Below are 288,358 nucleotides of genomic sequence, written 5' to 3'. Positions count from 1 at the left end.
AAACAAACATTTTGCTTACGACGCATCTGAAGTTCTACTTTCTCGCCACTTGGAACGCTAGTGTCACTCCAGCTGCCAAAAGGTAATAACTTTTACAGCAGTGAGTGTCACGACTGTCACGTCAGACTTTGACAAATACAGAGAGGTTAGTCGAGGCACATTGCAGTTTTGCAGCTACCGCAAATTGATATTTGCGTGGAACGTATTTTGCAAACAAATCACTAACAGTCTTTCGTAACTCACAGGCCAACCACTATTAACGTGCTCTGGTGCCTGTGCAGCGGCGAATTCTATTTTACATTACGTCTTAAAGTAAGTGTACTACTTTCAGTCTCTGGTGCAGACTTTGACCACTCGGTCCCAGAAAGCCCGGTATGCAATTATTTTATTCACTTTTTGATGATCTCCCTATGTTCTGAAGGAATCTCCCTGTGGTGCTTAGAACTCTTCGTGCTGCTTTGAAACAGTAGCCAATGTATGCAGTGATCATTTGTGTTGTGCTACAGTATCGGTTACGCCATGTATGTTTTATTGTTGTTATTATCGCTTTGTTGAGCGCTAAGTTGAATTTCTAATATTTCTAGATGGCTGAGGAACGATTCCCTGGCACATTATCTATTACTTTTTCAATGCCTCAAGGGCACGTAACAGGATTGTGAAAGTTTAATAAGTGCTGCATTTCGTATTTAAGTCTTCTGTTACTCATGAGGAATCTGTATCACAATTGGGTTACTTTAATGGCATATTCTGTGGTAGAAAAATGTACCACATACGAGTATCAATGATTATGCAAAGAAAGTGCTTCCACGAAATATCATTTTTATTCGTTGAGTCTCCATCACAACAGTCGTGCGGAACCCAGGAAAATGGTGTACATGTTTTGCTTGCACTGAATAAGATAGCGCAAATTGGACCTATGTATTTCAGTCCTTCCACCGCACTGTTGTTCATCCGCCTTCTACACCTGCCCCACCCCCCACCGTATCACTTTTAACCACCTCAGTTCGTGGATCCACATATGTGGACTTCAAGGTTTGATTTCATAAAGCTTATGAACAGTTTCTATCGACTAAAGACCTCTAGTACACGTTTGTGGAAGTTTTGTAGTTTCAGTCCATGCCACTAAATGGAACCATAGTCTGCTTACAGTGCCCAGTGTGATGTTATGAAGATACGGTCAGCGAAATGACTACACACAGTGCACGCTCTGGATGTAATTGAATATAATACCTTATTCTATATGCTAAATTTACTTTCTTTTTTGTTTTAGAAAAATAGTCACAAATGTGACTGATATATGTTTTTTTCCAGAATTATCTCTTATTGTGAATACAGTGGACATCGAGAGTCGAAGTACACGTACATTATGTGATCAAAAGTATCCAGACACCACCGAAAACATACGTTTTTCATATTAGGTGCATTGTGCTGCCACCTACTGCCAAGTACTCCATATCAGAGACCTCAGTAATCATTAGACATCGTGAGAGAGCTGAATGGGGCGCTCTGCAGAACTCATGGTCTTCGAACTTGACCATGTGATTGGGTGTCACTTGTGTCATACCTCTGTACGCGATATTTCCACACTCCTAAACATCTCTAGATCTACTGTTTCCGATGTGATAGTGAAGCGGAAACGTGAAGGGACACATACAGTTGTCTGTTGACTGACCGAGACCACCGACACTTGAAGAGGGTAGTAATGTGTAATATGCAGACATCTGTCCAGACCATCATACAGGAATTCCAAACTGCATCAGGACCCACTAAAACTACTATGACAGTTAGGTGGGAGGTGAGAAAACTTGGATTTCATGGTCGAGCGGCTCCTCATAAGCCACACATCACGCCTGTAAATGCCAAACAACACCTCGCTTGGTGTAAGGAGAGTAAACATTGGATAACTGAATAGTGGGAAAACGTTGTGTAGAGTGACGAATCATAGCATTTAATGTGGCGATCCAAAGGCAGGGTGTGGGTATGGCGAATGCCTGGTGAACATTATCTGCCAACGTGTGTAGTGCCAACAGTATAATTTGGAGCCGGTGATGTTATGGTGTGGTCGTGTTTTTCATGGAGGGGCCTTGCACCTCTTGTTGTTTTGCATGGCGCTGTCACAGTACAAGCCTACATTGATGTTTTAAGGACCTTCTTGCTTCCCACTGTTGAAGAGCAATTCGGGGATGGCGATTGCATCTTCCAACACAATCGAGCACCTGTTCATAAGGCATGGCCTGTGGCGGAGTGGTTACACAGCAATAACATCCCTGTAATGGACTGGGCTGCACAGAGTCCTGACCTGTATCCTATAGAACACCTTTCGGATGTTTTGGAACGCCGACTTTGTGCCAGGCCTCACCGACCAACATCGGTACCTCTCCTCAGTGCAGCATTCTGTGAAGAACGGGCTGCCATTCCCCAGCACATGACTGTACGTATGCCTGCAGTAGTGGAACCTGTCATCAAGGCTAAGGGTGGTCCAACACCATACTGAATTCCAGCATTACCAAAGGAGGGTGCCACGAACTTGTAAGTCATTTTCAGCCAGGTGTCCAGAAACTTTTGATCACATAGTGTATGTGTACTTCAGGTCTCAACCTCAAGGTTTTTCTGTTTACCTTATTCATTATGAAGTTTTAGTTGAATGCAATTATGTGTGGAAATCCTCATAATTATCATATTGTTGTGGCAAAATGATATATAAATTTTAGGATCTTCATTGTTTAAACATCAACAATTAATTTATGGCGTTATTTTCAGTAACCAACGATGAAGAGTTACTTTGGGTGCTCGAGGAGAGTGACTTCAGTTCACTTTCAGACGATGAGAGTCAACAACTTTCCGATGAGGAGGCTGTCCCTGAATATGCTGTCACTACTGAACATGCAGGAGTCGAAATAGAAGGCCCTACCCCTGATAGGTCGCAGGACTGTGGACATAAGCGTAAGTTATAATGGACTTGATCAAAAATGGAAAACAAGGAACCTGGTGAAGATAATTTCGCAGATCTGGCGGATGGTGTGTTAAGGGATCCTGCTGGATACTTTTTTTGAATATTATGATAAGAATTTTCGAAATGTTGTTGCAGAGCAAACAAATATATGCCATGTGCAAAGTAATAGTAAGAATTTAAACACAAATATGATGAAATTCTTTCCTTTGTTGGAATTGAGATTCTAATGGGTACCACAAGCCAAGATGTACTGGAGTAGGCTACTTGATCTGCCTCTCATCAGTGATATTATAACTCAGAACAGGTATTGCAAGTCACGAAATAATTTACAGTTCGTAAATAATTTACACGAGCCTGATAGGAGTGACAAACTTTGGAAAGTGAGGCCTGTGAGTAATTCTTTTTCAGGAAAAAGTGTCTCAATTTGCCACGATCTAAACATCTCACAGTTGATGAGCAGATGATTCCCTTCTCTGGCAGATGAGCGATGAGAACTTGAGTGGCATCTAAACCTAATCCTCTTGGGTTGAAGAACTTTATTTTGGCATCTTCAGATGGCTTAGTTCTTGACTTCATAGTATATACTGGCAAAGGAACAATTCCTGACACCGAATTAAAAGAAACAGGTTTAGGTGCAAGTGTAATTAAGCTTTTGACAGTGATAGTTCCAAAAAATAGACAGCATGTAATATATACTGTCAGATCTTTACAGGCTTTAAGTCCATTGAGCTTCTCTTAGGCCACAATATATATCAAAGAGGAACTGCAATGAAAAACAGAATTTCTGTCATGGCTTCAAAATTAAAAACTGTTTGTGATCTAAGCAGAGGTGAATGGGCTGAATATGTGAGAGATCTTGCACATAAATGGAAAGATAACAAGTCTATTATTTTGGTATCATCTTGTGTTGGGAGTGAGCCACAAGTTACTTGTAAGCGATGCTCTAAGGCTCAGAAGAAAGTATTGATGTACCACAACCAGCAACCAGCTGTTGTGAAGAGTTACAATTGTAACATCGGTGGTATTGACCTATGTGACAGATTCATGGCCTACTAAAGGTCAAATACCAGAACAAGAAAATGGAGAATCAGACTATTTAACCATTTTATTGACTTAGCTATTATTGATTGCTGGATTATGTACAAAAGAACCTGTGCAAAAGAAGAAGAACCAAAGTGTAACAGACTGACCTTAATAAACTTCAGATTGAATTTGGCTAATGTACTGATAAAGTGTTCTCATGTCAGAAGTTCCTCACAACTCTCCAAAGAAATAACCTTGGAGGAACAGGAGATCACAGACAGTTCTGAATAAGACGATTACAATACACCAAAAAGAAGAAAAGTTGTTTCCATGCCAAGGTATACAACTTGATGTGACCAGACTGATCATCTTCCCCAATATGTAGAGGCAAAAAATGCTTCTAAATGTCGCTTTGAAGGTTGCAAATCCCGCACAATAACTTGTGCAAGAAGTGTAATGTTTAATTTATGTGTGACTAAAAACAACTGTTTCGCAAAGCTTCATCATCAAAAACTTTTTTTTTTCAATGTATTATTTATTTACCGGTTAACACCTGAAGTTCACATATGTGTACCTCAAATATGTTAGGCTGTACAAAAAATAAAAATACAAATAATGTAATCCTGAATGTATTTATGTGTAATACTAATAAAAAATCACTAAAACATTTTCCTTACTTATTTCATTTTCGGGACTCAAGAGGTTAAGACCGAACAACCTATAAAATATGGTTTGCTTGATGTTGCACATCATCAAGGAGGCCCATGAAACAATTGGGTTTGCTGAGCCTGGTTTAAAGATTAATTTAAAAAAAATTAAAGATTTTAATGAACATTTTAAACCCACAATTTTGAATAATTTTGAAAAATTCTCAATATTAATTTTACTTCATTTTGTTTTTAGATTCATCTGGAACACATTGTCTGTCAAAGGTTCGAGAAATAGAAGACACCCATACTGAAGAATTTATAAGTCTAAGAAATTTTATAATGTATCTTCGTCAGGTAGAGGAAATTTTGGCGACTGATTTACTGAATGAGAACCAAAAATAATTTTTAAATTGTGCCCATTTAAAACACAAGGACAATTTCCAAAGGATCCAGAAACAAGGCGATCTTTTTAGCCTATCATAGCCCCTTATTTCAGTAAGACTGGCATAAAAATTTCAAGGCCATGGCTATGTTATTCTAATGTTTTAAACAAAGCATATTGTCACTTCTGTTAGTTGTTTGCAGATGGTCAAAGCAAATCATACTCCTCCACATGGGTTAACGGTGTTTCAGTTAGAAGCAATTTTACACAATGTGTATCTGACCATGAAAACTTGCAACAGCATATTAACGTGGCTCTATCGGTTATAAGGGAATACCATCGATACTTTCCTGCAAAGTGAAACCAATTATAAAATTACTTTCTGGCGAGATGTATTGTATTGTGGTATTAATGTCATAATTACTTTAACTTCATGCAATTTACCTGTAAGAGGCCATAATTCTGACTCTGGAAATTTCATGTCAATTTTATGTTTACTGTCGAATTATGGTCCCATTTTAAAAGAACTTTTAAAGTCAAAAAGTGAAATAAATTACGGAAGCCCCACGATTCAAAATGAGATTGTTAATTTACTTGCTGCACAGTTAGAGAAAATATTGCTTTATAAATTAAAAAGGCTCGACTTCGGGCAATTATTTCGGATACATGTCAAGACCTGTCAAAAGCTGACCAATTTCGTGTAGTCTTTCGATACATCTCAATTACAGAAAACGATGATCGTGTGCCTAAAGAAATAAACATCTAAGAGTGCTTTTGGGGATTTATATCAGTAGCTGTTTGTAACGCAGAAGGGCTTAAAACTGAAATGTTTAATACTATAAAAGAATATGGAATTGATCCGTCCAAATGAAGAGGGCGGGGTTACGATGGAGAAAATGTAATGTCTGGTGTGTCTGGAGAATTACAAGCCCTTATAAAAGAACATGCGCCAAATGTCCATTATATTCATTGTGCGGCACATGCATTAAATTTAATTTTAAATGATGCTGCGAAAAGTGTTCCTTGAAGTGTCAGTTTTTTCGATAATTTGGAAAAAGTATACACCTTTTTTGGCGATAATATAAAACGCTGAGTAAAATATTTAAATATAACACTACTCTTAAGAAGGTATGTTCTACTAGATGGTCTTGAAGATGTGACGCTTTATCGGTTACAAAGAAAAACTGTTTATTAATAATGAAAAAAATTGTATCAGAAAAATTTAATTTTCTCTAATAAAGACGACCATGAAGAATGGAAAAGTATAATTAATAATTTTGAGAACTACAATTTTATAGTGTTTGTCGCCTTTTTAATTCATTATTTGAAATTATTAATCCAGTTTCTAAGAATCTACAGCATAAAAACAATGATTTACAGAAATCTAGTATTTTAGTAAGTAATGTTTTGAATAAACTGAGCTAAATAAGAAAGTCATTCTATGGTTTGCTAAACGAGTCCAAAGAGCTAGCAAAAGAGTGGGGGTAACAACTGTTTTCAAAAATAAAAGACCGGAAATGACGAAGCGATATTTTGATGAATTATCAGCAAATGAGAGAATTTCAGACCCGGAATCGTACCTCAGAGTCAATATGTACTATTTCTGTTTGGATATATTAATTTCTCAAACTAAACAAATATTTCAAAGCCCCTGACATTAGTAATCCATTGATATGACTGGAGAAACTATTTATCATTTTCAAATGAAATAATAAAAAAGGAAGTGGGAAAACTGAGTGCTAAATGCAGTAAAGGCATGTCATCTGTCTGTATGAACAATTAATGTCTTTGAAAACGTGCTTAAAAACTGAAATTCATAAAATCTATTCAATTAAGGAACTCACTAAATTATTACTGACTACATTCAACAGCCTTGCATCCAGTTTTCCAGAGGTAATAACAACATGTTTCCTATCTTTTACCCACCCTGTAAAAACTACAACAGCTAAAAGAAGCTTTTAGAAATTAAAACTGATCAAAAACTGTCTTAGGATTTCTACGAGCCAAGAATAGCTTTCAGACTTGTCAGTGCTGTCTGTAGAGTCAGAACATATCGAAAAACTAAAATCGTCTTGAGCTATGCAAACTAACTTTGCCGAAAAATGGCGAGAAAAGTATATATTTGAATTGTTTGGCTAACTTGGGTCCTAGGAGCATTAATTGTAAATAATTACTTACCTGAGTAACCCATACTTAATCAATAAATATTTATTTTATTCAAAATGAGAGTTTTTGTTTCTTTGTGAAAAGTCTTTCCCCTCCATTTGAGCTTCGCCACAGTCGAGTAAAAGGGCCCCATGAAAAATTTTGATGCAAGGTCCATCTATGGCAAGAAACGTCACTGATGAAGTTCCATATTTTAGCAACATTGCTACTTAGTTAAGTGTTTCCTATGAAACCAGAGCGAAAATCAATAATTTTGCTATTAGGAAATAAGCGTGTTGTGTATGTAACATCAAAAATGTGTACATAAACATCGAGATCAGCTCATTCGTTACAGAACTCTCATGTTTTTTGTTCTTTTAGTGTTGAGAAAAGAATGTAAAATTAATGATTTTCCAACACTCACTTGGCCATATTGTAGTGATGAGATACGAAAAATGTGTGTCTTTCATTAACATAAATCAATATTTAGGCTGTAGTAGTGTAATCTTTCAACCAACGCTGTATTACAAATCTGTGAGCGTACTTGTAAAAATACAGGATGCCTATAAAAGAATACCCCAGTTATAAATTTTAATAGTACCACCTGTAAGCGTTGCAGAACATTGAGTCAAGATTACAAAGGATAACTCAGTTTTATGTAAGTGCATGCGCGATCACTACTTTGTTGTTTTCCCACTTGCAGCGCCACACACGCAAAATAACTACTCCGGAGCATAAAGCGTTCTTTGTTGAGCAGTTTGCTAAGAGTGAATGCGTAATTTCAGTTGAGCGTGTGTTTCGTTTAAACTTGAATTGTGATTCCGCTTGTGGCAGAACATTCCGTCAATTCTAAACGACCAAAAGTGTCTAAAGAGGATGTTGACCATGTCAGAGCATCTTACCCTCGTAGTCCTAAGAAGTCTGTTTGGCAACCAAGTCTGGATGTTCAGTTGCCAAAGCGACAGTGTCGGACGTTTGATGAAAACGTTCACACATGCGTTCATACTGATTACAGTAGTCGCGCGGTCTAGGGCGCCTTGTCACGGTCCATGCGGCTCCCCCCGTCGGAGGTTCGAGTTCTCCCTCGGGCATGGGTGTGTGTGTTGTCAAAAATGGTTCAAATGGCTCTGAGCACTATGGGACTCAACTGCTGAGGTCATTAGTCCCCTAGAACTTAGAACTAGTTAAACCTAACTAACCTAAGGACATCACAAACATCCATGCCCGAGGCAGGACTCGAACCTGCGACCGTAGCGGTCTGGCGGCTCCAGACTGCAGCGCCTTTAACCGCACGGCCACTTCGGCCGGCTGTGTGTGTTGTCCTTAGCGTAAGTTAGTTTAGGTTAGATTGAGTAGTGTGTAAGCTTAGGGACGATAATCACAGCAGTTTGGTCCCATAAGACCTTACCACAAACTTTTTTTTACTACAGTTTGTGCATGCTTTAAAACCAGGTGATTATGATGAACATACGTTATAACTTTGCAAGTGAAGTGTTCGAGCGGGAAGATGACTTTCTTGGACGTGTGGTGCTCGGTGATGAGACTGGTTTTCATCTAAGTGGGAAGGTAAATACCCATAATGTTTGTGTCTGGGGATCAGAACATCATCATGAATTTGTACACTTTCATGGAGATTCCTCCCCCCCCCCCCCCCCCTCCCCTCCCAAAAAAGAAGGTTTCTACATTTTGTCTCGACTTCAACTGTACAGACCAGTTTTCCCCACAGAAACTACCATAACACGGATGGTTTATCTGGGTAGGCTGAAAGAATGGCTTCTTCCCCAATCAGAAGGTGAATCTGGAAACTTCACTTGGCAGTGAATGGAACCCCTTCCCATTGGCATCTCCTTGTACAAGAGTGGTTGGAACTTGAAGACCTTGGCCGATGGATTGGTCGCAATGATCAATTAGGCAGTGCTCTTTTCCGCTGGTCTCCGTATTCACCTGACCTCACGCCAAGTGATTTTTGTCTATGGGGCAATGATCTGCCAGGGCTGTGACACAGAAATGGAGAGGCTATCAATTCCGTTACTCTGTACTTGGTAACTGAAGCGTTGGAATAATTGGATTTTAAGTTGGATGTGTGCTGCATAACTAAAGATGAACATTTGTAAGAAAAATTAGGTTAGGTTACCTTCAATTTGATGCTGATTTATTATAAATAGTCTAAATTAAGTTTTTATAATATATAAATGAAACTGATACGTTCTTGTATACCCAACCTGTACACTAAACTATGTGAATGAGATGAAAGCGGAAAGATAATACACTGAAGGACCAAAGAAACTGGTACACCTGCCTAACATCGTGTAGAGCCCATGTGAGCAGGCAGAAATGCCGCAACACGACGTGGCATGGACTCTACTAATGTCTGAAGTAGTGCTGGAGGGAACTGACGCCATTAATCTTGCAGGGCTGTCCATAAATCCGTAAGAATACGAGAGGGTGGAGATCTCTTCTGAACGGCACGTCGGAAGCCATCCCATATAAGCTCAATAATTTTCATGTCCAGGGATTTTGGTGGCCAGCGAAAAGTGTTGAAACTCAAGAATGTGTCCTGGACCCACTCTGTAGCAATTCTGGACGTGTGCAGTGTCGCGTTGCCCTGCTGGAATTGTCCAAGTCCGTCGGAATACACAATGGACATTAATGGATGCAGATGATCAGACAGGATGCTTACATACGTCTGTCAGAGTCGTATCTAGGCGTATCAGGGGTCCCATATCACTCCAACTGCACACGCCCCACACCGTTACAGAGCCTCCACCATCTTGAACAGTCCCCTGCTGACATACAGGGTCCATGGATTCATGAGGCTGTCTCCATACTCGCATACGCCCATCCTCTCGACACAATTTGAAACGAGACTCGTCCGACCAGGAAACATGTTTCCAGTCATCAACAGTCCAATGTCGGTGTTGATGGGCTCAGGCGAGGCGTAAATCTTTGTGTCATGCAATCATCTAGGGTACACAAGTGGGCCTTCGGTTCCGGAAGCCCATATCGATGATGTTTCGTTGAATGGTTCGCACACTGACACTTGTTCATGGCCCAGCATTGAAATCTGCAGCAATTTGTGGAAGGGTTGCACTTCTCTCACGTTGAACGATTCTCTTTAGTCGTCGTTAGCCCCGTTCTTACAGGATCTTTTTCTGGTTGCACCAATGTCCGAGATTTGATGTTTTACCGGATTCCAGAAATTCAGGGTATACTCTTTAAATGGTCGTACGGGAGAATCCCCACTTCATCGCTACCGCTACCACGGAGCTGCTGTGTCCCATCGCTCGTGCGCCGACTATAACACCACGTTCACACTGACTTAAATCTTAATAACCTGCGATTGTAGCAGCAGTAGCCAATCTAACAACTGAGCCAGACACTTGTCTTATGTAGGCGTTGCCGACCGCAGCGTCGTATTCAGCCTTTTTACATATTTCTGTATTTGAATACGCATTGGTATACCAATTTCTTTGGTTCTTCAGTGTAGTATCAATGGACATACCAGTATTCATGGTATCCCTATGATAGTGAACATTTCAATGCAGGATGTCGCAGAAAAGAAAACAACACTTTTAACGATACCCTATATGTCAAGAAGTCAGTCCAACGTGGAAACAGTAGGACTGATCGTTTCCATGCGCCACGCAGAAGCATCGTGAGACCCGATAAGTTACGGCCAAATGTATTCAACAGAACTCACGTATCTGCAAGTTAACAAACGACAGTATTATACAAGCAGATACTCTGAACGAAATTTCCCGACAACGAGCGGAAGACAAAACTTTTCGAGTTTTGCTATAATTGTTCATCTTAACGACAGTTCGAAGGATATGAAAGAACAGTTAAATAATTTGAGTGTGGCATTCAGTGCATAGTTTCCTCCGGAGACTCAAAAAATTAGGCCTAACGTGTGAGGCCAGAAAGCGGAAAGCAACGTCACTGCTAACAGCTCAGATAAATGTGATACATTGCGTATCCCAGGAAAAGTGAATGACGCACAAACACGAATCTAATGAGCAGGGAACGATGCTAAGAAATTCTGTGTCTAAGGCAGCTGTGACAGAAACTAAAGTTCTTATGTTAAAAAACGTGAAACAGAAGCTTGTCATATGAAAAGCTCTCTTCTGACGTTCATTGTTAAAGTTTAACAAACTTACCAGAGATTTTCATATTCAAATCAAACGCCTGGGGAAAGAGTATTCACCAACAATTGCAAATACAAATGGCAGTAGCAATACGGAAAAGATTAATATTTTCTGAAATGCTGTAAATGAGAGATTAGGAACTCAGTACACGATATGCAGTAGTTATTTGACGTAAAGAATATTTAAATAACTTTAAGATTAATCCCAAAACGTAAACATTTGTGTCTTCCCTCCAACATGAAAACAAGTCGTATGAATGAAGGTAACATGATAAGTAGAAATACACTACTGGTCATTAAAACTGCTACACCACGAAGATTATGTCCTACAGACGCGAAATTTAACCGACAGGAAGAAGATGCTGTGATATGCAAATGATTAGCTTTTCAGAGCATTCACACAAGGTTCGCGCCGGTGGCGACACCTACAACGTGCTGACACGAGGAAAGTTTCCAACCGATTTCTCATACACAAACAGCAGTAGACCGGCGTTGCCTGGTGAAACGTTGTTGTGATGCCTCGTGTAAGGAGTAGAAATGCGTACCATCACGTTTCCGACTTTGATAAAGGTCGGATTGTAGCCTATCGCGATTGCGGTTTATCGTATCGCGATTTTGCTGCTCGCGTTGGTCGAGGTAAAAAAAAAAAAATGGTTCAAATGGCCCTGAGCACTATGGGACTTAACATCTGTGGTCATCAGTCCTCTAGAACTTAGAACTACTTAAACCTAAATAACCTAAGGACATCACACACATCCATGCCCGAGGCAGGATTCGAACCTGCGACCGTAGCGCGGTCGAGATCCAATGACTGTTAGCAGAATATGGGATCGGTGGGTTCGGGAGGGTAATACGGAACACCGTGCTGGATCCCAACGGCCTCGTATCACTAGCAGTCGAGATGACAGGCTTCTTATCCGCATGGCTGTAACGGATCGTGCAGCCACGTCTCGATCCCTGAATCAACAGATGGGGACGTTTGCAAGACAACAACCAACTGCACGAACGGTTCGACGACGTTTGCAGCCGTATGGACTATCAGCTCGGAGACCATGGTTGTGGTTACCCTTGACGCTGCATCACAGACAGGAGCGCCTGCGATGGTGTGCTCAACGACGAACCTGGGTGCACGAATGGCAAAACGTCATTTTTTTCGGATGAATCCAGGTTCTGTTTACAGCGTCATGATGGTCGCTTCCGTGTTTGGCGACATCGCGGTGAACGCACATTGGAAGCGTGTATTTATCACCATACTGTCGTATCACCCGGCGTGATGGTATGGGGTGCCATTGGTTACACGTCTCGGTCACCTCTTGTTCGCATTGACGGCACTTTGAACAATGGACGTTACATTTCAGATGTGTTACGACCCGTGGATCTACCCTTCATTCGATCCCTGCGAAACCCTACATTTCAGCAGGATAATGCACGACCGCATGTTGCAGGTCCTGTACAGGCCTTTCTGGATACAGAAAATGTTCGACTGCTGCCCTAGCCAGCACATTCTCCAGTTCTGTCACCAACTGAAAACGTGTGGTCAATGGTGGCCGAGCAACTGGCTCGTCACAATACGCCACTCACTGTGGTATCGTGTTGAAGCTGCATGGGCAGCTGTACCTGTACACACCATCCAAGCTCTGTATGACTCAATGCCCAGGCGTATCAAGGCCGTTATTACGGCCAGAGGTGGTTGTTCTGGGTACTGATTTCTCATGATCTGTACACCCAAATTGCGTGAAAATTTAATCACATGTCAGTTCTAGTATAATATATTTGTCCAATGAATACCCATTTGTCATCTGCATTTCTTCTTGGTGTAGCAATTTTAATGGCCAGTAGTGTATAGAGGTAAATGTATACAAAATTACTATGGCATTTCCCAATTTTTTGTTTTAAATTATAATATGTAGACTGAATAATTTAAGAGTTAAGATTAACCCTTAAGCACTTTTGACCATGTCTCAGAGTGCTACGATCTTTTGTCTCATGATACACACCTCTGCAAAGCAAAATAGACTTTTCAGTGTTCCTTTCTATTGTATGCATCCACTTGCCAGAACGTATCCATTGTTGTGGCGCTTTGTTTTATATTTCTGGGTCTTCAGAGGTCTCACAGACATATTGTGGCGTAATGGGATGCCACAAAAGAAGAGTTTGCGACGGTTGGTACCAGAAGTACCTCGGACCTCCGCTCGTTGCAGGAACGTCGCTCCACGCAGAGCAGTCACGCTGCCCCTGAGAATCATGCGCCTTCGAGCGGCAGCGCCACCAGGACGAGAGGCGCGCGTAAGTAACCACGCACGAACAGAAGTTGTCAATTGCAAGTCCGAGTCTTGCTAAGGAGTTCCTCAGAACGTTCGTCGTGTCTTTAAGTCTTCGAGTGAGATAGAACAGTGGCCAATAGGCAGATTGCAGCTAGGCTTCTGTAGAAACAGAACAGTGAATATACGAGGGCCATTCAGAAATAACCTCCGGTTGATTTAAAAAAATACACCAAGTTAAATAAAAATATTTTAATATATACATCTTACAACTACATCTTTGCACTATTTTTCTACATAGTCTCCATAGCGATTGAGGCACTTATCGTATCTCTTCACAAGCTTTGAAATTCCTTCTGCATAAAAATCACCCGCTTGTGCCTGGAGCCAGCCTGTGACCGCATCTTTGAGCTCTTCGTCGTCATCAAACCGCTGTGACCCGAGCCATTTCTTCAAATGCATGAAGAGGTGATAATCACTTGGCGCCAAGTCTGGGCTGTAAGGTGGATGGTTGATAACGTCCCACTTGAAGGACTCGAGAAGGGCCGTTGTTCTGCGAGCAGAGTGAGGACGGGCGTTATCGTGCAAAAAAACGATACCGGAAGTCAGCATACCACGGCGTTTGTTCTGTGTAGCCCGTCGTAACTTTTTTTTTGTTTCACAGTACACGTCTTGATTAATGGTCGTACCACGTTCCATGAATTCAACCAACAACACCCCTTTGGCATCCCAAAACACCGTTGCCATCAGTTTTCTGGCAGAAAAATCTTGCGAGGCTTTTCTTGGTTTGGTAGGCGAATTTGAATGTGCCCACATCTTTGATTGTTCTTTTGTCTCAGGGTTCACGTACTTAATCCAGGTTTCGTCGCCGGTCACGATTCTGTTTAACAATGGTTCTCCTTCGTCCTCATAACGTGACAGAAAGTCTAATGCAGAGGCCATTCTTTGAGTTTTGTGGTGGTCGGTAAGAATTTTGGGCACCCATCGTGCACAGAACTTACGGTAACCCAATCTTGCTGTCACTATCTCGTACAAGAGAGTCTTAGAAATCTGTGGAAAACCAGTAGACAACTCCGACATTGAGAAACGTCGATTTTCACGAACTTTTGCATCAACTGTCTGAACGAGTTCGTCAGTCACCAATGATGGTCTACCACTCCTCTCTTCATCATGAACGTTTTCTCGTCCACTTTTAAATAGATGTACCCATTCACGGACAACTCCTTCAGTCATAACTCTTGGTCCGTACACGGCACAAAGCTCACGATGAATAGCTGCTGCAGGATATCCTTTGGCTGTAAAAAACCTTATGACAGCCCGCACTTCACATTTGGCGGGGTTTTCTATTGCAGCACACATTTCAAACTGCCACAAAAACTAAACTAGCGCAGGTACGACGTTCACTCGACCACGGCTTGATGCCGACTGACCTCTTGAGTGCGTGAACGCACAGATGGCGTCGCTACTCCCCCCACAACCCGCACTGTGACCAATCGGAGGTTACTTTCTGAACCGCCCTCGGTATGGACGGAGACCACCTGCGTAGAGATTTAACTGATTGCTGTTAGTTTGGAAATGTTCTTCGAATAGTACATCAAGACCGAAGATTAGTTTTCTACCAAATTTAGTTTGTGTTCATGGAATTGTAATCAACACAGGAAAGATAAGCTAAACTAAACCTGTAGTCAGCAATTGCTGTAATCAGCGTTACCAAAGTTGAGTAATATATTTTACTGTTCACAATTCTGCGACACCTTCACTGTGCTGTGTGCTGCCCTAGAACCCCTGCATCGCTCCAACCAGGTCACCTGCATTGGTCTTTTTCAGCGACAGCGAGGTTTTCATCAAGGTGGAGACCTTAAGTTTACAACATATGCCACAGCGTTTGCGTGCGATTTTCTGTTGAACATTATCGTTTCTTGATGGAGGGGAAAGCAGGATTTTCTATGCAACGTGTGTCACGTGAGACAGATATGGAACGACTCAATGAATTCTCTGGTCAAGTCTGACAACGGCGATAATGACCCGATTTCGAGGTATTTAGTGATCATGACGATAATTCGGAGAATGAAACTGAAAGTGATGAAAATACGGCAGCTGATGACGATGGAAAACCTTACTTCCTCCGCAATAAGAGTTTTTTCCATGGAGAAAACGACAGCTGCCAGCTATCGTTAAGAACAAGACAATGCGATATCGTCTTTGCAGTTGGCTGGACTGCAGGTGATGCAGAAGAGTCTCGGAGAAACCGCTGCTGTTTTGGAGGTACAAGCCTAAAACACACAAAGAATTGTTTGAAAAACGAAAAAACATGTGCCTTTTGTCCTCTTTGTTTGAAAAGGAAAACGAGATATCATTGTCAACAGTATCGCGTTCCAGTTTTTTTTTTTTTTTTTTTTTTTTTTATTGTTCAAGAAAAGTCTGCAGAAAATCCATGTAGAGTGAAAGAGATTACAATATGATTCAGTGGCTCATAAGAATTCATAATTACCTTCTACTACACCATTTAAATCGGAAATGTAGCAAATTTCCTATTTCCATAGAATTATGCAGTGTGATTGTCACTCTGTGTTGAAACATTGAGTAGTAAACTTGAACTTTATTTCACATATAGTACAATCTCTCATACTGAAATGTGTTTTTCCATATAAAATGTTTAATGAGTGACTTGATACAGGTGTCAGGATTTGGAAGAATTGCATGTTTGCCATCAGCTGTACAAATTTAGTAGCATTTATTTTCTAACGTTTACGGTTATAGTGACCATTTTCATAGGAAGTAAAAATCAGTACATTGGATGGATATGTAATCCAACTTTCTACTGGATAAAATGAAAACCTTGAGAATCATACAATGTTTACAGACCACATATAACAGTCTTCATTGCGATAACAGCACAAAACTGACTTCATTATAATTAAACAGAACGATAATTAAGTGAAGTGTAGCGCTACAGTGTATAGGCACTGATGACGATGAATAATCACACAACACAGATACAATATAGCACAATTTTACTGATAAAAAGAGCACTCACTTCAGAATCATCCTGACTCGACAAAGTCATAAGGCAGACTAAATGGACATGTCTTCCAGGCGTGTTGTCATCTGCAGCAGAGTAGTCATCGGGTGTTGATGTATGCTAGATAGTGTACAAGTGATAATCATGAAGGTGGGCCGGCACATGAGGGGGCGGCCATAGTGTGAATGTGTGGAGGCATGTGAGATTGCAGGAGTGGTGGTGTGTCGCCAGTGCCAGATAGTGCCAGTGACGGTGTGAGTACAGTGGTAAGGATCAGACAAAACTAGTAATGACTCAAGAACCAATCAAGGCTGGCCAGCTGGCTGTGACTGTTGACTGCAAGCCGCCAGAAAGTAACTGGTGGACAACATGAAAGAAAGACAGGCAATGAAGATGGCACAACAGAATAATAAGTCCAGAGATCAATTTAACATCAAAAACTAAGATGTAGCATATTTAGAACCAAGACAACCATGTGTAGTGCCAGCTTTAAAGGGACGTTGTAGGTGCCAATAGGCTGGCATGGTGGGTGTGTCTTGTGGTGGCATTCAAGGCAGTATTGGCAGCGCTGCCTAGTGCCCGTCATCGATTTCCATACCGTTGGCGGACCTTCAAACTCGTCGGGCTGGGATAACGGATCCTTGCCCCCTGAAATGAGCATGTAGGGCTGGGAGCGCACTGGACAGTGCTGGGGAAGGAGAACAGGTGGCATGGGTCGAGACCCAGCATAGAAACCTGTAAGCAGAGAGGAAAAAATTGGAGAACTGGGCTACCTACTGTGGTGTTTTTTTTTTTTTGTTTTTGTTTTTTTTTGTTTTAGGGCGCACAACTACAGTGGTCATTAGCGCCCAGACTAAATTATGAATGCACTGCGAGGCACAATGTTACAATAGCAACTAAAAAGGACAACACTATAAAAGGCACATTAACAGGCAAGGGATTAAAAGAAAACAGCATAATCAAATGTCCTTAGACAGGTTTGTCAAGTGGATAAAACGAAGAACGCGAGAGCTGCTCCTGGGTCATCCGCTAAAATTTCATCGAGAGTACATGGCAGGCCAAGATCAATGCACAGTATATTAAAATTCAGACAGGACGTTAAAATGTGGCGTACCGTCAGCACTTGCCCACATGGGCTGAAAGGCGCCGGCGCAGCCGTCAGCAGATGGCGGAGGCTGAACCGGCAGTGTGCAACCCATAACCGGGCCAAAACGACCTCCTCCCGCCGAGAAGGGCGTGAAGAGGTCGTCCAAGCCGTGGGGAGAGGTTTCAAGGCCTGAAGCTTGTTCTCAGTAAGTGTAGACCAATCGGCATGCCACAGCGATAAAATGAGCTGACAAATGATCCTGCTAAAATCAGATGAAGGCACACAACAAGAAGCTGTCAGAGGCTGGAGGACCGTAGCCTTGGCCACGGCATCTGCAGCTTCATTCCCAGGGATACCGACATGGCCAGGAATCCACATAAAGGTAACCGGAGAACTGTCGTCTGCAAGCTGCTGAAGAGAGCGTTGGATCCGAAAGGGTGAACCAGATACGGATCACTGAGACTCTGGATGGCGCTCACGGAATCAGAGCAGATGACATAAGCAGAACGTCGGTGGCGGCGGATGTAAAGAACAGCCTGATAGAGGGCAAATAGCTCAGCTGTGAAGACCGAACAATGGCCATGGAGCCCGTATTTGAAACTGTGTGCCCTGACAATAAAAGAACACCCGACACCGTCATTGGTCTTAGAGCCGTCTGTATAAATGAAGATCGTATTAATGAACGTACAACGAAGTTCGACAAACCGCGAGCGGTGTGAGAGTCTTCAAAAAAGGAACGATAAGACGGGTGGTTGGGCCGCTTTGGCAGTGAAAGCATGTGTGATGACAGCTGAGAGAGCAGAGGCTACCTTCAGATCTCCACTTCATGCCTGCAGTCTCAGGAACAAGAGCAGTGAGAGTGGCGTCAGCGATGGTGGACGCCATGCAGACCACATTTGTCTAGTTAGGAGGAGTATTCATGACTGTGTCGCGTAGATCCCAGGAAGGGCTACCAAATTCAAGATGAGTGCAGTCCCAGGAGTGACAGGGGTGTCCAGGGGGCGAAAGACTGAGGTAGAGCAGCCCGGTGCCAGACACAAACAGAAGAGCTGCCGACCGTGGCTTCCACATTCTCGTTCAGTCCTGGCCAGTAGGCATATCGCCTTGCAGGAACGTTTATCGACGGCAGCTGGTTGAAACCTAAAACTGATATCCGGGAGATTTCTGCGGAAAATGTAATTGTATATCGAAAGGATAGGCAAATGGGAAATGGAGGTGATGTATTTGTCGCAGTAGACAACAAGCTCAAATCCATCGAGATAGAAATTGAAAGTGCATGTGAAATTATTTGGGCAATACTTAGTATCAGTGCTGGGTACAAAATGATAACTGGATCCTTCTCTCACCCAACAGACTCATCTACATATGTAACTGAAAACTTTAGAGAAAAACTGTTCGCTTGTACGTAAGTTCCCCAATCATATTGTAATCATCAGTGAGATTTTAATCATCCAAGAATTAATTAGGAAAATTACTTTTTTGTTATTGGTGGGTATGATAAGACGTCCTTTGCTAAATCCCTCTCTGATAACTAGAACAGATAGTGAGGAACCTAACTCATGATGGAAATATAGTGAATGTAATGGCAACAAATAGACCTGACCTGTTTGATGATGTACACATCGAAACTGGTATCAGTGACTATGAAGTTGTGGCAACAATGGTTACCAAAGTACAAAGGACAACTAAAACAAGCAGAAAGATATGTGTGTCCGTAAACTAGATAAAAAAATCAGCAGTGTCATATCTCAATGAGGAACTTGAAACGTTCAGCATGCAGAGGAACTCTGGCTCGAGTTTAAAAGAATAGTTGATCATGCACTGGATAGATATGTACCTAGTAGACCAATTCATAATGAGAGAGAACCTCCATAGTGTACAGTCACTTTAAAGAAACTTCTAAAGAAACGGGGATTACTGCATAATAGGTATGAATCGAAGTGTTGAGCTATAGATAAGGAGACGCCAAAGAAACGTGTTTGGCTGTCAAGAGAGCAATGCATGATGCCTTCAATGACAACCATAGCAAAATTTTGTCAAGTGATCTTTCACAGAACCCAAGGAAATTCTGGTCATATGTAAAGGCTGTTAGTAGCACCAAAGTTAGTGTCCAGTCCCTAGCAAATGATACAGGAACAGATATTAAGGGCAGAAAAGCAAAAGCTTAAATGTTTAACTCCATTTTCAAATGTTCCTTTACAAAGGACAACTCAGGAGAATTGCCTCAATTTAATCCTCGTACCTCTCGAAAGATGAATGAAGTAATTATTAGTGTCAGTGGTGTTGAGAAACAACTGAGATCGTTATATAGCTCCAGGGCGAGATGAACTCCCTGTCAGATTCCATACTGAATTTTCGGCTGAGTTAGCCCCCTCTTCTAACTATAATCTACCGTAGGTTCCTCGAACCAAAAGCATATCCATTTCTTACGAAAAGGTACAGGTAACACCCATCTACAAGAAGGGTAGTAGAAGTGACCCGCAAAACTACCGTCCAGTATCTTTGATATCGATTTGCTGTTGAATTTTAGAACATATACTGAGCTCAAACATAATGAGGTATCTTGAACAGAATGACCTCCTCTGTGCCAACCAACATGGATTTCGAAAACATAGATCATATGAAAGCCAACTCGCACTTTTCTCGCATGACATACTGAAAGCTTGGATTAAGGCAACCAGGTAGATGCACTATTTCCTGATTTCCGAAAAGCATTTGATTCAGTACCACATGTACGCTTATTGTCAAAAGTACGATCATATGGTGTATCAAGTGAAATTTGTGACTCGATTGAGGACTTTCTGGTAGGGAGGTCACAGCATGTTATCTTGGATGGAGATTCATCATCAGATGTAGAAGTAACTTTGGGTGTGCCCCAGGAAGTGTACTGGGACCCTTGCTGTTCACATTGTATATAAATGACCCTGCAGGCAGCATTAATAGTAAAATCAAGCTTTTTGCAGATGATGCAGTTATCTATAAAGAAGTAATATCTGAAAGAAGCTGCATAAATATTCAAAAGAAAACAACCAGTTTTTGAAAATATAATGTAATTGGATGGATAAAAAGTCTACTCACCAAGTGGCGTCAGAACACACATATAAAAGAAAGTTATAATTAGGCAAGCTTTTGAAGTGAGTGGCTCCGTTTTCAGGCAGTAGGGTTGAAGGGCAAGGAAGAAGGGTGAAGGAAAAGAACTGGAGAGGTTTGGGAAAAGGTGTAGATTCTGGGAAGGTCACCCAGAACTGCGACTCAGGGGAGACTTACTGGAAGGGATGACAAGGAAAGACATTGTTGGGGACTGCACCGGACGAGATTTGTAAACCTGAGAGCTTAATGGTAAAAGAAAGGGTAAAATGCAAGACAGAGATTAATGCTAAAAACATCATGTTTGAGTAAATAAGAGTGAAAAGCTAAGTGCATTGCACATAACAGAGGTGGGAGGGGGACGGAAAAAAATAGACATGTAAGAAAATGAAAGATGTAGAAAACTAAAATGGAGTGGTGAAAGGAGTAGTTCCTATGAAGAAATGCTGAGACGAAATTAACGTAAATTAAGGCCAGGTGCGTGGCGAGAACTGACATGTTGTAGTGCTAGTTCCCACCAGCAGAGTTCTGAGAACTGATGTCTGGGAAGGAATCCAGATGGCGCACATGGTGAAACAGGCACCAAGGTACCAATTGTCATGTTGTAGAGCACGCTCTGCAACAGGATATTGTGTGTAACGCCAGTATACATCCTCTGCCTATGCCCATTCATCCTAACTGATAATCTGGTGTTAGTCATGCCAATGTAAAAGGCCGAATAGTGTTTATATTGTAGCAGGTACACGACGTGTGTTGTTTCACAGGTAGCTCTCCCTTTGATAGTATGTGTTTTACCAGTTACGGGGCTGGTATAGGTGGTAGCACAAGAATGCATAGGGCAAGTATGACAGCAGGGATGGTCACAGGTGCAGCAGCTATAGGGTAGGAAGATTTGTGCAGAAGGAGCATAGGGTCTGACAAGAATATTGCAGAGATTGGGAGGGCAGTGGAAAGCTATCCTACGTGTGATGGGCAAAATCTCAGACACAATGGATCTCATTTCAGGGCATGATTTTAGGAAGTCATGGCCTTGTCGAAGTAGCTGATTAATACCTACCAGACCAGGATAATACTGAGTGACCAATTGTATGCTCCGAAATTGTCTTTTGGAGGGACCGGCAGTACCAGGGTTGGACGTGATGGCCTGAAAAACGTGCTTTTGAATCAGGCTGATGGGGTAATTATGTCCAGTGAATCCTGAGGTGAGAATGGTGGTGTATTGCTGTCAATAGTCTGCATCCAAACAAATACATTTGTCTTTAATGCCAAGGCTGTATCAGCCTCACCATGAGTCCATAGGGTAAAGATGTCATCAATGTATCTAAACCAAAGCAGGGGCTGAAGACTTATGGATCCCAGGAAAGCCCCCTCCAAGCGACCCATGAGACGGTTGGCAAAGGAAGGGACAATCCTGGTTCCCATGGCCATACCCCTGATCTGTTTCTATGTCTGCCCTTCGAAGGTGAAGTAGTTGTTGGTATGTATGAAGTTGATTAAGGTAAGTAGGAAGGATATCATAGGTCTGGAATCAGATGGGCGCTGCCTGAGGAAATGTTCACCACCAGAAAGACCATGTACATGGGGGATGTTGGCATAGAGGGATGTGGAATCAATGATAACAAGAAAGGTGTGTGGTGGGAGTGGGATGGGCACAGATTTCAGACGATCTAGGAAGTGGTTGGTTCAAAATGGTTCAAATCAAATGGCTCTGGGCACTAGGAGACTTAACTTCTGGTCATCAGTCCCCTAGAACTTAGAACTACTTAAATCTATCTAACCTAAGGACATCACACACATCCATGCCCAAGGCAGGATTCGACCTGCAACCGTAGTGGTCGCGTGGTTCCAAACTGTAGCGCCTCGAACTGCTCGGCCACCACGGTTGGCCTACGAAGTGGCTGGTATCTTTGATATAGGAGGGAAGTCTTTGTACTGTGGGCTGCAGGTGCTGGTCAACTATGGCACATAAACATTCAGTGGGTGCTTTGAAGCCAGTAACTATGGGACAGCCAGGATGACTGCGTTTGTGAATCTTAGGAAGAAGGTAAAAGGTAGGGTGCATGGATTAGGTAGGGTGAGACGTTCTATGGATTGCGACGTTGGTTCTTGTGAAGGGCCTGAGGTTTTAAGGAGAGAATGCAGGTCAGTTTGAATCATAGGGATGGGATCTTGATGGCAGATGCTGTATGTAGAGGTATCAAATAGCTGTACAGACCTTCACTAACAAACTCCGTTTGATCAAGTACCACAGTGGTAGATCCTTTGTCTGCTGGGAGGAAAATGATGGAGTGATTAGCTTTTAGGGAATGTACAGCCTGGAGTTTTGCAGAGAACGGGTTAGAGTCATATTGTAGGGACCTGAGGACGGGTTTTGAAGGAATGTTGGATGTCAGGAATTCTTGGAAGGCTTGGAAGGGATGATTTTGATATAGTGGTGGTGGATCAAGTTGGGACTGAGGTCGGAACTGTTCAGGGCAGGGTTCAATGTCAGGTTTGCTGTTGGAAAGGTTTTGGGATTGGGGTGCAAAGTGATATTTCCAGTTGACATTATGTGTGAATGAAAGCAGGTCAATCACTAAAGCAGCATGATTCAGTGCAGGTTTAGGGCTGAAAGTGAGACCCTTGGATAATACAGATACTTCAGGAGGACAGAGTGGTTTAGACGAGAGGTTGAGGACGCTGTATTGTTGAGAAGCAGTAGTGAAGGCTGTGGGATGTTAAGCAGGTTGGCCAAGCTCGGTTTGTAGGAGAGGAGTGGAGGTTGATGGTGTGGCTGTTTAGGGAACTGCAGAGGAACATGAAGGTAGTTTATGAGAAGGTGGGATAGCTTTTTGAGGTGAAGTCTGGCATGTTATTGCGGTCTTAAGTTGGCTTGGCGGATGATACCATCCAAGGAAACATGAGGGGCAGATAACTGCAGGATTTTGTAGAAGGAGAGAAGTCTAGCGGAGTGGAAATTGGCTGATGAGGCATATGGCCACAGATTAGGCAGGTAAGGGCAAGAGATTACTGTATTTGAAACTGTAAAAGAGGCTGGTGTAGAGGGAGATTACATTCACAAACAGGGTCTTTCAATGTTATGCTTTCTGGAGCAGCTCCAAGGACAAGCAGGTTTCAAGAAACAAATGTTTCCCTTAGTTTTTATAATGCAAAAGCATGTTTTCGAAAAGAACGGATGTAGTATGTGATGGGATTCATCATGGCAAGAGAGGATGGTTTGGTGTGTTTAAAATCGTAGTAGTGGCAAAAAAGATAAGCAGAGGGTGGATAAAAGACAGAAAAACGGAAGAACATCAAGGGAAAATTAGGATAAAACCAGAAAAATTCGTAGGAATATCGTGAGAACAGACAACGGTTAACAAAAGGTAATGAGTGGGCGAGAATTTTGCGCCAAAAAGTGGTCTATATGATACGAAAAAATGACTGGAAAATAAAATAAATCGATAGCAGAAGTCGTGAAAAGAGACAAAATTTAAAAAAACTGGGTAAACAGGAAGAGGAAGTCATCCGAGAAAATGTAATCCACTTAGCTTTGCAATTAAAGTAGTGGTAATACAGATAAATAAACGAAACTACTAGCGCAGAAGGTAGAAAACACGACAGTTTGAACAAGACAAACGACAACAAGGATTGACAAGAGGGTTACGGCACATAAGAAGGAATGATGGCCACATAGGCTAATATAACAACGAAAACAGTCAATTTTTGACAATATACTGTAACTGGATAGATAAAAAAAATCTACTCACCAAGCTGCAACAGAACACGCACATAAAAGAGGGTTATAACTGGGCAAGCTTTCAGAGCCAAAGGCTCCTTCTTCAGGAAGAATAACTGAAGGCGAAGGAAGAGGTGTGAAGAAAAAGGACTGGAGGGGCCTAGGAAAAGGGGTAGATTTTGGAAAAGTCACCCAGAACCGCAGGTGAGGGGAGAAACACCGGACAGGATGAGAAGGAAAGACTGATTGTTGGCGACTGCGCCAGATGAGTTTTGAAAACCTGAGAGCTTCAGGGTAGAAGACAGGGTAATATTGTCACGTAGAATAAGGTGTAATTACATGAATGACGAACACTAACTTCACCGAGTGAGGTGGCGCAGTGGTTAGACACTGGACTCGCATTCGGGAGGACGACGGTTCAATCCCGCGTCCGGCCATCCTGATTTAGATTTTCCGTGATTTCCCTAAATCGCTCCAGGCAAATGCCGAGAGGGTTCCTTTCAAAGGGCACGGCCGACTTCCTTCCCCGTCGTTCCCTAATCCGATGAGACCGATGACCTCGCTGTCTGGTCTCCTTCCCCAAAACCAACCAACCAACACTAACTTCACTTGAGGTAGGTTTATTCAGCACTTGCACATACAAGAGCGCAGAGCGAACTGCCTCCGGCCAGAACACATACGGTATATACACAGTTACAGAACATTCCAGTACAATGATTCTTGACATTTGTGGATACTTCTAGAATGTATTCGAACCAAATACAGAAATTAAAATTTTAGAGTTCAGGTGATTTTTAAACTGACAACCCTCCATGCAACATTCTAGTATCATAACCACTACACCACGGCGACTGTGCTACGCAGCTTCTACAGCGACATTGCTCCCTTCTTAAGAGAACAGCGTCTCGGTGTTATGTCCTCTAGTCCGGGAACGAGTCATCGGCCCTGCATATTCCGACTACCGATGTCTGATGTCCGCCCTGGCGGTGATCTTCTCAGAACTTCCTTTGCCGCTACGCTCTTCGTCAACTTTCCGCTTGTTGCCTATCGCTGGAGCTTCGAATTTACCCTGGGTTGGAGGATCCTTATAGGGCTTCATTCGAAGGACGCGGACCGTATCTCTGATCTTTCGTCGTCTTGTGTCGGGGTCGAAATCTTCAACTTCATAAGTAACATCAGACAACTGTTTTACAACCTTATAAGGTCCAAAGTAGCGCCTGAGGAGCTGATCAGAGAGATCAACCTTCCGAACAGGAGTGAAGATCCAGATGAGGTCACCAGGCTGGTAGACAACAGGGCGGTGGCTCGCGTCATTCCTTCGGCGATCGTTTTCTTGAGCCTGCAGCGTGCGGAGTCGAGCTAACTGCAGAGCTTCCTCAGCTCTGGTTGACACCTGGCCGTTGTAGTCGTCGTCCACGTCATCAGGATGTAACGGAAACACAGTGCCCATCGTCGTAGTCGCCTCACGCCCACGCAGCAGGAAAAATGGCGTAAATCCTGTGGTGTCTTGTTTGGCGGTGCTGTAGGCAAACGTCACGAAATGTAGCACCTCATCCCAGTTGCTCTGCTCAACACTGACGAACATTGATAGCATGTCGGCCAAGGTCTTATTAAGGCGTTCAGTAAGTCCATTAGTTTGCAGATGGTAGGCAGTCGTCATGTGATGAGTAATGTTGCATCGATGGTTTATCTCTGTCACAAGATTCGATTGAAGAAATTTCCCTCGATCCGTAATTACCGACTTTTGGGCACCGTGTTTTAATACAATGTCTTCCACGATGAATGTGGCTACCTCGAATGCTTCGGCTGTTTTCACGGCTTCTGTAATGGTATAGCGTGTCAGATAATCAGTGCAAACAATAATCCATCTATTACCACTAGCAGACGTTGGAAATCGTCCGAGGAGGTCAATCCCACACGCTGGAAAGGCGTTTCGGCTGGTAGAATTGGTATGAGTCGGCCAGGTGGTTCCTGAGGAACTGCCTTTCTCCTCTGTCACTCTCGACAGTGCGTTACGTAGTGACCGACACTCCTAAATAAACCTGGCCAGAAAAATCTCTTGCAGATCCTATCGTATGTTTTAATAAATCCTAAATGTCCGGTCTCAAGTGTGTCATGAAATTTCTGTAGAACATCTAAGCGCATGTGTTTAGGAATCGCTGGTAGCCACCTCTTTCCAAACGGATCAAAGTTTTTCCTGCAAAGTAATCCATTAACTATCTTAAATTGTTCTTTCACATCCTCTCATCGATTTAAGGCAAGCATTATCTGAGATATCTTGGCGTCCTTCTTCTGATCGGCACAGAGATCCTGGAGTGCAGCGAGTCAGTCACTATCTTCATCAAAGTCTTGATGGTCTTGCTCAGGGTTTCTTGAGAGACAGTCGGCATCTTGGTGCTTTCTTCCACTTTTGTACACTATGATAATGTCATACTCTTGAAGATGAAGTGTCCACATCCTTAAGACCTGTCAACCATCAAAGTGAATGATGGTCTGTAACAACCGTGAATGGCATTCCATAGAGATACTGTCGAAATTTGCACATGACCCAGATCGCAGCAAGACATTCTCTTTCTGTAGTTGAGTAGTTTCTCTCGGCTTTTGTAAGTGGCCTAGAAGCATAGGCTATAACCTTCTCTTTTCCATCCGAAATTTGCACAAGAACAGCACCGATCCCATACCCATTGGCATCTGTATGTAGTTCTGTAGGTGCTCTCTCATCATACAGACCAAGTACAGAGTCAGTTGTCAGTGCTTTTCGCAGCACATCGAAAGAATCTTGTTGAGCACCACCCCAGATAAATTTAGCATCGGCTTTTAACAACTCTTGGAGTGGCATGGCTTTGATACAAAAGTCTTTGATAAAACGGTGGTAATAAGAACATAATCCGAGGAAGCTTCTCACATCTCTAATAGTTTTAGGAACGGGAAATTCCGTTATAGATCTCACCTTTTCTGGGTCTGGCAGCACACCTTTGTTTGACACAAGGTGCCCAAGTATTTTGATTTCTTTTGCTCCAAAAAGACACTTTCTTGGATTAAGTTTCAGTCCGCCTTGTTTGAGACACTTAGGAACGCCCCTCAGTCTTTTTACGTGTTCACCAAATGTCTCTGAGAACACTATAATGTCATCTAAAACACAAAGACATATGATTTAGAAGATTATCCATCATCCGTTCAAAAGTTGCTGGTGCATTACACAAACCAAACGGCATTGCCTTCAACTCATACAGGCCTTCAGTGGTGATGAATGCAGTTTTCTCACGATCAGCCTCATCTACTTCGATTTGCCTGTATCCCGAGTACATGCCAATGGTTGAGAAAAACTTAGTCCCCTTCAGACAATCTAGTGTATCGTCAGTTCGTGGAAGGGGGTAAACGTCCTTTTTAGTTATCTTATTAAGCCCCCTGCAATCAACACAAAATCGCCAATTGTCATCCTTCTTCCTGACAAGAACCAGTGGTGCGACTATGGGCTCTGTGAAGGCTGAATGATGTCATTCCTCATCATTTTCTCTCCTCGTCGCGAATTATTCGACGTTGCTGACGCACCATATGCTCTCTGGCTTATTGGCTGATGGTTTCCTGTGCTAATCCGGTGCTTCACCGTCGACTTGTCTAATTTGTTCTTCACCTGTGGATTGAAGCATTCAGAGAACTCTTGAAGAATGGCAAGTAGCTTCTTCTGCTGTTCCTTAGTGATATCTGGTGATAGTTGAGCTAGAAGATCTTGTCTAATAGTGGTAGCGCCAATTTCGCCCACAGACTCGGCATGGGAGGTTTCTATGACGTTCAGATGTTTGGCAATTAACGGCTCAGCATTTGCTACGCACATGCGTCTTGGAATGATCTGTGTTTCTCAGCGACAATTAACTATCCACAATTCACCGAATCCGTTCTTAAACGAAACGACAGAGGCTGGGATGACCAAGTTATTCTTCAGTGGTATGCTTCTCTTACATTCCACTACAAAATCCATGGGTTGACGCATGGCATGACACATGACAGTTACTTTTCTAGTGCTGACTGCAGGAATGATCACTTCATCCAGCAAACTTAGTCTCCACACACTCGGATGCGCATCTTCCTGTCCACAGTATCTCATCTCATCTAGCATAATCTTTGAGCGACCGCAATCTGTAATTGCCTGAGAAGCTTTCAAAAAGTCCCTTCAGAGAATGACGTCATGACTACACTCTTGTTAGACGATGAATTCTAAGGGCTGTGTACGGCTACTTATACCCACGCGAATGACACATCTTCCTGTAGGTTTTACGTATTTCCCATTAGCCACCTTCAGTTGAGATGTTTTGTTGTTGACGAATACGGTTTTCTGCAACTAGCGACGGTACTTCTCTGAAATGACTGAATATGATGTTTCAGAGTCCACAAGAGCTTGGGCTGGTCGGCCATCCATGACGATATCGACGTAGTTTCCTATCGTTTTTGTAGTGATCGACGGCGGAGGATTTTTCTCTTCGGCGGTCTCACCTCCAAGGAAGGTCGCACCCTTTAGTTTTCCAGGTTGCGGCGGCTAGGTGATCGGCTGGCGATGGAGACCTTGATCGGCATGTTGGGGAGCGTCCTCTCCAGCGGTTAGCTTGCAGCAATGGTGACCTACGTCATCCTACACCCACATCTTCTTGTTCATCTTGGACGCCGCGGAGTTGGCGTCGGCTAAGATCGGTCAGCTGTCTTCTGGCGCGGGCGTCATCAAATATCCGCCGCCCTTCTCGACAATAGCGCACCACATGTCCCGGTCGTCCGCAGTGGAAACGTACTGTTTGGTTATCCTGGGTTCTCCACACGTCAGTCTTCCTTGGTGCCCAAACAGGTTCCCCATGCGGCATTGTAGGAACACAACTTCGCCTAGGTCTCGACTTTTTCACCGTTTTAAAGGGAAATGACGGACGAGAGATTGGGTTCAATGTCTGTTCTACTTCCTCCCTCATGACCTCTTGAAGTGTCTCGGTTTTTTGCTGGCCGTGCAATCCAAGTGCCTCACTATCTGACGAAGAACACTTGTGAAGTCAGTTCCTTCCTCCATCACAGACATCGATACGACGTTTGGAAGCCGTTCAAACTTCTAGCGTGTAATTCTTTTTTGATGCATTGTCTCGATATACTGGCACCATTTTATTAAGTCGTCTGCTGTCGAAACCCCCTTCACGAGTAGGGCGTGATACATGTCCTCAGCAACACCGTTCATGAGATGTGCAACCTTATCCTCCACCTTCATTCTAGGATCTACTATTTTACACAGCTCCAAGACGTCTTGAATGTAAGACACTGTAGTTTCTCCTGAACGCTGTGCCCTGTACTTCAATTTATCTTCAGCCTTGCACTTCTGTCGTTGTGTGTCGCGAAATACTTGCGCAGTTCCGCCTGGAATACTTCCCAGTTTGTGAACTTCTCCTCATTGTTCTCATACCATTGCTTGGCAGTGCCCTCCAAGCCGAAAAAATACGTTAGCCAAACAAACGGTGTCATCCCATTTGTTAAATTTGGCTATACACTCATACACCTTCAGCCACTTGTTTGGATCTTGGCCATCGTCACCAGAGAACCCGGAAGGATGTCTCACGTGGTGGCACACAGTTGCTGTCATCGTAACGTCCTCTTCTTCTTCTGTCTCCGGTAGATTGCAATCTGTTGAATATGGCTGGAACTCGGGTTTCTCGCCACGTAAACGGCGGCTCTGTCGTGGCCTGATGGGAGCCACTGTGTCGTCGATATGTGCGCTATCACAAGTCCCAATACCCAGAAGCTCCACCAGAATAATGTCACGTAGAAGAAGGTGTAATTAGATGATGACGAACACTAACTTCACTTAACGAAGGTTTATTCAGCACTTGCACATACAAGAGCACGGAATGAACTGCCTCCAGCCAGAACACATACGGTATATGTACAGTTACAGAACATTCCAGTACAATGATTCTTGACATTTGTGGATATTTCTAGAATGTACTCGAATAGAATATAGAAATCAAAATTTTACAGTTCAGGTGAGCTTTGAACTCACGACCCTTTGTGCAACAGTTTAGTATAATAACCACTACACCACAGTGACTGTGCTACTCAGCTTCTTCTGCGACAATATGCAAGACAGAATTACTGCTAAAACATCGTGTACGAGTTAATAAGAGTGAAAAGCTAAGTGCATTGTACAGAACAGAGGTGGGAGGGGGACGACAGAAATTAGACAGGTGAGAAAATGAAAGATGTAGAAAACTGAAAAGGAGTGAAGTAAGGATTATTTACTGCGAAGAAATGCTGATATGGTAGATATTAACGTAAATTAAGGCCAGGTACTGTTGAACCCTTCAAAACACAACTTAGGAGCACACCACTGGTCACTCAGTATTATCCTGGTAGGAATGCATTAATCAGTTACTTCAACAAGGCCATGACTTCCTAAAATCATGCCCTGAAATATACATTAACATCTTGATAATATTTCAGTGTGGTACAGAGATTGGCAATTTGCTCTAAATGTTCATAAATGTAAAACTTTGCATTTCACAAAACAGAGAAACGTAGTATCCTACGACTATAATATCAATGAGACACTGTTGGAATCTGCCAACTCATACAAATACTTGGGTGTAACACTTTGTAGGCATATGAAATGGAATGATCTCATACGTTCATCCATGAGTAAAGCAGGCGTTAGACTTTAGTTTATTGGTAGAATATTGGGGAAGTGCAGTCAGTCTACAAAGGAGGTTGCTTACAAATCACTCATGCAACCAGTTCTAGAATATTGCTGAAGTGTGTGGGACACGTGCCAGATAGGACTAACAGGGGATAGTGAACTATACAGAGAAGAGCAGCTTGAATGGTCATAGGTTTGCTTGATCCATGGGAGAGTGTCACAGAGATACTGAAGGACCTGAAGTGGCAGACTCTTGAAGATATTCATAAACTATCTGGAGAAAGTCTATTACCAAAATTTCAACAACCATTTTTAAATGATGACTCTAGGAACATACTAAAACCTACGTATTGCTCATACAGGCATCGTGAGGATAAGATTAGAATAATTACTGCATGCACTAAGGCATTCAAACAATCGTTCTTCCTATGCACCACATGTGAATGGAACAGGAAGAAACCCTAATAACTGGTACAATGCAATGTACCCTCTGTCATGCACTTCAAGGTGTTTTGCAGAGTATAGATGTAGATGTAGAGTAGGTGCAGATGTAGTCACACCCCAAGGCCCACAGTGGAGTACTTGCTTAACCTGGGGCACTGGGTAGGTGGGATGATGACAAGCTGAGTATGCGTCTCCAGGTCAAGCAGGAGATCGTTGGAGACAATTGACAAATGGTGGGAGAGATGAGCTGAAGCCTGGAGCGCTAGGCGGATATCGGAAAAAGAGTAGGCACGTAGTGCTGCGTCGGCCATGAAGCACACAGTACATGATACACCACAAGATAGGGGCGCTGCGTAAGTCTGTAGCTGTCTGAGTAGCTGCAATGGAAAACTCATCTAAGTTGTGCCATGATTCCTCAGTGATGTGGAAACAGAAGATTTCCTGTTGGTCAAATGTTGGGTTGAGCCTGTGGGCAGACGAGAAAGGGCATTTGCATTTGCGTGTTGTGCTGTGGGCTTGTATTTAATGTCATAAATGTAGGGGCCGAGGAAGAGCACTCAACACCAGAGTCACTCTGCAGTCCACTTTGGAAGTTGAGAGCAGGACACAAAGAGATCCACTAGTGGCTTGTGATCCATAATGTGGATCAACTTGGTCCCAAATAAGTAGCCATGGAATTTCTTAATGGCAAAGATAATCACCATAGCTTTCTTTTCAACCTGTGATTAGTTTTTTGAGTGGATGATAGCATCTTTGATGTATAGGCAGTCAGTTGCTCAGTACTGTCTTCATTCCTATGTGCAAATACTGCACCAGTGCAATAGTGAGAAGCATCAGTGCCCAAAATCAGTGCACACAACGATGTAACGCGCATAAGACAGGATGCCGAGCACAACAGACACTTCAACTAAGTGAAAGCTTGCTCACAGGAAACGTCAACCTGTAACTATGGGCAGAGGTCATTGTTGGCAACCGGAATAAAATAATAATTGGATCCTTTTACCGACCTCCCAATTCAGATGATACAGTTGCTAAAAGGTTCAAAGAAAACTTGAGTTTGATTTCAAACACGTACGCGACTCATATGATAATAGTTGGTGGTGACTTTAATTTACCCTCGATATGTTGGCGAAAATACATGTTTAATTCCGGAGGTACGCATAAAATAACATCCGAAATTGTGCTAAACGCATTCTCTGAAAATTATTTCGAGCAGTTAGTTCATGAGCCCACGCGAATAGCAAACGGTTGTGAAAACACACTTGACCTCTTAGCAACAGATAATCAAAACCGATTGAGGGCTTAGTGAACACAGAGTTGTCGTAGCGAGATTGAATATTGTAATCCCCGAATCCTCGAAAAATAAGCGAAAAATATACCTATTCAAAAAAATCAGATAAAAATTCACTTGGCGCCTTCCTGAGAGACAATCTCCACTCAGTTCAAATTAATAATATAAGTGTAGACCAGATGTGGCTTAAATTCAAAGAAATAGTATTAGCAGCAGTTGAGAGATTTATACCAAATAAATTAACAAACGACGGAGCTGATCCTCCTTGGTACACAAAGCGGGTTAGAACCATGGAGGTAAAAATAAGAGGAGTTGTCATGACGTCACAAACTTGAAGCCGACCCAAGAGAAGGTCCGCCATGTTAGCTACCCCAAAACATTCGCTTCTGGTGGTTTGATTCCGTGTAGTCGTGAAGTGTTTTGATAAAAAATGCCGGGCTTGCGTCGCTCACGGGTGTACTAATCGTTCTGATTGTAGTCTAAAGTTTAAACAAATCACATTTCATTCGTAAGTGGACTTATTTAAGCGCTATTTTCTTATATACACTTGAAATTCTGATGCACTGTAAAGTTTTACAGTATGGTTTTATTTCTGTGATTTAACTTTAGATTTCTATCAATCCAAGGCGAAGAGCTGTCTGGAAGTGAGCATTACACTTGGTTTTCACTGTGTGGTTATTCTGAAGTAACTGAAAAGTCCTGGCAAGAAATATCCTGGAAATGGGGACTAATGTTTTAAAATGCAATAATTTAATATAAAACTAATGTAACTACATGTAGTTAATTAAATCTTCAGTAAAATGTGTGGAACACCTGTTACAGTGGTTAAATTATAAGTACTTAAATGGTTACATATTTGTTAAAGCAAAGTTCCCTATCGAAGTCCAGGCTTAGATCATTACATTAATCACTGTGTTGTCGTATTACCCTGTAAATTTCTGTTCTTTGCCACGCTGAATGTCATTTGGTAGGTACAATTTAAAAAGAAAGCAGATGTGGAAATTGCAATGGGCCTGACAATCTTAAATTCAGTTCTGTTCCTTCGTAATTTAACGTATTTTTCACTTTGTTGACATGACAGCTGGCTTGTTTATATCATCCCTGCATACATCTATGGGACACCAAAGGAAATAAGGTAAGTTTCTTGCAAACGTGAACATTTAAAATTTGCATTTGACTTGAAAATGCAACGAATACAAATCGGTGCCTCTAAACTATCAATCATTGTTTTTGGAGTTCTGGCTTTATCAATTATCGACACAAACACAATGAAAGTGAATAGAAATGGATTACAAAAGCACGCTTTTCATAGCACATACGTCTCTTCTCGGTTATTCTAAGTGCATAAACAAAAAGGAATTACAGTACTGAGGCAAGAAGCGTAATATTTTTACGTATTACTGTATCGAATACGCATTTAAGACCAGAAAAACGTTTGAAGTTGCGTTCCTTATGCTGTGTTGTTCACTAAAACCGAGTAACATTTACTATATAAAACAAATATCACGTGCACACGACATAAATAACGAACAAGAAGCAATTGTAAACACTCGTCTGCTAATGTTTTGGGGGATCCAAGATGGCGGCAGGCCCTGCCCACTGCCTTCAAAACAACGTACAGCGCAAGTCTGTAGCGCCATCTCCCCTTATTCTACCTCCATGGTTAGAACACTATTGCAGAAACAACGAAACAAACATGCCAAATTTAAACAGACGCAAAATCCCCAAGATTGGCGATCTTTTACAGAAGCTCGAAATTTAGCGCGGATTTCAATTGGATATGCTTATAACAGTTCCCACAACGAAACGTCTCGAAACCTGACAGAAAATCCAGAGATTCTGGTCATATGTGAAGTATGTTAGCGGCAAGGAACAATCAATGCCTTCTCTAAGCGATAGAGGTGGGCCAAACGGTTATTCTGGAGTAACCGTTATCACAGTTCCAGTTATTCTTTGATAACCGTTATCGTTAACGGTTATTAATAACTGCCAAGTTATTTTTCGCTAGCGAATACCGATAGCTCCGACAGTTAAATAACGACATAGTTGGAATCCATCAGTTTAGTTATCAGTAGTGATGGGCTAAACTGCGATTTTCCGATATCAGTGATTTCTGTGAATGCTACTTTTCAGTATCTGTTATTCTTAACTGTGATTTGTCGCAGTTAAGAGTCGCAGTTAAGGAACCTAAGTCGCGTATCCCTCCGCCACTGCTATTTCTGCTACTTCCGCGATTTCTGCGACTTCTGCTACTTCTGCGACTTCTGCGATTTCTGCTACTTCTGCGATTTCTGTGACTTCTGCTACTTCTGCGATTTCTGTGACTCCTGTGATTTATGCGACGTACCACCGTATGAAAAAGTTACATCTGTCCACACAGAAAATTGCATCTCAACAAACCTGTCGTTGGTAAGTATGTTTTACGTTTATTCTTCCGTTGGCTTTAATTTCGTATTAAAGAAACAACTGTGAAAATATTAATAGTGTAATTAATATGTAAGTAGCCGCACAGTACCGTAATAGTTCGTGTTTAGAAAATGAATTCTAACATATTGTTATGTTCATAGGTACCTGAACTACATTTCAGTCACTCAGTAAAGAGATAATTCAAAATATCATTGTCAACAGATCTGAAGAAATTGCCAGTCTTTAGACCGTTTTCGTCAGACGAGAGGTTAGTTTCTAAGCGTTTTGATGGACTTAATTGCTTCAGTGAGATAGTTCTTGCGAATGTGATATAGCAAATATTAGCAAATGTGATATAGCAAATATTAGCAATCTACTGTGTCAATTATATTGCTAGTAATCAGTGACAGCAAAAATTGTTTAATAGTCCTTTTTTTTTTGCAGACGCAGTTCTGACTGATTACTGGTTGCTGTACATATCTATCCACATCACGGCTGTTGAGAGAGACTCGTGAAGATTCAAGACAGCTCTTAGAGGATTTGCAGTTTAAAAGTGAAATAACTATGAAATAAGTGTGCGACTGATTAAAGTGTTTTATTGAAGTTGTTGTGCGATTTTAAAGGAATAATAAATGTTAAATACATTGAGTGAATAATAAAAATCTCATTTACCACATGTTAAGCCGTCCTATACCCGTAATTTTCCGCCACTTATTTATTGGTAAACGCTTGTTGGATACAGAAGTGCCGCCCCCCCCCCCCCCCCCCCCCGCCCCCTTTCTCCACAATCTTGGTGTGACACTGACCTGTAACATATCCCGAAGTCTACAATATGCATTTTGAGGCTGTTGTTATGAAAGTGGGGACGTACAGATCTTCCAGTTAAATCAGGAATAGCTTAAGTGCATTACTTGAAAGTGACACAGGAAAAGCTTGCTTATGAAGGTGGTAGTAGTGTCGGCAAGAAGTTCTTGTGTGTGAAGTTGCCATGTAGAACACCAGGTGTAAAACTTTTCTCCCGAGTCTTGAACTGTGTCGGAACAAAAGTGAGGCATTCATATGACTGTTTTCATTTCTCTACACTTATACAGATGTCTGAGTTCTGCTGTGTTAAGTCCTGTAGGGATGTGGAGTATTAACCAAAACTGTCATATTGGAAGCAGAATCAAACACATTTGTTACGTTACTTGATGTTTTCAGGAGAAAAAGGCAATGTTGCTTCTTATTAATATAATACATTCAGAGTCACAGCAGTATTTGACCAACCATAACTGATGCTGAATGTGCATGTCGTCATATAATATGAAGGGCTTATTTCAATAGTGGTACAAGTCTGTCTATAATGCTTCTGAAATTAGTGATCCAAACAAACATAAATAAAGGTTCATCTCTAGCAAGAAGCCATATGCTTGAATATTTCTGGTATCTCAACTGTAGATTTTTCAGCGCTCATTTAACTTTACGACTCTATATCTCAAAATTAACAAAAATGGACTTGTACCACTACTGAAATAAGCCCTTCATATGCACACACAGCACATCGATCTCGTGAGGCACAAGGTTCTCATAACGAAGTACGTACGTCGGTCAACAGATGACACTAGGAAAAGTATGTTAACTGCGCTTTTTAGTTGCTACTTGCGACTCTTAGTTGCGATTTGTCACAGAAATCGCAGTTTGACTCGGTAGCGAATAGCGTAGTATGAACTTTGCTCAACAGATGGCAGTGCTAACTGCGCTTTTTAGCTGCTACTTGCGACTCTTAGTTGGGACTTGTCACGGAAATCGCAGTTAGACTCCATAGCGTACCGCAGAGATGGGCGTAGTACGAACTTTGATCCACAGATGGCACTGTTAACCGCGCTTTCTAGTTGCTACTTGCGACTCTTAGTTGCGACTTGTCACGGAAATCGCAGTTAGACTCCATAGCGTACCGCAGAGATAGACGTAGTACGAACTTTGGCCAACAGATGCCACTGTTAACCGCGCTTTTTAGTTGCTACTTGCGACTCTTAGTTGCGACTTGTCACGGAAATCGCAGTTAGACTCCATAGCGTACCGCAGAGATGGACGGAGTACGAACTTCGGCCAACAGATGCCACTGTTAACCGCGCTTTTTAGTTGCTACTTGCGACTCTTAGTTGCGACTTGTCACTGAAATCGCAGAAAGCAGTGCTAAATTCGACCAATAGATGGCTCACGTCTTTGAACGTGAAATACTATTTGCGACTGCTAACTGTGACTGAAATCGCAGTTAGATTCTGTAAAGTTGCTACTGTGATATCTGTGACTTCTCAGTCACTGTGATTTCTAACAGATACGCGATTTCCTGCCCACCACTAGTTATCAGTATAACTGCGAGTAGTGTGAAATAGCAGGAATGTCGTATGAATCGTGTCATAACCTCAGCTTATTAACTCCGGGTACATTTTAGTTGATGTTAGAACGATTATTAGTGTTTCAGATTATATGTTTGTAGGTTATCGGTCGCTATTAGAAATATTATCTTCGCAGCTGCGACAGAAAGTAAGCGGAACTTCGCCAAAGCACTGTTTAAGTAAAATGTTAACAACGTGCGTTTTTAAGTATGAAGTAATATGTAAACTGAGTACTGTAGGTTAAATTCGAAGCTTAATTTCTTGTGCTGCTCACATAATAGAATAAAGTATACAGCCTTGTAATACAACAAAAAATATACGTAATGTGACAGATTCGTTTACTGCTGTGCTGTAAAAGCTAGTCCTATTGGGGAAAGTGTGAGTACGCTAATCCAAGTTTTATGTCAGATTTGCAAACTGCTCGATTTCTCCAGCGACAGCATGTTTATAACATATGAAGACATGCAGATCGAAAAGGTTGACAGTGTTACATTTCTGGGACTACAACTCGATAATAAATTCAGTTGGGAAGGGCATACCACATTTTTTCATTCTATTATTTCATAAGGGAAAATATTCTGTGGTAACTCATCAAACGTAGCAAAAGTTTTTCGCATGTAAAAGCGTGTAATAAAAATCGTTTGTGGTATCAATTCAAGAACATCATGTAGGAACCTGTTCAAGGAACTTTGTATTCTAACCACTGCTTCCTAGTATATTTATTCCTTTATGAAATTTGTTTCAAGTATTTCCAACCAATAGCTTAATACATAATATCAGTACTAGAAATGGGAACAGCAATCTACATAAAGACCTAAAATTAGTTACCTTGGTCCAAAAGGGGTCCAATATTCAGGAACATGCATTTTCAATAAGCTGCCAGCAAGTCAGCAATCATTAAAAACTTGGTTTCAGATAAGGCACGGTTTACAGTGTGTTTGAATGACTATTTGATAATTAAGTGTCTGATTCCACCCATCATCAATATGCCGGAAATGTCTATTTTAAGTGTGTCTATGACGTCACTACATACACATGGCAACAAACACGAAGATACATATAAATAATACAATAACATTTCCCACCAGAAATACAATCAAACCAATGGGACAACTGCAGGAAGTTGGGGGTTTTAGGGTGAGGACAAGCTAGTAAAAAAAACACACCATGATCCCAAAACACAAAATGAAGAACAAAAAGAAAAAAAATACAGCATTCTGCTACACCAACAAAAATCTGCAGGAATCGGACACTTCACTTGAACAATATAGGTCAACTATAGGTGACCATACCAAAACACCAATACCCACAACTAAAAGTACGAAAATTGGAATCAGACATTTCCCTTGACCTACATGGGTCAACCTCAGATGACGATACTAAAACATCAACACACACAATTATGAAAATCGGAATCGGTCATTATCCGGTGACCTATATAGGTCCACCACAGCTACTGATGCCAAAAAACCAACACCTACAACTGCGAAAAATAAAACCACAATCCCAAAAGTCCACAAATCAATCATCCCTACATAAATTAAATCACATTCAATACTTCATAAATACACAAAACATCACAGCTAGAAAAAAAAAAAAAAAAAAAATTACCACCAGCAAATTCCGGCACTGCAACCTAGATCGACAGCCCCCCCCTCCCCCCCCCCCCACACACACACAAAAACCAACTCATAAACACTGTGCCGTAATGACATTCACACACCACAACACCTTTACGTCGAAGCAGACGGGTGGAATCAGACGCTTCCAGTGACCCCTCCTTCTACTCTGTAGATGAATATCGTAACAGAGACTGATAGACCAGCTTAGGTAAAAATTCTGCTATATTTCAGTTTTGACAGCACTTGGTTGCAACAGTCAAGATCGGGTATTCTGTGTACGATAAATTTATTAAAAGTACGTAACTGTGTTTTATTCTGTCAGTGTACCAATTCTGTAAATATTAGCAGTTACTGTGATATATTCACGTATTTTGACAATCTCCTGACAAATGATGAGGATAATAATTATTATATTCCACTGTATTATGTTATACTTTCTGACATGTTATTTGTCATTCGTGATGGCCAGCGTCTATTTCCGTAGCAGTACGAAAATATTTGTTCGCTCCAGTTACTATCCTCTCTGGAAATATCACCTGGAACTACGACCTTTAACTGGAGTCACCGAGTCAGGAACGTCTAGACACACAGTTATTCCGTTACCAGCTTCCAGGTTATCTGTGGTGGTAGCCCGATAACTACCAGAGAACTAGAACTACCAACCAATAACGATAACTGCCAGAGGAGAATACCGGCTCTGACAGTTATTTCCATAGTCGCTCGAATTCCTTAGTAACTTTCCTTGTACTACCCGTCCAAGCTAAATTAACCCGTAAGGCGGTGGCTTAAGGGAACGACCGTACTTGTTAATGCCTGTACTGCATCTCCTATCAGCCACGGCTCGGACATTAACTTTATTTAATTGTTTATGCTAAAAGTAACGAAGGCCCACGAAATAGTACACAGTTCTTATCAACACATGGCGCGCAGTCTCACAGTTATTCCCATGGTCTATAGAACGCCTCCAAATGCGCAGTACGATCTTCGGTCAACAGATGGCGCGAGGCACTGTTGACACTAAACAGTTATTGAAATAACTGCCAGAATCAGAGGAACGGTTATCGCAGTAACCGTTACTTCTCAGTAACCGGTTATTTCTATCAGTTACGTTATTTTTTGCCACCTCTACTAAGCGATAGCAATGGAGATACTATCGAAGACAGCGCTGCCAAAGTAGAGTTACTGAACACAGTCTTCCGAAATGCCTTCTCAAAAGAAAACGAAGTAAATACTCCAGAATTCGAACCAAGAACAGCTGCCAGCATGAGTAACGTAGAAGTAAATATCTTCGTAGTAGTGAAGCAACTTAAATCACTTAATAAAAGCAAGTCTTCTGGTCCAGACTGTATACCAATTAGGTTCCTTTCGGTGTATGCTGATGCATTAGCTCCATACTTTACAATCATATACAACCGTTCGCTCGGCGAAAGATCAATACCAAAAGACTGGTAAGTTGCACAGGTCACACCAATATTCAAGAAAGGTAGTAGGAGTAATCCACTAAATTACAGGCCCATATCGTTAACGTCGATATGCAGCAGGATTTTGGAACATATATTGTGTTCGAACATTATGAATTACCTCGAAGGAAACGGTCTATTGACACACAGTCAACATGAGTTTAGAAAACATCATTCCTGTGAAACACAACGAGCTCTTTATTCACGTGAAGTGTTGAGTGCTATTGACAAGGGATTTCAGATCGATTTCATATTTCTGGATATCCAGAATTGACACTGTATCACACAAGCGGCTCGTAGTGAAATATCGTGTTTATGGAATATCGTCGCAGTTATGTGACTCGATTTGTGATTTCCTGTCAGAGAGGCCACAGTTCGTAGTAATTGACGGAAAGTCATCGAGTAAAACAGAAGTGATTTCTATCGTTCCCCAATGTAGTGTTATAGGCCCTTTGCTGTTCCTTATCTATATAAACGATTTGGGAGACAATCTGAGCAGCCGTCTTCGGTTGTTTGCAGATGACGCTGTCGTTTATCTACTAATGAAGTCATCAGAAGATCAAAATGAACTGCAAAACGATTTAGAAAAGGTATCTGAATCGTGCGAAAAGTGGCAGTTGACCCCAAATAACGAAAAGTGTGAGGTCATCCGCATGAGTGCTAAAAGGAACTCGTTAAACTTCGGTTACACGATAAATCAGTTTAATCTAAAAGCCGTAAATTCAACTACATACCTAGATATTACAATTACGAACAACTTAAATGGGAAGGAACACACAGAAAATGTTGTGGGGAAGGCTAACCAAAGACTGCGTTTTATTGGCAGGACACTTAGAAAACGTTAACAGACCTACTAAGGAGACTGACTACACTACGCTTGTCCGTCCTCTTTTAGAATACTGCACCACAGTGTGGGATCCTTAACAGATAGGACTGACGGAGTACATCGAAAAAGCTCAAAGAAAGGCAGCACGTTTTGTATTATCGCAAAATATGGGAGAGAGTGTCACAGAAATTATATAGGATTTGGGCTGGACATCATTAAAAGAAAGGCGTTTTTCGTTGCGACGAAATCTTCTCACGAAGTTCCAATCACCAACTTTCTCCTCCGAATGCGAAAATATTTTGTTGACACCGACCTACATAGGGAGGAACGATCACCACGATAAAATGAGGGAAATCAGAGCTCGTACGGAAAGATATAGGCGTTCATTCTTTCCGCGCGTATACGAGATTGGAATAATAGAGAATTGTGAAGGTGGTTCGATGAACCATCTGCCAGGCACTTAAATGTGGTTTGCAGAGTATCGATGTAGATGTACGGAATGTTCTTCTTTTGTAAATGGTTGAGTTCATGCATAATGTGGGCCACTTGTGGAAGGAACTTTTAGAATAATAATTCACCTTTCCCAAGAAGTCTGCAGCTCCTGTAAGTTTTGGCGCGGGATAGAGAGTCAATAGTAGAAATGTTACAGTCAGCGGGTTGGATCCCGTCGTTGTTGAGCTAGCGGCCAAGGTATTCCACCTATTCCTTTAAAAAAAACTGGCATTTCTGTTAACAGCACTTGCGCCGTGCATCACGTAACATAGTCAACAGGGTCTGAAGGTTGTGCAGTTGATCCCGATGCATAGTGCCCAAAACAATTAAGTCATCAAGATAGTTAGTACATGACTACCCTCCCAGTTACCTCTCGAAAACTGCCAGAGTGGAAGAGATCCCAAATGCCTATGCCTGTAACTACATTAGCCAATGACGTGTCAATAATCATAATGCATTGCGATTCCTCATCTGGGGAGATCTGTGTCAACAAGGTCTTAGAAAAATGTTCACCTCCAACAAGTTTCAAGAGGAGGTACTCTGGACCTGGCTTGAGGTAGGTTTCCACTTGTGCCTGGGCATTTATTGTCGATTTAAAATCATCACATAGCCAGAGAGATCTATTTGGTTTCTTGACCACTACCAGGGCTGGGCCCAAGTGGTAGTTTTGCCTCAGATTTGTGGAAAAGACCAAGTTCTTGCTTAATGGCTGCCTGTAAAGAGACAGGTAGACGCTGCACTCGGCAGTAACAGGGATGTAAGGAGATGTGGATGTGGAAACCCATGGCGCGCCCTAAGTCAGATTAACGTAGAGGCACAAAGGTGGTACAGAGATGGTCGAGCTACTGGAAGGTGACCATGTCAGAAATGAACTGAACCTCATTAGTCACAGAGAATCCACATCATGAGCAAATATATTGTCCACTGATTGATGATTGACAACAACAAAGTTACTAGCCATATGATCTGTTTCTATGTATTGTTGACCAAGAACTGATCCCAGAGAGGAATTGTATTTTCATCAGAGGTGACCAACATATGGGAGCATGGGGTCAAGTCAATGGAACCAAGAAGAACACACGTTTGGAAGTTAATCAAAGAAATGGTAGCTCCAGTGTCCACCTCTAGGCACACGGCATGGTTTGAAATTGTAAGATTGATAAGTAGCTTAGTGATGGAAGGATCACAAGTCCCTGAAGTTCAATCTCTATCCTGTGAAGCATGCAGGAGATGGGATCTGACTGTACCGGCAACTGATGACAGAGTGGAGATACCCATTTTTTCCACAGCGGATACAGTATGCACAGTGATCTGCACAATCTGCATGCGGGTGTGCTGTGAAGGAGTCAGGACATGATGGCAACAACACTGCTTATATCGATGAGACATGACAGGTTGTGCAGAGACAATGAGATGTCCGAAACTGATGAATTGTGACACCATCACTGGCAGAAAGACTTACAAGAATCCTGTCCCCAAGGTGGTGGCAGGACTACTTCTACCTGGGGTCAAGGCGTGAGGTATTCATTTGCAACTTGTGTGATCTCAATTTTCAAAATATTGTCCAAGGAAGGGGTGTCCAGTTTGAGGGCTGCCGTTCAACCTTCCAGATCAGGAACCAGTTGGATAACATCATCTCAAATCAGAAAATCTGCATGTGAAGTTTTGCAATCCGGGTTTGTACAAGTGAAATCACATCAACAACTCAACCCTAGCAATGCCATCTCCCACAAGTGGTACGACTGACCAGGTTGCTTATTGTACTGATGGAAATCGAGGCACATTGCAGCCACATGGAACCTTAATCGTGCTGCGAGGTCGATAGCTCACACCCAGCGAGTTGAGCACCTTCTTTGCTCAACTCCTCCCTGTATGGAAAATGGCTTATCTGTTTAGAGGATGTTTTTCAAAGATTTTGGGTGCTTGATTTTAAGTAAAAGTTCAAACTGTTGTTTTCTTGTGATTTTCAATGTAAGGCCTTGCGGGTTATGCTGAACTTTAAACTTATGGAAGGGAACCAACTTTTGTCAGTGGCAGTGACTCAGCCGTTGCAGCCAGTAGTATCTCTCTCCTTAGATAGCACAACTGATTTTTAGCAGAATTAGTAGTATGTTTTATATGATACTCAAACAGTGCTTATATGTGTTAAATTATACATGGAACTGTACAAGGAAGAAGCACTTAAAAATGCTAGCAGAATCAAGGAACCTTTTGAGTTGCGTATACTACTTTGAAAGCAGCTTTTGCATTTATCAAGATTGTGAAGACATTTAAAGAATAATTAATCTTAGGATGTTGGTTACTCCCAATGTTCTTTCTCACGCCAAGTGTGGTATCCACTAGCCAAGCATATTGGGAAGACTGTATGAGGGCTCACACAGTGCTACAAGTGGTTTAAATATTTTCAGCAGAACTTTGGTCTGTGACAATTCCAAGCCTGGATGTCATTCCACATCAACAGATGATGGCTACGTGGATTGTGTTTGTGCTGTTATTCGCAGAAATTGTTGTTTAACTGTTCGGGAAGTTGCTGAGGAGGTGGGCATTAGCATAGGATCATTCCATTAAATTTTGAGTGAAAAACTTGAGGTGCTTCGAGTCAGTGCAAAATTCCTACCGCATTTGTTGACTGAAGATCAGAAACAGACCCATGTTGAAATGTGTGAGGAACTGCTTTCTACTGTTAATGACAATGAAATTTTTTTTAAAAACATCGGAAAAGGTGATGAGACATGGGTGTATGGCTGTGATGCTGAAATGAAGATGCAGTCGTCTCGGTTGGTGGCCAAAGGGTCACCTCATCCAAAAATAGCACTCATGAGTCAGTCAAAGATCAAGATGATGTTGGTTGTGTTTTTTGACTGCAAAAGCATTATCCATCATGAATTTGTGCCACGTGGTCAGATAGTAAACAAGGAAGTCTACCAGAGAATCCTAGTCCACATGAGGGATGCTGTGCACAGGAATAGGCCTGAATTGTGGGAAAACCAGAGTTGGATGTTGCATCATGACAATGCACCAGCTCACGCATCACTCCTTGTCTGCAGCTTTCTAGCAAAACACCACATTCCTGTTATGCCCCATCCACCGTATTCTCCGGACCTAGCTCCAGCAGACTTTTTCCTTTTTTCTAAACTGAAAAACACATTGAAAGGTCATCATTTACAAACCATACATGAGACACAGGGCAATGTGACAAGAAAATTGCGTGCCATCCCACAAAATGTGATCCAGGAGACATTTCAAAACTGGAAGAAATGACGAGAACTGTGTATTGCCAGTAGAGGAGACTATTTTGAAGGGGATAGTGCTTAAACCATCGTGCAATAAGCAATAAAGCTGATACAGCAAAAGTGCAATTTATTTTTGAATGCACCTTGTGCACTAGAATGTGAACACAGTAACACAGGTTATAAACTTGTCTTCTCCTTTAGTGCACAGAGAGCTACATTTTTTTGGCCATGGCTGAGGGGTGTGTGGTTGCCTAGGGTGCAGCAATTGGAGGAAACATGAAAGCCAAACAGCCTTACAGACCCATATTTCAATGAGAGAAGCATCCATCATCCAGGTCAGAAGAGAGCTATGCTGAACACCCTGTTTCACAGAGCCAGGACTATTCAGACAATTATCATTTTAATTTCAAAATTAATCATCTGATGATGGTATTCAGAGGGGGTGGGTAGTCAGTCCATGACATCAGGTCAGGTGTGTCAAGGAAACCAAGATGCAATGACATTCCACCACTCCAGAAGGCCCAACCAATAATGTGGCTTCCATTCTGCAGTGCTACAACAAGGAAGATAGTTAAGAGTCATAAACAGGCAAGGAATCAGACTGATCTTTCAGCCACACAGAAAACTTAAAGGAATGTTGTGACCTGTTAAAGATAATCTCAGCCTTAGAATATAAAAAAAATTATAGTATTCCTTGCAAGAGTTGCACCAGTTACATGGGACAGTCTATAAACTACTGCCAATTGCTGTGTTGAACATCAGCATCACCTTAAACAGGGAATCTGAAAAATCAGCAGTGATCAAGCACATTCAAATAAATAAACACAAGATTATATTTGAACATACAAGAATTCTGGTTTACACTCCAAACTAATGAGGCACTGTGAGTAGTGTAAATTAGACTATATGATAATGACTTCAATAGATGCACTTTCTACACCTTTAAAAATACATGGAAGCATGCACCTGATAATGAAAGATCACTGAGAATGACTTCACGTAATTTACTACCTATTACAAGTGGTCATACTGCATTCAATGCTGCACAGTGAGCACAAATGGAATCTGTGGATGCAGAGGGTGCCATCCCAGCATACACCATCTCTATTATGTAATCTATTCAGTTAAATGATGTCCTCTGTGCATAAAAGTAGGGGGTCTCGGCAACTTCACAACAGTCAGACTTAGCCCCTGCATTCATTCAAAGTTTGAGATTTTATCCAGATTCAACATAGCAAGTTAACCAAGAACTTTTTATCCAGGGACTCCATAACGAAGCCATGAAAGTGGCTAGGGGTGGGAGCAGCATGAAAAGAAGACTTGTTTTGTTGTTGCATGCAGTATGAATGTAGGATTTTGCGAGCCTATCATAGAGATGGAACTCCAGGAAGAGAACAAAAAGGACCAGATGCAATGGGTGGCACATGTTGTGGGAAGGTGTGAGACAAAGAATCTTGCTCATAAACAGATATGTATAAGAAGGTGTGATGAAAGTTCCCATGGCTGGCCACATATTTGTTAGTATATCTTATCCTCAGACAACCAGTAGCTTGTGATTATGAAATATGTTAGTAGGTTTGTAATGGTAGGGAATTGGGACATATATGGTTCAATGACAAGGTCATAGATGCGGGGAATGTTGGAGTATAACAAAGTGGCATCAAAAGTGAGCAATAGAGACTCTGATTGTAATGTGTTAATATCTGTGAAGAGGAAATGGCTCACATTTATGGGCATAAACCGCAGGTAAAGGGTTGAGTAGGCATTTGGACTCATGCTGGACTTCTGGGATGGGTTTCCTGCAGCAGATCACTTATGTGGAAACATCAGACAGTTGTTAGACACTTTATACCAGGTAATCACAGCATTTCATCAAGTTGATATGACTGCAGGGAGGATTGTCACATTAAGATCCTCTTAGAGACTGTGGGGCAGCTGTTCTTTCATCCACAGGAGGCTGGTGTCATCATAGAGGGATCTAGAAAAGATGGTGAGACAGTGTTGAGACTGAGGAAACATTAGGAGGTTACCATGTAGAAGCTGTGTCAGTGTGCAGGGTGATCATGGTTGGGCAGTGGCATGAGCCCTGAAAGGCAAATTTCAAAGTGGGCTTTGGTCAATAGGCGAAATGGTAGAGATAGAAACTGTATGCAGGAATATCAGTATTATACATGCTTAAAAACTTTTACTGCCTTTAACAATAAATTAAAATTTTCTACATCGTTAAGCCCATCATTTTCCCTTTCTACTTCTCTTTGAATCCAAGTTTTGGTCTCATTGCTAATGACTTTTTAAGGAGTTCTTTGGAAGGCTAAATACTGTTGAAAGATATTGTCACTTCCTATACAAGAGGTGATTCCATCCTGCTAAAAAGGACAATATTGTGGGGTCATGTTTATCAGGCTGCCATTATTTAAGTTGTGGCAACTGAGACTGGAATTATTTAAGTTGTGGCAACTGACAGGGTGGGAAGAGGAATATGGTAAAAGAAGTTAGAAGCTAAATAATAATGTTTACTGTGCTGCTGTGGTGGGTCCTTGGTAGCAGACGATATTTCTCCTAAAGTATAGCATATAGTTACGATATAGCTCCCTGCTGAGATTAAATTTTATTTTAGGGGTTCCAAAGGCTTCCTGCGCTTGCCCTGTCTAAACGTTACATCCTTTAGCTAAAGTCCGCATCACATTGGAAAGTGGCCCAGTTTTCAGTCATTCTGCACATCCCCCTCCACTAGCCAATGACAGCCAACAATATTCATTCTCTTTCCGAGTGGCTAGCAGGGAGTTACAGCTAGACAGCAAGAATCTCGCTCCTACATGCTGCACTGTTGCCGTACTTCACAATAACTGAATTATTCATTCAACTGTCAGTTTTTATGTATTTTTTTTCTTTTAGCAGTGTAGGTATGAATGTGTATCTGTAAATGTTTAAGAGCGATTAAAAAAAAGAAGAAAAGAAAAAAAGAAAGAAAGAAAAAAAGCCAGTTGGCGGAAATAATTGTGAAGTGCTTCGCATGCAGGCGAGGGGGATTATTTACTGCATCTATAACTTTTTCAAATGTGAATTTGAAAGCAGGTCTCTTGCTGTTGACATTTGAAGACACAAGAACGGACTCCAGAACATGTGGTGTCGGCAAAAGAACTGTAAAGAGAATTGAAAATGAAAGTGTCAGAGCTATAGGAACAGTAGAAAAAGTTGGTTTCATGTTTCCTGGAAAGCATCGAAATTGCAAGGAACCTGTAATGCAAATGGATGGTTTTAACAATGATGTTTTAAAGTGCTCCATGTGAATGATGAATGTCCAACATCACAGAAATGTGTTACAGTTATGCAGGAGAAAATTAGCTTCAATGTAAGCGCTTCATCAATGTAAAGAATTTTAAAAGATGTTGGTTCCTGATGTGTTAAGAAGAGAGTTTTTAGTTCAAAGAAGTGACAGGTGCAGCACAAACTATATCTCATATAAAGATTCACAATACAAGAGAAGGAGGTAGTTCAACAATGTATTACCTTCATGAAACACGAGTCAATTACAATCATTCCAAGAAGATCTGCTGGGAAATGAGTGATGGTATTGGCGGTTTTAAAGTTTTCATAGGAATAGGTTTTCGGATAATTATTCTGCATGCTGACTCTTCTTCTGGTTTTGTTTCTGAGAGTAAACTTGTATTTATGTGTAAGAAACACAGCAGTGACTACCATTCGGAAATGAACGCTTTCAGTTTCGTGATGTGATTCACAATTCTTGTCATAACTTGCTTTGAAGTCAGTCATTGCCAGTTATAATTCAACTGTTACAGAGCAAACACCAAGTATAAACACCAGAAAAGTGGATGTTTTTTCCTGGCTTAAAAATAAAAATATTATGCTTAGTATAAATCTGACTTGTGCCGATCTCCTGCAATTTGTTAATTAAGTCACGTGACAGAACGTACAAACTTGACTTCCTTGCACATGAATGGGATCACACAGTTTTGTGTTTACCAACATGTCATTGTCAGTTTAGCCCTATTGAATTAATTTCGGCAAAGGATAAGGCTATGTGGGAGGAAAAAAAAAAGTTCAACATAACATTCACTGAATTGCTTGTGCATGAGGCAATAGGCGACATCCCACCTGTAGCATGAGCACAGTCTGTGCAGCATGCTGAAAAGTTTCAGCAAGAATAATTTTACAAGAAAGTGATGATGGATATAAGCCTTGAACCTATCATTGTAAATTTACAATCAGATTGTTCAGAAACATATTCAAATAGAAGTGATGGTGGTATTGTGATGTAGACTTTGGAACAAATAATAATATTTCTTAGTTTTAAAGACTTGTGGTTTAAAAAATGTGTTTGTCAACATAACAGTTGGGTACATATTAATGAGAATTTCCTATCCTTTTTGATTACAACTTTTATCCTTTGAATTATGCAGACTATAATGTTCAACATATTGCCCAAGGAGAACTTAAGCTTCTCCCACCATGTTGTAAGCTCTAATAACATGCACGAATGCAGCTGGATAAATTCATCAAAATTCCAATAGTTCCACATGTAAACCCCAGTCATTTCAAGGCACGAACTGGATAAGGCCCTAAAATGACAGATGTCGGTGGTTTTGATGTTATCAGTCATCGTTCCCTGGATTTAGTCACAGATGATAGTCAATTGTTTGCTTCTTCAATAGATTATAAATGAAATCCCTGACTGTAATGTCGAATGAGTTAGTTTACACTCATAATGCCCTTTAACAGCAAAAAATATGACAACTTATTGAAGATTTTTATGATAGTCTTCTCATTAGTCTTTTCTACCACTAATTCTTTTTTATGAACAGTGATTACACTTAACTACAGTCAGACACATCAACCACACACCTTAAACAAATTTTTGAAAATCCTATTGAGTAGAAGCAGTTGCCAAGCAAATATAGTGATTTTGATTTGTGCTTGAAGTTAATTTTGTTGTGTATTAAATCTTTATTTATAATGCAGTTCAAATCACAATAAATCGTAATTATTGCAAGCAGTTTCAATGAACTTGTCATTAGACAATCATTATTTTGAAAAAATTGTACTTCACACTTTCACAAAGCTGTGTGAAACCGATATGGAAGAAAGTGCCCTTGCTTCAAAGGCCTCTTGGATAGGGGAGAACCCATTGGTATGCCGACAGTCTGTTTATAGTACTTTCCTTATCATTCAAAGTATGCTGATAACAAACATAGCTGAACAAGCTCGCATACATCTGCCAAGTCATGCCCCTGTAGTTTGTGAACAGTTTCACCTACTGGCATGTTTCTAAATAGTGACTTTACACAAAGGTGACTATGGGTAAATTTGATTCTCTCTCTATGCATCCTACAAAGTGTGTCGAGTCCTCCACATAAAAGTCTGATTTGCCACTAGCATTAATTTGCAGGCTAGATACTTTACCAAATTTACTTAGGTAGATTGATCCTATTTGTGCCAGCCTTAAAGAATGGTGTTCTTTGTCTATTTTTAGCACTCCATAAATTCCAGGTGATACTGGGGTTCTAGGGATGAGTCCTTTGGCTGTCAGATTTAATTCTTGAGTCCTTGATTAAGGTCTGTGCCTTTCAAACTATGTTGTCTGGGGGGGGGGGGGGGGGTTGCTCTTAGTTAATGGTAGATGGGATCATCCAACACTTCTTTCGTCTTGTCCTCATACTGGATGGTGTCCAAGATGACAGTAGCACTGCATATTTATGCCTGTAATATCACAAAATCATTGTTCTTGGTGATACCTGCACTTTCCTCAAGACGGAGATGGTGCTTCAGTGGCTTGGCACATAGTAAAATTCTGACACACATTCACGACAAAAGAAGATGAGAAAATTAGGTAGGAAACTTTTTGAATTTACTATGTGCCAAGCCACTGAAGCACAATCATAGCCATAAGGAAAGGGTAACTATCACAGAACTAAAGAAGAACACTGATATTATGATATTACAAGCAGCAAAAAGCAATACTAGAGTCATCTTGGACACCATACAGTAAGAGATCAAGATGAAAGAGTTATTAGACGATTCCATCTACAATGAACTGAGGGGGGACCCCACAGTCAACACAGTTTGAAAGATGCAGACCTTGATCAAGGAATAAAGAATTGATGCTTGCAGCTAAGGGAGACCCAGTTTCACCTATAATTTATGGAGTGCTAAAAATACACAAAGATGACTATCCTTTAAGGCCAATCATGAATGGGATCATCTTGCATTCTTAAATCTCACAGAGCATCTAGCCTGAAAATTAAGACCTCTAATGGCAAAAGGGACTCTAATGTGAAGAGCTTGACACACTTTATAGAACACACAAAGAGATGAACAATTTAACCCCAAGTACACCAGGTTCAGATTCAACATTAAGTTATTATTTACAAACACACTAGTAGACAAAACTGTTTGCATGCTACAAGAGCACCTCGTGCCAGACATGTCTGACCTGGTTCACTTATATTTGTTATCAATGCACTTCAGATGGGAAGGAGAATACAAAGGAAGTTCAGAAAGTAACCTCCATTTGGCTGAAAATAAGAAACTTGCATAGATTTTTTTAAATACATTTTGAAACTAGAGCTTTTTGCTATTTTTCAACATAGTCACTACGGTATTTAAATTTAAGCATCCGTCATAGCATTTCGCTAATTTACACATTCCTTCTTCATAAAATTGTGCATCCTGGGCATGTAGCCATTTTTCACGGCATTTTGAAGTTCACCATCACCGTCATCATCATCGTCGAAGTGCTGTGACGCAAGCCACTTCTTCATGCGAGCAAAGGGATGAAAACCACGTGGCACCAAGTCTGCACTGTATGGGGGATGATCAAAAACACCGCAATTTAAATTCTTCAAAGTCAGAAGGCTTACCACTCCTCTCTTTCTCATGAATGTTTGTTCTACAACTTTTAAAAAATCGGACCCATTGCCACACATCATCTTCACTCATAACATTGGATCATATTAACTACACAATTGACAATGAATGTCAACTGACAATGAATTTTGTACCAAAAGGAATCTTATTACTGTTTGCGCTTCACAGTTCATGGGATTTTTTATTGCAGTGCTAATGTTTTGAGGTTATTTCAAGCAATATGTGAAAGAGTGAGGTTGATAATATCACAGTTGGATGCTTACTGAATCAGAGATATGACAATAGAGGATCTCTGTACACAGATACTAGTGCCACGCTACAATGGTGGTTATTTTTGAAACCACCCTCGTACTATGATGAGCAGACTGGTGGCATAACAATGCAATCTCCCCTATCCCTATCAGCAGCCAATATGTTGATGGCAGGCTTTCAAACAACAGCACTTGTTCCATTTCTTTATGTCCACCTTACTAGTTCAGATACATGGATGAAACATTCACTATATGGCTCCAAGGTGAGATGGAACTATACAAGTTTCGAGATATCAGAACAAAGTGCAGGGAATGATCCAGTTCATGCTCAACGTAGTGTAGAATGGCACTATTTTATTCCTAGATGTGGCAGCATTTAGAACAATGGGTGGCACACTAGGCACAGAATATACCAGAAGCTACACACATGGATAGGTACTTACACACACAATCCAACCACCACCCAGAGCAGAAGAACTCATTCATCCATTCTATGACAATCCATATGCAGTACCTAAGTGATGCTGACAGAATAACTCCTTAGCTCATAAAGCAGTAAACAACATGTGTGGTGAATGCCAGCAGGGTTGGTATCCAACTTGTCTTCTACAGCAGCTGCAAGATCCAGGACTTGTTAGGCTCTACCAAGTACAAGGTAAATGCTCTACACATTGCAGGTGTGTACGATGTGGAATGGGAGTCTGGAGATGTATACATTGGCAAAACAGGTGGGCCAATAGCAACGTACAAACAGGATACGAGGGCTACATTCAACATGGGCAGCACAACAAATCTGCAGAGGGCAAATGCCAGAACGATTGCAACAAGGAAATAAAATTTAAAGAAACCTGTGTAATTTCTAAGCAGCCAGGGTTGTCGAAATGCAAGATCAGAGAGCCTATTGAAACATTAAAACACCCTAACAAAATGAATAGACAGGATGGAATCAAGCTTGCCCCACCCAGAGTGCCAGTCAATGATGCCTAACAGGCCACACAAAGCACGTGATATGCAAATATTACCAGCAAGTTACTGCCACCCCATTGCCTACATCCAGCAGCAGGAACCAAGGAGTCCACACTGCGTTCACCGATGACTACGTCATAGCACACACTGCAAGAAGCAATAGACAACACCACATCCCCAAGATCCCCAATCCCTCCACGATAATAATCTATCACAGTAAAGTGACCCACACCTTTACCTCAAGTGACCATTTTATCCGTTTTTTTAACGACGTAATGTCATGCTCAGAGAGCAGGCAGGATGAACTGTAAGTGCCTCTGGACAGCAAAAATACTCCAGTAGACCCAGAAGGAGACCACTGTAAAAGTGGCTGAAACTTGGTTTTCACCATTAATAGTTTTTTATAATATGACGTGGCACCATACCCTAAAAACTTGTGTGTCAGCTGAATTTGTTGAAGTTAGAATAGATTGCAGTGAAAAATAGGAGCTGCTAAGAGTTTATGAGTCTGATGCTACAAGATGCAAAAAAGAAATTATTTTGTCAAACCATTCCTTTAAGACTGTATGACAAAGATTACAGAGCTGCAGAAGATCATGTGACATTCTACTCAAACTGGCACTGCTGTTTGTGCTTCCAACCACACATAACTGTGTATGACTGCAATGGGAGTCAGCATGCAGACTACCAGGTTTCTTAAAGATGGTTGTCTCAGGCATTTATGTACTGATTTTGTTATTCCGTACTCTGATCAGAGACTTCTGACTTGTCAAGTTATTGATTGTTCTGACATAATATTTAATGCAGACTTGCTAACTGGTCTCACAGATTAACAGAAGATTATGTTTCTGGAAAATCAGAGTTATAATGAAAGTTAGTAAGCTGGATGGATATTTTAGCAAAGTGCAAATAGTTAAGATCACAGACAAAGCCAGATACCTTACAGTGGAAATGGAAATAGCACTGCAATGAGTGAAGTTTAAATTTCATCACATGCAATAGCTTAAGAAGCAAAGTAGGAATACTGTAAGTCAGTGATAACACATGGTACATAGTCAGCACAGCAACATGTTCAACATACTCTAGAGTTCCATAGAAAGTTATGTCTCAAGTGATGTGCAGATAATAAAGGAAAACCAGTTACAGGAATAGAAAGCAACAGTGAGACAAAAAAAAAGGAATTAACAGATTATTTGGAATGAATTGTTAAAGCAAACCAAAATACATTGTATGAATGGAAAGAGATGTGAAAACGTCTGCAAACAGGGTAAGAAAGATAATTGCTTCAAAACTGTAGAATAGAAAAAAAATGTTAGTAAAGATAAAAATTTTGCAACTGCCAGTCTATTACAGACATATTAGTTGTGGTTTCCATTGTAGGAATTGGTAGAACTGAATACACAAATGAAGAAGTAGAAGTAAGTGCAACTTATTATGCATCCACGAAATTTAAGTTGACCTTTATCAACCTCATTGTACTTGGATGCAAAGTACGTGAATGAGAATTTTTCAAGTACTGCAGGGAAATTACAACAAAAATTTCTAAAAAGAAACATAACATCTGCAGTAATTATCCACTAAATAAAATTGTGTTATTACCAACCACAGTGTGTGAAGTAAGTAAAACTGCACAAAATCTAAAAATTAAAAATTCAGTAGGCATGGATGAAATGTCAATATATTTCTGAAACCATGCCTTCAGAATGTACAAACTCCCTTAACAAGCATGATAAAAGAGTCATCTGCACCAGAGAAATTTCCAAAGTATTTAAAATGGCAAGAGACAAGCCTCTGATAAAGCAAGGTACTGAAGAAGACATAAAAAACTGCTCTCCCATTTCCTTGCTGTTGTTATTCTCAGAAAAACAGAATCAGTTATGAAAGACAGCTTGGTGACATCACTAATTCACTTCACCACAATGAGTGAGAAAACGCATCACTGACTATATAAAAGTATCTTTGCCGCAGTCAGCACGGTCACAGTTTTACTCTTGTTTCAGGTTTGTCTTATGTGATTACAATTAAACGTTATTTGACAAGTAACTGAGTAGTTATTTTATGTTGATAATATATCATATACAATGTCCCATAGTGGTGACCTCAAAAATGAAAAACAAAGAGTAACTTTGTGAATGTATCATCATGAATAATGGATTCATCAACACAACACCTGAAACTGCAATCGAGCTGGATCAATAGTTACCGCTCATCACAGGATCACGATCCACAACTGTCTACCAACTATTCCTGTGCATTCGAAAACGCCTAGCGCTTGGCCATGTAAACCCCAGTCAGGGCACAGTACATTACATAATGGAACACGGGCCATATTTGTACACATCTAACAACCACTAAGTGAACTCATAAGACACAATGAATGGTGGACTGTGATAGACAATGTTGCCAACACTATTTCCTGGCCCGAAAAAAAACAAAAAAAAAAAAAAAACAAAAAACAAAAAACAAACAAACAAAAAGAAAAAACAAAAAACAAACAAAAAAAGGAAAAACCAAAAAACAAACAAAAAAAACCACGGATTTTCCAGTCAGAACTGCAGGGTACAGCAATCACAGAACCTGTCCCGTTCTCACAACATCAACTTAAGAGAGTCAATGTGAACAACAAAGTGCTAATGAGTGCATCTAGTGTTGTGAAAGGTGTGAATGCGAGTGCCGCATCACAAAATGTCTGTGTTCAACCAAGATTACAGCAACACACAAAGCAGGACACACAATGCCACATCAGCCCCATGTCGGCGCCACTTCTAGATCCACCTTGGCAACAGAGCAACAGAGATGAGATACACATAACGTGTAACAATCCTGATGTTTTCAAAAACACACTCAAATAATAATAATTATCATTATTATTGTTACTATAAAAACTAAAAGGAAATGGAATGGTAATGTGCTCTGATGCCATTCTGGAGCATATTTACATTTATATAATAAATGCGCCAATATATCAATACATAGTACGTTCAAGTATATATAAATACGTATTTTCTTTTTCTTTCTCCTCAACTATTACTTCATGTTTACTATTATCAATATTATCATTATTTATATTATACTATTATTATTAATATTACCATTCTTGCTCTTATACTCAGACATAACTTTATAATCAACAACTTCAAAAAACTGTTGAAACACAACCTATTGTATAGAGAGAAAGAATAGGTCTGAAAGAAGCAGTAAATAAATAAGATTAGCAAGCGTGTCTTCCCACCTACTTCTCACTTGCTGATACTGTTAACAGGTTTTGACACATACATGTGGACACTATAGGGCTGCTACCATACTCTTTGGGCCAACATTATTTGCTCACAATCATTGATCATTTTACCAAGTGACAAGAAGTCATCATAATACAAGACATACCTGCTGCATTGGTCGTGAGGGCACTAGTGCCCTCATGGTTCCCCAGGTTTGGTATCCCACAACTCATAATTACAGATTGTAGGAGGCAATTTGAAAACCAACTTTTCAATGAAAATATTACAGCTGCGCGGCTGCAACCTTCGCCACACTATAAGCCACCATCTTGCCAGCAATGGAATGGTAATCATTTTGCTGCACACTTTACTACCCTAATGTGTAGCTCATCATTGTGATCCATAGCATTGGCCCTATTCTTGCTCAGATCAATAAATCCATGAAGGAGGACATATAGTACTCTCCAACTTAATTGGTCTATGGCAAGCAGCTGTGGGTTCCAGGGGATTTAATCATGCCAGCATTTGCACAGCTGGCTGTGCTTGAGCTATGTATGCAGTTCACACAACTCAGCATCAGAATGAGGAACACAAAGCCTATCAACCCTGTCAACCATTGGAGACTGGAGGGTGTTCATGCACAAAGATCAGGAAAAAATGCTCCATGTGTGGGTCACGGATGATGCAGTGAACCCACTACTCATTTTGCAGTACTCTGGACACTACAAGGTAATTGCAAGAGGAAGTCATAATTTCAAAATTGAAAAAGACAACAAACAAAAGACACTCTCAATAGAGTGGCTAAAAAACCCATGTATACCAATGAGGGTGCATTCCTTACTCAGCCCACAACATGGAGGCCGACATTTCTGCAGCCAGTTTCACTGAACCCTTGGCACCAGAAGCGGATGCCAAAGAGACAATAGCAGAATAGGAGAAACCCTTGTTAGCATCAGTTGTTTCATGAGAACAGCCAGTCAAATCAAATACAAGTTCTCCTGTATGCTGGGGACACTCAATTAAATAAATAAAAATAGAGACAAAAATGGGGGTGGGAGCTGATGTGGAGAGATCATTAATCCATTTTTCCACAGTGAGTGAGCTAACTCACTGCTGACTATATAAAAATATCTTTAGGAACTTGCAGCATGCTGCAGGTTCTCTAATGTCCATCCTATGTGGTGTATTTTGTTGTTGTTAAGTAAGCCATATACTGATTTGACTACTGCAGGAGCAGATTCTGTGCATGGGTTATCGCCTATATTTGTCATACTTAAAACTAGTCACCATCAAGAAATTGAAAAATATACTTCTCAATGCAATTTATGACAAAGCTACAACCATTTATTTCAAAAGTATCTTTGCCACAGTTGTCGTGGCAACACTTGTTGAGTCTCATTTCTGGTTTGTCTTACATGAATAAACATAAATGTTACCTGTTAAATAACTGAGCAGTTATTTTGTGTGGGTAATTTAGAATATACTAATACTATCTCTCCTAAAAGATGAATAAATTACCTGAATAAGTACAACCCTCTAAGTCAACCACATTTTGGGTTCCAAAAGGGTAACAAGCAGGAGTGTGTCATAAGCATATTCTGAGATCTTTTCTAAGGCTTTTGATATTCTACTAATTGAGCTAGACTCATTAGGAATAAGAGGCATAACTAAAGCTATGGTATTATATTAGGACCAGTACTGCTCTAGGTAAACATCAATGACTTTCTCAGTAGTATCAGCCATGCAGAAAAAATTCTCTTTGCTGATGACAGAAACATTTTAGTCACTGAGGAAATAAGAAAACTCCTTGCAGAGAAAGCAAATGGGACCATCAAGGACGTTTACAATTGATAAGTATGCAATAAAGTTACATTGAACATCAAAAAACTAAAAAATAAAAAAATGAAATTAATTTCAGTTTGAAAAGGGAAAATGACAATGTTTGTTATGCAATCTATATTAGTTACTTTCATTGTGAGCTTTGATTTTTTGTCGAGTCATGAGCACGACATGGGGCTCAAATGTGCAAAGAAGCTTATCCATTCCTTCTCATTAAAGTAGGCTACTGGGGCAAGTTAAAATTCAACGTAACAAAATGGTAGACCTGCAGTTGAACAGGCTTGCAAGACTCTCATTGTGATGGAAAGTGCTACTCTATCACTTATGTAGTATTATTGTTGAAAAGTACATTAACAGAGAGGATGGAGAGTGGCTTTGCTTAGTCAAACCAACCATTCAATTTCGGCACATCTCCGTCCAGTCACTCAGATGAAATGTAATTTTATGTTGCCTTTCTGTAGAGCCTCGCTGTTTAACTCATGGTCTCCTCTTTTATCAAGAAGATTCACTACTATAGGGCAAGTGAGGTGAGAGAATGGTTAGCATATAACTCACTTTGGGTACTAGAGGAGTTCTAACCTCTGTCCAACTTTCCCAATCCTTCTCTGTTCAGACACTGTGCTTTCTCTCTAATGACATTAAAATCCAATCTTTCTTCAATGTGCGGCCCCCATAGCACCAACATAAAAAATGCACCACATTTTGACAGAGACTTGTTAGTTACATGGTTGGAGAGTATTTTAAATGGTTTAACTGACAATGTCTCGAATTTAATATGACATGGTAAGAATCAAAAAATTCTTTGAGGGAAGAAATGTTATTCTTAGTCTTTTAAAGGCTAATATAACATCCTTCTAAGCACATCATAATTCTTCAGTTGGTAGTTTTAGACATCGATATTCTTTTTAACATTATGATTTAATGTACCTTTGTATTTCTGTGTTTAAACATATTTCCTTTAATTTTATTGTGATGAGTTGGTTATTTTCTGTTGATTAACTGAGTATTGTTCGCAAATTTTGAATGGTGATGAGAAATGTATTGATGAATACTCTAGGACAAAAACGTCCCCTCCAAGCCACTCTTACAGCCACCACAACCAAAATGTGAACTGATACTGTGTCTTGGTGGTTGAGTACAGAAATTTTAATAGTGTGTTGACAACAAATATTAAGAGAGAATAAATGTACTGTGAAACTGTGGTTTATATTGCCATGTGTTTAAACAGGTGCCTGCAAATGTACATCCGAACTCCAAATGTAAATCTAATTGCTTTCTTTTGTGCAAAGACTACTTTTAAGATATTGAGGATGTACTTCACAATATTATCCCGTATACAATCAGCAAAATAAAACGTTATCTTACTGATTCCCATGTCTCCAAAAACAGCAGTTATTCTTACAGAAAAAATAGCCGAGTCTAAATGTTTCAGCAGGTCTGCTACAGGGGTATTCAGAACTACATGCAGAGTTCCTGACGACAACTGTACAAGCACAAGACATACAGAAAAATGACAGATATCAGTGGATAGGGTATCTTGTTTAAGTTTGATTCATAATATGCGCCATGGAATAATTGCAGAGCGCACCACTAAGGCGCAGGTGCTGCAGAGCACAGTGGATAATGGAGTCGTATGTCTCCTTTATTCGCTAAACTTGAATCTGTTGTGATGGTTCAGTGACAATTTGATACCATATGTCACATAAAAACTCCAACAGATGAAGCAATCCATGGGTGGTACAACACATTCCATGAGACTGGCTGCTTACGTAGTGAGAAGAAAACAGACCAGCCAAGACCATCAGCAGAGAAGATGGAGCATGTCTGGGACTCTTTCATCAGGAGTAATACGACAGTGCAGCACTACACTTTCTTTCAGATGTTTGTGATTACCTGAATGCCAAACTGCCTCAGCATCGGACTGGATTTATTTCCCATCACGTGTCTTCATTTCAGTGGCTCTTGCGGTTACCTGACTTAACTCCACGTGATGTCAAAGATTGTGTATTCCTGCCTCCACCTGCCACCTAATTTGGACGAGTAGCAAGGAATGATAATCCCCCTGTGGTTCTGATATCAGCCACAATATGTTTGGATGTGTATGGCAAGAGTTTTACTATTTTATTGACATTTGCCACATGACAAACAGTGTCTGTATTCAGCATCAGCAATGCGAGTTAAAAATTTGGAGAGCTCCTCTACCCATTATCATGTGCACATTATCTGTTTGTTTTATAGTTTTCACACACTCATCATCTGAAACCGTGGAGGGTTCTATGGCTAACCCTGTATATGGTTATTATAATTTAGGTTTTCATCGATATGCACGGCCAAGAATTGGAACTCTATAGACCGTTTATCATTTTTTGTTGTCAAACTACATTAATAGTAGGTGGGATTTTTTAATTATGCAAAACTGGACAAGTTGTGAGACTTAAGTTTCCCTAGGCATTTACACTGCTCAAATAACTTATGAGAATACAGCCGTGCAACATCTTGACACCCACTGAGGTTTTGATAGGCGACCACCCTGTCATTTTGAAGGCTAAACCATAGCAAGTAAGCACTTTGCAAGTTAATTTAAAACCTAAGTTTGCAGAGGAATTGTTTCGAGTTCATTTAATCACTGCTTCAAGAATTTCAGCTTTTTTTTGGAATTGGCTGGACAATGCTGCATGGCAACAGTCTGATTGGAAATTTTATTCAGTAACTGCCAGGCCTTTGGCGAAGTTTGAATGTTTCTGCAGCTCAGAGTCTTATTCTGTATCCCAACATTCTGTGATAAATCTTATGGAGGAAGTTTTTGATGACTGCTTTATCTGTGTTAGGGAAAGATTTAATTTTGCACTGATGCCCCAAGTGTTTGCCAGTGGTTGAAATATTAATTCTGTTGAACAGGCTCTTTTTAAACTATCTCCTGAGGTTGCAGAGGAGACTAGCAGTGTGGCATGTCATGTGTTGACTGGTTCACATCCACCAAAGAGTAAGATAACAGCAGCAGAGAGAGCTGCTTTATGTTCACTTAGAATCGATCCAGATATTGTTATTTTACCCACGGACAGGACCAATGCTAAAATTGTTTTGGACAAGCATAATTATATTCAAGAGATAGCAGTGTTTATTATCTGATTCAATGTATTGCAGGATCAATGCTGACTCACAAGAAGTGTTGAGAGAAAGACTAACATATTCTGCAGAAAAGTTCTTTGTCACAGGAGACTATCGAGAGTCTTAATACTTATTGTGCTGGTCCCCCTCGGTTATATGGCCTTCCAAAGATACACAACGATGGGGTTCCTCTTTGTCTGATTGTAATGTTGGTGCTCTGGCATATTGCGTAACAAAACACCTTACTACTCTGTTGAGTCCACCAGTTGGTAGGTGTGAGCCTCACATAAACAACTCGGTGGATTTCTTAAGTCAATTAGACTGAATGCATTTGAATGACTGATATTCTAGTTAATTTTGATATGGCCTCTCTCTTCATTTTTGTTTCTCCATCTCACTTGTTACGGTTAAGTGAGGCTAGATTTAGTGCCGAGTTAACAAACCCATTTCAAGATGTGTTGACTTCTACTTACTTTTTATTCAATGTCTAGTGCTATGAGCAGACAGATGGAGTTGCGACTGGAGCTTGTTGTCACCTATTGTTGCAAATTTATGGAAGACTTCGAGGAATGTGCCTTGGAGTCGGCAGGTGACAATTTAAACGACTTTTCGGAACACCTGAATTAAATCCATCCGTATATTTGCTTCACCATGGAGGTGGAAAAGAATGGCTCCCTTCCCTTCCTTGATGTGTTGGTCAGGAGGAAGGTTGATGGTATATTGGGACGTGCTGTTTATAGAAAGTCTAAACACATTGACTTGTTTGTAAAGGCTGATAGTTGTCACTATCTAGCTCAGTGCGAAAGGAAACTTCATACCTTGGGCACAGAGTCCAAGTCATTTCAAGTTTGCCAACTGAGTTAACCCATCTTGAGATCACCTTTTGTCAGTATGGATATAGTGAAAGCCACATCAGACATGTGTTGCACTATCAACCAACCTTTGCACTGGATGAGTGATGATAATACCAAGTTGGTACCTAGGTCTACGGCCTTTTTGCCTTATGCGGGGAGCAGTTCAATAAGTCTGGTCATATCTTGCAGAAATATTACGTGAAATGTGTTTTCTGAGCTCCATTTCAGATTAGATTACATTAAGGATGATCCTGTTTTGTGTATGCAGGTTTTCTATTGAATTCCTTGCAGTTGTGGCATGTCATATACTGATCAGACTACCAGGATATGGAGGATTGGTGTTCTAAGCATAAGTGTCACAGATGCTTAAGCAGCCAAGCAAATTGGCTATTGCAGAACATGGTCCTGGTACCAGTCATCCCATACTGAGATTCTGGCAAGCAGTTATGGGTGTTGGGATAGTATCATTAAGGAAGCAGTTGAAATTATATTAACAAGTAATCTTGTAAAGAGAAACCAAGGTTTTTGCTTAAATTCTGTTTGGAATCTTGCTCTCCCCCTTCTCAAAAAAACAGAGGAACGAAGTTAATCCTAACTCACCCATTGTTTAGTAATTTTCACTATCGATAACTGGTGTCTTTGGTTGTGTGGTGGCATTAGTGTTTACAGAGTACCTCTCTCTCTCTCTCTCTCTCTCTCTCTCTCTCTCTCTCTCTCTCTCTCTCCCTCTCTCTCTCGAAATACTGGCAGTTGTCATCACCCAGCTGCATTCTCGCAAGTTATCTGAACTGGATGAACTGTGTTTTTCAAACTATAAAACTAGTCTGTGCAAAACCAGCCAATAAATGTAACAAAAAAATCATTTGCTATTGTTCCCCTGGATGCATATCATGGATCCCATACAAACTTAATTTCTATAACAGAATGTTATGATTGACACAGTCAAAAGCCTAAAAGAAAAATGCATCCGAGAAAACTTATAATTTATGAGACAACTGCTGACCAGTCCAACCCCCACCCCATACTTTCTGCTACTAGATTCGTTAAGAGTCAGTCAGTGTCTTACTCCCTTCAACTTAGTCAGCTGGTAATAGTTTTTATCATTTTAGTAGCCGACAAAATTATAAGCAGTTACTTTATTTGTATGATTTCACCTTTATGAGCACATTGTTTCGACTGCAGTTTTTGATGATGTTTGGTTTGTGGGGCACTCAACTGTGTGGTTATCAGTGCCCATACAAATTTCCAACCTGTGCCCAGTCCAATCTAGCCACTTTCATGAATGATGATGAAATTATGAGGACAACACAAACACCCAGTCATCTTCAGGTAGGTGAAAATCCCTGATCCCACCGGGAATCGAACCCGGGACCCCGTGCTCGGGAAATGAGAATGCAACCGTGAGACCACGGGCTGCAGACTCGACTGCAGTTTTTGTTTGCAGTCTTATGACAATCCTGATAGTCTGGACTATACTTCAGTTTTTTAACAGACAAAACGTCTCTGGAATCAACACATGTGGTGCAAGTGAAATACTGAGATCCTTCATATACAAAACTTTATTCTTGATATTATGTATCTGTTTGTATAAGACAAAATATCTATCACACTGACATCCTCTATAATCTTACTGAAATTGTTAGTTTGGATGATACCATTTCTTCAGGAAAAAAACTCAATTGGTTGTCTGGAATGGGATGAATTTACACTGGTTTTAAAAATTAATTTGGCCAGTAACTTACAATCTTGAGCATTTCCTTGTATAAAAATGCCCTTAGCATCTATAATTGCAAAGAGCAGTACTTAACATGACACAAAATTTGAAGTACTGTTTACAGACATAATTTCACTCAATTCATTACACACACATAAGCGCTGTTAAATGCATGCAATTGCATTGTGCTTATAAATGTCTAGTACTAAAGTACTTTCAACTTTATACATCTTACCCTGTTGAATACCATCTGTAACAGAGATCTTCAGTAAAATATAAAATGATCACTACTTCACAGTTATCAATAACACATAATAAAGACTGAAATGATAAAAAATAAAAAACAAAAAAAAAAAAAAAACAAAAAAAAACAAAAAAAAAAAAAAAAAAAAAAAAAAAAAAAACAGGTGCGGCTCATATTTAAAGGCTCTGAAGAGGAGCAGCCCAAAGTATACATTACAATATATTGCGACAAAATTATGAAAAGGATAGATTGCTATTAACCATATGAACAACAGAAAGCCTTTCAAACAAGTAGACTTTTGGCAAAAAAGCACTTCTTCAGAATTAGACATACTGTTTTGGCACAGAGTAATACACGTTCCAAGTTACAAAACTTTCAACAGAGTTCAACCATCTTGACATAAGATAGGCTGGTTATGCCACAATTAGCGGCGCACCAGGAAGCATGCTGATGCAAGACAGAGGGGCAGCGCACTACTCTGTAACTCTACAGTAGCTGAGAGAGAGATAGAGAGCACACACAGCAGGAAAACAGGAGACAGCGACTAAGCAAAATAACATGCATGTTCGTTTCTGCGGCGGGATGCAGCAAGAAGCAATAGACACGGCTAGGGAAAACATTCACATCCCAATTTAACTAGCTGCTAAGAGAGAATTAAAGCAAGGGTAGCAAAATAACGAGGCCACATGCAGTTGTTGCTAGTAAACTGCACATCACAGAACTGTGGAGAGCTCTTTAAATACTGGAACTCCAGCTCCAAGTAGGGGAGAACGGTTCAGGTCAATGGGAATGATGGAGTCCGTGTCAATGATATTTCCTTCCATGACCATGAGATCAACCAGCACAGTACCAGCTAGTCATGGAGTGCCACAGAGCTGAACTCCATTGACGAACTTCATGCTGTGTCACACCAACCACTACAGATGAGAGAGCTGAAGAACTACCAGCAGCAGTGCAGTACCAGTGCTGTATTCTCCGGTGTGGGATGGAAGATAACGACCAGGGTTCCTGGCGGGCCACCGTCCAGTACACCTAAGTGTCTCCAGGTGCGGGGCCTACCAGGCCAGCAGTACTGGGTACAACGCCTGCCACCTACACTGCACCGCGGATGGTGTGGTCCCGGGAAGAAGAGGCATGGAGTGGGATCGAGTACATTCCCTCAGCTGGTAGCAGCCACCATTCTGTACCAGGCTGGGCTAAGCATCCATATCAATGCAAGAGGAACGTTTCGCTAGGATGCAGTTGCAAGGACTGGCGTAGCGTCCGACACAGAGAATCTGTTCGTGACCAGGGCAGAAGCCAACTACGGTCGACAGTGCACCACCCTTTGTAAAAGCTGTCAAAATGAATGATTCACTGATTAACCACGTTTTCTTATTGCCACGAGTGCTTTCAGGCAATTCCTGACATCATGCAGAGGCGTCATCCGCTCAGCCCCTCTGTAAATTGCCCTCAAAAGTCTCGACTCCGCTATTTTCATCTGGAGGTTGGGTATCGGAGGTCCTCCGCCTCAACACTTGGAGTAGGTCACTGTGGCGAGAAACCAGACTTCGCAACAGCAACTGTAATGTGGTGAGCATCATGAAAACATTTTTCCTGTTCTGGTAGCTATGTCACGGGTTTGTGTTTGTAGAAGGTATATGTTGTCATCATTATTTTAGTAATATGTGGGTATGGGATGGAGGAAATAATAATTCTATGTAATAGTGTTAGTAAGTTGTGTTCATTAGCATGTGTCAAGCTGGTTTAACCCATATGAGTTGTTGTGTCAGTGAATGGGTCATGTGACATGTTAGCATTAAGGTGTGCAAGGGGTTTGATCTAGGTTGGTTAAAGGGTCGGTTGGACTGTTATTCACATAATATAATATTAAGTTTTGTTGTCTGTTCTGGTTTAGTGTCACACATATCTGTTATGTATTGAGGTTTGGAAGATAGTAGTAAATTGCACAAGAATGCCAGACACAAGGTCTGTTTCTATCAGTGAGGCAATAACCGAATTAACAGATCAAGTATCACATTTGCTAGAAGAGAATGCACAGCAGAGAGTGCAGTATAAGTAATTAATGGCACAATTAGAGGCTTTGCGAGCTGCACAAAATTCACAGCCATGTTCGGGTGAAACAAAATATTCAATAGGGCAGTGTCACTTTGCAATAGATTCTTCTGTAGCTCACTTGATTACACTTTTCTTTGGGAAGACAACTGAGGATGTCATGGTATTTATTAGTGATGTCTCGCCTACAGCCAGAATGGTCGGATGAGGTTATGATATGGATGGCTAATTTACACCTTGTGGGTGAAGCAAAGACGTACGTCGTGTATTATGCAACACTTCGTAAAGCAACCTCATTTAAGCAATTAGCTGAGGGTTTGCGGCAGAGGTACCATAAACACAATAGTGCAAGGTTTTTTAGAGAACAATTGAATGGCTTAACTCAGAAAGCAAATGAAACAGTAGAAAATTTTTTGGACCAAATATTTAAGGTTTACACTTAGACACATGAATTAACAGGAAATCCAGACGTTGATCGTGTTATCCTGCGGGAATCTGAGAACAGGGCTTTAGATGTGTTTTTGAGGGGTATTCTTGTGGAATTTTCATGATGAGTTAGAATGGGAGATCTGGATGATTTAGCTGCAGCATTGCATATTGCCATGTTTGCAGGAAGTAGATAGTGCGATGTGAGGATGCACAGAGAAACGATCGTTTGTTACAGAGAAAACTTGCTATCGTTGTGGGAACAAGGGACATGTCAGAGCACAATGCAACCAGTTACAATGCTACAGGTGTGGGCATTTTGGCCATAAAGCGAAGGAATGTAGGACTAGAAAGCAGAATGGCGGAAACAAATGACAGGACGCGTTAAACCGCACCAGGAATGTTTCGTCCATAGGAAAGCATTCCCAGTAAATCAAAATACTGCAGAATTTAAGGCAGAGACAGATTGTGATTTGATGGGCATTATAAATAGTAAGAAGTATAAGTTTTTGATCAATACAGGTGCAAACATTTCTGTGGTTAATCTAGACCTTGCACGTAGGAGAAGATTGGCGACTCCAAGGTATAATTCACATGGAGTAAGTGACAATGTGGTGTCATTAAGGACAACATGACTCTTCTTCATATTGGAAATACGGAACTCTGTGAGCAAATGGAAGTATTGCCGTCTGTGGTACAAGGTTACTCTGTGATTCTTGGACTTGACTTCCTGAACAGTCATCATGCTAAAATTAATCTTTCGTAGTGCACAGTTGAACTTGGCAGAAACTTGTTTCCAATGAGTACGACAACTGTAAATATTAGAATGTCGCAAGGTGGATCGATAGCTAAAGTGTTAACAAATGAGCTGCGTGCAAATGCATTAAGGACAGTTACGCATGACAAAGTACCTGCTGGTAAAGAGAAGTTAGTTTCCACGGGAAAGATTGTGTGTGGTTGAGCCACTGCAGAACAACAAGAATTTGGATGAAATGCATTGCTATATAGGGAATCGTCTTGCGCACATGTAAGATGTTTATGGGGAACTGATGGTTCCAGTAAGCATGGATAATTTCGGGGCAGATGATGTGGATCTCCTGAAAGGTTTACTTGTTATGAGCTTAGAGGTGCTCGACGAAGAGGATATCAACGGATCACATGGTGATCATGGCGTCCATCAATCCGATAATGCAGATGTACTATGGAACAAGGTTACTCACTTGAGGGGTGGAGAATGGGAAGGCATGGTAGCTTTACTGATGTAGCATATAAATTTATTTGGTTCGAATGGTCCACTACCAGCAACACTGATCACACAACATTGTATATGAACAGGGAATAATTTGCCTGTGTATAAGAAGCCATATAGGATTGCAAAGCATCTACAACCATGAGTAGCCTGCGTGGAGGTATCACATAACAGTGATAGTGCTTGGTCCAAAAAATCAGTTTGTAAATGCATGAACTACAACGGATGCATATCCAATTCCTAACATTTCGGATACATTAGACAACCTAGGAAATTGTAGGTATTTTTCAATGATAAACTTTCGAAGTAGTTACCACCAAGAAGAACCCAAAATTTGTTTGGTCTATCTGGATGATGTAATAGTAGATTAAAAAACAATGGAAGAACACATTAAAAGTTTAAATGAAGTGTTTAGTAGGTTACAAGCAGCACGTCTTAATTTAAGTGTACAGAAATGTCGTTTCGTGCAAGCACAAGTAACGTACCCAAGTCATATTACTACAAGAGATGAAGTCAAAACAGATCCTAGACTTACATCAGCCATAAGCAATTTTCCAGTGCCAAAGACTACTAAGCAATTGCAATCTTATCTTGGTTTATGTAATTATTACTGTAGATTTGTAAAGGGTTTTGCTGAAGTCACACGACCATTAACCAGGTTTCTTAAGAAAGGAGTTGGGTTCCGTCACCAAAATGTCAAGAGGTTTTCGAGGAACATAAGAAAATTCTAGTGTCAGATCCTGTGTTAAAGTTTCCTGATTTTGAAACTGAATTCAATTTCGCATGTCAGACATCTAATATCGTGTTGGGTTGTGTATTACATCAAAATATAGATGGAAATGAACATTCAGCAGTGTATGCCTCCAGGCAGTTAAATAAAGCAGAAACAAATTATTCCAAAACAGAGAAGGAGATGCTAGCTGTCATACGAGAGCTGGAACTTAAATAGTGGCAACTATTTATTCACAACCAATACAAAAGTGTTACATGTTTGTACCTGTTAATGTCCTTCAAAGTAGTCACCAGCGTTGTGTAGAACCTGTTGCCCACGATGTGGAAGGCGTAGTATACCGTTAGCAGAGCCCGTTCTGTTGATGGTGCGAATGGAGCGGTCTACTGCCTGTTGAATCTCTGGAACAGTTCTGAAGCGAATGCCACGAAGTTGTTCCTTCATACTCGGAATCAAATCAAAGTCACAAGGTTGTTGGTTGTTTTTCGGGGAAGGAGACCAGACAGCGAGGTCATCGGTCTCATCGGATTAGGGAAGGACGGGGAAGGAAGTCGGCCGTGCCCTTTGAAAGGAACCATCCCGGCATTTGCCTGGAGCGATTTTGAGGGAAATCACGGAAAACCTAAATCAGGATGGCCAGACGCGGGATTGAACCGTCGTCCTCCCGAATGCGAGTCCAGTGTCTAACCACTGCGCCACCTCGCTCGGTAAAGTCACAAGGACTTACGTCCGCGGAGTATGGTGGATGGTATAGTACTTCCCAGTCCCATTGACCGAGCAGAGCAGCCACAGCTTGTGCTGTATGCGCCCACGCATTGTTGTGCAAAATGATGGGTGGATTGCGCAGAAAGTGTTTCCGCTTCTTTGGCAAAGCTGGTCGCAGGTGATGCTCCAAAAACAAACAGTAGTACTGTGCATTGACGGTCTGCCGTGGAGGAACGTAATGTATTAGGATAACACCATCACAGTTGTACACGAAAATCACCATAACTTTAGACTGCTCTATTTGCACCATCAACAGAACAGGCTCTGCTAACAGTATACTATGCCTTCCACATCACTGGTAACGAGTTCTACACAATGCTGGTGACTACTTTGAAGGACAGTAACACGCGCAAACATGTAACTCTTTTGTATCGGTTGTGAATAAATAGTTGCCACTGTTTAAGTTCCAACCCTCGTATATGGAATTTCATACTTTCATTGTTATTTGTATGGCTGGAAATTCAAAGTCGTTACGGACCATGCTTCTCTCAGATGGTTATTACGGTTAAAGGATCCATCACTGAAATTAAATGAATTCGATTATGAAGTGATTCATAAATCAGGAGCTTCAAAAAAAAAAAAAGCTGACGCTTTAAACACAAAGGTTGCAGCTTTAAAAGTAATGGGTTTTTGGGTTTTGATTGGGCAGACTGGATAAATGCACAACTAGCTTACAGAGAGTGCACATTGTTTCACACACAGCTATAGTTTGAAATACAAGAAGGCTTGCTATGCAGAACTACAAAGTGCAGACCATGTGTTGTCGTTCCTGCAGTGCTGAGACAGGAAGTGTTACGTCAGGCTCATGAGCATGTTTTATCAGGTCACGGAGGTAAACATACAACAGATAGATGATGTAGCACAATAAGTAAAAAAAATGTGTTCCATTGTGCAACGATCTGATTTAAGCCATCAAAAGATTGAGTTACGATGACTACCTGAAGCAGATAGACCATTTTCTTTTTTTAGGATTAGACATTCTGGGACTTTTTAACAAAACATCTGCTAGGAACAATTTTTTTAACAATTTTGGACCATTTTTCACGTTATTTCTTTATGGTGGCTATTCCTGATCAGAAGACTGGTGCAGTAGCACAAGCAATGGTGAACAATTGGCTACTGAAGTACGGTATACCTGAAATTATTGTTACAGACTAGGGAAAAAATTTTGTATATGAACTACTGAAACAACTATGTCGGTTATTACAAATTAAGAAGATATGTATCGCTCCATTTCATCCTCAAGCAAACAGGTGAAGTGAACAAGTTCACCGTACGTTATCTAAGATGTTGGGCGACTACATTGACTCAGCATTTAATTTAGATGTCCGTCTGAACCTAGTCATCTGTGCCTACAACGCAAAAGTTCATACTGGAATGTGTCTCTCGCCATCCGAAGTTGTATATGGTAGGAAAATGCTATCACCTGCTCCAACATAAGCCAGGTCCACAAGGTGAACCAATGGAAGAATTTGCAAAAAAGTTAAGAGAAATTTGGAAAATGGTGAAAGGCACCAATACAAAAGTGTAAGAAAAACAACAGCGTATTGGGAAAAGAGCAAGTAAACTACCACAGTACAGAATAGGACAATGAGTGCTGTTAACTAATCCTTATATTCCGACAGGCAAAACTAAGAAATTTTTGACCAATATCAAAGACTGTACCAAGCTGTTGAAATGACTTCACCAATCAACATAAAATTGCAATTACAAACAAGGACTCTGATAGACCCTGTCAGTCAAATCAAACCATTTGAGGGCGTAGTTGATGCATTTCCACAAACCTCTTCAACCAATCCCAAAAGATCAGGACAAAAGAAGCAAAGATCTAGGAGTAAGTAAAGTAGGATTCTCCAGTGCAATCCATGTATCATGATTGTTGTTATTACGTTAGTATCATTTTTTCTTCTATTATACTGTTTTGTCTTTAGTTAGTTCTTTGAAGGAGAGAGGGGAGTGATGATGTTTACTGTACTGTCTGCCATCGGGTTCCCCTAAATGGCAGGCAGCACCAAATAACAGCCACGCTATGACAGAAACAAACCAACAGCCAAACAGGCGAAGACATCAGGTAAACACGCCAAAGATTCCAGTCGATTAATAGGAACCTTTCCTTGCAGAGGTTGCCGCGACATATCCGACCACGGATTCGTACGCCAGGTTTCTATTGGCTCCAGCTCACTATATAGGCCCGGCTGATTGAAGGCAGACCAGTCTTCGTCCGCTGCTAATGGAACCGCTCTAGCAGAGTCTCCGAGAAGATATCACCGAAGCCGCTGTAGCACCGCCGATCGAAGTACCAGCCGACCGAGAGGAACCACATCTCCGGCTAGATCGATGGACGTCTACATCTATTGTACAGCCAGCTATTGTATTGTAGAAGAAGTTACTTTCAATAAACTGATGGAGAATACAAGAGTGGCGACGAATAAGGATTTGACAACCCAAAGAAGATGGAACCACAACAACAACAAGCACAACTACAACAGCAGAATCTATCAGTGCAGCAGCAACTGATTGCCGAAATTCAAAGTCTTCACCGTCCATCGACACCGCCAGCAGTCGATGAAGACGCTGAAGATTGGGAAACATACGAAAGGAGGATTCGTCAACATTTCCGGATTCATCAGGTATCCCAGGAAAATGATCAGAGAGCCTATTTTCTTTCTTGGAATGTCTCCCGTATGTACGTGCTCCTGACAAAACTCCAGCCACGTGATCCTGACAGTCTTACCTTCACCGCCATGTGTAAGTGTCTCACCTCCTACTATAGCTGCAGATATCACGTCATGGCAGCAAGAGTGGAATTTCACCAGAGTCAAAAGAAACCCAATCAGATGTACCGACAATGGGCTGCTGAACTCCAAGGTCTCGCTCGGAAGTGCAACTTTGTCACCCGCATGTCCCGGGAATCTTACGCAGATGACATGGTCCGGGATAACCTGAACCAAGCAGTCCCAGACGCGGCTTTCCGCCACAACGTCTTAAAGTTGGACGACCCGTCGCTAGATCAAATCATAGACCTTGCATTCAAGTTTGAAGTTTCCACTGCAGCTGACCACAGATTGGAAACGTGGGCCGACGTCGCAGCCATCCGAGAAGAGACCTTCACGCCGCACTCCCCAACGCGACACCTCGGCATCATCTTGGCGTACGGAAAAGAAAAAAAGACGGTCATTCCAGAAAGACAACCAGCAGCCGCCGCTGGGCCAGCAACGCCGCCACAGGGAACCCCTGCACCTTCCATCTTGTCCGGGATGCTACTCCCAGCATGAACGTGAGGATTGTCCTGACCACTGGGCGACGTGTCGCCGTTGCGGTCGACACGGGCACCTTGCATCAGTCTGTCGCTCTACCACGGCGCCGATCTCCAGACGCTCCGACACCGAGGAGTCCATAGACATCAACCAAGTTGTGTCTTCGGCGTCCCCCAAACTGTATATTGATGTCACCATATTGGGTAAGCCAGTTCGAATGCAGGTTGATACAGGGGATGCAATATCCCTGCTCAATTATACTACCTACATCGTTTTAGGAGCACCAAGCCTTCAACCGGCTCCTCAACGCCTCCTTACGTACAACAGACAGGAAATCGCTTTGTTGGGGCAGTTCACGACGGTGGTTTCTTACAAATCTGTCAGTCGTACGATTTCTTTTCTGGTAGTCAACAGTTCCGATGGTACCAATTTGTTTGGGTTGATGCTTTCCAAATGTTCGGGTTCACAATCGACGATCATGTACATCTGGTTTCTCCACAGGTGCTGTTTCCCGAAGTTGACTCTCTCTGCATCGAATTCCAGGATCTCTTCTCCCCCGGCATCGGATCCACCAAGGGGTTTGCAGCAACACTCCACCTCCGGCCGTCAGCCCGCCCTCGATACTTCTGGGCGAGGCAGGTCCCCGGCGCTCTCCAGCAGCCACTGCGCAGCGAATTGGACCGTCTGCAACAAGAAGGGGTGCTACGGCCTGTTCAGTTCAGCCCCTGGGCCTCGCCTCTCGTCATCGTCCAGAAGCTAGGTGGGCGTCTCCGTCTCTGTGGGGGCTTTACGGCGACCCTCAACCCCCAGCTCCAGGTGGACGACTTTCCGCTTCCTCGGCCTGATGATCTCTTCCGTAAATTGGCTGGTGGTCATTACTTTACCAAAATTGATCTCACTGAGGCGTACCTCCACGTTCCTTTGGATGAAGCTTCTCAAGCCCTCACCGTTCTGAATACGCCTGCCGGCCTGTTGCAAGTCACACGCCTCATGTTTGGCCTGGCTAGCGCCCCGGCCATTTTCCAACACTTCTTGGAACGACTTCTGCAGGACATTCCCAGTTGCATTTATTACCTTGACGACATTGTCATTACGGGCCCTACTGCTGCAGCCCATCTTACCAACTTGCGTCAGCTGTTTCTTCGCCTCCGCCAGGCTGGGCTAAAATGCAATAAGGAGAAGTGTTCCTTCTGTCAACCTTCCATCTCCTATTTAGGACATATTATTTCACATAAAGGCATCTCTCCATCATTTTCCTATGTGGACGCCATACACCGCCTGCCTCCCCCACAGGACATCCATCAGCTGAAATCTTTCCTTGGAAAAATATCGTATTACCGGAAGTTCCTTCCGTCAGCCACTCAGGTGGCGGCCCCCTTATATCACTTATGCCGCAAAAATGTCCCCTTCAGTTGGTGCCCAGCTTGTGAGATGGCCTTTTCCACCCTCAAACGCCAGTTACAATCGGCCTCCTGGATGATGCCGTATGATCCGTCTCTGCCATTGCTCCTGGCCACGGACACCTCTGATTACGGGGTCGGGGCTGTCCTCTACCACAAGCTTCCAGATGGGACAGGACGTCCGGTGGCTTTTCTATCCAAGGCCCTAAATGCCACCCAGCTGAAGTACTCTCAGATCGAAAAGGAGGCATTGGCTATCGTATTCACCTGTTCCAAACTCATGCCTTTTTTATATGGACGGGCCTTTCATATCGTCACTGACCACAAGCCCCTCCTCTCCCTGTTTTCCCCGCGAGGCCCGGTTTCCTCCGAAAACGTCTGAGAGGCTTCAACGATGGGCCCTGTTCCTCTCGCAATTCCGTTACACCTTGCATTTTAAGTCCACCTCTCAGCACGACAACGCAGATGCTCTTTCCCGCCTTCCTCTTGGTTCTGACCCTGTGTTTGACTCTTCGGACATCCTCGTGTTCCAAGTTGATGAGGCGATCCACGACACCCTGTGCAGGTTTCCCATCACGGCCTCCACGGTGGCAATTGCGACTACGCGTGACCCATTGTTGCACGGTGTCCGCTCCTATGTTCAGCGTGGGTGGCTCAGCTGTGGCCCCACCCGCGACCAGCAGCACCTTCGGTTCTTTTTTTCTATGCGCCATCAGCTGTTGGCGGTGGATGGTGTCCTATTGTGGGTAGACCCTACGTCCACTCCGCGTGTGGTCGTTCCCCATCATCTACGGACCGAAGTCTTGCGTCTCTTAAATCGAGGCCATTGGGGAATCGCTCGCACCAAGGTGTTGGCCCGGCATCACGTCTTTTGGTTCGGGCTTACCAGAGACATCACTCACATGGTTCAGAATTGCTCCACGTGCACCCAACAGCTGTCCCGGCACCCTCAAACCTTCCTCTCTTGGCCTAAGCCAGAGGGTCCCTGGGATTGCATTCATTTGGACTTCGCCGGCCCCTCCCTCGGCTACCAATGGCTTCTCGTCACCGATGCCTTTTCGCGTTTTCCGTTCGTTATCCGTTGTACCAGCACCACTTCGGAAACGGCCCTCACTGCTCTCCAGAAAGTTTTTTCCTTGGAAGGGTTGCCGCTAACAATTGTTACCGATAACGGCCCTCATTTCCGGAGCCAGGAATTCGCGACGTTTTGTTCTGCCAACAGCATCCAACATGTCTTCACTCCGCCCATTCACCCACAATCGGACGGCGCGGCCGAATGCCTCGTCTGGACATTTAAGGCCCAAATGACAAAATATGCCTCCACCCACACTTTGGACGAGTTGCTGACATTGTTCCTCAGTTCCTATTGGTCAACGTCCATCGGCTCCCATAGTCCGGCGGAACTTTTGCATGGCCGGCAACCTCGTACCCTTTTGCACCTCCTCCGGCCCGGACCCAAACAACGGGTTCCGACTGCACAGGCTCCCTTTGTTTCGGGGTCCCTTATCTGGGTGCAAGGTTTTGGCCCGAGAGCCAGATGGATTCAGGGGGTGATCGTCTGACCATGAGGCTGTCAGCTCTTTGACGTCCGCATCGCCGACAAAGTGGTCCGCCGGCACCGCAACCAACTCCGGCACCAGTATCAGGTTTTTTCGACCGCCTCTCCTTTCCGGCAAGCCGCTCCGCCGCCTTCTTCCGGCCACCCAGATGTGCTCCCTTCCACTCATGGTCGGCGTGCAGCGGCGCCAGACTCCATCCAGCTGCAACAACCGTCGTCTCCACAGCGGCTGCAGGCTCCACCGGCTCCTCCGCTGACCCGACCGGCTGCGCCATCCGCCATCGTTGACTATGCCCCCATGCCCTTGGCACCGCTGCCGCCAAAGTCACAGCCTAGCCAGCGACACCCGCATTGTCCACCTTCTGGGCAGCATCCCGCGGACATCGATGAACCTATGCCCCTGGCGCCATCGCGGCCGGCTTCCCCGCCTCTTCCGCGATGCAGCACCGCCCGTCTGGCCCGCCACGCCACGCCCTACTCTGCGGGGGCAAGTTTTCACCGCCTCATCCACGAGGCCGCCAAGGCCGAGCAGGACGATGTCGCCCTCCTCTCCCCCCTGGGAAGGGAGGTGTGTACTGTCTGCCATTGGGTTCCCCTAAATGGCAGGCAGCACCACATAACAGCCACGCTATGAGGGAAACAAACCAACAGCCAAATAGGCGAAGACATCAGGTAAACACGCCGAAGATTCCAGTCGATTAATAGGAACCTTTCCTTGCAGAGGTCGCTGTGACATATCCAGCCATGGATTCGTACGCTGGGTTTCTATTGGCTACAGCTCACTATATAGGCCCGGCCGGTTGAAGGCAGACCAGTCTGTCTGCTGCTAATGGCAACCGCTATAGGAGAGTCTCCAAGAAGATATTACCGAAGCCGCTGTACTGCACCGCCGATCGAAGTAGCAGCCAACCGAGAGGAACCACAACTCCGGCTAGAGCGACGGACGTTTACATCTATTGTACAGCCAGCTATTGTATTGTAGAAGAAGTTACGTTCAATAAACTGTTGGAGAATACAACATTTACCTTTATCCCAGGTTATGTGCCGAGATGCCGGCCAGAAAAATTCCTCTGTGCGTAGCTCTGCTATACTGCTGCAAAGCAGATATAATGCAGAATTAACCACTGCACAATGCTACCCTGTTTGTTAGAAAAGCAGATGTCCTACTAACAAGTCACAATTGGATAACTGAATTTGCATTTAATGTTTGGGAAGTGAGAAATGAAGTAAGAAGACTACAAGACAGGTTTGTAGCATTACAGAAAGAGGTGGATAGAGGACTCAGTTGCGACAGGTAACCAAAATTGTACTGCGAGCATCAATACGAAGGAAGTGAGGTTGGTTAGATGCGGAAGGAAAGGTACTAAAAACTGTATTTGGGACAGCAGATAATGAGGATATTGAGAACATCCACAGTAAGATTAAGAGTGTACAGGAATTACAGGATATGAGAACAAAAGTGGAATGGCACACAACACAAATAGGGAATATGGAGCAAGGAGTACTCAATGCGACTAGAACAGTAATAAACTTAAGAGCTGAATTAGAGCAGTATGCATGTGGAACCAGAAGTGTTTTGAATAGTGATTCAGAGAAGATTCAAACTCAATTGAGTAGTTTAGATGATAAAATGCTAGTAGCCATATCACTACACACTCCAGTGAACACATTAGATGACGCACAAGTAGAGGCAGAGACATTATCTGAGGCAATACACCATGCTACTCGTGGGCAATTGAGTTCAGCATTAGTAAGTCCACAGCAAATTCTCGTAGTGTTAAATAAGCACAAAGAGACTTCCCTGAGGGGTTGCAGCATATCGTACCAATGACAAATAGGAATATAGCTTTAATTTATCGTATATCTGCCATAGGAGTAACCACTGATCATGCTAAGATACATGTTAGAATTAAATTCGAGGTAGTAGGAATGAATACACAATACCAATGTTACGTGCTACATCTATATCCAATAAACTGGAGTACAATTCAGAAATGGGTGCAGTTACAAACATGAGAAATATTATTAGTTTCTAAGAAAAGAGATGCTCATGTTTTCATGCCCATAACGAATTTCAACGATTGCGTTCAGGAAAGAATTATTATTTGTCCAGCAAGAACGATACAAACCAACTAAAAGTCAAGTGAAATACAATTGTTTTTAGGGAAACTAGAAGCGGCAGAGTGTGAGAAACAAGTTTTGGTGCCGCAAATGGAATTCCCAAGAATCTGAGACCACTGGCTTTATTCTATGTGTACGTCAGTAACAGTAAACATTACTTGTTATGAAAATGGAAAACCTACAGAAATTATGCAATTAGATTTACAAGGTAACGGATAGCTAATAAATGAAACTAGTTGCAAGATAGCAGGAAGACAGTTTCATCTCCCAGCTACCATTAGTGGTACAACACTAATTAACGTGTCCAGACCAATGTTGTATTGGCCAGAGAAACCCCCACACATTGTATCTCGCCAAAACTTAACTTTTATCAACAACTTGTTGGATTCAACTTTATTACAGTCGGCAGACAACTTGATAAATTTCAAAAACCAACAAATCTCAGTACACCAAATATTGCAGCATGTGAAACAGCACCTTGAAAAGCATAGGAGGAAGACAATTATTACAGTTTGCCAACCATGAGTGTAATCTGGGTTCCAATATTTATTTGTCGAATCTACTTCTGTCCGAGACATAAGATGGTACACTCAAGTGAAATAGCAAACTACCAAATGCCAGAAAAATGGATACAACCGAGACATAAGACAGAAGCAGAAAACACAACCCTTTAATTAGATAAGCATAACGGAATGAACTAGGATTCAGTATTCCAATGTAACTTAGCACAGGGAGAAATGTAAATTAATGTTTAAGAATATAACTAAGAACAGGTGAAGCTGAAAATTTGGGATGAATTTTAACTAAGGGGAGGGATGTGTTACAGCACAGAGTAATATGGGTTCTGCTATAAAATTTTTAATGGAGTTCAACCACCCTGATGTATGATAGGCTGGTTAAGCCATGATTAGCGGTGGACCAGGAAGCACGGTGATACAAGACAGATGGGTAGCACAATCTGCAACTCTGCAGTAACTGAGTGAGAGAGAGCACACACAGCAGGAGAACAGGAAAGGACATCGACTAAGCAAAATAACAAACAAGCTCGTTTGTGCTGCAGGTTGCTGGAAGAATCAATAGACATGACTAGGGAAAACACTCCTAGACCAGTTTAACTAGCTGCTAAGAGAGAATTAAAGCAATGGTAGCAGAATAACGAGGCCACATGCAGTCATCGTTAGTAAACTGCACGTTGCAGAACTATAGAGAGCTCTTTAAATACTGAAGCCATAGCTCCAAGTAAGGGAGAATGGTTCAGGGCAATGGGAACGATGGAGTCTGTGTCGATGGTATTCCATTCCATGACCATGTTGTTTTACTAAGTCTTGTCTCAGATCAACCAGCACAGTACCAGCCAGCCATGGAGTGCCGCAGAGCTGAACTCCACAGACAAACTTCATGCCGTGTCACACCAACCACTACTGATGGGAGAGCTGATGAACTACCAGCAGCAGTGCAGTACCATATGCTGTCTCTGAGAGTTAATTCCGATGAAGATCTCTTTGGCCAAAAGCTTTGTTGTGCCTATCTGCATCTCAGCATGTCCATTATTATATAGCGAGTAGCAATCCAGCCTTTTCACAATACTATCATTATTCCATCCTGGATTTCCCATTGTTTGATTTCACAATATATTTCTCAATAGTGAGAGTGGTTTGAGAAATTCTCACAATCACCACGAGAGGTCAGCACTAGCGCAACAAGTTGTTCACGTGATATTCATTGGACTGTTACCTATAAACACGTTCCACGTCTGTGCTCTTGAAAGAGCTGTCAAGGTGACGTGGCTCTGTTGTTGTTCCTGCACAGCGATTTGCAAAGATGGGGGAAAAATAAATAAGAGAGATCTGAGCAGTAATTAAGTACTTCGTAAAGAAAGGTATGAAAGCAAAGGATATTCATGCTGATTTCCAGAATTCACTGGGGGACTCTGCTCCTTCATATTCAACTGTTGCCAAGTGGACAAATGAATTTAAAATGGGTCGGGAGAGCTTAGATGATGATTCTGGCAGTGGTTGGCCAAGATGTATCACTACCTCAGAAATCATTGCAAAAGTGCACAAAATTTTCAGAGAGGATCGCTGATTGAAAGTGCTCACGCTTGCTAGATGTCGTGAAAAGGTGTATCACATTTTAAACTGAAGAATTAGAAATGAAAAAATTATCTGCTGGATCAAAAACACTTGAGAACGGACATACCAGAACAATGTTTGGCCTGTTTTAGGAGAAATGAACAAGATTTTTTGTGCTAGTTTGTGACCACAGATGAAACTTGGGTGCACTACTATACCCCAGAGACAAAACAACAGTCAGAGCAGTGGAAACGTGCCGATTCTCCGCCACCAAAGAAAGCAAAGAAAATTCCCTTGGCAGGCAAAGTCATGGCGTCAGTATTCTGGGATGCAAAGGGGATTCTGTTTGTAGATTATCTCCCCACTGGGCAAACAATTACTAGAGAATACTATGATAGCCTCCTGGACAAATTGCAACAAAAGATGTGGCAACGCAATGGCAAAATTACACGAACTAAGGTATTAATTGTTGCCACACCCACCTTATTCACCTGATATGGCTCCATCAGATTTCCATCTCTTACCAAAACTGAAAATTTTTATTGGTGGACAAAGATTCACTACAAACGAAGAACTGATAGCTGGAGTTGACAACTATTTTGCAAGCCTAGAGGAAACTCACTTTCAATATGGCATCAAGGCATAAGAACATCGTTGGACCACATGCATTAATCTACAACGAGACTACATTGAAAAATAAAAACGTTTCAGAGATGCAAGTACTTTTTTTCTATTCCATTCTGAGAACTTTTCAAACCACTCTCGAAGATCACAAAGTTTATCAGGATGCATTTCAAAATTTCTTACATGTATGTACGCAACGACAGTTAAAATTTCTGAGACTCTTGATATATCAAGTGATATTTTTCAAACAGGTAGTAGTTACTTTCAGGATGTGCTTTGAAATGCTGGTTTGCTCCAAATAGCAGAGATCTGCGGGTGTAAGTTCTACAACGTACTGCTCTTGCGGGGCTTTCAAAGGCTCTGTTCGTTCAGCTTATGGTTGCCCTACCAACCACCATGATTTTCACATTTCACTGCTTGCAATGAAAAGGAATTAACAGCTATAAAATTCCTGTCTCTTTATATCTCTATATCCTTTGATCCATTACTAATCGACTTCTACTATTAATGTTTTGACAGTGTTGAAGATAGTTTTTTTTGCTTCTGGCATTGGCAATTCTATCTGCTGTAGGAAAGACATGCTAAGTTTGTGAATGTTTTGCCAGAAAGTACTAAATTACAGTAATATAAATGGCACCATCTATGAAAGTTTGATGAATGATTAGAGGAAATAATCACTCAAAACATGTTCCATTGCCTTTATTTGCTAAGAATTTCCTTGCTTGCTGAAAGCGTACACAAGGTAAGGTGAGTTACTAGTAAGTTCCTTTTCGTGAGTATTGTAATTGGATTCGTGTTAATTTTACTTTTTTGTGAATAACTATAGCATACTGAGAAACTGAAAACAGCACAATACGAACTCCATTTGCAATTTATTAGGAAAAATGTGGAACATAAGCTTAGGATGAAAGTGAAGGAACTTGGAGCCCAATTCCAGTCTTAAAATCAACCGAGAACAAAAACATCCACAACAAGGCAAGAGTATGTATGCAATTTTAAAGAAATTATATACTTGTAATGTAACAAATGCAGCCATTGACGTCAAATTTCCTGACACTTCACCACAACAAATTGTATTAAAAATAACACGTATTGGAGACATGTTTTCTTTGGTGCATCACTTAAAATTGCATATTTTCATAATAAACAGGTATAAATACGAAAACCGACAAATAAAGCAAGTTAGTTTTGCAAACACTTAAATCAACATGGGGGTTGTTCGATTTGCTTCTGTCAACCAATCACAGCAAAGGCCATGTGACGAGATGAAACAACACCGTTGCATCATGCGAACTCCTAACTACCACTAATTGAAAATACATAAAAAACATTTATGATTCCAGGTTAAAATTGAAATCAGAGAAAACATTAAGCATATAACACCACGTTCAAACTCACTGCCTTTGTAGTAGCAGTAATCAATTTAACAACTGCGCCAGACACTTGTCGTCTTATGTAGGTGTTGCTGACCACAGTGCCGTATTTTGCCCGTTTACGTGTATCTGTATTTGAATATGCATGCCTATACCAGTTTCTTCGGCGCTTCAGTGTTTTATCATCTGTGAAATTTCCTCTTAAATCAAACAAAAAATATTGTGTAACACTGTTTATTTCTAAGTACTTCACTTGTTCTTAAGTGAGAACATACAATAAAACAGATTATATTTCAATTTATTGTGAAAATGCATAAATATTTCTAACAAGCTCACGTCCAATTATTCGTTATCTCCTTACAAAATGATCATTCTATATTAGAACCTCAAATTTCTACAATAAATACTTTTGAAATAATATACATGGAACATGGATAAAAGTATAACATATTGGAAGAATGAGGTTACTAAATGACAATTTAATACTCTTCAGCATCTTCCAAACTAAAATATCTAACAGCTTTAAATTTCTTTACATATCATTATGTAGAAATAAATGGCATGGAATGAAATGAATGTTTATCCTGGCAATGATTTCCAGCATTATAAGGCATTGATAGCAAGATTATGCAAACACTACAAAAACTTTGGTACACACTTGTTACTTCAACCATATTCTCTGCGACACATCCATACTAAACTTTAAGAAAACAATAATAATTATATATAAATAAAAAACATAAATGAAACAGTTAAAATGACCAGAACTGAAGCAGTGTAACGAAAATATTTCAACTGCATTTTTTTTAAAAAATAACTGAGTTTGTTACCCATATTTGATTCACACTGACAGTCATGAACACATACAGTAATACATAAAACTATAAACATCTGCACAATATTTTCAACAATGTAAAACAAACACAATCAAAATTAGCACTCTATGTTCAGAGTTTCTCTTTCAGTCACAAAGCACAGTAAACTGAAGCTGCACTTTGAGGTAATGCAAAGATCAGCTGCATTGCTTTAGGACAATTTATTCCTTCCGGGGGCGTCTTTTCTTTGGAGACCGAGGTGCATCTCCTGCAGCTGTTTCCCCATCAGCACCTTTATTTTCTTCTTCCTCTTCTTCAATTATTTCCTGATTGGGAAAGAATATTGTCAGTGTAACAATCAGCAACTTTATATTCAGTTTCACTGAAGTTTAATACATTAGGCTATGAATGATTTTAAAAGCTGTTATGTTTTTGTTTAGCCTTACTGAGGTTGGAGAATAATATGGAAACCTCATGAGAAATGCATGCTTGAACATAAATGCAGATGGCCGCCGAGCCTGCCGATTAGGCTGTTGTACTTGACAAAGAATGGCACCTGTGCAATGCCATAACTCTGTTGCAAGTGTCAATCATGGTCAGAATAGTGCTCTGTGTAGCTGCAAGTACATTATGCCAGTTAATTTAATTTGAATGTAGGCAAACTGTGGTGCTTATGTTGTGGGTGCTTCCATAAACAAGATAGCCAAAGTGATGGGTGTTCCAATCTAATATTTATGCCGCATACAGGAAAAGCTGAAAAACATCATCCGCTAAGTCACAACACGGACGAAAAGTATGTGTTGAGTGGCCATAGCAGATGGCCACTGAAGATGATTGCGACAAAAAGTAAGATGAAGACAGGTGCAAAAGTCACTGTAGAACTGAATGTCACAGTCTCAAACTTTGTCTGCTCACAAACAATGCAGAAGAAGCTGCATAAGTAGAAACTGCAGGGCAAGCTAAAATTCCAAAATTACTCAGCAGTGATGTAATTTCCCACAACAGGAAAACGTGGTGCCAAAGCCATAAAACAGGGACTACTGAGCAATGGAAGAAAGTCATTTGGTTGGATGAGTCTTGTACTACACGGTTTATAATTTCTGGGTAAATTTTATGTCCAAAGAGTGAAACACAGTGCAAGTTCAGTGATGACTTGGGCAGCCATATCATGGTATTCCAAGGGCCCCATGGTTACTCTGCAAGGTCTCACTACTGCCAAGCACTGAGAGACCATTTTAGCCAACCAGGCCAATTCACTGGTACAGTGTTTGTTCCCAGTGGTGATGCTGTGTTCTAACACAACAGAGCCCCTGTTCATATGGTTACCTTTGTCCAGAACTGGTTTTGAGAGCCCTGCCCTGACCATCACCAGATCTCAATATTAACGGGCGTGTGTGGTCTCCTTTGGAGAGAAGGATGCGCGATCGCTATTCACCTCTACATTCTACATACATACTCAGCAAGCCACTGTACAGTGCATGACAGAGGTACCCTGTACCACAACTAGTCCTTTCTTTTCCCATTCCACTCGCAGGTAGAGCAAGAGAAGAAAGACTGTCTATATGCCTCTGTACCAGCCCTAACTTCTCCTATCTTATCTTTGTGGTCTATACACGAAATGTATGTTGGCAGCAGTAAGATCATTCTGCAGTCAGCTTCAAATGTCAGTTCTCTAAACTTTCTCAGTAATGACCTTTGAAATGTGTCTCTTCTTCCCTCCAGGGATTCCCAATTGAGCTCTCGAAGCATAGCAGTAACACTTGCATGCTGATCAAACCTACCGGTAACAAATATAGTGGCTTGTCTCTGAATTGCTTTGATGTCTTCTTTCAATCCAACCAGGTGCGGATCCCGAACACAGCAGTACTTAAGAATAGGTCACATTAGCTTCCTATATGTGGTCTCCTCTACAGGTGAGCCACAATTTCCTAAAATTCTCCCATTAAACCAAAGTCAACCGTTCACCATCCCTGTCACAATCCTAACACGCTCATTACATTTCATATTGCTTCGCAACATTACACTCAGATATTTAATGACATGACTGGGTCAAGCAGGACACTACTAATGCTGTACCCAAACATTACAGGTTTGTTTTTCCCACTCATCTGTATTAACTTGCATTTTTTTTCTGGCTGCCATTCATCACTGAACTAGAAATTTTGTCTAGGTCATCTTATATCAACTTAAGAGCCATTTATCTGTGACACCTTCCTGTACACCACAGCATCGTCAGTGAAAAACTGCAGACTGCTGCCCACCCTGCCTGCCAGATCATTTATGTATACAGATAATAGCAACGCTCTTATCACACTTCCCTGGAGGACTCCTGATGTTACCCGATGAACACTTGCCATCGAGGACAACATACTGGGTTCTATTACTTAAGAAGTCTTCAAGGCAGTCACATATCTGGGAGCCTATTCCATATGCACATACCTTTATTAACAGTCTGCAGTGGAGTACCATGTCTAATACTTTTCAGAAATCTAGAAATATGGGATCAGCCGTAGTGACTCGAGAATTTTGGTGTAAATTCTAGAGACACTCAGCCTTCCATCGTCTCGAACACCCGATATTTTAAAAGTAAGAGAGAGGAAATGTATCTACTGCAAAGCCGGTTTCTGTGCGCAGGTTGGAATTTTCTAATGAGAAGACAATAAGCGGGGCCGCCAAGTGTTTACTGCAAGAGCAAATGCTATGTGAGAGGACACAGGGTAATTAAATGCTATTCTTTGCTGTGTTAAGAAAAATACACCTGAGCTGAAATGAAAGTATGAGAGCACAGAGTTATTTCAAGTGATAGAGAGAGTAATTTTTTGGTTCCTAGAGGAAAACTCTCTCTCACTTGAAATAACTCTGTACTCTCATACTTTCAGTTCAGCTCAGGTGTATTTTTCTTTCCACAAATTTCATATAAGCATACAAACTCTGGCAAGTCAATTAGACCAATACCCATTAGATACAGTTAAATATAATCACAATTGCCTGGTTGTAACAACCAAGTAATTTATAGACATCCCATGTGTCTTGCTTTGTTCAGAGCTAAGACATGAAGTAAGTTAAAAGTTAAACGTCTATAGTCAAAAGTTTGTTTCTTTTTTTTTCTTTTTTTTCCCTCCTCCAACAATCACATTTACTAACACCACAAAGAAATTTAATTACTCCGTGTCCTCTCACATAGTGTTTGCTCTTGCAGTAAACACTTGGCGGCATCATTCAACTGCCCCGCTTATCGTCTTCTCATTATTTCTTATTATTATAGGGAGATTGACGCAGACGCATATCCAGAAGAGGATCGGCCAAACGTTTCAAGTAAGTCAACTACAGTGAGAGAAGTGTGAAGTTCGCAATCCAGATTTTCATCACTTCTCTTGTTGCCGAAACTGTTAGACAGCCTGTTGCTCTTCATCCAAAGCTTGCACCATATCATGTGAGAAAAGAGCACGCTAGGTTTCGCACGAGTGATGCTTTTTAAAGCCATGCTAATTTGTGTACATAAACTTTTCGGTCTCTAGGAAATTTATTATATTCAAACTCAGAATAAGCTCTAGAATTCTACACCAAACCAATGTTAAGGATATTGATCTGTAATTATGTGGGTGCATTCTTTTACCCCTCTTATATACAGGAGTCACCTCCCCTTTTTTCCAGTCACTTGGCATTTTGTGTCGGCTGAGAGATTTGTGATAAATGCAAGCTAAGTAAGGGGCCTATGATGTAGAGTACTCTCTGTAACTGAACAGTGATTCCATCCGGACCTGGTGACTTATTTGCTTTCAAGTCCTTCAGTTATTTCTCTGAGCCAGGGATGCTTATTATTGTGTGATAGCAACGCTCCTGCGTGAACGATTTCTTAAACCTGGAATTTAAAACTTCGGCCTTCCTTTTGCTATCTTTTAGTGCCGAACCAGACTGGTCAACAAGTGACTGAATTGGAGCCTTAAACCTGCTTAGTGATTTTACATAGGACCAGATTGTTTTCAGGTTCTCCGCCAGATCTTTAGCTAAGGTATGACGGTGATAGTTGTTGAACCCTTCACGCACAAATTTTTTCACAGATGTACAAATCTCCACTAATCTTTGCCTGTCGTAATTTTTGCATCCTCTTTTGAACTGAGAGTCCAACAGCCTCTGCTTCCTCAGCATTTTTACTAAACCGTGGTGGGTCTTTTCTGTCCTTAATCCACTTACAAGGCACATTGTTTTCCACAGCATGATTTACAATCTGTTTAAATTTTGCCCACAAGCCCTCTATGGCCATCATTTGGAAACTAAATGATTGCAGTTCATTGTCAATGTGAGATGCTACCAACTGTTTATCTGCTCTTTCTAGGGGTTTATTTATTAATTCATTTCAGACCAATATTAGAGACTTATAACTGTGGTTGGTGTTTACTTATAATTGGTAACTCTCCTTGACCTCTTGACTGATTTATTAAATTTCATAATTATGGTCCTATGACCTAGAGTAGCATGGAGAGCTGCATCAAATCAGTCTCAGGAGTGAAGACCACAACAACAACAACAACAACAACAACAACAACAAGTCGATGACATCATGATCACTTATCCCTGTCTCTACACTGATACCATTGATAAGGTCCGGCCTGCTTGTAACTACAATGTCCAAGATACTTGCATTGCATGTTAGCTGCCAAACTAGCTGCTACAGACAGTTCTCAGAAAATGTGATCAAAAGTACTTCACAAGACCGTCTGTCTGTACCCCCCTGCAATGAATCCACACACATCCAGTCTATATATCTCAATCATCATTATCTGAACTTGCTACTATTATGCAGAAAGAATGGTGTACGATTCCCTCGAAAACCATGCAAAACCTGTATTTATCCATTCCATTCCAAGAAGACTGGAAGTTGTTTTGAAAGCCCACAGTTTGCCTAAACACAACAGACATGGTAACGTGTTGTTTTAGGGGTTTCCACATTTTTCACCCCCCCCCCCTCCCCTGCTCCCCCATATGTGTTGGTGAGATAACAGTTAAAAACACTGCACCTAAGTTTCTAAACTTAATTTTATTTGGCTGGTGGCTAAGATTTCAATTTTCTGCAGTATGAAGCGTAGAATATAATAAAAGTAAAAGATCTTACCAGTTTTAGTGTTCAACATCGTAAATAAAAACAGGCACATCAAGGTTAAAAGTCTTAGTAATGGTGGCATGATGCATGAACATCTGGAATAGTTATAAGGAGCAACTATTAACACTTACCACTTCAGGTTCCGAAACTGATGTATGCTCAGGTTTAGAGTCTTCGGATCCTTTAGTTTTCTCCCCTTCATCCTGAACTCCAGAAGTTGCCACTTCTGATTCTGCTGCAGCATCTGCTGCTGCTGCTGTTTTTTCTTCTTCTTCTTCTTCCTCTTCCTCTTCTGGAACCTCCAGATCACTCTTCGAAGTTGGAACATTGTTTCTTGGTTTCAGTTCCTGTATTTCTTCTATGTTATCATCAGGAGATATAGCATCTGTCTTCTTTGCTTCAGCAGTACGCCTATGTTCATCACGTTCCTGGAAGTTACCATGGTAAGGCACAATTAAATAGCAAACAAGTGTTGCCAATATGCACACTGTAACAACTGGAAATGAACCTTTCACAATGAAATCTGTAATGTAACTATAAATTTACTGGTCAGCCCAGAAGAGCATACATTAGTAGGGTGATTTAATGCACACATTTTATTGCTGAGCAAGAGCAGCACAGTAACAGTAAAACAAAATGGCAAATGACACTGTCTCAAAAATTAGAACTGGAATGCAGAAATAAATTGGAGGCTGGAACTAATACCTCCTCCAGAGAGCTAAAAAGAGGAAGAAGAAAAATTAGGAAACATGGAAACCATTTGTGAGTCAGCTAATTCATAAGTTCATTTTATACATGGGCACATGCCAATAACTTATAACATACAGCCCATATATGCATTTAATGCAGCAAATATAGTTTTTAAAAGAATAAAGATTACCTTCACCCCTACATGCCTACGTTGTTTGTGGGAACTGCACCAACACAAATGCAGAACAAAAATTATCAAAAACTTACGGGGCACACTAAGCATGACATAACAAACAATTACAATCATAAACTTATATCAGTTTTTTGCTTCAGGAGCACCTGGTCTCCTGTTAGCTCTATAACTTCTATAACTGCTGAGAGGAGCTTTGAATTTTATATATAATTCAAAGTGAGTAGACCAATTACAAATAGCTGCAAGTATTTAATGTAAAGCAGTACATCAATAAGAATTACAGAGAATTTGTAAAAGGGTGTGTTTACAACTATCTATATGCCTCCTCCTGTTCACTTGGACAACATAAGCAAAAATCCATTTTATGTCATACATTATCAAGTATATGCGGTGTCACTGACACGAGCTCATTAAAAATGTGCCTTTTTTTAGGTCTGGAATTATTTTTCAGAAAAGAGGCACATGCATAATGTCTTTCACTTAATCTGACAAAAAAGAAATCAATAGTTGCAGGTACGGAGATCTAGATAGCCAAGAGCAGAACACAGCATTGTCTTGTCGAGAAAGAATGATCTGTTCACCTCCTGTAAAATTTATATTATGTAATAAGCCCATGCCTACTACAGTAGTACAAGTTTATATGCCAACTAGCTCTGCAGATGATGAAGAAATTGATGAAATGTATGATAAGATAAAAGAAATTATTCAGGTAGTGAAGGGAGACAAAATTTAATAGTCATGGGTGACTGGAATTCGAGAGTAGGAAAAGGGAGAGAAGGAAAAATAGTAGGTGAATATGGATTGGGGGTAAGAAATGAAACAGGAATCCATCTGGTAGAATTTTGTACAGAGCATATCTTAATCATAGCTAACACTTGGTTTAAGAATCATAAAAGAAGGTTGTATACATGGAAGAACCCTGGAGATACTAGAAGATATCAGATAGATTATATAATGGTAAGGCAGAGATTTAGGAACCAGGTTTTAAATTGTAAGACATTTCCAGGGGCAGCTGTGGACTGTGACCACAATCTGTAAATGAAAACTGAAGAAACTGCAAAAAGGTGGGAATTTAAGGAGATGGGACCTGGATAAGCTGACTAAACCAGAGGTTGTAGAGTTTCAGGGAGAGCATAAGGGATCAATTGACAGGAATGGGGAAAGAAATACAGTAGAAGAAGAATGGGTAGCTCTGAGGGATGAAGTAGTGAAGGCAGCAGAGGATCAAGTAGGTAAAAAGATGAGGCCTAGTAGAAATCCTTGGGTAACAGAAGAAATATTGAATTTCACTGATGAAAGGAGAAAATATAAAAATGCAGTAAATGAAGCAGGCAAAAAGGAATACAAACGTCTCAAAAATGAGATCGACAGGAAGTGCAAAATGGCTAAGCAGGGATGGCTAGAGGACAAATGTAAGGATGTAGAGGCTTATCTCGCTAGGGGTAAGACCCTACAGGAACATTAAAGAGACCTTTGGAGAAAGGAGAGCCACTTGTATGAATATCAAGAGCTCAGATGGAAACCCCGTTCTAAGCAAAGAAGGGAAAGCAGAAAGGTGGAACGAGTATATAGAGGGTCTATATAAGGGCGATGTACTTGAGGACAGTATTATGGAAATGGAAGAGGATGTAGATGAAATGGGAGATATGATACTGCGTGAAGAGTTTGACAGAGCACTGAAAGACCTGAGTCGAAACAAGGCCCCGGGAGTAGACAACATTCCATTAGAACTACTGATAGCCTTGGGAGAGCCAGTCCAGACAAAACTCTACCATCTGATGAGCAAGATGTATGAGACAGGTGAAATACCCTCAGACTTCAAGAAGAATATAATAATTCCAATCCCAAAGAAAGCATGTGTTGACAGATGTGAAAATTACAGAACTATCAGTTTAATAAGTCACAGCTGCAAAATACGAATGCGAATTCATTACAGACGAATGGAAAATCTGGCAAAAGCCGACCTAGGGGAAGATCAGTTTGGATTCCGTAGAAATATTGGAAAACCTGAGGCAATACTGACCTTACGACTTATCTTAGAAGAAAGATTAAGGAAAGGCAAACCTATGTTTCTAGCATTTGTAGACTTAGAGAAAGCTTTTGACAATGTTGACTGGAATACTCTCTTTCAAATTCTAAAGGTGGCAGGGGTAAAATACATGAAGCGAAAGGCTATTTACAATTTGTACAGAAACCAGATGGCAGTTACAAGAGTCAAGCGGCATGAAAGGGAAGCAGTGGTTGGGAAGGGAGTGAGACAGGGTTGTAGCCTATCCCCAGTGTTATTCAATCTGTATATTGAGCAAGCAGTAAAGGAAACAAAAGAAAAATTCGGAGTAGGTATTAAAATCCATGGAGAAGAAATAAAAACTTTGAGGTTCGCCAATGACATTGTAATTCTGTCAGAGGCAGCAAAGGACCTGGAAGAGCAGTTGAACAGGATGGACAGTGTCTTGAAAGGAGGATATTAGATGAACGTCAACAAAAGCAAAATGAGGATAATGGAATGTAGTTTAATTATGTCGGGTGATGCTGAGGGAATTAGATTAGTAAATGAGACACTTAAAGTAGTAAAGGAGTTTTGCTATTTGGGGAGCAAAGTAACTGATGATGGTCGAAGTAGAGAGGATATAAAATGAAGACTGGCAATGGCAAGGAAAGCATTTCTGAAGAAGAGAAATTTGTTAACATCAAGTATAGATTTAAGTGTCAGGAAGTCGTTTCTGAAAGTATTTGTATGGAGTGTAGCCATGTATGGAAGTGAAACATGGACGATAAATAGTTTGGACAAGAAGAGAATAGGAGCTTTTGAAATGTGGTGCTACAGAATAATACTGAAGATTAGATGAGTAGATCACATAAGTAAAGAGGAGGTATTGAATAGAACTGGGGAGGAGTTTGTGGCACAACTTGACAAGAAGAAGGGACCAATTGGTAGGACATGTTCTGAGGCATCAAGGGATCACAAATTTAGCTTCGGAGGGCAGCGTGGAGGGTAAAAATCGTAGAGGAAGACCAAGTGTAACACCCACAACGCCTCTCAGCGTTAATAAACCAAAATAGCTCCCATGCCCTCAAAATATAAATTCAGAAAATGTCCCAAGCGCCTCCACAAGTAGTAATTTACGAAATAGAAATAAGAAACAAATAGAGGGAAATCTATAGTAGAAAAATAATAGAAAAAGAAAAGAATTTTAATCATAAATTTTGGATGCATGGAGGGGGAAAAAACGATAGAAATGGTTAAATTATTAGTTATTCTTATATATATGAGAAAATCAATATTATAGTCACAGAACGTAGGTCTTGAACACCAAAGATAGCGTTTACTAAAGTATAAATAGACCTACAATGCAATTATGATACTCCAGCCTCTAGTCTTTCGAAGTCAATTAGGACGTACAGCTTTAGGAAGCAACAATAGGAGCTTTATTCAACAAGTTAGGGAGAGTAAATCGCGACGAGATTGTTTTTTGGGAAACATTAATTTCAGATCAGAATTAGAACTTTTGTCGTATTAGAGGAACGGGGAGGTGATCAATAATCTCTCTGACTTTAACGTCACTTCGTGTGAAGATTTAAATATTTTACGGAATTAAAGATTTTTGGACAGAGTCGGACTTTGTATTGTGATAGTGGAAAAGCTTTACTTCACACAACTAGTAATCATAGTTCATGACAGTTTATGGATGTTAAACGGAACCAAGCTTTTTATCGAAAGTGACAGAACATTGCTTAGTATCTCTGATATTGACAGGATTCCAGATTAGATACTTATTCAAATAACCCCTTTGAATGAGATTGTGTGAATGAATTTATTTATTAGTAACTATTGTTAAATAAAATAACTTGTTAATTTGAACTTTACTTTGATTTAGGTTCATAAATAATTAGGTTACGTGATTTTCACCAAGAATAAACTGCAGACTAGTAACTGAAACAAGTGAACGAGAATCTATTGAAAACACTAGTATTAAGTTACTTATGGTTTTTTCCTTCAGAACTGGGAAGAAAATACGTGTAGTGACTCACTGGGGTTAATTTAAGAACTAGCTGGGATAAAACAAAACCCCTCAATACCAGTCAATGTATAGATAAATTAACATTCCTACTTTCATGCAAGATACGATACCTGGGATAGAAAAAAAGGGTCGCTACACAAGAGATGAATACACTAAGCAGATTCAGAAGGATGTAGGTTGCAATAAGTACTGGGAGATGAAGAAGCTTGCACAGGGTAGAGTAGCATGGAGAGCTGCATCAAACCAGTCTCAGGACTGAAGACCACAACAACAACAACAACACAATTTTATTTTCAGCTTTCTTTTGAGAACACACAAAACTTATTTGTCGCTTTTGTCTATCCCTATTGGCTTTGTGTGTTTGCTTCTAAAGATTATGTTATCTATAGACTATGTTTTTTGTGCTGATACACATGTCCGCCTGGCACCTTCTGCAAACTTTGTTGGCATCTGGAGGTGCTTGATGGTATCATTGACGAACCCTTTACGGAATGCCTTCTGCAAGGGATCCTACACTTTCACTTATAGCATAGAATGTTGCACGTACGTATCAGCGCCTAACTAATGGCCTCTAATTCAATAAACTTGTATAATGATCAAAATTTTTAAATTTCTTTTACATTCTCTGACGTACTTATCAATATGTTGCTATGCATTAAATAGTTGTAACCACTTTTAATTGCTATATTCATTTTCTATGGCATTGTATACTTTTGTCCTTACTACTGAACTAGGGACTAAAGATCAGAAACGAATCAATTCCGAGTCTAACGTTCCGCCTGCACACTTCCCAAATCAAGGCGCCATTGCTACATTACCACTAACTATAGATTAGCATTATCTATCTTCCTTCCTCCCTTCCCCCTGTAGTTCTGCGAATTTATGAGCCTGAGAACTGTGGCACTGCAGTCACTTCATGATCATCGACTCATTCTCTCTCAGTGAAGCACGCAGGGCTGTAAGGCTAGTCATGACTTACTGTTAGTAGGGAAGATGATTATGACATTGCTGCTATAAAGCAGCAGTGACAAGCTGAAAGACTGATTGTCAAGATCTTATGGCCTTTAATGAAGGTGTGTTTTGCAAGACTGTGACGGGCATAAGACGAAAATTAATCGATACAAAATACATAACAGCAAATGTTTTCCATTTAAGGAGGAGTGAAATCTGGAATAATTTTCACACTATAGTCCATACTTCAGACAGAAAACATACAAATTTCAGCCAATTAAAACAAAATCATTGTATTCTTGTTTATTCCACCTCTACCACAAGGAAACGTGTGTGCAGTTTTCACTGTGCAGAGAGTAACATCACTGTTATACCCCTGCAACAAAAAAACCACACTATTTCTGTATTTGGTCATGGCAACTTGCATTTATGAGCTAACAGTTAGTTGTGTATCTTATCATTCATTTCTGTAATTTATTTTAATAATTAACAACCATTTAGAGGTTGCACTTCTTCCCCATACCAGGTTTTCTGGTATTTTCATTACAGAAAATGTGTAAACATCAAAGTAAGCCTTAAAAGATTTTCTCTGAATAGATATTTGATGTTAAAATAAATTTACAGCAGTTTTCTAAAATGTTTTATCTAGATAAATGGATGTATAAACAGAACAATATTCACCCCTAACTGATCAGTTCTATTGGTATATAACTTGCATCTGTCATTTATCGTATTTACTTGAATCTAAGCTGCAATCGAATCTAAGCCACACCTGAAAAATTAGACTCGAAATCAGGGGGGAAAACATTCCTGAATCTAAGCCGCACCTGAAATTTTAGCCTCGAAATTCAAGGGGCTAGAAAAGTTTTAGACCACACTTCCAAATCGAAACAAAGTTGGTCCATTGTAACATGGGACACAATTTAGGTCAAATGGAGGAAGATACAGCTAAAGTAGTTTGGTTCGAGTCGTAAGCTTAACAGTTAAGCTTTTCCAAGTAGCCATTGCTGTGTGTCAGGTGCTCCATCCGTATTTATACGAGTACCCTTCCTTTTTTAAGGCCTTCGTCTGGTTTGAATCGATTGCTTATTTTGCTTTGATCTGATTAGTGCTGCTCTCTTTGTTATAGGTGTTTACGTCACTCTAAGCTGCACATGCATTATTGTTATGTGTCATGCATTGTTTGTCGCATTCTGATAATGAGTGTTTACAACATGTTGCTGCTCGTGGCATGGCTTGCTTTTGTGCATGCTACCGCAGCTTTTTTTTTTTTTTTTTTTTTAAAAAAAAAAAGAGAAACAATGGCAAGAGACTGCTATTTGTTGTTACTTACACTGTTGCTTTCTTTGGTAATGATCAACAAGAACCAAATAATAGACTGTGTATGATAGAAGATGTTCTGAAGGAGGGATTAGTGAAAATTTTTCTCTGTTTGAAAATTTTTGCAGACGTCTCTTTAGTACATTACATTCTGCACAGAGATTAGAGTCATCTTAGATTTAAAAATCTAGTCCGTTGCTGTGCTTTATTTCTGACTATATCACTAATCAGCATAAGAATAATACAAATATAAACATGTTATGTATATTCTTCCGTGTTTACTGTTGTCACACTCTACTTTCGTAGTTTATTGGGCAGACAGGATTTAAATAAGATAGCAGCAAATACGAAAGAATACACGGCATGTTTACATTCTTCTACCTTTTCTTTTAATTTATTTACTGACGCAGAGGTTTGGCGTCAGTATTTATCTTTGTGCCTGCAAAGCATGCCTGTGTAGCGCTACATGTATTCGATGGCAGTTTTTAGAACTTCTGCTTACTTTGCACTCAATTCTAAGCCGCAGGCAGTTTTTTGGATTACAAAAACCGGAAAAAAGTGTGGCTTGGATTCGAGTAAATACGGTAGGTACATCAGACATTTTGTGATACTTCAACTTCCACTTGAGAATAGTTATAACGCCAAAATCATTACTGTATGAAATAAATTACTAGTAATTTAGAGTTAAATGGTGGAAATTTCTTTCAAAACAGTTACGTATGTAGTACAAATGCCACGAATCTGATGTTATACTTGTGAACTTTTGTACTTGCTCTCCTTTCTGAGTGAATCAAATCCAATTGTACCTGACAACAGACTCACGTGACAAGTGGGCTGCGGCAGGGACAGACAAGTTGAGTCTACGGGCACATGGAGACAGTGTATATGGAGATGACCTCAGAGGAATTGCTAATGAGTTTAAAGCAAGTAAGTACATGGAGCTCATTTCTGATCTCTAATAGGGATCTGAAAATTTAGCATCAATTTTTGGCAAAATTGGTATCTATTTTGGATGAAATTAACATTTTTTAAAAACTTATTAGACTTACAAATTTAAAAAACTGTCATACTAATGCACCTGAAGCCAAAAATGGCTGCAAAAATAGTGACCAGAGATTAAGTAATAAAAAAGAATGTATGATTTCTATGGAATATTAGCTTTTACAAAAACTTTAAATAGCTTTTTTAAAAACCGTTTTTTTCTTCTTCTTTTGAGTATATACAACGTTTGAACAATTAAATGTTTCTGTTGAGTAGCTGCATTTTTCCTTGGCCTCACACTCACTGGTTTTGTTTCCTGAGAGTGTGGACAATATAACGTGGCACTCAGCCGCGTGAATACACAATCGAGAACTTTGACCGTCTGAGGGGAGAGAAGCGGTGTGGGAGAACAAACCTCACACCTCTCTCGCTGGTCTACAACCATGTTCTATGTTTCTGACAGCAGAACAGACTCTCGGTCTTAGGGATCGCAGAAGCTATGCACAACTCAAGGCAAAATGTAGTTGGTAACAGCTACCGTCAATTTATTGCCACGGTTTGCACATCATCAATGAAGTACTTCAGGCCCAATGTCGATCAGTACCTTTTGCAACCACTGTTCAAAACATTCTAGTCCCAATCTAAAAACTGCTATGTTTTTACTCATACTAGCATATAAAAATATGCATTACTTTGCTATAAAATGCTATATCCAGATCAGAATAATAAAGTGACAGGCAGCTAGTTGTTTACATGATTGCTACCTTAGCAACATCAGGGTGTATATGTGGACGAGGAAAAAAAAAAAAAATTCCCGGATTTTTCCCAGTTAAAAGTACATTTCCTCCTGGGTGAAAAAAAAAAAAATTCCGTGTTAAGTGAGAGTATACTTTTCCTTGGAACTGTAAAACTTATCGGTCTTTTGAATGGTTATGGTTTTATACACGGGCGTAGAATTTCCCAGCACTTTAGAAAACGAAACTCAGGGAACAAAACACGTTTTGGGAAGATATCTGACGTGCAGCAACATGTACACTGCATATTTTCATATTACGAAAGTATAAATTCGAATTCCACCAAACACCGCATGTTACTTTCCAAAGCACTGAAATCGTGATTGCGATGCGCTTTTGTAAGCCAGTCATAGCTCACATCACGTGATCTCGCCAGCTGATGACAGTAGATATTCAGAACATAGAACACGTGATGTAGTCGGCCAAATGCAACATCACTTTTAGGTAACACGAACACACAAATAGGGAAAGTTAATGGTTTAAATTAATATACGTAGTGCTGCTACAAGAAAAGAAAAGTTTTCACATATAATGTTGCCCCTTTTTACGCGTGTTACACTTTAAGATACACAACACAAATGTGCCAGTAAAATGTTTAAGAACTACATAATTGCTAGATCTTCTGGGCTCGAAATTATTCTAAATCATCGTACTCAAAGAGTTGATTTTTAAATTAAGAGTCAAAAGCTCTGGTATTAATGAAATTCATCTTACATTCTGACACACGGTTCATCTTGCGTAAAAGGAAATTTACTTTGAAAGTAACGCTTTCCAAACCACCATTCGCAATATTCTCCAGCGACCTGTTAGAAATAGGTTCGTTTCAGCAATTGCGAGAAAGCGCCTGATAACAAGCATCTTACATAATGTCATAAAAGAAACAAGAGATTAGAGGATACTCTAAGAGCACGGGTATTTCGTGAACCAAACTGAAATGGATAATTCGCCTTAAAGTGCACATTCGTATGTCCAGATTCTTGGAGTACCAGTACTGCATTATCTCATGTTTGGTTCTATTACGGCATAATGCCATGCATTCTAGAAGATGAAAAAATGCACCTGAAATGCAGCGAACAGTTGAAACTAGCCAATAGTATGGAATTAAACACTCGATTTCAAATAAATTGGCTGGTTCAGCGGAAAAGATTAATAAAAACCAAATTTCTTTAGTAAATCGACAGAAATAACTTCATTGTTCTGCAATGTGATTAATGCTTGACTGTCAGAAAGGGGAAATAAAATAAAATCTGAAACTAATAACATATTTTAGCCTTCCGTAATTATGTAATTCACTTGATGGCTCCCTGTCACAAAAATCAGTTTTGTTTTCATTTGACTTAAGAGCAATAAACGAAAAGGAAACAGCAAAATCACCAAACGTAAACACGGGTCACGTGAGACTAACCGCTTCCCCATTACAACTTAAGACTGCTCTGCAGATTTGCACCGGATCTACGATATTTCCGATCCGGGGCAATACTAGATAAAGCCGCCCCCCCCCCCCCCCCCTCCCCCATCGAGCATTTTAGAGGTAGGACACCAAAAATTTTAAAAATTGACTTTTCAAAAAATGTCCATTTTGTAGCACACATGTTTCTGAAGAGTCTGATACATAAAATATGTGTATTTGAGGAAATGTAAGACATATTGTTTGGTCTTAAATGTGCCAAAGTGCAGTCCCATGCCTCTTCACACAGCATTCTATCATACGTCAATGTATTTCGTTCTGTGGAACTCAAACATGTAACATTTTGTAATGGGTGGCATCGAACTATATTCAGACAGTGGAAATTAAAATTTCCTGTGGTGCCTCTCCTGCTCCTAATCGGCCGGTTTGAAAACCTGCCCCTGTTTTTAAAAAAATTCACAATAAATACTGGATGGGATTATTTGTAACTGGGAGAACAGTAACTCTTCAGAAAATTTGCACTCTTTATTGCCTGTTAGCTAATAACTTTATGTTTTGTGTGACATAAAATTAAATAAAATACATAAAACCAGTAAAGACAATAGACAAACAAGACGGTACACGTTTCTTCAATTCTTAAGTCCTTGCATTGTTTTTCTCACTAACCTTAGTACAGCTTTACATGGCGTGCTTTCCTTTTGGGTAAGAATCTATTAACTCATCAAAGTTCGTCAAACATTTTGCTACACGAAAAAACCAAATGTTGTCTAATACTGAAAATGATACTAATATGAATAGAACCCAAGACTGGTGTGGTTTCTTGATCTGATTATGTGTATTTTGTCACGAAATAGGTCTGCCTAATATTGCAGCAATTGTAACACACACCGAATAAACGACACTGTTTTGGCACAAAGGGTCATTTTTTACAACACGACAGAATATAATCACGAAGTACCAATATCAAATGCCTATTAGGCCTACTACAAGCAAAAAGTTTCATTCATACGCTCTAGCTTCTGAAGCAGTCGTACGAAATTTTTATATAAATTTGGAGTCGTCATATTCTTCCGTAATTTGTGTGATGTCCCCGTTTCTTCTCCTTCCTCATTCTAACAATCTTGTCATCACTAATTCTGTGACTATTCCTGCCAGGGTTACAACTTATTAACTAGACTAAACCTGCCACACTTACCATTTTAGTTATCCCGTGTTTTTTCTCCGGTTAGGCGTTATTATGTGTTCGTACAACGCGTTTTCCGCACTGCTCCCACAATAGAAATCTAGCGGCTGCTAGCTGGGGACTGTACAACTGGCCCTTACCAGTGTAGCATTCTGGCAAAAAAGAGGGAGAAGGTACTACTCATACGCGACTCAACTGCGAATGTGCGTGAGCTCGCTCGCAACTGCTCAAATGAATCTACTCTAAGCACTTGTGCCGTCACGCTCATCGGAGGCAATTTGCTGTTATGAAGCATTGCATAGTCTTCCTAAAGCCATTGACAAATTTTGCTGTTGGCAGACGCTTGTGTGAGCACTGTGTTTTGTTGCTGTATATGGCGCATATCCTTGGCAACTTTGTTTTATTTTTGTTTTTTCCTCTCTTTCAAGTTTTATTGCTGCAGTATTATTCTGCAGTAGTGAAATACAGTAATATCCTTTGTTAAGAGTATTGGTTCTTACCAGTCAATGTTACAAAAATTTAACTGAAAACTAAAACAATGGAAAATTCCCAGAATTCTAAAAAAATCCCGAGTTTTTCCAGGTTTTGTCACAGATGAAAAAATTCTTGGATCTCCCGGTTGTCCCGGGTCGTATACACCCTGAACATCCAACTAGAGAACAAGCTTGATCACATTGCCTGCTTGTTCACCATTGTCTTGTCACTGTATGGACGACAATTACGGACACTTATATAATTGTAGTTATTAGTTTTCATCACCAGCTTTGTTTCTTTTTGCTAATTCTGTTTACAATACACAAAAGAATTTATGCAGCTATGTTGAAACTGAGCAGCAAAGTGATAAGAGTATTAAGAACCTGCCAGGCAATCTCATTACTGCAAATCAACAGGAAACGATGGATGGACTACAGAACTGAAATGCACAGCTGCTGCTGTTGCGGCTATTTTAGCGAATGGGTAACGGCGAACCGTGAAGATTGCCCTTTTCCATGTCTAGTGGTCAGTCACTTTATTGTCATGATCAAGGTATAGGTCCCACAGCTGAGTCCTACGTAGTTATACGTAGCATGTATCTTAATATAGGCCATTCAATGGATGCAGCTACCATGGCACCAGAGCACAAATTATGACCACACTGATATGTCTGCATTCATGCATTGGTGCACTCTTTATTTTGCAATTATTTTTGATGCAACAGTTCGTTTGGAAACACACTGCTATGAAGCACCAGGTATTAGGTAAATTCTCATTTTCGCATTTTGAGATATCATTCGCATCTATCGCAAATGTGAATTTTTTAGTTCCCTGTCAACCAGTCATAAACACTGTGAGACAACGCTGTGCTTCACAGTGTAAAAGGGTATCATTTTAGCAAAGTAAAGCTGTTATCAATCAGAAGATCGGTTTCAACACCACAGTGCTTTACTAGGCATAGTCCTTGTTATGGTTTGCTGTTGCCTTCCAGCGACCTTCAAACTCACTAGTCCACTCTTATCAAGGGACATACAGTTTTATGTGGACCTGAACCACAGTACAACTTCGGATTTTGCACATTAATAAACACTGCCTGATGTGAACGAAGTGATAAATGACAGATTAAAATCCTACAACTGACCAGGGATCTAACACTAAAGCCTAGTTTACATAACGACACCAGATTGCAGGCAACTGCGCTACCAGCCACTGTGCATGCACACTGCATGTCTGTGCAACTCACTGGTGAAACTGAACAGTTTCGGTGTGTTCCAACATTGGCAACACTAGTTGCAAGAGTTTTGATGTTATGTGTGTTTGTACAGCGTAGACAAACTGAAATATGAAGTGGGGAATGGAGAATAATGTTTGCTTTTTGGATATCTATGCTTTGCATAGGTGTGTGTGGGATTTCAGTGATGCTGATTACAAAAATAACAAACATATTGCTGCTCCAGAGACCTTCACGTGCGATCAGAACATAGATAGTTTGACAATATCTGAGCTGCAGGGCAAAATTTATTGAATTAGAAGCACATATACAAGAATATTGTTGACAGGAAGGAAGGCTACTCAAATCAAGAAGCTACATTCTTTATTCAATATTCATCTATTTAAAATGTCACACAGTGCACCCCATTCACATATGTTTGAATTTTGAAATATTGCCTCTGTACAGATCTGTCAAGAGAGTAGTTTGCAAACCATTCTCTTCTTAATGCGGCCTGCTGCAAATAATTACTGCTGTTAATAATTATTATTGTTAATAATTATTGGTGTTAATGAAAAAGCGTCATCACCAACTAAAACCGCATCTTTTAGTATGCCAAGTGTTCTCAATTGTAATAAATGCAATGTGATACGTAATTTCAGTTCTGGCGACAGTGCTTCATGCATTACAATATCTTTATTCCTTATCGCATAAGTAACTATTTAGAGGAAATGCAGTTCTGGTGACATTCAAAGATAATTAAAGGAGCTTCTTGGGTCTTCCATTACAAATTATTTCAGCAAGGATGCTGAGCAACCGAGCTGGCATCTTTCCTTCATCCAGTCACGAATCTAAACATGTTTCTTATTTTTTTCTTATGTAGCGATTCCACGCAACAAGTTTTAACTCCATCACAACTTGTGCGACATTCAGCTGCCAAAACTTTCATTTCAGACACGACTCAGGAACCCACAAAACAACGAAACTGAAGTATATACTGGTTTCGCCGTGTCTACAGTCAAATATGAAACCATTTGCGTGCTACTCATTCCACGCAACGAGTGGCGCAACCCAATGTCGGCGTGTAAACTAGGGTAGCGCACTTTTCCTTCACCTGGATCTCCTGGATGGCCCGCTCATCAAGATACATGGGTCACTCACAGGATGAGGTTGCATGATCACCATTACAATTTATACAAGTGGGGAGGAGGAGGCGGGCAATCACCCCTCATGAACATCTCTACCACATGTACCACATTTGGCTTTGTTCTGACAGGACACGTGAGTGTGATTATAACATCGACACTGGTAGTAATGCATACAGTTTGGAACGTGCAGTTTAACCATGATGACTTCATAGCCTGCCTTAGTCTTCAATGAAGGCACTACTCAATCAAATGTGATAAAAAGAGTGTGTGTAGGTACTAAGCTTGCAATAACCTTTTTCATTACCCAACAGACCACAGTGACACCATGATCATATCACATAATTTTGGATTGCTCCCTCAGTCAGACTATCAAGGAGCCAAGTATAAATAACACCACACACAGAGTTCAGCATACGATGGGCTTTGAAATGAACAGGACAGCCATAGAGGAGCGAAGCTGTAAGTAGTTGTTGGGCTTGAAAAATCGCAATTAGTCTCCAGAAGCGAAGTCCCATCACGTAAGCGAGGGCAGGATTTCACAGGACTGCAATCACATTGACATCTTTCTGAACAATAAACGGATTAAGTGTAGCAAAGGACTGACTCCTTCAGTATGTCTTTCGTTTCTTTATGTACAGAAGAACAGTTGCTGCTCTCCAGCAACTCTACTTCATACAGAAGTACCAGCAACTCTACTTCATACAGAAGTACCACAGGTCGTACAAATACTTGACTGGGGCTGCAGTTTGATGACCACTGGATTAGATTATCTGTTTCGAAGCAGTGACATTTTCATAACAAGTATTACTACGATATCTGGACAAATATAGTTTTGGCAGCACTTTCACTTTCTACCATGTAATAAAAATAGAAGGGAATACTTATGTAAAAATTGCATGTTAACTGTCCTATGGAACTTTACACTGAGGTAACTGTACAAATTATGTAAAAATTATTCTATCAATATCTCATTGTTTTTCAGAAAATATCAGATTAAGTGACTCATCATGCATGAATGACAGGAAAATTTGGTTAAGTGTATTAGAACACAAGATTTTATCTTATAAAGAAATAAAAATTTGAAGCACTTGTGTTCCAAACACTCAATAGTTTACTCCCAAATGCTGCTGCTGCTGCTGTTGTCATCTGAAGATCAGTTAGGTGTGCAGTTCCAGGCAGCCTATCCTGTCTCTACAACTACTGCAACCTACATCTACCTGTATAGTGATACATCCTGTTCCTTGAATGAGAGGTATCACTTCCTTAAAAGCATATGTCAGAGGAAAGATGTTCACGACAATAGTTGATAAGTGGTAAGCACCCCATAGCTGGGAGGTGTTTTAAATCATATGTGCTGATACCAGAGCTAACAACCCTGTGTCTGTAAGTGGATAGCAGTCAGATGACCCTACCTGCTGCGGTGGAGATGGGAGTTCCATGGAGCAGGTGGTACAGATGAAAGAGCTCCATGAAATCAAAGAATGTTAAATGTCAAAGATAATAAATGTATTGTAATTGTTAAGTATCATGTTGACTATGATATATTATGTATGTAGTACAGAGGCAGTATATGATTTGGTAGCTGCCCTCGTTTATCACGCTTTGAGTTGTGACTTTTGTGGTAACAGAAGACAAAGAATTGAATCTCACTTCTTATTTACATGGTGGAGTGAATGAGAACGAGAAGTTAATTTTTGGCAGCTTTGTCCACAGCCTGTAAGGGGGCAAAATCTGCGCCAAGTTGGAGGAAGAAGGCAAACAGATTCAAAACACAGAGTATCTGGAATCCAAATACTTGACAGTGACCGAATATTCAGTAAGCAACATTCATTTATATAAAAGGAGTGTTCAGGTGGCAACTTATTTAAGTGTATGGTGCATGAGGTGAAGTATAACAAACCACCACGCAGCCCAAGCCAAACTGAAACACTTCACCTGAAAGTGTTGACTGTAGTCTAGCCCAAATCTTTCTCTACAATTTTTACTCCAATACTTTCCTCCATTGATAAATTCACTATTCTCTGATGCCTCAGTGTGAATCGTTTCAACTGATCCCTTATTTCAGTCAAGCTGTACCACATTCTCCCCCCCCCCCCCCCCCCCAGTTTGATTCAGTACTACTTCATTATTTATCTGAACTTCTGTTCTCTTCTCGTCTGTACTATTCACTGTTATGCTTTCATGACATGTTACAAGGTAGGCACATCACAGTTTGAGCTTGGGCTGCAATAGGGAACAAAATTATTTTATATCAATTTTCTTATGTGGACAGTCGGCTTTTGCAAATTCGAACCTACACAAATTCAACCAGTTGTCGAGTCAACAAATCTACAAAATTGTGTGTTCAGGTAAATTCCATAAATTGAAGTGGTTATCATGATGGACAGAAGTCAGTGGTTATCTAACAATCAGTCACTAGAACTATTTCCTCAGTCAACTGTTCGTGACACTCCTTTGTTAACTCACCAATACATAATATGGAGTATAAACACTTTTTACGACTTCAAAGACGTACACTTGTTTCTCTCTCACTGAAGAAAAGAAGGGTGCAATAAATAAATAAATAAATAAATATCGACCGGAAAACTCTCTTCAAAATTCTAGCAGAATACAAAGTAGACAACAGAACATGGGCTATCATAGAGCAAACTTTAACCGACACGACCTCCAAAGTAAAGTTCTGTGGGGAACTATTAGAGCCCTTTGAAATTCGCACAGGTGTCCGACAAGGCGATGGCCTCTCACCTCTCCTTTTCAATCTGGTGTTAGATAAGGTCATAAAAGAATGGGAAACATCACAACAGGGGATAACCTTAGGAAACCTACAGATTAAATGCCTGGCTTTTGCAGACGATTTGGCGATTGTCACGGAAGGTATAAAGGAAACAAAAGACACTATTGAAAAACTGCACAAAATCGCTTCCAAAACTGGATTACAGATCTCTTACGAAAAGACACAGTTTATGAGCACAAAGAAACTCTCATCTCTGAACACAAAGTATGGCACGATTTACAAAATGGCAAACTTCAAATACCTCGGTGAAACACTACAAATGAGTGGACATAACAGAGACTCAAACGAAGAAAGGAAGACTAAACTGGACAAGGCATACAAAGTAGTGTGGAATCATTACAACAAGAAGTCTATCTTACAAAAAGCCAAATTACACCATTACGACACGGTGGTGCTCCCCGAGGCACTATATGCAGCAGAGACCACACTAATCCTAGGGCATACACGTATCAGACAATTAGAAAAAGTAGAGCGGAAAATACTTAGGAAAATATTTGGCGCAACTAACAACAATGGAATATGGATCAACAAACCTACAGAAGAACTGTACAAACATACGGAGACAATCACAGAAAAGATTAGAAAACGCAGACTACAATTCTATGGACACCTATGCAGAATGCCATCACACAGGCTGACCAAACAGATCTTTGACTGGGTAACCACTAGAAACAACAAATGGGTGGCAGAGGTAGAAAACGACCTGAACCAACTCAACATAACAGCAGACACAATAAACGACAGAATAAAATTCAGAAACATCATTAAGAAAAGTAAACTACATGAGATACAATGTGACAAGGCATAAAATGGACCGAAGAACGCAAGCAAGATCACAGCCAGAAGATGGAGGAAATATGGGCAACCAAAAAGGCAATCAAGATGAAGCCGAAGACACAAAGCCGACAAGAAGCATGGACAGAGGATCGGAAACAGAAACACAGCGAGCGAATGAAGAAAGTTTGGGCAGCAAGGAAAGCAGCAAAAGGAACTGGCCATGTAGTTTAGTCCAAATGCGCTCTTTTAGGGCAAAACACCAATAATAATAATAATAATAATAATAATAAATAAATAAAAAATAAATAAATAATTGAAATCCAAAAATGTACCATATGGTAGATGAAGATGACCAAATGTGGCTGTGTTTCAGAAACTAATATCTCTTTTGATAGTGAAAGATGCTAACCCCCGATATTTCAAAAGAATCAGTTCTTTGTGTATATTTTATTACTCCAAGAAAAGGGGTGGATGTCAACAGAGTTGTTCAATGGGGTGACTACTGATCTTAAAGAGAGACACATGAAAATATAGACGGAAGAATTCTGTTGCCACTTGGCAATTTCACAGATAATTTATGTGAAACTTCATTTTTTCTTTTACACACCATTTTGAACTGGTTGACCAGAATTTTAAAACTTTGTACTGGAAAAAAGTTGTGATAATAGTGTTGGATAAAATTAAAGGTGGTCACAGAGGTTCACCATAACAATTTTTGCAGTGATGACCATCAGCTGATAAAGCATGGAATAATGTTACTCCGACTAACTATTTTCAAAACGTGGATTCAAGGAGCCACAGAATTAACAACAGGAGAGCAGAGATATCAAAATGAATTTCCACACTACCTGGCATCTCATTTTGACAATCTTGATGAAGTATGAGGAGCACTGATTGATTTTGAAATTTTGCAGTTTGATGGTTCAAGAACATTTGCACACTCATTCATACATTCATACATATATACACACACACACACCCATGAGTGTTGCCTGTGCTCATCTTTGTGGAAAATACTTGTTACCATTGCACAGACTGACGCGTACATTGTTATAATGTACAGTATGCCTGTCAGCTTCTCCTTTTTACTCTTTATTTATAAACATACAAAGAGCTATCAAAATTTTAAGTTTAAAGAAACATATGAAAATTTAAATGCAGGATGCAGAAACAATATTTGATGTACAAAGTCCTTTTATACCGTATTTACTCGAATCTAAGCCGCACTTTTTTTCCGGTTTTTGTAATCCAAAAAACCACCTGCGTCTTAGAATCGAGTGCAAAGTAAGCAGAAGTTCTGAAAAATGTTGGTAGGTGCCGCCACAACTAACTTCTGCTGTCGAATATATGTAGCGCTACGCAGGCATGCTTTGCAGGCACAAAGATAAATACTGGCGCCAAAACCTCTGCGTCAGTAAATAAAAAAAAAAGTTGGAAGACGACCTTTTTTTCTCCGCCACGAGTTTCGACCACTGCATTTTCATACATTATCCAACGAAGTAAATACAAATTCCGTTTTGTTCATCTTCGAATGCAGCAGCATTTCAATGTACTACGAAAATCTGACTGGCAAGACTATTTGGGATGTTTGCCAATATGGCCAACTCTACATTCTGATTTCTGAATTTTTTTCCTTCCTGTGAGAAGAGATGGTTGCTAATAGGAACTATTATGAATTGTGAATCACATGCAGTATTCTCTTTACCATAAGAATAATACGAATATAAACATTTTGGCATGTATTCTTTCGTATTTGCTACTATCTCATTTAAATCCTGTCTGCCTAATAAACTACGAAACTAGAGTGAGACAACAGCAAAGGCGGAAGAATGTATATCATGTCATGTTTATATTCGTATTATTCTTATGCCTAATAGTGATACAGTCAGAAATGAAGCACGACAATTGACTAGATTTTTAGATCTAAGATGACTCTTAAGTTCTGTGCAGAATTTAATGTACTAAAGAGGCGTCTGCAAAGATTTTCAAATGGAGAAAAATTTCCGCTAAACTCTCGTTCAGAACATCATCTATCATATGCAGTCTATTATTTGGTTCTTGTTGACCATTATCAAAGAAAGCAGTATTGTAAGTAACAGCAAATAGCAGTCTCTTGGCATTGTTTCGCCAATAAGATGATTCCTTAAAAAAAAAAAAAGCGGCAGTAGCGTGTACAAGAGCAAGCCATGCCGCGAGCGGCGACAGGTCGTAAACACTCATTATCAGAATGCGACAAACAATGCATGACACAGTACAGTAATGCATTTTCAGCTTAGAGTGACGTAAACACCTATAACAAAGAGAACATCACTTATCAGATGAAAGAAAAATAAGCAATCAATTCAAACCAGACGAAGCACGCGAAAAAGGAAGGGTACCCGTATAAATACAGACGGTGCGCCTGACGCATAGCAATGGCTACCTGGTAAAGCTAACTGCTAAGCTTACGACTCGAACCAAACAACTGTAGCTGTATCGTCATTCATTCTACCTAAATTGTGTTTCATATTACAATGGACCAACTTTGTTTCGATTTGGAGGTGCGGCCTAAGACTTTTCTCTCCCCTTGAATTTCAAGTCTCAAATTTCAGGTGCGGCTTAGATCCGGGAAAATTTTTTTCCTTGATATCGAGTTTCATTTCTTAGGTGCGACTTAGATTCGAGTGCGGCTTAGATTCGAGTAAATACGGTAATTGAAAACAGAAATAGGCCTATATAAATTTCAATTATGATAGATGAAATATGAGAAATACATTCATTCTACTACACCAATATTATTATGATTGCTTGAATACTACAAATTCTGGAAATACAAAATACATATGATTTCCTTACATCATAATCAGAATTAGTAAGAACTAAATGATAATTATACTTGCCATTTATAGCTCATTACATATGCAGATAAGATGCTAGTAATCACTTCAATAAAAACTAAGACACACAGTTATTAGTTATCTGCTGCAAAATCTACAAACCTACGACTCAGCAAGAAAATATGATACCAACCTTGCTTGAGGAGCCGCAACAAAACACAATCACCAGAACTATGGGAAGTCCAATCACTACTACATACACAGCCCATAGCCATGGCTGTTCATTGGTGTATTTCACTAGCCGCATGAAGAGTGATTCCTGTGGGCAAATCAGGAGTAACTACAGGATGTCTAGCACTACAAAGCACGCCGCATAATCACAACAGCAGCAGCTTTACAATTAAAGACCAATGCCGGAGGTTATCCAAGTGTAACAACTTTACAAAAATGCCACAGATGCATATTTACTACATGTTAATGCTACTGCACTTTGCATTTATAAAATTAAGTCATAAGGCCAATAAAAATTCAACAGTCTCCTATTCTAGCACAATGCATACACTAATAATTACATGTAGTACAGTATGTGCGTGCCTATAAAGGATTTTACTTCTTTAGTAATAGAAATTAAGAGTGGTTACTCCTTGTGTTTTTAAGTGATACTGCTTCAACTGTTTCACACTCGTCTACAAAGAAGTAGCCCTACACTATGCTGTATCTGTTTCTACAATACAGTATGGAAGAGACCTGTTCCAAACCCAGTTATCTTGTATTACCTCTGAAACACGTCTGCAGAGGTACCACACATATATTGCAATAGGTACAATGCAATAAAGAAAGTAGAGTGCCCACCAACCAGGCTTGTAGTTCATTGCACGCATTGCAGATTCCCACAAAGTTTCCTGTTCAATACAAAGAGAGGGCAGAGATGTCTTTATTTATTCAGTGAGCACATTAGTCACTGCAAATTTCAACAGCTAAAAGTAATACCTAAAATGTCACCATAAGATGCACAATCCATATTCTGTAAAAATTGCAAATGATTACTACATGTAATATGTGAAATTTCAAATTTGGACTGACATCTTGTCAACTGAAAATTTCTCAATAATTTCATAGAACTACTTTTCAACCAATATGAATTATGATTGTATTATCATATCACTATAACGGCATTTGATTGTATATGTAATCTTACAAGAAACACTGTATGCTGTTTTTATGGCATCTTATGGATTCCTAGCAGAGTTGACAGTTCCATTTTACACACAGTACTTCAACAACTGATCAATCTGTCTTCTTTGAGTGCCTCCGGGCTGTGGTCTCACGTGTATTCGCTACTTGGAGTAGAGCCAGACTGAATTACTGTTGGTATCATGCCTCTGTTTAAAGCATTTTTACCCTACCATCCCACTATGCCCTTTGTCACTCATTTGTTTCGCAATGTTGGATGAAATATGTATCTCCTGTGTTCTTCAGCTTTGACAGATAAGATGCCAAATGAGGGTTTAATAAACTGAATGCCTGACCCTACACATTGCTGAAACTGAAACCTCTACTGCTCTTTATAACATTATTTCAGCTGATTTTGTTTTTCAGAAACTGTGTGCCTACACCATGAGACTGGTCTTTTATGTCTTTTGTGATGTTACTCCGAGAAGAAGGGATTTGCTTGTCTGTTTGAGACTTGTGTATAACTAATCTTCCTTGCACCTCTCCTGCACTGTTCTGTCTGAAATTTCTTGCATCTTCCTTCAACTTTTCTGTTCTGACTCACAAATGACATGACATGATATGATTGGCATAAAATGATGCATATACCATGTTTTCAGCAGCTATCTTAGCCTTTATGATTACTTCTTGGTGGGAGTGAAATACAGGGTGTCTAGCCAAGGAGTGTCTGATTTCAAAATTAAATATCTCAAAAACTAAGATTGATACACGAGTGCAACAAACAGTATGTTTATTGTGAAAGCTGTAAGAATTTTATACAGTAATTACACAGTAATTTTGAAATAGTTCAAGAAGCTGCAAACAGATGATGGTATAATCACAATATGTAATGCTTATACATAGTGTACCTCAGAGCAATCAGTTCCACTGCTGAAACGTGAAAGAAGGTTAGGGCACTGAAGGAAGAGGTTGAAATAATGTATTCCACCGAACAATGTGTTTTTCTGGTACTGGCACACCACAGGTGATAGAATGGACCTACCGTAACAAGGCACACTTTTTAAACACCGTATAATGTTTCTTAAGGACCCGATGTCAAAACTATTTGCAAGCTCTTCACCAAATTCCAAGAAACAGGCAGCCTGGCTATGATCTAGTGGGGAACGTTAGCCCAGCCAAACCGCAGTTACTCATGAAAATATTGCCACTGTTTCTGAAATTATTCAACAAAATCTAAGAAAATCTGTATGAAGAATTCCAGTAGAGACTGGTTTGAAGCATTCTGGCATGTAGAAAATATTGAGAAAGAGCCTACACAGTTTCCATTCAAAAGCCTGTATATAAGATGTACCACAGAGAGCAGACTTTAAGCACACTTCCATCTGAGTGGAGCCTTGAGTAAACAAAATTGGTGTGGTGATTTTGGGGTTTCTAAAATCACCATTTGTGTGACACAAAACCACTATATTCTCCCAAAGTTACTGGTTGGGCTACAGTATGCAACAGAGGCATTATTGGCCCTTTTTCCATGCCAGAAATAATCACAATCACCAGTGTATATTATATTGCAATTTTGGAACAATTTGCTGCCCTGCATCATCCAAGCACCTAGCGGTTCATTCATGCATGTGCCAAAACACATCGCACTGAACAAGTGTTTTGCTTTCTTGATGAACACTTCGGGAATAGAGTTTCTGCATTGGATTATGTCAAATTTGCTGGCACAAGAATGGATTGGCCAGCATATTCATCTGATCTGATGCCTTGTGCTACTTTTTGTGAAGAACACTGAAAAACAACGTCTACCAGAACCATTCCAGCACAGTGGATGAGCTTGAATCGGTAACCTGTGTGGCTTCTGAATCCATTTCCATTGACACACTACAGGAAATGATGACAAATTTCATTGTTCCTTTGCCTCACCCCCAACTGCAAGTGGTGAACATTTAGAAACACTGCTTGCAGAGGACGATTTTAACTATGCATGCTGATATTTTCCGAGCTACATAGCTTGCAACAGTGTCCGTTAGGAGATTTTGAACTATTCTGAAAGCAAATTTTTAGTTTTCCGAATAAACATACCTTCTTTTATACTCTACTATCGATCTTAGTTTTCAATATATTTAAGTTTGAAATCAGAGACTTACTTCATTGGACACCATGTCCACGGAATGCTGCTTTTCTGTAGAATTTACCATTTTTCCCCAGATGTGGCATGCAGTAGGCTGATGGGTTATCCTCAGTTTTTTTTCAGTCTTTTTTTTCCAATCCCTTCTGCAAGGAATTTATGATTTTGTACTTCAATTAAGATAACTCTGTGACTGAAGTTTTAGAGAGTCCAGTCACAGGGGCCAGCTGCCAGCCAATCACAGTTCTTTCACGATAGCTATATTCTCTCAATATGTTGCCTGTTTTGTAGGCACCTACAGACTGCTGTGAAGTGTGGTTGGCTCCACTCCAACAACACTATCCAATGTCACTGTAGTCTGTCAATCACTATGTTATGTTATTCAAGTTACAGCCACAATGCTTGCTCAATTTGTTGATATGGGTACACTTTCCGAGAAATTTCGTCATTCTTAGATGAGACACACTTTGCCTACCTGACTGTTAAGTTCTAGGAATTATACAATTTCTTTGTAACAGATGATGATGCCTTGAGGCATAGACATACAGACTTGTGTGTGTAGTTTTTCTACAGATGTTGTAGCCAACACATCAGTCGGCTTTTACCTCAACTAAACCCGAGGGAAGGTAGTTGGGCCTCCGTTTTATAGTCCATCATAAATTTTACATCGGGATGGATAGAGTTAAGTTGTTTAAAGAAACTGGTGTGTTTTAGCTGTGCAGGGTCATTTATATTTTATCATTACTGCTCACTGAATATGAAATTGCACCACAATTTAAAAGATTGTTATAATTGGTCTTTTAATGTGGAAGGAGTGGGAACTTTATTGTAATAGGTTACCATAGTGGAGGGAGTGGGGATCTGCTGTTAACTACTGGTTCTTGCATTGTGTGTCATAATTGGTGGTCATTGGCAAATGAGGTGTGTGCTTATGTTTTCTTCCTGCTGGACACAGGCCATGCAGCAAGTTACTCAACGAGAGCAATCGGGTCTCGTGTTATTGATACAGCCTATAAACTCTGAGGGCTGGCAGCCAGGGTGGGGCCAGCCCGAGCCCATCCCCTCTTTTTGTGATGTTGGTTGCTTTAGAATTTTAGTGGCTTCTCTGATCTTGTGTTTTAGCAAATCTGGCTCCTTGGCAAGTACACAGGTAATTTTTTCCCCTTGTTACAGGCTTGCTGGTGTTTGGCCACTCCAAATTTGCTGTGTTGCCCTAGAGAAATGTAGTGTGAATACATTTTATAACAAAAATTTCTGATGACCTGAAGATGGCAGCACAGTCTGCTGAACATGAATGGTTGTAAATAAGGAAATATTTATGTGATTACGGCTTTAGAAAGTTTTTACCAAGTAAAACAGATTGCTCCAACTTATTTAGCAGCATGAGAAAATTCAATCAATATTCAACAACAGGTCGCAAAACTGCCCTATAGGCAGTCTCCTTTACAGATGATCAACACTTTCCTAAAATTCTCCCAATAAACCGAAGTCTACCACTAACCTTCCCTACTACAACCCTCACATGTTCTTTCATGCTCATTCCATCTCATTTTACTTTGCAGCGTTATGCCCAGATATTTAGTTAATGTGGCTGTGAGAAGCCAACCACTACTACTTCTGTATTTGAATATCATAGGTTTGTTTTCCCTACTCGTCTAGATTAACTTACATTTAGAGCTAGAAATTTTTTCTAAGTCACATTGTGTGCCTCTACAGTCACTCAATGATGACACCTCCTCATACACCACAACATCATCATCATCAGACAGACACATACTGCTGCTTACCTTGTCCGCCAGTTCATTTATGTATTTAGAAAATACCAGCGGTCCTATCACATTGCCCTGGGGCACTCCCGATGGTACCCTCGTCTCTGACGAACACATGCTGTCGAGGACATGTTGGGTTCTGTTGCATAGTACTTCATTGCTGGAATTTCAGAGCGAAGTGTCCTTCATGACTTTAATAGTGGACACATCTAATTCATTTCACTGATGAATTGCAACAGTGGCAATATCAGTTCTTTTATCTTCCTTGGTTTGAAACTATTCAGTGGCTGTTGGTACTGTCCAAAGCATCAATATGTGATTATCAACAATGTAAGAAGAGAGATTGCTACTTACCTTAAGGAAGACAAGTCAAGTTGCAGACAGGCACGATTAAGCGACACCTAAATATAGCTTTTAGCTACAGACCTCACCAGTAAATTGGTGATTGTTAATACACTGTTGACGCCACCTCCCTATACACCATCCCTGATGCCCATGGTCTAACCACTATTGAACAACGTCTTTCCCAATGTCCTTCAGACTCCAAACCCACCATGTGATTACTCTTACATATTACTAATTTTATCCTAACCCACAACTACTTCTCATGTGAAGGGAAGGTATATAAACAAATCTGCAGCACAGCCATGGGCACCCGCATGGCATCCTCCTATGTCAACCTTTTTATGGGCCATATAGAAGAGACCTTCCTAGCCTCCCAAAGCATCAAACCCCTCGTCTACTTCAGTTTCATTTATGATATCTTAATGATCTGGACCCAGGGCCAAGACACCCTATCTCCACTCCTCAACATCTTCACACCTTCTCTCCCATCTGCTTCACATTGTCCTCAACCCAGCATGCCATCTTTGTAGATGTTGACCTCCTCTTCTCTGATGGTTCCACCCACACCTCTGACCACATTAAACCCACTACCCACCAACAATACCTGCACTTTGACAGATTCATCCCTTTCACACCAAAAAATTCTTCTCACATAGTGTAACAGGGACAGTGTACCTGCAGTGACAGAAACTCCCTTGCCCACTATGCTGAGGGTCTCACCAAGGCCTTCACAGACAGGCACTATCCCTTGGACCTAGTCCCCAAACAGATCTCCCGTACCATTTCCCTCCCACCATCCCCAGAAATCAGACACAAAGAGGAGTGTCCCCTTGGTCACCTAGTGCCACCCCTGGACTGGAACAACTGAACCGCATCCTTTGCCAGAACTTTGTTTATCTATAATCATGCCCTTTGCCAGGTCTTTGATTACCTATAATCTTGACCTTTGCCAGGGCTTTGATTACCTATAATCATGTCCTGGAATGAGGGACATCCTACCTGAGATACGACCCACGCCTCCTAAAGTGGTATTCTGTCGCCCATCCAACCTCGGCAACATCCTAGTCCATTCCTATGCCACTCCCAATCCCAACCCCTTGCCACTAGGATTGTACCCTTGTGGAAGACCCAGGTGCAAAACCTGCCCAATTCACCAACCCTGCACTTCGTGCTCCAGTTCTGTCACAGGTTTATCCTACTCCATCAGGATCCAAGCCACCTTTGAAAGCAGCCATGTCATTTACCAGCTCTGCTGCAATCATTGCACAGGTTTTTATATTGGTATGACTACCAACCAGCTGTCCACCTTTGGCCAAAAGAAAAGTAAACCACACTGTGGCACAACATGCAGCTGAACACAACACACTTGATTTCAATTGCTGCTTTACTACCCGAGCAATCTAGATCTTTCCGTCCACCACCAGCTTTTCTGAACTGCACTGATGGGAGTTATCCTTACAACAAATTCTCCACTCCCATAAATATCCCGGCCTCAAACTGCGGAAACATACTGTCCCCACACAATGCACCCAACAGTTTCCATCCCCTCTGTTCTATCATCTCCTCCCCATTCTCGTTTCCCACCCTCTGTTTATTTGCAGTCCTCTGCCAACGCATTCCCCCCATCTTTCCCCACTTCTCTCTGTTTTTGTTCCTTCTTTCCCCACCTCCCTGCCCCAAAACCTCCATATAGTGAGCCTGTTGCCGGTCTAGTCCCTGCACACTCCACCAGACAGCATTTGTCTCTCTCCCCATCTGTACACTATCCCTTTCCCTTCCTCTTCCCCAGCCCCATTGCTGCTTGCATCGCATGTGATGCATTTCGGCCCAAGATGCTGGAGTTGGCGGTCGTGTGTGTGTGTGTGTGTGTGTGTGTGTGTGTGTGTGTGTGTGTGTGTGTGTGGTTTTACTGACAAAGGCTGAAAGCCATGTGTGTCTTAATTGTGCCTGTCTGCAACTTGACATGTCTTCTTTACAGTAAGTAGCAATCTATCTTTTCTTACATTGTTGACATCCCTACCTGGATTTTCCATTGTCGGAATATGTGATTATTGTCAGACCTCAGAAAGCCAACTTCTACACACACTTCAGAACAGTACTCAGTTATCATGCAGCACCTAGGTTAACTTAGGAGCTTAACTACAGGAATGTATGTGAGGAGAAAAGAAGAAAGAAGTCTGAGACACACACAAGTTTTGCCAACTGAAACACTGTTATCTGTCACTGTTCATTCATTCCAAAGTGTTACTTCCTTTGCCATCCCTAACCACAAGGGGTGCACAATTTGTGGGTCACGAGAACTTAATTAGTTGTATGGACTGGTGGTGATAAACGCTAAAACCCCATTTTTACGTTCTTGCATTTTTGCTGCTTTTTTACATTCATTTTCGTAAATCCCAACATGAGTTCTGTTCTCTCAATACAATGCTTTCCTGTCCATAATGATTTCAAATTACAACATTTTCCGCACTTTGAATTTTCTTTGATGTTATCACAACCTGTAAAATTGATTTTTAAACATAGATCATATTTCTGCTCAAATTCAGCTTTGGAACGAGGCACAAAAAGCAGACTACATACAAAGTTATTGGTTAGGCAACATAAGGATAGTGCGGTAAGCAAAATTTTCATTGTCGGAATGTTGAGTCATGGCCGCCTGTATAATAGGTTCCCAGTGTTTGGATGGTTGCTTGGTTGGTTCGGGGCAGCGGACAACCAGTGAGGTCATCGGTCACTTTGGATTAGGGAAGGATGGGGAAGGAATTTGACAATGCGCTTTCAAAGGAAACAAGCTGGCATTTGCCTGAAACGTTTTAGGGAAATCACAGAAACCCTAAATCAGGATGGCCAATGCAGGTTTAACCACCATCATCTTGAATGCAAGTCCAGTGTGCTAACCAAGTGCTCGGTCAGAGCGTTTGGAAGGGTGGGAGTATGTGCTGAATCACTGTCTTCATGATAATCACAATGTGTTGACAGTGACTCTAGTAGCAACTTCCCTTCTACTCATTGTGTTGTATTACAACAGCTTTAATTTAATTTCACAGTCATCTATACAAATAAACACCTCCTTTAAATACAGCTGTGCCTGTAATGGGCTTCCACAAATCATTGTCACCTCTAAATGAAACACATTAATTAGTACTAGGTGAGCGGTCTTCAGTTTATATGACCTGACGAAAACATTCATCCTAAATATGCTCTGTAACATGATAATTTCTGTCCTCTTTCAATCCAGGACGTCCCTAAACCAAGTTACCTGCTTGTCGGCAACAAGCTGTAGACTTCTTCCCTATTGTTTTCTGTTTACAAAGACTGCCAATTTTAGTGGTTTAACCAGCATTGTGTTAGAAGTTTTAGTTACCGTAGTTTTATAATGATTATCGATTATAAGTCTCACATTAGAACATGAATAACACACTAATGTGGTTTCATAATAGACTTTTATTTCCATGCTTTATTTACACTTCTGGGAATAATCAGAACGAAGAGGGAAACCCAGCAGTCTGCCACTGCCTTTGTGATTATCACGAAGACAAGAACTGAGTGCTAACACAAATAAACATGCATTTTCTTCTTCATTCCGACCATAATTAAAACATGGAAGCAAAAGTCTTTAGCAAAACCACATTAAAACGATATTCGTGTTCTAAATGCGAAACTCATTATTGATAATCATTATTAAATCACGGTAAATAAAATTTAACACAATATTGGTTAAAGGACCAAAGTTGGCACTCTTCGTAACCAGAGAACAATAAGCACGAAATCTAGAGCTTGTTGGGTTTCCTATACTTTCCCGTATTTTAAACTTTTTTGGGTCAGTCCACTGGAAAGTGTAAAAAGGGAGTTTTATTGTACATATAAATAAATATATAGAACATGAATGGATGTGGAGAATGTCGTGCTTGCAAAAACAGAGAAACCTAAAATAATACCATTCTCTATGACACTGCAAATGTGTTATCAATTAACTGACATTAATGCAAGATTACAATCCGTTGGCAATTCAAGAGCTCCCAAGTACTGACATGGTGTGGGAGCTTGGTAACCATAGGGCACACCATCTAGATCATGAAAAAATGTAAATGAATATGCTGGGCTGTTAACAATGTCCATCGATTGACTGCTTTCTTAGTCTTAAAGCCTCCAGTTTTCCAGGGTACAAAGTTCACTATTGTAATACAGTTTTGCAAAATATTATATGAATAAAACAAACTAAAAATTGCCATAAGAAAAAACTTTTTAGTATCGCTCTGTTGAAAAAATGATTCCATTCTGTTAAACTAAGAGAGAGAGAGAGAGAGAGAGAGAGAATAACAACTTCATACAGACTCATCATAAACTTACAGAATCCTTATCAATTTTTCTGCGTTTCAGTATAAAGGTTTCAGCTGCCCACCTCTCAGCAACAGCAGGATCATCAGTTACAATGATATTATCAAACAAAATCATGTTTGACATTGACCAAAGTTCAAACCCCACAGCTGACTGTAAAAAAGGATATGTGAAAGCATTTATATTCAATAACATGAAATATTATCCAACAATATAAAACAAGTGTTAGCTACTTCATAACTAAACCAACTTCATGCTGTAATAAGGAAGAAGCAAAATCTTACGACTGTTGTCATTTTGAAAGGTGACTTGTCCTCAAAGAAGTCAGGATTTGGAATGCGGCGAGGTTTCCATTTGCCCTTATAATTTGGATTATCAATAAGAGGTGCTCTCCATTTCCCTTTGTATGCAGGATTAGCTACCATAGGTGGTTTCCATGGCCCACAACCTGGAGCTTTCTCACATACAGGATTAGGAATTAATGGAGCCTCCCAATCTCCATCCATGTCTGTGTCCCTAGGAAAAAGGAGGTATGGTAAATACAACTCCACAATTCAAGGATTTAACTCCATAATCCAATAATATAATTTGATCTCTTTACCGCAGTAGTATAATGGATTGCTTTACATATTCTATAATTCACATTTAACAGAATTAAATTGGAAACACATTATAAAAAGTTATAGTAGACATAGCTCACACACATCAAGATCAATTACCCTCATTTTGAATGACAAGGAATTAAATACGTCAGGCAATGTCAAAAAAGTTATTTTGTTTATGGGAAAGAAGATACAATTATACTCTCAGTTTAAGATTAAAATCATTCAACTTGTAAGCATTATTAACGTTTCCTATCCATCTGGCCTACAAATGCAGTGACATTTACTGTCCCATATTGCCACCTCATTTGATTATGGGTGAATTTTTTTCACTGGTGATTATTAAGATCATGTACTTCACCACAGGACTGTTTAACAATTAAGAATGCAATACCATAAGAATTCACTGCTATTTTGGGATCTCTGTCAACACACCGACCTGTCTTCCCCCTTTACTGCTCTTATCCGTTTCCACTCCCCCTACTTTCCCTCCCCCCACCCCTTCCTGCCCGCCTCTTGAAGCTGTGCCTAGCAAGCCTGTCATGCCTCCATGTAGTCCCTGCACTTTCTGCCAGACAGCACTCTTCTCTCCCCCCATCCGTATCCTCCTAACCCTCCCCCTTCCTCCACATTGTTACTTTCATTCAATGTGACAGCTGCAGTCTGGTCTTAGCTGCCAGAGATGGTGATCATGCAGGTGTGAAGAATGCTTGCTTGTATTAATGTGTGTGCATCTTTTATTTTCTGAAGAAGGCTTTGGTCAAAGCTACATGTGTAATAGTCTATTCATTGTGCTTGTCTGCAATTCAACGTGTCCATTTTACAGTGAAGAGCAATCTACAATTTTACTAATGTTGTTGATATTCAAACCTGGAGTTTCCATAGTTAGTATTTTTTAAAATATATGAACAACTGTCGTAATTGATAATCATTAGAAAATCAAGATACAGAAGTTGCCACAAGATGTTTACTGGGAAGAGACCAACTAGTGGTCCTACATGGTACAAGTGCAACTGTCTTATACTGGATATGATTACCAAAAGCCTAGCCCTTTTGTCCTACACTGTCAACTAACTATATGATAGAAGTGCATATAATGGCAGTTGTGGCTTTTTTTATTCCAGTACTATGCTGTATACAATAATAATGATAAGACAAAAAAGAAACCATATTTGTGTGATGGAGAAATTATTAATTTGTGCTGGAGATCAAGCTGTGAAAAGTAAAAATTTCACTAATGTATTAAAGTTAAATTTCCTCAAAGGAACATCTAGAGTGCAAAGCAAATAATCACTGGCAATTAGTAAAGTGGAAGGTACCAAAAGCTAAAAGCTGAATTAAGCATGAAAATAGAAGGAAAGGGATCAGAGTAGAGACTGCTTTAATTTTACAAAACTTATAACATTAATACACAAAAATTAAGTCCAGTAACCTTCAAATCAAATGCTAGTTTCAACATCACACTGATTTAATAGGCATAATACTACTAGAGGTGGTATGGCTCTGCCTTTCTCTGAACTGACTTGTCTACCACGTGGGAAATCTACTGTTTAACACAGAATCAAAACCAAAGTGAAGGTTGGCATTGCAAAGCACTGTTAGAGGTAAAAGCAGAGTTACTGATTGCAAAGAAATTATTTTACCACTAGCATTAAAGGGAACACAACAACAAGTGCACTAAATTATTTACCAATCATCAGGTTTCTCAGCATTTGGGTCAGGTATCATCTCTGGTTCATCTTCTAGCCACCCTTCTGGTTTTGTTGCACTGCTATCAACAATCATAGCAGGTGCATTCTCATCCCAGTCATCAGGTTTTCGAGCATCTGGGTCTGGTATCTTCTCTTTCTCATCCCAGTCGTCAGGTTTTTTATCATTTGGATCATCAATCTCATTTGGGGGATTAACAGGAGGAGTGAAGTCCTCTAATAAACTTCCTTCATTAATCACCTGTTGAAAAGCAAGAACAAATTCATGACATGAACATTTGGTGAGTATTCACATCGAACCATACTACGAGTAAATTGTACATTAGTGCTTGACAACCGTTTAAGAAAAAATCACTTTGAAGTCTGCGAGGCTCGAGGTGATGCTAATTCAGTTCAAGGAAGGCTAATTAATGAAAGAATTTCCAAGTGATGAAACAAATCAAACAATGGAAAATCCAGGATGAAACTTAACAATATTATAAGAAGGAAAGTTGCCACTCACCATATAGCGAAGACACTGAGTTGCAGATAGGTACAACAAAAAGACTTTCACAGTTACAGCTTTCAGCCATTGGTCTTCACCACCACCAACAACACACACACACACACACACACACACACACACATAGCCTGAGTGAGTGTGAGTGTGAGTGCGTGTGTGTGTGTGTGTTTGTTTGTTTTCATTGATGAAGGCCAATGGCCTAAAGCTTTAACTGTGAAAGTCTCTTTGTTGTGGCTATCTGCAATTCAGCATTACCGCTATATGGCGAGAGACAATTTTCATTCCCAGTAAGATGGGACAAGGACAGGACAGAAAACCAGTCAACCACTGTGCCACCTTCAGGAATTAGTATGAAATTTTGAACATACACACTTTCAGTTATATGAAGAATTGCAGCTGTGTGATGGTGTCTGAGTGGAGGGAGGGAGGAGGTGTTGAGGTTGTGGGGAGGACACACACACACACACACACACACACACACACACACACACACACAGAGAGAGAGAGAGAGAGAGAGAGAGAGAGAGAGAGAGAGAGAGAGGAGGGGGGGGGGGGGAGGAGCAGGGAATGGGAGTATATTGCACTGTCACCAGTGTGCTCTGTCTCTGTCAAATAACACACTATACGATAGAGTACAAAAGCACCATTTGACCTACCAACTTCACTGGGACCACAATACCACCTTCTATGCCGGCATGACAAGTAACAAGTTGTCTGCTCACATGAATGACCATCATCAAACTGGGGCCAAGAGAGAGCTGAACCACCTAGTTGCTCAACACTCCATCCAACAGACTGTGTTTCACTTTGCTGACTGCTTCACAAAATGTTCTATCTGAATTTTTTCCATCAACACCAGTTTTCCTGAATTTCACAGATGGGAACTCTCCCTACAACACTCTTCAATCCTGTAGCTCCTGTGGCCTCGACCATAGCTATTTACTGCCCTCCATCTATGCTTATCTCTTTCCCTACTCCCACTACAACACTACAAACACACCTTCTCTCGTGCCTATGCACCTACATTCTACATAGTCCTATTGCCTTCTCTATTCTCACCCCTGTCCTCCCCCAGCACAGTCACCTGATGCTGCACCTAGCAGCCCTATCTGGCCCTGGCAGCACTACATTCTTTCCCCAACCCTACCCTGCTATTCCACCCCATCCCCACCCCTTACCCATAACAGCTAGCCCAGCTAAATTGCTGCTCATGTCAGATGCAGTTGTAGTCAATCCTTTGGATCTGGTGACATAAGTGGCCATGTGTGTGTGGTTCTCTACTGCAGAAGAAGGACTCTGTCCAAAACCTGAAATATTTTTAGCTTTCTAGCATTCCTCTTCATTCTGCCTGTCTGCCACTCAGTGTCTCCTCTAAGTGATGAGTAACAATCTATCCTTTCCACATTATTGGATTTCAACAACACACTCCAGCTGTACTTTCCACTGGTAACTGGAAGTGCTGGGGCTCTGCATGGAGACACTACTTCAGTTTCTGAAACTCACTAGAAAAATTTATATACTCAGAAAACTGTCAGTAACACTTCCTAATGTAATTCTTCCTGTGTTTATATTATGGCATCCATTATGAACACTACAATGGACAAATATCCACACCATACCTAAACTAACAAGAAAATCAACTAAACTGTCATATGCAACCAAAAGGGGTCGCTAGAGACAGGTGTTTCAATGATGCTATTGCCTTCTTATATGCTGATCACCCTAGCTGTGTGTCAGAGCACATTATATTTATGAAAAATTAATCATCAGCAGAGAAGACAACAATGATGTGCAGATTAACGTGATTTCCAAGAATGGATTCCTAAGTAAGTGTCTTACGCGTAACTCAATAACCCAAGCGAGTGCTATGAAAATATTCTCCGAATATTTCACTGCAGTTTTCATTCTCTGAAGAAAGGAAGGCAGGAAGGAAGACAGATGATGGTTAGTTTTACGGTTTAATGTACTATCAAGTTAGATCAGAAACTTTCCAGAGCTTACTTAATGTAACATAGGGCAACTACACAAAACTTAAGGTGAATAGATTGGGGAAAGCGATAGAACTTTTCCAAAATGTGGGTCCAGGATCTCAACCACTGCGCCACAGTGATATGTTTTGTTCTTGAACAGGCACAACCCATTTGTAAGTCTTATGAGGCAAAACAGTATGACTCCTGCAGAAGTCTTTCTAATATAAGTCACCAACAGTTCTTCCTCAGTAACGTTCAGTAAATTTGAGTCTTTTCTACGGATGTAACATTCTTATTGCCGTTACAGACACCTTCCATTATGGATGAGCCTGGAGGGTACCTGGTTCATATGGATGCTGAGTTATTCCACAGGTGCATGCCAGTTGGTCTTCATGCACCATGGCACTCTGAAACTTCATAGTTTCTAAAACTGTTATTTACCACAGTACTATGACATAAAGGCAACTGACAAACTTCTGTATTTTGTAAATATTGCCTCTATTGGCTTATCTACAAAACTAAACAGCTTATTCAGTTATCATGCATTTGTTGAATAGCTTGCTTTAGTTTTCAATACCAATTTTAAGTCCTACTTCAAATCATATTTGACAAGTGATTCATTTCCCAGATGCTCGGTAATATACTGTCGATGAAAAATTTCTTTACAGCTAATTTTAAATTTATGAATACTTCCTATAATACCCCACAAGACATACTAACAGAGCAAAATATAGTTACAAGATTTTAACAAAATATTCACTAATTCGAACAACATAAGCTACTCACGACAGTTGTAAGTGAAATTTGTAGGCCTATGAACAGCAGTCAGTCTTCTTATAAGCTTAACACAGCCAAAGCACATACAGGACATACAAGAACAACAAAGTTTCATGTAAACGCCAACACGAAATCAGCAGTTTTTAACGACATCATGCAAACTGGTGTATATAATCAAATTTCAAGGAAGTTGACATTTTCCTTGCTCCTGTGAAAAATGTAAATCGGATGCTACCAGTTTAATAACATTAGTAACTGATAGTTATTAAATACTGAAACTGGATCTTGACTTTCCTTGTCATTACAATCCATGAGGATCATGTGTAACCTCAATGTAACACATCACTTCCAGCGTTATAAACCAATGCTACAAAAGTGACGTCATTTGAAAATACCCTGCTTCTAACAAACACTGAATGTTTTTGAGAGATCTTTAAAGTAGTGCATCATAATGCAACAGTACAAACACAAAAACAACCAAATATGGCACTTTAGCTTTGCAAAATTGTAAATCGAGAGCGCGCCTACTCAGATGACGGATTATAATAACAACATGATACAGCATCTTCCGTATACCTGGAATGGGAGGCCTCAGGAGCAATGATTATTCTCATTATATAGTCAAAGAGCAACATTTCTCATTAGCAGAAAATGTGAACATAACCAAATTTACATTGTTTTACTAAAGACAGATTGTCTTCTATGTTCGTATACATTGTTTTACTAAAGACAGATTGTCTTCTATGTTTGTATACAGGGTAACTGCAAACAATTCCGTACTGTATCAAACTGAACTATCAGGTGATACTTGGGCCAATTAAACCATGAAAGACTACTTGAAATGTTTCAACAACCAACTTTAAGTGATGAATCTATGAATATTCTATGACTATGTATCAATCCCCTAAGTACCTACAGATAAGATCAGGTCATTCTTCTCATACTCCATACACAAATGGAATGAGAAAAAGCCCTAATAAGCGGCACACGTGAAGTACCTTTTGCCATCCACTTCACAGTGGTTTGCAGTCTGTGCTTGAAGATGTGGTGACAAATCGGCAGCATAACGTATCGAAAGTGAAGTTTGAAGTTATCACAATGCTTTTTAATGAAAAACTTTCAAGTGTATCATTGTAGTGTTTTTTGTCTTTAACTGATTATATTTAATAGATTTAATGTAAATGTTGCTCTTTTTCAATAATGTAAATAAATGTGATGGTTAACATCAATAAATACAAAGTAACTGAGAGGTGTGTATTTTCATTTTCATCATAACACTGTAAAACAGTGAAATAAGATAAAAATAAAAAGTTCACATGAGACTTTAAAAGTAAGCCATCAAAAAATAATACTATTACTGGGGGTGGGGGCAAATCCACACACAAATTGGTGGACAAATTAGGAGCATACCTGGTCATACAATAAAGCATTTTTTTCCTGTTTCTAGTGATAAGTTACATGCTGCAGATGTGGTCGTAATAATGGTATGTAGCTGAGTATGTGAGTTCATGGGAATTAAATGTGACTAGCAAGCAAAATCAATAAGAAATTAAAAAATTAACTTTAGTTGCTGTTATATATTCTTCAGTCTCACAAATTATAAAATGATACAACTTACCTTGTTGTCTAAGCTAATGGTAAACGAATTGTCAGGCCGTACCACTAGGGTGTAGAGATGGGGCTGTTTGTCTTTGAAAGGCTCTTCCAGGCGTTCTTTAGGTTTCTTGCAATGCTTTTCTGATAAAGTTCCATTAACTGGATTTTTGTGTCGGAAGATAAAGTGTAACTGCATGAGAAACACAATGTTAGGCCTCATAAAATATTTAACACAGAAATAACAGTACAATAACAAATGAGACAATATGCGTAGACACACACCTTATGATCATTACCACACTTGTCTGGCCCAAACATAATGGTGTACGGCGTTTTATCGTGGAATTGGCACAAATCGGCAGTGGCCTTTCCTGCTGAAAGCAGCTTGAGATACGCACCACCGCATTCTTGTCCTTCCTGCAGGACTACTTCGTACTGAACAATGAGTGGCTTATCTACAAAGCTAAATGGCTTATCCAGCCGCGCTGAAATTGCTGCGTGCTTTGCTTTACTTTTCAGTACCAATCCCAAGTCTCCTTTCAAACCATCTTTTACAGGAGGTTCGACTTCCCACCTACCTAGTGATACAGAAATTTAAAAAGCAAAACAAAAATGTTATAAATGTCTTCGCAGTCAATTCTAGATTTACAAATTCTTCCAACAAAACTCCAAAAGATGTATAGGCAAAACAAAATATCAAAAGTTGCAACATGGTCGCAAATTGAACAGTGACCCAAAAATAGAATAAATCTCCTTTACTTCACATCTATGGTGACAAATTTTTATGTCATCAGACTACCAGTTTTTGTCTATAATGACAATTTTCAGATCGGTTTTCTAAAAACATGTCCTAATATACTGGAAAAAATATAATCCAAAAATTTTGAAAATGAAAAAGACATGGTGGGAATCATCTACAATTTAGGTCAAAGGCATGTATAGTTCACTTGAAAACATTACCGTATTTACTCGAATCTAAGCCGCACCTGAAAAATGAGACTCGAAATCACGGGAAAAAAAAAAAAAAGGGGTCCCGAATCTAAGCCGCACCTGAAATTTGAGACTCAAAATTCAAGGGTAGAGAAAAGTTTTAGACAGCACCTCCAAATCGAAGCAAAGTTGGTCCATTGTAGCATGAGAGACAATTTAGGTCGAAAGGATGAAGATACAGCTACAGTAGTTTGGTTCGAGTAGTAAGCTTAACAGTTAAGATTTACCAAGTAGCCATTGCTATGTGTCAGGCGCTCCGTCCGTATTTATATGGGAACCCTTCCTTTTTCAAGTGCTTCATCTGGTTTGAATCGATTGCTTACTTTGCTTTGATCTGATAAGTGCCGTACTCTTTGTTGTAGGTGTTTACGTCACTCTAATCTGAAAATCCATTATTGTACTGTGTCATGCATTGTTTGTCGCATTCTGATAATGAGTGTTTACGACCTGTAGCCGCTCGCGGCATGGCTCGCTTTTGTGCGCGCTACTGCCGCTTACAATAAAAAAAAGAGAGGAATGTTCTCATACGCGAAACAAAAGCAATAGACTGCGTGTGATAGAAGATGTTCTGAACGAGAGTTTAGGGAACATTTTTCTCTGTTTGAAAATCTTTGCAGACGCCTCTTTAGTACATTACATTCTGCACAGAAATTAGAGACATTTTAGATTTAAAAATTTAGTCAGTTGCCGTGCTTCATTTCTGACTGTATCACTATTCAGCATAAGAATAATACGAGTATAAACATGACATGATATGTATATTCTTCCACGTTTGCTGTTGCCTCACTCTAGTTTCATAGTTTATTAAGCAGACAGGATTTAAATGAGATAGCAGCAAACATGAAAGAATACCCAGCATAATGTTTTTCTACCTTCTCTTTTAATTTATTTTTCTGAGGCAAAGGTTTTAGTGCCAGTATTTATCTTTGTGCCTGCAAAGCATCCCTGTGTAGCGCTACGTATATTCGACGGCACCTACCAACATTTTTCAGAACTTCCGCTTACTTTGTACTCGATTCTAAGCTGCAGGCAGTTTTTTGGATTACAGAAACCGGAAAAAAAAGTGTGGCTTAGATTCGAGTAAATACGGTAATTATTAACAAAAATCAAATAATAGAAACTCCAGGTAGGAATAACAAAAACGTAGGAAAAATACAGATTGCTACTTATTCTAAATATGAATATTGTTGCAATTCGTTTTTATTTTCATATTGCATTGGATGTACATTTCTTACCATCATACTTTGCTATGTTCTCGTCAATGCCTTCTTTCTTTGCTTCAGAACTAACCCATCTCTGTTTGAATCGATTCACATCATCAAAATGCTCAGCAAAATAAACATTTCCAGATGGTCTAGGACTCTCATAATTTATTTCTTCATTTACAACTGCCTCTTCCTGCAACATAGTAAGCACAAATCAATCAAAACGCAATTACGATATCTAAGAAAACAAACCCAGCAAACTGTACTGATCTAGCTTCTTCCTTTGGTTCACCAGGGCAAAAAGAAACACCCTAATAAATTCTACTGATCAAACAGAGAATTCTATAACACTATTTGAAAAATGAAACATTGGAATATCCAGGATGGAGCGTAACAATATTATGAAAAGTTGCTACTCACCATATAGTGGAGATGCTGAGTTGCAGATAGGCAGAACGCAAAAAGACTGTCACAATATAAGCTTTCGGTCATCAAGGCCTTTGTTGAAAATAGACACCCTCCCCCCCCCCCCACACACACAAACGACTGCACCTTTTGGCAACTGAAGCCAAGTGTGTGTGTGTGTGTGTGTGTGTGTGTGTGTGTGTGTGTGTGTGTGTGTGTGTGTGTGTGTATTTTCGACAAAGGCCTTGATGGCCGAAAGCTTATGTTGTGACAGTCTTGTTCTGCCTGTCCGTGACTCACCACCCCCACTATATGGTGAGTAGCAACTTTCCTTTTCATAGTACTGCTATTTAAAAAACTGAAGACTTCAATTTAACAGCCCACTGATGGCAATGTCATTGGCAAAGAAACAGGATCTTGGGCCGGGGAGGGAAGTTGGCTACTGTGGCTAACCAGTACTGGATGGCTGGACAGGGATTTGGACTGTCTCTCCTCCTGACAGCAAATCTACTGGCTGAACCACTGTGCCACCTTGTTCAGTGGGATATTTGAGAAGGAGTGTGTGTGGTATTGATTAGTGCAGAATGCATAATGCTAAAAGGAGATTAAAAGAACTGCCAACAACAGAAATTAATTACCAGTAGATTGTTTGGAAAACTAGTCCATCAAACCCCCTTTGTTCGTCTGAGTGTAGCCAAGCACTAGTATGACAATCCAGTTGTAAAACATGTCACTCAATCTACTGTCAATGTTTGCCAACACATCCTGCCTGGATCCTATCCAACACCTCCAACACCAGCATTCTCTGAGTTATCCACATAGGAACTTGCCTTCCAACATGTTCTTCAGTCCTACTAAATTCCCAGTCTCCATCTCTGCTACTCATTAAACTATACATAACTCTCACTCTTGTTTCAATCCCAACAGCATTCCTCTGCTACTCAGTTTAGTTAAGTTATTATGCCTACAAATTCTTACTGATGCTGAAATTTTTTTTGAGCTTCCGGCTACACCAAAATGCTGAAATACCTTCCCCACCATCGTGTCAGACAAAGGGCGCAAAAATTCATGATGGCCTTCAATCAATTTTCCGCAGACGTTTAAATAACAAATGTTAAAAGCAGTGGGAACCTCTGACACCATAGCTGTGCTCACAATATTCTTTAGCACATACAGGGGCAATCCTGTCCACGACCGTAGCCCAGAAGAGCACCTCCTCAATGGGTAGCAACCACATACTCTACTCCATACCATTGCCCCCATAGCTTCAGGAACCTGGACCTGCCATGTAGGGCCCTATCCACTGGCCACAGCAGTGAGAGGATGCTCATAGGGAGCAGAAGACGTATGGATGCCAGTTACGCTGGTTACCACCACTTGTGGACAGTGCCTCGCAATAGTTGATGTGGTATGGAATTTGGAGCACCATCTTAACAACCAACTCTGTCCTCACCTACTGACTGCACCAGTGTCGGTGGCTCAGTCGGCCCTCAAAAGCTCATCTTTGCCTGCCTCTCAACCGCATGGGGTATAACTTGCGCCTCAGACCACAAACACTGATTCCTGTGGATGCAGGCATGGAAAACGAGATCTTGCTGGATCCTCAGCTGATGTCATCCAGGGTGCAGCACCTCAGCACGTTGCCAGTCAAGTCCAGTTCCTCTCAGAAAATGGTGCCACATATTCACCTTCCAAAGCATCACCCAGGACACTTCCAGCTCTATGTGCTCATTTCAGACAGGAGGGATCCAGTGATTTTGAAAGCTCTCTGGAGGGCATGGAACTTGTTAGACAGCACTGCTACATCTACAACCGCTGGCATCACCACGGCATCATTGGCCACAGGGCCACGCCCAACTTGTTGGCCTATCAGTGCTTGCAGTTGCCCTTCAAAGCTAGCAGCACAGCGGCTCAGTCCTTAGCCATAATTTCTCTGTGCTCTTGTACTGCTGTCACAATACATCTTTGTTCTAGGTCTCAGGATTTACTATGCTTTAAGTTTTACTCTTCGATAATCTTTCACACTTTTTAGTCTGTTGTCTCTTTCCCACTGTCCATCTTACCTTTAATTTTGTCATCCTGTGCACTCTCGGTGACTGCTGTTAATGGCCCTGGGCCAGTCTACCAGTTTCCGTGTGTTCTTGAGTCTCTCCTGGCCCTGTCTAATTCTGTTCACAATAATTTCAGTCTCTCTATCTCTCTGTCTGTCACACACACACACACACACACACACACACACACACACACACACACACACACAGAGAGAGAGAGAGAGAGAGAGAGAGAGAGAGAGAGAGAGAGAGTGTTTTACCCACTTTCTAAGAGCTTTTGGTTGCTTATAATATTACAACCTGTGGTTTACTAGTGTAAGTTTAAATGAATGCTAACAACGGAGTATAATTAATTGTGCACACTGGTGCTACTAACAGATAAATAATAAATAAATAAATTTACATCATAATTGAAATTAAAATGCAATGCTTTTACCTTCATATCATAACTAAAAGTATCATGTGTTTCTTTTAATAATTAGGTTCCTTACAACTCAGAATTCAGGTGTTTCATAAAATATGTGATCTATGGGAAATGGTTTTAGTTTCCTTTGGAATACCCGTCCATTATTAATCTCCTTTTTTTATACTAATGGGAAGCTTACAGCACACTTTTATACCAAAGTAGGTACCTCCATCATGTTCTTTTGTGAAAGTTGCAGGGCGTTGGTGGAATTTTTCTACCTGTCTGATGTTGCAATTTGTCAGAAAGAATTCCCTGTTGCTGGCTACAAACATCATCAGTCAGTACACACACTGACCAGTAATAGCAAATATCTGAAATGGTGCGGCGACAAATGTAACAGGTGCCAACTGCAATCTGCGCAACACACATCACAGCAACAGTACTCCAGTTCACACAAAGTAGAAATTCAAACCAGCCAGCTTACTGGCAGATCAAAAGGGGGCAACACTAGTAACCGGGCCAGCAGCAGCTACAAGGCGCGCACATAGCCCTGAACAGCTTGCGCAGGCCAAATCATTTCCCATTTCTGGTGAAACTAAGTTTGTGCCAATCAAACAGAAGTGTTACTCTGCAAGACGACTATTTAGGACCTTGCTACGATGGTAGCCATTCCAGTGCAGCCAGCTGCACTGGGGAGACCTCTCCTGGAAGGTGTGCTACTGCAATCAACTCCTATTTCTAGCCATTACCTTGAAGTGGGAGCAGCCAAATAGGGTGCTGCCAAGCGGAGAGGACTTGGTATTCTGTTTTGTTATATCTCCTAATTTGGGAAGTGTTAGACTCAGTGTCAGTATTACAAAATTCTCTCCCATAGACTTTAAAGGGATTCGTTCTACATTGTTACTTTTTAGAACTCACATTATTTGAGCGTTCACTCAGTCAAGAAAGTTGTCATTTTTGTTCTTCAGAAGTTAGTTATTGTGTTCATCCAAAAACTGTGAGTTTATTTCTTGTGCTGCAAATACAACTGTTTAATTGGTATACCCAGTTAACACTTTGTGTGATATAATCAAAGGAAGAAGAAATCATGAAACACTTGAAGAGACTCCCTGGACGATGTACTGTTAGAGATCCCATATATTAATCTCAATGCTTGTTTTTCACATTTGAAAACTTTCTCAACTCTGCTGTATTTCCCCAAAATATTAAACGAAAGGAGATTATAAAACATATATATGTAAAACACGATAACAGCATTATTTCTCCATTAACAAAGTGTGAAATGGCTCTCACTACAAAGTATGATGAGCTTAGTTTCTTGAAAAACTGTTCAATTTGCTCATTCTCTCTTAACTGATTGTCCATTCGGAGTCAAACTTTACTATGGGCCATCCTGGCACTGACCTTGTCTGTGGTATAGCGCAGATGCTGGCAGTGCATTTTCTTATCAGTTTGGTGGCAGCCAATTGGAGCATACTATGCAGCAGCCCATGGCGAGCTGTTAGACAGAAAATGCTATTTTTAAGGGGGTCATATATTGAGTTCTGTCGATCACAGAGCTACGGGGTCAAGTGTCTTTGATAGCTTTTGGCCTAGTGACTATTTGTACTGCTATGGTAAGAACAGGCATAAAGCAGCTATCCTATAGTACAGGGTAATATTTAAACATTACACACTTCCTCCAGCCCAGGAAAGTTGAACAAATTGGTTGATTCTTTAGCATTAGGTGTGGCCTAGGGTGGACCTTAGGTGCTTTACAAAAGCACCACTTGCTCATGGCCAGTTCCTGAGAAAACCCGGGCGGTGCGTGGGTGGGTTGTTTTTTGCACGAGAAGTACCAATTGTGGGGATGGCCATTTCTATGATTTCTATTCATGGGAGATCATCGAAATTTTTATCGTATGTTCTTAAGATGATAGTCCCATGGAACTTTGAAACTTTTTTCTGTATCATTTTCTGTTACCGAGATCCAGAGATCCAAAATTATGCACATAATATCCAGTCTTAGGAGCAAATGTAGTTTTAACTGATGTAGTGAACACATAGCAAGGGTTCTATGGTAATTGCAAGGGTTCTGATGTCATCAAACTAGTTTTAGTTGGCATTTTTTCATCCATGAAACTTTATAGTTCGCTGCCCCTGTAGAACAGACACTTCATGCACAAGTATGACTAAAGTGGTACTGCACTGACGAAAAATAGAATAAAATGGGTCTTAACATACCTGCAAACAACTTAAAATGGCTGTCAAAAATTATGTAAAAAATGGAAAGACTGCAAATGCAGTAAAATATTTCAAACATTTTTATTCTTTTAAGAAACACATCATGAGATGGGCATTTTCGATGAATTGGTATTGACAAGCAATGAATCCAGAAAAATGTAAAGCAAATGATTGTGTGTTAACCTTATATTATGTGTACTTATCTGCTGTTTATAAATGTCAAATTATATAAATATGTAAAGTCTATAAATAAACTTCCAAAACTTTACTTACCTATATAATTAATTTTCTGTAAGCAGCTTCCCTGCCATAGCATGGAAAAGAAGGGAACCAGTGGAAAACTGCCCCTGTCAGAGCACGAAAAGGCAAATATGTTACTCTTTAAAAGGCTCTGACGGAAAAGTGGGGGACCAGATGCCTCAATTCTCGTTCTGGATTTCTCACCAAAAATGTTGGCAAGCAAACTTATTTGGTCTTTTAGTGCTGAAATACAGTAACGGAGAGACAGTGATTGTGGAAGAGAGAGGAGACAGTGATTGTGGAAGAGAGAGGAGACAGTGATGGTGGAAGAGAGAGGAGACAGTGATGGTGGAAGAGAGAGGAGACAGTGATGGTGGAAGAGAGAGGAGACAGTGATGGTGGAAGAGAGAGGAGACAGTGATGGTGGAAGAGCGAAAGTAGCAGTGGAAGAAAAAGAGAGGTGGATGAAGACAATAGCAGTAGGAGCCAAAGAGAGAGAAGATACATTGACAGTCAGTGAAAGAGAGTGGTATTAAATGAGGAAGAGAGATGAATGGAGATAGAAGTATTGAGAGCAAAAGAGGAGGCAGTGGAAATGATAAATGCAGATGGGTGGAAACCATAAATAGGGTCAAAGGGGAGGAGTCCAGCCCCTCCCTGACCAACAAAATTTAATAAATAGGTATAGGAGAGGGCACATTTTGGACCAAAATTTGACACACCTGAGCACAGGGGAAAAAAATAAGTTCAACCCTACAGAATTTTTCAGCAGCCACGGTATGATGGAGACAGTAGCAATGAGAAAAAAAGACAAAAAGAGACAATGTAAGTGATAGAGGAGACAATGGCAGTGGGATATACTGTAAATCAATGGGGGGCGGGGGAGGGGGGGGGGGGGGAAGGAGACAGTGGGAAAGAGAGACACATAGACAGTGGCAGTGACAGGAAGGTGCTTAGTATGAAGGCTTAACTACAAAGAGAGACTGGGTAAGGGTTTAGAAAGTTCCGTGTTAAAATATCACGAATATTTTTGGTGAGGTACATTAAATGAGGATTGTGGCAAATGATTCCCCACTTTTGTGTCAAAGTCATCTTTATATTTGCCTTTCTTGTGCTCCAAAATTAGCATTTTTCCAGTTTTTGTGTGTGTGTGTGTGTGTGTGTGTGTGTGTTTGTTTTATCGAGGTATTTCTCTAGATAATTTTTGCAGCACTTATGATTTTTGTACTGAAATGCATATCAATGAATACATCTAATGTAATAAATATTTGCAGGGGTGACAACTGAATTGTAGAAAATACAATATTTGCTTGTTGTGACCGACACACACCAATTACTTGCATTCTCTGGATGGTCCTCTCTCCATTTTCTGCTGTTGCAGCATCTTGGCTTTCTATCTTTAAAGTATGTAACTCTTTTTCTAGTGACATATTATAAATGAATTGGTCTGAAATGCAGAATATTGGTGATGGTGACTGACTGGTATGAATTACTTGCATTGTATGGATAGTCCTTTTTGTATGTATGTCTGGCACTTTTTCTCTGGTGTTTCAGCAAATATCTGCAACTTCATTTTTGCATTGTCTACCTGGAGTCTGCCCAAACAGACAGCGCTCGTAACATCTTTACACACAATGCCCAGTGTTGAAGGAAAGCGTCAGTTTGTTTCCCCATTACAAATAAAATGAAGTCCCGGAGTAGTCTAGTGCGATATTTGTATTAAAAGGGATAGTAACAGTTGATGGTTGAGCTATGAGCCTTATTGCTTGTAAGAAAGGTACTGATGGTGTGCATTGGAGCTGCAGAAAGGGAGATCAACAAGTCAGCAACAGCATTAGGAAAAACTTTTGGTTTGTGGGAAGCAAATTAAGTCTTATAAAATTTAAGGCATCAAAGTGTTAAATTGTGTTGGGAACTTTACTACATATGAGCTGCGTATGTGACTGAAAAAGCTTTTGTAGAGAAATTTGTGTGGAAATGTGTCTGAAACAAAGCAAAAAAACTTTGTGCCAAGATGATGCTGAAATCGACAAAGCAATGTTTACCAGAAGAAAATTTGCAAGATGTGATTAAATGAAGGCAAGTTGCGTATTTGGATGAATAGAAAAAGGAACCCACAAGTGTAAAAGTTGTTCCTAGGTGTACTTAGAAGGTGCTTCTGGAGTGTCATAAAACAATATATCCACTTGCGAACTACAGTAATTTCTGATTGTTTCAAACCGTGTTACGTGTTTGAATGACTAAGGATTTAAGTATATAACAGAACCACATAGTGACATTCAGGGACCAATGGATGCACATATAAACAGTACTGAAGGCTCCTGGTCATCCATAAGAAAATCACTGCACAATTAGTGAAAAGGATTATTATTAATATGTTCTTGGAGATGTGGTTCAGCTAGACAACTAAATAAAAGACTTTGTTTCTAAACCACACACATTTCACTTCTTTCATTTACAAACAGGGTGTATACGCGGACAAGGAGAAAAAATTCCCGGACCTCCCCGTTACAATAAATTTTCTCCCGTGAAAATACGTTTTTGCCATGTTAAGTGACAGTATACTTTCCCTCGGAACTGTAAAACTTATCCTTATAGGATATGGTTTTATACAGCAGCGTAGAATTGCCCGGCACTTTAGAAAACAATACTCAGGGGGGAAAAACACGTTTTGGAAATATCTTTGATGTGCACCAACATGTACGCTGCATATTTTCGTATTATGGAAGTATAAATTCGAATTCCACCAACAGGAAAAGTTAATGGTTTAAATTAATATACATAGTGTTACTACAAGAAAAGCAAAGCTCTCGCATATAATATTTGTCTCTAAGATTAATAAGCTACAAGAGAAGCTAAGCTTTCACTTATAATGTTGATCTGTTAAGCGCATGTTACACTATAAGATACATCATACAAATACGCCAGCAAAAGTTTTAATATTGACATAAATCTCTGATCTTCTGGGCTCTAAATTCTTCTAAATGGCTCGACATCAAAGAGTTGATTTTTAAGAGAGACCAAACACACTGTGATTTAAGAAATCCATCGTACATTCTCTCATACAGTTCATCTTGCGTAACAGGAAATTTACTTTGAAAATAACGCTTTCCAAACAACAATTTGCAATATTTTCCCATGACCTGTTAGAAATAGATTCATTTCAGCAGTTGTCAGGGAGTGCCAGATAAGAGGCATCACCGCGCTTGGGCAGCTATGGTGATGTAGGAAGCCCGTATGTCCGTACGTGTAAAACATTAAAAGATTTTACATTATATCATAAAAGAAACAAGACACCAGAGAATACTCCAAGAGCGTCAGAATTTTGTGAACCATACTAAAATGCATAGTTCGCCTTACAGTGCACACTCGTATGTCCAGATTCTCAATGATGTAGGCCTCGACCATATATGAAGCTTTTCAGTGTGGTTTTCGGGATGTAAATTTTCTTGGAGTACCAATAATGTATTATCCCATGTTTGGTTCTTTATTATGACATAAAGCCATACGTGCTAGAAGATGAAAATGTGCACCTGAAATGCAGCGACAGTTGATACTAGCCAATAGTGTTGAATAAATTAACTGCCTCAGCAGGAAAGCTTAATAAAGGCCAAATTTATTTATCAAACAGACAAAAATAAGTTCATTGTTCTCCAAGGCGATTAATGCTTGACTGTCAGAAAGGTGGAAATAAAATAAAATCTGGAACTAGTAACATAGTTTACCCTTCTGTAATTATGTGAATGTATTTTAATACCACTTGATAGCTCCCAGCCACAGAAATCTGTCTTGTTCTCATTTGACGTGAGAGCAGTAAACGAAGAGGAAACAGAAAAATCACTAAATGTAAAAATAGGTCACGTGGAGACTACTCTCCCCCCCCCACCCCCCCCCCCCCCCAACTATAACTCAGACTGCTCTGTGCATCAGAACGAAAAAGAAAAAAAAAAGTTCATTTTGTAGCACACATCTTTCTGAAGAGTCTGATACATAAAAGATATATCTTTGAGGAAATGTAAGACACGTTATTTGGTCTTAAGTGTGCAGTGAGATGCCACGCACCTTCAAACAACATTGTTATACCGCACGTCACTGTATTTCGCTCTGAGGAACTCAAACGTGTATATTTTGTAATGGATGCCATCAAACTATTTCAGGACAGTGGAAATTAAAATGTCGATTATTTGTAACCAGGAGAACAAGAACTCTACAGAAAAACTGGACTCTCTATTAGCTAATAACTAGCTCTTCTGTGTGACATAAAATTAAATGTAGGACACCTAAAACCAGTAAAAACAATAGACAGGCAAGACAGTACACATTTCTTCAATCCTTAGGTCCTAGCGATTTTTCTCTCTAATCTTGCTACAGCTTTACATGGCATGCTTTCCTTTCTGCGAAAGGACTATTACCTTATCAAAATTCGTCAAACGTTTTGCTCCATGAAAAATAGAAATTTCGCTGTCTACTACTGAAAAAGCTGTTGATACAAGTAGTACCCAAGACTGGTGTGGTTTCTCGATCTGATTATGTCCATTTTGTCACTGTGTGCTGGAGAAAACAAAATAGGCCTTTCTAATATTTCAACAATTGTAACACACACCAAATAAGCGAGACTGTTTTAGCAATAATGGTAATTTTTATAATACATCAGAATATAATTCACATAGTACCAATACGAAATACCTATTTAGCCTACTACAAGGAAAACGCTTTACGTTAGGTAATAGTTTCACATTTCATTCATATGCTCCAGTTTCTCACGCACGAGACTGAAAAGTAGTAGAACGAAATTTTTGTATAAATTTGGAATCGTCATATTCTTCCATAATTTGTGTGATGTCCCTGTTTCTTCTCCTTCCGCGTTCTAACAAACAGTCTTGTCATCACTAATTCTGCAACTATTCCTACCACTGTCAAAACTCATTTTCCAGTTAACTTCACTAACCCTGCCACAATCACCGGTTTAGTTATCCAGCGATTATTCTCTGGTTAGGCGTTATTACATGTTCGTACAATGCATTTTCCACACTACTCCCAGCTGCTAGCTGGGGACTACAACTGGCCCTGTCTCATGTAGTGATCGGGCCAAAAGATTTCTGTCAAAATTTCACTTCTTGGATACACTGAGAAGATAATACGTAATCTTTCTTACCTGTTAGTCGTTTATTTCCACTCTGGTAGTCTGAATCTATGGATTTCGCTAGTACTTATAACAATGCTGAACAGTCACGAAACCAAATCAACCACATAAACAAGCAGCGCTTGGCATTCACCAGTTCGGCTTTATTCCGCTCAGCTCGTATAGCCCCGTCCCGTTTTGTCTGCCGGAAAGTATATTTCTAGACGAGACGAGGATTCCCCTGGCAGAGACATCACGTACACTATGCACGCATTAAAAAATCAACTCATAATTCATTCAGAAATCAACTTAGAATGTGTTCAAAAACCAGCAGGGGTGCGTTTCAAAATCATATGAATAATCGATAGACCGACATGCGCTGGATGCTAGGTGCTTTGTGAAACAAGGTTTTTTTCTGAAGAATATGAATTTGCCCCCTCCCCCCGAAATTGCCGCCTGGTTCAGATACCCCTGTTTGCACTCACTCCCCACTTGATCTGGGCCTGCTGGAAATGTGTGAATCTGGCAGCTTGGGCACGGCAGTAAAATTTTTCCGGGTACCATGTGGCTGGTTGCTGCTTACACAGAAAACAGACACATTTCTGTACCCAGTGGCGGGAGAAGGTACTACTCATAAGCGACTGAACTGCGCGTGTGCATGAGCCCGCTCGTAACTGATTAAATGAGTCTAATGTAAACAGTTGTGACATCATGCTCATCTAAGGCAATTTGTTGTTATGAAGCATTGTATAGTCTTCCGAAAGCCTTTGTCACATTTTGCTGGTGGCAGACGCTTGTACGAGCACTGTGTTATTTTATATGGCGCATTCCCTTTACAATTTAAATTTTATTTTCGTTTTTCTCTCTCATTCATGTTTTAATGCTGCAGTATTATTCTGCAGTAGTGGGATACAGTAATATCCTTTGTCAGAGTAACGGTTCTCACCAGTCAAAATTACAAAAATTTAACTGAAAACTAAAACAACAAAAGATTCCCGGAATTCTAAAAAATTTCCAGATTTTTCCCGGATTTCTCCCGAATGAAAAAATTTCCGGGTTTTTCCCGGATCTCCCGGTTGTCCCGGGTCGTATACACTCTGACAAAGCAGCAGTGACACGTAATCATGTGTCTTGTAAATAAAAGGAAGCAAAATGAATATAGCATAAAATTAAACAATCTTTCATTAAGTTGCATACTCATGCCACATCTGCAAAAATATGATAATGATAAAAATCAGCTGTTATATTATTTACAATTTTTTGTAAGTATCTGGGTTTTTCTGGGAGAATTCAATTGCATCGTACTATAATACATAGCATGCTAAAGGCTGTTGTTGTTGTTGTGATCTTCAGTCCAGAGACTGGTTTGATGGAGCTCTCCATGCTACTCTATCCTGTGCAAGTCCCTTCATCTCCGAATAACTAATGCAACCTGCATCCTTCTGATTCTGCTTAGCGCATTCATCTCTTGGTCTCCCTCTATGATTTTTACCCTCCAGCTTCACTCCAATACTACACTTGTAATCCCTTCATGTCTCAGAACATGTCATACCAACTGATCCCTTCGTCTAGTCAAGTTGTGCTACAGATTCCTCTTCTCCCAAAATTCTGTTCAGTACCTCCTCATCAGGTACGTGAGCTATTCATCTAACCTTCAGTATTCTTCTGTAGCACCATATTTCGAAACCTTCTGTTTTCTTCTTGTCTAAACTGTTTATTGTGCATGTTTCACTTCCACACATGGCCACACTCCATAAAAATACTTTCAGGAAAGACTCTTGACACTTTAATCTATACTTGATATTAACAAATTTCTCTTCTTCTTCAGAAATGCTTTTCTTACCATAGGCAGTCTACATTTTATATCCGCTCTACTTCGATCATCATCAGTTATTTTGCACCCCAAATAGCAAATCCCATTTACTGCTTTAAGTGTTTCATTTCCTAACCTAATACCCTCAGCATCACCAGATTGATTTCGACTACATCTCCATTATCCTCGTTTTGCTTTTGTTGATGTTTATCTTATATCCTCCTTTAGAGACACTGTCCATGCCGTTCAGCTGCCCTTCCAGGTCCTTTGCTGTCTAACAGCAATGTCGTTGGCAAACCTAAGTTTTTATTTCTTCTCCATGGATTTTAATCCCTACTTAAAATTTTCCTTTTGTTTCCTTTACTGTGTGCTTAATATACAGACTGAATAAAATCAGGGATATGCTACAACCCTGTCTCACTCCCTTCTCAAGAACTCCTTCCCTTTCATGCCCCTCAACTCTTATAAACTGCCATCTAGTTTCTGTACAAATTGTAAATAGCCTTTCACTCCCTGTATTTTACCCCTGCCTCCTTCAGAATTTTGAGGAGTATTCCAGCCAAACACTGTCAAAAGCTTTCCCTAAGTCTACAAATGCTACAAAAGCAGGTTTACTTTTCCTTAACCTATCTTCTAAGATAAGTTGTAGGGTCAGTATTGCCTTGCGTGTTCCAACATTTCTATGGAATCCAAATTGATCTTCCCTGGGGGTCAGCTTCTACCGCTTTTCCATTCTTCTATAAAGAATTTGTGTTAGTATTTTGCAACCGTGACTTATTAAACTGATAGTTTGGGAATTTTCATACCTGTCAACACTTGCTTTCTTTGGGATTTGAATTATTATATTCTTCTTGAAGTCTAAGGGTATTTTGCCTGTCTCTTACATCTTACTCATCAGATGGAAGAGTTTTGTCACAGCTTGCTCTCCCAACGCTATCAGTAGTTCCAATGGAAGGTTGTCTACTCCCAGGGTCTTGTTTTGACTAAGGTCTTCCCCTAGTGCTATATACCTCTACATCCTTACATTTGTCCTCTAGCCATCCCTGCTTAGCTATTTTGCACTTCCTGTCAATCTCATTTTTGAGACGTTTGTATTCTTTTTCATCAGTTTCATTTACCGCAGCTTTATAATTTCTCCTTTCATCAAATAAATTCAATATCTTTTCTGTTACCCAAGGATTTCTACTAGCCATCATTTTTTTACCTACTTGATCCTCTGCTGCCTTCTACAACCTCTAGTTCTTTCAGTTTATCCAGGTCCCATCTCCATAAATTCCTACCTCTTTGCAGTTTCTTCGGTTTTAATCTACAGTTCATAACCAATAAATTGTGATCAGAGTCCACATCTGCCCCTGGAAATGTCTTACAATTTAAAATCTTGTTCCTCAATCTCTGTCTTACCATTATATAATCTATCTGAAACCTTCCAGTGTCTCCAGGCCTCTTCCATGTATACATCCTTCTTTCATGATTCTTAAACCAAGTGTCAGCGATGATTAAGTTATACTCTGTGCAAAATTCTACCAGGCGGCTTCCCCTTTCATTCCTTATCTCCAGTCCATATTCACCTACTACTTTTCTTTCTCTTCCTTTTTCCTAAAGTCGAATTCCAGACCCCCTGACTATTGAATTTTCATCTCCCTTGACTATCTGAATAATTTCTTTTATCACATCATACACTTCCTCAAGCTCTTCATCTGTGGAGCTACAGTATAGCCCCGCTTATACTTTCCCTGAATTAACGTTTTCCGCCATTTATGACATTTTTTATTGGTCCTGTCAAAATTCCTATGCCCACAATGTTAATTTGCACCTGATTTTGCGTCAACATATTTATAATTTTCCTGCAATTTACGCATTACGAAAAAATGACGCTGGCATGATATTGGCCATCCAGTAGTGTTTACAAATACTACGTGATTAAGTTTCTTGACACCAGGGCCCTCTACCCAGCAGATTCGAACTGGTAAACCTGTAAAAGTTTGAACAATTTGTGCCGTATCTCCTGCCACTGCCAAGCTCTACTTTGCATGGTGTCTGATGGGTGTAACTAGGTTAATTCAAATGAAGATATCATGACCTACCACAACCATTTTCAAACTGTCTCCACTGCACAAATGCATTTTTGTCATTGATGTGATCATTGTGACACCTTCGTCGAACCATATTTAGCGTGTTTCAGCATATGGCCACTAGGAGCGCTAGTTGACACTGTTGTGGCATCGATAGGTCATATTGATCATAAACTACATGATCTTTGACTAACACGAGGTCAGTTCATTTGAGCCACCATGTAATTCTAGGAGTCTGCATTTATGTCTCTTGCTGTGTAAATGTGTACGACTACTGTGGAAATATATATTTATGTGCAGATATTTGTGGGACAGTCTGTTCAGTATACGTCTACACACATCACGTTCCCATACTGGTGACCTCGAAGTCTGCACGTCTTCTGTGACTACCGCACTGGGTGTTGTAGCATCAACAGGTTAAGTGCACGTGGCCGTGGCCGCCTCATCCAACGCTTCGTTCGAAGATTTGGGAGCTCAACAACGATCGCCAGACCTCTTCATTCCTTCGCCAACGACCAGTTCTACATTAGTTCACAGTGATTCGCTATCTCCAGCCACGTTAACCTCAAACTTTGTCACTCTACAATGGTCGAGTGCTACACCACTAACACAAACAATGGACTCAGGTTTCGTGTTGCCGGACTGTGCTCGCCAACTTGTGAAGTTTGAAGTGAACAATATTCAGAACTGCGTACTTATTGATCAATCGTATAATGCTCAAAGCAATCTACATTTGCATACATACTTTGACACTCAACGGACCGCAATGCCAGTACTGTGGTGCAATGTGCAACGCCGCCATTACTGCAAAACGTACCCAACCACTATCAACTGCAACCTGGTCCGGTTTTGCCTCATTTGCAAACTAATCAAGGACATTTCAGTGCGCAAGTTTTTGACCACTTCGGTTTGAGTGCATCATTCGGTGTTTCGCCTTCCAATGGCGTCTTACCAAACCAAAGTGACTTTCCACAAGTTCCACTGGTCATTTATAGTCCGACCTCACAGGGCGTGTCTTCAATGTGCTCGGAGAACTCAAACTTTTGTCATATGAGTTACCAACCCCATCCCCTCCCCCCACCACAATCGCAGGGGGCCCCAGTTCCAGCTGCTCACCCACTCGCCTCTCCCACAGCCCCGCCTGTGTCTGCCGCACCGGCCTTCCAGGTTATTTCCGAGGTGGGTTAATTCAAATCAGTGCCTGTAGCCTACAGCCCTGTTTACTTGACCCCAGTGCCTATCAAGCAATCACCCGTTCCCACGGAACTGACCATGTCAGCTGCGTCGTGTTTTCGCGACACATCAAGGACAATGCAACCCGCAGTTGCTACAGACATTTTTGCCAGAAACACACCCACCTCGCCAGCCTGCTGTATACCCTCACCCATCACAGACCAGATAGTTTTCCCAGAGATACCAAAGCTGCCTTCGCCCCCACCTCCAAGTCATCTGCTGAAGCTGCCACCTTTATATGAGGACAACCCAGGGTCATGGTCTGCGCTTGTCGGGCATCTTTTTGAGTTGCATCACGTGTTCAACAACAACTCTTAAGTCCTGTGTCTCGTCACGCACCTCCATGATCATTCAGACTTAACTTGCAATCTACTCCTCTCACCACCGCCTCCACCGAAATAAGAATTCGCGAAGAAGATGATCATTAAACGACGCGCCTGCTCACCACAAGAATTAATCATCAAGATCTTGTACGAGGAATACCTGGGGCCCGAACCTCATCACAACTCTGGCCCACCTTCAGTTACTTGTGAGTGAGCATACCATGCTGGATGTCACTCTGTGGGCAGTGTTGTCTGCCAAGCAGCCTAATGACCTACAGAACTACCTGCTACCACACTCCTTCAAGTAAATCGGCTCTCATCTCCACATCGCAGACAAACTGTATACGTTGCTATGACAATGCCAGCCAGCTCACCACAACTGCTCCCCCTTACCGGCCGTCTGCTGGCAGAGGCAGGGCTCGCTCCGCCTCCGCGCCTTCTATATCGCCTGGCAGCATCTGCTCGCTCTCTCCTCTGTCCGAGCACTCCAGGATCGCCCATGCACCATGTGTGCCAGTATACATGCCAGAACAAATCAACGAGGACGAGCCTCCTCTGCTGCCGCAGTCACCACCACCACCACCACCACCACCACCACCACATCCGGCTGATCCATACCGCTGGTGCCACAAAGTTTTCGCAAAGGATGCTAAGAAGTGCTGCTTACCTTGCCAGCACCCAAACGCTGACCACAGGACCTAAAAGACGCAGAGTCTTGCGAGGAACTTCACAGGAGTCCTCACACATTCCACTCCGTCCACTCGTCCGTCCTGCTGAGCGGTTGTTTGTACATGACTGATATTTTGTCACAGCTCACTTTCACTTTCATAGTCGACACTGGTGCTGACATGTCTATCATACCTACATCGATGACTCCCCCCAACCCCCGTTTTTTCACCAATGAGGTCACTTCTACAAGCTGTCAACGCATCAACATTACAAACCTCAGACTCTGTCAAAGTTACGGTGCACCTACCTTGTTCTCTGTGGACTTACTACATTGCCGACATTGATGAACCAATTCTCGGTATGGATTTTTTATCCCATTACAAACTCTCTCCAAATGTAGTTCAGGGCTCAGTGCTACACCATCCCACTAACACTCAGATACAGTGCTCCCGCACTTATGTTCCCAGGTATGCTTCTCTCGCGACATGTGAGGTAGTACGGGAGTGCTACATTGTGACCTGTGTAACTAATCTACTGTAAGAAAACGACTCGGCAGCACAACTCCGCCGGGATGACAACGAGCTGAAACAACACATCGTACACACATACAACAAGCTCGTTGTGGCTTGTAACTCGCTGCTAAAACTGCGGTCCACAATTCCGCCACCTATTCGAGCTTCTCCGGCTGACACCAGCTTGGACACTCATCAGGTTAGTCCTAACACATTACTCCCTTGCTACGATTCGCGTCCAGTAGACTGCACACCCCCGACACGCTCGCCACGTTTAGTGCCTTGTGTTTCAAACAGTGCTTCTACTGCCAGTTGCGCATGCAATGTGACCATGCACACCGCGCAACCAGTCGCCCCGTGTGTTGATAAACATTCCTCCTCTCTCACACGCCAGCCACGTGACTCGGTGGCCATCGGTGTTCCGTGTGCTAAGCCAATGCCACTCTCACCTGCAGCAGTTATCAAGTGCAAGGTTGACAGCAGATACTCACCAGGTGTTCTAGCCCACTCCGCACTGCGCACGCACCCTCCCTCTCCACACAAGTGCACACTGCGTTCACGTACTAGGCATGTGACTTTCGTGCTGCCCTTTCCCACTCATGCTAACAGCTACACCTTGTCGCACCCTACTCGTCCAAAAACTTCGCGTCAGGGCAATGATCAGTCTCATGTGTAGTTCTCAGTTTCTTCCGTCACTGACGAAATGATGCACAAGATAGTTATCACTGCCGGCCCTCCTATTAGGCACAAGGTTAGACACCTCAACCCTATTAAGTCGTGCACGGCCTGGCAGCAAATTAACGAACTTTTGCTGCATAACCTCGCTCACCCTGGCGTCTGCACCACTACATGGCTCATCTCCGAGAGTATCGTTTGGAAAAAATATTCCACCCACAGAGCAACGGGCTGGTAGAACGGTGGCACCACACTCTGAAAACGGCCCTCAGGTGCCATGACTGCCTCTGGTCCGATGCCCTTCCATGGGTGCTCCTCTGCCTCCGCTCAACTTTCAAGCCAGACTTACAGGGAACTATCTCAGAATTTGCTTTCAGGGTGAACCTTGTCCTACCAGGGGAACTTATTCAGCCTCAGGTACCAGAAGATCCCCCCCCCCCCCCCCCCCCGGATTTCATAAGCTGTAACTGTTTCGTTACACAGACTAAAACCAACATTCATGGACCCCGATGCCCCCTGCTGGCTCAGTCAGATTCTTCTAATGACTCTCCCACCAGTCTCTCTCCTGTCATGGAGTGCGACAATGTTTCTCCTTGGGCCACCACGCCGATTTTTTCACCCGATGCCACCCTGTCGCCATTCACAGGTTTCTCGGATACATCAACCACCACCCCATGTGCGGGTTTTGCTGCTACCTCACCGACTACGGAGACACCCCTCTCCCAGTCACCCTGCTCTGCAATGTACCCCCACACCACGTGGATGACATTTCAATTGTAACTCTCGACGACCGGATTCTCATTCTAGTCACAGACACAGCGACCTCTGCCACCCAATGACCAGCTAATCGTCAAGTGTTGCGCATAGCCTCACCCTCCCTCGTAAGTGGGACCCAATGACAATCCGCGTCTTCATCTTGCCGGATGGCTCATTTAGCATCTGGGCTTGCCACACCCTCACCCCGCCATCTGCCGTTCCGCCCGCCTGCTCACAGGCCAGCCACTGCATCGTCCGCCCTCACTGGCTTCCGACATGGACCTACCTACTATCGCTCCGCCTCCGCACCTTGCCCCCGTAGAGGTGGAGGTCCCAGTCTTGCCTCTATCACCTCGTACGACCACCAACAGTGTCAATGCCCACACTGTCTCCAGCCAAGACTCACCTATGGTACTCCGTACTGCGTGGGGGTAGGGGGGGGGGGGGCTGTGTGGCGTCCATATCAACCATGAACAACATGATCTTTGACTGAGATTGGTTCATTCGAACTGCCATGTAATTCTAGGAGTCTGCATTTATGGCTCTTGCTATGTACATATGTACCACTACTGTGGAAATATATATTTACGTGCAGTTATTTGTGGGGCAGTTTGATCAGTATACCTCTACACACATCACGTTCCCATACCATCATTCGCTTTGCATTGCTCAAATGTTTTAAGTTTAAACACTGCACCAGTTACGCATTTCATTCACGTTGAGCAAAACGTGTTTCGAAAACTTATTCTCATTGTCAAGTGCAGTATTTACGTATGGATTTTTTGTGAGTGATAGTTTGCGAGGCACAGTACCTGATAACCTCAAAAAAAAAAAAAAAAAATGACTACAGTGCAAGACACGCAGAACACCACATATTCAAACACCACACAAAATACTTATTTACATTTTTGTACTTGACAAAGAGAAAAAATTCTCGAAACGTGTCATGTTAAGAATAAAAAAAAAATAAGTAACTACTGCAGTAATTCATTATTTAAATAATGAATGATAGCTGCAGGCTTTCAAGATTGATTATGACATAAGAAATTGAGTCAAACATTCCTATATCCCATACAGTTATCATCTCCAGTTACATCAGCAGTTTTTATTAGATAACAAACCTTCATTAGATAATAAACATGTGCCTGACAACTCTTTCGATGCCTGATATATACATATTTCATACATAAAGTGCAATATGTAACTTTTACAGTTTAAAACATTATCTCCCACATTCTACATTTTCCTGCATTTTACACCAATTTTTTGAAGTCCCGTGAAAAGTGTAAAAGCAGAGTTCCACTGCAGTTGGCATACAAACTTGTACTACTGTGGTATGCATGGGCTTCGTGTCTATCTTGGCTACAATAATGCGTTCACCATGCTATTCGTAGTAGCTTATCCTCGTCCCTATTTTTTTTATTCATTATTAAACCTACGCCTGCATTACCATTATTTGATTTTGTATTTATAACTGGTTCTTCTGCCACCAAACTTCACTAATTCCCACTAGATCTAACTTTAACCTATCCATGTACCTATTGTTGTTGTTGTCGTCTTCAGTCCTGAGACTGGTTTGATGCAGCTCTCCATGCTACCCTATCCTGTGCAAGCTTCATCATCTCCCACTACTTACTGCAACCCACATCCTTCTGAATCTGCTTAGTGTATTCATCTCTTGGTCTCCCTCTATGATTTTTACCCTCCAATGCAAAATTTGTGATCCCTTGATGCCTCAGAACATGTCCTACTAATCGATCCCTTCTTTTTGTCAATGAATAGGGAAGCTAAGATGATGGAACAATTGATTTGTGTACTCAGTGACAACAGTGATTTGGTTTCAGTCATGGGAGAAAGCACATTTACCTGTTACTATGTTACAATGCAATATTTGTTTCTCCCATGACTGAAACCAAATCACTGTTGTCACTGGGTACACAAATCAATTGTTCCATCATCTTAGCTTCCCTATCTGAAACTAGTTTTCAAGATATGGGTTAGGCTACTTGCTGTGAACCATTTGAACACTTGGTTAGTGATTGACTGAACAGTATCCTGCATTGTGGAGTTGAGTGTTTTGACCAGAATATTTGTATCAGCAAATATCACTATTTTCACTCTATTCTTCATTGTAATTGGTTGATCATTTATGTAGAGCAAGAAAATCCGTGGTGAAAGGATCGTGCCCTGGGAGATGCTGCATTTTACATTTCCCCCATCTGAGTTTATTATTACACCTACCTCCATGAAGACAACTCTGTTTTCCTGTTGTATAAGCAAGATTGCAGCCAGACAAAGGATTGTCTTTGATATTTATGAGGGGAATTAACTTGCAGACACAGTATTTTCAGAATATAGAAGCATGATATAAGAACTATATCCAGTGTCAATTCTAGAAAAAGCAACATCTAAAAAGACTTCAAGGGGTTAGCTAATTACAGGAATGAGTCAGAAACATGGGTATACATGTATCCAACAATCACCAAATGTTAAATATCACTTATAATATGTGGTAGAGTTCCGGGTTGAATTAAAGAACTTTATTTGCACTCAACCATATTTTCCCATAAACTCATCATCAGATCCACAGATTATGGCTGCACTTAAATGTACACCTTTAACTTTTCCCATATTCCAAAGACCAATCTCCTGCCATTTGTAGAATACGACTAATATAATTTAATATAAACTATTTTAAGTTTATATGAAAAACCACTGACTTACCGGTACTATTTCTTCTGTGGTCACCACAGCATCGTCATCATCTATGTCTTCAAATCTGCACTGTGTCCACAGGCACACAAAAACAAGTGCGCAAATGTAGATGTAAGAAGAGTGATACAGTTTAAGCCTCATGGTTTACTTATCTGAAAACAAATGACTAACGTAAGTAATAATAAACTTACTAAAATATAAAAATTACCATAAGCAACTTGCACATAAGAAATGGAGGCCTAATTGTCAAAAATTTTACTATGAAAACTACAGCAGAAAAACTATCATTTCAGTCACAATCAATGAATACTGTACGTATAAGTCAAATATAAAAAACAGTGAAAATGTGAGTGAATATTACAGAAATATTATTAACGCCTTATTGGTGATTGTCTTATTAACCCACTGGCTTATACAGCCTGCTCACAACTTGCCACAGGTTTCAAGTCTGTTATTACATCGCCTGCTATGAAACGGTCTTAGTAGTGTTTCTTCTCTGTTAATAGATGGCATGACATATTATATACCTCAGGAAAGCTGAGAAAGCAGCCTGTTTAGTGATACATGCACTCTCAATGTCTTTCAAATTTTTGCGAGTTATAAACAATTGTTTTCAGTTTTGTTAGGTTTATCCCTCCCAATCCTATCAAGAAAACACATACCAGAAATAGTGTAGTGTGCACAGCAAGAAACAAGAAAATTCATACACAGTGTGAGAGTGAGAAATGTCTAGTGGTGTTGCATATGCCCATATTTTTTCAGGTATACCACATCAACAAAAACTTTAAAACAGTATTATCTTCGTTCATCACTTCAGTAAATAGTAAGGATAGACGTACACAGAATTCCTATCAAAAGAATTACATAATTTTGAGAAAAGCGTGTATGATAAACTATGCTGATTTTTGTAAATTTACATAGAAAATATAGGGTCAACTATGGGGGAAAACGATGGTAAGTCAATGGGTTAACTGACAAGAAGAGGATGACACCAATGGTGGGTAGAAAGAGTATGCTGACAGAAGTACACTTAAGGGAGATTGGAGGAAAGAATGGAGGGAAGGGTGTGAGGTTGACAGGGTTTTTGGACACTTTAGCAGTACGGATCTCAGTCCAAGGATAAACGTTAAGATTTCCACAGAAATGAAAATATCAGTGTATAGAGCTCCAGCCTATACTGATACATATCTCACAAAACCTTCAACTACATTCTGCCACGTGAGCTTAAATCTGCTAGATTAAGTCACTGACAAACCAGGGCTGGCAGTTATTAAAATCTAATTAGTATATAGTATGTAAGATATTTTTTCCATTTTGAAAGTGCTACAGATGGATGACGTGCATCTCTCACATAGCAAATAAAAGTTAGGATAAAACTGAATTGCCAAATCAGCATGCTTCAGAAGAGCAGTTGTTATACTAAGATGAGAAACAAGTCATTGAAGAAGAACAACATTTGTGGAACATTAGGATCTAATGTTCTGACAACACTGGTGTCATTACTGACAGAGCACAATCTAGTATGGGAAAGCTATCAGCAATGTCCCTTTCATAGGAACCAGTCAGGCATCTGTTCCAGTGATTAAGACAAAAATTATAGAAAAATCTAATTCTGGATGACCGAACAAGAATTTGAGCACTGCTCCTCCCAAGTCCAGTGTCTAGTCACAGAGCCATTTCGCTCAATGGAAAACTGTAGCCCCTACAGCTGTTTTACTGGACAAAAGAATGGAATGGTACAAGGACTCTTCAAAACTGCACAACCCAAAAGTTTTCCCACAAGTAAACTACAATTGTAATTATGTATCTTTCAAATCACAATGGAAATTTTCGAAATCTGAATTTTACTTATTTTACACAAAATGAGTAATAATTACACAAAGCAATAAAAAATAAGTTTTGAATAGCCTACCATATTGAAATGGATGGATGTGTTAATCTAATAGACCACGCACAGCGGACCAGTGGCTTTAAACACAAATTACTGAGTGATTATGACACTGCACTCTCATTTAGAATTAGAAGGCAAATCACTGTCTAACCAGCCTGTGTTAGGGTTTTTGTGTTTTCCTACTCCATTTAATGTGAATGGTGGTGATGGCACTTTTGTAAAGAAAATTACCAATTTCCTTTCCCATCCTCACCCAATAAAGCCTTGCACTAAAGATACCAGTTCTGTCCAATCACAACTAACACAGTAGACCAAACAATTAATTTGTGATAAATATTTTCAACATTTGTTTACTTCTGTATGGCTTTAAGAGCTTAGGCCCTACTGTACTTAATGTAAAAATATTGACACTAATAAATGTATTCAGTGTAAGCCATGGTCATTAGACTAGTGTTATCTGTACAACACATACAATAGTATATCAAGAATACAGATGAAATCTTTGGCTAAAAACTGATCAGGGTTTTCATTTACCATATATAATACAAGCACTAACAACCTACCAAATTTAGTTCCATGGAACAGTAAAATTCAGCCTTGAGAACTGCAACAAACTATCTCACTTGTCAACATTTCTAAAATGTAGTAGAAACAAAGGCCTATATATGTTATATACATCTGTGCATAGTATTTCAACACTGTGTGTTCAAACATTCTGAATGTTTCAATAAAACTTTTTTTGTAAACACTTACCAGACTGCATGCTGCTGGTATGTTTCTTATGTGTCATTAGTGATAAGGTGCAGTTAAAGGAATTGCGATATTGAGGAATCTGTAGCAATGAAGAGTTTCAATAGTGAACATTTTAAATGGAATAATGTTTGAACTTCAACTTGTTTATATCGGTGGGTACCATACATGGATGAAAATTTTGTATGTTGTGAAATCCTCAATTACACAAAATATTTGCTGTCCAGAAGATGGAAGAACATTATAACTGCATAAATAAGATGGTATCAGCAATGTACTCACTGTTTTTCCCAGTACATCTACACTACTGCAGACTACAAAGGACGGAGTACTCCCCTTTGTGTAGCAATATGGAGTGTGGGAAGAGCTAGTGCTTAAAAATGTCTACACAAGATGCAATCAGCGAAATCTTGTCTGCTATGGAAGTGGTACATAAAGGGGGGTGGGGTGGGGGGGAAGGTTATCATATGTTTCTTGATATCTCAATATTGTTCCTCGAAACATTGTAAGTACGTACATTTTCATAAAATAGATGGCATTTTCTAGCACCTACCAACTGAATTTTTTCAGCATTGCAGTGACACATTACTGTGATTAAAACAGATCTGTAATCATTCAGGGGCCTTCTGCCACTACTTCATTTATTTTAAGTATCAACTACTGCATCCATCTGGAATGGGTCCCCAAACACTTAAAACAATATTATGGATAGGACGTCCAAATGTTTTCTAAGCACTCTCCTGTGTAAAAATTTCACCAGTATCTTACCAATGAACTGAAGTCTCCCAACTGTTTCACATGTGATTGAGCCTAGATGGTAATTCCATTTTACAACACTGCAAATTGTTACATGTAGGCCTTTGTACAAGCTCACTGATTCCAATTGTAACTAACTCGTATTGTAGCACTCTAATACATTTTTTTTTTTTTTTTTTTTTTTTTTTTTTTTTTTTTTGCTTTTGTAAAGTGCCAAAAAGTTTCATTTGTGTTTCACTGATGAAAGTTACAAATCTTTGTAGAACAATTCTTATTAAGGTCTGGCTAAATGAGCTACACTGTTTAGAGAAGACTCTAACATTTAACTCAAACTGTGTTATACTGAGAAACATTCTTACCAGTGCCTGCCAACCAACTGAGGAAAACTGCAGTGTGTGATTGCCCTACTGCACGTTTGGTCAGGTTTTGATCACGCATTTACGCCTATATCTGCAATGATGTGGCAAGAATTGGCTAATATTTACAGGACTGCAACTAGCTAACCTATGGGTACGCCATCGACGGAAACAAGAAAGAAATTTTTAGTATATCCGATTCGGTAAGAAGACAAGAGCTATGACGATTACACGGACTTCAACTTGCGCTTTACAGACTCTCGGCAACGAGCATGTTCGATGTCTTTGTTGTCAGACATGTGATTCACGAACATAACAAGGTGTAAGCAAGCTCACTTTTGAAGAAGTACACACGCATGTGAATTTTCCGTCGAAACCAGTCAACAGCATTCCTTACGTAATAACTTTGATTTACTGCAAACAGAAAAAATATCCTCTAACAAAACTAAAGCTAAAATTTATTGTTTGGTTAAATGTGGGTAATTCTTAAGAAATGATATATGTATTTTGTAAAACTATATTTTGTCCACAAACACACACACACACTCAATCATGTGATAGTTTTAATCCCATTACCTAACGTTTAACCGTATAATCTTCCTCACGCCAAGATTCTGAGCATATATCTCTGCAAATGCATCCAAACTGTGTCTCAAATTTAACATCCGTTTATGTCGCGGTGGCTAAATTGGAATCACGTAAACAACTATTACCATTTCCTGCTTATAGCACCCTACACGCCACACAAGACCGGTGTGAACCAAGCCAATCAGCAACAAACAGTTGTTTAACTGCTACACTGCCACGTAATGTAAGGTTCCTTCCTTCGAGACTTATGTGGTTTCTTTTTTATAAATAATTATATAAAAGAACTTGTTCCTATGACATTTAATTACATTAACTGCAATTATATTACACTATTTCACAACTTACAAATCAGCCGACACCTGATAAACAAATCAACATCTCCTGCGATCTATACGACGGCTCTACTCCAGAGACAATAATGTAATAGAATGACAATAATAGGGAAGGATCATATTGTTTTGATAGTAGCGACAGATGAATATAGTGACGTAAATAAGTTTAAGTATACTAATCAATAATTGGGTGTCACGTATTATGTAACGTGATAAACATTGAAACATTCTGCTAATAGCGAAGTAGTGGCGAAGTACGTCGGCACACGTACAGCAGGATACTTTTTTAGACTTGTGTTCCATGTATCAGTTAAAGGACGCAAGCGTGGCCTATATTTGCTGTAACTGAATTCGGAAAACATTCGTTATGCAAGGAGAAACAAGATTGCTAAAAGTATTTACTATGAATTGCTGGTATGTAACTTACATAACACTGATAGCTACATAAGTATAGGTTATGACAAGGATCGAAACGTAGGTGGAGAACCTTCAGACATAACTTTAGCGTTAATGTCATTCAGTGTCAACTACATTACAGACCGCAAATTTTTCAATATTAGTAGTATTATTATTCAAGAATCTAAAAAAATGTTAGTATCAATAAACGAGCAGTGGGAACAGAACTGATGTCTACAGCACAGCTTAAGAATTTCACTTTACGTTTAGCGGAGTGTGAAACACATTGCTGTAATAAAGGTTTTGTCGTGTGCGCATTCAACACACTTGGCCGTTTATTTGTGCTGTCTACATCTACTCTCTGCAATCCACCTGAGGTACATGACAGAGGGTACGACCCATGGTACCAGTTATTAGGGTTTCTTCCGGTTCCATTCACGTATGTAGCGCGGAAAGAATGATTGTTTGAACGCATCTGTGCGTTCAGCCATTATTCTAATCTTATCCTCACGATTCCTGCGTGAGTGATACGTAGGAGTTTGTAGTATATAATTTAAAGCCAGTTCTTGAAACTTTACAAAGGACTTTCTTAGGATAATTTACGTCTGTCTTCAGGAGTCTGTCAGTTCCTTCAGTATCCCTGAGTCACTCTGCCACGGATTAAACAAACCTGTGACCATTCTTGCTTCCCTTCCCTGTATATGTTCAATATCCCCCGTCACAATATAGTGGAGATGCAGAGCCGGGCTCAAGCTGCCAGAGACTGTGATCATGTGTTTTGTGTGTGTTGTCTATTTTTGACAAAGGCCTTGTTGGTCGAAAGCTGACTTTGACAGTTTTTGTGTTGTGCCTTTGTGTGACTCAGCATTTCCATTGTATGGTGAGAAGCATCTGAAGAATAGGATACTAGTGCTAGCGAAGGTGAAAAACTTGTATCCTGTACTTCAGTTAAACTATGTAGGTCAGCTGAAGAACAGGATACAAGTTTTTCGCATGTCGCTTTTTTCCAGCTTCGGTAGCACTAGCATCCTGCTCTTCAGTTGAATTATACAGCTCAACTGAAGAAAAGGATACGGTAGATGATGTCAATGTTACGTATATTGGTTTTTCCATCTTCGCTAGCAGTAGTATCCTATTCTTAAGTTGGCCTGTATATGTCCACTTAAGTATGGGATGCAAATTTTAAATATTTGGAGCCTTTTGCCTTTGCTAACACCCTATTCTTCAGTTGACCTGTATAATTCACCTGAAGTACGAGATACAAATATTATGTATGTTGGTCTTTTTGCCTTCTCTAGCGAAGGCAAAAAATAGAGACATACGTATATAGGTCAACTAAAGAACAGGATACTATTTTCGTAGATCAAATGAGGCGAAACATTCCAATGTTACATATGTCACTTTTTTCTTCTTTACTAGCACTAGTATCCTTTTCTTCAGTTGACCTAATAGATCAGCTGAAGTATGGGATACAAATTTTTCGTATGTACTCATTTTGCCATTTATAATACTAGTGTCAACTGAAAAATATCGTAGTAATACTATTACCAATAAAGGTGAAAAAAGCGACAAGTGTTAAATTTATATCCCGTACTGCAGTGAAGACAGATAAACCCGTACCTACAGAACTGTCCAGAATGAAAACCAGTTCTTCAGAATATCTCAAACTTGCTAAGAATGAAAATAGGTGCCAAATGAATTGGAATGAACAAATGATTTACATTAATACAAGCAACAAAAATCGTATCAATGTTTAGCCATGTCTTTTAAAAACACATGCATTTATTTCAATTTACAATGATGATGCCTCACAACGGAATATAAGCGATGTACTATCTATTACTCGAAAATAAAGGCATTAATATCTAAGAATAAACTATGACGTCATTAGTCAAAGCTGACTGGTTGTATCCATTGATCAGTTGACTTGTACCGGTCCCACCACTTGAGCAGTATTGTAGAACTGGTCGCAAGAGTGACTTGTAAGCAGTCTCTTTTGTAGACTAACTTCCCCAGTATTCTACGAATAAACTGAAGTCTACCACCTGCTTTACCAACGACTGAGCCTATGTAATCATTCCATTTCGTATCCCTATAATGTGCTACATCCAGGTATTTGAATGAATTGACTGATTCCAACAGTGACTCATTGATATTATAGTCATAGGATACTAAAATTTTTCATTTAATGAAGTGTAAAATTTTACATTTCTGAACATTTATACCAAGCTGTCAGTCTCTGCACCATGTTGAAATCTTATCAAGATCTGACTGAATATTTATACAGCATCTTTTAGAGTGTACTCCATTGTAGATAACGGCATCATCTGCAAAAAGCCTGATTTTACTATTAACTTTGCATGCAAGGTCATTAATACACAACATGAACAGCAACACACTTCCCTGGGGCACAACGAAAGTTACTTCAACATCTGACGATAACTCTCCATCCCAGATATCATGCTGTGTCCTCCCTACCAAAAAGTCCTCATTCTAGTCACAAATTTCACTTGATAGTCCATATAATAGCACTTTTGGCTAAAGCGTAGGTGTGGTATGGCATCAAATGCTTTCGAGAAGTCAGGAAACACTGCATGTTCCTGGTTGCCTTGCTCCAAAGCTTTCAGTATGTCATGTGAAAAAGTTCGATCACACGTAATCAATATTTTCGAAATCCATGATGGGTGGCACTGAGGAGGTCATTCTGTTCAAGATACCTCTTTATGTTTGAGCTCAGAATGTGTTCTAAGACCCCATAACAAATTGATGTCAAGGGTGTTGGATAGTAGTATTTTTTTGATCACTTCTACTAAACTTGTAGACAGGTGTGACTTGTGCTCTTTTTTCCAAGAACTGGGTTCAGTTTTTTGTTCCAGGGATGTACAATAGATGGTAGTTGGAAGAGGGGCTAACTTGGCCACAAATTAAGTATAGAATGTGAGAGTTTCCATCAGGGTTTGGAGCTTTGTTCAGTTTTAATGATTTTAGCTGTTTCTCAACACCACTGCCACTAATATTTATTTCATTCATCTTTTCAGTGGTACAAGGATTAAATTGGGGAAATTCTTCTAGTTTTTCCTTTGTAAACGAACATTTGAACATGGAGTTAAGCATTTCAGCTTTTATTTTGCTACCCTCAATTTCAGTTCCTGTCTGGGCACTAACTTTGGTGCTACTAACTGCCTTTACATACAACCAGAATTTCTTTGGATTTTGTGAAATGTCGTTTGACAATATTTTGCTATGGTAGTCCTTGAAAGCATCAGGCATGGCTCTCATGACAGCCAAATGTGTTTCATTCAGCATCTGTCTGTCTATAGCCCTATGCTTTGTTTTATGCATATTATGCAGTGATATCTGTTTTTTTAGAAGTTTCTTTACAGCGACTGTGTACCATGGAGGTTCTCTCCTGTTGTGAACTGTTCTGGGTTTATATCTATCCAGTGCATGGTCAACTATTCTTTTAATAAACACAAACAGTAATGATACTTGTTAACAGCCCATGCTTATTGACAGGTTGCACATATCTGAAGTTGGACTCCTTTATGAAACCCATGACCATAGTATAATTGAATCTTGGTGACATAAAGTTGCCATTCATTACTATGCATCATGCAGGATGCGTGTTTATATAGTACCGGGAACAGATCAAAACTATTAGTCTTAATTAATACATATTGTTGTTGAAGACTTTTTTCTCCTTCTAAATTTGGTCTGAGGATTCTCCTTTCCCTCTTTCAGGTTCTTCCATGTGCCTTTTTTTTAATTCAAACTGAGACACTCTGAAGTATAGAATCCTAGTTTTATAACTGATTTATGGTGCATGATTTTGCCCTTGTAATATAGACCTATCACGCTGTTGTTGTACCTATTCTATGTTAATTTGTAAGCAAGGCCTATTTTTGTGGCTCTTATTTTGCATTTGTTTTCCTAAGTATTTGAATTTGTCTGCCCTTTTAATCTTCCCAACTTCTTCACCACCAATTATTTTTCCCCTTGGTGTCTTTGTTGCATATATTCTGAATTTTCATATGAGACTTTGAGAAGCATTTTCCAGTGATTTCATGCAAGATCTCCAGCAATCTTTGAACATCCTTCCAGTCTCTGACTAGAAGAGTAAAGTCATCAGCAAAAGTCAACACCTGATTTTGAGTTGTTTTCTTTCTTCCCAAGGTGTGTTCCACTTATTCCTTCCAAGTTTAGACCTTATTTCCAGGTTTTCTTGTTTATTTTCTGTATTTCTCACACAGGAAGTCTGCAACACTATGAGGAACATGAACAGCAGTAATAATAATAATGTGACTGTATAACATATTAGTTTCAAATTAAAGATATGGGAAACTTATTGGCAAGAGGTGTTTTTATTTCCCAGCTGAGGATATATCTTGAATGATCTGCTTGAGAAGAACCAAAGGAAAGATGACTAGATCAAATAGCAATCTTTTACCATCATAACAAAAACATTATACCATAAATTTCATTCTTTTAAGTAACAACCCCAGTTTATTTCACCTTTTATAATCTTCTAAAGATTAGTAGTAGAGTTATTCTTGGAATTGTATAGTTTGTTGCAAATCATCATTAATTATTTTGGATACCTATTGAAAATGGATGCTAAGCAGTAATTCATGCCATAGGCGAAGACATATTCCTTCATCTACCTCAGATCTGCACTCTGGTCTGATTTTGAGTATGCTTATACTGTAACAGTACCAGAAAATGCTTTTAATTCTTAGTATTATCAAAGCTATGGATATCTGTGTCCTACTATTTTCCATACAGCATAGTAACACACTTAGACTGCTTTTACTTCTGATTAGCAGCATCACAGTCAGTGGACTGTTTTTTTTTGCAAATGAGGGACTAATGATCTCATTGTTCGGTTCCTTAATTCCCACACAATCAAGTAACCCATCGGCAAAAAAAATGTCTTTTGGTTCCATTACAAGTGTGCTCATGTACATAGTCAATTACAATAATTCTAGGATCAAAAGGAATATTTATATTAGCTTTCTGGTTCAACAAGCGAAGTAATCTTAAAAGCTGCTGTAACATAATCTCTTCTTTGTGTGTGTGTGTGTGTGTGTGTGTGTTTGTGCTTGCGTGCGTGTGTGTGTGTGTGTGTGTGTGTGTGTGTGTGTGTGTGTGTGTCTAAGATAAGATAAGATACTATTGTTTTATTTTTTTTTTTTTTATTTTTTATTTTTTTTTTTTTTTTTTTTTTTTTTTTTTAAGAAGGCAGACTAAGCAGTAGCTTAGGCTGGAAAGTGGCAGTTTGGTTGTGAGTTGGCAAAGCCAATGGATGTGAAGGCAGAATACGTGGTTGTGGTGACGGACTGAAGTATGACTTATTGTAACTTACCCCATTAAAAAAAAAATCTCTGATGTGATGTTATTTTTGTCATGTTGTTTACACTATTTGGTGCACATTTCCCATATCACTTATCCAAGCCAGTCACTAGTATTGAATGTCCCTCTGTATTCTAAGTGTACTGCAGTGTCAGGAAAGAGCATATAGGTTAATAAATAATACCTAAAATATGGTTTAAAAAATGGTATGTCTTGTGCTGAAAATACCATTTTTGTCTGAATGAATTTGCCCTGAAACTTGGTTCCATTTGTTTTCAAGGAATGAAAATATGTTTGGTAAGCAAGCTTAACCAACTCGTATTCACTGGTATAGAAAAAAATTCTAATTATAGTGGTAGTTTTACATAGCTTCTACAGGATATCATAATTTGAACCTTACGTCAGTGTTTTTCGCCTAACTTCAATCGCAAAAATGTGATGTCTTCCACCTAATCAACCACACCACTGTTATAAAGGATCATAATGTCATTTCTAAAATTATTGCATACATGCAACTAAACATATGGTGTTTTATTGTAGCTAAGAGTCAGATTATTTCCTAAAAACTGTGCCAACCAGCATGGATTCAAAAAATATTGATCATGTGAAACCCAATTTGCACTTTTCTCACATAATACACTGAAAGCTTTGGCTCAAGGAAATAGGGTAGATGCAGTATTTCTTGATTTCTGAAAAGCATTTGACTCAGTATCACATCTGCACTTATTGTCAAAAGTTTGATCATATGTGGTATCAAGTGAAATTTGTGACTGGGCTGAGGACTTTCTGGTAGGGAGGACACAGCTTGTTGTCTTTGATGGAGAGTCATTGTCAGATATAGAAGTAACTTGGGCGTACCCAAGAGAAATGTGTTGGGATCATTGCTGTTCACATTGTATATTAATAACCTTGCAGACAATGTTAATAGTAACATCAGGCTTTTTGCAGATGGTGCATTTATCTATAATGAAGTATTATCTGAAAGAAGCTGCATAAATACTCAGTTGGACATAATGAGATTTCAGAGTGGTGCAGAGATTGGCAGCTTGCTTTAAATGTTTAGGAATTTAAAATTGTGCACTTCACAAAATGAAGAGACATAGTATCCTATGACTGTAATATCAGTGAGTCACTGCTGGAATTGGCCAACTCGTACAACTATCTGGTGTAATGATCACATAGGCTCAGTTGTGGGTAAAGCAGGTGGAAGCCTTTCATTTATTGGTAGAATTCTGGGCAAGTGCAATCAATCTACACAGGAGATTGCTTACAATTTACTCATGAAACCTACCCTAGAATATTGCTGAAGTGTGTGGAACCAGTGCCAAGTAGGGCTAACAGGGGATATTGAATGTTTACAGAGAAGGGCAGCATGAATGGTCACAGGTTTATTTAATCCATGGGAGAATATCACATAGTTACTGAAGGAACTGAAATGGAAGACTCTAGAAGATAAACGTCTAGTATCCTGAGAAAGTCTATTAAAATAAATTTCACATAGGGATTGTGAGAGTAAGAGTAGAATAATTACTTACGCACAGAGGCATTCAAACAATCTTTCTTCCTGTGCTCATTATGAGAATGGAACAGAAAGAAACCCTAATAACTTGTACAATCGGATGTACCCTCTGCCATGCACCTCACGATGGTTTGCAGAGTATAGATGTACAATGAGGAACTGTTTCCCTCATACTCCTCATTTATTTTATTGACCATTCATTCATTCAATTCATTCCATAGATCCCATTGAGAAGGAGAACCCTCAGGGATGTGGAATCTGTCAACACATACATTAACAAAAGACAAGAAAATCGTAGAAACTTAATGTGTGTACTGTACAATAAGCTACCACTTTACTATTTAATGCTGTTTATGTTAGCTATATTTAATCAAATAAATTAAAATGTGCTACTCAGAAAAATGTTGTTGCCGTCTCAGTTATACCATACGGCTGCAGTGTATCTGTTACTGATTACTTGATTATAATGTTCGAAGAAAATATTTACTTACAACAGTAAATGGTTAGCCTTGTTTACACTAAATTACCACTTCTCATGACACTTTACAACCAGTACTCAAATTACCCTATAACTAACGTAACTTTTCAGTCCCTGAGTCTGGATATTCAGATAATTTGTGGAAAGGGTGACCAGTGAGACATGTTTTTAAGTTTACTTTGAACTACTTGTGATTCCCATGTATTTGCTTAGTGTTAAATGGGAGTTTGTTGAATATAATATCTATATTGTTGAATATCTTACCACTGTGATACATAACTCCATTATTAACCCTACATAAGGATCAAAGTTTTCATGAAAATTATGTTTAAGGCTTATATTGTGATAATTTAACTGAAATTTCCTCCCTAATGATATGTCATGCTAATAATGAAAGTAAATGTAGGATAAACTGAAAAATTCGTAACTATAATACAAGAAGTAAATATCATTTTGATGTAAACTGTGCATCCATTTCTAGGGTTCAGAATGAATTTTATACGCAATTGTGCACCTACAATATGTGATCAAAAGTATCTGGACACCCCCAAAAAACATATGTTTTTCATATTAGGTGCATTGTGCTGCCACCTACTGCCAGGTACGCCATATTAGTGACCTCAGTAGTCCTCAGTAGTCATTATACATCATGAGAGAGCAGAATGGGGTGCTCCGCGGAACTCATGGACTTTGAACATGGTCAGGTGATTGGGTGTCACTTGCATCATACATCTGTACACGAAATTTACACACTCCTAAACATCCCTAGGTCCACTGTTTCCAATGGGATAGTGAAGTGGAAATGTGAAGGGGCATGAACAGCACAAAGGCGTACAGGCCAACCTTGTCTGTTGACTGACAGGGACAGCTTACAGTTGAAGAGGGTCATAATGTGTAATAGCGCACATGTATCCAGACCATCACACTGGAATTCCAAACTGCATCAGGATCCGCTGCAAATACTGTAGTAGTTAGGCGGGAGGTAAGAAAACTTGGATTTCTTGGTCGCGCGGCTGCTCATAAGCCACACATCACGCTGGTGAATGCTAAATGACGACGCTTCGATTGGTGTAAGGAGTGTAAACATGGGATGATTGAACAGTGGAAAAACTTTGTCTGGAGTGACGAATCATGGTACACAATGCGGCAATCCAATGGCAGGGTGTGGGTATGGCAAATGCCCAGTGAACATCACCTGCCAATGTGTGTAGTGCGACAGTAAAATTTGGAGGTGGTGCTGTTATGGTGTGGTCTTGTTTTTAATGGAGGGGCCTTGCATCCTTGTTGTTTCGTATGGCACTATCACAGCATGGGCTTACATTGATGTTTTAAGCACCTTCTTGCTTCCCACTGTTGAAGAGCAATTCGGGGATGGCGATTGCATCTTTCAACACGATTGAGCACATATTCAAAAGGCACGGCCTGTGGCAGAGTGGTTACATGACAATAACATCCCTGTAATGAACTGGCTTGCACAGCGTCCTGATGTGAATCCTATAGAACACGTTTAGGAAGTTTCAGAACACCGACTTTGTGCTAGACCTCACTGACCGACACCGATACTTCTCCTCAGTGGAGCACTCCGTGAAGAATGGACTGCCATTCCCCAAGAAACCTTCCAGCACCTGATTGGGCGTATGCCTGTGAGAGTTGAAGCTGTCATCAAAGCTAAGGGTGGGCCAACATGATATTGAATTCCAACATTACAGATGGAGGGCACCATGAACTTGTAAGTCATTTTTAGCCAGGTGTCCAGATACTTTTGATCACATAGTGTACATTGTACTAGCTGGACACATAACGCCAAGGTTGCTGTTCAGCAAGTGGGGCTTTTGTAGGTTGGGATCAGTAGAGGAAGCAAAAGGCTTTAAGCAGGAGGAGGGTTGAGGACAGATAGCTAGCAGCTCAGAGGGAGGCGGGAGGCATGCAGGATAGGATGGTGGCTGGTGTACAGGCTAGGCATGTGACACACAGGTACCAGAGCCACTGAGGTATGATGCACGATGAAGATGATGTGGATTGTTATGGGGTGATAAGACAGAGGGTGAAACTGTTGGGTAGAGGCTATGGGTCAGTGGAGGTAGAGGCCAGGAGGATTATGGGAGCAAAGGATGTGTTACATGGACATCTCTGATCTGCATAGTTCAGAAAAGTGGGTGTGGAAGGGGAACAATCCATATGATATGAGTTGTCAAACAGCCCTTGAACTTAAGCTTCTTTTCCTCAGTAGTCTTTTGTGTCACTGGCAGGCCAACTTTGTTCTTGGCCACAATTAGGCAGTGGTCATTCATTCTGGTGGACAGCAGATTGGACGTGCCCATGTAAAATGCTGTGCAGTGATTTCAATGCAGGTGGTATATTACATGGCTGCTTTTACATGGGGCTCTGCTTCTGATGTAATAAGGTAACCCTGTGACAACTCAGCATAGGATGTGCTGGGATCTTGTATTTGGCAGGTCTTGCACCTGGGTCTGAGATAGAACCCCTATGTCAAGAGGTTGGGGATTGGAGTGACTTGGGGAGGGACCGGGATGTTGTGAAGATTGGGTGGGTGGTAGAATACCACTTCAGGAATGGTTGGAAGGGTTTGAGATGGAATGACCCTAATTTCCAGGCATGATGATACATACTCAAAGCCCTGTCAAGGCATATAGCTCAGTTGCTGCAGTGTGGGGTGATTCTGGTTCATGGTGTCACCTATCTGGCAAAAGGAAAGAAATAATAATTTGTTTTGTAGGAAAATTCTTGTAGAATGTAAATATTTTTGTATTAAAGAAGACCCCTAGAGCTAGAGTAGCACACACACACACACACACACACACACACACACACACACACACACACACCTCTGCCCCAATATGGTGCCGGCTGGACTAGTAGTGCAGACACTTCGTTTCTCAGCAGGTGGACTGCTTTCATTGGGGGTAGAGAGGTACTGAGGGTGGGTGGCTAGTGGCTTGTAGGGAAACAGTCGGTTTGCTACCTAGGAATGCAGGAGGAGGGGTGGCAGGTATATGGGCTAGTCATGAAAAGCACACTAGTAGGAGCCGGTGGGGAGTGTCACACACTGGAATCGACCTGGGAACGTGAATTGGGAGGGTGTGACAGAACAGAGGAGGGGGAAGCTGTTGGATAGGAGGTGCAGGGTCAGTGGGTTACCTGAGATTTAAGTCAGGATGATTACAGGAGTTGAGAATATGTTATGAGATTAACTCCCATCTTGATAGCTTAGAGAAGCTGTTGGTGGAAGGAAGGACAGCATGAAAATACTCCCTGTTATAAAACAGCATCTGTGAGGCAATGATTTGGGGACAATAACATTCGTGAAATGGACTAGCCTGCCCAGAGTCCTGACCTGAACACAATGGAACATTGGGATGAATCAGAATGTCAAATTTGCTCCAAACACCAGTGTCCTCCATGACTACCATCTCGCGTTTCAGCTCTTGAGGAAGAATGTGCTCCACAGACATTTGGACACCTCATTGAAAGTTGCCCGTTGCAGAGTTTAAACTATCATAATGGCAAAATGTGGACATGCCCAATATTAATGTCCACTAATAGGTGTTCGAATACGTTTGATCAGATAGTGTCTAACACCAGGAATGAAAATAGCCTTATTATCCACAGCTTAACATTGCTCTTGGATAGAAATGAACAAAATATGCAGCCAAACATATAATTTGATCAAAACCCTTGTGAGTTAAAGGTACTGGTAGATAATGAAAGCTTTAAAAGAAATGGAAATAATTTCTAGTTGATAAGTGTATGGTTCCTGAAGAGGGGCAGCAGCCTTTCCAGTAGTTCTCCGGAGTCAACAGTCTGGATGATTCACTGACCTGGCCTTGTAACAGCAACCAAAAAGAGCATACTGTGCTGATACTGTGAACAACTGAAAGCAAGGTTAAACTACGGCGGTAATTTTTCCCGAGGGCATGCAACTCTACTATATGGTTAAATGATGATGGCACCATCTTGGGTAAAATATTCTGTAGGTAAATGAGTGCCTCACTGTGATCTCCAGGCGAGGACTGGTCAGAAGGATGTTGTTATTGGAAGAACAAAATTGGCTATTGTGGACTGGAGCATGGAACTTGAGATCCCTTAATTTCTAAGGGCAAATAGATAGGTTGCAGATAGATATTGTGGGAATTACCGAAGTTCGGTAGCAGGTGGAACAGAACTTCTGGTCAAGTGACTACAGAGTTATAAATACAAAATCAAATATGGAAAATGCAGGAGTAGGTTTGATAATGAATAAGAAAATAGGAATGCAGGTAAGCTACTTGAACAGCATTGTGAACACACTGTTGTAGCCAAGGTAGACACAAAGCCCACACCGAACCACAGTAGTACAAGTTTATATGCCAACCAGGCCCGCATATGATGTAGAGATTGAAGAAATGTACGATAAGATGGGTGAGGGATGGCCAGAATTTGATAGTAGGAAAAGGAAGATAAGAAAAAATTAGGTGAATGTGGACTGGGGGAAAGGAATGCAAGAGGAAGCTGCCTGGTAGAATTTTGCACAGAGCACTGTTTAATTATCGCTAACATCTGATTTAAAAATCATGAAAGTAGGTTGTACATGTGGAGGACACTTCTAGGATACCGAAAGGTTTCAGATTGGTTATGTAATAGTAAGACAGAGATATAGAGACCAGGTTTTAAATTGTAAGACACATCCAGACGTGGTTTTTGACCACAATTTATTGGTTATGAACTGTGGTTTAAAACTTGAAGAAAGTGCAAAAAGGTAGGAATTTAAGAAGATGAGACTTGGATAAACTGAAAGAACCAGAGGTTGTAGAGTGTTTCAGAAAGAGCATTAGGGAACGATTCACAAGAACAGAGGAAAGAAATACAATAGAAGAAGAATGGATAGCTTTGAGAGATGAAATAGTGAAAGCAGCAGAGGATCAAGTAGGTAAAAAGACAAGACCAAGTAGAAATCCTTGGAAAACACAGGAGGTATTGAATTTAATTGATGAAAGGAGAAAATATACATATACAGTAAATGAAGCTGGCGAAATGGGATTCAAACGCTAAAAAATGAGATTGACAGGAAATGCTAAACAGCTAAGCAGGCATGGCTATTGGACAAGTGCAAGGATTTAGAATCAAATATCACTAGGGGAAATTAAAGAGACCTTCGGAGAAAAGAGAAGCAGCTGTATGAACATCAAGAGCTCAGATGGAAAACAATTACTAAGCTAAGAAAGAAAGCAGAAAGGCGGAAGAAGTATATAGAGGGTCTATTCAAGGGAGATGAACTTGCAGGCAGTATTATGGAAACAGAAGAGAGTACTGCAAGACCTAAGTCGATACAAGGCCCTGGGAGTAGGCAACATCCCATCAGAACTATTGGTAGCCTTGTGAGAACCAGCCATGACAGAACTCTTCCATCTGGTGTGCAAGGTGAAAACTGTTAAACTTCAAGAAGAATATAATAATTCCAATTCCAAAGAAAACAGGTGCTGACAGGTGTGAATATTACCAAACTATCATTTTAATAAGTTATGGTTGCAAAATCCTAACATGAATTCTTTACAGAAAAATGGAAAAACTGGTAGAAGCTGACCTCTGGGAAGAACAGTTTCGATTTTGGAGAAATGTAGGAACTTGAGAGACAATATTGACCCTACAACTTCTCATAGAAGATAGGTAAAGGAAAAGTAAACCTGCTTTTGTAGTGTTTGTAGACTTAGAGAAAGCTTTTGACAGTGTTGGCTGGAATACTGTCTTTGAAATTCTGAAGGTAATAGAGGTGAAATACAGGAAGTGAAAGGCTATTTACAACTTGTTTAGGAACCAGACGGCATTTATAAGAGTCGAGGGGCATGAAAGGGAAGCAGTGGTTGAGAAGGGAGCTGTCACCTATCACTGACGTTATTCAGCCTGTACATTGAGGGGAAAAAAAAGAGTAGGGTTAAAGTCTAGGTGGCATAAATAAGAACTTTGAGGTTTGCTGATGACATTGTAATTCTGTCAGAGACAGCAAGGGATTTATGAGAGCAGTTCAATAATGGAATAGACAGTATATTGAAAGGAGGATATAAGATGAACATCAACAAAGCTAAATGAGGATAATGGAATGTGGTCAAATTAAATCAAGTGGTGCTGAGGGAATTAGATCAGGAACTGAGACAGTGGAAGTAGTAGATGAGTTTTGCTATTTGGGCAGTAAAATAACTAATGATGATTGAAGAGAGAGGATAAAAAATGTAGACTGGCAGTGGCAAGAAAAGCATTTCCGAAAGAAGAGAGTTTTGTTAACAGTGAATATAGATTAATCTTTCAGGAAGTCTTTCCTGAAAGTATTCGTAAGGAGTGTAGCCAGGTGTGGAAGTGAAACATGGTTGATAAACAGTGTGGACAAGAAGAGAATAGAAGCTTTTGAAATGTGGTACTACAGAAGAACACTGAGAATAGCTGGGTAGAACACATTACTAGTGAGGAGGTACAGAAAAGAATTGGGGAGAAGAGGAGTTTCTTGCACAACTTGATTAGAAGAAGGGATCGGTTGGTAGGACATGTTCTGAGGCATCAAGTGATCACCAGTTTAGTACTGGGAAAAGGGGGGGGGGAGTGTGTGCAGTACAAAGTGTAGAGGGAGATGAGACATGAATGTAGTTAGCAGATTAAGAAGGATGTAGGTTACAGTAGTTACGCGGAGATGATGAGGCTTGCACGGTATAGAACAGCAGGGCAAGCTACATCAAACTAGGCTTTGGACCGAAGGCCACAACAACAATTCATTGTACTCCACAAATGAATTTCTTAATAGGTAGTATCTGTATTTGGTTGGGTGACTTATCAAACTTTATAGTAGATTAATATTTAACAAAACAGTTATGTAAATGACGAGCTTGTAGCCATGATTTTTACAGAGAAAATGTGTCTTGACACTACCCGGCAGATTAAAACTGTGTGCTGGACCTGGACATTAACCGAGAACTCTGTCTTTTGTGGGCAGTGCAGTTACTGACTGAGCTATCCAAGCATGATTCATGACCCTCTCTCTCAATTTTACTCCTGCATTTCTTGCTGAACTATCACTCCTGAATGAAAGGATGTTGCGGAGAGAAATGTCTTAGCTGCAGTCTAGGGGATTGTTTGCAGTATAATTTTTTCTCTCTGAAGTGGAGTGTGTGCTGTTTTGAAACTTCTTGGCAGTTTAAAACAGTGCTCTGGAACAGTGCCTGTCTCAGGCTGGAGTGAGGTATTGGGGAAAGTAAAACTCTTTGGACAGACCATGGTAGCTAATCTGGTACACAAACATATACAACAACATGAGTAATTAAATCAAAAGGAAACTTACTGTCTGTTCTTCTGTATTTATTTAGTCTTCACACCTTCCTAGTCGCATTTAAACTGTTAGTAATGTACATGACGGAATTTATTTGCTAATGGAACAAGTTTCTTCCAAAACCCATACCTGCAGCACTGTACTGTAACAGAAGTAATCACACTACTCCCAGTACATGTGAGAGTGTTGTGTATGCACTTAGGTTTGTAACATGAGTGTCATTTGACTGCATAGTGTGAGTGCATCACATATTACTGCTATCCCCCCCCCCCCCCCCCCCCCCTCTCCCTGCCCCTCCGTTCTCCTCTTCCATTCCATTTCAGAACTGAATTCAGGAAGAATGACTAGTTAGAAGCTTATATAATATTGAATTTCTCTAGCTTCACCACTAATTGCTCTCTTGGGATATGCATTATTGATAATTTTGATAATGCACACTACCTCTCTTATAACATCTGTCAGTGAAACTGGGTAAGCATCTCTTGGACACTCTGAGAGTAGCTAAATGAACATCTGACAAAATAAGGAGCCATTCTTTGAATCTTCTCCACCTTCTTTCTTAATCCTATCAGGTAATGGGCCCAGACTGATAATCAGTGTTGTAGAATTGGTTGGATGAGAGTTTTGTGAGGTATCCCCACCAGGGATAAATTACTCCTTTAGGATTATTCCAGTAAATCTTAATCAGGCATCCACTTCTCCTACAACTAGTTGTTAATGCTTTTTGTGTGTTAAATTGCCTCAGTCACTTGTTTTACATCTACATCGAAACTTCCCATTTCACCTTATGGCATGTGGCAGAGGGTACCCCATACCACTACTGGTCATTTCCACTTGCAAATGGAATGAGGGAAAACACTGCCTATATGCCTCCATATCAGCACTAATTTCTGTCATGGTCTTTATACACAATATATGTTGGAGGCAACAGAATTGTTCTGCAATCAGTTTCAAATGCCAGTTCTCTAAATTTTCTGAATAGTGTTTCTCGAAGAGAACATTGCCTCCCCCCCTCCCCCTCCCCCCACCCATGGATTCCCATTTGAGTTCCCAAACATCTCCGTAACACTTGGGTGTTGTTCGAACCTACCAGTAACAAAACTAGCAGCGCACCTCTGAACAGCTTTGATGTCTTTCTTTAATCCAGCCTGATGCGAACCCCAACACTTGAGCCATACTCAAGAATAGGTCGCACTAGCACCCTATGTGCATTCTCCTGTACCGATGAATCACACTTTACTAGAATTCTCCCAATAAACCAAAGTTGATCATTTGCTTTCCCAACCACAATTTTCATAACACTTTGCAACAATACACACAGATTCTGTTGCCCTTCTTCCACAGCTGGCAGTATATCGTGTAAAAGGGCAAGCTGAGTTTCATAAGAGCAATGTTTTCTAAAACCATGCTTATTCGTGTCTTGTTCCAAGATATTTTATGTTTCTGAATTTCCAGTGATCGATACCAATGGAGTAATCAAAAAGTAAAGAACATTCTTCCTTTTTATGCATCTGTGTGCCCGTAACTTCTGGACTAATTGGTAGTGTCACTGCCTCAGAGTCGGAAGGTTCTGTGTTCGATTCCCATCTGGGTCAGAGATCTTTGCTCGAGGCCTGGGTGTTGTGTAGGTGTGATCATCTCATCTCACCTTCATCATCAAGATGCGCAAATTGGTGAAGTGGCGTCAAATAGAAAGACTTGCACCAGATGGCAGAACATCCCCAGATGGGCTCTCCTGGGCTGTAATGCCATATAATCATTTCATTATTACATTTGTTTATGTAGAGGGCTGAGTTGGTTAGCGAATCCAGTTTACTGGTGAGTAAGTTTGAGTTTCCAACTAGTGTGCTCCCTCTATTTAGGCCTGGTACTGCTCTATAAGGCAACAAGTGAGTCAGAGGCCATCTGGAAGAAACAGAAGTAGTGGATATTTGACTGAAGAAGAGGTGGCTAGACATGAGAAAACAGAGGGTGGCTCAGTCAATGAAAAAGAGAAAATGGATGTTCACACTGTTTGTTGTGGTATATTTCATGTGCCACATGGAGCAGCATTTTCTCTGGGCATACTATTGCATTATAAGGCATCCACAGTGATGGAAGAGATTCATTTTGTGCTATGGAGCATAAAAATAATTTATCTCAATTTTTAATATTTTTTATATCCAACCAGTTGTACTTTCTGTTTGTCACTAATTGTCATAGATTTAAATGCCAAAATGCTTCATTCTCAGCATATAATATGGTAGCAAATGTGTTACCCACCTGCATGTGTATTATGTAACCATAAGGTGGCATCTGTCTATCATATGTTAAGGCTACACCGCAGTTGCCACTAGTGATCACTTCCATTGTAGCTGTACTGTTAATGTCAAAAACACCTGTACAAGTGACAATGTGTTTAGGATGAAACTTTGGTGTGGATTTAATTTGTGTCTTTACATAGGAACAAAGTGAATTTATGGTAGATTTTTTGACAAAGCTTAACAGTTTAATGACTAAGATCCATGGTAGAACGATATTTAACCCAGGCATGTTGAACTATAATGAATCGAGCAAACCAGTGGTTGTAGTGATCTAGAATAAATGTTGTCATTTGCATCTTTTACAACTGCAATGAAAAAAGTTATCCCTGATGATTGTGAGTTTTGTAGTTACACATTTTATTTCTGAAATGTATTAATCGTATCTTTAATGTTGTCTGTAGGGGAATACCACTGGTATCCAAGAATCGGCATGAAAGAATTACTGCCCTGGCAGATCACTTGGCAACATGTGACTATGACTTTGTGTGCCTACAGGAACTATGGTCAGAATATGATTACCACTTTATTAAGGAAAAAACTGTTGACTCCTTACCATATTCACATTACTTCCACAGGTATGCAGCATCTTCCATCCTATTTTTAATACTTCAAAAATCATCATTTGCAAAAGGCTTAATTACTTTCATTTGAAATATTTGTTGCATAATGAAGTAATAAAACACTTTTGTTTCTTCATATTTCTGCCAGTAGTTTTTATCTATTTGTAGTTTTCATTGTTGTTTAATTTTAAAGCAAGCAAACCCAGACTCTGAACAGAGTCAAAAAATTGTAAAAAATTAATCTCAGATTACTTGTTTTATTTTTCATGAATTGTGTATTTCTCTTTAGATCAAATTTCTTAAATTTTGTCTGTAGTTAATGTTTTTTAAGTATGTTAATGTAACTAATAACGAATCTCTATTGTTTAGAGATAATTGTTTTTGATGTATTTGTGTTATTACTGATCTACAAATAGGATGTTGATTTACTGTAACAGCTTTCCATCAGTATTTACTCCTTAGCAATCAGTGTAATGTGTGTACAGTAATTTTATTCACCAATATATCACTGATTATTACGTTCTTTTGTGTTATAAATAGGTATTACATGAATTCTTAGATTTTCATTGTGTTCAAGATTTAGAGGTTTTGAACTAAAATTTCCACTGTCCCAGGCCAAGGAAAAGCAAAGTAAGTTTCAAAATACCTTGTGACTCAAAAATGTAGTAAGTGGTTGGATAAACCATCCAGAAAAGTGGAAAGGGAAATACACAAATAGTAATATTTATAGCATGAATCAGAAATGGAATTTTCAAATGGCATCCATATCTCACAAAACTAAGTTATATCAAAATTGAGAAGAGAAGACATTAAGTAAGGATATAAAATAAATGGGGCAAGCAGGAACATGAAATACGGGAACTTGTAGGAAGTAATGAAAGGGTGGCACTGTAGGCCACGATAAAAATTCTCCCCCTTTTATTTTGTTATCTACTGTGGCCACAGAGCAATTTTGGGCAATATTTCCTTAACTATTTGGAGACCAAGCTCGAGCATAGCTTGGGTTGCAATTTTGTTTTAAAAGGACCGTTCCCGAGCATAGGTCGGACCGCAATTGTCTCGATGTACGAGCCACCTATCGCTTGAAAATTGGGCTCATTTCACATGAGAATAATGTACTGATGTGTCATGACCTGCCCCTTGACTGGTGCTGCCTTCTGTTGCCAATTTCTAGAATTATTTTGAAAGAAAAGTTAGTGAACGTAACAGTTGCTGTCGTGAGTGGCTGAGCCAGTATGATCATGTTGTCGTAATTTCGTGTGCGTAGTCGTTAGGTCTCACAGTTTGCTGTAATTCTGCCACAAATAAGTCACATTTGTTGAGTGAGGAAGAAATTTTGGAAGCTCGATAGAAAGAAGTTACTCAAGTAACTCATGTTGCACTATACGTGTTATCATTGTTATTTTAAAATTTGTAATCTATCAAAGAACTAAAGTCAGTATGAAAACTTAGAATTTTTAGTGTGTATTATACACCAATTACATATGTGCTAGTAACACTTTAAGAAAAACATAAATGGCTGGTTTCATACACCTAATATTCTTCTACATGGCTGGCCTCCAAAGTGTTAGGTCCATTCTATTTAGCAAATTCTATCAATGTGTTACTCTCTCACATTTTCCGCACACCAAATTCACAAATATTTTAAATTTAGTAGAGCGAAGAGTCACTTAAGAAAGAACTTGTTGTTATCATTTCAAATATTTTTCATTAATTCATTCTTTCATTCATTGTGTTCCATAGATCCCATCAAGAAGGAGAAACATGAGGGATGTGGAATGTATAAGTGTATACATTAGCAAAAGACTACCAGTTCGTAAAATCTGACAGCGTGTTAACAACAAACTATCACTATCCTGTTTAGTACTTTCTGTGCTTTTCGCAGTGAAATGTAATACAAAATAGCAGGGAAATGTTATTTTTAAGGGAAAAATGCTGCTGCTTCCTCAATTATATTAAATTATATAGCTGCTGTTTATATCCTGTTGGTATGTAATTATTTGCTTGAATACATCAGAAAGTAAATAATTAGCCAAATCTGTAACAACAAAGATCTGTTTACAATAGGTACAGTTTTACAATAAACATTGATACTTGCCATGTAGTTAACAGGAATTTTCAATCCTCGAGTCTAGATCAGTTAATTTGTTGATGTGGCTAATGTAGTTTGTTTTCAATTTTCTTTTGAGTTGGAGTGTTTCCCTATTCTGTGCTGTACGTTAGATGAAATTTTGTAGGAGCACTTTGTGCCCCGGTATTTAACTCCACTCTGAATGTTAGACCTGTTGGCAAAGTAAACATGAAAATTAGTTTCGAATCTTGTATTGTGAGTGTGCATATCACAGTTCAGGATAAACTAATTTTTTACTATGAGTTGCAAATACTATTAAGGAATTAACGTATTGGGAAGTGAGCATAAAAATTTGCTATTCCATGAAGATGCCCTTGTAAAATTTGTAGTTATATATTTTACACTGTTCTTGCTGTACGATTCTTCTGAATAAATTCTTTATTTATTTTAGGTGCATTTCCATGAAATGAATTCTATAAGACAACAAGGAATAAAAATATCTCAAATAAGACAACTTATTTGTCTTTAGGTCAACATAATAATACTTCTAAGTACAGAAGATGCTGTACTAAGCTTCTTGCCTAGTTTACTGGTGTGGTGATTCCATTTCTACTTATACAGCTGGACCCCAAGTAATTTTGTAATTTTATACACCAGTGGTCAGTGTAGTGCATGCGCATTCATTTCAAAAGGTCATTTTTGCTTTTTTGAAATTGCATAATTTGTGTCTTTGTGAGACAAAGACTTAAGCTGAAGCAATGACTTGGGGGTGGGGGGTAGTCCTCTTTGGACCCATGAAAAGTAGGTAATTTCAATGATAATTTTTTTGTCAAGTAAACTAAAACGTAATGCTAAAGCTGATGATATGGTTTTATTCTTTACACTTTTGCCTTTAAGAAATGATTTTTTTATGTCCACATTGGACGTTCCCTGTAACCGTTGCACCAGGCGGTAGGACCCCTTGCGGCCAGAACTTTGATCACCAGCAGGGATTCCCAAAGTACTCCTATAGGACCTGTAACATAGTAATTTTGTGCAAGTCATTTTTAATATATTCTCTGTCAGCATACCTTGGATAATCCAAAAATATCAAGTTTTAACAAAATGGGGATGTGTTGAAATAAATGTAGTTTTCTTCGCCCACAAAATTGAGACAGAAGTGTGTACCAAAAATTTGAAGATATTGCAAAATGACTATATTACTTGATAGAGAAAGCAATTTAGAGTTCCAGCATCAAATGCTGATCAGAATCGTGTGTGCAGTTCTCCAGTTATGTTTCCTGCCAATTTGAAAAATATGGTTTCAAGAAAATGCAGTTAAAGTTTTGGGTTACATTTTTTGTAGTTAAGTTAAACATGCCGCTAGTCAATGATCCCTGGACCATACAGCTATCCTTCCAGTTCCAAAAGCAGATCCTCCTCCATCTTCCTCGTGGCCATGGTGGTCCTGCAGGCCTCTTTGGCAGCTTCTGTTGTCCGTGCTCTGCTTGCCCGAGACACTTTTCATCCGTAACAGGCTGATCCAATTTCAGCTTTGAACAGTTTCATAATTTCATAATGCCTGTTGGGATGTGATTGAAATTACATGCCAACTATTTGTTTCCTGCAGTGAATTGTTTTTGGAGACACTTTCCACAAATCATCATGTAACTCAATAACAGAGTTCCTGGCAAACTTGGGGTGACACTGCAGTAAAATAGACATCCAAGAGAACATTTTAATAATAATAAAATAAAATAAAATAAATATACCAGTATTTGCAAAGAGGACTACCCCCTTGAAGTGTTTGCTGTATTCTGAGATGAATCCGGTACAGTTGACTTTGAATCCCTGTGTCGGCAGCAGATATTATGTTCAAACAATCCTGTTGGAAGAACATCTGCAACTGAGCATTATACTAGAGGTTGAAAATACCACTCCAGTTGTAATTTTCCTTTATTATCATGACCGGTTTCGGGCTCTCATAAGCAGCTCTCAGGTGTCGCAGCTGTGCCGTGGCCCCCCGAGCCCTGTGGCGGACTTGTTCTAGACGTGGTATGCTACCTATGAGCAAAAAACGGGGGGCGGGGGGGGGGGGGGGGGCACGGTGTGCTGCCTATAAGCGCAGAACAGGGGGCTCCCTGTTCTGCACCCATAGGTAGCACACCGCGCCTAGTACATGTCCACCTTGGCGCTCTGGGGCCAGAGCACAGCTGTGACGCCTGAGAGCCCTAAACCAGTTGTGATAATAAAGGAAATTTACAGCTAAACTGGTATTTTCAACCTCTAGATATTATATAGTTATTTAGCCATTCTGTAAAGTCATTTGAAGGTCATTTGAGCAGGTTGCAGATGAGCGGACCCAATTCTGATCCTTGAGGGATCCAACAGGTAGTTTCTTTCCATTCTGAGTTTAGTTTTGTTATTTTGTTTTTATGAGACAGTCTCTCAGTGTGACTGTATTTTATCTTTTGTAAGCAACACACCACCTGCACAAGAGGGGTGCTACTAATCTCATAACATTTTAGTAGAGTTTTCTAGTTTGCACAATTAAAGGCATTGGCGAGCTCACAGAATATACCAACAAGACAAATTCTCTTGTTTAGCTCTAATATGACTTCAGTTGTGAGGTCCAGAGCTTACACTATGAATCTGGTACAGTTGTCTCTTCATAGCACAGTGTACTTGAGTCTTAGGATTTATCCATCTATTCCTATTGGTTTTTGCTCAATTTTTAATAATGGAAGGAGTAGAAGTAACAAGTCGTCATATAGTTGGGGCATTGAGTTGTCAATGGGCATAAGCATTGGGGAACCTAGTGCCAGTCATAGCCAGCTGACAGAAAACATAGGGAATTTGTGTAGAGATTTTGATGAAGATAATCAGGTATTTAGAGTAGGAGGAGCAGGAAGCAGCCTGGCTAGCAACTTACTGGATTGCTTCTGGCGAAACAAAGTCTCATATCTGTGCTGCACCTGCTGCTGCCTTTTGAAGATGGGGGTACAAAGATCTCAGTGTGCAACTGATTGGAATGGGGGAGGACAGATTAACGAGCATCCTGCAGAAAGTGTGGGGGTTGGTGGGGGGGGGGGGGGGGGGTACAAGGCAAAAATCCACATGATTATTGGCGTCTGAGGGGCACATCATTAGATTAGAGTCAGGTTATGGACAGACAGCCTTGAAAGAAAAATATATGTAACAGTTTCCAGAAAAGTGAATTAATTTCTTTCATCAAAACATAGGGAGCTGAATAACAAGAGAGATGCACTTCTTTTATCTCCAGAAACTGTGGATAGTTCTGAAGTGATAGATGTTCTGTGCCCCTCTGAACACCAAGCAACGGTATGAATGGTGAAGATAAATGCCAGCATAATTGTTTTGTAGAATTAACATGGAAAAAGAGAATTTGCTATTTATAAGTCGGGTTATAAAGTTGAAAATATTGAAACAATTTTTTTGTAGATCAAAAACTAGAAGCATGTGCTTGTGAGTTGTTATTGCAGAATGCTTCTCCGGCAATTGTAATGATCTACAGACCCCTAGGAAACTTTAAGCTAATTGTGAGAAATCTAGATGCATTATTGAGCTACCTCTCAGACAAGAAAAGTAGTTTATGGAAATTTCACTGTAGATTTCATAAAACATACAGAAAGGGAAAATGAACTGGAATCATTATTATGTGTTTCAAACTGATTTCAGTAGTTGATTTTCCAACTCATGTGGAGCAAGACAGTAAGAACCTGATTGAGAACATTTTTATAGACAATGCTCTGGCTGACACAATTAATGTGCACCCAGTTGTTAATGGACTATCTGATTGTGACGCACAATTAATGGAAATGTACAATATACGCCCCCAAGGCAGGTTCATACAAATCAGTGAGACTTGTTAATGAGAACACGACACAGTGTTTTAAGAGTAAGGTATGGGGTGAGGCATATAGCGAAAGAGTTGCTTATGTCCAATTCAATTTATTCCATAGTAAATTTGTGTCAGTATTTGAAAGTAGCTTTCCTAAAAAGTAATCAAAAAATCCATTAAAATTTAAATAAGCCATGAATAACTAAAGGAACTAAAATTTCATGTAAGAGGAAGAGGTAAATTATATAAAGGCCAGAACAAGTCATGGTCCAACATAACTTGCATACTACAAAAAATACTGTAATATTTTAAGGAAGAAATGTCCAGAAGTATTCACAGTTTGACAGAAATTAATAATTCAGATGATAAAATTTAAACCTTGTGGGATGTTGCTAAACGGGAGACAGGACACCCAGTCAGTTTACAAGACAACGTAACAGTTAAACTAAATGACAATGTTGCTACTGATGATTCAGGAGTTGTGAGTACTTTTAACAATCACTTTCTAAAAGCAGCAGCAAAAATAGGATTAGTTCAGTTGAAGAAGCAAGAGAATATATTAAAAATGTTGTTCCACAAAACTATAAGGAACTAGAAGTAGAAAAAATATTCTTCCTTGAATTAATAGAATTGTAAAAAAAAGAAAGAAAGCAAGCTTGGGTGGTATTGATGGAATTTTAAACAGAATTCTGAGAAGTTGTTATAACATAATAAGTAACGTCCTTTGTGATATATGTAATGTATCACTGACAGATTAAAATATGTCATTGTTAAACCTGTCCCTAAGAATGGTGACAAGGAGGCTTAAATAATTCTCGTCTAATTTCTTTACTGACTTAATTTTCCAAAATATTCATAGTTGTAATATGCTCATGGGTAGTATACATTTAAGTCGAAACAAATTACTAAGCATTTCACAGTTTGGATTCCAGGAGGTTTGCTTAACTGAGAATTCTGTTTGTACATTCATCCACAAAATATTACAAGCCTTAAGGTGAATATTAGTGCCTGATCAAGAGAAAGTTAAATTTAACATATTTATATCCAGTTTTCCCTGGAAGTATGCGAGGTAACAAAACAAAACTTTGTCAAGATATAGACTCAATCTTATACATTCACTGATCTACTATCAAGTATATAATTTTGTTAGGAAATAAGATATGAATTTTTGAGTGAAGGTCTTAAAAATGTATGTAATTTTTTAGAAAATATTTTTTTTTGATCAGACCATGGGTGTGATCTCTACCATTGCAGATCCACATAAACGTTAGATCACTGTCAACAATAAGTAAAAAGATCGCAGATTCAGCTTAAGCAGGTATTGAGATCATGGGAAACATTTGCAAGAAAAGTAGTTTCTCAGAAATCACACTTGAAAATTGAAGTAAAGGAAAGCTGACTATTGAATGAAGAGAGAGCCTAAAACACTCTAGCCTTGTAATCTTCATCATCTGGAGGATCAACCAGAGGCAGTCTCTTCCTCCATCTGAGGGACCTGGATGCTTCTGTTGTATTTTCAAGCATAATTTCTGCCTTGGAGACTCGCTGTCCATCCAGTTCTTGTAGGGTTGCTTCTATATTAGGGAGCCAGACTTAATTCCAAATTGCTTCAGAACCTTTTATTCTGCCTGCATTTCCATCATTGAAGGTGATCACAGCATCGTTGCCCCCAACCTTCTGTGTTTCCGAGCCCACATGTATGTTTTTCTTTGTTTTCAAGCCCACATGTATGTTATTGGGCACCCTGGTCCATAAACATTGTCTAAAGGCTCATTTACATTTTTAGTTTTTTCTGTGAGGCATTTCTTCGGAAGATGTGAATGTGCCAGATCTCTGTATACTGGCTTTATTACTGCTCCAACACCTTCAGGGATGGTGTTCCTATGGATACATTTGGTTCCTGCTACCTCAGCTTTGCAGTATTTACACCAGTCAGTTAAAGACAAATTGTGTACTGGCTTCTCATCACTAGATGTCTTGTGGAAAAACATTGACCATACAACTTTTCTCATTTCTTCCAGGTTGTTTGTGTTCTTTCTAATGGTTTGGCTATAGTATTCAATTAGTTGATTGATTGTTTCGTCAGTCAAACACTCTCTAATAGTCTCGCCATCTTTTTGCTAGAAAAGTTCTGTCTGATTTTACACAGACGAGTACTCTTTCATTTCTGAAAATGACAGACACATTCTAACTTTTGTGGTGTTTGGTCATCATAGAGCTGGCTGTCAATTACTAATATGAAAGAATTTGAATTGCCATCACCAGTGAATTTAACATAGCAGGCCCCATGTTGTTCTTGAGAGTGCTGAAAGATCGTTACTGCTCATACACTTTCCATTCCTCCTCATATTTACAACAGTTATGTTCATGCAGTTGTTTCTTTTCATTATTGGTACCCGCTTCTGTGCATCCATGGCAATATTTTGACAATATTTCAACATCAAGCACCTTCTCTGTATCAATACTTACAGCAAATGTACAAGAGTTTTTAGATTTATGGCACCTTTTTTTTTACCATGATTTGTCAAATGCTATGCAAATGTCAACATTACCATCAATTTCTTCAACTGCTTCCACTGTTTCAGATTTCATTGATTCTTTTGCAGTTACTTTTAATTTTTTCCCCTAAAGCATCTGTGTATCTTGAAACATTGTCAGGGGGTATGAGAAATTCAGAAAAGCCCACAAAGTTTTTCCAGCCCTAGGGCCTTACTGGTGAATCTCCAACCCATAGAAATAGCTAATGTTTGTCTCAAAAAGGTTATTATTTTGACATTTTTGAGGTGTCTAAAATTCTTTCTTACTCTCACAACTTCAACAAGAGGCTTCCAAACTAAGAAATAAACTATTTCATTTGAAAACATTTTCAGAAATTATTCTCTCTCCCATCACACAAATTACAACATAGAGTTTGATTAATTACAACATGCAGTTTGTTTAAACATTGTTTTTAGTCAACTTAAATCCAGTGCTTCATTTGTGACAGTATGCACTGGTACACTGTTGTGGTACCTCTGGCATAAAAAAAAATCAGAACCACAGATTTTGAGATGTAATACAATAGAGCTTTCACTGCAGTTGAAGTGATGTAAAACAAATGTTGCATCCACAATTTTAAAATGATGAGAAAAGTGTTAAAATATTATTTTAAAAAGTCTAAATTTCAAAACAAACCTTGGAAGACGACAGTTCTGTAAACTCTGTTCTTAGAAATCAAGCACTACTTAAACCTAATATTAAACTGATATCACTGGCACTGGTTTCACTGTACACTTTATTACTGTTCACAAGCTTCTTCTGGGAAGCACTTGGTGGTGAAGAACTTTATTGAGTGTTGCTTGCCCTAATCTCATTTTCTGGGAGTGACCTTCCAACAAGATGTATTCTGTAGTGTCTATTTCTCTTATTTCTCGTCTTCTTAAATATTCCCTTTGGTGGAGCTATATTAAAGAGAGAAACACAACACAATGAGCAACAGGTCCAAATATACACAACAAATGGTGTAATGAACCTTACAAAACGTGGATGACTATGCGTTATATCAAAAACAGAAAGTGATACCACAGCAGCCAATATAGCCAGCCTATGCAGCAGGATGTTTACTATAAATGAACATAAATCACTGCCTTCCAGAGCAAACATTTCCCAAAATATTTTGTGCTAACTGAACCTGTATAAATTACTTGAGCAATAAATTATTTCAAAATAATTTGGAAATGATCAAAACCAATAAAACCTACATCAAATTAAAGAGAAACCTCCAAACAACAACTTTCCATAAAAAAATAAAAATTGGCATTTGATATTCACACCTCCTTTTGTACTTCCTTTAAATAATAAAATTTTGCCAGTTGGTACTTTTTGTGATCTTTCCAAGGCAGTTGATTGTGTGGATTATGTTACTCTCGTAGAAAAACTTAAGTTTTATACGAATGAAAATATTACTGGTTTGAATCATACATAACAAACAAAACGCTAAAAATTGTGCTGAATGATTCAAACTATGCTGGAAGGGTTGAAAATTGTAGTGACTGGAGAAGAATCACAAAGGGAATCTCTCAGGGTCAGATTTTTGGTTCACTCCTGTTCCTTATACCTTTGTGTGAATGCCTTCCATTTAAGGTTTAACAATCAGTATTTATGCTTTCTGCAGCTGATACAAGTGTTATAATAAAACCCAATGACTAGAAAGCAACAGAAGAGATTGTTAACCATGTTTTTCAAAGATTATCTGAAATGGGCTCTTCCCAAATTTTGAGAAAATATATTTCATTCAGTTCTTTTCAACAGATGGAGCCATACCAAGAATTGATATAGCATGTAAACTGAGAGAAACATATTACAGAACTCCTTGAACAGTTAAGTTCAATTACTGTTGCTCTTCATATAATTGGTAGTCTAGAAAACAAACAAACCTATTCACCCAGTAATGTCTTGTGGAATAATTTTATGAGGTAACTCATCACTTAAAAAGAATGTATTGATTGCAAAAAGTGAGCAGTAAGAATGATATAAGGTGTGAAAGTTAAAACTTTCCTGACATGCAGATTGTTCTATAAAACATTGAGAGAACTGCTGGATGTCTGTAACTTGCTGGTACTGTATTTCAGCACAGAGTCTTCTGGCCATCTTCAGCTGAATACTGACAAGCAGTACACTGAGCTCCCCTATGTAAGATCCTGCCAGCACATGCGTGGTGTGTCTTAGTTGACATTGCACAAGCATTGCTTGAGTGCATGCTCTTTTGCAAGTTTTTTTATAATCACGAGTGCTCGTTCCTCAGAGACTTCCATAAAAAGATTGGTCATGATAGGAGACAGCTATTTTAAAACCAACAGTATTTTGGTGATAGGGTGACGACACTTTTATAATTTGGCCTTATGATTTGTACATTCTCCAAGAGTTCTTCAACATCTAAACTCCATATGCGAAAAAATTAAATTTCCCATGTAGATGGAGAAAGATGGTTGCTTTCCATCTTTTGACACCTTGGTGCGAATTAAGAGTGACAATACAGTTGAGCATTCAGTACTTCGAAAGGCTGCTCACACTGACCTTCATTTACAATGCACTGGTTGCCACCATCCTGCACCTTGACCCACCGAGCCCATGCCATCCTAGATGCCAACTGTCTGCAAACAGAACAGGAATACCTGCAAACTGTGTTCCTGAACAATGGATATTCGTCTCAACAAATACAGAGTGCTACAGATGTACAAACAACAGAACAAGGAAGAGGATAATGCCTTCAGAAGGTGGCTTGTCTACCATATATTGGAAATGTTTCAGCTGAAATAGGTAGAATATTAAGAAGACATAAAGTTAAAATAGTCTTCTGACCTCCTTCCAAAATATCAACACTTTCAGGATCTGTTAAAGACAACTTACAGTTGTGCAAAGCAGGTGTTTACAGGAGTCTGTGTAAATGCGGCAAATTTTATGTTGGGTAAACGACACACTGTGCAGGATTGCATTATAGAGCATCAGCGACATACTTGCCTTCTCCAAGCAAATAAGTCTGCTATCACTAAACACTGTATTCCCACTGGTCATTCGATGAAATATAATGAAACAAAAATTGTGGCCCATAGGTCAAACTTTTGGAGCTGTCATCAATGAATCAGTGTAAATACGACTGACTGAATCCTTTATGAATCGAGATAGTGGTTCCCGATTAAATTCTGTGTGGAACCCGATTATAGAAAAACTTTGTGCTCTGCCTAATTGGTGTCATCCTGCTATCTTACTGTGCGAAGACGATCATTTTGATATAAAAGAGGCGAGATTTCCCCATGAAAGATGTGCAGAGTGGCACACGGACTTACAGCAAAAGCATATATGCTCAAGCAATGCATGCGCAATGGCAACTAGGACACCACGCATGTGCTAGTGAAATCTTAAATAGGGGAGCTCAGTGTATAGCTCATCAATATTTATGTGAAGATGGCCTGAAGACTCTGCACTGAAATATTGTACCAGCAAGTTACAGACATCTGGCAGTTCTCCTGAAATTTTATAGAACTATGATATATGGGGTTCACCAGCAGTCATCGTGTAGGTATCTCATCAAGGAGTTAAGCATTTTAGCTGCATCATTACAATATGCATATTCACTAATGATATTATCACAAATAATCCATGACAATTTGAGAAGAATGGTAATGTCCATAGCTACAACACTGTAGGAAAAAGTGACTTTTATTACCCATTATTAAAGCTGTAATTGGCTCAGAAAGGCTTGCACTGTGCAGCAGCAAAATTTGGTGTTCGTTTGCCTGATAACATAAAATGACTGACAGGTAGAAAAGCAAGTTTTAAATTGAACCTAAAATCATTTCTCCTGTACAACTCCTTATATTCCATGGACAAATTTCTGTTTAAATACTAGTAGCCTGAAATATTTAAAAAGTAGTCCTAAAGTTTAGTTGCATAATCTGGACTAAAAATTAATGTGTTAATTAGTGTTAACACTAATTATGTATACCTATCCTGTAAACTAACTTGTTACATGTCATTTCGATAAAAGAATTATTCAAATGATCTAAGAAACATGTAACCTTTCAGTGTCTGCTTTCTGTTTTCGATCTTTCACTTGACTTTGTGTTCCACCAGTACTAATTGTCCAGTATGCCTCCCATACGAATACATTAAAAAGTGACAAGATATTTCTATACAATTGCAAAGAGGCAGAATGGGTAACCAGTACTTCATGAGGCAACGTTCCAGTACTGCCAATAATCACCTTACAAAACAAAAAATTCTACATGTGGATAGATTGAAAATCTACTCACCAAGTGGTGGCAGGAGGAAACACATATAAAACTACATCTGGTCAGAGTGTTGAATGGAAGGAATAGGAGTGAAGGGAAAGTATTAGAGAGGTTTAGAAAAAGGGGAGAGTTACAGAAAAGTTGCCCAAAACCTCGATTCAGGGGAGACTTACCAGATGTGATGAAAAGAAAAGACCCGGGGTTCTGGGTGACTTTTCCATAACCTTCCCAGTTTCCTACACCTTGACAGTCCTTTTCCTTCATCTCTCTTCTTCCCCTTCAATTCTTCTGGCAGAAGTAGGAGCTACTGGTTCCCAAAGCTTGCACATTTTCTTAACTTCTATATTTGTTTCTCCTGCCACCGCTTGGTGAGTAGATTTTTTATTGGTCATATTGAACTATGGGGAACACCTGATGCTATCTGACTCCTTTGTGACTTTATGGTGCAGGACACAATGTGTTGCTGGTGAAACATTGTAGTTATTAGTGATTCACATGTGGCAGTACTTTTTCGCACAAAAAAATGCAACCAGCGAGCGAGTAGACATTTTCTCACGAGTTACAGAAACAACACACCTCATGAATATCAGCACTGTGGAGTTTATAACCTCCTAGCTCCAATGGGAGGGGAGATTATTTTGTGTGGCAGCCTTTATGCCAATTAATATTGATTTATTTTGATGGTATACTCCTACGTTTTGAACTATTAGTTCTTTCCTTGTGGAAAAAAGAGGCAGTGTTCAGAGGAAGTTAGAAAGGAGGGTCAGGTAACTCAGATGTTGAAGGACAAGGGCAAAAATAGATATTTTTTACCATCAAAGAATTATACAACATATCTGCCATGAAAAGTTCACCTTGGCCCGCAGCCAAAGTGGTCTGTGGAGAGTAGTTAATCGCCTGACATACATGTCATTGTAGAACATTTTCTGAAATACTTAAGTGCTGCCGTGTTTTGATAGAAGCAGATTATATTTACAAAGAGTGTATGAGAAGATTATAATGCTGGTGCCACATTCATCAATAAGAACAACTACAAAAATAACAGCAGCAAAAGTTGTGCAGTCATTCAACTAGAAGCACAGTACTGATTGAATGTTTCATGATGAATAGGAAGATCGTGCCAGAAAGTTAGAAACCAAGGCAACAGAGATCTTAAGGAAGATCTCAGTTCCGATTAGAAAGGGGAGTTTAGAAAATGGTATTACAATGAACTGCATCACATGTGGAAAAGGTATCAGTCATTGGGTGAAAATTTGGGGCCACATTGTAGATTTTTTGTGAAAGCATTGGAACATAATCATAACATGTGTTTCATATTAATATGTAATTAATTTTCAATCTCTTTAATACAATGTTTACAATGTAGTACAACATTTACAGAACAGATGAATCACAAGTTTGCAGTGTCATTGGTCACTGAATGTCCAGTTGGCCAGCTAAATAATCGTTTTGTGCCCTTTTTCATTTTCTAATCGATGCTGCCAGAGCTTCACATTCACTTGACACTGGACTTTTTATGCTTTTTGAACTTCTTTCATTGCAAAATTTTGGTTTCTATAATTCCAAATGTATTTATGAGTCATATGAGATGAGTTATTTCATTATTTTTTTAAAATTTTCAATGTAATACCTATTTTCTATTATATTGTGGTGAATATTTTCATTGCCTCACATTGGCTCCGGGTAGCCCTGTACTAACACTTCACAGTAATATCTCAATCAATTTCTTTGCTAAATGAGTTGCCACACAAGACCAATTTATAAATTAAGACAAAGTTAATTTGTAACAATCAAGTACATGGTACAATGACATCACTGGCAAAACAAGCACTGTGTGGCAAACATGTATATATGTTATCTATCCATTGTGGGGACGTTGAGAAGGTGGCTGAAAGACGGAGTTGCACCGAAAGGATTTTGCCCTAATGGAAATGGGTTTTTCTGGTACGTTGTTCAGACAAGAGCATTAAGGCCAAGAAGAGAGATGAGGGACAGGGTATGTTGATAAGACAGCATAGAAGACAGAGAATGTGGAAGTATGTGCACTTGTCTGCACGCAGCCTGGATAGCTGTGCATATTATGGTGAAATAATGATCAAAGACTCGAACATCACAGATATAACGAACACAGGGATACGTAACCTTCCAGGATAACATCACTGTAAATCAATAATTGGTGGTATAAGTGTCTGTATAAGTTTCTTTTTGAGGTTGAGAAGGAAGAGCTTGTTATATTTTTGTAGGGCATTTAGAGATGATGGTGCCTTGTTGCGCATTGTAGGTACATGCTCAGTCCAATTTAGATTTTCATCTATCATTATTTCTAGGTTGTTTGCTTAGGGGGAGAAGTTGATATGTGTCGTATTTGCAGTTAAAGATGCTAGAGATTCCCAATATTTCAGGCTGATGAGCCTAGAACGACCAACCAGTACCACATGGGTTTTGGATGGGTTAATGACAACCGGAAGTCATCAGGTTACATAGGGTATTTGCAATAGGACATACAATGAAAAGAGTATATAGGACCTAACTCTGAACGATGTGGACACCTGATGCTATCTGACTCCATTGTGACTTTATGGAGCAGGACACGATGCGTTACTGGTGAAACATTAGGTATTTGTAGTTATTAGTGATTCAAATATGACAGTACTTTTTCACACAAAAAAATGCAACCAGCTAGTGAACAGACATTTTCTCATGAGTCACAGAAACAACACACCTCATGAATATCAGCACTGTGGAGTTTATAACCTCCTAGCTCCAGTATGTGTGTGTGGGGGGGGGGGGGGGGGGGAGATTTCTTTGCTTGGCAGCCTGTACGCCAGGTGCAAATAAATTATTTTCAAGCCTTTGATGTGTAGCCTGGCCTACATGACAAGCGTGTTGTGGGAGTAGTATTGCCTGCTTTATTGAACTGTATCGCAGTGTCAGTAAACATGGCCGGGGACAGGTTGAGATGGATAGAGGAGATATGGACAGAGCAAGGGGAAGGAGGAAGTAGACAGAGACAGGGAGAAGATGGAGATGCTTGTGGCAAGTGGAAGGTGTACACGGTTAGAAGGCAGGTGGGTAAGGAAGAGGGAGAGACAGATGGAAAGAGAGAGAGAAAAAAGAAGATACGGCCACAGGGAGATGGAGGAAGATATGCTCATGGTGAGGGGGAGGAAATGGACAAAAAAGAGGGGAAGGTAGAGATAAAGATAGAGAGCGGTTGGGTAGGTGAAGACAGACAGATGGAGGGGGCTAGGATGAGGTGAACAAACAGAGGGAGGAAAAGGTTGATACAGAGCGGAGGAGGAGAATGTGTTCGCTGTCTGTCTCATATGCATACAAAGATGACACCATAGGGAAAAGGATAATATAAAAAACAATGGAGACTTTTACTTATTTTCTGAAAAAGGGGAGAGGGAGGTATACTAGCACATGTTTCACTGAGTTTCAGCAGGATCTTCAAGAAGTCAGGCTCTCATATTAAGACATCCCAGACCACGACCTATTCAAGAAGAAAACTGAAACACACCAGTACTTACAATAAAATTCAAAGTTCAAAACTGGCAAGATATATGCTGAATAAAGAAAGGAGGCTCACAAAAAACAAATGAAAAAGTACTGCATGCAAGCTACAGCTAAAGAATGACACAGCTGTAGCAATATAGTCCATAGCTGACTCAAACTAAAGTAGAAGAAGAAGAAGAATTATTATCATAATTGTCACCACCACCATCATCGCTACTGGCAGACCATTGGGTACACTCTGAGCTGCATGCTTTGTATGAAGTGATGTTATAGTATGGCTGCTGCTGGTAATATCCCTTAGTCACATGTTCAAAAGTAATATTATATTATTAAATTATTATGCCTTTGGTCAATTCTGAAAATTTCTCCTGCTTCTCTGTGTGTAATGATATGTGTGGCCTAATGACACCAGCAGTTTTGATGCTCTGCCTTTTACAAACATGGGGTTTTAATATATGCAGAGAAACCTTATTTTTGTAAATGGCAGAGCGTTGAAACAATTCTTCAGTTATGGAACAGAGATCAAGATTTAAAGTTGCTGTAACGTGAAGGACTCTGACCTGGTAAGAGCAATTTTTTTTACTCTGTTTGAGTGTTTTGGCATAACATGATTAATTATATGCATTTAATTCCAGAGCAGTAATTAGTGGCTTTCATTTTAAAGACAGCATTGCAACCCAAAGACAAAATCCCATGTTGAGTTCCAACAAGGTATACAGTTAATTTCAGTGCACACAGTAAGAAAGCTTCCTTTTGTTAAAAGATAACTGTAAAAGTGATGTGCTCTTGGAGTTAGTTACACACAAAAAAGGGATGAGCGTGTTGATTGATAAATCTTTGACAGAGCTCCAGTAAATGTGCATTCAAAGCAATATCCTGGCTGCTCATTTGCTGGTCGTTGTGCTCATAGAGAAAATGCGACGTATGAAAGTGCATTGACAGTTTTAAAAAATGGTTGTGTCAGCATACACGTTTCTTGTGCAAACTGCATTTCATTATGTAAGGTGAAGCTGTCATCAACACAAATATTGGTTTGGATACTTTACTAGAGAAAGTAATTGCCAGAGGTGAAAAATCTGATACATGACAAAAAAATCCTAGGAAAATTTGGGACACAAGCCGTGGCCTTTGGATTTGTAGTCTGGTACTTACCCACTGAGTTACTAAACCATACATTCACGTTGTACTGACTTTTAATGTATAAATGTAAGTGACCATTGCCCATGACTCTTAAAAGCCATGGGCAATTCTCACTTACATTTGTTCATTGAAAATCAGTACACTGTGAATGTATGGCTTTCACTATGTAAGGTGAAGTTGCCATCAATACAAAAGTTGTCTTTTCCTCCTCCTCTTCCTTTTCCACCTCCATCTCCCCCTCCCCTTCCCCTTCCCCTACCCCTTCCCCTACCCCTTCCCCTTCCCCTTCCTCTCCCTTGTTGTTCTTCCTCTTGTGCACAACCTTCCTATTATTATTTTTGTTTTGCATACCATCCTGGAGATGGACTGGTTGCATATTTGCTTTTGAAGAATAAGCTCCATATTGCTAAAGGACTTCCAATCACCTGTGAAATGCTATCTTAGTTGAAACAAAATATCACAGTTTTATTGACAACATTCTGAAATGTGTATTTATTGCTGAGGGATCAATTACAGTCAGTGAGGCAGCAGGAAGCTAATTAAATCTATTTTATGGTATTTTTTGATGGAAGTTATTTTAGAGTGTTGATGACACCTACAAATTATCTCTCCCATGAATGTCCACCAGCCCCTGTCTTCTAGGGTGTAAGGTGACATTTGTGTGAACACACATGTATTAAACTGTACTTGAAACATTTATAAGAAAAATATTACCGGTTTCATATTGGGCTGGTACTATAAAAGATAGTTTTCTAATTAATAAACATAATAATATGAGCAAATAATCATTCAACTGACCAAATGTAAACAGCTGGGCATGGTATGCTTGAAATAAATAAAGTGAGCAAGGGCAGTGGGTCACTAGCTTTAGTAGTGGTGGGGAACATTTGTGACTTTCTGTAAGTTTTCTGTTCTACTAGTGCTTTCTACCCTTATGAAATTAAGGTTCATATCAACATTTTTTGTTTGCCATCTGTATAGTTTAATGGTGCTTCTTTCAGTGATTGCCAGTTGCCATAATGCTGTACGAATAGTCTTCATTTTGCAGTACGTACAGTATTGTGTAATGCAATATTAATCAATTGATTATTGACATCTTCAACTTTTTTAGTCCTGTCTTCCTCAGTTGCGTGTAATATTACGGTATATTGATAATTTTTACTTATGGACCATCTGACAGCAACTGAATAAAACACAATTTTAGTGGCATACGCGTTTCGCCTTTATTTTCTGCAAGGCATCATCAGTGGCAGGTTGCGTGGACAATTTCTTACATATTACGCTCCTGTTGCATTTTTGGTGTTGTTCTTCATCTTATGAATGCCAATTTGCAGTTTTTTCCCCACATTCCACAGCACTATGAACTGAACACTTGTTTCAATGCAAACCAAAACATTGCATTGAAACAAGTGTTCAGTTCATAGTGCTGTGGAATGTGGGGAAAAAACTGCAAATTGGCATTCATAAGATGAAGAACAACACCAAAAATGCAACAGGAGCGTAATATGTAAGAAATTGTCCACGCAACCTGCCACTGATGATGCCTTGCAGAAAATAAAGGCGAAACACGTATGGCACTAAAATTGTGTTTTATTCAATTGTTGTCAGACGCTCCATAAGTAAAAATTATCATTATACCGTAACAAATGATTATTATTTATTCCTAATTTCATTTGTATATGATTTTATTTCTTCTTTTTTTATGCAGTGGTGTGCTGGGCTCCGGTCTCTGTGTTCTTTCACGATTTCCAATAGAAGACGTTTTTTTCCACCAGTGGCCTATGAATGGATATATGCACAAATTACAGCATGGAGACTGGTTTGGTGGTAAAGGTATTGGTGTATGCCGTATCCAACTGGAAGATGTTTATGTGAATGTGTATACTGCTCATGTAAGTTCACTTTCCTTGCTAAAACTTCTTGGTTTTGGTCAGTGAGAATATGAGTAAAAGAACTTCAATTTAAGTTTTGTGTTCTGTGCAGTATGATGATGAAGATGCACACAGTCCAGTTCAGAATGAATGTACTTGTTTGATGAGGCTTACATATTACTTTCTGCAGAATACTAAAGCATTACATTAAAGAGGTCCATTGCTGCAATATTTGGCTGTTCAGTGTATCAGAAAAATTGGATTTCCCACCCCAAGAGAAGAGCTTTACAAATTGAGGAAGACAGTAATGCAGTGACCCACCTCTAGTCCTTATGCAAGCAGTTCTTAAGCTTGGAACTGATTTGGGAGAGTTGTTGAATGTCCTCCTGAGGGATACTGTTCCAAATTCTGTTCTATTGGCATGTTAGATCATTGGAGGGCCCTGCACAGAGTGCTCCAGACGTTCTCAGTTGGGGTGAGATTCCGCAACCTTGCTGGCCAAAGAAGGGTTTGGCAAGTGTGAAGGCAAGCAGTAGAGACTCGCTGTGTGTAGGCATGCATTATCTTGCTGAAATGTAAGCGCAGGATGGCTTGTCATGCAGGGCAGCAAAATGGGGTGTAGAGTATTGTCAGTGCACTTTCGTGCTATAAGGGTGCCGCAGATGACAACCAAAGGGATCTTGCTATGAAAAGAAACGCCACCCAGACTATCACTCCTGGTTGCCGGGCCGTATGGCGGGCAACAGTCAGTTTGGTATCCCACTGTTGTGCGGGCAATCTACAGACACATTTTAGGCCTGGAATCTCATTGACTGGAGTAGAATTGTCTTCAGTGATGAGTCCCCCTTCAAATTTAGCCCCGATGACCAATGAAGACGTGTCTGGAGATGGCCCAGACAGTGGTAGGACACCGACCTTACTGTTGGCCACCATATGGCCCAACAGCCAGGAGTGATGCTCAGGGACGCTATTTCATTTCATAGTAGGACCCCTTTAGTTGTCATCCACTGCACCCCTACGGCACAGCAGTACGTCGATGATATTCTATGCTCTGTTTTGTTGCCATTCATGGCCAACCATCGTGGACTTATATTTCAGCAAGGTAATGTCTGCCTACACATGATGAGAGTTTCCACTGTTGTGTTCGTGTTTGCCAGACCCTACCATGATCAGCAAGTCACCAGCTCTCTACCACCTGAGAACATATGGAACACTCTGGGCAGGGCCCTGAACCAGTTAGGGATTTTGACAATTTGACGCACAAGTTGGACAGAATTTGGCATGATATCCCTCAGGAGGACTCTGAACAACTCTATCAATAAGTGCCAAGGCAAATAATTGCTTGCATAATGGCCAGATGTGGACCGACATATTATTGTCTTGCTCAGTTTGTGAAGCTCTTTCTCTTGAAAACATTATCCAGTTTTTTTCTGCCACTGTAATCATTTGTTTGTCTGTACATGTACATCTCTATTGATTTCCATCCTATTTGGATAATTCCTTCATGGGGAGGTTTTTTATTAGTGTGTTACTGATCCAATGTTGAGTGTGACATAAGAATTGTGTTACTTTATGAATTCTATAATACAACATAGTTTTCTGTTTGTTTACACTTTCATATAAAATTATGAGAGTTAGCTGAAAAATTTTCAGTTTGACAATAAAATGCCCTTTTTTCTACACATGGACTGACAGACATACTAGATATGTTCCTGTCTTGAATCCCAAGGACGTATGTCGTTGTGTTCTTGAATTCAAACATATGTAGTATTCATTTAAATTCATCTTTTACGTTGTTATTTTGTGAAAGGTAATGTTTCAATTGTCCTAATTGCACCGTCTTGGTTAGAGATTGCTGAAGTCCTTTAATTGATATTCTTGTGTGACATGCATGCCAGCGTTACACGAACTGCCTCTATGCTATCGGTATTGTTTAATTTGTTTCCCTCTGCATCAATGCCATATTTATATGTGTCCTTACTGTCTTTGTACCTTTATAAAAGCGTATAATAAGTAAATATATGATAATATAGATTATAGACATCACTCGTTTAATTGAAGAACTCAGTAGGTGTGGCTCAGAACTGTGTTGTCTATCTGATGTAGTTGTAAATTTTCTGGAAACAATGATTATTTACAAGGGCTGGTAAGTAAAGTCCATGCCACAGATAGAAAAGATGAAAATCTTCATGGTTGGTTGGTTTGGGGAAGGAGACCAGACAGCGTGGTCATCGGTCTCATCGGAGTAGGGAAGGATGGGGAAGGAAGTCGGCCGTGCCCTTTCAGAGGAACCATCCCGGCATTTGCCTGGAGCGATTTAGGGAAATCACGGAAAACCTAAATCAGGATGGCCGGACGCGGGAGAAAATCTTCATGAAGAACCAAATGCACAAGTTTCAATTAGATGCATTTGTCATTCTAGGAAGAACTAGAGGAAGGGAATGTGAAAAGAGACAAGTTGTTTCTGGGGGCCATGTAAGATAGGCCTTTGTGTTTCCAAGTACATGGAAAAAAATTGTACTATTGTACCATTTTACTTGCCACATCTGTGATATTTTCAATAAGGCCATATGTGCTTCCCGAGTCATTCTAAATTGCAAGCACCTCATGGAGCTCACCATTAATGTGTTGGATACAGGCTTGACAAACCCAGGTTTCATGAGCAGGAGATGGGTGAGTGCCACCAGTCCTCTATAAACTCTGGGTAGTACACATCAATGACCACCATGCAGCTCGGTAGTGGAACTTTGTGTGTCACAGGGAATGGGTATCTTGGCTTAACTATGTAGTCTGCAAGGATGGTAAAATATGAATAACTCAAACCCAAGATGCACTGTGGAGGTGGAACAGTTATTAGTTGGCAACCTCTGGGGAACCTGCTACACAAGAAAAGAGGGAAACTCTGAGAAAGTTTTACTTTTCTTTGTACAAAAGAGATTAGAGGGCATTACTGGCACCTGAAAAATCCGTAAAGTGATTGAGGAATAGTTGAAACTCCTAGATCCCAACAAGCAACAAATCTCCATATAGCTAAGCACCTTGGGAAGTATGTCATAAAAACAGAACTACACAATATTTTGAACTATGGCAAAGGTGTAGTGTTTTGCAGAGGTATGGTTGATATTCCCAAAGAAGAGCTGAAGGATGAGTGGCTCAGGAGGGTTTGATTGATGTGCAAAATGTGATGAAAACGGTAGATGGTGAGCTGGGTAAATCAGGCTCATATTCTTACATTCAGTAGCACAACACTTCCGGAGCACATCAAGGTGTGTTTCCTCCACTTAACTGTGAGGCCTTATATACACAACTCAGTGTATCATTTTAAATGCCAACACTTTGGGCACACCACTCTAGTGTGTAATGGAGAGAAGCCACTTTCGGCAAGTGTTGGTATGACCACCCACAGAGGATTTGTTTGCTCTTTCTCTCTAAAGTGTGTTAATGGCTCTGTAGGTCACCCTCTCATGAGTAGAGACTGTACTGTCTACCTTGAAGAAAAGCAGGTACAGGGGCTCAAAGCAGCTAAATGTATTTCACATGGCATGTCAAAAAAGGTGTATAAAGCAATGCATGCTCCCACTTTCACTACTTTATTTGCTTGAGATCTCAAAAAGGCTGTTCAGAAAGCCAATGCCTCTACACAAACAGAGGTTAATAGTGTGTTTGCAACTGCAGTTGCAATGGTGATGTTAGTACATCAGAAAAGACTACATTTGCAGACATTGTAGAGCTTCCAGCACCTCAGCAGTCGGACTCCAGTAAACAGTCAGAATGGTATTGACGTTGCCATTGCTGTTAATGTTGGTCTGAAGTATCATCTGCCAACCAAGCCTAAAAGGGGAGCATCAATATCAGAAGAATACAGGTTATAAGCCATTAGATCATGTAAATCTAATTCTATCTGACGGTTCTCAATGAGAATGGAATACAAAGTCTGCCTGGGACAACCATCTAGCACCCAGACTAAACCTCCATCTGTTGCAGGATCCTCCGTTGCAGCACAGCAATTGGGTATGGGGCTGGTCCTGTAAGCACACATGGCCAGCCTGTTCCACTCATGGTAGATAGTCTCAATGATCTCCAGAGGGAAAAGGTCCTCTCCTTCTTCTTCTTCTAATATTTCGGCTGTATAACGTTCCGCCATCTTCAGATTGAGCCGCAAGACTGCCACTCCAGTGCTCGCTTCATCCCTTTATACTCGTGTACCGTGCAACTGCGCATGCGGCCACAAATGCAAATGTGCCAGAAACGTTGGTCGGCAGCAGAGACGTGCACAATGCGCGAGTTACATCTACGACTCCGCATTCAATCCGTGTTGGCATATCAGTATATCGTTGTGAGCTGCACTGTGACGACGTCTTTGTGATTTTATCACACCAAGTGCCAGATTCCATGATTTATCAAGGTTGAAACCACTATCTCTATTAATTAAATTCAACATCAAATGAATCTCAATTGCCTCCTTCACTATCGAGTCCCAAAAAGATGATGTAGTTGCCAGAATTTCGACGTTGTCACACAACATACTGTGACCAGCGTCAATACAATGCTCTGCCACTGCCGACTTGTTAGGTTGTAAAAGTCGTGTGTATCTCCGGTGTTCTGTACATGTTTCTTGGACAGTACGAGTTGTTTGTCCCATGTAAGAAAGGCCACATTCGCATGGAATTTTGTAAACTCCAGATTTTTGGAGCAGCAAATCATCTTTGACAGAGCCCACGAGCTGTCTTGGGTGGAGGACGAAAAATCACTTTACCTCTGTGTCTGCTGAGAATCCGTCCTATTTTTGATGAGAGGTTACACACATATGGCAGGAAGGCCATCGATTTAAAGGTTTCTTCATCTTCTTCTGCTTTCTTTGTGGCTTCTTTCGGTTTCATTTTCAGTGCCTTCTGTATTTGCTGTGGAGAGAGGATAAAATCAGAGAGATTAGTGCCCACACAGAGGCATACCGACAATCTTTCTTTCCACGAACAATACGAGACTGGAATAGAAGGGAGAACCAATAGAGGTACTCAAGGTACCCTCTGCCACACACCGTCGGGTGGCTTGCGGAGTATGGATGTAGATGTAGATGTAGATGTGGATGTAGACTCTCAGAGATCTTACAGACCAACTCTCCTGACCACTTCTCCGAAGTGTTATGGGGCTCCGACTGTATACGCCCCAGGGGCTGAGTTTGAGAGAGCCTCACAATGTCTCAGGAACTGTGCTACCTCAACACAGGCACTCCCACTCATTTCAATGTTGCTTCTGGGTCATCGTCAGCCATAGACCTTTCTTTTGCTCCACAGCCCTAGCAGATTCTCCTCAGTGGAGGGTACTAATGGCCGTCATTCCTGTGAACACTTTCCAGGTACCAGGTGGTGAATACTTGGAAGGAAGTCACATTGATGGATGATCAACAGAGCTGACAGGGCACTGTTAAGCCAGCTGGGTGTGTTTGGATGCCAGGACACGTGTGATCCACCTTGCCACCAACTTATCCATGTTAAAATCATCTCGTCATCTTCGATGACAGCCTGTACTTTGTTGAACTGATGCTCAGCAACTCGGGTCACCTTTCAAGTAAGGCAACCCAAAGTTTGAAGCATAATGAAGAAAAGCAAGGAAACTTTGTGGCATGCATTCCTGGGCTCTTATCAATCACTCCCTTTGATGGGAAGCCATCAAGAGAATTTCTGGTTGATGTAATCAGTTGCCTATAGTAGCAGTGCTGAAACAGGGGTGACTCCAAACGACACACGAAGACATTGCCCACACAATGCCTGAACATTTTGCAGTGACCACTGCCTCTGTCAGCTAGGATCCAGTGTTCCGCTGCTACCATGTGACAATGGGGAGGGGAGAATTGGACGTCAGATTCAACAATTTTGAGTCTAACAACTGCACTTTCTTCATGTGGGAGCTGGATTCACCACTTTGAGGCCTATGATACTGCGACTGGTCGTGACGAAATCTGATGCAGCATGCTGAAAAACTTGCACACAGTGTTGAAGGAAATCCTCTTAGAAAGTTTTTATTTTACAGGGCAGTTTCCTCGCCCATGGAGGGGGCCAATTTGGATACATCTCCTCAAACAAGGAGATGAACTTTATGTCCTAGTACTTAACTGGAGCATTGCCTTAACAAGTTGTGTAGAAAAGACTTTGGAGTGAATAGTCGGTCATCATCTGGTCTGGATATTAGAGACCAGGCAGCTCCGTAGCTGTTCTCTGTAGGGATTTGAGAGAGACTGACCCATTGTCGACAATCTGCTCCAGCTAAAGGTGACTGTGCAGCAGGCTTTTCTACGTAAACAGCATTGAACTGTAGGCTATACAACACTACTTGGAGGTGTAATATTCTTAGTCAGCTTCACATATAGGGCATTCGTGGCCTCTCCCTATATTCATTCACCCTTTCTTATTGAAAAGCTTTTTTAGGTACCAAGTTGGTGGAATGTTGTCAGATAGTTTTGAGCAGAAGAATGACTCCCCATGGAAATGTTTTAAGTGTCATCCTCTGTGCCGTAGCAATTAATGATATCATGTCTACAGTAAGGAGTCCTGTGCAGTGTTTCTTATTTGTGGACTGTTTTGCAGTTTATTGTTACTCCTGTAACTCTGCTGCAATGACTCATCAGTTACAACTTAAAGTGAATTGGTTTGAGGAGTGGGTTCCAAAGACAGGCTTCAACTTTTTGCAGACAGTTCAAGTGTGTTGAATTTAATCTTTCTCGTATATTTGTAATTTACTTGCCTACAAATGAGGGATATCAGTCTATTTATTTTTTAAAGACTTGATGAGTATTCTGGGCTTCATTTTTTATTCCAAACTGTTGTGGTCAGCACATCTGAATGGTCTGTGGGCTGAGATGCAGAAAGCACTAAACATCTTAGAGTACCTTAGCCACAGATCTTTGGCTGTGGATGGGGTGCACCTGCTCCAGTTTTATAGGACTTTCATGTGATTGTGGCTAGACAACAGGTACACACAGTACTGAGCAGCAAGACCTTTTTCCTCTGAAGATCATGAACACTATCTAGCATGTGTGGAACAGGCTGGCCATATCTGCTTACAGGACTAGCCCCATGCCCAATTGCTGTGCTGAGTCTGAAGAACCACTACTCACCATTTGGTGGTGGTTGCTCATTATGCATCGAGATCCAAGCTGCTACCAAATCACCGTTATACCATGCTGTTGCTCTTCCAGATATGGAACACATTTTCTTGGACTGTCCATGAGCAACAAGGCCATTTGAAATGCATGAACCATGTGCTGGAATCACATGGTGTGGGGGAACTATGTGTCCAAATCCATTGTTTTCACCAGCTGCCAACGTTGTGTACTTCAGAGGCCCAGAGTAATTTGTAATTTTAGATTTTGTGCAGTACAGGAAAGGCTGCACTCCTGCATCTGTTTTACATATCATGTTTTACAACATTTTAAAAGAGTACTACAACAACATTGCTGTATTCACAGATGGATCTAAACACGGAGAACCCATTTGTTGCTCAATTGTTTTCCTTGATTGTGTCTTATTAGATTGTCTCAAGAATACACCGTGATTGATGCTGAATTATACATGATCTCGAGTGCTCTGGAGCAGAAGAGATGTGTTGTGATTCCTGAATTCCTTGTCTTTTCTGACTCCCTGAGTGGCCTTACCTCTTTACTACACTTGTACCCAGCAGATAGAATAGTCCAGAACATCCAGGACACCCACCCTCCACAAAATCTGGGAAAAGAGTTGTCTTTGTGCTGTGTGCCATGGCACTCATGTATTAAGGGAAGTGAAAGGCAGATGTAGCAGGTGTAGGTGTGTGTGACAGTATTTGGATGGTTCAGTGTGCCATCCCCCTACGTGCCATCACCTCATTGTGGAGGTACAGAGTCATGCGTGACTGGGAAGGAGAGTGGCTGGAATGACAGACAATAAGCTGCATTTACTACCATCAAAAAATTGGCCATACATCCTACCAGTCACACAGATGGGATGAGGTCCTTCTCACTCATCTTCGCACAGGACACAGCCATATAATGCATGGTTTCTTGCTTCAGTGAGAGGGCCCTCCAATGTGTGGAGCTTATAGTGTACAGATCACACTGCACCACATTTTAGTAGACTGTGTTTTATATTCAGAGAGGACAGCAGCAAAATTGCCATTGGATATTTTAATAGACAATCAGGTGAATAAAGTATGACATTTAATGTTTTCTGAAATGTCCGACTTATTCGTTAAAATTCTAGGTAGAACTTTTTAATGTGTCATCAGGGTTGCTGGCTCATCCATGCTTTTGTAAGTGATCAGTCAGTCATGTTTCCCTATGTAGTGATATTAGCTTTTCTCTTGTCTTACTTGTGTTTTAGTTAAACAATAGAAAACTCCAGGTAGGAATATCAACACTGTAGAAAAAGATAGATTGCTACTCCTGAGCCTGATCTGCCGGAGTGGGTGGCCAAGTGTGCGTGAGGTGTACTTGCTTGCGTGTATGTTTGGTGTGTGTTTGTATTTTGCTGATGAAGGTTGTGGCCGAAAGCTTTATGTAAGTGTCTTTTAATTGTGCCTGTGCACAACTCAGTGTGTGTTCTTTACGGTAAGTAGCAATCTATCTTTTTGTACACTGTTGTGTTTTAGTTACCTGTTTTAGAACATATGACCACTTTTACATAATATTGAATGGTGTTAGATTGTTTGATTGTGCAGGTGACTGTGAGTGAGTTTGCGAGAGAGTGAGTGTAATTCTGGAGGACTTCTCCTCCTTGTTTTATGACTTTTTTAAGGCTTTTTAACAAGCTGATATAATTTGTGAAGTGTGAAGTACAAATAAAAAAAAATGTTTTTAAAAATGTAAACAAAAGTGAATGCTCAAGTTCCTGATTCTGTCTAGATTGTCAGCCTAGCAGGCTCCAATGTGTTTCGAGTAAAAATGCATTCCATTTGTAGACATGGTCTTCTTTTAGGTTAGTGCACTTGGCCCAACATATTTCCAGAGAGTAGATTCCATCTTTGAATTACAAATATAAAGGTGTGCAAAGCCTCTTATACAGCTGCTATAGCCTCTTCACTGAATGTAGTTCTATACCCTGCAGAATCTTCTCATTATGGATGTATTGTCCACCTAATCTAACCTCACAAATTTATTTGAGGGAAGGTGGAAGTGAGAGGGTGCGATATTTGGTAAATACAGTGTTGTGCTACAGAAAGTTTAGATGCATATGCTGTGCCTGTGATGCTGTTTCCACAAACCTCATGGGAGAACCACTTGTAGCAGTGTTTGGAAATCATAAGTGGAAACATCAGTGACAATTAAAGTTTGAGCAACCCCGAAGACATTCTCACATTGCCTAATGGTTACAGGGGTTGCTTGCGATAAACAAGAAATAAGGGTTCGAATCCTGGTCTGGTACAGATTTTCAGTTGACACACACAGTCTCTATTTGGAGATTCAGAATATCTGAATATATCATACTGATATCATATGTCATTGCATCTTCACTCATTTCATCTCTATCACTCCATCCATTTCATTTCAGTGCATTTAATTCATTCCACAATTGATCAGGTTAGATACCGCTATTTACTGTCAGTTTCTGAAATGTGACCATTTGCTGAGGCTTGTCATTCTTGTGACTATTCCATAAATAATAGCTTCACCAAAAGCAGTAAATGTGTTCAGTTTTGGTAGGTACAGAATTGAGTGTGAATGCAGTCTTTGCCAGATTATATTGATGATACAAACATCTCATATTTCTATCTGAGTGTCATTACGGAATTCCAAGATGTTTTGACATTATTTTCATGCCTATCATCATCTGGTATATTCATTGTAACATTTGGCAAAGATATTGTATTTGTTGTTGTTGTTATTGTCTTCAGTCTGAAGAGTGGATTGATGCAGCTCTCCACGCTGCTCTGTCCTGTGCAAGCCTCTTCATTTGCAAATAGCTACTGTAATCTACATCCATGTACAGTGTTAATAACTTGCTCTCCTTATACGTTGTTCAATAACTATTTTTTTCCTTCTAAATTCAATTCAGTACCTCCTTATTAGGTATACAATCTAATCTTCAGCATTCTTCTATACCTGCATCTGCATCTACATCTACATCTGTACTCCACAAGTCACCTCACGCTGTGTGGCGGAGGGAACTTTGTCTGCCAGTGTTACCTGCCCCTCTCCCTGTTCCAGTCATGAATAATTCGTGGAAAGAACGATGACTGCCGGTAAGCCTCCATGTTGGGTATAATCTCTCTAATTTTATCTTCATGATCTTTTTGCAAGACACATGTTGGAAGAACAAACACATTGGTTGTCTCTTCCAGGAGTGTACACACTGTGTGGCTGAGAGTACATCTGCTATCACTGTTATTTCTCCCCTTTGCTGTTCCACTCACAAAAAAATGTGTGGGAAGAATGTTGTTGTTGTTGTTGTTGTTGTTGTGGTCTTCAGTCCTGAGAATAGTTTGATGCAGCTCTCCATGCTACTCTATCCCGTGCAAGCTTCTTCATCTCCCAGTACGTACTGCAGCCTACATCCTTCTGAATCTGCTTAGTATATTCATCTCTTGGTCTCCTTTTTACCCTCCACGCTGTCCTCCAATACTAAATTGGTGATCCCTTGACGCCTCAGAACATGTCCTACCGACCGATCCCTTCTTCTAGTCAAGTTGTGCAACAAACTTCTCTCCTCCCCAGTCTTATTCAATACCTCCTCATTAGTTGTGTGATCTACCCATCTAATCTTCAGCATTCTTCTGTAGCACCACATTTCGAAAGCTTCTATTCTCTTCTTGTCTAAACTATTTATCATCCATGTTTCACTTCCATACATGGCTACACTCCATACAAATACTTTCAGAAACAACTTCCTGACATTTAAATCTATACTCGATGTTAACAAATTTCTCTTCTTCAGAAACGCTTTCCTTGCCATTGCCAGTCTACATTTTATATCCTCTCTACCACTATTTGAGATCTAATACCTCAGTATTTCTTGTTGTCATTGTGCAGACATATGTGAGAGAAAGCAATATGTTTCTGACTGTACTGAAGTGTACGGTCTCGCAATTTTAATGGTGTATGAGCAAGTGGGTGGTGGGGGTGGGGGGTGGGCAGAGCCAAATGATACATAGTTTGTGGGCAGAATGTTCTTTAACCAGCTGTGAGTACGGCATTCCCAGCTTGACCTGTGGCAGGTAAACATAGCAGTGGGACGTCTGCTCTGCAGCTGCAGAGCTACATCACGCTACATACTATGTGTCCAGGCCAGTGGTGACATCAGTGTCATGATCGCTGCCTGCAGCGTGCCGTGCATCCTGGCACTGACCACGGCAAGTTGGTCAAGGTGCCAGCCCCTCACCACGCATCACACAGCCTCTCCTCCACGCTTGTTGCAGTGTTGCATCACAGGAAACTCTGACCAACAAGTCTCCTCTCCGACACGTTGTTGTGGTGGTGGTGGTGGTTGTGGTGGTGGTGGTTGTGGTGGTGGTGGTGGTGTGGTCTTGGTCTTCAGTCCGAAGAGTGGTTTGATGAAACCACCATAGTTCAGAAGCTTCTTCTCTGAACTGCACATTATCAATGTTTCACTTCCATACAAGGCTATACTGCAGACATATACCTTCAGGAAAGACTTTTCAATGCTCAATTCAATATTCAATCTTAACACATTCCTCATTTTCAGAAATGCTTTACTTGCTGTACCCAGCTTGCATTTTATGTCCTAACATCAACAGTTATTTTGCTGTCCAAATAGTGAAACTCAGCTTCTACTTTTAGTTTCCCATTTCTTAATCGAATCCCCGCAGCACCAACAGATTTAATTTGACTGCATTCCATTACTTTGTTTACTTTTGTTGATGCTCATTTTACAATCTCTTTCTAAGACAGTATCCATTCCATTCAATTGCTTTTCCAGCTTCTCTGCTATCTCTGGCAGAAGTACAATGAGATTGGCAGTCTTCAAAGTTTTTCTTTCTTCTCCCTGAACTTTCATCCCTTTCCCAAATTTCTCCTTCATTTGCTTTAGTGCTTGGTCAATGTACAGATTGAATAACATCAGGTTTAGGCTACAACTGTGCTTCTCTCCATACTGAGGCACTGCTTCCCTTTCATGTTCTTCAACTCTTACAATTGTAGTTTGTTTTCTGTATAAGTTATATACAACCTTTCACTGCTTGTATTTTATTTCTGCTACCTTCAGAATTTCAGAGTCAACATTGTGAAAAGGCTTCTCTAAGGCCAACTGTAGATTTTGCCTTTCTTTAACCTATCATCTAAGATAAGTATTAGGGCCTTATATTTGGTATTTTTCAGCCATGAAGTTTTAAATTGATAGTTCAGTAATACTCTCACTGATTAACACGTGCTTTCTTTGGAACTGGAATTATTACATTCTTTGTGAAGTCTAAGGGTATTTTGTCTATCTCATATGTATTTCAGACCAAGTGGAATAGTTTTGTCATGTCTGGCTATCCCAAGGATCAAAATAATTTGAAGGGAACGTTGTGTACTCCAAGAGTTTCATTAAAAATTTGATCTGCCAGTTCTCTGTCACATTCTTCTCTCAGTGTCATATCTTATCATCTCATCTTCATCTATTTCCTCTTTCCTTTCTATAATATTGTTTTCAAATTAATTTCCTCGGTACAGCTCATTTATATGTCCGTTCCACCTTTCAGCTTTATCTTCTGTGTTTAGTTATGGTTTGCCATCTGAGCTCTTGATATTCATAAGTTATTTCTCCTTTTTTCAAATGTCTCTTTAACCATTGCTACTGATTGTGTCTATCTTTCCCCTACTGATACATGCATCCACAGCCTTCTATTTGTCCTCTAGTCATTCCTACTTCGAAATTTTGTTGTTTCTGCCTGTCTAGTTTTTTACACATCTGTATTCTCTTTCACCTGCTTCATTTGCTGTGCTTTTACATCTTCTCCTTTCATTGGTTAATTTCTGTATCTCCTATGATATCAGAGGATTCCTACTAAGCCTTGTCTTTATACCTATTTGACCACCTGCTGACTTCACTGTTTCATCTCTCAAAGGTACCCATTCATGTTTTGCTGTATGTACGTATACATCTCAGTAAATTAGCTTACCACACCTATTTTCATTCTCTGCTTTCATATGGCATCATATTCTGGGGTAACTCATCATTGAGTAAAAGAGTGTTCATTGCACAAAAGCTTGTAATCAGAATAACTGCTGGAGCTCAAGCAAGATCATCCTGCAGACACTTATTTGAAGAGCTAAGGATCTTCACTGTAGCCTCACAAAATGAAATTTGCTATTAACAATCTGAACGAATTCAAAAGTAATAGCAGTGTACATGGCTGCATCACTAGGAGAAAGGATGAACTTCACTACTCAAGGTTAAATCTAACTTTGGCTCAGAAGGGGGTAAATTATGCTGCCACAAAAGTCTTTGGTCACTTACCTAATAGCATCAAAGTCCGACAGATAGCCATATAGCATTTAAAAGGAAATTAAAAGAATTTCTGAATGGCAACTCCTACTCAGTAGACGAATTTTTGGATATAGTAAGTGGGTAGTTTCCCCCTCCCCACAAAAAAGTTAAGTGTCATGTAATATTTTGTGTAATGTAATATCTTGTATAGACACCTTTTATTAACCTGACATGTTCCACATCATTACGAAGTGTCGTATTCATGATCTACGGAACAAGTACTAATCTAATCTTTCCCTGTTTCAGACCATTGTCACCTAATGCTTCGTCTGAAACTCTCAGTGATGTCTGCCCCCCGCCCCATTCTTATTGAGGTCCCATCTCATTTGTTTCCATACTCTTTGCAATTTCTTGATTTTTAATCTGCATTTCATAACCAGTAAATTGTGGTCAGAGTCCACCTCTGCCCCTGGAAATGTCTTAAGTGTCATTTCACACTTGTACAGTTGCCATGGAAATGATGCCACTACACTATTGTACAAGATGTTTCATACTTTCCCAGCGCCAGGTAAATGGCAAAGGACTGCCAACCTGCTGCTGTGGGAAGCTGGCACCCCTAAGGTCACAGCCGACTGCTGGTGATGGCAGACCAAGATGATCAGTGAAATAAGGGCTCCAGGGAATTGTTGGTGTTCACATCTGGCAGTATTTAGCATTTTTATTGTAGTCTCCAATGCTTTTGTGTTCTCTCATGTGAAATTATACGTTTTGTTATTTGTTTTTGTTATAATGGACATTGAAACATATTAGAAACTAACATTATTTAAAGCAAAAGGAAGCAAACCAGACTCAGGTGAACTTGAACCTACTGGTGTCTGGAAGCAAACCCAGACTGGCCTATGTCATTTTTCAATGGGACGTTTCCATCTGTAGACAGTTTTGATGACATTGAGGTAGTGAAATTCCAGCTGAGAGTGTTACTGTTCATTTCTGAAATTAAAAAAAAACTCAAAGAATTTAGTAAATGCAACTGTGGCTGCATTTCCTAGCAAATCCTACAGTCCCACTGTCAAGACTGCGCAGAGATATTTTACACATCCCCTGCTGTCTCAAACCAATCTGAAATCTCATGGGATGTTCCATGGTGACTCAAGTTACACTTTGAAATCAGTGTTGTATTATGTTGACTTTTATCAATCTATAAAACCATATTTTCATTTGTAAATCATCATTATATATTTTGTCATCCAGGCAAAGATCTTGAATTGATATTTAAGCAGGGAAGAGCATTAAAATTAAAGAACAAGAATGCAATTTATATTGTGAGCCATGTTAGAAATTTGGGACACCCTATTCCTAATGTACATTTTAGGTCAAAAGTGCTCCTCAAACTGTTAGGAGTATGGATCTGGTTTTTATCACAGAAAATGCATGTTAGGTTGGCATTTAAATGACACTGTTAGAGATTTCTGAAAATATTTATACCATGTAAAATATTGTAATATATTGAAAAAAAGCGCGACTCAATGTTACGTGACTCCTGTTACGTGCTACTTATTGTTGTAAAAGCTGTTTCCTGCAAACAGAGAAATGAAGATATTATGTTATGTACCAAATAAGATAAACTTAACATTAACATTTCACTTTTTAAACATCTTGAAAAATTACTAGAACATGACATCTGGAAAAACAAACTGTAAATTCAATTAAAAGTCAGAGAACTGAAAATATCCTCTTGTGTTGATGACATCAAGCGGATTAATTTTCTTTATAATTTTGTACTGTGTGTACAGAATTTCATCACATTTTCCAGGCCATTTCCAATAGTGACCAGTACACACCATCGCACTGATTGAGTAAGAATTTACAAAAATTGTGCTTACTTATCCAGCATTGAATTTACTGTCATATTCTACTTCTTACCAGTGTCCAGTTTTCACAATTTCTTTAGTTTCTTCAGTACGATGATCTGAAGCAGGGAAATTCTTTGGAGACAGCAGATATGTTTGTAGTGCTGCTTTCTTGTAGTGAAAGCAGTGAGTGCTTTTTATGTTTGGTACTGATGCTGAAGAAAATATTTGAGCCAGGTTAAGTTTCACATTGATTCCTTGAATTACATCAGTAGGCATGTGAAAAACCTGCATATTTGTGGCACTTGCACTGCCTGAGCTGAAGTTTGTGCATCATCTACAAGTTCCAATAGATTTCCACATTGTGGAATGAATGAAATTGAGGTACAGTAGCAGTAATATACTTGTTTTTAAATTGTGAAGCAGGTCCATCTGATCAGATTAAAATTATCTTCACATTTTCAGGTACAATTGACAGCACCTTGCTAATGTACAGAGTCACAGTATCCTAGGAATGGGCTAAGTTGTCTGAAACAAAACATTTGGGTGGTGAGAAAGTGAATGCTACAGTGACAATACTAACTTGTGATTGTGTCCAGTGTGCACTTTGCACCTCATCTTGATAAAACGCAGGTGTCTTTCTCAGAAAAATCAATATGCAGCAATGCAAACTCCTTAGAATGTTGGCTCAGAACCATTTCCTTTTGCTGATAATAAGATGCACAATGAGCTCTCTTTGTATTACAGTGAAGAAAAAACTGAGGAAGTTCACTATATCAGCTGTAGAGCCTTGTTCTTGGACTTCAATAATTTTAGAGCAGTTTTCTTCCATCTTCCAAACATACCATGATAAATTCACAATTTCCAGCTTGTCAATTTTATAGGCTTTTTTAAAACTTCTATCACTTAGACATGTGCTATACGCATTGCGCAAACAGAACTCACTGCGTGGCTGGCATATGAGGGTTGATACAAATGTGTGGCAGTAAGCTGGAATATTATCACATTTCTTATGAAGACGGCTAATAGCATTTATGAAATTGTCATATTATTTACACAAACATGTTATGAGGTAGTTTGCTGCTTAATTGAATGTGTCGTGGCCATACTTCTGCAAACTTAGATAGGTTTCCCAGTCTGAACTTCGGGGTGTCAGTGTTTGAATGCCTCTTATGTTTCCATAATGGACATGACTAAGTGACGAATATGAACTGTCTTTCTCTCATTATTTTCTGTAATTACTATTGTATCCCTCCTGCCTGGATTGGCGACTTTTGGACTGCTGCCATGATTGGGTTTTTCAAATTTTCCACATAATGAGTTTCCACACAAGTCCCTGAATAACTTACAAACAACTGCGAGTTTACGTCATGGTAAGACGGCAAGGAACAGTTGGCTCGAGCCATGGGTTTACCCAGTGCCCTGTGTGACTTGTATGGTGACAAGCCAGCTTTACTTTGTTGCTGATCTTCCACCTTACATTGCCTATGTTTTCAAGTTCTCTCCCTAATTTTAGCTCTTCTTTCTTCCAATAACAGTTGATGCATATGTAGACTCAATTGTAGGAACTTTTGTTTCTGCTTCTGCAGGCTTTTTCTAGCTTCTTCCAGATAATTCTTAAATTCTTCATATTTTCCTTCACTCTTTAACTTTCTTTTTTTTTGTGCTGCTGTTAAGGGCATTCTCTTCTTCAACCTTAAAAAAAAAATATGTATATATAACTGTGACTCAGATTATGTGACTCACACTAAACATTTAATTTTGTTTTTACAATTTTGGCTGAAGTTGAGAAATTTTTGGTAGTGATGTCAGTTACATATTCGCACAAAGAAGTAAGTTACTGAACAAGGTAAGGTTATCTGTAATATCTCTCTTGGTATAAAAACTTAATTACATGAAAGTGACTCATGTTACATGAAAGTTGATGCTGTTGTATTATATTATTTACCCTGACCTATAATTTACCTACTTCAGTTTACACTCTTTATGCAATACATTAAGGTATGTAACTGTAATATAAATAATTATATACTAATTCTTGCCTGCCAGTTAGTTGAAATGAAGGTCCAAAATCTCCGACAATTCACTCTCTCATCACACAAAAAACATAAAGTCTTATAAAAATGGCTACAAATAATGGAAGAAAAGCAATAATGGGCCACAAACCATTGTTGACACACAGTAAAAAGTCCAGCATTTTCAAACAACATATAAAAAGAACCAAATTTTAAACTTTTAAAAATCAAAAGTGTGGCCTACTTTACATGGAATATCCCTCATCACTTAATTAATTCAATTACTACTTTAAATATTTAATTTTTTTCATAAAATTAATATTCATTAAGATTTTTGTCTATTTATTTATTTACATAGTTTATGCCCACATTGGAGCACTAAAATCAAACATAATACAACATAGTCTGCAGTGATTAAGCTTAGATCTTAGCAAGTTCTTTGTTTTCCAAAATTTCTGGTTGCTCGTTCTTCTGCAGATATGACATACTTCTTCCGTTCTGATGGTTTGACCGTCAGCCGTGTGTATTTGTTCTTCAGAGGTAGTTTCTCTTCTCTGTGTTGAATTTGGTGTGTGGTGTTGTTTGATTCATCCAGATCACTTTGTACTTCTTTAAACCAGATGTTTTTGGTTTTACTGTTCCAGAAGTAGTCAAAAAGTTGCTTCAGGATTCTAGTATTTGGTAGATGAGATATGTGGCCAAAAAATGCAATCCTTTTTTTCTGCATTGTATCAATACTGGATTCACTTTCTTAATATAATACTGAATTGGGAAAAAGTCTCCACTGCCCATTAACTTGATGTTTTTTGCTGATAATTGTTTGGAGTATTCTTCTATCAACTTTCTGCCGTTTGTCAGTTGTTGCTTGAGTATTTAGTTTGAATAGTGTTTCATTTGCATATGTTGCTTCTGGTTTAACAACAGAGGAGTAATGGCAAAATTTAGCATTTATTGAGAGAGATCGTTTTTTCTAGGTTGGCAATGTGGTTCTCTGTGCTCACTGTAGCTTTAATGTTCTATTCTGTATTAATGCTCTTTCATCAGCATTCTAGGTAATAATCTCACAAAAATATTTAAGCTTTTTTACTACTTTAATTTTTTGATCATTATGGAGTATGATATGGGATGTGTCAACTGGGAAGCTGGGCATTATTTCTGTTTTCTCAGACGAAATGTGCAGTCCAACTTTTGCCGCTAATTGTTCTAGTTATTCTATCAAAATCTTTGCTTCATCAGTATTGTTTGCTAACAGGGCCAAATCATCTGCAAATGCAAGGCAATTAAGTCGAATATTTCTTCCAATCGTAACAGATGGTGTGCATATCTTGTTCCATTCACGCATGATTTTCTCCTGGACACAATTGAACCATAATGGAGACAATCCATCGCCTTGTCGAAGGCCAGTATGAATCTCAAAACATTCAGAGAATTCAATTCTGAACCTTACTCTAGCTTTGGTATTTCGAAGGATGACTGCAACAAGGTTGACAAGTTTCTGATGTAAACCAAATTCTTTAAGAATTGACACTAGAGATTCATAATGGATACTATCGTAGGCTTTTTTAAAATCGACAAAGATTATCACTAGCTTCTTGTTCCTGACCTTTTGATGTTTCATTATACATTTGAGACTAATTATTTGATCAGGACAGCTTTGTCCTGCACGAAGCCTCCTGGATATTCGCCTAGTTCACCATCAAGCTGCTCATGAATTCTGAAATACAGAACCTTGGAAACAATTTTGTAAGTAATATCCAGCAGGGATATACCCCTATAATTATTTGGATCCGATCTATCTCCCTTTTTGTGTAGTGGATGGATTATTGCAACATTCCATTCCTCTGGTAACATCTCAGTATTCCAAATGTCAGTAAGGTGTTTGTGTAAGTTCCAAATAGTTTGTACATTTGCAAATTTCCAAAGTTCTGCCACCAGTTGGTTATCACCTGCTGCTTTATAACTCTGAAGTGAGTTAATCACTGCTTGTACTTCATCTGGATACAATGGTACAACTCTTTCTAAAAGCATTTTGTTTCTTGGGTAGGGGTCAAATTCCAAATGATGTTCAGGTTGCGGGCTTTCAAATAAGAATGAAATGATGTGGTGGTGGCCCTCAACTATGTACCCACTGGCTCAAAGTTGAAATATTAAAAGTTTTGGCTGGTTTTGTTGTCTTGGGGCTGGGATACGTAGTGGCCACATTACAAGCCAAATACTGGTGAGTCTACAGTATGCAATATGAATATACACATGAATCAAATGGTCAAAGGTTCCTATCACTTGGCAATTGTGAATTTTGAACGTAATATAGACATTTATAAATGAAAAATTGTAATTAAATAAATTCTGCAGGTACTATTTTAATGACTCTAAATGATGAGTACGGTAGCAGAAGTACCTTTAAGAATTCCTTTTATTACTGTAAAACACTTATTGGTGTCGATGGTCCAGCAATTAAATAAAATATAAGTTGAATAACAGGGAAAGAATAGATTCCTACGTCACGTAATTAGTTATGAACAACAACATAGCTCGCGAGATATTCTCTTCTAAACACATACAACGTCTTCACTGCAGAAGCCACGGAAATCTCACAAGTGCACAGGTCGGCACTATGAAATATTTCTATCTCCCATGACCACACGCAAACTGCTCCACTCTCCAAGTCTTTCCTGCAACCGTGCGTCCATCGCGCCTTACTGTCCAGGACTCTCCCGCGTCCTCTCCCATACTGTTCTCCCACTTCATTCAGTCTCCCCATTCACGAGTGCTGTGATTGGCTAGAGCGCTCCCACCATGTCTTCAAGCCAACGCACACTCACAAACATAGTGAAACACATTTTGAAATAATGGGTTTACATTTAAATAACTTGAAATTAAATAAATATTCCTACGGCTGCACCATAAACATACTCTAACACACATTATTAAATACATAAACAAATTAAATAAACATATATCACAGGAATAGAACAGAAGTAAGTCAGTAGCCTAAGGTCTCTGTGCTTTCAAAACACAGTAAATATTTGACCAATTTCTTCATGAATAGTATATATCGGATATAAGCAAAGACATAGATGAATAAATATATTTATAAGCATGCTGCTACCATTTTTCATGTCACTGTGGAGTACTTATGGCCTGATGCGATTAATAGTAATCGGCCACTTTGATCTCCAATAACTCACATACTATCCAAGTTACACACCTGTAATTCATACCAATTTAGGTTTACACTAATAGCTTTCTAAAGACACGTTGATCAACAAAATCGGATGAACCGTTTAGATTTTGGAAATTTGTTGCTGAGTGTTACTTGTATAATTTACTGTCAGATACTAAACTTTGAACTAACAAAGATATTGAAAATCTGATTACACCATCAGAATCGTCATGCAAATACTGCTAATGTACATGTTTATTTTTAAGGTATCATGATTCCTCTGGCTATTATTAATTTCTACATGACCTATGTAATGTCTGCCATTATGATTTCACAAAGTCCGCCATCTTTGGGACTCCGCGGCATACAAATCTCCTTCATCGACACAAAGCCCATTCCACGACACAGCGTTAACATGGAATTCCCTGGAATTCTCAGCCACGTGGTCGGCCTGGACTACTCGTTGGGGCTACCCCTCTTGCTCCGGCTAAGGTACGGCACCACGCGGTCACTGACTAGCCCCGGCTTGCCGAGTGGCCCGTGCGGCCATGCCAACTCTGAACTTAGAATATTTCCAGGGCGCCACAACTCACCCGGTACTTCACAAGGTTCCACACTATTTAGTAACTGTTTTAAATATTTATCCAATATCATTGAAGTGTCATAATTGTTGTGTGCTATCTTTCTGTTTGTATCCTTCATCACAAGAGTAGGTGGAATGTATTTCGACTGGTACTGTTTGAATGTCTGATAGTAATCTCTTGTCTTGTGGCAATTGAAAGCATCCTCGATAGATTTTAGCGAATTCTTATGAAATTGCCTTTTGTCCCTTCTAATTTCTTTGTTGAAACGCTACATTACATTCCTCATTCCCCCAAGCATGTATCTTGCGTTTCCGTGCAGGAGGTACTTCTTCAGCCAAGACTTTTAATCGATTGACAGTGGCTCCTAGATTGTCACTTAAAGGTATTCTTGATCTCTCATAATATATCTGATTATTAATAATATCTAACTTTTGAGGTTTTCTATTAGGTGTTCATTTGATTTTAATTTTCGTCATGTAGTGGTCCGAATCAACATCAACGCCACGCAGCACTTTAACATTACATATTTCCTTATGGAATTTCTGATCCATGGCCACATGATCTATCTGGAACTTTCCTAGCTTGACGTTAGGGCATTTCCATGTCATTAACTTACGTGGTCGTCTCTTAAACCTTGTTGTCTTCAAAACCAATCCGTTTGTAGTACAAAATTCAATTAACCGTTCCATGTTCTTGTTTGTAAGTTTATGCGCTGGCCATCGCCCCACGGCACCTCGAAATTTCTTCTCTTGTACAATCTTCACATTACAGTCTCCAAGCAGAATTTTAATGTTAGTATCCGGTATGGTCCTTACTAGTTGATAAAGTTCATCCCAGAATTTTTCCGTTCCATCCATGTCAGTTCTATTTTTAACGTTAGTTGGAGCATGAATATTTATCAGTGTGCATCTCTTGTTTTCCACCTTAATTGTTAACAATGCCATTCTTGAGGGATTGGATGAAAAATCCTCAATGGAATCTAATATTCTATTATGTACTAAGAAACCTACGCCAAATTGGGGAACACTTTCTATTGCCCTTTCTCCTGGTTGTCCCGTATAAAGTCGATATCCTCCTGATTCGATCGGGTCCTAGTCAATATTGCATAACTCTTGAAGCGTTGTGATAACTATGTTCTGTTGATCTAAGACATTTATTAAATGTTTCAATTTACCAACTTTCCTTAAAGAATTAATATTTACTGTGGCAAAATACGAAAATCTTTGTGGTTTGTTAAATTTAGCCCCTTCTTATGTGGAATATGTTGCATGTTTGTTTGTTCATTCAGTGCATCACTAGGCGCTCCGACTCACCTTTGTCCCTTGTGTGTCACCCCACCGTATGCGAATGGTGTCTTCGCATGGATAATCTAGTCGTGACTGTCCAAACCGGTGGATTCTTTCAATAGAAGACTCCTCATATTTGTTTGATTGTCTGATCAATGATCAAGTGTCTGACCAAGGTCAGGGTTTACAATTCCAGATGTGATCTGGAAAGGTGATGGGTGAATTATGGATGGTAAAAAATGAGATTGATGGGATGTGTGTTTGGTCCGTGGGAGCTATTTTATTGCGCTCAAGTCTGCCAGCAAGCTGGTGAGGACCCCCCACCCCATCCGCCACATGGGACGTGCCATGTAGGAGTACACCTCTCCTCCTATTACAACACCATAACAGGTCCCTACCCCACCGTTTACATGGCACCTGTGTTGATGTGAATGGTGTCTACTCAGCAGCGATGCATCTGGTGCCATGTTTGTCTATTGCAATATTATACTTTAACATATATGTCTTTGGGTCTTAAATAACTTCCAAATAATACTGTATACTATGTGAAAGTCCTTGGAAACAGGAATAGAAACTACAATAAAATTCAAAATGATTCATTTTCCTTTATTGTCACTGCCAACATTTGTATAGTTTTATACATTCTTTGAACAATAAGTTACAGCTTTGGAATGTAACCTTTATTCTTACATGCAGATCATCAAAAGTTTACATACTCAGCCTTAAATAACAGAAAAATTTATAACTGTCATCTCTCTAATTCTAAGAAAGTATAAAGATCCCCAGTGTTGTATCTTCTCATGTTGATAGGGTGAAACCTCACCTCCTATTTCTTCTGTTCTTCGGGCTATTATAAAGATCACCCCATCCTGGTAATTTATTGTGAACCATATGTTTAGTTCTAAGTCAAACTTTAGGAATGTCGGACGTATTGATTTCGCTATGGACTGTCTGGTACCGTCAGCACAAACTTCTGCACTGTTTACATGGCACCTGTGTTGATGTGAATAGTGTCTACCCAGCAGCGATGCATCTGGTGCCATTAACATGACAGCCAGACAAGTGTGAAACTACCCTTATGCTTTAAAATCTGGTTTTGAAATCTTGGCTGTGCCATTATATAATCATGAAACCTTCAGTGTCTCCAGGTCTCTTCCACAATACAACCTTCTTATGTGATTCTTAAACTGTGCATCAGAAATGATTAAATTATGCTCTATGCAACGATCTACCAGGCAGATTCCTCTTTCATTGCTTTCTCCCAATTCGTATTCTCCTGCTATTTTTCCTTCACTACCTGTTCTTGATATCGAATTCCAGTATCCAGTCACAATTAAATTTTCATCTCCCTTGACTGTTTGAATTATTTCTCTTGTCTTAGTATACATTCTTTCATTCTCCTCATAATGCATGGAGCTAGTTGACATATAAACTTGTACTTCTGTAGTGGATTATGTTGGCTTTGTGTCTGTCTTGTCTATGATAATGCTGTTCACCATATTTTATTTGCATTCCTATTTTCTTATTAATTATTAGACCTACTCCTGGATTACGCCTATTTCATTTCATATTTATAACCCCTATACTCATTTGACCAGAAGTCCCGTTTTTCCTGCCACTGCCCTTCACTAATTCCCACTGTGTACACTTCAACCTACCCATTTCAATTTCACTTTTTAAATTCTGTAACCTCCCTCCCTATCCAAGCAAGACGTCTAACACTCCGTAGTCCAACCCATAAAATGCAAGTGTTTTTTTTTTTTTTTTACAACGTCCTCCTGAGTAATCTGCGTCCACAGATCCAAATGTGGTACAAGTTTACTCTCAGAATAGTTTATCCAAGAGGATGCCATCACTATTTAACAATATAGAAGAGCCTCAGGAAAAATTTGGTTGTAGTTTCGTCTTGCTTTGAACATGTTTGGCCTCTTCACAGATACCACTCCATTGTGTTTTCACCAACAGTATATGTATCACTGAGGCACTCAAGCCAATCCCCAACTTGGCAAAGTCCATGGATCATGGATCATTGCTGCAGGGGGGGGGATGTTGCATATGACACTCATTGAAATGTTACAGTAATTTCTACACTGCCACCCAGATCTAATTCCGAGACCTTTTCAGGAAACAAATTGAGTGCTTCATAAATGCTGTTATCAGTATCATTTTATTAGAAAGATAGAAATAAATTCAAAGATACTTGGATTGTAATATTAACATGGCTCTGACAGAATATGGATTGTATCACATCCCAACTGTGGGATTTGACTCCAGACTGGTTGCATCTTTATGCATCGTATTGTGTGAAGAGGATATAAAAGTGACTTTAAATTCTGACCTCATTGTTTTTGCTTTGAGGAAGCAATAATGTAAAACAAATTAATTAGAAATTTTATATGTTTTTACAACTGATGTTTTCTGGTTGTCAGTTCAGTATTTGTAAATGGTGTCTTGAAAGCCAATGGTTCATAATATCTTCTCTCTAATCAATTACAGATTCCCAAGTACTGTCTGTCACATGATAAACCATGCAATAGAAGCACAAAACTACTAATTTGTAAGTATAAGCTCTTGAGAAATAACGAACTTTATTTTTTTCTAGCTGCATGCGGAGTACAATCCATCAAATGATGAGTACTTGGCACACCGTGTACTTCAAGCACTGGATGCAGCACAGTTTGTACGGCTAACAGCAGCAGGCTCCGATGTGGCTATCTTGGGTGGTGACCTTAATGCACTGCCTGGTGACCTTGCCCAAAGAATTATTTGCTTATATGCAGAATTAGAAGACAGTTGCTGTGTGGCTCATCCAATGGTAAGTATCTTATGAGAGTTTGGTGAATACTTCTATAATTTCATATGAAAATGTCTGAAAAGGGGAACTTATGGACTGTCCCTCATCTGTTTTCTTCGTACTAATAGGCACTGAAGCTCACCCTCAGAAATAAATTTTCTAAAGCAATTTGACTCAATTCTTAAAAAAGAAATATTATTAACATAATCTTTGGTAACTGAGTGCATAATGTAAAAATCTATTAATTGTATGTTTGCTAGTTAAGATCTTGCAAGTTGCATTTGTGTTTAACTCCCATATTATTACTGACTAATATTAAAATATAATTTTTAATACAAGTAATATCTTTTCAATTACTAGTCGTACGAAAATAAATTAAAATTTAATGCAGACATGTGAAATGTGTTATTGTTAAATGAAAAGAAAGTTGGTTGTAAGAAATACCCACATGATGCCTCTTTCATCGCGTGCAATTGCTGACACACATGAATAAAAGTACATGCACAAAAATTAGTAGGAAGAATGCACATAAGCATGTGTGTTCTTGGGTCCATGTGTTGCCTTATTGTTCAATCAATCTGCTATGCATCCATTTCTTTGTTAAGCAATTTGTGTTTCATTTGTGGTGGCAAAAGTTGAAAGAAAAAGAGAACATGGGACGGCTTCGGTAAAACAGTATCTAAATAGCAGAGGTACATGGAATACAATGTGACAGTGACATTTTGTATGCAGATTTCAGAAGAAAGTCACAGTGAGATTTAAGATTTTGTGCTTAGGGAATTGCAATGATAAGGCAATAACTTTTAACGCACTGGCAACCGGATACCAGTTTGAGCTATTTTCATCTCAAATCAAAGCATTTCAGTGATTACTCCTGAAACTAAGAAATACTTTTAGTCATTCTGTGAAGGTTAATTGGCTTTCAACACATTGTTTGTATTTTATTGTATAAAATGTTGTTTAAACAACTTCAGTCAAAAGTGATTGTATGTAGATTAGTATCCTTGTACTCAACAAGTTTGGTAATGTCATAGACCCCAGAATATACAAGAATGAAGATTGTGTTTTTCAATTTCTTATTGTTTACTTCATCACTGTCCTTCATTTCAATTTCTGCTAATTTGTTGAGGAGCTTCAGCTGGCTCATATTTTCTTTTCTTCTCCTCAGTTGTTGTGCTACTAAGTTGCGATAACATTAATATTTGTCCACAGATTTCATATGCTGTTTTCATAAATTTATAACTTGCTTTTTCTCTGTTTCCCCGCATGGAAAAATGCTCATTTTTTAGAGAGATGTAAACAGAGACTTTTTATGTAATACTTGATGTTTGGGACGTCACACCCCAATTTTTTATTCAAGTAATCTTTAGAAGTGGCAATCCGTATGACTTCTCTATGCCTATAATCATCTGCATAACTTCAGCATGCTTCCATTGGGGTCAACAGACATTATTGCACATAATTACCTCAAAGCATAACCTCAACACCTTACAAGATGAAGCACATAAAGGCCTCAACTGCCTGTCACCTGCTGAACAAGAGAGGTATCCACTGATGCCGGGAAGCAATGAGCTGTTACGCATGGCCTCCGTTTTGAGGAAATTACACATGCACAAATAGTTGCACTGTTGGAAATTTAAGTGCATGTGGAAAGTTGAACAGTAAAAAGTCTTTGTGTGGATACACCTATACAATTCAATCTCTAAAAATGAAAAATATTTTATTTTTATTTGTCATTTCACATTTTGGCACCAAATGCTAATTTGTCTTGAAGACTGACATTTCCATCCAGATAATAATAAAAAGATGTCGATTTTATTTTAAGAATTATGATTCAGTATTTATCATTTAACACCTTTGTTTGTTAATAAATATGGAACTTAATAGACTTTTTCGCTATGCATTAGCTATTGAAAACAAAACTACATGAGAGATTTCAAATACTTTGTGGTCGTTAAGATACAGAACTTAAAATTCTATAAGTATGAAGATAATTGAAGAGGGACAGTCCTTAAGATGTTATCCTGTGATTTAGTGGTGTTAGCAATACAGTTGTTATATATTTGTTTTTAGAAGAGTTCTTTTTATGTAAATAGCATCGTTTGCTGACTGTCAGTTTTCCCTGAACCCAGAGAAATTGCCATATTTTTAAATGAGTGTTGAAATTGTTAAATTCTGCACTAATATTGTAGGATTCTAGCAGGCACTGTGCCATTATTGGATACCATTTCACATTTAGTCTTTGGTATGAATTAAAGTGCTACTGCAGCAATATTAGCAATAAGATCCATTTTAGATGTAACAGGTGAGCTATGAACTCGCTGTTTCATACCTCCCTGAAAAGATAAGTCCTGAGAATTCAAAGCTAGAGACCTTGCAGCCCGTAAAAATAGAGCGTAATTCCAAGCTACAAAGTAGCATAGATATGATGGAGGTAATTTAACACTCTTGTGGCTGGATAGGCAACTTCAAAGGTTGGAGGAAGGCAAGGGCATACCACTTGCAAGGGGTCATGTCTAGTAAAGCACAGTAGTGTTCAGAGCAGTCGTCAGCTCATGAGATATTAAAGGTATAAATAATAATGTTAAAGAATCTCTAATAGATTAGCTAATGAACTAAATTCATCTGATTTGTTTTAATGTACAAGAATTTTGTTTTTACATGTAATGTTTTTGCACAGTGCAAGATTTTCTACTGTCACAGTTTTCTTTCTGTCTGTACAGGAGACCCACAAAAATTTTGGTACAAATGAAACAGCAGCCAACAGCTATACTGGTAAAAAAGTAGCAAGGGAGCAACCTGAGGGTAAAAGAATAGATTACATAATGTTTCGGACGTCATCAAGAGTGAAGGTTTGTATCTTGATATGTGTTGTTTCCAGTTTTCTGTATCTTTCCTCGCATTTGCCCCAATTGAATTTGGAAAACCAAGGTTAAACCTAAATCAGGACAACCGGAAACAGCATGAACCTACACCCCCCCCCCCCCCTGCCCCTCCCCCCTGCCCTCCTAAATCTGAGACCAGTGACTTAATAAACATAGTACCTCATTTGGTTAGACCTAATGTACAATACCTTTATGGTGGTACATATGTGTGACAAGTTAAATAATAATTAATTGAAATCCTCAGCTGCTGACAGGTGTTGTTGATATACCTCGATGGGGACAGCTGAAAATGTGTGCCCCGACCAGAACTTGAACCCGGGATCTCCTGCTTATGTGGCAGATGCTCTATCCATCTGAGCCACCGAGGTCACAGATGAATAGTGCGACTGCAGGGACTTATCCCTTGCACGCTTCTCGTGAGACCCACATTCCCAACTGCCCACAATCTACATACATAATGTACCTAATGGATATTTGCCCATCCACTCACTTGCGCACACTAAGGTGACGATTCCCATAAAAGTTCGGGCATTCACACAGATGGTGAATGGCCGGGTAGCCTTTAACTATATATGAAGATAGTAACTGCTCTCAAAAGAACATCTTTGAAATCCTCCATGAATAATTTCACCATAATTGATGCATTTATTGGCTATTGTGGCACTAAAGTCCTCCCTGATCAGTTTGAAGTTATCAGAAATCAGCATCCTGGTGAAGAGAGCGACCACATCAGATTTCACCATAAGGTTCTAATAACAAAGATTTAGTTCTTGCAGCCATTGAATGAAATGTACAGAATTTCTGATATGATGCTTACATTTAATGATGTAGAATCTTAAAATGGTAGACCAATAGTGTTTCATAAATTCCGCTTCTCTGTCATCCTCCCAAGGACTCCATCTTGTCATAGACCATATCATTGTTGGGTGAAAGGGTTTGCATGTCTCGATGATGCTGAGAACTACGCCTCAAGGTCCCACAACTTAGGGAAGGATGGGCCGTTTCCACCCCCACCCCGCACCCCCATGGAGCTCCACCAGTAGTGATTGAGTATGAATATGGTGGTGCTGGGTTTTTCGAGCTGGTAACTGGCTAGATCTTCCAGACCTTTTCTGCCATAAACAATGAGCATATTTCAAGGACAATCGTTAGGAGTGGCGGTGAAAAGTTGTCCATTTCTGAGAATGAGGGCTTTGGCTGCACAGCCTGGGCTGTGAGGGTACGCACCTCCGTATAAAAACTCCTCAGTCTCAAGGTATACTACATTGTGATGGGATGAATGATTGTTGAGGTAAAACAGTCTCTAACCGGCAACTTCTGGGGCACCTGCTGTTGAGCATCTTGCCCATTTAGAGAGTATCTACCTTTTGAACTCTAGTCGGATGACATACTTTTTTACAGCTACATGGTCATCTTCAGCCATTGGCTTTTGTTTTTGCTCCCCATCCCTTGTAGACTCAGTTCAGTGGGAAGTCACCACATGTTCGCATTCCAGTGACCACTTTTCGGCGTGTATCCACCTGCTGACTAAGACAGTGATTGACAGGAGACTGCTAAGATGGATGCTTCAAAGGGCAAATTGGTTTGATATGCCTTTGAACAACAGGAGTGTTTCCAGGAGATGATGGACCATGTCACCTGTATCATCCACTGTGCTGCTGCAAATTCCATTCCCCAGTCTAGCAACCACCTCAGACAGCTTGTTCCTTGGTTCAATGAATGTTGCTTGGCTATCAGAGCCAGCTACACAGCTTTGCAGAAATTCAAACACATCCAACTGTAGAAAATATTCAGTCTGCGAGAGCTCAAGCAAAGTGAGTGATAAAAGAATGGAAAAGGAACTCCGGGAAGGAATTCACGACTTCCATTAATCGCTCCATTTCCGATGCATGAGTTTGGAAATCTACAATGCGGATTTTACACAAGGGTGGTACATGTCTTAAGGCCTTGTTGAGAAATAGTCATGTTGGATGTGCCTAAAGAAGTGGCTTAGGTTTTACCTGAATGCTTTTTTCCATCACTGCATCATCCAGACAAACTCTTGCATTCCAGGTGTTCCATAGGACTGTGGAGAAGAGGCACAGTCTTCTTTTGTAGTTATAAGGTCTATACCCTTCCATACGCCATTTGGGAATTGGAATCATCTCTGTCCACGGCCAGAAACACTGCTCCGGAATTAGATCAAATTCATTATGCTATGCTCCATCACATGTGCCCGGGAACTTAAGAAATCTCCTGTCTTTTTTGAATCAGATTTGATTTGGAGGAGGGAATATTAATTATGTTATGGAAACCAGGCATGGATCATGCCAATCCTAACAATTACTGGAGTGTCGTAGCTCTTACAAGCTGTGTGGGTAAGACTCTGGAGTGCATGGTCAACCTCTGCCTCATATGACTCCTCAAATCCTGGGGTCACATGTGCTGTTTCGAGCACAGGTTCAGGTGCTACCATTCCACATTTGACAATTTAGTAGTACAGAAGACGGTGATACGGGAGTCTTTGTGCTGAAACCATTTGGTCGGTGTGTTTTTTAACCTTCAGAAGTATATGACACCACTTGGAGGTGCAACGTCCTTCACCAACTTCATGGATAGGGAATATATGGACATCTGCCACTTCTTATCCAATCCCTGCTTGACTACAGCTGCTTTCAGTATTGCATTGATGATATCTTGGCAGGCTGCTGTGTTCAAGAGAATCGGGTCCCCCAGGGCAGTGTACTCAGCAACACACTGTTTGCAATGACTATCAATGGCCTCTCCTGTGTACTCAAGAGACCCATCTATTGACCTTTGTTTGTGGATCTTCCTTTGATCTTACAGCGACATCAACACAACTATAGCTCCTCATGAGGAGAATGGAAATCAGGGCCAGTAAAAATAGTTTTAGGTTCTCACCGGACAAGAATAGTTGAATCAGTTGGGTAACTGTGCTTGTCAGACTTTTAACCAGTAAGAGTTCACTACGGACAGCAATATTTTCAGTTTTAAAGGCAACATGCACATTTTGGACCTACTGTTTGAAACAAAAGTAACCTGGCTGAAAGTCCCATAAACAAAGAGACATTTTGAAATGCCTCAGCAGAAGACATTGGGGGAAGACAGGTACCATGTACTCTAGTTTAAGGATCAGCAGGTACTTCCTACCTCAAGATGTCAAATGCTGTCCCCACAAGGGCATTCGGATGTCAACTGGAGCCTGTCAGACCGGAATCCGTACACAAAGGCTGGTGAACCACCAATCTGTTTATAGCAGTGTCTCCATTGGCCGATCAGCAGGTACTTCCTACCTCAAGATGTCAAATTCTGTCCCCACAAGGGCATTCGGATGTCAACTGGAGCGTGTCAGACCGGAATCCGTACACAAAGGCTGGTGAACCACCAATCTGTTTATAGCAGTGTCTCCATCAGCCGATCAACAGGTACTTCCTACCTCAAGATGTCAAATGCTGTCCCCACAAGGGCATTTGGACATCAACTGGAGCGTGTCAGACCAGAATCCGTAAACAAGGGCTGGTGAACCACTAATCTGTATATAGCAGTGTCTCCATTGGCCATGACAGGCTCTGAAAATCTTAGCAATGCCTCAGTGATTAGATTTAGCAGGGCAGCCCACCTCATCTTGGAGTAACTGTTCAGCAAGTCAGCCCCATGTTACCAAGCCAGTCTGTGTCACATATCTGGAGATGTGAGACTCTGAATATGCAGCCAGGGATGTAACAGATTGCTGCCTTGGCATCCTCAGAGGCTCAAAGTGATTTTTAGCTTAATGCAGTAAAAGAAAATTTGTACTCCAGATTATGTTTTTACAAATCTGTTCTCTTCGGTTTTAAGTACATGTCACCAGGGGTGTCCATACAATAGTTTTTAGGGTGGAGTCGGATTGGGGGGGTTGGGGGGGGGGGGTGGAGAGGCTAGAGCTGGGCATATGGAGTGTTTTTAACCCTTTTAGTGCCAAATACGATCTGATCGTGATCCAGATTTTCGGCGAAAAATGCCAGTAACGATCTGATCGTGATGCCTTTCTCATTCGCTATGAAATACTAACAACTTTGCCTTCAAGCGCGGAAAAAATGAATGAGAAAGGCATCATGATCAGATCGTTACTGGCATTTTTCGCCGAAAATCTGGATCACGATCAGATCGTATTTGGCACTAAAAGGGTTAATATTTTGGAAGGCGAATGGCTACTTATTTTATTATGATGATTGTTTCTCCCAGTGTGGGTGGGCACCAACAAAATATTTTTGCATTCAGGCGGGTGACTGAAATTTCATGTGGAAATCCTGCCGCAACAAAAAAGTCTTTATTTTAATGATTGACACCTCACTTTGCGTATCACATCTGTGGCAATTTCTACCCTATTTGATGATAATACAAAATGAGGTGTCCATCTTTGAACTTTTTCGATGTCCTCCCTCACTCTTGTCTGATGTGGATCCCACATGGCACAGCAGTACACCAGAAGAGGTCAGACAAGTATAGTGTAAGCAGTGTTCTGCCAATAAATTTCAGCCTTTTATTTGCTTTCCCCACAACATTATTGTGTGATTGTTCCAGTTTAAGTTATTCATAATTGTAATCCCCAACTATTTAGTTGAATTTAGAGCCTTTAGATTTGTGTGATTTATCATGTAATTCCTTTTAGTATTCATGATGATAACTTCATACTTTTCATTACTTAAGAGTCAAATGCCACTTTTCACACCATAAAGATGTCTTGTCTAATTCATTGGTTTTGTTCATCTGATGATTTTACAAAATGGTAAATCACAGCATCATCGACAAAGAATCTAAGATGTCTGCTCAAATTTTCTCCTAAATACATCTACATCTACATCTACATCTACATTTATACTCCGCAAGCCACCCAACGGTGTGTGGCGGAGGGCACTTTACGTGCCACTGTCATTACCTCCCTTTCCTGTTCCAGTCGCGTATGGTTCGCGGGAAGAACGACTGTCTGAAAGCCTCCGTGCGTGCTCTAATCTCTCTAATTTTACATTCGTGATCTCCTCGGGAGGTATAAGTAGGGGGAAGCAATATATTCAATACCTCATCCAGAAACGCACCCTCTCGAAACCTGGCGAGCAAGCTACACCGCGATGCAGAGCACCTCTCTTGCAGAGTCTGCCACTTGAGTTTATTAAACATCTCCTTAACGCTATCATGGTTACCAAATAACCCTGTGACGAAACGCGCCGCTCTTCTTTGGATCTTCTCTATCTCCTCCGTCAGACCGATCTGGTACGGATCCCACACTGATGAGCAATACTCAAGTATAGGTCGAACGAGTGTTTTGTAAGCCACCTCCTTTGTTGATGGACTACATTTTCTAAGCACTCTCCCAATTAATCTCAACCTGGTACCCGCCTTACCAACAATTAATTTTATATCATCATTCCACTTCAAGTCGTTCCGCACGCATACTCCCAGATATTTTACAGAAGTAACTGCTACCAGTGTTTGTTCCGCTATCATATAATCATACAATAAAGGATCCTTCTTTCTATGTATTCGCAATACATTACATTTGTCTATGTTAAGGGTCAGTTGCCACTCCCTGCACCAAGTGCCTATCCGCTGCAGATCTTCCTGCATTTCGCTACAATTTTCTAATGCTGCAACTTCTCTGTATACTACAGCATCATCCGCGAAAAGCCGCATGGAACTTCCGACACTATCTACTAGGTCATTTATATATATTGTGAAAAGCAATGGTCCCATAACACTCCCTTGTGGCACGCCAGAGGTTACTTTAACGTCTGTAGACGTCTCTCCATTGATAACAACATGCTGTGTTCTGTTTGCTAAAAACTCTTCAATCCAGCCACACAGCTGGTCTGATATTCCGTAGGCTCTTACTTTGTTTATCAGGCGACAGTGCGGAACTGTATCGAACGCCTTCCGGAAGTCAAGAAAAATAGCATCTACCTGGGAGCCTGTATCTAATATTTTCTGGGTCTCATGAACAAATAAGGCGAGTTGGGTCTCACACGATCGCTGTTTCCGGAATCCATGTTGATTCCTACATAGTAGATTCTGGGTTTCCAAAAACGACATGATACTCGAGCAAAAAACATGTTCTAAAATTCTACAACAGATCGACGTCAGAGATATAGGTCTATGGTTTTGCGCATCGGCTCGACGACCCTTCTTGAAGACTGGGACTATCTGTGCTCTTTTCCAATCATTTGGAACCCTCCGTTCCTCTAGAGACTTGCGGTACAAGGCTGTTAGAAGGGGGGCAAGTTCTTTCGCGTACTCTGTGTAGAATCGAATTGGTATCCCGTCAGGTCCAGTGGACTTTCCTCTATTGAGTGGCTCGAAACAGCATATGCAGACACTACGGGATGATGTTGGCATTGAAACAGAGGATGACACGCGTAAAGCTGAAATACTAAACACCTTTTTCCAAAGCTGTTTCACAGAGGAAGACCGCACTGCAGTTCCTTCTCTAAATCCTCGCACAAACGAAAAAATGGCTGACATCGAAATAAGTGTCCAAGGAATAGAAAAGCAACTGGAATCACTCAATAGAGGAAAGTCCACTGGACCTGACGGGATACCAATTCGATTCTACACAGAGTACGCGAAAGAACTTGCCCCCCTTCTAACAGCCGTGTACCGCAAGTCTCTAGAGGAACGGAGGGTTGCAAAAGATTGGAAAAGAGCACAGATAGTCCCAGTCTTCAAGAAGGGTCGTCGAGCAGATGCGCAAAACTATAGACCTATATCTCTTACGTCGATCTCTTGTAGAATTTTAGAACATGTTTTTTGCTCGCGTATCATGTCATTTCTGGAAACCCAGAATCTACTATGTAGGAATCAACATGGATTCCGGAAACAGCGATCGTGTGAGACCCAACTCGCCTTATTTGTTCATGAGACCCAGAAAATATTAGATACAGGCTCCCAGGTAGATGCTATTTTTCTTGACTTCCGGAAGGCGTTCGATACAGTTCCGCACTGTCGCCTGATAAACAAAGTAGGAGCCTACGGAATATCAGACCAGCTGTGTGGCTGGATTGAAGAGTTTTTAGCAAACAGAACACAGCATGTTGTTATCAATGGAGAGACGTCTACAGACGTTAAAGTAACCTCTGGCGTGCCACAGGGGAGTGTTATGGGACCATTGCTTTTCACAATATATATAAATGACTTAGTAGATAGTGTCGGAAGTTCCATGCGGCTTTTCGCGGATGATGCTGTAGTATACAGAGAAGTTGCAGCATTAGAAAATTGTAGCGAAATGCAGGAATATCTGCAGCTGATAGGCACTTGGTGCAGGGAGTGGCAACTGACCCTTAACATAGACAAATGTAATGTATTGCGAATACATAGAAAGAAGGATCCTTTATTGTATGATTATATGATAGCGGAACAAACACTGGTAGCAGTTACGTCTGTAAAATATCTGGGAGTATGCGTGCGGAACGATTTGAAGTGGAATGATGATATAAAATTAATTGTTGGTAAGGCGGGTACCAGGTTGAGATTCATTGGGAGAGTGCTTAGAAAGTGTAGTCCATTAACAAAGGAGGTGGCTTACAAAACACTCGTTCGACCTATACTTGAGTATTGCTCATCAGTGTGGGATCCGTACCAGGTCGGGTTGACGGAAGAGATAGAGAAGATCCAAAGAAGAGCGGCGCGTTTCGTTACCGGGTTATTTGGTAACCGTGATAGCGTTACGGAGATGTTTAATAAACTCAAGTGGCAGACTCTGCAAGAGAGGCGCTCTGCATCGCGGTGTAACTTGCTCGCCAGGTTTCGAGAGGGTGCGTTTCTGGATGAGGTATCGAATATATTGCTTCCCCCTACTTATACCTCCCGAGGAGATCACGAATGTAAAATTAGAGAGATTAGAGCGCGCACGGAGGCTTTCAGACAGTCGTTCTTCCCGCGAACCATACGCGACTGGAACAGGAAAGGGAGGTAATGACAGTGGCACGTAAAGTGCCCTCCGCCACACACCGTTGGGTGGCTTGCGGAGTATCGATGTAGATGTAGATGTAGAAGACCAGAACTTCCTAGGATTTTCTGTCAAGTCGGTACATAGAATTTTACTTTCGAATTCACTGAACGCTTCACGCATAGCTCTCCTTACGCTAACTTTGACATCGTTTAGCTTCTGTTTGTCTGAGAGGTTTTGGCTGCGTTTAAACTTGGAGTGGAGCTCTCTTTGCTTTCACAATAGTTTCCTAACTTTGTTGTTGTACCACGGTGGGTTTTTCCCGTCCCTCACAGTTTTACTCGGTACGTACCTGTCTAAAACGCATTTTATGATTGCCTTGAACTTTTTCCATAAACACTCAACATTGTCAGTGTCGGAACAGAAATTTTCGTTTTGATCTGTTAGGTAGTCTGAAATCTGCCTTCTATTACTCTTGCTAAACAGATAAACCTTCCTCCCTTTTTTATATTCCTATTAACTTCCATATTCAGGGATGCTGCAACGGCCTTATGATCACTGATTCCCTGTTCTGTACATACAGAGTCGAAAAGTTCGGGTCTGTTTGTTATCAGTAGGTCCAAGATGTTATCTCCATGAGTCGGTTCTCTGTTTAATTGCTCGAGGTAATTTTCGGATAGTGCACTCAGTATAATGTCACTCGATGCTCTGTCCCTACCACCTGTCCTAAACATCTGAGTGTCCTAGTCTATATCTGGTAAATTGAAATCTCCACCTAAGACTATAACATGCTGAGAAAATTTATGTGAAATGTATTCCAAATTTTCTCTCAGTTGTTCTGCCACTAATGCTGCTGAGTCGGGAGGTCGGTAAAGGAGCCAATTATTAACCTAGTTCGGTTGTTGAGTGTAACGTCCACCCATAATAATTCACTGGAACTATCCACTTCTACTTCACTACAGGATAAACTACTACTAACAGCGATGAACACTCCACCACCGGTTGCATGCAATCTATCCTTTCTAAACACCGTCTGTACCTTTGTAAAAATTTCGGCAGAATTTATCTCTGGCTTAGTTTATGTAGATCATGAACGGCATAGGTCCTATAACACTTTCTTGGGGAATGCCAGATATTACATCTGCTTCACTTGATAATCCACCAGGTACTATAAATGGTGACCTTTCTGACACTAAATCACAAATTCAGCCACACAACTGTGACGATACTCCATAGGCATGCAATTTGATTAGAAGTTGCTGGTGAGGAATGGTGTCAAAAGCCTTTGGAAAATCTAAAAATATGGAATCAATTTGACACCCCCTGTTGATAGCAACTCATTACTTTGTGAGAATAAAGAGTGGTATTTTCTGAGTCCATGTTAGCTATTTGTCAATAAATTAAGCTCTCCTGCGAACTTCAGGAGAGCTTCTGTAAAGTTTGGAAGGTAGGAGACGAGGTACTGCCAGAAGTAAAGCTGTGAGAACGGGGTGTGAGTCGCACTTTGGTAGCTCAGTTGGTAGAGCACGTGCCCGCGAAAGGCAAAGGTCCCGAGTTCGAGTCTTGGTCTGGCACACAGTTTTAATCTGCCAGGAAGTTTCAGATGTCTTCCTAATTGGAAGAAGTTTATCTCTGTGGATGCCAACTTATGAGAGATACAGTCATTCATGCCACAGAGAGCTGGGCAAGGTTCCCACCAAAGACGTGTGAGCACCATACTTTAAGGAGATGGCGTTGGATCATGTGGTCAACCACCCAGCAATAAGTAGCCATCAACTTGCCCATGAAACACACACTTTGAAGGATATAGCATGGGGAGTACTGGTGCATAGGTGTTACACCCCTATCATAAAGAACGTTTGCAAGCACTGGGACCAATGGATTTTGAGCCTCACATTCACTTTTTATCAGTGGATTATCCAGCACAGTACTGTAGTGCTGAACTTCGCACAGTTTGCAATGTTCACAGATGAGGCCTCATTCACCCATGACAGTGTTTTCAATGGCCACAACAGCTATTTCTGGGGTGAGGACAATCCCCATGCCACCCACATTGGTGGCCACCAGCAACAGGCATTGTCCAAGTTCACCTAATAGGAAATTATTTGCTGCCTCTCCATTTGTCTGGTCCACATTACCTGTTGTTCCTGCTAGATGTGCTGCTTCAGTTCATGGAGAATGTCCGCTATGTTGTCCACAGAAGGATGTGGCTTAAACACAATTGTGTACCAGCCCACTTTGATATTAATCTCCATGAGCACCTGAACAACACGTGCCCTTATTGTTGGATTGTGTGGGGAAGTCCTGTCCCATGGTGAGCATGGTTGTCGGATCTCACACCTCAGGATTTCGGGGCGTATGTCAAGACATTGGCATATGAAACACCTATAGAAACAGATGAAGACCTGCTGCTAGTGTCCAAGCTGCTTGTCGCCTGGTACAACAGATACCAGAGATCGTAGTGAGAGTGTGGCAGAACTTCATGCCCCATTGCCATGCATGCGTTGAGACCGGCAGTTGTCACATTGAACAACTATTATGAGCTACACTGTTATGCAGTGTACGCTGTGTATGCCCACAACAATAAATATGCATTTCTGACCATTGGTTCCCTATCAAAATATAATCGGTTTTGGACCCACTATCACGTGTTCCAATTTGACACAAAAGTTTTTAGGCACCCAGTAAGATGCCCTGTATTCAGCTTTTTCAAAAGTAGTTCAAATTCTGCTTTTAAGGTACATCTACCAATGCTGTCTGCATCTTCTTCTTCTTTTCCTTTTTTAATAATCCCTTCAGAAAGATTTTCTTCACTGTACGGTTTCATTTTAGTCTGTGAGGGCCTTACTGTTTCCATTTTCTTGTAATGTTGTCCAATATAATGCCATTTGCATCCATAACTGTTCCACCTCCATTGCTTCTGTCTGAAAATAAAGATTTTAAAAGTTCATGTATCCTATCTGCATTTCCCTTTTGCATATCATCTTCTGCTGCCAAGAAGATGCGCTCAACATATTTTTCTCTTGGCTGTCTTGCCCCTCTGTTGATATAATTTTTCAAGCTTTTGTACTTCTGTTGGTCTTCCTCATTGTTTGAGATCTCTAGTGTCCTACTTTGTTCTGTCATATTGAAAAGATCAGTGGTAATCCAACCTTTTTATCTGTCTTTGTTTCCCTTGTGTGCTATTTCACTTGTCTCTTCTAAGATACCAGTTTTGATTGACCTCTCCAACTTTCTTGGATGTCATTATTGTCTCCTGCATTTGTTTTCTTGTCTGTTGACTTTTCATACAATTTCAGTGTTTTGTTTTTACATTTTGTGAAATCCCATTTATATCTGTCACTCTTCATGATTTTCTTGAATTTTAGGATGCTTTTTATCATTATTAGTATGTCGTCACTACCCACATCACATTATCTGTACCTATTTTCTATATCTTTGTTTAACAGTTGTGACGTGATGTGTTACCATTTCTATTTGTTTTCCACCTAAAACTTCTTTTTGGGTAATGGTTAGGAAATATTTTTTGTAATGGAAAGTTTATGTCTTTGGCAAAGTATCATGAGACTGTTTCCACTTTTATTCCATGACTCCTTTCCAAATTTTCTGATTACCTCTCTTTCCTCCCTCTTTCCAACCATAGCATTTATGTCACCCAGTAAAATAAGGTTTTCATTTCCATTGATTCTTCCAATAATCTCTTATAATTCATAATTTCTTCTTATTCGTGTCTAGTTGCTGGCATATAATTTTACTGAATTGTGTTTGTGTCACATGGTTGTATCTCAACTCTAACAAGAATTAATCTCTAATTAATCTAGGTCTCATTTGTCTATTGAGAATATTTCTGATTCCTACAGTCCTAGGCTTGTCTTTTGCTATTCCACTGTGTATGACTGTGTCTATGTAGAAATCATCGGTATTTGATCATTACATTTCTGGAACTCCTACTACATCAGTACTCATTCATTTCATTTCTAATTTCAGATTTTTCTATTTTGCTACACTGCAGAAGAGAAGTAACATTCCATGTAGCCATTCCCATTGTTTGGAAATTGTACTTTTTTTCTTCTTGCATTTGTCCTTGTCTGGAGACCTGAATGATAATCTTACATCTGTATAATTTAACCATCCAGTTCTGCTGGATACCTCATGTGCCTTTTGCAGCAGTTTCCTCTGCCAAGGACAAAAGTGTGCACTACTTTGTACCCGCTCATTTGTACTCTGAGACCTTTGGCCATTGGTAGAAGGGTACCTCCTGTTCTCAGGAGAGGAGTTACTCAATCCCTGTATATCATCCACTTGCTGAGCAAGTATTACCCGCCTCTCTACCATCAGGAGATGAATATCGAAGTTTTTCTTCCAAAAAAGCTAGGACCAAGAGGCATTCCTAAGCTCTTCGGTACTTTTATAGCAACCAAAAATATTTTAAAAAATTATACATAAAAGATAATTTATTGGGCTGAAAGGGCAAAATCACTGGACTTCTTTAGGACATGCAGTTATTGCTTTAGTAGAAACTATTCATGCAACACAGCTGTGTTAATGGAAACAAAGTCACCTAAAAATAGACATCAGAGTATGAAATATGTCAGGGTTGAATGAAAATAGTGAGCAGCAGTGCATGATTTCACAGTGACCATTAGTAAGACACTTAACTGACACCTCTTTTAAAGGGACTTGATTCTACAGTCTATAAAGAAAAGAATCTCCAAACTTAAACTGCTATCAAATCAAGATAGAATATGAATCAACTAACCAAGTGGCTATAGAAGATACAAGAGGACTGGGCAAGAGAAAAACTGCCTGTGAAAATGAAAATCCACAAACAGAACAGTTTCTTCTGACATTTCTGAGTTCAAAGAACCTCATATTCTAAACAGTAGTATTTGTAACTCCATTTGTTTTTGCTTGTTTGCCGTCACGTAGGAAGCAAAATTTCTTCAGCATTTATTTATTTGGCCATTGAGATGTGTTATTACACCCTGAACAGATCCTCCCTCCCCCCTTGTTTTAACCATAAGAGATTTGATCCAATAAAATGAAGTGACCACACAGTATATCAAAGAAAAAGCAATTGCTAGACAAACAACTTTCATGACCATTACAGATCTTATGAGATGATATAACTTGTTTACTTACTTAGTATTTCTTTTCTTGCAGGTTGAGCGTGTTCAGTACAAGCATCCACTACCAGATCGTGTTCCACAACACAGTTTCAGTTACTCTGATCATGATGCAGTCCTAGCGACACTGGAGCTATCTGTCATGTCTCCTGAAGCTCAACCACAAATTGGCAAGTGCATTAGATTAGAGTACTGTATTTACCCGAGTATAAGACGATGCCCTCTCCCTGTTTTTTAAGAAGTGCTTTGAAAGAATTTTATTTTTAATATATTACAACTAATCTGTTTTAGTGATATAAAGTAAAAGAAGTTAATATTGTACCTGTTCTAAACTTAGGCCATTTATTGTGTGTCTACATTTTGATAATGTGAGGAGAAATTAATTAAATGAAAAGAAATGGTGTCCATTAATTTTTACCGTCATTTCGTGTTTTGCTTACTATCTAAGACAGTTGTCTATGGTATCACTATTTTTGGATAAAGTCTAGACTCAGGGCCAATGCCAGTCACGGCAGTTTCTCTACTGCTCACAGGTTGGCAAGGCATCAGTTTCACATAGCCAGTGGGATGATAATTTGAGAATATGTTGCAATTTCCAAGGTGGAGGTTAGGGTGGGATCTAATAGCACAGCTTACCTCTATCTAAATGAAATGGGTATCAGTGAAAATTGTAATCTTGGTTGTCACAAATATTTGTCTATTTATTCGGAATATGTTGCAGCTTCTGAGGTGGTTGTTACAGTGGGATCTGAAAACACTGTTTTTTTCCTAGTGCATAATGGATTTCACACCTATATTGATGTAAGAAAGTAACAATATTCCTTCATCTTGTGCTTCCAAACATCTGTCCACTCTTCTCTCATTGGTTGCTTATTACCAGCAGCTGACATACACACTTTCATTCCCATCACACACTTTCATTTCCATAATACCTCATGGTAAGTGTTGACAACATTACTGCGTGACACACATAAGAATGTCACTGGTCCTTATCTAGACTTCTGCTGTCTCCTGCAGAAATACATACTATTGTTGAGTATTTGTCCAATTTTAAAGTCAGTTCAATCCTGACTACAAATGGATTCAGACAAACCATTGTTTACATGTTGTAGATTAGGGTGTATACGACCCAAGACAACCGGGAGATCCGGGAAAAACCCGGAATTTTTTCATCCGGGCGAAAACCGGGAAAAACCTGGGAATTTTTTAGAATTTCGGGACTTTTTCAGTGTTTTAGTTTTCTGTTAAATTTTTGTAATTTTGAGTGGTAAGAACCTATACTCTAACAAGGATATTACTGTATCCCGCTACTGCAGAATAACACTTCAACAATAAAACATAAACGAGAGAAAAAAACGAAAATAACGTAAATTTGTAAAGAAAATGTGCCATATACGACAACACACAGTGCTCATGCAAGCGTCTGCCAACAGCAAAATGTGTCAAATGCTTTAGAAAGACTATGCAATGCTTCACAACAACAAATTGCCTCCGATGAGCGTGAAGTCACAACTGTTTACATTAGATTCATGTTAGCAGCTATGAGCGGGCTCATGCGCACGCGCAGTTGAGCCGCGTTTGAGCAGTAGATTCTCCCACTTCTGGCTACAGGAATGTGGCTGTTGGCTGCAGCTAGATGCTATCAGGAAAAGGGGGTGCCAAATTCATATTCTTGAGGGGAAAAAAAGCTTGTTCCACAAAGCGCTTAGCATCCAGCGCACGTTGGTCTATCGATTATTCATATGATTTTGAAATGCATCCCTGTTGGTTTTTGAACATTTTTAAACACATTTTAAGTTGATTTCTGAATGAATCATAAGTTTATTTTTGAATGCGTGCATAGTGTATGTGGTGCCCCTGTTAGGAGAATCCTCGTCGCATCTAGAAATAATCTTTCCACAGACAAAAGGAGACGGGGCCATATGAGCTGAGCGGAGTAAAGCCGAACGGATGAATGCCAATCGCCGTCTGATTATGTGGTTGAGTGGGTTTGCGAATGATCAGCGTTGTTAGTTACTAGCGAAATCCATAGATTCAGACTACCAGAATGAAAATAAACGACTAACAGGAATAACAGGTGAGAAAGATTACGTATTATCTTCTCAGTGCATACAAGAAAATGAAATTTTGACAGAAAATTTTTGGCCAGATCGCTATACTAGTAAGGACCAGTTGTACAGTCCCCGGCTAGCAGCTGCCTAAGTTCTGTACCGGAAGTAACGCGGAAAATGCGTTGTACGAACATGTAACAACACCTAACCAGAGAATAATCACAGGATAACTAAACCTGTGATCCTGACAGGGTTAGTGAAGTTAATCGGCGAACAAATTTTGACAATGGCAGAAATAGCTACAGAATTGGTAGTGACAAGGTCGTTTGTTAGAACGAGAAAGGAGAAGAAACAGAGACATCACACAAATTATGGAAGAATAAGACTATTCCAAATTTATATAAAAATTTCGTAATACTACATTTCGATGACCTCACTGTCTGGTCTCCTTCCCCAAAACAACCAACCAACCAACTACATTTCGACCTCATGCTTGAGAAACTGGTGCGTGTGAATGAAATGTGAAACAAACAAAAAATATAAACAAAAATATTTGGGTAAATAGTAATGTCACTGAAGCGAGGGAAAAATTAAAACTACTCCACAGTGCAATGCTGAATAATAGAGAGATTCCTGAGGTAAAGGAAGCCTTCAAAATAGATCAAGCACACTATAAGGACTTACTCTCACAGACCAGGAGCAACTATGTTGCAAATGAGCTTCAAAACTCACACAACGTAACTGCTGGCATCTGGGCAGTCATAAACAGTTTTAGAACCTGCAATGACAAATCCCGTATGGACTTTACTATTAACCACAATGGTATGCTCGTAAAAGACCAACTGGAAATTGCAAATATTTTTAATGAATATTTTTCTTCCGTAGGGGAAGCCATAAATGACGAACATAAAAACATGCACTTCAGTTTTAAAGGTAATACATGTGACCATAGTATATATCTAGCCCCCACAAACTGTGCAGAAATAATGGGCATCATTAGCTTTCTAAAACCCTCTAATTCAGCTGGGCATGATGGCTTAAATACTAATGTTTTAAAAGCCTGTAGCCAAAATGTCTCTGTACCTCTGTCTGCAGCAGTCAACAATATAATAGAATCAGGCACCTTTGCAGACAGACTCAAAATAGCACAGGTAACACCCATTTTTAATAAAGGTGACAACAACAAAATAGAAAACTACAGACCAGTCTCAATCCTTCCTGTCTTTTCCATTCCAAAATAGTTGAGAAAGTTATATTCAACAGGATTATAAACTTTCTTAACAAACACAACCTGATGTTCGAAAATCAAAATGGTTTTCTAAAAGGTAAATCAACTAGCACTGCAGCTGCTCAACTAATTGAAGAGGTGATAAGGGGTATCAAAAGCAAGGAACATGTGGCAGGTGTATACCTAGACCTGGAAAAAGCCTTTGCTTGTGTGAACGTTGACATCCTATTAGACAAGCTATGGAAAGTGGGCATTAGAGGCACTGCTTATGACCTAATAAAGTGTTATATAAACAATAGAAAACAGTTTGTTCTACTTAAAACGGAAAGTGGTGTCTACAAATCAGAGATCACGTGCATAAAATATGGTGTGCCCCAGGGCTCGGTGTTGGGCCCCCTTCTGTTCTTGATCTATGTAAATGATATTAAATACTGTACTATAAATTCCAAAATTGTTCTCTATGCCGATGACACGTCCATTGTATGTAAAAAGGAATCATGTAATGAACTAGAGGCAGAGTGCAATAATGTGACAAAAGAATTTGTTCAGTTTTTTAATGAAAGCCATTTACATGTAAGCACCAGTAAAACATGTTTGATGGAGTTTAACAAAAGTAGTTTGAATAATGAAATTAAATTATACATGGGCAACGAATTGGTAAAGAAAGAGTCTAGTGTAAAATTCCTTGACATAACAATCCAAAGCAACCTGAAATGGGACACACTTATTGACTCCCTAGCAACTAAGTTATCAAAAAATGTATTTGCAATCGGTACTATTAGCAAGTTCTGTAGAGACACCGTAGTCCTAAAGACTGCATACCATGCTCTTTTCTCCTCTCACTTGAACTACGGTATTGAAATTTGGGGGGCAACAACCAAAGCTAATCTAGATAAGCTACTCATTCTTCAAAAAAGGGTGTGAGAATAATCTGTGGAGCAAAATATAGGGAATCTTGTCGCAACTTGTTTCCAAAAACAGAGGTGTTAACTGTTGTAAACACATACATTCTAAAAGCCATATTGCTTGCGAAAAGACTGCACCCAAACACTTATTCAGATTTCCACCAGTACAATACTAGAAATAAAGAAAGATTTTACACTGGCAGTCACAGAACAACACTTTACGAAAGGGGGCCTCAGTATGCAGGTATAAAATTAGCTAATGCACTGCCTAGTGCAGTCATGGCTCGTCCTACAATTAAACTGAAACATCAACTTAAGAAATTTTTAGTAAAACAACCTTTCTACTCATTAGAAGAGTACCATACTTATATGAAGAACAACAAATGCTTTGTGAAATTATGTGAATAGAAATCAGTAAACATCTTATTGTAATTTTGTTGTAAATTAATGATGTATTCAGGAGAATGTGTCTTGTGTATTGTGCAAATAACTTTAATCATTACTGTTTCTTTGTACATGTGCAGTGTGCCATTCGATGTTGAATAAAGCTATTATTATTATTATTATTATTATTATTATTATATAACTATTTCCTAACATAAAGCTTTTTGCTTGCAGTAGGCCTAATAGGTATTTGATATTGGTACTTACAAGGGAACCTCCCCATCGCACCCCCCTCAGATTTAGTTATAAGTTGGCACAGTGGATAAGCCTTGAAAAACTGAACACAGATCAATCGAGAAAACAGGAAGAAGTTGTGTGGAACTATGAAAAAATAAGCAAAATATACAAACTGAGTAGTCCATGCGCAAGATAGGCAATAGCAAGGAGAGTGTCAGTTTAGGAACGCCGTGGTCCCGTGGTTAGCGTGAGCAGCTGTGGAAGGAGAGGTCCTTGGTTTAAATCTTCCCTCGAGTGAAACGTTTACTTTCTTTATTTTTGCAAAGTTATGATCTGTCCGTTCGTTCATTGACGTCTCTGTTCATTGTGATAAGTTTAGTGTTTGTGTTTTGTGACCGCACCGCAAAACCGTGCGATTAGTAGATGAAAGGACATGCCTCTCCAATGGGAACCGAAAACATTTGATCGCAAATGACATGTCTGATATATTCTATACGACACAGGTGACAGCATGTGCGTCACATGACAGGAATATGTTGTCGACCCACCTAACTTGTACACTTGGCGAATGGGTAGAAAGATTCTTCTACCTTCCCCGATTTAGGTTTTCTTGTGGATGTGATAATCACTCCCAAAAAAGTGATGAAAACATGAGAGTTTGTCACATAAACTGAAAATAAAAAATTAAATTTTCTACTCGAGGGAAGACTTGAACCAAGGACCTCTCGTTCCGCATCTGCTCACGCTAACCACAGGACCACGGCGCTCCTGACCTCAGATTAACCTCGATGTTGTATATCTTGCACATGGACTACTCAGTTTGTGTATTTTGCTTATTTTTTCATAGTTCCACACAACTTCTTCAAGGCCTATCCACTGTGCCAACTTATAACTATATCTGAGGGGGCTACGCTGGGGAGGTTCCCTTGTTAGTGAATTATATTCTGTTGTGTTATAAAAATGATCATTTGTGCCAAGAAAGTCTCGTTTATTTGTTGTGTGTTACAAAATTGCTGCAATATTAGAAAGGCCTATTTTGTTTTATCAAACAGACAGTGACAAAATAGATGTAATCAGATCAAGAAACCAAACCAGTCTTGGGTATTATTTGTATCAACAGCTTTTCCAGTATTAGATAACAACATTTCGGTTTTTCATGTAGCGAAACGTTTGTCGAACTTTGATGAGGGAATAGATTCTTTCCCAGAAAGGAAAGCACGCCATATAAATCTGTAGCAAGATTAGAGAGAAAAAAAAAAAAAAAGAGGGGCAGGATGTCAAACCGGTTGACTAGGAGCAGGAGAGGCACAATGGTACATTTCAATTTCCACTGTCCTGAATATAGTTTGATGGCATCCATTACAAAATATACATGTTTCAATACCACAGAGTGAAATACAGTGACGTGCGATAGAAGAATGCTGTCTGAAGAGGCGTGGCACTGCCCTTTGGCACACGTAAGACCAAACAATGTGTCTTACATTTCCTCAAACATATATGTTTTATGCTTCAGACTTTACAGGAAGATGTGCGCTACAAGATGAACAAATTTTTAAGTATCTACCCGGTTAGCAAATATCGTAGATCCGGGGCTGATGCGCAGAGCAGTCTGAGTTATAGTGGGTGATCTCCACATGACCCATGTTTACATTTTAGTGGTTTTGCTGTTCCCCCTTCGTTAAACCCTCATGTCAAATGAAAACGAAATGGGTATCTGTGGCCAGGCGCTATAAAGTTCATTAAAATACATTCACATAATTACGGAAGACTAAAATATGTTATTAGTTTCAGATTTGATTTTATTTTTGTCTGTTTGCTAAAGAAATTTGACTTTTATTAACCTTTTTGGCAGAGGCAGTCAATGTATTTGAAATGAAATGTGTAATTTCACAGTACTGGCTAGTTTTAACTGTTTGCTGCATTTCAAGTGCACGTTTTCATCTTCTAGCACGTATGGCACTGTGCCATAATAAAGAACCAAACATGATATAATACAGTACTGGTGCTGCAAGAAAATTTACATGCCGAAACCCACACTGAAAAGCTTAATATCAGGCAGAGGTCTGCTTCATTGGGAATCTGGACATACGAATGTGCAATTTAAGTATGCACTTTAAATGTGCACATTTTAGTATGGTTCACGAAATTACGATGCTCTTGGAGTATCCTCTGATGTCTTGTTTCTTTTATGACATAATGTATGATCTTTCAATGTTTTACACATACATACATATGGGCTTCCTATGTAGTGGCAGCTGCGCAAGCGCGGTGTCACCTGTTATCTGTGCTCTCTGGCAACTGCTGAAAAGAACATATTTCTAACACATCGTGGGAAAATATTGTGAATGGCGGTTTGAAAAATGTTACTTTCAAAGTAAACATCCTTTTACATAAGCTGAACTATGTGCGAAAATGTACCATGAATTTCTTAAATTACAGAGCGTTTGACTCTTATTTAAAAATAAACTCTTCGATGATGAGTCATTTAGAAGAATATCGAACCCTGAAGATTTGACATTTATGTCATTATAAAAAATTTTACTGGCACATTTGTGTGATATATCTTAAAGTGTAACACGCGCAAAAAAGATCAACATTATATGTGAAAGTTTAGCTTCTCTTGTAGCTTATTAACCTTAAAGACAAATATTATATGTGAACGCTTTGCTTTTCTTGTAGCAACACTATGTATATTAATTTAAACTATTACCTTGCCCTGTTTGTTTGTTCGTGCTACTTAACAGTGATGTTGCTGTTGCCTGACTACATCACGTGTCCTATGCTCTGAATATCCGCTGTCATCGTCTGGCGAGATCACGTGACACGAGCTATGACTGGCTTACAAACGCACATCGCAATCTAGACTTCAATGATTCGGACAGTAACATGCAGTGTTGATGGAATTCCAGTGTATACTTTTGTAATACGAAAATATGCAGCATACATGTTGCTGCACATCATAGATATTTCCAAAACGTGTCTTTCTCCCTGAGTTTCGTTCTCTAAAGTGCCGGGAAATTCAACGCCCGTGGATAAACCCATAACCATTCAAAGGATTGGTAAGTTTTGCAGGGAAAATATACTGTCACTTAACATGGAAAAAGTGTTTTCACTCGGGAGAAAGTGTATTTTTAACTGGAAAATCTGGGATTTTTTTTTTTTTTTTTTTTTTTTTTTTTTTTTTTTTTTTTTTTTTTTTTTTTTTTTTTTTTCTTGTCCACGTATACACCCTGTAGGTGTTCACAAAAACCCAATGTACATAGTGCACATTGCCATGAGTGGCAGCACGACAAAATTTGCTGCTCGCTCACCAGTCCCTTCATGCCTCTGCACATTTGTCCTATTTATCAACCAAGCTGGTGTCTCTGACCCCCCCCCCCCCCCCCACACACACACACACACACTCCCAAATTTTCCAAAATAAATATGCAGGTGACCTCAGTTGCCAAAACGTCATCTGTAACTATGAGACAACTCCTATATTAACCAATTACATACTATACAAATATTGACATCAACAGCAATAGTTCAGTCTGTGAATGTAAGACAACTCATTATTATTCAAATGATTAATTTGGGAAAAGGTCATCTTATAATTGATTAAATGTGGTAGATACACTATTTGTTCCATGTAGCCATAGTGAAGAGAACCTCGAGGATGCGGAGCATGTCGTAAAACAAAAATATGCAGTACATATTTATGAAAGAACTTATATTCCAAAATTCCTTCCACAGACCTTAAGTGAAGTGGTCTTGAAGGATGTAGGATAAGTTAAATATTTTTTATATTTAAACTAATACTAAGCTTATGGCAAACATGTAAATACATGTGTACAAGTGAGTGTTGTAGCCCTGTATCATGAGAGGAAATAGTGTGCAGTGCTTCCTTACTTGATTATGCAGATTTCACTACTGCATGGAACTATTGTCGAAGTTAGGCACTATACAAAACTTGTGTTATTGTCCTTTATTAGGAACCAAACTGTTTTTGGTTACTTGTAAGTTATTGAAATGAGTCATTATATAGACTTTCTTATTGCTAGTCTTGATTTTGTGAACTTAAGCTGTTAATTTGAAAGATAGAAAGAATGGAGCAGAAGAAATGCATGTTTTTCGGTGCTATTCTTTTTTTTTTTTTTTTTTTTTTTTTTTTTTTTTTTTTTTTTTTTTTTTTTTGTAATCTTGCATTCAGTAATAGTACTTTTACTGAATTTTTGAAACATACATACCTTAATAGGTTTTTAAAAGTAACATTGTCGAGATGACGTCCTTGCCAGACACAAATTTGGATCCTCCCCTGAAAGTTAATGTGTAGCTCTCTCCAACATTTCATTTGGTAGAGCTTCAATTTCCTGATGAATGAAAATCCTGAGGTCATCAATTGTTCACGTACATTCTTGATTTCAAGTAGCTTCACAAAAAGACATCACAGATCAATAGATCTGGTAATCATGGGGGCCAAGGAACATCACCATATAATCAGATGACGTGTCCTGGGAACATCTGTTGAACCACTTCCATGGGTGGTCTCCCCATGTGATCTGTGGCACCATCCTGTTGGAATCACATTCCTCTCATTTTATTCAATGCCTTTCAAGTTCTGGACGAAGGAAGTTGTTTAACATTTTGATGTAACGTGCTGATTTCACAGTAACTTTGTTTCCTCCCTCTCCAAAAAGTGAGATTCAACAATCCCCATCTTGGAGATACCTCACGACTTCTGTACTTTTGAGCTGTGGAGAGGTTTTTAGTGTAGTTCATGTCGGTTCTCCAATGCCCAGTACCGACAGTTCTACACCTTAATATAACCATCCAGATGAAAATGGGCTTCATCACTCATGAATTCTGGGACATCTGCATCTTCCATAAGAATAGTGTCCATTATGTCACAACTTATCTTAGAAGAAAGAAGAAAGATTAAGGAAAGGCAAACCTACGTTTCTAGCATTTGTAGACTTACAGAAAGCTTTTGACAATATTGTCTGGAATACTCTCTTTCAAATTCTGAAGGTGGCAGGGGTAAAATACAGGGAACAAAAGGCTATTTACAATTTGTACAGAAACCAGATGGCAGTCATAAGAGTCGAGGGACATGAAAGGGAAGCAGTGGTTAGGAATGGAGTGAGACAGGGTTGTAGCCTCTCCCTGATGTTATTCAATCTGTATATTGAGCAAGCAGTAAAGGAAACAAAATAAAAGTTTGGAGTAGGTATTAAAGTCCATGGAGAAGAAATAAAAACTTTGAGGTTCACCGATGACATTGTAATTGTGCCAGAGACAGCAAAGGACGTGGAAGAGCAGTTGAACGGAATGGACAGTGTCTTGAAAGGAGGATATAAGATGAACATCAACAAAAGCAAAACGAGGCTAATGGAATGTAGTCGAATTAAGTCGGGTGATGCTGAGGGAATTAGGTTAGGAAATGAGACACTTAAAGTAGTAAAGGAGTTTTGCTGTTTGGGGAGCAAGATAACTGATGATGGTCGAAATAGAGAGGATATAAAATGTAGACTGGCAATGGCAAGGAAAGCATTTCTGAAGAAGAGAAATTTGTTAACATCGAGCATAGATTTAAGTGTCAGGAAGTCGTTTCTGAAAGTATTTGTATGGAGTGTAGCCATGTATGGATGTGAAACATGGACGATAAATAGTTTGGACAAGAAGAAAATAGAAGCTTTAGAAATGTGGTGCTACAGAAGAATGCTGAAGATTGGGTGGATAGATCACATAACTAATGAGGAGATGCCGGCCGAAGTGGCCGTGCGGTTAAAGGCGCTGCAGTCTGGAACCGCAAGACCGCTACGGTCGCAGGTTCGAATCCTGCCTCGGGCATGGATGTTTGTGATGTCCTTAGGTTAGTTAGGTTTAACTAGTTCTAAGTTCTAGGGGACTAATGACCTCAGCAGTTGAGTCCCATAGTGCTCAGAGCCATTTTAATGAGGAGATATTGAATAGAATTGGGGAGAAGAGGATTTTGTGGCACAACTTGACAAGAAGAGGGGACCGGTTGGTAGGACATGTTCTGAGGTATCAGGGGATCACAAATTTAGCATTGGAGGGCAGTGTGGAAGGTAAAAATCGTAGAGGGAGACCAAGAGATGAATACACTAAGCAGATTCAGAAGGATGTAGGTTGCAGTAAGTACTGGGAGATGAAGAAGCTTGCACAGGATAGAGTAGTATGGAGAGCTGCATCAAACCAGTCTCAGGACTGAAGACCACAACAACGAAAAACCAATATTGGCGCTATTTAAATAAATAAATAGTATTGTAAAAAGTGGCTGGTTGCTCTTATTTTTGATGTAAGAGTCAACCCATATTTACTAAATTGAATTTTTTTTTAATATGAACATGAGCTATGGTTATGCAGTGTATAAGTACTGTATGTATTGTAATCTAAATAGATGCTAGTAGAGCCAAAGTGTGTGAAAACCATTTGCTGTCTTATTTGTCCAACATCACTTGACGTATCACCCCTAATGGATAAATGTACCACAACTTTTATACACAAAATTGAATGACCTTTCCATATCTGTAGAAGAACACCATCTCACTGTTAAAAAGTATTTTGATCCGGGGGGGAGGGGGGGGGGGGGGAAAGGGGGGGGGGGGAGGGGGGTACACATTGAGAATGGCATTTGATTAGTCAAACTAATACGAGGTGTGTTTTTTAAGTAAGTGCCGTTTTTAAATTTAAAAAAGACGTGCTAAGATATCTCGATAATTTTATCTCTACATGAAAGCCTGTGCCTTAAGCTACTTTTCTACATAATTTCCATCAATATTGAGGCACTTGTCATAATGTTGTACCAGTTTTTGAATACCCTTCTCATAGAAGTCTGCCGCCTGACTTGTTAAACACTGCATCACCACTGTTTTGACTTGGTCATCGTCTTGAAGATGCTGACTGCCCAGGTGTTTCTTCAAGTGCAGGAACAGATGGTAGTCACTGGGCGCAAGATCGGGGCTGTACGGAGGATTATCTAGAGTTTCCCATCGAAAAGATATGATGAGATCTTTGGTCTGATTCACCACATGCGGAAGGGCATTGTCTTGCAGCAAAACGATGCCCTTGCTCAACTTCCATGGACTGTTGCTTTGATTCCGGTGTGACATAGGCCACCCATGTTTCATCACCCGTAACAATTTGGCTTAAGAAATCATCACTGTTATTGTGGTGCCGCTCAAGGAAAGTCAATGCACTGTCTAAACGTTTGGTTTTGTGCACATCCATCAACATTTTCAGTATGCAACTTGCGCACAATTTTTGGTAATTCAAGTCCTCGGTCACAATGCCATACAAAACACTACGAGAAACATTAGGAAAGTCATCCTGCAAGGAGGAAATCGTAAAGCGTCTGTTTTCTCTCACCTTATTGTGCACTTCCTGCACCAAACTTTCATTAATGACCGAAGGACCCCCACTCCGTTGTTCATCATGCACATTTGTGTGGTCATTTTTAAATGCTTTCACCCACTTTCTTACCATTCCATCACCCAAAGTTTTCTCGGTAAACTGCACAGATATCACTATGAATATCGATCGCTTTTAGGCCTTTAGCACTAAGAAATCTTATAACAGTCCGTAATTCACTGTCAGTGGGACTCACGATTATCGGAGGGCATCTTAAACACTCAGTACACTACGTAAACAAGAAAGAATCAGACTGCAATGGCATCAGTGCATAGATTAACGTACAGCTTTCATGTAAAAATAAAATTATTGAGATATCTTAGCTTGTCTTTTTTTTTTTTTAATGGTACTTACTTAAAAAACACGCCTTGTATTATGCAATTACAAACAACTAAAAATGACCTGCAGGTACCAAATAAGATACGAAATAAAATACTGAGTGTAAATTTACCTGGAGTTCAGCTGGGAAAGAAGTTAGAATGGAGTCAGAGAGTTGTTTTATTTTGCATGTTCTCATTCCCTATTGTCTTTTGGAATAATCGTCTGGGAAAGTGCTCCTAAAGCATAAAGTGTTTACCAATTTTGATTCCGTAAGGAACTATTGTACAAAGCTACCATAGACTATATTAGTCACATTCCCATTAGTTTTCATTACTCTTACATATCTAGATTTCGGCTATAAATATATACACCAGTAAGATCGTATGGTGACATGTACTGCCATGAGTTTGTTTGATTGTAACTCAAATGCACTGAAAATGGCTATTAATAGCAAAAGCTAGATATGCAAGAGTAATAAAAACTAATGGGATTTCGAGTGATTGCTGTGTACCTCTCCTTTCATAAAGTTTTCATTCAGCAAAAGTGAACAGTAAGAATGGTACTTGGGTTTCTAACACACACAGCCTCTAACATCAATTCGTCCATCTGTCCTTATACCTTTTTGAGTATGACCAGATTTGGTACTCGTTCTCAACCTAAAGTACTTAAATTTATACAGAGCGAAGAAGGCATAGCTGAATTAATTGTACTTAGCTTTTCGATGTTGTTAAAGTTCTGACGTGTCTCGAAGGCTGCTGCTTCTTCTTGTGCAAGCTTGTAAAAATAGGTTCTGGTAGTAGTTTTAAATTGATGTTTGCTTTTAAATAAATAGTCTTGGCCCGAGTTCGAGTCTCAGTCCAGCACATAGTTTTAATCTGCCAGGAAGTTTCAGTCTTGGCCATGATGTCATTTTCCACCAGATGGTTTAATTGCATGTTCTGATACACTTTCACAACTGGTTACAACGTTCACATATGTGAGTGATGACAACAATTTATAGAGTCACCCTTTGACATACATCCACTTTTGGGCATCCCCGACAATCAAGTGCCGTCTGCATTGATATGCCAAAGACCTCGTAAAATCTTCACGTTCAGGTTGGAGTTGTTGTTCTGGTTTTTCTATGTACGCTTTTTACACATGCTAATACTGTTACAAAAGCTACAAAAATGTGGAACCTATAGTTTGAAAATAACACCTACGGTAGCTATTGGTAATTATTTATGGGAATATGATTTTATTTCGTGTTGACAATAGTATACTTAATATGATTTGGGAATGTTTTCCAGTTTGATTGTCAAACAGGTGTTTTGCTGTTTTGTGTTCTTCTGTGAATTGGCTACATCTGTTTTATGTTGCCTATTAGGATTTAAAAATAATAAAGTAATTTTGGTGTGAAGTGTTTTGTGGGCCAACTATGTTTTTGAATTCAAAATAATGACACAATTTTCTGATTTTAAATTTGGCTATTTTCTGTTTGGGATAGAACTGACAAAAACTAGGAAGCATTTCAGTGTCTCTGTCTCCTAAGTTATCAGATGAGACGTAATGTTCCAAATGATAAACTTAATTGATAATTTGACATTATTGCACAATTTGTAATTTTCATCTTTTAGTTTGTTATTGACATTAACATGGCTATTTCTGTGATGTCAGTTGACAGAGGATTGTTTACAAGTAATAAGCATTTTTCTGTTTCAAAATTTGTGTTTTCTTGGTAATTGTGTAGTTACAAATTTGATTATAAGCCAACATTGAAGATAATTTTTGATAAACTGTAAAATCTGTATTATATTTGTTATCTATAGGACTTACAGGGTGTCTACAGATGTTATCTATTGAAAAATATTGTGTGAACAGTTTGACCAGATTGTAAAGATAAACTAGAAAGTTTTGCTGAATCTACCGATGCAATATCCATAATGTTAGAAGCCCCATAAAGTTTACTCTTCAGTGGTATTCAGTGCCCCTACTAAAAACCAGCTGCAGTTGACGTGTGATGTGCACAATTTCAATATGAGACAAAAAATAATTTAACGTGAAGACTTTGCCTTTTTGTGTAGGGTTCGGAGCAGATTTATCTACTGTGGTACCAAGTCCTCTAACAAGCCATTAGCCACTCCTCCTGCAAATTACCTGCTTAGAGAGAAACAGCAACTATTTTGTGTAACAAACAGAAGAGCCTCCCTATTTTCCTTCAAAAATCATGTCCAGAAGCAGCTGTCTCAAACCTTATCTCCCAGGACTCCTTGCACATTCTCATGAGGAGCCACAAAGGGATATTCCATTCATTGCTCAGTAGCACCCAGAACTGGCTACATTATTCCATTCCTTGAAACAAAGATAGGTATTTCACACATGAGTTTTCCAAAGAGGTGTTCCAACACCCATGCAAGATACTTAACATTCTTTGCCACCCATGTGTCCATTTTACTCACAAATTACTGTCGCAGAGGTCATGGGGCATTCATGTGCAAATCCAACAACTGCCCACCATCTCCTGTCCTAACCTGTCGCTGTCATTTACTGTTCAGAGATGGGCCACTTATGAAAACTCATGTCTTGTCTGCCAACTTCGCTGCAGCCACTACAGTGCATTCTATGTAAGTATGTCTATGAACCAATCATCCAGCCAGATGAATAGCCAGTTCAACTTCTTCTTCACAATCTGTTGCACCACTCACTCTTATAACCTCAAACATTCTGGGTTTAACAGCTGGGGATTGTACCTGCATATTAATTCCCTTGTGCACCTTGCCATCCACCTGCTTTTGCTCTGTCTCCTGTTTCCAGCCCCTACATCAAAACTGTTTACCATTTTCCACTACCTCGTCCATGTCTCCACCCACCACCCATGCTAGTTGAGGTGATGCTTGTCCCAGTTGAAGCTGCGAATTAAATAATAAGTTTAATGAAACTAAAGTGATAACCTTATTATATAATAATACGAAGCAATAGCTAAAAAAAAAAAAAAAAACTAGTCTGTCTGAAAGTGCCCATTGTAGCACATCCATGAAGCCAGTCTACTGCTGGGTAACATTCAGTACCGTGGTTCTCCAACCCATGCATTATCCACTGCGTGAAGAGGCTTCCAAGTGCAGTGCTTATTTCAGATGACCCCAAACACACTTTATCAGGTTCACATCTGCAGATACAGAGTCCATTCAGTTCATTGGATTCCTGCCTACTGGAGGAAGGTGGTGCAAAATGCTCACACATTAAAGCTTTAAAACATAAAAATGTTGCTTAAGCGTTCACAATAGGACTGGAAAATAAGATGAATGATCCTGTCCCAGTATTGCACAGCCTTTAAAGTGAACTTGATAGTGAAGTGAGATATCTTAACATCAGTTCATGATTCCAGGCCTAAGTATGACTGACCACCCTGTTGAATCATGACAGGATGCTTGAGACATGCGCTGGCATCTGGGACCTTGAAATTGGAAGACAATCATCACGTATCAGGAAAATCCTGCCCTAGACTATAAAACAAACCCAACAATATTGATTCAGTTTCAATTCCTGGTGTTCCCTTGCCCATCTTCTTCAACCACAGCACTGTCTAGATTGGTACAGCACTCCCAGATACTTCTAAAAAGGCAACCCAGTGTTGTGTTGCATTCCCCTCAGGATAACTATGAACTGTAAATTTAGATAGGAGACATTAGCTAGTGTAGTTGGCCACAAGTGACTATTGCAAAGACAGATGTTCAATGTTTTGTCTCTCATGATAGAGGTTGAAAGTTTGAATGATGTTGATGTGGTTTACACCTGTTTGGCTGGTAACCCTTCCTGCTGTAAAGTGACAATGCAAGCACAGTCTAAGCTTGAAATTTCCCTGTGAGGCATGTTGACAGACTGGACAGTGCACACAAGCTGCATTGTTATATTCACTGTTGGAGACACAGCATGCTCTAGTGAACAGCTCTGAGAATGTAGGTTTACCTTTACCTCCATCATACAGGTTCAGGTGGCTGTATATATCGATTTGCTGTGGTGAATAGTATTGAGAAAGAGTTTCTAACTAAAAAAAAGAAAAAAACATTAACTATGCTATTCATGAGAAACTGTTTTGCATAGTTTATTTTAGGTAGCAGTGCAATTATGTGTCAATATTTTTCTAGAGTAAATTGATGGCCCGGAAGTCCTATACATGTTAACTTAAAAATTCAGTTTTGGATCCTGTGTTACATCCATAATTTTCATTAGTATTAATATTGTGTTGTAGAATAAACTGTGACAGGTGATTTAAAATTAAGAATGTTATATTTCAAAATTCCTAAAATTAACAATCTTGTGCCCACACTACATAAATCATTAATGCCCTTGATCATTACCAATATTTCTGTTTTTCTCAAGAAATATGGAAAAGAATTAATGTAATACTGTGATCCAATGACACAGTTGTTTCATATTAGATTAGATTAATATTTGTCCCATAGCTCATGAATACGTATCTGTCAGACTTTTGATGCAATTTGGTAAGCGACCAAAGATTTTTGTGGCAGCATAATTCACCCCTTTCTGTGCCAAAGTAAAGATTTAACCCAAAGTAGTGAATATCAGCTTTTCTCCTAGTGTTGAAGCTATGCACATTACTGTTGCTTTTGAATTGGGATGGGTTAAATAACAAATTTCATAGCTGAAAAGTAATTGGATAGATAAAAAAAATCTACTCGCCAAGTGGCAGCAGAGCACACACGTAAAAGGAGGTTATAATCAGGCAGCTTTCAGTCAGTGGCTCCTTCTTTAGGCTGAATGCTTGAAGGTGTAGGAAAAGGGGTGAAAGAAAATGATTAGAGAGGTCTAGGGAATGGGGTAGATTTTGGAAATGTCACCCAGAGCCGCGGGTCAGGGTAGATGTACCAGACGGATGAGAATTCTTCTGCCACCACTAGGTGAGTAGATTTTTTTGTCTATCCAATTACATTTTATTGTCAAAAGTGGATTGTTTTCGTTGCTAAATTTCATAAGTAAATATACATATTGCGAAGCTATTGTGAATATCCCTTGTTCTTTAAATAAATGTCTGCAAGGTGATCTTGGCTGGGCTGCAGCTGTTATTCTGATTACATGCTTTTGTGCAATGATTACTTTTGTCCTTAATGATGAATTACCCCCATATATGATGCCATATGAAAGTAGTGAATGAAAATAGGCACAATAAGCTAATTTACTTATATGTTTATTGCCAAAATTTGCAATAACCTAATAGCATAAGTAGCTGAACTCAAACATTTCAACAGATCATCAATGTGTTTCTTCCAATTCAATCTTTCATCAATGCACTCATCCAAAAATTTGGAATATTCTACCTTAGCTACAGACTTCTGTTCAAGCTCTATATTTATTAATAATGTTGTGCCATATACTGTACTGAACTGCATATACTGTGTTTTATCAAAATTTAATGAGAGCCCATTTACAGAGAACCACTTAATAATTTTCTGAAAGACATTGTTTACAATGTTCTTTGCTAATTCTTGTTTATTGGTTGCAATTACTATACTTTTATCATCAGAAAAAAGAACTAGCTTCTCATCTTTGTGGTTATAGAGTGGCAAGTCATTAATAAACACTCATGTTCAGAAAAAACAGAACACCTTGAACTGCTAGAGATAGGATGTTCATATTCACAGGACATGTACATTAGTATGTTTTTCAGAAATGATAAGCATTTGAACCATGTCGGACAGAAGATTCAAAGTCAACATCGAAATCGCTGTGCAGCACCACCTATCGTTAAAATGTGCTGGCGGCTCTTCTTGTCATTATAAACCGAAGGGAATGGATCAGTGTGACCTGAGCAGACGTGCAGGACGCCTCGCAGATGCATAAGCAAACTGTACCATCAAATCAGTGAGTTTGAAAGAGGGGGCATTGTTGGCGTGAAAGAATGTGGTGCATCCATTTGGGAAATTGCTGCTTGTGTGGGACAGAGCGCTACAGCAGTGCAACAGGTGTGTGCAGAATGGTTCATGTAAGGCCATAGAACACGACGAGATAGGTCAGATCACGTCAGCCAGATCACACCCCAAGAAGATCAATGTCTCATCCAATACCATTGCAGGACAGATATGTGGCCTCCTCGACTCTAGTGGAACACATCATACACTTTCAGGGGTGATAGTCCATCGCCATTTATTATGGAGGGGTTCAGTGTGCTTCGTTCCCTTCTCTGTCTTCCTTTGACGAATATGCAAAAACATGCTAGACGGCATTGGTGTATAGAACGTTATCACTGGTGACAAGAAAGGCATCAGATAGTGTTTTCAGAAGAATTCAGATTCTGTTTGTTTGACAATGATGGCCACATTTCGATTCACCGCAGGCGGAGGGAGTGGCATCACAGTGACTGCACTGGCACAAGACTTAGTGCCAGCTCAAGGCCTTATGATGTGGGGTGCTGTTGGGTACAACCACAAATCACAGTTGGTGCATGCCCAGGGCACTATGATCAGTGTGACCTATGTGAATGACATCCTGCAACCTGTAGCCATACCATTCGTGCACAAAGCCTCAGATGCCATTTTTCAGCCAGACATTTACACAACCACATGTTGCTGCATGAACACGTCATCTTGGTGTCACATGATGGTAGCCTTTTTCCCTGGCCTGAGAGATCACCAGACTTATCATCAGCCGAAAATGTCTGGGATATGGTGAAATGACAGGTGCAGTGTTGTGGCCAAATGCCAACCACCACAGATGAACTTTGGAATCAGGTGGCTGCAGCATGGATGGCTATACCACAGGATCCCATTCGCATCTTATATGCGTCGACGCCATTATGCATGGAACATGTTATCAGGGCCCATGGCAGACAATGCGCCTACTAGGCAACAGGACACATGATGAACCAAGGTGACTGAAATCCTAATCATTCCTGCAGACCATACTAATGTACATGTCCACTGAATATGAACATTCTGTCTCTAGTCATTCAAGGTGTTCTGTTTTTTTCTGAATGTGAGTCTATATTAAGAACAATAAGGGACCCAAGATTGAATCTTGTGGCACCCCATTTTTGATATGTCCCCAGTTTGAGGACTTGATCCTATTTTCTCGACAGCATATAGAAAATCATTATTAAAAATATTTTTAACATCTGACTTTTTGTTAATAAACTTTTCATTCAGTTTGATGGTAATACTGTCTTTCTGTGCTCTTGGTTGCTCTGTTTCCGTTTCAACAATATTCCAAATTGTTTTAATTTTATTATCGGAGTTGCTAATCTCGGACATAATACTCATACTTATGGACTTCTAATAACTTTCCTTAATACAGTGCAGTAATTTTTATAATACTTGACTGTTATTCTTTCATGCTATTAGATATATTTCCCTTTCCCAGTTACAAGATATTTGTATCTCCATAGCAATCCATGGTAGAAGTGAAAAGAGTCACCTATGTGGGTACACAAGCATTCAAGGCCCTGTCACAGCATAGTAAATGTGTTGTGGGTAATGCATGGTGGATATTAAGACTGAATTAAATAATTTTCTTTTGGGCAACTGCTCCAGCTCCATTCAAGTGTATTTGTGTTATAATTAACAATATTATGAAAAGTATAGTTGCTACTCACCATATAATAGAGATGCTTATTTGTTGATAGGCACAACAAAAAGACTGTCAGAAAGTGAGCTTTCAGCCAGTAAAGCCTTTGTCGAAAATAGTCAACACACACACACACACACACACACACACACACCAATGCAAATCTCACACACATGACCAGTTACAATTAATGTATTAAGTTATAATCTGATTAATATTAGGACCATAATACTTAAATATTTCACAATTTTAAGCAATTTTAGATATAAAGGTAAAATCACAATTTTTTTGTTACACTATTTGCTAAGACTCCTTGATCATTTAAGCAATATGCTGCTCCTGACAAACTGTCTCCTGCATTTCCTATTCCCTCTGTCATTGTACATCTTGTGACTCTGTTGTACTTCCACATCTTCTCTCAAGTTTCTTCCTTAGTTCTCTGTTCTCTTTTGTGCCTCTCTTCTCATAATCAAGTGGGAGCCACACATGAAGACTTAAGCTAAATTTGTTTCCTATAGAATTGTGTTGCTGCAAGCACACATCCTTTGCAGCTCTTTGCTGAGTATGCTTACAAATAAATTTAATTTTTTCCCCCCCCAGATGAACCGAAGCCAGATCCAATACCCGCTCTGACTGAGGGAGTGGCAGTTTGTGGCAGCGCACTTCGCCAGCTTCGAAGATCCCGCCGCATTTACTGGGTGTTTTCTGTGCTGTTCTTCGTCGTAGTTGTGTGTGCAACAGTATTTGATGCGCCAGAAGCTTATGACAAGATACTCGATGTGGTTATTGCTGTGGCTTCTATTTTGTTTTGTTTTACACTTTTTATGTGTTCTTTGTGGAACCCAATAGAAGTTAATGCAATACGAGCTGGAAAGTTAGCAATGGAAGTGACATTAGCTGCTGCAGAACTGCGTCTGGCAGGTAAAGATTTATAGATGGGGTGCAAGCATTTATACAAATGCTCAAATTTACTCGCATTTATAGCTTGCCAGTACAAATTATCTTGCCAATTTCTCTGCAAGTGCTGGCAGACTTAAGAACTCTGCCGTACTCAGAAAGCTCATTTATTTTGGGACCACATTTTGATGTGGGGAAGCAGCAGTGATCTAAATGTGAATTTAAACTATTTTGGGAGATAAATATCTTAGCTTTTCTCTCGATTCTTGGTTGTACCAAAGCTCAATTTAAAACTACATGCTTCTGAAACGTACAGAGCTGTAGTTTTTTCTGTAACACTGTAGTAGATAGGCCCCTGTTTATACATTTTATATGAAATTCTATTGAATTCTAAAAACTTTTTTTTTATTTTAAAGGGTGAACTAGGTCTGCACATGTTTATTTAAGAAGACCAAAACATATTGGAGCAGTATTTAGCTCGTAAAAATTGTGGTTATAATCACTGTGTTTACACAGAACAGTATCTTCTTGTAAATTCTGGACAATCTGGTTTTCATACTGAGAAAAAAGACACTCTCACTCTATGGCTGAACAAATGATGAATTACCTGCAAACAGACCCTTATCTTTATCATTCTTTCTGCCATGAGGTGAATAACTATTCCCCTTTTGTTACCTTTTGCTTTTCACTTACATGTAAAATAGTTTTTCTACCTGTGACAGAAAAAATTTAATGCTTGCTTTCAGTTTCTTGAACAAATATTTTTTGCAGTTCGAGAATTTTAGAATCAAGGAGCCAATTTTAAAACATGTACAGTTGAATTGCCTTGTGATGAATGAGTGCTCTAGCACATAAGATGAAACCACCGAAAGTATTGTGTAGACAGAAGTGCTGTTGTGTGGATGTGTGATACAAAACTTGTTTGTAACAAAATATTACTCATTCAATGCTGGGACCAGATGAATAGATAAATTTCTTGATTTATTAATGATTCAGTTGAGCATCTCTTTTCTGTCAGGTGCTAAGTACATAACTTTACACTTGCACATATAGGTTTTCTTTTTGTCATTATCATTAATTTTTTTATGGATGAAAATGGATCAACAGCTAAGTAAACATTTTAGTTTTTTCTTTTCTACATTGACACATTTCTTATTATTATTCTATGCTTTTTAAGGATGTGGATTGCCCTTTCAGTCTCCTATACAAAGAGAACCATGTTCTACCTTCCTGTTGTGAAGTTGATTGTGGAGTCTGTCCATATGAACAAGAGAGAGAATTGTCAGGAGTCGAAATGAGGGATGATGAACATTTTTCAAGGTGTATAATGGATGTTGAAACAGAATAACTAAATGTGCATATATGTTAATGGAAGTTTTGGACAGAAGGGGAAGCTTTCATGAACTTACGTGAGGTAACGGTCTTAAGTATTTGAAAGGAGAAAAATTCAGACTCAATATATATATTAATATCTGGTACAAGTCAGATACGTAATCCATTTCAGCATTGAGGTTTAGAAAGAGAGTAAGTATCATAGTAACAGGAAAAGTGTGTGTGTCATTGTTGCCAATTGTTGATTGCATCTGAGGGAAATAAAAAAATTCTGTGGTCTTCGTTTGTGATGCTCATCACTCTTACCCAGTAAGATAGTTGTCTATATGGAAATGCAGACTTTCACAGTGAATCTCGATGATGACGTTTTCTCAGGTTATCAGCCGAGTCAAGGTGTTGTCCTGCTGCAGAATGATGCCTTGACTCAGCTAAGATAATTGTCAGCTGTTAGTGACATTGCATATTGAGAAGACTTTTTGGGTCAGTTATTAAGTGTTTATTTGATGTCACTATGAAAACAGTGTTTTATCTGATAGGTCTTTGAACTGTTCTTCCAAAGTAGAAAATTCCATCTAAATTAGTTAACTGTTCCCATACCAAGTGAAGTTATTTAGCATTAAAAGACTAGACTTATATCTAGATAGCAAAGGGTTCAAATCTCCATCCACTAACCTTGATTCAGGTTTTCCCAATTTACCTAAGTAAGTTAAGGTGAAAATCGAGGCATTGCCAACTCCTTTCCATATTCTCCTTGACTGAGCTAGTGATTCACCAGTAATTACCACAATGATGGTGGCATATTACACCATATCTTCTTTATACAGTGTGCAGCTCAAGGGCCGTTCTTGACAATAATAAACACAATTGCGTGGTCTGGTATTTTGACATTGATACGCATATTGCTGATCAGCTAGGATGACTGAAAGCTGACCATATTATATCACATCCTTTAGGATAGTTAATGATAAACATTGATCTGTCAGTTTCACTGTGTCATGTAAGTATCTTTACATTTGTTTGTTTTCTATGTATTTGATGTAGTTACAAATGAATATTCATTCACTTTGAGTACATTTGGCTATACAGAACAAGTGATAAGATTTGCGTTCTTGGGTTTCATCAACTCTTGTTTAAATTTACAGAGCTATTCTCACAATTTCTATGTAATGTGCTGATCTTGTGTCCCTGTTCTTAGTAGTTATAATTCACTGTACTTTTTAATGACGACATCATGAGCTGTTGAAAATTGCATCTTTCTAAATCTCATTAATAACCTCTATTTTATAAAGGAATAATACTGGTGGTTCATTAATTAGAATCATTGTTGTAGATACAGAACAGACATTTTGAGTCTTTCATTGTTTCTCTTAAGCTTTAAAATTAGTTCAGATTTTGTGCTGCAATTGGTGATTTATTCAGATTCGAACTTTTGGAAATTCCATTGAATTATGTAATTACATATGTATTTTTGAAAACAGTTGTACCACTTCACTCTTGCTAACTGGCCAGTTTTCAACTTCAGCTTTTCTTTTGTTTGTTGTTTCAAGTATTTGCTGTGCTATGCTATTTTCATCCACAGTTTGATTGTCTTCAGTACCATTGCATCATTGGTTATTCTGAATCAATGATAGTAACGTTAAGTTTTCTGTGTCCCATTGCATTGCTGTGAGACATTCGTAATTTAAACATGTCTTTCGTGCACTTTTGAAAAATGTTATTTTGTAATCATTCCTTTTGTTTCTGTTGCCCCCTATTCTTCCAGAGCTGTGTTTCATGGAATTTGTGTTGTGTGACCTGCATGCCTCTTTGGTCAGTTGGTCTGCCAATTCATTTCTGTAGATAAATGCATGTGTGAGCTCCATTCCATGTAAAGTCTATAAACTAATTATTCTTTTGCAACATTCAAGTCTTACTTCATGCTTGTTCAAATAGACTGTTGTGTTGGTTTGGATTCCTCCAAGAATATAATGTTGCTTCACTCTGTCTTATTACTGCTGCTTTTTAAGCTGTCTAATGTGTTAAGCTTGCCAAGAACCTTTACAATAATAAAGTGTTTTGTCTCATTGAGTATTCATGGCTCTGTTTACATTTTGTTATTGAGACTGACATTTTGTAGGTGAGAATTGCAACTCCTGCTCCTATTCCTTCTACAGTAGTATACTGTCAGTGAGTACTTTGCTTGTTAATACTTTTGTTAAGAAGAATTATAGGAGCCATATGAAGTCAGTTTTTATGGTGAATGGCATCCCAACTTTTCTTTCTTTTTAATTTTTCCAACTGTATTCAATTGGAATTTTTTTAAATTTGATTATTGTTGGTGCTATACCTGACTAAATACATAGTGTTTAATTTTATACTATTTTGTAGGCTTTGATAATCTTGATATTACTTAATCATTGTACTCGTTTCTACTTATTGCAGTTGGACTGTCTGATTAAAGTGTTAATCCATAATGGAGATGTGTATGATAAGATCGGTAATAACACTCCTGTAGATTATTTGTAAACTCTTGGCGCCAAGTTCCCTGTTAAATCTGACCTGTTTTGATAACATGTATTTATTCTGTACAATGGTCTGTGACATGCTGTATGTGATTGTTGAACCTAAAGTTATCATTAACAATTATTCCAAGTAATTTTAGTAAGTCAACTTGCATCATTTCAATATTGTTCAAGAAGGTATAGACTTATGTTCTGTTCTTTTTCTTGTTAGTAAGAGGACTTTTGCTCATCGAAATGAATTTTTTCATTTTTGGCTCATTTTGCATTACTGTGAGGCACTGTTTCCTTTTGGAATATTACCAAATCATCAGCAAAAGCAATAGTTAGTCTTGTGTAATTTGAGGAAGCAGACATAAAATATGTTCTAGAATCCTGTCCCACAACAAGAACCTTAGGTTGTTTTCCTGTCAGTCTTGATATTGTTGGCAGACAAAAATGCCACTCATAAATATAAATTTTAACTGAGTTGTATAAGTTGGTAGAATACAGAAATTATTTTAATGATCTGAGAATACTAAGCCATTAAGTGCCATCAAAGGCTCCCTGTAATCTAGACACCTAGGCTTACCATTAACATCTATTAATCATGAACCAAACATTGAATATACCACTTCTAAAGTGTCTACAGACTTTCCTCTGGAGTAAAGTGATAGCAGTCTTTGTACCAGACTTCATAGATAAATTTGCTGAAGAGAAGACAATCGTAAACTTTCCCCTGTCAGTTTTTTAATTACTTCAACTCATTTTTGTCATTTCTTTCTCATCATGTTTTTGTCTGTTTTCTTATACTTTATACTTCATGTCTTTGTTTTCTGTTTTTAATCATCATTTTCATGTCATGAAATTTTTGCTCTTTTAGAAGTCTTCTATTAGTTTCTGCATATACAAGAACCTCATTCTATCTGAACTAGGTGGGACCAGATGAAATTTGGATTAACAAATATCAAGATTTCTGGAAATATTCTACTGAATGCAAAACTGATATGTACGACAATATACAAACCCATTATTTTGCCACCAACAATAAGAGCTTCATTGACACTTGAACTCTATATTTACTGTAGTCTACTCTAGTTTATTTACAGCTATAGTGTGTAAAATTCTTGTGTTCTAAGCTTGTGTGGTGTTTGAGAGCAACATGATCCTGTAAGCCATTCACTAACATCAGATCGGGTGGAGTTGTTGTCCACTCTAGGTTACCTACTAGTTTTAACATTTATGCCACTGCATCCCCATGAGGAATTATTTCTTTCCCTGAAAAGGTGCTTTTGTTGTCCACCTCATCAACACTGCCCTTCTCTGTAGTACAAAAGGCAGCAATACAACTTTTGTCATCAGTCATCATGCTGTAACCAGCTTCGCTGCCATTTTGCAACTATTTCTTGCATCCAAACAACCAGGAATGTGTGGTAACATTTAAAGAAATTCAGGAATGTTGCAGACTTCGCAAATTTCAGCAGTTGAATCACAAATACCAGGCCATACTGCTTTCCGTGACTTCAGAATCAGTAGTTCAATAACTTAATCCCAAGAAGATGCAACCATAAAATTCATATATTTGATATTTACTAATTTCAATACACAAAACACACCAACTTTTTCCCTTCTTGAATTAATTTACACAGCAGCAGTCTTCTGTATACCCATTTGATGCACTCCAGTACGCCTTGATCCTTGGGTTGTAGAAGGACCATTATGTTAAGAGGGAAGAACTTCACACTGATGTCACCACCGACAACCTGCTCCACTCCCTGGTGCGACAGTGCATTGCCAATAACCAGTATTTTCTCACACTTGGCACAAAATCATCATTATACCAGTTTTTTAAAATGCCACTGTTCATCCCTGCATATCTTTATGATTTTTAGACAGTTGACAAACAGGACCGATGACCATGTTTCAATGCATGAAGATGTTTTGATTTTCCTATCAACAGCAATGGAATTTGTGTATTCTGGTCGCATTTCTACAAACCATAACTTTAACTCTATTGTTACATCTCTGCTCTAATGTGGAAGCCAACATCTTACTAGGTAGCATCCGATAAAAAAGTCCAGATTCATCCGCATTTTAAATCTGGTGTGTAGTTAAGTTTTTGGAGGAAATAACACCCTAAAATTCTTCAATGAAGTTTTCTACAGCCGTTGTATTCCATAAAAAAACTTTCACCGAAAGCAGGGGTATGCCATGATGAGCTTTCCAACTAATATTGTTTGGGTGTGTAGTTAGGATCGTCATTGGATAGGTTGCTGCTTAAGTTTAGTGCCTTTTCTGGCAGGATTTGACCCAATATCAGAACACCATGGTCTCTCTTTCCCACTGAACCAAACAAGTAATGCTTCATCCAGTGTTTCATTTCTGGCTTTCTTTATTTTACTACAATTCGGCAAACTGCCTTGAGTCATCTTTTGAAGCAGAATAGTCAGTTTCTTTTCAGTTCTTCTTCCATTCTGACACAGTTGATATCCCTATACCACATTCTGCTACTACATTTTTCAGCAGTTTCCCCTTGTCTGCTCTGTGTACTGCTTACAACTTTTTGTCCTTAAACACAACCAGTTTCGTTTGCTTCAAAGCCATTTCACTCACACATACACTCAAACATGGGAACAGAAGAACAATACTGGTACAACTTTTTAACGTTGTAAGGAATAGATTCACACAGACTCTAGTAACGTATCTGGAAGCTTGCTGCATGCTGCACATTTTTGTGTTAAAACAAATGGAAAAGGAAGCAAAAAAAATCCAGATAAACTGGAAATCCAGGTTAATGAGAGCCAGATAAATGAGTTTCTTGTGTAATGTCTTATCTGTTGGTTACTTACGCCTTTCTCAATTTAATGTAAATTTTCATCGAATTAGCCTTTCCTGATCTACAGTTCACTACCAGTAGCCATCCTTTTCCAAAAGCTGGGAACTTACTTGTTATGGTGTTTTATACTTGTTTTTTCATATTGCTGCATTTCCGTTTGTAGCTATATTTTCCAATCTTTTCTATTCCAAGAACATTTAGTATGACTTTCATGTTCATAGTCATGAATCAACTTCTCTAAATAAATAAACAGAATGGTGCAGTTGTTAGCACATTGGGCTTGCATTCTGGATGAGCAAGGTCAAATCCCTGCTTGGTTATCCAGATTAGGTATTCTGGTTTCCCTAAATCACTTAAGGCAATTGCCAGGATGGTTTCTTTAAAAAATTTCATAGCCAGTGCCCCTCTCTATCTTTGTCCTATCCTAGCTAGTGCTCCATCTGTAATGACCTTTTTGTCAGTGGGACTTTAAACTGTTGTCTTCCTTAATTACTTCCATCTGCACTAATTGTTTACCAAAAAAAGTTTTCAGGTGCAATATTTCTTTACTTCTTCATAACTGTCCTTCAAATGTCACTAAATGTGTATGTCTGGCTTTCCTGTGTGGGCAAACTACACAACTTGTGTTAACAGTTATGCCAACAGCAGTATAACTTTGTAGCGTGTGCTTGCAAAGAATGTGATATTTTAAACTACAAATAAAAACTTAAAACTTCTGCCAAAAAGTGCAAGGTGGCTGGTGTTTGTATCCTTTTGTGACGATGGGTTTTTGAGATTATAGTTGTGGTTTAAGGGATATTCTTATACCTAACTTTTCATAGCCCACTGTTTTAGTTATTTAGTCCAGATAGTGTTAAATTTTTCTCTTTTTGAAGAATTAGAAATTAGACAATACAAAAAAAACTGTCTCCACAGCTCTTGATTTTGTCTCTTGCAGCAGGATACAAAATGCTAAGGAGAGGGATATGTCTTGTATTATGGCTAAAAATCATTAAAACCAAATGTTCACAGAATAAATTGATAAACTCTTGTTTGTCCCTCTTGGTATAAACACACTAAATGTAATGTGGTATAAAAATTCCTTAGAGTGATTGTTTCCTTCCTCTTAGATTATAAATCAGGCCTGTTGATGACTCAGTTCACTAAATGTGGTTTCATAGCCAAAACAAATAAACTCTCATTAGCGTTGACAGTACGCTGGTGCCCTGTAATTGTCACTTATCACTTAGGCCTAATATGCTGCTCTTAAATGACTGAACAGCTTAGGCTTTGAGAGCATAAATTTGTGTGTAGCAGCCTTTTAGAAGGCTTTAACATTTTTTTTAATTTCTGACCTTCGCCAACTATGGACCACAAAGAACTTCTGCTTACAGAACCTCTTTATTTTATTTTTATTTATTTATTTTTCTTTACTCCTTGGAAATTATCCGTTTGGGACTCTTGTTTGGTGGTTTGTCTTGAAATGATTTTACACCATTATCTTTGCTTCTGAACTGTCTTCTATTGTCCACTAACTGCGGCATAATTCCAAGTTCCGCAGCATCCATGTTTACCTCATCTAGCCATTTACATGTGGTTCTTAACCCCCTGATGTGGGTGAAGGCACTTTTGGTCAGTCTGCATTTCATCTATTCTTAGTTGTTGTCCATAAAACTTCAACTTCTGTTTCCTCATTGTGTCTGTGGTCTTTTCAGTGTATGTAGAGTTCCTTGTTTTTCCTCATTTTCCAATTCCCGCCAGTAGTCTTCTGTGGTCCGAGTATTTTTCTCAGAATCTTCCTTTTTTTCTTTTCAAGTTCTTGTAGCTCCCCTTTCTTATCTGAAATAAGACACTCCAAAGCATACAATCCTTCAGGTTGTACTAGGTTGTACTACTGAGTTATAGTGTGTGATTGTGGCCTTGTAGGGTAATGCCTGTTTGTTGTACTTGTTCTGTGTTAGCTTGTAGGCCAGGTCTAGTTTCCTGGCTCTTCCTTTGTTTGCCTCTGTATCCAGTCTGTTACATTGGATCCATTCCTCCAGGTATTTAAACTTCTCTGTCCTCTTTAATCTTCCTATGATTTACTTCCATGCATCTCTCACTTCAGTTCCTGTGTTCTGTATATTCTATCTTTTCGTAGGGGATTTCAAGACCCATTTGTTCTGTGATTTCAGGAAGACTCAAGCATGTTTCGAACAACTTCTTGGTTCTTGGCTAAGAGGGCAAGGCCATCGGTAAAAGCTAAACACTTGCTGTCCAGGTTCTGTTATTCCCTCCCAAGGCATATTCCTCTTATTCCTTTCAAATTCAGAGCCTCTTTCCAAGTTTTCACTATTTTCTCTAGTATGATGTGAGAGAGGATTGGTGTAATCCGTCTCCTCTGACCCCTGCTAGGCTTTCAAACAGATCAGAAATTTTCAAAAATTTCTCCAAAGAACTTGACTTTGGAGATGGTTCCTATCAGTGTTTGTTCAGAGACTTCTCTAATTTTTTTCCCCCAGACTGTTCCAGGGTACTAAATAATGTTTGTCTATCTGTCGAGTTGCATGCATTTTTAAAGTTGACAAAGATCACCACAATTTTCTGGTTCCACACAGCTCTTGTGCACAGAATGCATTTTATGTTGAATATCTGTTTGGCACACGATCTTCCTTTCTGGAAACCAGCTTGGTATATTCCAGTGAGGTGATCACCCTATTCTTCAACTCTGCTCAGTAGAGCTTCAGAGAGTATCTTATAAGTGGTTGAAAGTGGTGTAATTATTTGGATCCGTTCAATTACCTTTTTTATATATTTCCAGTCATTTGGGGTCTGTCCCGTGTTCCATATTTCTTCTATAAGGTGATGGATTTTTTTTGAAGTGATCTCTTCTCTGACTTTCGACATTTCTGCCACAAGCCATCTTCCCCTAATGCTTTGTTATCTTTGAGCTCTTTGATTATCTGTTTGATCTCTTCCAGACTTGTCAGTTTAGAATCTGGATTCTCATGGATTAGTTTCGTGGCATCCTGTCTCTCCAAAGGTTCTTTGCAGTTTACCGACACATTAAAATCGTTCACCAAGAGCTCACAGTTTTCTTTGTTGCTAGTAACTATACTACCATTTGTACATTTAAAGCATAGATTTGGCAGTTGATACCCTGGAGCTCCCCTATTATGGTTCGATAAAAACACCTTGATATTGTTATTTATAAACTGTTCATCCAGTTTTTCCACCCTACATGTGTCATGTCCTCTCTTTTCAGCTGTTTTATGATCTTGACTGCTTCTTTCCTTTCACTCCTGAATTCTTCCCAGTTTTTCTCAGTTTTGTTGGGATTCCACCTCTTCCAGGATTTTACTCTTCATTCAAGTGCTTCATCAAATTTTACATTCCATCACATGGGCTTCCTTTTTCTTGGAGGGTTTCCCAAACTTTCGGGTGCTGTGATCAAGTATTCTCTGATCTCTTCTCAGCCATTTATATCGATATCAGAAAGGTTTTCATGGTATTTATCTAGATTCTGCTTCAGTGTCTCTATACTGATTGTGGGCTTCCTGCTTGTTCTCGATATGGGTCTGTTTGGCTGGAATCTTACTTTGATCTCTGAAAGGTAGTGGTCTGATTTGATATTGTCACTTTTTCTCACTGTGATGTTCAGGATTTCCTTATGATTTGGTTTGTTATAGCGACTCAGTCGATCTGGCACTCCCCAAGTGTCGTGTTGGGAGAGACCCAAGTCTTGGACATTAGTTTCAGGTTGAATTATCTGCAAAAAGCAATAAGGCTTTCAGCACTTCTAATTGTTCTTCTATGTTTCAGGTTGTTTCCCACAACTGTTCCATATTTATTTTCTCTGCCCAGCTGAGCATTGAAATCTCCAAGCAAGATTTTTACATGATGTTGAGAGATTGTGGAAGTTGCATCCTCGAGAGTTTCCCAGAAGTCATCTTCCTTTTCAGGGTTTCTCTTGTTATCTTCATTTATGGAGGCATGTGCATTGATAAAAGTGTAAGCTTTATTTGCAGATCGAATGGACAAGAGCGAGATCCTCTCGATGGGGAGGTGAAATTGATGTTCGATTCAGTCTTGTTCCTATTGACTACAAGGCTGTCCCCAGGATCAGTATGTTGGACTTATTTTTATCACAGGTTTACCTTTTATAAACTCTTCTGAATGAAATGGATTCTTATCCAGGTATCTGGTCTCTTGTAGTGCCGTATACAGGTGTTCTGCTTTTTACAATGTTGTCCAGTCAGAAGTGTATTGATGTTTAGCATTCCAGGCAGGTGTTTTTGTGTGAGTCGTACATTCTGCATGTGTTTTCATCATGCCTTAAGTTGAAGATAGTTGGGAGGGAGAGCATAGCCCACTCCTCAGAGTTAAAACTGAGATTGTAAGCCCCAGAGTTCAGTTTAGGCTGCCCTTAACCTTAGTACAGACACCTTTCGCAGCCGCCCCTAACCTGGAGAATAGCCACTGGGTGCTGAATTTCAGTTTCCACTAAAGGGTCCAGCACATACTGAGCTTTTATATTATCCCCAAAAGCAGGGCTGCCAGTTCTGCCATACCTCTGATCTGCATATCCACCTTCATTACTGTTGAGGTCTTCATCACCACCCTGACAAGTACCATCACCCAGGCCAGGTGAACCTAGTTTTTTAATGAAGTGTTACTCCTGTCCTCCTCCTCTCTCAGCCAGGCAGAGTTTGTGAAACTTTATCAAGAAATATTGTTAATTAGTTGATTAAGAAATATTGTTAATTAGTTGATTAATTTCATATTAAATTGGCACATTTCCTCAGTTTCATTGTAACTGTCATAAGTACATTGAATCACATCATGTAGAAACTGATTTTAACAGGATCTGATGTTAATTGGACATCACAACATGAATTGTTATGAATAGCTGAAACACTAATTATTATATTCAGCAGTAGTTCTTCAACTAAAAACAGTTGTGTCATCTTCCAACCAACATAGAAGACTCAACTAACCAATTGCCAACACTGAGCAGAAAGCAACTTAGGGAACCACCTGAAAGCTTCTTACAAATCAAAAAAGGAAATTTTCCTATTGCTAAGGTTATTGGAATATTATGAAAATGTAATGGACAATTATGTGTAACTGAATCGTGAAAGTGCAAAGCAAGAAGTTATTAAAACTATAAAATCTCCTATGGAACAAAAAATTCTTAAAAATATTGGTTAGTTTCAACGTAACTTTAAATGTAGCAAAGGTTTTGTTACCATTTTGTCACAAAATATTGTTGCATAATAACTTATCATTATTACTTAGGCTGCACCTCATTTCATATGTTTGCAGATATATTTTTGTGCAGTTAATGCACCTAAAAATATGGAAGTAATCATTTAAAATAAAGAATGCCATTAGTTCTCTTGCTCTTCTTGTGACTGCCATATGTGCAGTAAGTGCTAATGCATAGATTTGTTCTTCTACAGGCTTTGTGGCTCAGATGGAGGCTGCAGGGGCTGAGCATAGAGAGAGATGCCAAAATAGCAAACAGACTAGACAATCACTTACATCTGAAGTTGATGAGGGTGAGAGTAGCATGACTAATCAGTCAGATGTCCTTAGTAACAGAAGCAGTAGACAAAGCAAATGTTTATTGGTGTCAGAAAGCAAAAAGGACACTGATATGGGTTCTAGGCAGTTACTGCTCTCAGAATCAATGGATATAGTAGAAAACCATACAGGACAGCCACTTTTGCAAGAGACAAGGCATAATTCACAAGGGGAACATAGGCAGTCAGTACTTATTCCAAATTTTTCATTTCTTCATAAGTGTTGGTTTAGGGCAGATTCAAAATCATAGTATGTTACCAGTTGCAGAGAAGTTATAACTGCTCGCCCCTGCAGCTCAGAAGAATGAGTCTCGAGAAGCCATCCTGATGAATAAAGTAAGAATTCCAGAGTTTATTCAGATGTGTGTGCTAATCCATACTGCCACTTGATTAAAAGTCTGCAACAGCTTGTGTTTGTGGTGTAGTTAATTTTTATAGTTTGTGTATGTGATTAACTTAGCATTTATTATCTTTTTTAGGAGGACCAAGCTGTGTAATATTTCTCTACAAATTTGTAGTTCTTCCATTAGTGAACACTTTTTGTTAAGAAAATCTTCTGTGTTTATGCTTTCCAGTCTTGCATTTGAACCATTTTGTGCACATGACTGTGCGTCAAATACAATGTGTAAGGTTGTGATATCTGCTGCTCACCTATATCTCAGACCATCCACCTCTGTTTGTCACTAATTATCAATACTTTTAGAACAAGAAAGAAAGCATCACTTTGGCTATCAAAGAGATTGTTCAGTGTGTGTGTGTGTGTGTGTGTGTGTGTGTGTGTGTGTGTGTGTGTGCAGGCTTTCATTTTTAGTCCAAGTACTAGCCCCCCCCCCTTTTCTGAGGAACAAAACTAGCTGGAGGTTAAGTTCTCTCACAGGCATTTTTCTTATTCGATACTGCTGAACATATCTGTATTCTGCTGATTAGAAATAGAATAAAACTGGAGCATTCCATGTGGTGCACAAATAACTACTAACATTTTCCCTACAGTTGTACTACAGCTTGCTTTCATCCTTCATCAGTTGTGATGAACATTGCTAAATGGGTAGAATGAATCAGTAGGTCAAGTTTAACATTTGTATGTTTTAACGGGATGTCTTTAATAGTTTTTATAAAAGGGACTAGCTATCTTAATCCCTGTTATCAGGTGGTGGTAGAATTTTTGTTTGTTTTGGGACTGTCACTGTTTGTAGCAAAGATTTTTTTCTATATAGCTTTTGGCAAACATAAAAAAGGCATAACATTTGTTACAAAGTGTTCCTCTTAATATCAGAAGCATAAATTGTTTTCTCGTAACTATGTTGTACACGGTATTAGATGGATAAATATGATTTTTGAAGATTCATATCAGTAATATGGATGCTGTCATGACCGTATTGTTTATGAGAAGTTACTGTGCAGCCGTCCATTAAAAATATCTGTAGAGCAGCAGAATATAAATAATTGTTGAATACCTGTTAAACATAGTTTTTGTTGTACAAGAATTTTTCAGTTATTAAAATGTATCATTAGACTCTGTCTTTTATAACAAAAAAAGGTAATTTTAACATATTTTTATAGTGATGATGTGAATAACACTATTATTTCGGTACCTGTCATTTGCAGCTGACTGATAATAGGTAGCTCAAATTATGTTACCCTGTCTCTTTGTTGGGTAAGAATTCCTAGGTTTAGAATCTTATTCACTTAACATTCCTATCCATGTATGTAATATGGTTCTCACTCAGTGGTCTAAAATTGAAAATAAGTTTCTCAATTGTAGCTACATTGGGTGTTATTACTTCCATTTATTGCAACTTGCAGCATAAAATTCGTAAGGGGAAATGTATGATGTAGTACCCAGTATTGTACACTATGCAATAAATAGTGTGACTCAGTACCAAGATGTACACTAATTTTCAATCAGTAGTTGCTGACTATGACTGTGGACTAAACATGAAACAGTTACCAACACAGCCCTCAATTTAGATTTGCTGTTTGTAGTGTAATATACATTATTATTTTACTGTGTTTTTGTATTATTTATTTATTTATTTATTTAAATCACAAGATAACTAACAACAAATGAATGTTCCTGGCTGTATCTAGTGTTGTGACTACAGCAAGTAGAAGCACATTCTGTGATAAAGCTAAAGTGAATACTGTCTATTGGTTTTCATTTTAAAAATATGGACTGTCTGTATATTTAACGACAGCAAATAATGGTGATAAAATTAATCCAAATTGCCCCATAATAGTATATTCATTGGCATGTGATTCTGCTTATAATTTAGAACTTTTTCAGTAAATAATTATTTAAAGGAAAGTGCTCAATGTTAAGACAACTGTAATATGTTGTAAGAAGTATCTGAAATTTTACATTTATTTTATTCATACCTTACAGTGACTTTTAAAAACATTAATAACTCAGTGTATGGGTGGTGATATATTTGCTTAAACACACATGCTGTATGAATTTAAATTCTTAACTTCCATGAACACCATGTCATTATGGGGACTGCTGTAAAACATGGGCACCCACAAGCAATGCAATGCAACGCAACTTGTTTGGAGCCATCATTTCACTAGAAGTGGAAAAACTTGCTTATGTTTCAGAGAATTTAAGTGGAAGTGCAGTAAGAGAGAGAAAGGGATTTTAGTAGTAGGAGCTGAATATTAGAAATTTTACTTTGTTGTCTTCATCATGAAACTATGTGCTATTTCATATGAAATGGCTGTACTCCAGCTTTTGTATTCTCAAGTAATATTTTGTTGTGTAAAGACATAAAATGCTAAAACATGCATGTAAATCTGTATTAAGGGTAATTGAACTTAGTAATTTCATGTTATAAGATCAGAAATGTCTCATGTCAAACAGTGGAAAATCCAGGATGGAATAATGACAATATCATGAAAAGGACTGTCTCATATTTCGTTTATTGCTGGATCTTTTTTATTATGTACCAATTAAGGTTAAATGCAGTTTTTAGGGATTTTTTGTGGAAAAAATATTATATATATATATATCAATATGTACAAAACTTATTGTGATACGCTGTGATGCTAAAGTATTATAAATATGCCAAAAATGTAAAACGTACCAATAAACTTCATAGAATTCCTGTAAAGATTGCATTTATTATGCATGACTCTAGTTTTTATTGTTCATTAATTTATTTATGTTTTATGAATATGTCTGTAATATATGGGGACAGATATGTAATCTCTTGCAGATTACTTCTCACAGTTTGCAATTAGGTATGTGACTTGCACTTTGGGGAAATACCTTCACCTTCGTAAGGAAATACAAAACTAAAATATGTTATATAGCTTGTTACAGTACCATTTGATTCGAAGTCAAAGATTCAGATTTTGCAAGCAGCAAAAAATTGTTATTTGTGGGTGATGTGACTGGAACAGAAACGCAGAATTGAAATTGATTTCTAATGAAATTTACTTTTTGAGGGGTTGAATTAATTGCTGCCTGGGTACGTTCTTTATCATTAATAACTAAAATCCACATTGCTTTTTACCTTCTGTTTATTGCTTCAGATAAACACCATATTTCGATGACCTTCTTCAATTCTCACTAATTGTACATTGCAAATTCTAAAAACATTTCAACATTTGTATACTGTGTACAAATACTAAGTAATAACGAATTCATGTGCTCTGAACTCTCTACCAAAAACTGCCTGCATGGTCTCTGCCATGCAACCATATATAATGTTTTAACACTCAAAATTTTACTAAACACTTTTAGAGAAATTACATAATACAGTTAAAAGGTAATATTTCATGAAAAGTGTGCTACAACATAATATTTTACAACACAGAAGAGAACTTTTGATATAATTACAATATTGGTAGGATTGCATTTTTACGATGGTAGTTAATGAATTAACATTGTCAGACAACTACATTACAATATTTTTAATGACTTTTTGTTTATGGTGTCATTCTTCTTACATTCACTCAGTTTCTGCATGTGGCATGGAATATTATTCATTGAATGTTTTTGAGATAAACAAATAATACCAGATTCCAGGAACCAATGATAAACTGATTTTTCTGGAGTGTTCTATGGAAATGAATCTGTATTAAAATTAATCAGTTGGAACCCAAAATTATACCTACATGACTCAGTATCTACAAAGATCATATTCAAGCGGACACAGGAGTGAACAAATTAGCAAGTACCTACAGCATATATTCGGGAGGACGACGGTTCAATCCTGTGTCCGGCCATCCTGATTTAGGTTTTCCGTGATTTCCCTAAATCGTTTCAGGCAAATGCCGAGATGGTTCCTTTGAAAGGGCACGGCCGATTTCCTTCCCAATCCTTCCCTAACCCGAGCTTGCGCTCCGTCTCTAATGACCTCGTTGTCGACGGGACGTTAAACACTAACCACCACCACCTACAGCATACCTGTATAATATGAAACTAGTGGATCATGTTGACCATGAGTTTTGGTATTGGTAATTGCAGTGTTATTACCCTGTTCTGCAATGTAACACACCCCTCCGCCCCATTCATTTCTCCCCGAGTCTTGTTTATACAAATTATGAACAAGACTCTGGCAGCATGTGTCCAGAGCAAAGGACAAGGGTAAATGCAGTGTATATGTCAAAGTGGTTTTTTCTGTATTCCCCCCCCCCCCCCCCCCCCAAAAAAAAAAAAAAAAAAATCTCCCATCACCCCCCCCCTCCCCCCAATAGTCAGTGCATATGATAAAATGAAATACAGACAAATAACATCTTATGATAATCCTGATGGAGTTTTCATCAATTGATAGAGCATTAATTAAAAAAGAAATAATGATTCAGAAATGTATTCTATTCAACTTGACTAATGAATTTTTGAGACAGGCAACATACTATCAGACTCTCAGAAAAATATCATTCATACAATTCTGAAGATAAGTGCAAGATCTATCGCGCAATCAGTTTAACATCTCACTAATCCAAATTGCTGACAATAACAATGTATATAAGAATGTAAAAGAAAATTGAGGATCTTTTAGATGATGATCTGTTTGGCTTTAGGAAAGGTAAAAGCACCAGAGGGGCAGTCTTGACATTGCACTTGATAACGGAAGCAAAACTGAAGAAACATCAACACATGTTCATAGGATTTGACATCTTAGAAAAAGTGTATGACAATGTAAAATGGTGCAAAATGCTGAGAAAAATATGAGTAAACTGTATGAAAAGACCAAATGTACAAGAACCAAGAGGGGACAATACGATCTGAAGACCAAGAATGAAGTGCTTAGATTAAAAAGGGTAAAACGGCGATGCAATATTTTATCCCTACTGTTCAGTCTGTACACAGAAGAATCAATAATGAAACTAAAAGATAGGTTGAAGAATGGGAATAAAATTAAAGGTGAAAGGCTATTAGTGATAAGATTTGATGATGACATTGCTATCCTCGGTGAAGATGAAGAGTTACAAGATCTTTTCAGTGTGATTAACAGTCTAATTAGTACAAAATATGGGTTGAAAGCAGAAAGATGCAAGTAATGAGAAGCAGCAGAAGTGAGAATACGGAGAAGCTTAACATCAGAATTGGTGATAAGGAAGTGGCGGAACTATGGAGTTCTGCTGTCTAGTAAGCAAAATGTCATGATAGGCAAAGCAAGGATGACATAAAAAACAGAATAGCTTAGACGAAAAGGATGTCCATGGCCAAATTAAGTCTATTAGTATCAAACAAGATCTTAATATGAGGAAGAAATTTCTGAGAATGTACCTTTGGAACACAGTTCTGTTTGGTAGTGAATCATGGAGTGTGGGAAAACTGGAACAAAAGAGAATCAAAGCGTGGTACACAATAATGTTGGAAAATTAGGTAGACTGGTAAGGTAAGGAATGAGATGGTTCTCCACAGAATCGGTGAAGAAAGGAACATACAGAAAACACTGACAAGAAGAAGGGACAGAATGACACGACACGAGTTAAGACATCAGGGAATAACTTCCAAGATATTAGAGAAAGCTGTGCAGAAAGATAGAGATTGGAATACATCTGACAAATAATTGAGGACGTTGGGTGTAGTCACTACACTACTCTGAGATAAAGAAGTTTGCACAGAAGAGGAATATGTGGCAGGCAACAACAACACAGAACTCAATAAAAGAAGAAAATAGAATACAGCCTAAAGTTAGAATCCAATTTAAAAAGAAAAACTTTTACACAATGTCTTTTTCATGAAGTATGTATATTATGTATATACACTCCTGGAAATTGAAATAAGAACACCGTGAATTCATTGTCCCAGGAAGGGGAAACTTTATTGACACATTCCTGGGGTCAGATACATCACATGATCACACTGACAGAACCACAGGCACATAGACACAGGCAACAGAGCATGCACAATGTCGGCACTAGTACAGTGTATATCCACCTTTCGCAGCAATGCAGGCTGCTATTCTCCCATGGAGACGATCGTAGAGATGCTGGATGTAGTCCTGTGGAACGGCTTGCCATGCCATTTCCACCTGGCGCCTCAGTTGGACCAGCGTTCGTGCTGGACGTGCAGAACGCGTGAGACGACGCTTCATCTAGTCCCAAACATGCTCAATGGGGGACAGATCCGGAGATCTTGCTGGCCAGGGTAGTTGACTTACACCTTCTAGAGCACGTTGGGTGGCACGGGATACATGCGGACGTGCATTGTCCTGTTGGAACAGCAAGTTCCCTTGCCGGTCTAGGAATGGTAGAACGATGGGTTCGATGACGGTTTGGATATACTGTGCACTATTCAGTGTCCCCTCGACGATCACCAGTGGTGTACGGCCAGTGTAGGAGATCGCTCCCCACACCATGATGCCGGGTGTTGGCCCTGTGTGCCTCGGTCGTATGCAGTCTTGATTGTGGCGCTCACCTGCACGGCGCCAAACACGCATACGACCATCATTGGCACCAAGGCAGAAGCGACTCTCATCGCTGAAGACGACACGTCTCCATTCGTCCCTCCATTCACGCCTGTCGCGACACCACTGGAGGCGGGCTGCACAATGTTGGGGCGTGAGCGGAAGACGGCCTAACGGTGTGCGGTACCGTAGCCCAGCTTCATGGAGACGGTTGCGAATGGTCCTCGCCGATACCCCAGGAGCAACAGTGTCCCTAATTTGCTGGGAAGTGGCGGTGCGGTCCCCTACGGCACTGCGTAGGATCCTACAGTCTTGGCGTGCATCCGTGTGTCGCTGCGGTCCGGTCCCAGGTCGACGGGCACGTGCACCTTCCGCCGACCACTGGCGACAACACCGATGTACTGTGGAGACCTCACGCCCCACGTGTTGAGCAATTCGGCGGTACGTCCACCCGGCCTCCCGCATGCCCACTATACGCCCTCGCTCAAAGTCCGTCAGCTGCACGTACGGTTCACGTCCACGCTGTCGCGGCATGCTACCAGTGTTAAAGACTGCGATGGAGCTCCGTATGCCACGGCAAACTGGCTGACACTGACGGCGGCGGTGCACAAATGCACAAATGCTGCGACGGCCAACACCGCGGTTCCTGGTGTGTCCGCTGTGCCGTGCGTGTGATCATTGCTTGTACAGCCCTCTCGCAGTGTCCGGAGCAAGTATGGTGGGTCTGACACACCGGTGTCAATGTGTTCTTTTTTCCATTTCCAGGAGTGTAAAATTGTACTGTACTGTTTATGGAGCTACTGTACACTACATTGTTTTTAATATGATGTATGGTGAAGAATCACTATAAGAATTCTGCTAAATGATTTCCTCACATAACCTGAAAGAGAGAAAATACACTACAAAACTGCCTTCAAAGGCCACCTTCAGATGCTACGGGTGCTTCAGATGTTATGGGCAGTGAACAAGTGTTCATATGTTGTCCATGTTGACAAAGACAAGATGATTTTGCAACACAACTTCGCAGAAAAAAGTATTCCACAAAACCGGTTTCGGACTTTAAAAATCATCATCAGATGCTACAGGCGGCATTTGTTCATCAAATGCCAGCCGTAACACCTGAAGATGGCTTTTCAAGCCCAAAACTGTTTATGACTGTGTCATAAAAAAGTGTCGAAAATAAAAAAAGGTAATGCCTTAGAATAAGTCAGCCACAGTCTCCAGAAACTGAATGTAGTTTTTCTGAATTACCACAAAACTGTTAGCAATTTCCCAGCACATAGATTCACCAACAGTAATGGGGCTAGATTCATTGCATTGTGTCAACAAAAGAATTTGAAAATAATGCTGACATCCCTGAGAAGATAGTTTTGAAAGCAAAAGACCTGGAGGTAACCCACACAATTGCCTGATAAGTATCAAATCCATCATGTTGCTTCACATACCATTCACACAAAGAAATTCATGATGTACAAATCTGCCGAGGTGCAAACGTCAACTCAGATCATATGTTGTGCACATGAAATTTAAATTTACCTCAAAAGAGTACACTGTGGGAATACACACCTTCACAAAATTGACATAGAGAGGATCTTAGAAACTAGAGGAGAAGATGTAAAAATGGTAATAGGTGTAAATATGGGAACCCTCCCCTAGAAGGTACGAAATATGGTGAAATTACTGTAAATGGTGCTTGTTGACAGAAGATAGCAGTGGGCAGTTGGACCCTTTCTTTCAAGTAGTGTGGACGCAATGTTAGTTACTGTGCAACTTGGTGTTGTTCTGGACTGCAAGCCTTTGGCAGGCATGTGAAATCATTTTAGTTTCATGTCCTTTTGGTTACTTCATAGATATTTTGCATTGATATCTGTAAAAAAGAAACATAAGCTAGTTTTAGAAACACATCTTTAGGCATCCATGTCTTCCAGTTACATGTCATAGTGGCCATTTTACTTAGGTGGTGCTGATGTAAATATGGAACACCCACCTAAACACTGCATTATTCCAAGAAAACTTCAAATGCAGTTTCTCCGTTTGACACATCTGCGGTCCCCCAACATTAATAAGAGGACCACCAATTGGGGATGATAGAAATGCTGTTGAGAAGAGGACATTGAGTTTTTCCCACCTTGAATGCCATCTTGGAAGCTGGATTGGAAAGACCAAAGGCTTTCAGAAAAGAAAATTCAGCCCATGAAATGATCTGACTTATAATTAATCAAATGTGACCCTCTCCTTGTGGACAACAGTAATGACCTGGATATCAACAATAGGACTACAGCAGACTTGAACGATATAAGTTGCATCTTTCGTGGTGAAAAGTGTGGGATAAATGTGTTATGTGCAAATGTGAACACACTTAGATAATACTGGGATTGAACGGATCACTTACATTAATTGCAATTTATGTACATAATTTTTGTTCTGGTGCTTATTTAAAATACTTAATTACGTAAGTTATTATTTGTGGACTAGTCTACTATTTTGTATCATTTTATCCAGTTTAATTAAAAATTTTCTGTGATTCTTTTGGGGAGGGCCCCTATTTGCTAGCCATTTTTTTAGTACTGCTCTCTTTACGAGCTTCTTGTGAATCTTCTTTTCTGAATAGAAATCACTGATATTTATTATCATTTTGCCTCCTATCATGGAGGCTGTTTGTTAAGGTCAAAAATCAGAAATTTTTCCCAAAGGAACTACTCTAACATTTTGACGACTTAAGGAGTGAGTATGGGTCTGGGTTATACTGATTTATTTCCCCAAACCACGTTCCACTTCTTTACGAGGTCTGCTTGGGGTTTGCAGCCACTCTTCTTTACCGGATATCCGGCTGCTGGAAACTCTCTTGACTTCTTCCCCATTGAATAATGCTAGATACAGTAACTTTCAAGCCTCTTTCTACTAGTGAAATAAGTAGCCATACAAACTTTACATTTCGTCATCATCGATGTGTTTGACTTTCAAGTACAATAAAAATTCTCACTTTCAGCATAATATGTAACTTCAGTAAGTCTCTCGTACAGTCATATGTTATATGTTAGGAACAAATTGAATTACATTCGAAAGAAAGTCTGCTTAGACACCATGACTTTCAGAAAAGGAGATTGAAAGAATGTCTTGCCTCTAACAAGGCCAAGTCAAGAGTCTATTTGAGCACTTTTTCAACTGTTCTTGTTTCATATAACAATAGTCAGTGACACAGTAAGCACAAAACTGCATATAGATTCCATGGTTCTTCCATACACAGTCACTAACACATCTATGGATTGCTCGACAGGTACTTGTCGGTGCCGTTCGACCACCGCATCTACTTTCTTCCCACGATTGATTTTAAACCTGCACACACAAACATGTGACGTGCAGTAGGTAGGATTTTACCATCCCACACTCGTATCTAGAATATCGTGTGTTCAAAAACTGTAGAAAGCTGAGTGGCGCTAGAATTTACACAGAAATTCTTGAATCACTACAGTACCTTTAAGCCAAAAACAAAAGAGGATGCTCATATTTACACCTTCTCCTCTAATATAAAAGGGATATCCAGATAGTAAAATGACGTTTTGAAATATAAAAATTAACAGTACATAAAAACTAAATTTTATTTTATACATTTTAAAGGTACACTCTTAAGGTATTTTTCTAGATAATCGCCATTCAAATTGAGGCACTTATCATACGGTAGTACAAGTTTTTCAGTATTGTCTCTCTAGAAATATGGCACCTGCGATTGTGCTGTGGCCAACTCAACATCATTAAATAGACCACATAAGATGGATATTAGAGAACCGGCATGCTGAGACACCAGTGGTTACCAAGTAAAACTCTAAAGGCCACTGACAACGATACACATCAAAGATAAAATGTTTACTGGCTAAAGAATATATTCTTTTTCTTTCATCAACTTAATATTGACTTAAAAACCCTACAATGTGAAGAATTCTTTTTCTAAGATGATTCATTGTTCTTCAGTGGGTCAAATTACACCAAAGTGCTATAGTTACGTCATGACATGTCAATTACAGAAAACACTACAGTTATATGAGTTACGCTCAGTAGTTACAGTGTTAGCATTACAAACACTTTATATGAAGTCCCTGAAAAGTTACTATAACCCAAAACGAAAAAGTGTGGCAGCACCCACTCCAAAAATAAATTAACCTGCCAATTTACAACAAGACTGCACCCTAAGCAGATCATCTCTACAGCAATACATTAGTTTATATTCAGTCCTCTTACAGAGAAGAGATGTGTCTTACTTTCATATAAAACATAGTAAAATAGTTTTACGTACAGTAACCAAAAATTACGATTGATTATAATAACTTAAAGCTACAATTGGCTTCAGCCAATTCGAGAACAACTGCTGTCATGTAGTGAAAATCAGCTGTGGCAAAAGGCAATTTATCCTCAGATATATACCCAGTAGACACCACAGGGATTTTTAAAACCAAAAAGAGTCTCCAAGGGCAATTTCTTATTAGAAATAAAACACAGCTATTAGTTCAAGGATTCACACAACCAAAGAATTTAAACTATGAAGAGAGATGTGCCCCAGAGATCTGCTATAATTTGTTGAGCTATGGTTTAAATATTAAATATGGCCTAGACACAGATCACTTCATCATCTACAAGTACATCTACATCTATACTCGGCAAACTACTGTGTGGTGCATGGCAGAAGGTACGTCCCACTAGACCAGTTATAAGGGTTGCTACCCATTCCATTCATATATTCCTAGAGTCATCATTGGAAGCCAGTTCTTTCTTCAAGAGTCTGCTAGTTCAGTTTCTTCAGCATCACAGTAACACTCCCCCAACGCCCAAAAAGCCAGCAACCATGTGTGCGGCTCTCCTCTGTATTCATTCATATCCCATATTAGTTCTCTTTGGTATGGGCCCCACATACTTGAGTAATATTCGAAACAGACAAGTGATTTATAAGCAATCTCCTTTATGAACTTTCCCAGTACCCTGCCAATAAACCAAAGTGTACCACATGCTTTACCCACGACAGAACCTATGTGATAATTCCATTTCGTACATCTAGAAAGTATTATACCCAGGTATTTGTATGAGTTGGCCAGTTCCAACAGTGACTCACTGATATTATAGTCGTAAGATACCACTTTTTTCCGTTTTATGAACTGCACCATTTTACATTTCTGAACATTTAAAGCAAGTTGCCAATCTTAGAATCACCTTGAAATCCTATTGAGATCCGACTGAATATTTATGCAGCTTCTTTCAGATAGTACTTCATTATAGACAACTGCATCATCTGCAAAACAGTCTGAGGTTTGCTATTAGTATTGTCTGCAAGGTAATCAATACAGAACATGAACAGCAAGGGTACCAACACATTTCCCTGGGGCACACCTGAAGTTACTTCTACATCGAACAATGACTCTACAGCTACGACAACATGCTGCATCCTCCCTATCAAAAGATCCCCATACAGTCACAAATTTCGCTTGATTCGCCATATGACTGTGCTTTTGACAATAAGGGTAGGTGTGGTACTGAGTGAAATACTTTTCAGAAATCAAGAAATACTGCATTTACCTGACTGCATTGAGCTAAAGCTTTCAGTATGTCATGTGAGATAAGTGCAAGTTGGGTTTCACATGATCAATGTTTTCAGAATGCATGCTGGCTGGCATGAAGGATGTCATTCTGTTCAAGATACCACATTGTGTTTGAGCTCAGAATATGTTCTAAGATTCTACAACAAATCAATGTCAAGGATATTGGATGGTAGTTTTGTGGATCACTTCTGCCTACCTATCTTGTAGATGATTGTTTCCTATGTTTTTTCCCAAGAATTGGGCATTGTTTTTTGTTCCAGGGAGCTATGACAATTATAGTTAGAAGAGGGGTAATTCAGGTGCAAACAAGGAAAACTAGATGTAACACATTTTGTAGGTAGAATATCTGTTACAGTAACTAAATCACAAATGCCAATTTACTACAAATTTGTTGTAGATTATGCAAAGACAATGGTAGCTTCTGGAAATTCTCAAAAACATATGTTTATTTGTGTTGATATACAATGAAATTCAGGGGTGGTGATGTCTTTTGTGTATCCAGAACACTTAGATGTTGTCAAGAATGCATCGACGCTACGTGAGCATTCCTACAGGGTGATCTGAAAGAGAAGATTTGTGTCAAAATGCCAAGGTAATATGGGGGCTGTCAAAATACTGGGTTTAATGATTAATAGCAAATTATCAATGAATGAGCACACAGTGTATGTGTGCTCAAACCTGTCTCATGTAATATACCTTCTGAGGAGACTGAAGGATGTATAAACTGACCAATATCTTATTATGTACTGTTTCATAGCCAAATTAAGTACGGCCTGCTGTTATGCGGACAATCTTCATGTTTCAAGGATGTGTTAATGGTAATGGAAAAATCTGTCAGGATCATTACTTCAAGCAAAAGACTGGAGCACTGTGAGCCTATATTCACCTGATTAGGAATAATGATTATTTTCAGCCAGTTTGTGTTTTTATGCCTGATCAGCGTAAAACAAAATGGGGGCTGTCAACTCAAGAAGTGCAATGTCTGCTACCAGGATTATTCAAAAGGAAAATTGCACAGTTCCTAAATCTTTACATGACAAGACTCGATGTGGAGCTGATTTGCCAACTTCACACTGTTCTCACATCAGTTGACTTACTTGGTACCCACAGACGATCTTCTTCTCTGGATAGTCAGCCACGTCAATCCCCAAAAACTTATTCTCTGAAGAATAAAGCTGGTTAAGGGAATTTACCCGTCTCTCTCTCTCTCTCTCTCTCTCTCTCTCTCTCTCTCTCTACTCTGAAATAAGTGGATACTCGCAGAATACTTTTAGTTAGTCTTGGTATATTTCAGCTTCCACAAAGAACAATTTCTCATGGAAATATTCAAAAGTTTGCAAGTCAATCAATTTGTCTTGCATTAGACTCAATTAAATATGTATACAATAGTGTTGGTTTAACAACCACATAATTTATGAACATGTCTTGCTTCTAGCAAGTCCAACACATGAATTACTTGAAAGTCTAATCTCATCTTTTCATTTGTCCTTAACATCATCACAGTCACTACAAGCACATAATAATACACAAACACTCCTTGTTCTTCTCTACACATACACTGAAACTCTATGGATCATACAGCAGGTACTTGTCGGCCACTGTTCGGCCGCCGCGTCCACATTTTGCTCGTGACTGTTTTTAGACCTGCACACACAAACATGCAATGCACAGTAGGTCAGATTTGTCTCTCTCACACTTCTATTTAAAATATTTTGTGTTCGAGATGGAGGAAGGCCAAGTGGTTCTAGAATTTACGTCAGTGCCTATACTTTACATGTGGGTTGACCCTATGAGTTCACTTCCTCCTTCTGTTCAGGTAGGTATGCCCCTTTATAAAACATCCCTATTCATCAGGCCACAGGCCGGCCGTCCTATCTCCATGTAGGTACACCTGCCCTATATCCTTAGCAAATGCCGGGTATGCCCCCCTTATCCTTTATGGATAGACCTCATGATTCATTGCCCTAGTATACATATTTATGTATACTATAATTAAATATTTTCTCATAAAATAAAAATCTATTTTACATTTCACTCTCACTTCTTAGTACCTCATTTAATACCCTAGAGTCCTCCTCTACTTTTCAACTTCTATAATCTTAGTAGATACTATGTCTACACATATTATTCAACTCATGGTAGATACTGTGTCTACCTGTTTTCTTCAAGCCCCACTATCCTACTATTCATCAATTTATCCGAGTATTCGCTACACTGACATTTCTTAAATAAGCATCACAATTTACTCCAATCTGGCTTGCATTCTCCTTCATTACTCATGCTTCCTGCTTATGTATACTTGTTGTAAGATCATAATAGTTTTTCTATACTTGTGTACATATGCAATATGTAATCTTCATTGTTCTTATATATATATAAGATGGCTTTTCATGTAAACAGGCAATGTAGAACCATCATAATAAAAACAATGTGTGCATCTTTCTAGATGTACATATAGCTTCTCTCCTACAACTCTTGGCGGTTTTTGCATCCTTCTAATCTGTGACTTCATTGTTTGTGTATACATATTTCTTTGTGTGTATGTGTAAGTGTGTTCTGATTCTTCGGTCTTCTTATGTGAAAGTAAGTTGTAGGCTATTGGAAACCACGAAGACTAGGAAGGACTTCTGTGATAGAAGTATATGAATATGGAAAGAGGGAAAAAATAGTTAGGTCCTCAAAAGAGAAGTAAGAAAGGAAAAAAATAGAACTGGTTGCTAAGATTGAAGAAGAGAAAGAAAATAGCCCCAAAGACAGAAAACCCTTCCCACCCCCCTTCCTACCTCACCAGTACTTGAGTGAGAAGTTGGAGAAGGTATGGTGTTATATCGTCTCACACAGAATGGACATTCCTATCTCCACCCTTGAGGTCCCCGAAGAAAATCTTAGCAACCCTATGGAAACGGCAAATGGTGAAGAACCAGTCACACTTGTTTGCGAGGGTTGTTTGAAAGGTGTGATGTTTGTTCTGTGTTAGCCATGATTTATCTGTTGATGTAAATCATGCTCTTATTTACGCTACCCACCGCTTTCAAAATCAATACAAACCCTCCTGCCTACATCATATCTCGTAAAATGTATAAAATATTCTATACAAAATAGAAAATCCATACACTAAAGTATGATGGTTGTTCAATTAGTTACATGATATTACCTTTTTCCACAAATATAATATTCTATTCTGTTAATTACGTTTAGAGATCACTGTTTATCCGTGATTCTCTTAAATCATTTATTTTGTTGTCATATCCAGTTTTCTCAGTACTAAAATTACAGGATAGTTTAAGAATTCCCGAATAGATTACAGAATAGTTTAATATTTTAAGGGAATTTGGTGCAGGAAACTACTTTGGCAGAAACACCGAAGACAACTCGGGATCCAACAGTTAATCACTCCGCCCATTAACACAGAATGTTAATGTCGCTGGGGGTAGATGATTCCACCAGGATCCCATGGATCTGATATTAACTTCACTTGAGCAACCGCAGACCAGTACTTCTCATTAAATTTTGTATGAAAGTCTCCCCACTGCAAAACAATCACCACTTCACTAGGTAACACAACATTAGGTGATGATACACTTTTTTCTACTTTGTTTTGGATAAGCTTGAATTCTTTCCACGTGTCATCTATGATTTTGCTAGTATCATTAAGTTTGGAATAAGCAATAGTCGAAATGTTTCCAGAGGTTATACTCTCGGTAACTTTTCGATCTATAATTTGTTCAAATGGTTCCACCAAATTACATACATTTATAATATCAAAGTTAGATATATTCTCTTTGAAGTATTTATCGAAATTATCCACTCGTGTACTGACACCTGTAATTTGAGACTGGATTATTGGTATTAATTTGCTATTCTTATCGACACACCCTTTTAAAGTATGCAGTCTCTGTTTTACAGCAACAAACTTAACATCACACACATTTTCAAATGATCCTAACCTTCCACTGAGTTCAGATTCCACATTATTACATTTATCTTCAATATCAAATTCTAACTTCTTTGTCAAATTCTGAAGCTGATCATTCTATCTTTGATTAAAGTCAGTGAACAGTTGATTTACGTGACTACTTAAAGAACTAGTTAGTCCACTTTTCAAATCTGTCTTGAGATTTTCTACTCTAGCAGTTAAAACCTCGAATTCAGTCTTAAAATTTCCCCTACCTTCACATAAATTACTAAAGTCTTTACTTTATGAATCTACCTTAGCACTTAACAATCCTAAAGTTTCATTCTGAACACCCAATTTATGATTTAAATGAGTATTCACTAAATCTAACTTAAGACTTTGAGCATTGAAAGCTGCATTTAATGCCTCTCTCAAAGCTGCTGAATCTGCACTTTGGGCTTCTAATTTAGCATTTTGAGCTTTGCTTAGCTTTACTAATTCAGACCAGTCTGGCCCTTGTTTGCTAACTTTCATAGCCATGCCTGGTTCTGACATTTCTCCAGTTTGCTGTTCCTGATCCATATTCTTATGAAATTTAGACCTAGTAATCATTAAAAAAAATTCAACTCTGAGTATAATAACTACACCAATTAAAGCCACTCTACAGTTTGTATCTGTTCTTGCTAAGGTACTAAAGTTCTATTTTACGGGCACCCGGCGTAGTATTCTCGCAACGTTGGTAAGCAGATGTGACGGCAAGTCAGCACCAATGAACACCAAGCTTGTGTCATTAGACTTTGGTGTCGATGTCGGTGTTGGTAGGCAGCTGTGGTAGCAGGTCAGCACCAGTGAACTGCAACTGGTGCCGGTGGCGTTGGATGTTGTTTCCGCGTCAGCGTCGCCATGACGTGTGTGTGAATTGTATACTCCCCCATAGCATCTTCTTAGTTGAGTTTCTCATAGTATCTCTTCTTAGTCTAATACGTTGAGGTTTTCTTTCTGTTCTTTTACTGTTATTACTTCCTTACATCTTCCCTTTTGTTGCATACACAAATTTTTCCACTTGATTTTTGGACTTAATCCAATTACATGAAACAGTTCTCGTATTGTTATATCTGGTTGCTATGCAACACATCATATCTTCTTCTTTGATTTCTTCTCGAAATTCCCATTTTTTTTTTTGAGTCCTTTTCACTGGTCACCATACTCTAACACTTTAGACGATAGAATGTGTGGAGTAAATACACATACTTTATGTTTTTTGTACCAATGAACGATGTACTGGATTATGCAGAATAAAATTGTTGCATTTCACATGTAAATATCTCCATCTTCCTGTATTATTTCAATCATATTTTGAGCTTTAGAAACGCATTAAATTAACATTCATGAGCGAGATGGTTTAAGAACCACTCCTAAATATGAACATGTCTTGCTTCTAGCAAGTCCAACACATGAATTACTTGAAAGTCTAATCTCATCTCTTTATTTGTCCTTAACAATCATCACAGACACTAAAAGCACAGAATAATACATAAACACTCCTTGTTCTTCTCTACACATACACTGAAACTCTATGGATTGTACAGCAGGTACTTGTCGGCCACTTTTCGGCCGCCTCGTGACTGTTTTTAGACCTGCACACACAAACATGCAATGCACAGTAGGTCAGATTTGTCTCTCTCACACTTCTATTTAAAATATTTTGTGTTCGAGATGGAGGAAGGCCAAGTGGTTCCAGAATTTAAGCGGAAATTCTCGAAGCGCTACAAGTTCTTGAAACAGCACCCATTATACTTTAATGGAGAATTTTTCAAGAGTGACTAGAGTGACTGGACAAACTAATACTGTTTCAATTTGTTATATATGTCCAGGAGACAAAGGGAACAGCAAGTCAGTTACTGGTTTCCTGTTTAAATCACAAGGAGCTGTAATTTCCTGGAGCAGCAAGAAACAACCCACAGAAGCTTCATCAACTATTGAAGCTGAATTCATGGGTCTGGCTTGAGAATGTCACAAGATAGTCTCGCTAGGAAGGTTAGGAAAAAGAAATCTCTTCATGCTCTGAAAGTGTCCTCAGTAAACATTATCATGATAACTTATCCATAATAAGTGGCTATAGCGGAAGAACAAAACATACTGATGTTGGACGTCATTTTGTAAGAGGAAAGGTAGACTTTTGTCAGCTCAGTTTATAGTGGAACAAATTCCTACAAAGAAGTTGCTCACTGATATGTAAGCAAAGTCACTTGCAAGAACAAGACATTACAAAATGATTAAGGAAAGTGGACTGATGGTATGAAGTTTTTTTAGGCACTGAATCTAGTGGGAATGCTGTAGATGAGAATCTATGCTCTGTTGATATAGGCCTATATGTTTTTTGCCACTGACTCTGTCTATGTTCTTTATTATTGTTCCTATGTGTGCATTCTGAATCTTATGTGCATACATTTGTATTGCAAAATGTTTCTTGTGGGCACTTCAAACCATGACTGCTTTACTCAAGATTAAAGCCAAAAACAATAGGCTTCTCTATGATAGACAGTCCCTCACCACAAACCCAGTAAACGTATAGAGAAAAATAAATTGTATTTGGAAAAACTTGAGGATTATAAACAAACACACCATGTAAAACTTTTATCAGCAACTACAGCTTGTTGACTGGTCTCCTGTATATGCTCCTGTAGATGTTAAATCCAAATTTAATATATTTATTAATGAAGTTCCAAGTCTATTTGAAGAAATCTTTCCTAAAAAGGTATTGAGAGGGAGAGCAGATAGGATCATGAGACTCCAAGTCAAGCTATGAACTACGAATTATTTCCAAGCCAGAGTACCAAGCATGCAAAACAGATCTGGAGTAACAGTAGTCACTGTAAAGGAAATTGAAAGAATTATCAAGGCTCTGAAAAGTAAAAACTCTACCGGAGTTGACAAAATATGTGTTATTAAAATGCTACAACAGACAAATAAGTAAAATACTTTGCTACATTTTTGCTATGTTACTCAAGTGAACCACGTTCAGTAACAGCAGAAGTAACTCCTCCAGCATTAGAACGAGCTCCTACAGCAGTAACACCATCTCCCTCACCAGCAGTAACAGCACAAACTACTTCACCAGAAATAGCAGAAGAAACACCATCAGCAACAGCAGAAGCAACTCCTCCAGCAGTAGAACTAGTTCCTATAGCAGCAGCACCATCTCCCACACCAGCAGTAGTAGAACCAACTCCTTTACCAGTAATAGCAGAAACAACTCCTCCACCAGCAGCAACTAAACCAACTTCACCAACAGCAGAAACAGTACAAGCTCCTCCTCCATCACCTTCAAGAGTAGCAGAAAAGAATAGACCAGTCACAGTAAGTAAAGTATCATCTTTGTCTCATGATGAAGTGATACCAAATGATTTGGGAAAACACGTTCCTATAAAACTTGTGGACAGTAAAGTGAAACAAACTTCCAACCGTGTTTCAAACAGACCCAAAAAATTACCTAAGAGAAATAAAGATTTTTTATGGTTTATCCCAAGGAAGTCCAACCGCCACCTAACGTAGATTCCAGGGCTGAAAAAACAATTAAATGTTCTCCATTGCCCCATAATACTGTACTCCTCCCCTCCTGTGACAGTAACTCTATCTTATTTCTGCACTTAAATGTCAGGTCTCTGAAAAATAAAGCTGATGAGCTTGGTATACTATTAAAAAGTAACAAAAGAATGATTTTATGTATAAACGAACATTGGTTAAAGGAAGAGGATATAAAATTGTATGTACCATCAGGTTTCAGATTAGCTACATACTTCTGCAGACCCAGTGAATCCTATGGGGGTTCATCCATATATATTAGCAATGATCTAGACCTAAAGTTTTCTGTTCTTGAAGTTAGTGACCTATGCACTAAAGGTGTTTTTGAAGCAGCTGCTTTTATTATACCTAGTATACAGCTCATAACTGTGTCTTTATATCACACTTCTGAAAGTAATGTAGAACAATTTATAGAACGTTTAGAAAAACTTGTGATCAGTATACAAAAATATACTAAATACAAAATTTTAATCTTTGGGGATCTAAACATAGACATTAGGAAAATGACAGCCAGAAATGTTAATTTAGTAAATATGTTAAGATCCTATAATCTCTTTTGTGCTAATGAAAGTCCTACAAGGCACTCCTCCTGTCTTGACAATCTAATAACAAATGTATACAAATGTGATTTTGAGCTAGGCTTACTTAATGTCGATTACCTGTCAGACCATAGAGGTATATGGGTGAAACTAATTACTAAAAAACCAAAAGAAGACGAGGAACAAACTCAGTGTGTCAGACTATCTACAGATACAAATATTAGCAAGTATAGAGAAGAACTTAAGTCTATAGATTGGAATACTGTTATACATTCCTCCAGAAATGTTGATGAAGCCTTCAGCACATTCCTCAAAATCATTTCTGAAATCTTCCACACATGCTGTCCACTGGTTAAAAAACAAAAAAACAAAAATGTTAGGAAACCTAGCCACTCGACTTTACAGAAGTGGTTTTCACCCCAATTACAAACTGAGACTATTGGTAATTACTTGTCACGATAAGGTCAAAAAGGGAGCAGTAGATAAAGAAACTTACAAAAACCTGAAAAGAAAATATAGATCTGAAATTAAAATAGCCAAGTATAAGGCAAATGGTGATTTCATTAAAAAATCACACAATAAATGTAAGGCTGCATGGAAAGTAATAAAAGCAGAGCTAGGTATGGATATAAACTACAAAGACAACACAAATGCTGCTAACGTCACTGCTGATGATTTCAATCACTTTTTTGTCAACTCTGCCAATCTTAGCCTTCCAACCCATAGCAACCAGAATTCCAATTCAACACATACACCTATTTCTCACCCCATATCTGGCAGAAATTTTCAACAAAACATTACAAACATAGTGTCAGCTTGTAAATGGAGAGAAGTACAAGTAACTGATATAATTAAAGCAACCTCTAAATTAGGATACTCTAGATCTGAAGATGTGTATGGCCTGTCAAACTATGTAATTAAAAAAGTTGTAGATCTCATAACATACCCCCTTTGCATACTGATAAACTGGATGCTCTCGAGTGGACACTTTCCAGAATGTCTCAAAAAAACAGTTGTCATACCATTATACAAAAAGGGTGACAAGTCCTGTATCAATAATTATAGACCAATTTCACTTGTGCCTATTCTTTCAAAAATAATAGAACATTGCATAATGCAGCAAATATGCATACACCTATCAGACAATAATATATTAAATGATTCTCAGTATGGATTCAGGTCAAACTTATCAACAGTCAAAGCAGTTGAAAACCTTATCTCTTTTGTACTAAGTGCATTTGAGTCAGAATTATCTGCTGAAGCCATTCTAATTGACTTGAGTAAGGCTTTCGACTCAGTTAACCACAAATTATTATTAGATAAACTGTGTTGCTATGGAATCAAACACCTGGAACTCTCACTAATTGAATCATACCTCAGCAATAGAAAACAAATAGTAAAGCATAATGACCAACAGTCACAGACTTTAAGTATAAAACGAGGTGTTCCTCAGGGCTCAGTGCTTGGCCCTCTACTATTTATATTGTTTGTAAACGACTTTCCGAACAACTTACCCTGTAAATCTATCCTCTATGCTGATGACACAACATTAGCTAATTCTGGAAAGGATATAAACATATTGAAGGAGGAAAGTGAAGAGTGTCTCAAAATATCTAATATGTGGTTTAAAGCTAATGACTTATCTATGAACCATGAAAAGACTGTCAAGATAATCTTCAGTTTATCAAACAGTAACATGGAGTTATCATCTGTTAAACTACTAGGAATACACATTGACTCAAAATTAATTTGGGACACACATACAGATTATGTATGTCGAAAGCTATCACGAGTTATCTACCTACTAGCCAAACTACACACATGTGTTACACAAGATTTATTGCTTCAGTCATACTATGCCTTCTTTCATTGCCATCTACAATATGGCATTCTTTTATGGGGTAACTCTCCAGGAGCCAAAAAAATTTTCACTTGGCAGAAGAAAGCAATTAGACGTTTGTACGGAATCACAGACAACAAGACCTCATGTAGACCTTATTTTAGAGACTTAAAAATTCTCACAGTCCCATCTCTTTACGTATATTGTTGCCTATTAAACATAAAAGAAAACTTAAACAACTACACTATAAGGAAATCGGTTCATCAACACAATACTCGACAAACAAATATGATTGATATACCCACAACCAGGCTTAAGAAAACCCAATCTAGCTATGAATACATAGGCATAAAATTATTCAACACTTTACCCGTACAGGCTCAATTGGTTTCAATGGATATTTTCAAAACTAAAACCAAAGTGTGGATGAAGAAAAATACTTTCTACAGTGTAGAAGAATTTCAGAATAGTTGTAAAGATGATCTAATTTATTGATAAACTAAGGCTTACTATTATGTATAGTTATGGATGTAGAGGCAGCTAGCTATAAGCTAATAGGGTACAACACTATCTTTTTTTTCCATGTAATATTTTTGCTATATGAAACATAATGTACAAATAGCTATAATACTTTTGACATCATTAATTGCATGTTAATGCTGATAAATTATGGCTTACTGTTATGTATGGATCTAGGTGTAGAGGCTGTTGTAAGCTAATTAGTTTACAACATTGCCATATTTTTACTATGTAATATTTTGGTATGTAAAACATAATGTACAAATAGCTGTAACTCTTCTGACGACATCGATTGCATGTAGGTGCTGAAAGATGGATAAAATAAATAAATAAATAAATAAAAGTAAGGAAGAGTTCTTGAAAGGTTTGAGTCTGCAGCTATAAAATGACTATATAAGAAGGGAGATGATTCAGATACTGATCACTATCAACCTGTCTCACTATTCACAACTTTTTCCAAGGTTTTAGGGAAACTAAGGCATGCCAAGATTGTTAAGCATCTTAATGGCTATAATATGTATCATCAGAAAGGATTATCAACAGAAAATGA

The 288,358-nt window shown here is 39.5% G+C and overlaps 2 protein-coding genes across 6 annotated transcripts; one reads left to right on the top strand and one right to left on the bottom strand.

Moving 5' to 3' along the window:
* Positions 1-82,209: 82,209 nt before the first annotated feature.
* LOC124621955 (calnexin) lies at positions 82,210-153,777 on the bottom strand. 5 transcript variants are annotated; one of them, XM_047147481.1, is made up of 11 exons: positions 153,674-153,777; positions 148,997-149,139; positions 127,803-127,965; positions 125,860-126,155; positions 125,600-125,767; positions 120,714-120,973; positions 118,706-118,937; positions 118,434-118,574; positions 108,862-108,987; positions 88,039-88,335; positions 82,210-83,132 (listed from the first exon to the last, which is right to left on the bottom strand). In XM_047147481.1, the coding sequence occupies exons 2-11, from the start codon at positions 149,126-149,128 to the stop codon at positions 83,028-83,030; spliced, it is 1,920 nt and encodes a 639-aa protein (XP_047003437.1). In that variant the 5' UTR covers positions 149,129-149,139; positions 153,674-153,777; the 3' UTR covers positions 82,210-83,027. The 5 variants fall into 5 exon arrangements, with proteins under 5 accessions (XP_047003437.1, XP_047003436.1, XP_047003435.1 ...); XM_047147480.1 differs by lacking the exons at positions 108,862-108,987; positions 153,674-153,777 and adding exons at positions 109,445-109,570; positions 153,317-153,635; XM_047147479.1 differs by lacking the exon at positions 153,674-153,777 and adding an exon at positions 153,317-153,629.
* On the top strand, positions 153,748-255,136 carry LOC124621957 (putative neutral sphingomyelinase). The gene is made up of 7 exons (XM_047147484.1): positions 153,748-154,074; positions 171,416-171,589; positions 190,624-190,807; positions 215,684-215,896; positions 218,599-218,727; positions 231,842-231,974; positions 252,501-255,136. Exons 1-7 carry the CDS (start codon positions 154,028-154,030, stop codon positions 252,833-252,835), a joined length of 1,215 nt encoding a protein of 404 aa, XP_047003440.1. The 5' UTR covers positions 153,748-154,027; the 3' UTR covers positions 252,836-255,136.
* The last annotated feature ends 33,222 nt before the right edge of the window (positions 255,137-288,358 follow it).

The sequence above is a fragment of the Schistocerca americana genome, chromosome 7, assembly GCF_021461395.2.
Source record: "Schistocerca americana isolate TAMUIC-IGC-003095 chromosome 7, iqSchAmer2.1, whole genome shotgun sequence".
NCBI classification, from domain to species: domain Eukaryota; kingdom Metazoa; phylum Arthropoda; class Insecta; order Orthoptera; family Acrididae; genus Schistocerca; species Schistocerca americana.
Note: the sequence above shows the minus strand (reverse complement) of the source record. Positions and strands in the feature narration are given on the sequence as shown.

What these genes read in the sequence shown, in the direction of transcription:
- LOC124621955 (XM_047147481.1), bottom strand. Translation starts at nt 149,128, where the DNA reads ATGAGGCTTAAACTGTATCACTCTTCTTACATCTACATTTGCGCACTT. An exon ending in CCATTAGCTTAGACAACAAG is followed by an intron (nt 120,974 to 125,599) that starts GTAAGTTGTATC and finishes GCTTTTCAACAG; the next exon opens with GTGATTAATGAAGGAAGTTT. An exon ending in CAGTTTCGGAACCTGAAGTG is followed by an intron (nt 83,133 to 88,038) that starts GTAAGTGTTAAT and finishes TTTCCCAATCAG; the next exon opens with GAAATAATTGAAGAAGAGGA.
- LOC124621957 (XM_047147484.1), top strand. Translation starts at nt 154,028, where the DNA reads ATGCAAGGAGAAACAAGATTGCTAAAAGTATTTACTATGAATTGCTG. An exon ending in TATTCACATTACTTCCACAG is followed by an intron (nt 171,590 to 190,623) that starts GTATGCAGCATC and finishes TTTTTTATGCAG; the next exon opens with TGGTGTGCTGGGCTCCGGTC. An exon ending in GCTGTGTGGCTCATCCAATG is followed by an intron (nt 215,897 to 218,598) that starts GTAAGTATCTTA and finishes CTGTCTGTACAG; the next exon opens with GAGACCCACAAAAATTTTGG.